This window comes from Musca autumnalis, unplaced genomic scaffold (assembly GCF_047663935.1).
Source record: "Musca autumnalis isolate F117 unplaced genomic scaffold, ASM4766393v1 scaffold_2, whole genome shotgun sequence".
Taxonomy (NCBI): Eukaryota; Metazoa; Arthropoda; class Insecta; order Diptera; family Muscidae; genus Musca; species Musca autumnalis.
The window spans coordinates 97,627,234-97,875,406 of record NW_027411755.1 but is presented as its reverse complement, the minus strand read 5'-3'; the positions used below and the strand labels follow the sequence as shown (position 1 = coordinate 97,875,406).

Genomic DNA, 248,173 nt, shown 5'->3' with positions numbered 1-248,173 from the left:
TCATCTCCCTAGGACGCACTTCTACGCCCCTCAGAAAAAATACACTGGACCCCGACTGTGAATCCACATGGGTTAAGGGGTAATAGCAAATTTAAAAAAAAATCAAAATAAAAGTAAAGGTTAATCCCTCTGGTGTAGTTATGTTGAAAGCGGAAGTTCAACGCAGTGAAATGAGACATATTTCTTAATTGTATATTTTTTATTTATAAGATGTATATGTATATAAATTATGTTGAGTTGTTTATTAAAATGTTAATAATATTGATAGATGTAAGTAATCAAAATTGGCGTTAAATATAGCTGTGGTAAGAGTGAAATGGAATAAACTCTTTGGTCCTTTTAAACAATTCATTCATTCATGCTATTGAAGCTTGCCTAATAGGTAAGCTATACTTTTGGTTCCCTTTCTATAGATCATTAAGCTCTCCTGTACTACGACAGATATGTTGACCTTTTCAAAAAGTTAGAGTTTAAGCTGCTCCAGAGATGTCACTCCACGGGTCTTCTCATTTCTAAATTCCACATTACTAATTCGAAGCTCAGAAACAGAGGTAAGGTATAGATAGGCATTCAACCCAAGAAAATCTCATTGGGCATGGACCAAAAAATGCATCCGAAGATTCATTCTGACTTGATGTAGATCTGCAATTTCATCTCCCTAGGACGCACTTCTACGCCCCTCAGAAAAAATACACTGGACCCCGACTGTGAATCCACATGGGTTAAGGGGTAATAGCAAATTTAAAAAAAAATCAAAAATTATTATTGGCAAATTTTAAAGTACAGATAGAATAAAATAGAAATTTCGAGTCGATCGGCCAAAAATTATCTGAGATATGAGCGTTGAAAGAGAAAAAATATTCAGTGTTTTCTACGTAACATAAACTTTTTCAACGTGGTTCTCACGAAATGTCACTTTTGAAAGCGGTACCCACTATCTCGAATACGGATGATCCGATCTTCATATGTTTTAGGGAATTATTATACATATAAAAAGCTTGTCCATAAGCGAGAGACTTCAAAAAAGTTTATGGTTTATGGCGAAAATACTATAATTTTTTTAGAATGGGTATATTTGACAGCTCACAATTGTTTAAGAATAGATGTCATTGAATTCCCTCTCGCTTAAGGACAAGATTATTATGTTCTTTATGATCTCAAAAAAAATATTCTGATCGGATTATTATTGAGCTACTGTGGGCACCGCAAATTGCTTTACTAAAAACAGTGTTTCGTAGAAGGGCATTTGTCAGAAAACTATTCAAGATTTTTCAATAGAAAAAATTCCGAAAGCAGCTCAACGTGTGACCTTTCAGATACAATAAAAAGATTCTTAAACAAGTTTAATAGATATTTTGTAAAAAATTCACGAATAATAATTTTTTGGAGTTCAATAAGCGGCTATAACCCCTTAAGTCAATTATCCATTGTAAGTTGGGAAATTAATCGCTTCAGAGATCTGCCCAATCCCTTCTTATGTTCGGGTAGCAGAAAGGACGTTCCGAGACATCATCACTACTGCAGGCGCTCGCCTGCTGGTCGAATACCCGAAGTGAGATCAAACTTACCAACAGTGGCCACGTGACTAGAAAGTTATGAGTTTCGTCTTGCCGACCCCAGTGACCTCAGTGTCAGTGAACCGACACGGGAAAATACCAGGTTGGTCGGTGAGCATAAACGGAACAAGTGGTTAAATCTTCTGAAGAATTGTTTTGCAACATTGGGCCGGAATAAGTGAATTGTGAACAACGGTTAAGTCACTCTCGAACCCTGGAAGGATGGAAGATGGCGACGTTTCGCTGACTTATTCGCAAGTTATTTCAATCGAGAGTTTGTCGAGCACCTCGGGAATGACAGCGCGAAGAAAAGAGTACTATGTCGCATAATAGCATTTACACGGATGCAGCCGCAGATGCCATAAACAACTATTGCGGTCCCCCGATAAGACCCCATCTATCGCAGCTGAGAAGCGTCAGCTGCCACGACAAATTAGAGTAGTTTTGGTTCGCTCGGGATCGTGCAGCCGTCTCAATTACTATAGGGTAAGGATCGATGACACGGTGCAAAACATATGCCCAGCAACTGCACCTTTTCAATCTTTATAGTCGATAGTTGGCAACGTAAGTGTAAACGTAATTTTTCCGGCTGTGCTGAGATCGCTCTTTAACAACGTAAAATTTAACGCAAAACAAATCCATAATCTATATTAATAAAAGAGTAAAGTAATTGACTCACTGACTGACCGATTGATTCATCAACGCCCAGACCAAACGGCTGAAGCTAGAATCTTGAAATTTTGGGTGAGGGTCAGTCTTGGTCCGAAGGGGTCAGATAAGACTGGGTTTTTGGAAATTCGAAGTAGAACAGTACGAAAGGTACTAAATATGGTACCATTTGTATTTGGCGAACCGGAAGAGCTAGAATTTTGAAATTAGGAATGAGGGTCACTGTAATCATTATTTCATATTTTAGGTTTCCAGCTCAATCAGTTCACCCAAATCCAAATTGTACCAAATGTAGTACCTTTCGCACATATAAGTACGAATTTCCAAAACCACCCTCATATCTCAATCCTTCACTTCAACAGTAATCTTAATTCCAAAGTTCAGGTTTCTAGCTCTATCCGTTCACCCAAATCCAAATTGTAATAAATTTAGTACTATTTAGTACTTTTCGTACACATGGGTAAGAATTTTCAAAACAATTTCCTTTTATAAACACCACTTCCCAACCTTGATTTACATACCAAATTCCAAGATTCTAGCTATAGCCTTTCAAAATATACAATTGGTACTAAATTTAATAACTTTTAGTACTTTTCGTACACTTATAGGTCGAATTTCCAAAAAGCCTTTAGTACATCTTACCAACTCTCCATCAGTGACCCTCATTCCAAATTTCAAAATTCTAGCTCTTCCGGTTCGCCAAATACAAATGGTACCAAACAAATATTCCTATAATTTGACATGTTCTTTCTTCAAATCAAATTATAAAACTCGCGTTATTTAAAGTGTAAAAATCTACTTTTTGCCTAAAAAGATGTCGAAATTAGCTATAGTGCAGTGGTGAGCTTTATTCTTATTCAAACTGTATTTCATTCACGACAAACGCTTTTAGCGCAGCGTTCGGAAGTTATGAGTTTGGTTCTGAACGCCAACGCGCCGTGTTTCAAGGACGTGGGTTCAAACCCCAGCCTAATTCAAGCTCATTTTATTTTTTTTTTTAATGATCTTCGCCATAATAGGCAAAAGCTTATCTCTGTAAAAAACAACATTGCATTTGAGAAATGAAAAGTTCGATGACAGAGAAGCCACTTCACAGCCGATATGTCTGATGAGCTGCTACCAACAGCGAAAAGCGGTCACATAATGGTGGTTGTGAGGATTCTAATCTTCAGTTTTAATTTTTCAATTGCAAAAAATCATCGGTAATTAAGTTCGACTCCAACGAAAAATTAATTAAAATTAATTATTAATTATCAAAATAGTCAGGCTTAATCCCATAGTCGTTGCTTTAATATTTTATTAAAACAACTTTAATTTATTAGTGAAAAAATTGGCAGTGTTTATCAAGGGGTAAGGCAGGGAAGACTATAGTTTCAGATCTCACCACAGATCTTCATCAGTTCCCTTGTTTCTTGTTTTTCAACAAGAAACTTTTTATACCCAAGTGTCAATAGCTCGCTCAAACAGATACTTACCCAAAGAAACACTCTGATCGAGAATTTTTTTGGCACGACCTAAACTTGAACAACTGCACTTTAAGATAGACTAGCCCGCATGATGCGAAAGAAGCATATATGGCGAAAACCAAAAATGTTTTACAATCAATGAATCCGAGTTTCACCCATTCAGAATTCGCGAACTGTTAACATATTCTATATAGTATCATATGCATTCTTTAAAATGAAGTGTTTTAGGAGGAATCCCATAAGGTCAACCATTAAAATTAATTAACGTGGAAGCTGTGTTGGCGTCAATGTAGAAAAATAGGTAAAATGGGTTGAAGCCAACAAGTTTTTTTATGCTCCCTTCCGATTTCTGACTTAACCTTACATTTTATAGACATATGCCCAAAGAAAGACTCAAAGAATACTTCATGGGCAATATGATACTTGTGTATCATTTTTCGATATGTCCACTGCATCCACCTTGATTGATGCTGACATTTTGAAGCCGGAATTTCGGGGTTTTTTGAATTGTTTTAATAATTCGGACGCGCAACAACATAATATTCAAAACTCATAATAGGATTATAAAACTCGTGATGTTACGTCGTTTAATGCATATCTCATGAGTGTGCTCCTTACAGCGTCCTAGTAATTGCAGTCTAAAGGCCAATATTTGATGCGTGAATTTTTGTAAAAAACCTATTTTTTGCGTTTAAAATTTACAAGTGTCATTCAATTTCCTTTGTACCCCGCGTGAATTTAGTTTTTTATGCGACGGATCTAATGAGCCCATCCGCGATCGAATCCATTCATTAAAACCGCGGATATAGATACCCTGAAAAATAGGAAAATCAGCAAAAATTTATTTTGACAAATACGCGTACTAAACCGCGATGTTCTTTAAAATTTTTAACGTAAATGGAATCCTTTATACGCGATTATAATATTTGCGAAAACGCGTGTCATAAATTACAGAGATTCGCGAGTAATATGGGTTTTTTACCAAAAATAGAATTTGGAGGCACATCCGCGGTTCTTGAAGAATCTGTTTGAAATATGTGTATATAGACGTATTTTTGATAGGTGCTACTAAAACCAGATGCGCATCAAAATCGTATGCAAATTGCGCGATTTTTACCCACTTTAAGGTTTTTTGCATTGTGTGGTGTAACTGGCGGCACACTTTGACCGCTGAGTGAAACATCAAAATATGCATAGATATTGAAAGAGATTGATTCGCTGTATCCAAAAACGGAAGCGCATCAACTGATTTTAACTAATTCGCGAATAATAGGCTTTTGAATTTCCACATTTTTCGAATGATTGTAATTTCAATATTACTCTTCATTTCCTATCCTTATAAGTTATCACAGTAAGCAAATAAGCTTTCACGATGGTAAACCATATTTCTTGATGAAGTTTTAGCAGTACACATTAATTATTGTATGGGATTTTAGCGAAATAGTTGGTGTTGGGAATCGGCCCAACCCACTCGACGATATGGATGTAGATCTTATCGAACTCGATAAATCATTGTCATCGCCCATTCGTCCATCCCTAGCAAGAGAAAATCACTCTTCTTCTTGAAGTTTAAAAGTGCGATCGTCAGATCTAAATTTTTGTGAAAAAAATAAAACTAAACCTTTTAATAAATAATTCAATTGACCGCCAGTGTCTTTAGAAATTGAAAGTGGTTTTATTTAAAGTGTTTTCTTTTGTTTACAGACAACAAAACGTAAGTATCGTCAGAATACTTGTTGTGTTTGTTGTAGTTTGCAAAAGGTAATATTGTTGTTCGTCTTTGTGCAACAATAATTTCGGTTCAAAATCTACTCTGTAGAATTTGAGCCCCTACAAGTCCATTCGACTGTATTGGAACTTGTACATGGTCCTTCGAGTCCTAAAATAAAGAATCGGCTGAGTTGCCAAAAATTTTTCCAAAAAAAAGCATAAAAATTGCTTAGAAATTGTTGAGAAAAAAGTAGAATTTGTGTTTGCTTGTCTGTGTTCGTATTTGGCGGCTTTTGTTATTTGTTGTTGTGATTGAGACACAACAAAAGAAAAGTGTCATATCCAAAAAAGAAAAAATAATTTGTTTATTTTTGAACACTGAGAAGTTCTGTGTATTTTAATAAGTAAAATAATAACACATACATAAACACCATTAAAAGCATCACTCTCACTTTTTTCATTTTTTTCCATCATTTTATTTGCATTTTGCACATTTGTTTTCATTTGTTGTTTTCATTTATTTCCATTTGTCATTCACGACATAAACGAGTATTGCCATCTCTTTATTGTTGTGTTTGATCGATCTGTCAGTAGTCAATTGTTGCCATATCAACTACTGCTCATAAAGTGTGAATTGAAAATTTGTGTAGTTAGCGTAACGTAACGTAAGGTTGTATAACGTAACGTATAGAACGTAACACAAATTATTAAATTCGTAATAATAATTATAAAAAATAATAAATTCAATACAAAATAAATTTTAATTCAATAAAATATAATAAATTAATTAACAAACAAAATAAAAAAATTACAAAATAATAAAAAATATTGAATTTTATTCTCATAAAAGTTTATAATTTAAACTATTTATTGAGAAAACTCAAAAATTACTTTGCAAACACCTAACAATTTTACGAAATAATTACACTTCATTTATTTAAAAATAAATAAAGCGATAATTATAGTTTGACAAGAGTAATATAAATAATAACACTAATAAATAATATAATACAATAAAAAAAAAAAAAAAAATAAGTTCATAAATAATAAAAAATATAAATTCCATTATAAATAAAATAATACAAAAATAAATTAATATTACTAAAAATGGATTCTATAGTTTGTGCTAGGTTCGAATACGAAACTGATAGCCTTATGAAAACGTGTGAGAAGTTGGGAAAGACTCCTGAAAATGATTTTTCGGTTTCTTTAATAGAAACCAAGTTAGATTCCCTAGATGAAGATTGGCACAATGTACGCAGTGCATTTGAAAGTGTCTATTTGGTAGAAGCAGAAGATGAAGAAGAAGAAAAGTATAAAAGGAAAGCGAGAAAACTGTTTGAGGCAGTTAAAGATAAATATGAAATAACAAAAGCTAATTTAATGGAAATTATGAAGAAAAGAAAACTTGAAAGTCAAGGTAACACCGCTAGAGGCGATGCTACAAATCCATCACTGTTTCACAGCTCAGCTGTCTATCCTCCGAATACAACATTTGATATGTCGGAGATCTGTATTAAAGTGCCACCTTGTGACACTCAAGACTTCTACGGAAGTTATGAAGAATGGCCAACATTTAGAGATATGTTTACGGCCATATATGGTAATCATCCAAGACTTACGCCAGCTCAAAAACTTTACCATTTGCGTAACAAAACAAAGGGTGAAGCTGGGAGAATTGTGGATCGTTATCCATTATCAGATCAGAATTTTTCCTTGGCATGGGAAGCATTGTCTGTGCGATATGAGAATTTGAGAGTTCTCGTAGACAATCAATTAAAGATTTTATTCAATCTTTCGGCAGCAAAGGTTGAATCGAGTAGAGACATCAAAAGAATACAATCGACTGTTAGCGACTGTTTATCTATTTTGAAAGCCCACAATATAAAAGTAGATCAGTGGGACCCAATTTTGATATACTTATGTTCAACTAAGCTTCCAGTTGAAACATTGACCCTTTGGGAACAATCGCTCGAATCTCATTCAGAGCTACCCAAATGGTCACAAATGGAAGATTTTCTAAAAAATAGACATAGAGTGCTTGAGCGAATAGATTGTCTTAGAAATGAAGCAGCTTCCACTTCCTTCAATAGTGGTTTTCCAGCGCATCAAAATGCGCAATCGACGTCATCCAATAGATGCGTCATGTGTAGTAGAAATCACATTTTAAAGAATTGTTCAAGATTTAATAGTTTGAATGTAAACCAGAGAATTGAATTTGTCAGAGAAAAGAGGTTGTGCAATAATTGTCTGACAAGCGGACATATCTCTCAAGAATGTGTTAGTGTACATAGGTGCATGTTTTGCAAGAAGAAGCACCATACCAAACTGCATTTAGCAAATAATGTGCAAGAGAGATTTTCACAGCCAAGAACAGTAGCAAGAGATAATCAAACATCTTTCCGTTCGACAAATGGACGTCAAACAAATGCTCTTGTTACTACTGATGATGTTGTTGAAGAAATGCCATGTTCGTCTAGTTCGGCAGCTCAACCTTCTAATGTGGAAACACATGTGTCAGTGAGTCACGATGACATTATGCTGCCCACAGCTCTAGTTAAAGTAAGGTATTCTGGGGAAATATTTACAATTAGGGCTCTCATTGACTCCGCCTCAAAGAGAACTTTTATTACTCAAAAGGTAGTTAAAAGAATTGGTATTAAAACTGAGAATGCAAGTTTCAAGATTAGCGGGCTGAGTGGAACAGTCGTAGCTAATTCAAATAAAAAGTGTATTCTGACGTTGTGTTCAGAAATAAATGATATTGAGTTTGAAACAGAGGCTTTAATAGTAAAGAATTTAACTAGTTTACTGCCGTCTCAAACAATAAAAATAAAAGACCTAGGAAGCATTAAAGATTTGAAGTTAGCAGACCCAGGTTTCATGATTTCAGCGCAAGTAGATATGCTAATTGGAAGTGATGTTATCCCATACATAATATTAGAGGGAGTTAAAAAGAATATTTTGGGTAATATGATTGCTCAGAATTCAATATATGGATGGTATATATATGGGCCAGTAACGGCAAATGAGATATGTTTAGCGTCCTTACAAGTAGAAACTAATACTGAGTATGACATTATTAAAAAAGTTTTGGGAACAAGAGGAAATTAGTCAGGTTCCTATTTCAACAGAATCAGACGATTATTGCGAGGAATTTTACGCCAATACGACTTACCGTCGAGCAGACGGAAGATTCGTTGTAAAATTACCATTCAAAGATCAATTTCCACAAGAATTGCATTTAGATTCCTCCAGATTTAAAGCAAAGAAGCAATATGAACATATGGAAGTTAAGTTGCGGAAAAATATTGACCTTGAGAAATCTTATAATGATGTGTTGAATGAGTATTTGTCATTGGGACATATGAAACCCACAAGCTCCAAAGAAATCTGTAATGATGGAAAATATTTTTCGTATTACTTACCGCATCATGCTGTCTTTCGGCCAGAAAGTACTAGCACAAAAGTGAGAGTGGTGTTTAATGGATCGAGTAAGACAAAAAGCTCGTATTCATTAAATGATGTTTTACATACAGGGCCAATATTACAAAATGATTTAGTTGCTGTAATACTTAATTGGCGCTTGTATAAGTATGTGTTTAACGGTGACATTGAGAAAATGTACCGACAAATATTTGTTCATCCTTCTGATCGGCAATACCAGAGAATATTGTTTAGAAAAGATTGTCAAAGTGAAATTAAAGATTATGAATTGAGTACAGTAACATTTGGTATTAACTGTGCACCTTATTTGGCGATTCGCACATTGTTGCAATTGGCAGAAGAGTCAAAACAAAAATATCCAATTGCAGCTAAAGTAATAAATAAAGAGATATATGTTGATGATGTATTGACTGGAGGTCATACACTTGCCTCGGCTTTGGAGGCACAAAAACAATTAATGAGTACGTTGAGTTCGGCTGGATTTCCGTTGAAAAAGATTACGGCAAATCATCCGAGTCTGCTTTCAAATGTCCGATCAGAAGATTTATTGAATGGAGAATTTTTAAGAATCGAAGAAATGAGTTCAACAAAAACTTTAGGTATTCGTTGGAATGCCATTACGGACTCATTTTCTTATAGTATGCAGTCACTAGAGGTGTCTAGCCCAATAACCAAAAGAAAAATCTTGTCAACAGTTTCAAAACTATTTGACCCAGCAGGGTGGTTAACGCCTATAATTATACAGGCAAAAATTTTGTTGCAAGACCTTTGGTTAGAAGGCATTAATTGGGATGACAAAGTTTCATCATCCACGTATATAAAATGGAAGAATTTTGTGGATCAATTTTCAAGTATTGATTCGATTCAAATCCCAAGATGGATTAATTATTGCCTAGAGGGCTCTGTACAATTACATGGATTTTGTGATGCTTCTGAGAAAGCATATTGTGCCGCATTATACATTCGTACGAACACAGAAACAAATTCGTCAGTAAGATTGTTAATAGCGAAAAGTAAAGTTGCTCCGTTGAAGAGAGTAAGTTTACCAAGATTAGAGCTTTGTGGTGCCGTATTGCTCTCATCTTTGGTAAAATATGTCGTCTCTAAATTGAATGTAGACAATTATTCTGTTCATTTGTGGACAGATTCTACAATTGTATTGGCATGGTTGCAAAAACATCCATCCACTTGGAATACGTATGTTGCGAACAGAATCGCTACGATATTTCAAAATGTCGAAAATGCAACATGGAGACACGTTTCTACCAAATGCAATCCTGCAGATCTTGGAACTAGAGGTTCTAATACTGCAGATTTATCAAACTGTTCATTATGGTGGAATGGCCCAATGTGGCTACTAAGTCCTGGCAATAATTGGCCAGAAACTAATGTTGTTTTAAAAGATCCACCAGAAAAGAGAAACATTGAAGTACATTGTGCACCAATTGTAGAGGAAGATGGTTATAAAGAGATGATGACAAAATTTTCTTCTTACAATAAAACTTTGTGGATTGTTGGATATATGTATAGAATGAAAAATAAACGAAGAAAAGATGAGAATTCTGATGTAGAAAAAAGAAAACTGCTATCGCAAGATGAGTTGAATCATGCAAAAATGGTTCTTGTCCGAATGGCACAAAGGTTTCATTATCCCCAAGAATATAGTGATTTAGAAAATTCAAAACCAATATCACGACAAAGCCCACTGCGGGCGTTAAATCCACTTTTAGACAAAAATGGAGTAATAAGAGTGAATGGGCGTCTAGCTCAGGGTTTCGGAGTCGGAGTCGGAGTCTACGAGTCGGAGTCGAGCAATTTTGCTGGAGTCTGAGTCGAAAAAAATAACTCGACTCCGACTCCGGGCAAAATTTTTTTTCACGTTATAGAAATATAACATTAAAATTGCAACAAGAACTTTTTTTAATTATTTTTTTTATAAAAGGAAGGTATAAGAAAACATATATCCAAACGGTATATTATACTAAGTTAAAGGAAAATTCACAGGATATTTATTATCCTCTGAAGTGTAGTCTATTCATCCCTATTTTGTTGATCCAATTGATTTTTTACATTTTTGCAAACAAAAGTAAAGTTCTATGACAATTGAATTAAGATTGGACCTTTAAATTCTTTCGTCAGAAGTCTTACTGGTATGCTCACAAAGTTCTATTGGTACACTCATTTTTTTTTTTTGTTTTTATGAGAAGTTATCCTTGTCTTCTATTAAAGACATTGTGGTCTCTATGGGAAATCTTACTGAATACCCTGTGACACAAAATTGAAGTCAAGATCTGGGGGTGGAAAAATTCCTTTTCGGGACATAATGACATAATGAATTTTTTGATTGACCCCCACCAATCATTGAGAAAATAGTTTTTTATCTCTGTTTCGAGATATTGTTTCATCATTGTTAGATGTCATGTTTTCAGTTAAATAGAATGAGGAACCTTTCTGTCGAATATGCTCTCCTTCTACCTCAGTTCCTTCGATGTCCTTTTTGTTCTTGAACTCAAAAAGTAAAACAAAATGAAATTTTTGAAAAAATGTTCCATCGAAAATTATATGTAGGTTTCCCATATCCATTGTCCTTTATCAGTTCTACCCATTACTTTCTAAAAAAAATCGTATGTTAATGTATTTCGGTAAAGTTCGCATAATCTATTAACTATATATGAAATTCGGAGGGTTACGCTTCTGAATCAACGCATCATAAATTTGTTGTTGGTCAACGATGTCTGACAAACGGCGAATCTTTCTTCTAGGATTCATTATATACTCAATGAGGGCTTTAGATGTAGACATTCAAATAACCGGATCCATCCGCCAGGAACAGATATAGTTCATGTGTATCCGAGTTTTCTACACAATCAATAGCTTATACGAAATTCAATAAAATACATAATCATATAGTTTTTCATGAAAAAAGGATCGGGTAAAAGTGATAAAGGACAATGAAAATATGACAATATCGATTACTTGTCCTAGTGGAACGACCATACATAAAATTTTCCTAGCAACATTTTTGTAGAATATTTTCATGCACGAAATCTCAGTGTGCTATTTTTTCAGTTCCAGAAGACATCAATCTGCCTACGTGCTGGGTGGTGTCCACAATATATATCTTAAATATTTCAATAAAATAATCCACTCCACACCAAAGTTCAAAATGTGACCGCTGAACTTTAGTTTAAGGGGTGATCCCTACTTATAAATTTCAGAAAAAAGTAGAAAGTATAAATAGCATATAATATGAGGTCAAATTTTTAAGTCGATCGGAACAATATTGCCTTAGTGTGAGAGTTGGATGGGAACAATTTATTTTATTGTGTATGCAGCATATAAACTGTGTTTTTCTCGAAATCGGCCACAAAAATATATGACAATTGCTTTATTAGTTTTCGAGCTAGAGTTGGCACTGCAAAATGCTTTAATAAAAGCTGGGTTTCGTAGACTGCCTCAAAACTTCGTAATATTTTTCTCTTTCAGATGGAGAAAAAATTTGCCAAAAAGTTACGTAGTGTTCTCGAAAAAAATCATAAAAAATTGCTTTTATTGAGCTTTACAACTGGGGTTCTTCTTTTAAGACTAAGCACACTAAAATGTTGGTTTACATCCAGTTTAAGACTTGGTCACGAATTGCTTATAAGTTTTGTTGCATGTACACAGTCCTTATGATTTGTATTGCCCCTTCATTTTCACATATTTTTAAGATTTTCTCACGCGGAAGAATTCCGCCCAGAATATACTCGTCCAAAAAAAGGAAAACCGACAGAAACTTTCGTAAGATTCGGCCGAAACGATATTGATATGATCGAATATTTTCGAACGAATGTCCTTTCTAATGAATATGTAAGGAAAAACTAACACATTAGCTTATATAGGTCAAAATATAGGAAAAAGTTAAAAAATTTTGCACATTTTATTCATTTTTAGTGGTATAGGAATTCACTCTCGGAGTCGACCCGGAGTCTGAGTCGGAGTCGGAGTCGTGAAAAAATTTCGCCTGGAGTCGGAGTCGAGCCAAAAATACCTCGACTCCGAAACCCTGGTCTAGCTAATGCTAACCTTTCATATGATGAGCGATTTCCAATAGTAATGCCCAATACTTCTCATCTATGTAACATATTTTTGGATTTCATCCATACAACACTGATGCATGCAGATATGTCACTTATGATGTCGACAGTTCAAAGACAGTTTTATATTCCTCGATTGAGAAGAACGGTGAAAAAGATAGTACATAATTGTGTGGTTTGTACGAGGTATAAGCATAATCTGAAATCCCAGATAATGGCAGCATTGCCGTTAGAAAGAACTTCCCTTTCGCTTCCATTTGCAAATGTTGGAGTAGATTTTGCAGGACCTTTCCAAGTAAAATCTGGTACTTTAAGAAATTCACCTTATCAGAAAGCTTATGTATGTATATTTGTGTGTTTTGCGACGAAAGCAATTCATCTTGAAGCGTGTTCGACATTATCTACTGAAGCGTTTCTTGCCACATTTACTCGGTTCATTGGTAGAAGAGGGTTGCCAAGATGTTTAATGTCGGATAATGGAACCAATTTCGTAGGTGCTAACCGTGCTCTGATGAGGGAGTATCAAGAATTTCTAAAAAAGTCTTCCAAAGAAATATCCGAAAAGTATATAATTAATGGCTTTGAATGGAAGTTTATTCCTCCTAGTGCTCCACATATGGGGGGATTATGGGAAGCAGGAGTAAAGAGTTTTAAGTCACATTTCAAGAAAGTTGTGAAGGATATTAAGTTCAATTTTGAGGAGTTTTCGACAATTTTAGTTAGGATAGAGAGTGTCTTGAACTCTAGGCCCCTAACACCAGTATCTGAAGATCCAGAGGATTTAGAAGTTTTAACCCCAGCGCACTTTCTGAGGGGTGGATCGCTTATATTTGCTCCTGAACTGCCAGCGGATGATTTATCACTGATAAATCGTTGGGAAAAGATTAAGGCTCTCCATCACACTTTCAGTAAACGATGGAAAACGGAATATATACGGGAATTGCATAAGAGGTACAAATGGCAATATCCTAAGCGAAATCTAGAGGAAAATGACGTGGTGTTAGTCAAGGATGAGCTGCTGCCTCCGAATGACTGGAAAATGGGACGGGTGGTAAAAGTGCATGAAGGGCACGATGATCACGTAAGAGTAGTTGATATTAAAACTACAACAGGTATAATTTCTCGTCCAATTGTGAAATTATGTGTTCTCCCAGTCCGTGGTTGTCAGTAGAAAAGTAATAAATGTATATGTGTGTAAAAATGATATGGCTTTGACTAATATAGTATGCCTTCAATGGCGACTTCCTTTCCATGGGGTTTCTCTTTATTCTCTATACATTTCTTATAGCTATATCATCATGAACATGGGCAAAGTCGAACAATGCATGTTGTGTTTTGGTATCCATCATCTAAGGTTCTGTGCCGCCTTTAGGATGATGTCTGTAGAACAGAGGGAAAATGTAGTGCTTTCATATGGGTACTGCATCAACTGCTTGGGGCAAGGCCATTTTGTACGCAACTGTCCATGGGCAGGAAGTTGCAGAATGTGCGGAGTTCGCCACAACATTATGATCCATCGTTCAATAGCAACGACAATGGGAACGGGAAATCGAGGAGGTAACATGGAAGGCGTATCTAGGACTAGAGTCCATCCCTACCAAAACCAAAGAGCAGCGCAAAAGCAGCAGCAACAACAACTTCTGAATGGTCTACAAGGTAGAAAAACAAATATGCAGCTAGCTCAAGAGCACCAGGACCAAGCAAAGAAATTGCAACAGGAGGCTAAACACCATGAAGAAAAGGCCAAACATTACGAACTAAAGGCCAAGCAACAACAACAAAAACGCGAAAAAAACAAAGCGGCCAAGCAACAACAAATACAAGAGCCAAACCAACAACATAACCGACAGGCTAAAAAACGACAACAAGAGGCGAAACAAACAGAAACCAATGAACATCAAAACGCTGAAATCCCAAACCAGCAAATCGCCAACGAAGGGACCAGCAAAAAGATGCCGGAGAATACAACCGAAGAATCGGATAAAATGGGCAGGTTGCTAAATGTATTGGAAAGAATAGCGACCGTTCTTACGTTTGCACCAGTGCAAGGGGCCCGGCATGTTGGGAATCGGCCCAACCCACTCGACGATATGGATGTAGATCTTATCGAACTCGATAAATCATTGTCATCGCCCATTCGTCCATCCCTAGCAAGAGAAAATCACTCTTCTTCTTGAAGTTTAAAAGTGCGATCGTCAGATCTAAATTTTTGTGAAAAAAATAAAACTAAACCTTTTAATAAATAATTCAATTGACCGCCAGTGTCTTTAGAAATTGAAAGTGGTTTTATTTAAAGTGTTTTCTTTTGTTTACAGACAACAAAACGTAAGTATCGTCAGAATACTTGTTGTGTTTGTTGTAGTTTGCAAAAGGTAATATTGTTGTTCGTCTTTGTGCAACAATAATTTCGGTTCAAAATCTACTCTGTAGAATTTGAGCCCCTACAAGTCCATTCGACTGTATTGGAACTTGTACAGTTGGAGAACTCCCAAATATTTTTTTCTAATTTTTCGAATCAAACCAAAAAATAGGTTTGCAACAATATTTTCCAACAATAAGTTTTTCTCTTTTGTTGTTGCTATAATATGCAATTTATGTACCCAATCTCTATAAATTTGGTATCATATTTTTCTACGCATTGTCTAGATTGCGTATATATTTTTCAATTTATTTTTTGAGGTTTTGTACGGACTCTGGGACAGGATAATTTGGATTTTCTTCAATTTTTGTTATTATTTGTTGATTTTCCGCGAAAATAATAATACATTTAATGACTATTTAAACATCTGCGAATAGATATGGAACGCTGTTAACGATTTATGCATAGATTTTCTCATAACAACAAATAAGCTATTTTTAAATATTTTTTCTTTATACGAGAATAAAAACCGCTATAACTTTTGCGCGCATCGTCCAATTTTGTGAACGCGAACAGATTTGAAACCAGAATTTTTTCTTAACCTCTATGCCAAAAATTGTAGATGTGCCCGGAATTTTTTTTTTTAATTTTTTTCAAATGGAATTGCAAAGGATTTTTGTTTTTCGCCATATACATATTCTATTTTTAATTATTGATCCAGCTAGTAGGGTTATGTTTTTGTTGTTGCAGCAACGCAAATGCGTTCGTTCGTGTATTATTTCAGTTATCAGGTTCCTCTGTATCCAGATTAATAAATTAGGAGGGTTGACGTTTTTTATTTGGGATTAGGAGGGTTGGCGTTTTTTATTTGGGATGATGACTTCTATATAGTTTTTCAAAATAGTCAGGCTTAATCCCATAGTCGTTGCTTTAATATTTGATTAAAACAACTTTAATTTATTAGTGGAAAAAAATTGGCGATGATTACCAAGGGGTAATGCAGGGAAGACTATATTTTCAGATCTCACCACAGATCTTCATCAGTTCCCTTCTTTCTTGTTTTTCAACAAGAAAATTGTTATAAAAAAATTTTGCTCGCCCAAACAGATACGTACCCAAAGCTGGACAGCTAAACAAATGCAGTGTATCGTGTGGTCCCAATCTACATGCTGGGCAAGTGTTGGGTAGGTTAGGTTAGGTTTAGGATGCGTAGCTGCCATGTTGGCAGCCACTACACTCGGAAACCTTGAGGTCCATTGTGATGAGATGATGTGTAGATTGATCCGGTTATTGATTTGTGCATGTAAATGTATATATGGTGATTTGTGCATGTTGGTGGTGATGGTATGTTACTGACTGGGATGTAGTGTTGTATGCATACTGATGATGGTGATGGTAGTGTAGAATGATTTGTGCAAGCGTATGGTAATGGTTTGTGATGATTATTAAGGTTGATTAGGAAACAAGTGACATGATGCCTGTCATAGCTGGAGCCGTAAGGTGTTGTATGGCTATGGCAGATAGCGTGTGACTGTAGTTGCCGGTGTGATGTGCTATGTGGGGGGAGGTGGTGGATTAGGTTGAAGGGGTTTGGATAGGAAGGGAAGTGGAAATTTGTAGGACAGGAGAAGAGAATAAGATGAGTAGTTAAGTTGAGAATAATTAGTGATTGTAAAAGAGAGAACACATTGTTTGAGAAGAAAAGATTAATTCTTTAAATAGAATTTATTTACTAATGGTTCTAAGTCTGAACTGACCTGCCCCAGAGCCACTTAAGGCTCTTGCAGTAAGATACCAGGATTGTGGGGTCAATAGAAGAGAAGTAGGAAAGAGATTCAATCACATGTACACCAAATAGTATATGCCTTTTGACCATCAGTCTAGGACATTTGCATAGAAGGTGCTCGATTGTCTCCGTTTCCTCCTCATCCTCGCATAACCTGCAGTACTCAATGTTGTTGCCATCCCACTTACATGTCATAGATCTAATGCTACAGTGGCCAGTTATGACTCCTGTAGCGATTCTGATCTCCGACTTGCAAAGTGAGAGAAGGGACGCAGTTCTACGCCCTGAGATTGCCGGCCAGATTGACTTCGATACCTTGCAACCAGGTACGTCCTGCCAAATCCTTACAGGTTTCTCTGTATAGAACTGACTGAGTTTGCCGAGGAAGTAGCAGAGCGGTGGATTGACATAGTCCTCTACCGTAAGGTCAGAGGACTGGGAGCCACGACTTGCTAATTCGTCAACAATCTCGTTCCCTTCAACATTGCAGTGTCCTGGCACCCAACAGAGGTTAACGCTTAAATTACATGTTTTTAAGGTGGACCTACAATTTTGAACGATCCTAGATTTAATAGTATATGACCCTAGCGCCTTAAGGGCAGCCTTACTATCTACGTTGACTGTGACTGTCCTTCAATACTGCAAAGACTTCCGCTTGAAAAACACTGCAATTTGTTGACTGTGACTGTCCTACCTGTCCGCCCATCAGTCCTACTACTAATTCTAAGGCCTTCAATACTGCAAAGACTTCCGCTTGAAAAACACTGCAATTTGTATTAAGCTTATAAAAACGTCTTATGTTCAGCTCCTCACAGTACACCCCCGCTCCAGTACCTTCAACCATCTTTGAACCATCAGTAAAAATGATGAGGCTATCGGGTAGTGGCCTGCCATGCTCCCATTCACTTCTGTCAGGGATAGAGACCTTCGCTGCTTCGAGATCCAGCGAAGGCGAAATGTAGTCAGTTACACTCCCTCGGTGACTTAGTCCGATCTGACTGCTAAACTGGTGTAAAATACTAGCATGCCCAGACCCTGAGGATCGCCATAGATTAAGCTCCTTGAGCCTCAAGGCACTACGGGATGCTAGATACTGAACAGAAATGTCCAGAGGCTGGATGTTCAGTATTGCACTCAGTGCTGCTTGAGGGGTGCTCCTCACTGCTCCTGTAATAAGAACTGAAACAGATCTTTGCACAGTAGCTAACCTAGACAAATTGGACTTGTTGTTCAGGGCCTGCCACCAAACAAGACACCCATAGGTCAAATGGGGCATACCACTGTCAAGAACAACCAGTGTATGACATGTGGTCTCAGACCCCAGCTCCTACCTATTGAGTTCTTGCAAGAATAGAGTGCAATTAGACCCCTCTTAGTGCGCTCCTCCGTGTTTTTTTATATCTAAGTTGATGGTCAAGAATCACTCCCAGGTACTTCGCCTCTGTAGAGAGATTTATGGGCCGATTCCGTACAGCGAGGCGAGTCGTGTCGCGTTGCCAGTTGCAATTTTTCCATTACGTATGGCAAAAGTCGCACGACGACGTCAAATTTTGTCGCCGTAATGTTCATTTTCCGGCGACAACATATTAGCTGTCGCCGTTCATTTTTACTAACGAATAAAAATAAAATAAAAATAAAAATAACTTGTTATCGACGATTATTTTCTATTGCTGTACGTAGTGCATTTTTTAAATTTTGTCGCAGAGACGATAGACGACGCGACATGACTCGCCTCGCTGTACGGAATCGACCCATTAGCTGCACTCCATCTAGTGTTGGTGGTACGAACTCGGCGGTCTTCCTTTTTCTAGTAAAGAGCACCAGCTCTGTCTTTGCCGGATTCACGCCAAGTCCGTTGGTGTGAGCCCAGCGTAAGAGTTTGGCAAGTGCTCTTTGCATTAAATCAGATAATGTGGACAGAAATTTCCCGCTAATCAGGATGACCACATCATCCGCATAAGCAACTACCTTAGTTCCTAGATTGTCGAATTCCCTGAGTATCCAATTTATCACCAGTAGCCAGAGCAAGGGAGATAAGACTCCCCCCTGAGGTGTGCCTCTGGTGACAGATCTCCTAATAGAGCTCTCCCCAATATTAGAATTGATAAGCCTGCTTCTAAGCATGCTATCAATCCAATCTATTAGGATAGAGGGGACACTCAGCGATTCTAGAAAGGAGTGGATGAATTCACGTTGTTAAAGGCACCCTCTATATCCAGAAAGGCAGCCAAGGTGAAATTCGATTCAACCATATTCTTCTCTATATAACCCAAGATACAATGTAGCGCTGTTTCTGTTGATTTCCCTTTAATATAAGCGTGTTGTGAGTTGCTTATAAGGACTCGGCTGAAGAAAGTTTTAATTTCTAAGTCTAACAACCTTTCCAAAGTCTTTAAGAGAAAGGAGGAAAGACTAATCGGCCTATAGTCCTTCGGCAGCGAGTGACTTGGTTTCCCAGCTTTGGGAATATAGGTCACGGTTACCTCTTTCCACAGCGCCGGTATGTGCGATAGTAGTAAACAAGCCCTAAAAATATTCTGAAGAATGGTTGTCAAAAGAGTCGGTGTGTTCTGAAGCATCGCTGGAATGATGCCATCAGGTCCAGGAGACTTATATGGCTGAAAAGTACTTATCGCCCATGAGATTTTGTGATAGCTTATTAATCTGTTGACAAGAGCCACCTCCCTTGGAGTGCGGGTCCTGCTTTTGTCCACGCCAGATGTACTCGAGCTGGCATCCTCACTTCCAGGGAAATGTGTTGCTGTCAACAGATCTAAAGTCTCTAGAACGGAGTTAGTCCAGGTACCGTCATCCCGATTAAAACTCTCTCTATAGAGATTCCAATCGGTATCAGATTTGGCGCTGTTAGCTTTATTAAAAGCTTTCCTGCTGTTTTTTCTAAGCTTTGCTAGCTCCTTGTTCCAACAAACTGGTTGAGTTCTCCTACCAGGATAAGATAATGGGCAAGACTTCTCATAACAACCCTGGAGGGCACGCGTAAGATCTGCAACTTGGTCATAGAACTGACTGAGTTTGCCGAGGAAGTAGCAGAGCGGTGGATTGACATAGTCCTCTACCGTAAGGTCAGAGGACTGGGAGCCACGACTTGCTAATTCGTCAACAATCTCGTTCCCTTCAACATTGCAGTGTCCTGGCACCCAACAGAGGTTAACGCTTAAATTACATGTTTTTAAGGTGGACCTACAATTTTGAACGATCCTAGATTTAATAGTATATGACCCTAGCGCCTTAAGGGCAGCCTTACTATCTACGTTGACTGTGACTGTCCTTCAATACTGCAAAGACTTCCGCTTGAAAAACACTGCAATTTGTTGACTGTGACTGTCCTACCTGTCCGCCCATCAGTCCTACTACTAATTCTAAGGCCTTCAATACTGCAAAGACTTCCGCTTGAAAAACACTGCAATTTGTATTAAGCTTATAAAAACGTCTTCTGTTCAGCTCCTCACAGTACACCCCCGCTCCAGTACCTTCAACCATCTTTGAACCATCAGTAAAAATGATGAGGCTATCGGGTAGTGGCCTGCCATGCTCCCATTCACTTCTGTCAGGGATAGAGACCTTCGCTGCTTCGAGATCCAGCGAAGGCGAAATGTAGTCAGTTACACTCCCTCGGTGACTTAGTCCGATCTGACTGCTAAACTGGTGTAAAATACTAGCATGCCCAGACCCTGAGGATCGCCATAGATTAAGCTCCTTGAGCCTCAAGGCACTACGGGATGCTAGATACTGAACAGAAATGTCCAGAGGCTGGATGTTCAGTATTGCACTCAGTGCTGCTTGAGGGGTGCTCCTCACTGCTCCTGTAATAAGAACTGAAACAGATCTTTGCACAGTAGCTAACCTAGACAAATTGGACTTGTTGTTCAGGGCCTGCCACCAAACAAGACACCCATAGGTCAAATGGGGCATACCACTGTCAAGAACAACCAGTGTATGACATGTGGTCTCAGACCCCAGCTCCTACCTATTGAGTTCTTGCAAGAATAGAGTGCAATTAGACCCCTCTTACTGCGCTCCTCCGTGTTTTTTTATATCTAAGTTGATGGTCAAGAATCACTCCCAGGTACTTCGCCTCTGTAGAGAGATTTATGGGCCGATTCCGTACAGCGAGGCGAGTCGTGTCGCGTTGCCAGTTGCAATTTTTCCATTACGTATGGCAAAAGTCGCACGACGACGTCAAATTTTGTCGCCGTAATGTTCATTTTCCGGCGACAACATATTAGCTGTCGCCGTTCATTTTTACTAACGAATAAAAATAAAATAAAAAAAAAATAAAAATAACTTGTTATCGACGATTATTTTCTATTGCTGTACGTAGTGCATTTTTTAAATTTTGTCGCAGAGACGATAGACGACGCGACATGACTCGCCTCGCTGTACGGAATCGACCCATTAGCTGCACTCCATCTAGTGTTGGTGGTACGAACTCGGCGGTCTTCCTTTTTCTAGTAAAGAGCACCAGCTCTGTCTTTGCCGGATTCACGCCAAGTCCGTTGGTGTGAGCCCAGCGTAAGAGTTTGGCAAGTGCTCTTTGCATTAAATCAGATAATGTGGACAGAAATTTCCCGCTAATCAGGATGACCACATCATCCGCATAAGCAACTACCTTAGTTCCTAGATTGTCGAATTCCCTGAGTATCCAATTTATCACCAGTAGCCAGAGCAAGGGAGATAAGACTCCCCCCTGAGGTGTGCCTCTGGTGACAGATCTCCTAATAGAGCTCTCCCCAATATTAGAATTGATAAGCCTGCTTCTAAGCATGCTATCAATCCAATCTATTAGGATAGAGGGGACACTCAGCGATTCTAGAAAGGAGTGGATGGATTCACGTTGTTAAAGGCACCCTCTATATCCAGAAAGGCAGCCAAGGTGAAATTCGATTCAACCATATTCTTCTCTATATAACCCAAGATACAATGTAGCGCTGTTTCTGTTGATTTCCCTTTAATATAAGCGTGTTGTGAGTTGCTTATAAGGACTCGGCTGAAGAAAGTTTTAATTTCTAAGTGTAACAACCTTTCCAAAGTCTTTAAGAGAAAGGAGGAAAGACTAATCGGCCTATAGTCCTTCGGCAGCGAGTGACTTGGTTTCCCAGCTTTGGGAATATAGGTCACGGTTACCTCTTTCCACAGCGCCGGTATGTGCGATAGTAGTAAACAAGCCCTAAAAATATTCTGAAGAATGGTTGTCAAAAGAGTCGGTGTGTTCTGAAGCATCGCTGGAATGATGCCATCAGGTCCAGGAGACTTATATGGCTGAAAAGTACTTATCGCCCATGAGATTTTGTGATAGCTTATTAATCTGTTGACAAGAGCCACCTCCCTTGGAGTGCGGGTCCTGCTTTTGTCCACGCCAGATGTACTCGAGCTGGCATCCTCACTTCCAGGGAAATGTGTTGCTGTCAACAGATCTAAAGTCTCTAGAACGGATTTAGTCCAGGTACCGTCATCCCGATTAAAACTCTCTCTATAGAGATTCCAATCGGTATCAGATTTGGCGCTGTTAGCTTTATTAAAAGCTTTCCTGCTGTTTTTTCTAAGCTTTGCTAGCTCCTTGTTCCAACAAACTGGTTGAGTTCTCCTACCAGGATAAGATAATGGGCAAGACTTCTCATAACAACCCTGGAGGACACGCGTAAGATCTGCAACTTGGTCATCTTTTTCCTCCGTTGTGCGTGGTTCAGGGAACTCGCACAACCTCGCGGAAACAAGGGAGTTGTAGTTTTCCCAGTTTGCCCTCCTTGGATTCCTATGAGGCGGTTGCCTTTTACTTCCATAGTGGACTTGAAAGTGTATCGCTCGGTGATCTGAAAAAGAGCACTGCTCCGATACTCTCCAGTCCACTATGGCTGTATCTTCCATATTTGTAAGGGTGAGATCAATGACCTCCTCCCTTACCCTATTATGGAAGGTTGCAGTGTTACCCCTATTACATGCTCGTAGATTATTAGTTAAAATAAAATCGAATATGGACTCACCTTTCGCATTGGTGTCTTTGCTTCCCCAGTGGAAGTGATGAGCATTTGCATCACAGCCCATCACTAACCTGCATCTGCCCGTCGTCTCCTCCACTAGTTTGCGCACCAATCCGCTTGGTGGGTCGGGTGCCTAATACGGCATGTAGACCGAGGCCAGAACTAAAGCCCTACCGGTAACTTCGTCTAGCCTCACCCACTAGAGTTGAAAAAGATTTAGACTCTTTCTAGCTACAATACAGGTTCTTACCTTGTCTCCATTATTCGTATAGAATAGTGATAAATGCTTATTGTTTAGTCCAGAAACCCTATTTTTATATAAATAGGGTTCCTGAACCAAAGCAATATCTACTGCAGAATCTGTGAGGGAGAGAAGGAGTTCAGCAGCCGCGGCCTTACAATGATGCAGATTGATCTGCAGGAAGCCTCCAGCCATCAACAGAAAGACCCCTGTTCTGCTTCCTCAGCATCTTGACTACTTCCCCTGCATCAGAGTAAGGGACAGCAGCTGTCCCAGAGGTCACCAGCACCCTCTATTAACTGGATGAGGAAGTCTCTCGACTCCTCATCCTGACAATAGAGGATTCTGACTCCCCTTTGGACAACCGCCCTGCCGAAGCTGGCGTCTACCTCATCGGAGGTGATGGCCTTCCTGAGAAGGCGTTCCACTGCGATCCAGTGCGTGTCGCTGATCCTCCCATCCAGATCAGCCTTATCGATGACCGCCACTCGGAGATTCTCCGGGGCGATCACCCCTTCTAGGCTCGCTGGCTTCGGTGTTCTGTCATTTGAAGATTGGGGGTATCAGACCTGGGTCAGCTTTACTGGCCTTCCCAGGTTGAGCCCCTACTGTCTTCCTATGACCGGTCCCCTGTGAGTGCGGGTCCATTTGGTTGATCGGTCGACGATCCACCACCCTCTTGGCAACAGGATGCGGATCCTCAGAAGACCTGACCCTCTTAACGCATTCCTGCGCAGATATCCTTGAGTATCCGCACTGTTTAGAGGTCGATGGTCCATCTCCCGCCACCACCCCATGACCTTTCACAGTGCCAGCACCGCTCTTGACATCAGAAGAGTGAGGTCCAGTAGGTGTCGATGGCTTTACAGTGGTCTGTTGCCCTCTGCACAGTCGCCCCTACTAGATCCGCACCTTTTTTTACCCCGGCAGGTTCGATGGCAGCCACCGACGAGACAGTCGACATAGGCGGTACCTTTGGCGGCTGTCTAGCTTGTGGCTGCAACTTTCCCTGCGCCAACTTCGAAACGGAAGGGATCACACCAGTGTTTCCCTTACGTTCCGTCGTCTTCGGGGCCAGTGGATCCAACCTGCTCGATCCTACCGCGGTCGTCAAAGACGTTCGCAAAAGACTCCAGCAGTTTGACAGCACCGGATTTGCATTTTTCCCTGTAGAGGTTGCCCTTGTCTCAGCCGCTGGGCTGGAGACTGCAGCCTCAACAGGGGTCGAAATTTTGTCAATTGGCAAGAAGATCTTTTCAATGTGAGGGTATTTCCGTTGGAAACGCCTCACAAATCGGATCTTCAGGCCAACTTCCCTAAATTCCGACTGGGTCACCTCGGAGGAGTCTTTGCCAATAAACCTCTGACAGTAGAAGATAGCTCTACGGTAATTGTATCTATCCTTCTTCTGCCGAGATCTATTAGCTTTGATTGAAGGAGACATGGGGGAGGCCGTCATCGTTTCCTCCTCCACAGCATCCTTCACCAAGGTATCCTGCCTGTTTAGGAGAGGTTTGTCGGAGTCGACCGACACTTCAGCCCCTGAGGGAGCAGGATCCCCGACCGTATGGTTGGAGCTCTCCAGGGCACAAGAGAGAGAGTAGCGGTGGATGATTGAGATGGGATAATTGTAATATCCATCTCATCATCCTCCCAACTCTCCCAGTCTAATGGAGGGAGGCTCTCTTGACTTAGTCGGAGACTCTCGGGTTGATGGGTATCGTGGCGTCAATTCGGGCCCAATACGAATTGAGGCGGCTGCATCGTTTGGATCTTAACTGGGCTAAAACCACTCGTGTTTGCCTTGGCAGCTGGCGTTCTTCTGCTGCGATGGATGGGTGGTGGTCTCCAAGTACGGCATTCACACTGTATCTCTGTACTGCCTGCGCAACCATGTCAGTGTGAATGCTATCCAAGCCTACCTGATAAACTCGTTGGTCTAGAGGTTCTCTTTTATACCTTTGGACCTCTATCTCTAAATCATGAAGATCTCTCCTGACGTTCCTGGGTGGAGGAAGCCTGTCCATTAAACCGCGACAGGGATGCTCACTGCGATAACACCCAAGCAGGTACTGCATCGACAACATTTTATTGTGTTGACGCACAGGTAAAATCTTCGTCTCCTCATGAAGACGGTCCACTGGTGTCATGAGGAGGCACACTGTAGCAGTCCTAAGGGCAGCATACTGGCACGTTTGAATGTTCTTACACCGCGTAGTGCTAACCTTTGCAGACCACGCTGGCGCCACATATCTTACCACAGATCAGTCTATTGCATTGTAGGTGGTCAACAAGGTTTCTTTGTCAGCTCCCCAAGTGCTGCCGGCCAGCGACTTGAGCACCTTGTTCCTACTTCTGATATTATCGCAAATAGCTGTGGCATGCGCGGACGACTTAAACATGCCATCGAACGATACACAGAGTATTTTGGGGTAGTTAGTGGTCGGAATCAGTGCACCATCGACCAATATGTTCAGTGGGAGCCTCATTTCAGCCGTCCATGTGGTGAACAGTGTGGCAGTGGATTTAGCGGCGGATATTTTCTTATTCCTCAGATGGAAGAACTGCACTAGGTCAGCTATATAGACCTTTAACCTATCACATATGTCATCGATGATAGGACCCGACGCCAAGATCGTACAATCATCCGCAAACATCACGATCTCTATACCGTCTGGAGGGTGTGGAATTCCAGGCTGTCAACTTTCCAGGCTTCTGGTATGATATGGGTGGCTAACGATAGGTTGAGGACACTTGTTAAATACTCAACTCCAGGTTCATCCAGTTGCTTAAGCATTACCATCGATATTCGGTGTGGGCCCAACGCTTTGGATGACTTCGCGTTTCGGATGACATCTACAACATCCCTCATCGTAAATTGTGGTGGTACCTCCGGGGATGTAAGGGCTCTTCGTATACGGCGTAGCACACTTCTTTTCGCCCTATGAGCTCTATGAACTGCCGGTTAAAATAACACGCGCACCTCTTTGGGTCAGTTACAGTCACGCCGTTGAAAGTAACTGCTGTTCTGAAATCCTTCTTTTCAGGATTCGAGTGATTTACCCGTTGCCCAGGATTTACTTAATCCTGCACCAATGTTGCATTGCTTCAGGTGGACTAGCCACTTTTTCCGCTTATGTTCGCCTACTAACCTGTTGTCTACAAGGGTAAGCTCTCTAACTATTGCGTCTTCAGGGTTCGTACGACGAAGCTCATCACCCTCATTTGCTAGTCCCGTCGCCTCTGCTGGGAAATTTGGTCTTATTTCGGGTATTCGACCAGCAGGTATGTATCGAGGGAGTGGGCAATTCTCTGAAGCGGTGATTGGTAAATTCTCTGAACCCTTGCCAATCAGCTTTCCCATGGTTCAGGAAAGCGCGGCGTTCAGAGGTTATGAAATCGGGTGGTCTGTTTGCGGAGATGATGATAGGGGTGTTCTGAGCTAAGGGAAATGACGGATTGCCAGGATACGTCATTTATTAGACCTGGTGACACAATGGTGATATCTGGCGAGCTGTGGCAGTCTCCTCTAATCCTCGTAGGAGCGTTTTCATTCACCGTGCAAAACGTGGAGCTCAGCCAGCGCTGGTCATTACCTAGGACGGAATGTCAAAGCTCGTGATGAGCATTGAAGTCCCCTAGCACCAGACGGTTATTGCCCTCTAAAAGCGAACTAATATCGGGCATATAACGCCCGCCGGGCACAGCTATTCATCGGCGGTATGTATACATTAAGCAGCTCTACCTTGGCAGTACCACACTTTACATTCCATGTATGGGTCACTAGAGCCAAGCTCAAGCGAGATAGGTCTGTTCTGGACAGACTGGTGTATCAAGAAGGCAAGTCCTCCTCCTCTGCTTCTTGTGCGACCCTTCCGCAAAACGTTGTAAACATCACAACGCAAGCTACAGGTGGCGGTGAGCATTGCTTCGTTCGTATTCCGAAGACGAAGAATCAGACCATTCCATACATCCATTACATCTCACCATTGTTGACATGTGGTGGATGAATCTGGCAAACGCAACAGATCCACTCTGGCCAGGGGTTCATATCTATCCCGGAGTAGGGTTCTGTAATTTGCTTTGGTGAAGTTTTAGGGAAAGGTCACAGCAAGTGCATTAATTGTTTTTTGTTGAGTGTGTGTACAGTTGTTAATAATAATAATTGTTCCACAAACATCCCTGACGGGACGGGATTCATATTAGCTCAATGGTAAGGCACCTTCTGTTTATTGCCGAGTCCGAACGGCGTGTCTAAGACACCACTTGTAGAGAAGTTTTACATGGTTCAAATATTCAGGAAATGTCGCCAATATTGCTGAGGAGTATTTTGCCACCGTTGAAAATGTTGATGTTGCCTGGCCGGGGAATCGAACCCACGAACTTTAGCGTGCAAGGCGGGTGTGCATACCATTGCACCACGGTGGCACCCTACAGTTGTTACTAGCATTTAAATGTTTTTTTTTTTTTGACCGATATTGCCTAGCCTAGCCTAATCGTGCCATTAACCAGACACTTAAAAGATTTTCTGATGCTGTTTTTTGATGATCTATATTGAATCGGCGTTGTCCGATTGTCCATTTGTAATGTGTACGGATCAAATGTGACATTCTTACATTTCAGCCTAATGTCAGCCGACTGTCGAAAACGAATTCTTTGGATCAATGACTACAGATGTCCCAAGAATTTTCGTATTTTAAGCGGTTTCCCAAACAAACTTGTTTCTATGCCCTGTAACTGTAATTTTGCTCGTGCGCAGTTATAAAGTTAAATCCTATTGATTTGTAGTTGAAATCTACTGAAGTGGTTACATTTCTTCAGTTCCTAACATCCATCAAACTTCACACAAATAACGAATAAATGTTCTTTTTTATTTCAATTGCTTTATTAAAAACTTATAGAAAAGAGCTTCCAAACACAACAACAACATCGGTATGTTTGTTTAAATATTTCTTTTGGTTTAGTAGATTTAGCATTTACATACGTCAGACATAACGAGTGTGTTCTTCAACCACTAAGTACAATTAATATGCAATAGGAGTGTTCATAATAATAATAATAATTGTTATATTAGTAAAAAAACATGTACATATCACCAAATTAAATGTACAAGAAGTTATATAAACAGTTTGGCCAAAGCTTTATTTTAAACTTTCTGCTGTGGGGATGTACTGTTATCCACACAATTTGCTATTGTACTTAGCGTAGTTGTTATGCGTTCAATTGATTCTTTTATAGACGATGATTGCACGGTTTGGGAATTCTTGTCTCCGAGTTGGGCTAAACAGACATCTTTAAGTTTTTCCGTATACTTATAAATCTGGTGCAGATAATTAGAAATCAAACTTTCAAAATCAGATTTCTCATTAGAATCCGAGATAATATTTTCGCCAGGAAGATTGTATGATAAATTGTGAATTGAATCCCTTAAAACATCATAATTTTCATTTCCATCCGTATCTTTAAAGACACCCAACTCCTTCCACTCAATGTCTACATATTTGAATAAGTCGCCCAGGTTACAATATTCTTGCAATGTATTGAGCCAAACTTGAAGTCGTGCTATTGGCCATTCAGCTTGCAGTTGATTTTCCTTATCAATGATTATAATCTGGAAATGCGGGACACCGAATTGGTCAACAGAATACAGTGGTTTAAATTGCAATTTAATATTATTACTATCACAATGGGCGTTGGCTTCCTCAACCTAGAAATATAAATAAATTATTATATGTTACGAGCCTTTGTTGAAGAAATATTTGTTAGGGTTCTACTGTAAACAAACAGAAACTAGACATCATTGTTATTATGTATACACACATACATACACATATACACTCACTACCTCAAACCTACAGGCAATCTGAAGTTAGTTTTATCTTATTTTATAAATGAGGAACTTTTTGGTGTCTAATTTTCTGTAAAAATTCGACATTTCTCTAATATACAATAACAATTACATTACAATCCCATTTGCGTCGTATCCACTCACCATTTGGAAAAAAATACGATAGGCAAATAACACTAACAGGGTGTTTTTGTAAAAATGCTTGCCTGTCACACGAACCGTTCGTACTAAAACGTATACGTTCAAAATTTGGTTCTTGTAAAATTTTACGAACCATTAGTTTTTATCTAAAAGCTTTCGTCTATTTCATAAAAGCTTTTATATTTCAGGGTTTCCATTAGACTTATTTTGTGAATTTTGCATAGGCATCTGCACGTAAAATGTGTTACTTGATGGCAACCCCGATAAACAGATGACAAACAAAAAATAAGAAAAAAATGTAATCAAATTTGTGCAAAAATAATTGTGATAATATGAAGAAACGGATGTGCATATACGCGCGTGCTTCTGTAGAAATAAATAAAATTGCATTCCCTTCCAGTTTTCGTGTGTTTTGTGCCATTTATTACTCAAATTATTTAATTTTCATTCAAAACGATGGGTCTTTTCCATTCGTTTATTTTTGACGTATTCGTTCGTCTGATTTTGTTACGAAAACCAAAAAATTACGAAAATAAAAAGCTTTCATTTGTTTGTCACACGAATACAAACGTCAACCGCTATGAAAATCATGCTCTCGGGAAGAACTGTTCCACACATTAGATACTTTTTTGAGTGTCTAATTGGACACTTCAGAAAGTTATTAAAACGATAATATCGGTGGAGCAATGGTAAGCATGCTCGCTTTGCAATCTGAATGCCCGGGTTCGATTCTATCTAATTTCCATCCTTCATTGGGATATATATGAGATAGCTTACATTTATTTTTAGATACATATGTTATTGTTGTTATTTGTCTATCCTATTCTTTTCTAAATGGTGACTGGATACGATGCAAATGGGATAACAATGTAATTGTTATTGTATATTAGACAAATGTCTCATTTTTACAGAAAATTAGACACCAAAAAGTTCCTCATTTAAAAAATTAGATAAAACTCACTTCAGATTGCTTGTAGGGAATAATAAAAAACCAAAAAGCCAAAAATAACTCAAACAAAGGATTAACGACACAACGGGTCAACAAAAACAATAAATAAAAATAAAATAGTAAAATAAATAAAAGAAAAATATAAATAAATGTTTGTTCTTTTTTATTTATTATTATTATTTTTATCAATGTTCTAGCTTATATTAATGTTTTATAACTTATAAACATTTTGTTATTTAAAAAAATAGTCAACTGGCCTGGGAACCGAACCCGGGCATTCAGATTGCAAAGCGAGCATGCTTACCATTGCACCATCCATATTATCGTATTAATAACTTTCTGCAGTGTCCAATGAGACACTCAAAAAAGTATCTAATGAGTGGAACAGCTCTTCCCGAGAGCTTGATCTTTTTGGATATGAATGCGACTATCGCATTCGTTTGTGCAATATAATTCAAGTGACTCATTGGACAAGCAACAGATAGCAAATGTTTGCAGGGAAGCTATACCATGATTGGCCAAAAACACACATTTGCAGATTATAACTTGCGCTAGTGTGAGTGGAAACGTAAAGCTGAGTACACATTGCCAGTTTTGAATGACAGCTTTGTTGGTGCTTGCTAGTGTGGCCGTTCATTTTTGTCATTCATCATGCAACCACAAAAGCTCTGTTCCAGAACTAAAAAGTTTTTACAATTTTTACCACTTTTACACATTTTGCGTTCCCGTACACAAAATTTATATGAAAATCGTTTACGACTTTTACAACTTTTACGACTTTTACCACTTTATAAAGTACGGGAACAGGCCAAAAATGTTTTGTGGTTGCTGGACGGTTGGACAGTTATCGATAACTGCGAAATATCGACATTCAAAACTGACAATGTGTACTGCTCTTAAACAATGCATCAACCTAACGAATGTGTTTAAAGTGTACGTGTGTTTCCCCTGCAAACATTTGCTATATGTTTCTTGTCCAATGAGTCACTTTGACAATGTGGTCTGAGCCATCCCGATGTTAAAGTCATTGCCATGTGATTTTTGAAAGCTTCCATCTGCAAAAAAAATCTTAAATCAGCACACACTTTAAGTAGTGGCTGTATTGCTTTTGTTCTGGGGGTTTTTTAAAGACATTTATAATGCCTCTACTATATAAATAACAGCGTCTTTTGAAAGCCGATAATAGGCTTTAAACCTAAAAAATTAACAATTATTTTGATGAATGTTGGAAACCTTACATACTCTCAATACTAATGACAATTCTAAAGGATTCGATTTATCTCTTAAGTGTCGCCTGATAGATGCTACGTTAACTGATGATAGTGAAGAAAATATCACTATCATCAAAAAATAGTTCCACTGAGCTTATCATTTTAGAAAACTATAACTTTTGTGATATTTTTTTCTGATATATTTAAATCAAAACAAAAAACGCTCAACTACATCCCCGATAACTTGTTATCGACGATCATTTTCTATTGCTTTACGTAGTACAATTTTTAAATTTTGTCGCGGAGACGATTGACGACGCGGCATGACTCGCGTCGCAATACGGAATCGACCCATAAATATCAAACCTCAGAAGCAAGTTCAAACTTGTTTTCAAAAACAGCCTTTGTAGAAAAACCAATGTGCATATTAAACACCAGTACCATACGGAGTGAGAACTAACATAAAAACAGAGTTAGATAGACTTGAAAAAGCAAATATCCTATAGTCGTGAGTAGAAGGAAACACCAGTACCATACGGAGTGAGAACAAACATAAAAACAGAGCTAGATAGACTTGAAAAAGCAAATATCCCATAGTCGTGAGTAGAAGGAACGGTAAAATTAGGATTTGTGCAGACTATTCGACGGGTCTCAACAATTCAATTGAACCTAATCAGTATCCTGTCCCCACTCCTGGAGAAATTCTCTCAGATTGTCACGATTGCATGATTTTTAATCATTTGGATCTCTCTGACACATATCTTCAAGTAGAAGTCGACGGCCAAAGCAGACTTTCTAACTATTAATACTCACTAAGTCGAAGGTCACACTAGAATGGTTTCATTGAAACTTTTAGGTATTTATAGATCGAGTTCCCCACTACAGCAACTTTATGATATCACTCTACTGTGAAACTCGACCTAGGAACCCTTGTTTTCATGAAATTGTTTCAATGAAACTCTCTAGTGTGACCTTCGACTAAGCCATGCATCACCTCTCAATATCACTTACTTTAACGGAGCGAAATTACAGTAAAATCGAAAACGAAGTACTAGCACTAGTTTTCGACGTGGAACGTTTTCACAAAATGATTTTCGGAAGAAAATTCACCGTTGTATTAGAATTGGAACACACATTTTATTGAAATAAAAACACAGTCATGTATTTGCACACATAGTTGTATTTGCACAGATAAATGTATTCACATAGATAACACTGTGCAACATTTTTAAGGTGATCTTGCCCAAACAATTTTAACTGAAGATTTTTTGAAAGTACAGGCCCAAACGACAAGAAACCCTAGTTGGGTTTTGTTGTGTCAGATCCAGCTCGGATTTTATGGCCCCACCTAAACGTGGTTAAATATTGAGTTTTTAAAGAAATTCGGGCTATATCTCTGAAACCAATGCGAATCTTCTTCTGACCTCTGAAGCTAATTTGTAGATAAGGACAAGAATAAAATATTTGGAGAAATAATGAACTCGAAAAACTACATCTATTGCCTTAAATTTCAAAATATATGTATGTAAAAATTCCACAATTTTTATACATTTTGGAAAAATATTCCCTGGAATGTAATACACAACTCTTCAGAACATGTCATTGTTGTAAAATGCCTCTATGCCGTTCAACGACGATTTAATAAAAATGTCAATAATGTAGTGAAATCCGAAATGCGAGAATAAAATGTTGGTGTGAACTGTGTTTGAAATACGTGTTGTAAAAGATATGATGCAAAATACCGCTGAAACAACATGAAGTAAGCATTTTATAGTTTCAGAATGTTCTAAAGAATTGTTGAGAACTTTATTAGGAAGATTTTTGCAAAAGGTTACTTGGTTCAACTTAGCCGATACTGACCAGAATTTCAGCAATTATGTAAAATTTTCTATATTTTATAGATTTTGATGCCCTAGATGGAGTTTTTCTTATTTTTCAATAAGTTCTACTAGTTTAGGGCTACAAAATTGCTAAAGACAGCAAGGCCAAATTCCTATTCGTATCTGAGATAAAGGCCTGATAAATGCAAAAAAGTGTAGATTTAGCCTGGTTTAGATGAGGCCATAAAATCCGAACTGGATCTGACAGGACAAAACCCTACTAGGGTTTTTGTAGTCTAAATATGTTCTTCCAAAAAATGCATACTAGAAGTTGTTTGCATTTTCAGTGTTGCATAGTGTAAATGTATTCGATAAGATGATGTAGAGAAAAGATAATAAAGACCTTGGCGTCAACTACTGTGTAGCCGGCAATAACAACAGACGTGTACAACATCAGGTGTAGAAGAACACCACGCTAACAAATTATGAAATTCGAGCCAACACACAGTGGATCCACTTGTATGGAGAAAGTGGCCAAAAATATTTAGAGTGTAAAAATCAAGCCAATGCGCCGGTTACAGCTTTGTGTTGCTGCAAAGAGTGTTTTAAGAAACCACGAGCGTAACATTCTCCCCCCTTTCCCCTCTGGAGGGAGTATACGGTAAGAATTGTTTTATGCTGTTAATACAAAATGACATGAACAAAGGTTACGAATATCTTATGATGCAAAAATAGGCTTGGGGAAACAAAACAGTCTCCAAAACAACATAAAATCCAACCAATTTAGCGGATTAAAAAAATCAATATTTTTGTCTGAAAATTGGTAAAATTTTTAATATAGATCTCATAGCGTTCTTCCGCCAACGTAAGACAAATTTGGAAGACGATTTCTTCATCTTGCCACTGATACCAATTATGTTAATGTAGGTGGCCAGATAACAGAGTTATACGCCAATATATCCATAGAAACCCTATTGTAGGGCAGCTTTAGTCAGCACCCCCCATTTATAGTCTGGTACTAGATGGCAGCTGATTTTAATACTGAATAATCTTAAATCCATGAACTACTTTGGAAAATTATTCCCGAGGTGGGCACTGGTGGGCATCATGATTAAAACCTTAGGTCAAATTTAAGTATATGATCGAATTGACATTACAAAATTTACTAAGAAAATATGCAGCTAACTAGAATTCCACAACACGCTAAAACACTATTTTTAATGATAATTAAGCTATTACATTCTCCTTCAAAATCCACTAGAATATTTTGCTATACGTGTTAGTTTCGCGATATTTTGAATATATTTACTTGCACTTAAAATATAGGTTGTACTCACAACAAAAAATATTAGTCAAATGTCCCGACTTTTGAAGCTATTCTTAAGAACGTCGCGTTCGAATAAAACAAAAATTAATATATTTTTAAAAAGGTCCATGTCATAGCTGTCAGAGTTGCCAAAATTTTGACATTCATTTTTTTTTAATTTTCTTCTTCTAATAGTTTGGCTTAAGGTCATAAAGAATTAAAAACAGAACATTTTCGGTTTTTAGTTTTTATTTTTAATATCCGATATTTCGACTATCATCGATAGTCATCATCAGGGATTTTATTCAATTGTATTGCAACTAATTGTTGTTAAACTGCTACCGTTTTTTCATCCTCGTCTGTTGAGAATAACTTGCCAAGTTATGATCAAAGGTCAACAATAACCATATACAAATTCATTTTTTTTATTTTTGGCCAATGGATGGATCCACTGTGCAACAGTCAAATTGATTTTTGCAATCAGAAAAATTAAAAACTGAAGAAAAAACATAAAACACTGAGGAAACTGAGTAAACGCAAAACAAAAAAAAATCTCTTTGAAGAAAGAAACGTTGCTAAGAAATTGTGTGCTGGAAAAAAAAGAAAAGGACATGATGGTGCGCGAATCGTTGATGGAGCAGCTAAGACGAGCTGGAGCAAGTTTTCCAGATACGGCGACACATTCGCAGCTACGTGAGTTGCTCCGAGAAGTGGTGGGGGCAAGTTCTGTATCGCCCAGCGAATCATCACACACACACACAACATTACCACAGCCACACTTAGACGAGCAACCCTGCGGGGAAATAAATTAGTTTAAAAATAACCACAAGTGGTTATTTTTCGATTATTTTCCATTACGCCAACTAACTATTTTAACATGGGGATAAGCTAGGCAGTGGACAATTGTCAATCTCTGCATTACTTTTAACTAGTATAAACCAACTATTTTTAACTAATTTATATCTAACTATTTTTTGACTTTTTATAGTCAGTTAAAAATATTGTTTTTATCTTAAAGAGAGAGGAAAAAGGTATTTTTTATTTATGATATTTTATTTATTTTTTATTTCATTTAATTCTCTATTTTTATACCCTCCACCATAGGATGGGGGTATATTAAGTTTGTCACTACGTTTGTAACTACTTGAAATAATCATTGTAGACCCCACAACGTATATATATTCTTGATCAGCGTGCAATTCTACATCGATATAGCCATGTCCGTCCGTCTGTCCGTCTGTGGAAATCACTCTAGCCTCCGAACGGATTGACGTAGGTTGATGAAATTTTGGGAAAATATATTATATTTACATTCACTTTGGCAGTTTTGTTGAGATGTATGTTTTACTTACTATTTGTTGTAGTCAAGCTTAATCTCATATTTATTGTTTTCAAATTTAAAAAAACAACAAGTTTAAAGTGGGGTGTTGTTAAAATTGATTACTTTTGGGGATGGCAGAGAATACTAGTTTCGTCCAACCCCACTTGGACTCATCAGTTCTCTTAGTTCTTTGTATTGAAACAAAGAACCCTTCCCCAATTTTATGACGACTCGAGCTCAAGAATAAGTGTGACTGATGAATTCGTTTCAATGCGAATTCAACCGAAAACACCTAAAAACTCTCGTGGGTGAAGATGCGAATGTGACAAACTGAGCACAGATATATTGGTCCTGGGTTTTCTTCCGTCCCGGCTCGGACCAATAGAATTCGGAGCAGGCATTCCGGGATATGCTGCTCCCAACACAGAAAAACGAAACAAATACGAACATGTACACACTGAGGTGGCAGCCACTGGCCGGAACTCTCGTCGTCGTCGGATTACGAGACTCCCCCGCAGTCCCCTCGACAACAACCACACACGCAGCCTTTAACACCAGCCGTTGTTGTCCCAATCCCCGAAAATGCAGCCTTTTTGCAATTGAATTGCAATGGACTCCGAGGTAAGATCGAGGAGATAGTAGATTTTATGAGTCGGAAGAACATCAAGGTCGCGGCGGTGCAGGAAACCAAGCTGAACAACAACCACAGCTTAGAGCATTGCGATGGTTACAATGTTCTGAGGAAAGATCGCACCAGAAGTGGAGGTGGGGGATTGGCTTTCCTATTGCACCAGTCTGTCCAATACAGACCTATCTCGCTTGAGCCTGTCTCTAATGACCCATACATGGAATGTATGGGGGTAGCAGTCAGGTGTGGAGCTGCCGAGATAGAGTTGCTGAATGTATACATCCCGCCGAGAAATAGCTGTATCCATGATTATAGGCCTGACATTAGCCCGCTCTTGCAAGGTCATAATCGTCTGGTCCGGGGGGATTTTAATGCGCATCATGAGATGTGGCATTCGGCCCTCGGAAACGACCAGAGAGGTACAGCGCTGGCTGAGCAGATTGATAGCTCTACGTTTTGCACGGTCAATGAGGACGCCCCTACAAGAATTAGAGGAGAGTGTCACAGTTCGCCTGACATAACCATCGTGTCACCTGGTCTGACAAATGACGTTACCTGGCAACCCGTCATTTCCCTTGGATCAGACCATCTCCCCATAATTGTCTCCATTAGCAGACCACCCGACTTCATCACCTCTGAACGCCGCACGTTCGTCAATCATAAAAAAGCTGATTGGCCGAGTTTCAGAGAGTTCACCAATCACCGCTTCAGAGAATAGCACAATCCTTCTGATGTTCGGGTAGCGGAAAGAACGTTCCGGGACATCATCACTGCTGCAGCCGCTCGCCATACCCCTGCTGGTCGAATACCCGAAGTAAGACCAAATTTCCCAACAGAGGCGACGGAATTAGCAAACGAGCGTGATGAGCTTCGTCGTAGCAACCCCAATGACCCCAGAGTCAGGGAGCTGACACTGGAAGTTAACAGGCTGGTCGGCGAGCATAAGCGGAACAAATGGTTAAATCATCTGAAGAGCTGCAACATTGGAGCCGGTATAGGTGAATTGTGGGCAACGGTTAAGTCACTCTCGAACCCTGGAAGAAGGGAAGATAGGACCTCAGTCACGTTTGGCGACGTTACGTTGACTGACCCGAAGAGGTGCGCAAGTAATTTCAATCGACAGTTTGTCGAGCATCCCGAGAGTGACAGGGCGAAGAGAAGAGTATTACGTCGCATCAGATCTCTTCCTGCCGAGGATGAACCACCACAATTTACAATGGATGATGTTGCCAATGCCATCAGGAACGCTAAATCATCCAAAGCGTTGGGCCCTGATGGAATCTCCATGGTAATGTTGAAGCAGCTGGATGAGCCTGGAGTCGAGTATCTCACCAAAGTCTTCAACTTGTCGCTAGCCACCCTCGTTGTTCCCGAAGTCTGGAAAATGGGCAGGGTGGTCCCACTACGGAAGCCAGGCAAGGATGCCAGGAAAAGTGAATCGTACAGACCGATTTCGCTTTTGTCGCCCGTAGCAAAGACACTTGAGGCCTTGATCCTCCCCAGTATCAGAAATATCTATCAAGTTGCCGATCATCAACATGGATTCCGTAAGCAGCACAGCACGACAACAGCGCTGCACGCCATTACCACATATATCTGTAAAGGACTCAACCAGAGACGGCCGTGCGATAGAACAGTGATGGTGGCTCTTGACTTATCAAAAGCCTTTGATACAGTCAGGCACTCCACGCTGTTTGAGGACATTGAGCAGACAACCCTCCGGCCAAGCTTGAAACGTTGGATAGTCAACTATATGTGTGGACGCCAGTCGTACGTGGAATTCAGGAATAAGAAGTCCAAACCCCGTAGAGTGAAACAGGGAGTTCCCCAAGGTGGGGTGATATCTCCGGAACTGTTTAACCTCTACCTCTCCTGTATTCCACCCCCTCCAGACGGCATTGAGATCGTGACGTATGCGGATGATTGCACGATCTTGGCGTCGGGTACCTATCCTGATGACATCTGTGAGAGACTGAACAACTATTTAACTGATCTTACCACCTTTTTCCATTCGAGGAATATGCAGATTTCCCCCACAAAATCTACAGCCACTCTGTTCACCACATGGACAGCGCAGTTTGGACGTGAGTTGAATGTCGTGGTCGACGGTAGCAGAATTCCGACCACAAACTGCCCTAAAATTTTGGGGGTCACATTCGACACTACATTCACGTCGTGCGCACACGCCACAGCTATCTGCGACAAGTTGAAAAGTAGGAACAAGGTCCTCAAGTCCCTGGCCGGCAGCACTTGGGGTGCAGATAAAGAAACCTTGTTGACCACATATAACGCGATAGGTCGGTCTGTGGTAAGCTATGCGGCTCCAGTCTGGTCCCCGAGATTGTGTGATTCGAACTGGAAAAAGATTCAAACTTGCCAAAATGCAGCCCTGAGAACAGCAACAGGGTGCCTCCTCAAATCTTCTGTGGACCATCTACATGAGGAGGCAAAAATTCTTCCTGTAAAGCAACACAATGAGATGCTTTCGTTGCAGTACCTGCTTGGATGTTATCGTGTGAGCCATCCCAATCACCATCTTGTGGGTAGGCCCGGCCCATTCAGGGAGATCAGGAAGGATATCCATGCTCTAGAGGGAGAGGTCCAACGATACAGGAGAGAACCCCTAGATCAACAAGCATATCAAGCAGGATTGAATAGCATTCACACGGACGCAGCTGCCAAGGCCTTAAGCAATTATAGTGTGAATAAAGTACTTGGAGTACATCCTCCATCTATCGCAGTTGAGGAGCGTCAGCTGCCACGAAAACTAGAGTAGTTTTGGCCCAACTGCGCTCGGGATATTGCAGTCGCCTAAATTCTTATTGGGCGGAAATCGATCGCACCGTGCAAGACATCTGCCCAGTATGCGGCATGGGCCCGCACGACACACAACACCTTTTTAACTGCCCCGCCAAACCTACCCATCTAACTCCAGTGGATCTATGGCTACATCCCATCGAAGCAGCCACTTTTCTTGAACTGGAGATAGACCCAGAGCCAGATTGAACAGAGGAACGAACAAATAAACATAACAAAAACACTGTTACAACAACAACAAAAACTCTCGTAGCCGCATATGTAAACCAAATTAACTACTCTCACTGTCATGTGTCTCCACATTGCAGAGAATGCACATAACTATTTTGATAGTTGTTGAAAAATAACAACAACCAATCGTCCACGGTGCTCTGTGTCTATTTTTAGATTCACTTTGGCAGTTTTGTTGAGATGTATGTTTTACTTACTATTTGTTGTAGTCAAGCTTAATCTCATATTTGTTGTTTTCAAATTTAAAAAAAACAACAAGTTTAAAGTGGGGTGTAGTTAAAATTGATTACTTTTGGGGATGGCAGAGAATACTAGTTTCGTCCAACGCCACTTGGACTCATCAGTTCTCTTAGTTCTTTGTATAGAAACAAAGAACCCTTCCCCAATTTTATGACGACTCGAGCTCAAGAATAACAGCCTGTTCATGTATGTCGACCGAAAGGTTTCTTGCGCTTCGGAAGTGGACAAAAATCATTTTCTGTTCATGTAAACACCTTCGAAACGAAAATCTATGCGACCGACAAGCCCTACGAAATAACACGTAAACGTACACTTTTCCATTAAATTTGGGTTTATGTATTTCGAAAGGACTGTCTCTTATAGAAAGAGAATGTCAAAATCACTCACTTGCTTTGTAGCTGCCGAGTAGAACGTAAACTCGCGAATAACACCGAAAATCTTAAAACAAATTTATGTAACACATTCTTAAAACAAAATAAAAATTTTACAGATACGATTCAATGACGCTTTCATTCATTATTTTGAAGAAATCAATTAAATAATATAATTCAAAATACCGACACATTTTATTTTTCAAACAAAACAAATCACACATATTCCAATATTTGTATGTATATGTGGATTTTGTTTTCATTTCTCATTTGGCTCTCATTTATGGAACATAGTTGTACAAATGTACATTCAAATTAGTAGTATTTCGCATAGGATACGTAACGGCAGTCGCACGATAGTTTGCGAAATACATGAACGCATTTTTAGACGGAAGCGAGTGACTGGTTTCCTTTCGTACAGGTTTCCGTGCGACATACATGAACAGGCGGTAAGTGTGACTGATGAATTCGTTTCAATGCGAATTCAACCGAAAACACCTAAAAACTCTCGTAGCCGCATATGTAAACCAAATTAACTACTCCCACTGTCATGTGTCTCCACATTGCAGAGAATGCACATAACTATTTTGATAGTTGTTGAAAAATAACAACAACCAATCGTCCACGGTGCTCTGTGTCTATTTTTAGATTCACTTTGGCAGTTTTGTTGAGATGTATGTTTTACTTACTTTTTGTTGTAGTCAAGCTTAATCTCATATTTGTTGTTTTCAAATTTAAAAAAACAACAAGTTTAAAGTGGGGTGTAGTTAAAATTGATTACTATTGGGGATGGCAGAGAATACTAGTTTCGTCCAACGCCACTTGGACTCATCAGTTCTCTTAGTTCTTTGTATTGAAACAAAGAACCCTTCCCCAATTTTATGACGACTCGAGCTCAAGAATAAGTGTGACTGATGAATTCGTTTCAATGCGAATTCAACCGAAAACACCTAAAAAAGTATTCTCTGCCATCCCCAAAAGTAATCAATTTTAACTACACCCCACTTTAAACTTGTTGTTTTTTTTTTAATTTGAAAACAACAAATATGAGATTAAGCTTGACTACAACAAATAGTAAGTAAAACATACATCTCAACAAAACTGCCAAAGTGAATCTAAAAATAGACACAGAGCACCGTGGACGATTGGTTGTTGTTATTTTTCAACAACTATCAAAATAGTTATGTGCATTCTCTGCAATGTGGAGACACATGACAGTGGGAGTAGTTAATTTGGTTTACATATGCGGCTACGAGAGTTTTTAGGTGTTTTCGGTTGAATTCGCATTGAAACGAATTCATCAGTCACACTTATTCTTGAGCTCGAGTCGTCATAAAATTGGGGAAGGGTTCTTTGTTTCAATACAAAGAACTAAGAGAACTGATGAGTCCAAGTGGCGTTGGACGAAACTAGTATTCTCTGCCATCCCCAAAAGTAATCAATTTTAACTACACCCCACTTTAAACTTGTTGTTTTTTTAAATTTGAAAACAACAAATATGAGATTAAGCTTGACTACAACAAATAGTAAATATATTATATTTACGTAGGACTTTTGGTATTGAAAGCGGGCTATGTAGGTCCACGCTTTCGTATAGCCCTCATACAAAATGACGCGTGACGCGTCGTCGTTTTAAGGAATTTTTATGATATTTGGCCCATTTTACCACCGAATTGGTTGTAATTTGGTACTTTGTGTCTCCAGAGGCCAAAAAATATTCCTATAAAATTTGGGTTATATAGGTCCACGTTTTGATATATCCCCCATATAAGGCCCCATATAAAGTACGCGTCATTTTAATATATTTTGAATGTATTAGACCCATTTGACCACAGAGTTGGTTGTAATTTGGTATTTTGTGTCTTCAGAGGACAGAAAACATTCCTACCAAAGTTGACTTATATAGGTCCACGTTTTGGTATAGTCCCCACATAAGACCCCTTATAAAGTACGCGTCATTTTAATATATTTTGAATGTATTAGACCCATTTGACCAAAGAATCGGTTGTAACTTTGTATTTTGTGTTTCCAGAGGCTAAGTAAAATTTCTACCATAAAATGTTTATATAGGTCCACGTGTTGATATAGCCCCCATAATACAATATCTCCCGATTTTCGATATTTTGAACGTTTAGCCTCATTATCACACCGATATGGCTGAAATTTGGTATTTAGTCTTCTTTAGGCGTATAAAACTTTCCCCCAGAAATTTTTAGGTACAGGTCCACGCCATCATATATCCCCCATAGAACGGTACCTTCCGAATTTCGGTATTTTAAAGGTTGTGGCCACATTAATCCACCGAAATGGCTGAAATTTGTGGTGGAGGGTATAAAAAGTTCGGCCCGACCGAACTTAACGCTTTTCTTACTTGTTTTATTCTAATTTTGCTTTTATCCTTGACTTTTTAATTTGACACCAGTTGTTTCTCAGTTATGTTCCTTGTTGTTCTTCTTTTGGTATGTCGAGTCTATCAAAACTAGCTTGTATAATTGTATGTTGCATTTATATCGACATAATTACGAAAGTGTATATGAGAATTATTTTCGTCGAAAACACACTATTGAACATTCAACGTTTTCAACTGGTTGATCTCTAGATGACTTTTCAACTAATTTATAGTTGGTTGTAGAAAAAATGCTTTGTAAACGATTATTTTCCAACTGGTTAATAACTAATTGAAAAGTAATGCAGAGATAGTCAGTTCTCCATTTTTTTAGTTTTCAATCTGGTTGATCTATAGATGACTTTTCAACCAATTTGTAGTTAGTTATAGAATAATGAATTTATAACTAACTATATTGTAAACCAGTTGAGAAAAGTCCCGTAGGGAAGCAAGAAGCGCCCATCCACAACCATTGCAGTCAAACTTGCTACGCATACAGCCAACAACAGCAACAGCGTCTGAGGACATGCAAAGACAAGCAAGCACAGTAGATGGTGAAATGGGCAATAAAGAGCGGCGGCGGGTGGCGGTATCAAGAAAATTAGGGCTAAAGCAGAGGCTGCCATTGCGAGGGTGCAAAAATGCAATGAACACAGATCGGAAGAAAACGGTCATTGGGTGAACTCGTTTAACATAGGGTATTTCGAATTCATTAAAAATGTGGACACCACGATAGGAGTAAACAAGAAATTAATTCCGAAATTCAAAGGACCTTTACCATTCGCAAAGAATTGCCAAACGACCGATATGTGGTCGGTGATGTAGAAAATTTTCAGATTACCGAAATTCCGTATGACGGAGTAATAGAAGCCTGTAACATGAGGCTATGGCAAGCAAATGATCCAGATAACAGGACCCAGGGTTGCTTTGGCCCGTAGTGTATAGGGGTGAATATTGCGAAAAAACTTGTTTCTGTGTCCGACGCATTTAAGGTTAAAAATATTGAAAAAATTTTAATTCGTAGAAACGGAATAAGTAAAACAAAATGTCTTTAAACAAGGCTCGAAAATAAAAAAAAAAAAAATATTCTACATATTTATATGAAAAAAAAATTTGTCGCAAGGTGCAAATACTCAGTCGTTTTGTGTTCAAAAAACACTGATGATATTCATTAATATTTCAAAATATATTATATAAATTCATCTTCTTATAGTTTATTTTGGCTCGAGGTCAGGTGAAAATAAAAACAAAGTTTGCTTTTTATTTTTGATTTTTTATTCTTCCGATATTTCGATCTAATCTATGATCATCATCAGGGAGTTGACTTTAAAAAAGAAACAATATCGAGAAATTTCTACATAAGTATATTGGCAAAAATAATAATTTTATAAGAATTACATTTATTTTTCTTTCTGATCACCACATTTCACGTTCTGATCTCGTTTGAGTTTGATTTTAAACTAAATTTTTCCGTGTTTTTCAATTATGTTTCTATAGATTTGCGCACAGTGTTCCGTATCTGTTTTATAGTTCATGCGCTTTCACCAGGCAATCAACACAATTAAAGAAAAATGGACCACAATCAAGCAGTGTACAAATATCCCTTTAAATTTATTTATTGACATTTTAACAATATGCATCAAGGAGTCTCGATACTTTTTGTACAAAGACAAGATATATGAGCAACAAAAGGGTATGCCAATGGGCTCACCAATCTCACCTATGATTGCCGACATAGTTATGGAAAATTTACTTGACGAAGTAAGCTAAAATCTGACGGTTAAACTTAGACTAATGACAAAATATGTCGATGACATATTTTGCATCATAAAAAAGGACGAAATTGACAACACCCTCAAGGCATTGAACGCCTATAATAATCAACTGCGGTTTACAATGGAAAGTGAATCGAATAATTGTCTCCCATACCTTGACTCTAAGGTAATTAGACAAAATAACATTATAGTATTAGATTGGTATCAAAAAACCATGGCCTCTGGGCTATCATTCGAAACACCCTCGAAGTATAAAAATAAATACCGCAAAGAATTTCATAAGAAGAGTTTTTAATATCAGCGACAGAAAATTCCATTTCAAGAATGAACATGACGTCAGAAGAATCCTGAAGATGAACGATTTCCCCAACAAAACCATCACTGAACTCATAAAACATGTAAAGTCCGAGAGAGTTCAATGCATCAAACCAAGGGCGGAAAAAGTATATAAAAGATCCACATACGTTCCTGGTTTCTTAGAGCGTTTTGCAAAATCCAATCTTTACAACAAGGATCAATTTCAATTAGCTTTAAAGATCAGCAACACTAATAATGCTTTCTTCAGTAGAACAAAATCGACGACTCCACTAGAAGAAAAATCAAACGTAGTGTACAAAATAAGTTGCAATGGTGACAAGTCCAACATATGCCAAAAGGTATATGTTGGCACCACAAAAACCAAACTAAAAACCAGGATAAGTGGTCATAAATCCGACCAAAAAGCAAGAAACAAGCCCATTGAACAAAAAACAGCCTTAGCAGCTCATTGTTCCTTAACAGGACATACCCCTAATTTCGAAAAAGTAGACATTCTAACACAGGAAAATAGCTATAAACGAAGATACATGTTAGAAATGTTACACATAATTAATATTCCTGATGAAAAGCGCATGAACTATAAAACAGATACGGAACACTGTGCGCAAATCTATAGAACAATAATTGAAAAACACGGAAAAATTTAGTTTAAAATCAAACTCAAACGAGATCAGAACGTGAAATGTGGTGATCAGAAAGAAAAATAAATGTAATTCTTATAAAATTGTTATTTTTGCCAACATACTTATGTAGAAATTTCTCGATATTGTTTCTTTTTTAAAGTCAACTCCCTGATGATGATCATAGATTATTATTTTCTAGCTACGGTAATGACAACAAAATGGTCCATTGCTAATTAATGCATAAAATTGTCTTATAAAACAGTATAAATCCGTCCTCGGAATTATGAAGTTGTTTCTTTCGATATTTTATGGATCTAAGACGCTAACAATTACAACAATTGCCGTAGTATATAGTTTTCCATCATATAAAAATATGCAAATCCGAAGTCTACTAATGACATACTTTACAGTACATTTTGTTTGTTTTTATTAAGCAAACTCATGAAGTTTATTGCTCTGTTCCAGAACCTGCAAGAAGGTACTATTTTTACTACGATAACATTTTTTCCTTTATGTTATCGAAAAAATGGTAAAAATTAGATTTTTGCAGTTCTGGAACAGACAATATGTATTGAAATACGAGAAAAAGAGTCATTGTTGAGTCTATTAAGGGGTGACCCCCCTTGCAAATTTCAGAAAATCAAAAAAAATTATTGGCTTATTTTAAAGTAAATATGTGGAAATGGCTGAGATATGAGTGTTGGAGGAGAAAAATTCATTGTGATTTATATGTATCATAGAAATGTAAAACGTGTTTTTCTCGAAATGACATTTTTAAAACGGTGCCAACTCTAGCTCAAAAACTAACAAACCGATTTTCATGTAATATTGCGGGCTTATCAAGGCCTTAAAAAAGTAGTCCTTCATCGATCAATTTTGTTTTAGAATTTTTTTTTGCCCGTTTTATGACCAAACAAGTGAGAAAAGGCTATAGTCGGTACGGGGCCGACTATGTGATACCCTACACCACTACCTCTGTGAATAATCTTTTCACTCGAAAACATTTCTTTTATGGAGATACGAAAGTTTTCACCTATCTGGCCCTTAAAGCAAATGACTTAAGGCGAACTGAACCAAAATAATTAATATTTAATTTTATATTTGACTACTGTCGACATCAATAGGCTTCTATCTCTGTGAGAAAATTTCGTGATGATCCAATCAAAATTCTGACCTATAGTGTGATTGCAGAAAAAGTGGAAAAAAGGATGCATTAACGACTATTTCGATATCTCTATTATTTGACTACCTACGCAAACCTACTTTGCATAATTTCAAAGATGGGATTTTCTACTTTTTTAGTCAGGCTTTGCTTTTAGAAGGTCCCCAACCAAAGGTGTGATATCCGTCATTATTATTAAAATCGCAAAAATGAGAAGTTGGGTTTTATTAGCGACTATTGCGATATCTTCGTTGTTAAACCACCTACGTTACATTGTTGTAAAGGTGATATTTTATATATATTGACTTTTTCTCCAAATAAAGTTTTTGCTCATTCCGACCCCTAAATATTAACCGACCATCATCAAAATCAATAGGCTTCTTCCTCTGTGAGACCCTCATTAACCCTCGAAATTTCGTGACGATCCGATCAAAATTGCGCCCAGTAGCGTGATTTCCAAAAAAAATGGAAAAATGGGATGTATTATCGAATATTGCGATATCTCCGCTATTTGGTCACCTACGCCGACCTAGTTTGCATCGTCGTCATTATAACTAAAATCGAAAACATGAAAATTTGGGGTTTATTTGCGAATATTGTGATATCTTCGTTGTTTGATCACCTACAGGAACCTACTTTACATCGTTAGAAAGGTGCTTTTGGTATACCCCATATAGAAGCTGAGATACTCGCTGTTACGAGCGAGTCAATACAAAAAAAATGATCAACAATTATTTTCGACAATCTCGAATACAGGGCATGTTTCAAGTTCTAATCGGCTAGCTCTGCCGTGGCGAGGTTACTGTATCCCGGGTTATCGCCTCGTAACGTAGGAGTTTACATGCCTATTATATCAAAACCACATAATTCAATTATATAACAAATACACATGCAGTTGGCCTGAGAAGCGAACATCATCAACTCATTTGTGACCGATGTAGTTATCACATGGAGTGCATTTTTCCCGCCCTAAAAGTACGCCTATGGTAACTTTCACACTCACAATTTTAACAGTTACCCCAATAAAAAAAATTCTCCGTTACCTACCCATCATTACGGTAAGTAACGCCACTACTCCCATACCGCCCATGGTCCAGCTACTCTCTCTCAATAATGAAAAAATTAGCGGTTCATATTTAAATTCAAGAGTTGGCAATTATTATTATATAATAAAATCATTTCTTATAATTAACTTATCATCTACTTACAAACTAGTTCTTAATATTAATTCTGTCGTTGTTGTTTTTTTTTTTTTGCTGCTGCTGGTGCACCCGGTGGCAGTTGTTGTTGCTAACTTGCAACATATTTCGCTTTCTCTAGCATTCATTCGTTCTTTTAATTATTGTGGTTTTTCCTTTTTTTTGTTCTTTTGTGCTTCTTTTCAGATCATAATTGTTTCAGGCATCTCATTTTACTTTTTTTATTTTTGTCTTTTCAACTCAATAATTTTTCACTTTTTAGAGCAGTATTGGATTTTTTGTCAATTACTGCGATTATGTGAATATGTCACTCTTGGCAAAATTAATTATTTTGGCACCTTTCTATTGTATAATTAAATCATGGGGGTTTACATTTAAACAATGATTCTTCATTGAATTAGTTTCTTCCTTTTTTGTTTCTTTTTCCTCATGTTTAATTCAAACTCCAGTTTAAGACAATTTTATTTTATTTAATTATTTTATGCTGTCAATTCTTTAAGAAATTGTCTTTATTCACATTCTCAAACAATGTTTATTGTGTGTAGACCACCACACTACATGTTCACCAAAAAGTTTTTTTTTTTTTTTGATCGTCCGACAAATAACTAATAACCGACTGCCTCTAATCAACGCTCACTATCAAGTGTCTTTTTCATTCTCGAAAGCAAAACGAGTGTACCAAATCACGTTACACACACATGTGCCCAAACAATGTAATGCAAACCTAACGGCAATAAATTCTTAGAGCAATGTGTGACAAAAAAAAACATGGATTGGCCAATCAAATCATTGCAGAGTATACCAGGTCAAGGCACATGCAGCGTTTTTTTCGTAGTTTTAGCGTTTTTGTAGTAATCGTCCAAAACTAATCCCTAACATCGCTTTGGAAAAAAACTTTGTCTTTTTATCCACATAAGTTTTTTGGCCATTCAGACCCCTAAATATTATCCGACCCCTAAATATTATCAACAAAATCAATAGGCTTCTACCCCTCTGGGACCCCCATCAACACCCAAAATTTCGTGACGATCCGATCAAAATTGCGAAAATTGCAAATTTTTGGCAATAATTATAAAAATATATTGGAAGATAACTATAATATAATATAACCTACGAGTTTTTTTATCAGATAACTAACTTTCTATTGAAAATCTGTCTCCTTAGTTGGCTCAACGACTACGACAACGATCAAACAAACGTACATATATACCAAATTATTTTTTGATTGTAAAAAAATGTGGGTTGGCATACAAATGATCTATTAACAATTATATTAATTTTTGTTGCAAAAAATTTTTAAAAACTAATGTTTTTGTTTTTCATAATACCAATTAGTCGTAAAAAATATGTCAATAAAATAAATGTGAATATGTAATAATTAGACAGCGGAATCCTATGCAAATGCATATATGGTAAGGATGGTCGTAGAGAAAATCTGATTAGAAAAAACTCGTTTTATCACAAAATAAAACGAATTAAGACCAGATATTTTTGCATATTTTGCATTTGCATAAAATGAGCATATGCAAAAATATATACAAGGATTTGTGGTCTAAAAATTCCACCGAAATGACTGAAATGTGGTATTAAGTCTTCGGGTATGAAACTTTACACCTGTAATGTGTCCGCATGGGTTCACGTCTCATAGCCCCCATAGAACGGTACCTTCCGATTTCCGATATTTTGTAGGTTGTGGCCTCAACATTACACTTAAATGCCCGACATTTTGTATAAAGTCTTCGTTGGGAGTACAAAACTTTCCACCTGAAATTTTTCAGTATAGGTCCACGTCTTCATATAGCCCCCATAGAATGGTACCTCCCGATTTTCGTTATTTTGAAAGTTGTGGCCTCAATATCCCATCGAAATGACTGAAATTTGGTATTTAGTCTTCGTTGGGGGTATAAAACTTTCCACCTGAAATTTCTCGGTATAGGTTCACGTCTTCATATAGCCCCCATAGAACGGTACCTCCGGATTTCTGGTATTTTGAAGGTTGTGGCCTCAATATCCCTCCGAAATGGCTGAAATTTGGTATAAAGTCTTCCGTGGAGGCATAAAACTTTCCACCTGAAATTTTTCGGTATAGGTCCACGTCTTCATATAGCCCCCATAGAACGGTACCACCGGATTTCTGGTATTTTGAAGGTTTTAGCCTCAATATCCCGCCAAAATGGCTGAAATTTGGTATTAAATCTTCCTTGGGGGTAAACAACTTTCCACCTAAAATTTGTCGGTTCAGGCCTTCATATAGCCCCCATTGAACGATACCTCCCGATTTTCGGTATTTTGAAGGTTGAGGCTAAGGTTATACATTTCTCTATTTTATTGACTTGTCTGAAAAGAATTTTAAACAGACAAATTGTACATACAAACATTTTTGTACCTATTACTGAAATATTTGTTGCATAAGAAAACATGTAACATGCATAATTTTGCAATGTCATATGTTTCGATTGCAATTTAATCAGAAACCAAAAATATGCCCAGTCCCAAAATTTGACATGAATCGGACCAAAAATAGGGGTTGCATAAAATTTCGCTGTCTAGTAATAATACGCAAAAAAATTGTAAAAATCGAGAAAAATACCCGAATTTATCCTTTTGGCTTTTTTTAAATATGCAAAATACAACAGCGATTATTAGGAATAAGTAAATCTAACGATATACTCGTTAAACCCCTAATACAAATTACTCCGAATGGATATAAACATACAATTTTTTATATTCGTTACAAACTTAAAAAGATCCTATTATTTTATGTTTGCCTAATAATTAAAAAAATGCTTACACCAGTTCGCAAATTTTAAAGAAAATGTACTTATTAGTACAACAACACACAACGTTTGACTCCATCCACTTAAAAAAATCCATAAATTAATGCACGGTTGTTGAATTAGGAGAGTTGTGCGTTTGCTTACCGAATTCAAAAACCGTGAATTCAATGCAAATATGCACAAAACAATATTACAACCCCCAAAAATATGCTATAAAAATTTGGTGTAAATAATTTCGAAATTTCTTCTCCCATTTTTTGCTGTTCCCACGTCGTTGAGAATATGGAAAGCTTGGAAATGGGAAATTTTGCTCCCATGGGAATGTTCAATAGGGCTGCATATAAATACATATTTGCAATAATTTTGTCATGTAGATGTCTTAAAAGCAATATCTCCACCTACTTTTCACAAAAATATGAAATTTCTTGAAACTTTTTGTCAAACTCCCACACTGTTTGCAGGGGAGATTTTTCCCACAAAAAAAAAAAAAAAAAAAAAAACACCAAATTCTCCCACAATTCAAGATAAAGAATGCATACTTTTTTCCCAGGGGAACAAATTCTCAATTCGAACTTAATTCAGAATGAGAGGAGATGGGAAATGGGAAAAAAACTCCCACAAAATTTTATTCAGAATACGAAAATGTGGGAATGGGAAAATTTTCCCAACTTCCATGCGTTCAGAATAGGGCTGTATGAGTGCAATTGAATTCGTGAAAGATCCGATCTTTGTCATCGTATTTTCATGACTGTATCATATTTTCATGAGTTCCAATAATAAATTATCAAGTAATTATGTACCAGAATAATTGCTTACTTGCAAAAGTAATTTTTAAGACGAAAATAATGTCAGATGAAAGTGATCGATTGTAGCAAAAGTTGACATAAGCTGTTTTCCAGAACTAAAAAGTTTTTAAAATTTTTACGACTTTTTCACATTTTACTCGAAAAAGCGTTCCCGCACACAAACAAGTTGTAAAATGTTCACTTCTCTTTCAACAAAAATGGCGCTGAATGACGCTCTCTTTAAAAACTTTTTACACGACAAATTTGGGCGAGTAAAAAAATAGTAACATGGTTGCCGGCGTCTGATTGGCTGATACGCCGACTTTGACATTTGTTCCAGTTTTTTTGACGTATTTTCCTTTTTTCCGTTCCCGAACTATTTCAAACAAGTAAGAAAAGCGTTAAGTTCGGTCGGGCCGAACTTTTTATACCCTCCACCACAAATTTCAGCCATTTCGGTGGATTAATTAGAGTTGTGTCGTTCATGAACGAACCGGCTCAAAGGAACGATTCCGTGAAAAGAACGAACGGATCCGTATCCAGCTCATTCTTTTATATCGTTCATTTAGATCCCCGATGGACGAGTCATTGCTGTCAAAACAAAACCACCACCATTAGCTTTGCATACACACAAGCAAGCAAAAAAAAAAAAAAAAACAAATGCATTGGTTTTGCAGTCAAACTCTAAACAAACGCTGCGTTAGCGCAAGCAGCACAAATTTCCACACAAAACAAACAATGATTCAGAGAGCTACTCTCGCTCAGTAGCAGCACACCTCGGTCATATCTTTCTTTTGCATCTTTCGTTCATCTGGTTCTTTCATATCAAAACCACCACCACTACGTTCAGAAACAAAACCACCCCCATTAGCACACAATGTGTCATTCGTGAACGAACATTTTCAAAAGAACGATTCGGTGAAAAGAACGACGGAGTCATATGCAGCAGAGAACGAACGACTTCAAAAGAAAATAACACAGTCAAATGTATTGTGGAACGAAAAAGAGCCAACGAACGAACTAAACGACCCGGATCTTTTTGGTGAACGGAATGAAAAAGATCGATCCGCTCAATGAACGAGATTGCCCAACACTAGGATTAATGTGGCCACAACCTTCAAAATGATTTTAGTTGCCATAGGATATTAGCTTATGTTACACATTTTTTTAATTTTTGAGTAAAATTTTAAACTTTTTTAAATTGTTCAAGAAATATGTAAAGTAGTTGGAAGCATTGGGTGCCACCGTGGTGCAATGGTATGCACGCCCGCCTTGCACGCAGAAGGTCGGTGGTTCGATTCCCCGGCCAGGCAACACCAAACATTTTTCAACGGTGGCAAAATACCCCTCAGTAATGTTGGCGACATTTCCTGAGTATTTCAGCCTTGAAAAACTTCTCTATAAGTGGTGTCTTAGGACACGCCGTTCGGACTCGGCGATAAACAGTAGGTTCCATATCATTGAGCTAAATATGAATCGGGGTGCACTCATTGATATGAGAGAAGTCTCCCTTGTCCCGTATGGGATGTTGTTTTTTTTTTTTTTTTTTTTTTTTTAGTTGGAAGCATTACAGACAAATGTTTAACTACATTGGTGTACTTATTGTCCAACATATTTGAAAATATAAAAATAATGAAGGTGTTGTTTAAGCGTTTAATCGGAATTTTAGGCTGACTGTAAGTGTTACTGAGTTCAGAACGTTTGTAACATATTACGCCCAATACTTTGGCTTATAAACAGCATCCAGAAAAAAACATTTTTGCCATTTTTTTTTTTTTGAAATTTTCTATAAGAGCAATTCAACAATAAAAGGTAAAACCGTTGCTTAATCTTTGTGGTTTTTAGTGTTTGTATATTTTTTCTAACACGTTTTTATAATGAACTATTTTGAAATTCATAACAATTACAAATTCAAATTGGACAAAAGGATTTTTCTGTCAAATTTTTATATTTTGTTCGACCTATCGAATGTTAATAAAGTCAAGATTTTTGAGCTTGATGTCAATGTTTATATTTTACTAGCTGAACCCGGTGCGCTTCGCTACCCGTAAAATATATTTTGACAAATTTATTTGTAGGCCAATTTTCGTCACTCATTGCTACTTTCATTGAAATCGGGTATATTAAGCGTGTTTGGTGCATCAAATACATGAAATCGGACGAAAATATATATGGGAGCTATATCCAAATCTGAACCGATTTCAATATAATTTCAAAAATTTATTTCTTGACCCAAATCCGTCACACATTCCAAATTTCATTGAAATTGGACATACTTAGAGTGTTTAATGCATAAAATACATGAAATCGGCCGAAAATATATTTGGGAGCTACATCCAAATCTCAACCGATTTCAATGTAATTTGGCAAATTTAGACCAAATTCCTTCACATATCCAAAAATTGGAGGCATTATCTGTTACCATTCTATAGATATTTGCATAAAAACCTAAATTTTTTGGACGTACCTCCGATTCTGATGCTATATCTCCTGATCAACGCGGAATTTCAGAAATTTGTATAGCCTATGTTAATTTTATGCCATGTGGTGATATACTCTGAAAATTTCAGGAAGATCGGTTCAGCGGTTTTTAAGTCCATAAACAAACAAACGTACAAACATTTTTCTACTTTATATATGGCAAATAACAAAATTCCTTTGCAATTCCATTTGAAAAAAAATTAAAAAAAAAATTTCGCGAGCACATCTACGATTTTTGGTATAGAGTTAAAGGAAAAAAATCTGGTTTCAAATCTGCTCGCGTTCACGAAATTGGCCGATGCGCGCAAAAGTTATAGCGGTTTTTATCCTCTTATAAAGAAAAAATATTTTAAAATTTCTTATTTTTTGTATTGAGAAAATGTAAGTATATATCAGTAAAAGCATTTGATATCCATCCGTAGATGCACCAAAATTTCAAAAATGTGTTTTTATTTTCGCGGAAAATCAAAAAATTAAAAAAAAAATCTGGCAATAAATTTAAATTATACTAACTCAGAGTCCGTATAAACCTCTAAAAAATAAATTAAAAATACGTACAGAAACTAGACAACGCGTAAAAAAATGTGAAACCAAAATTATAAACATTGGCTTTATAAATTGCATATTATAACAACAAAGAGAGAGAAACAACTCATTGTTGGAAAATATTGTTACAAATATATTGGTTTGTTTCGAAAAATTAAAAAAAAATATTTGAGACTTATCCAACTGTTTCGCTTAAATCTAATACATATATTAAAGTATTCTGCTAAAACTTTATCAAAATATATGGTTTACCATCGTGAAATCTTAACAGCTTACTGTGATAACTTATAAGGATAGGAAATTAAGAGTAATATTGAAATTACTATCATTTAAAAGATATGAAAATTAAAAAGCCTGTAATTCGCGAATTAGTTAAAGTCGGTTGATGCGCATCCGATTTTGGATAAAGCGAATCAATCTCTTTCAATATTTATGCATATTTCGATGTTTCACTCAGCGGCCAGTTGCATCATGCACTGCGAAAAACCTTAAAGTTGGTAAAAGTCGCACAATGTGCATACGAGTTTCATGCGCATCCGGTTTCACCAGCGCCCATCAAAAATACGTCAAAATACACCTATTTCAAATAGATTCTTCAAAAACCGCGGATGTGCCTCCACATTCAATTTTTGGCGAAATACCCATATTACTCGCGTATCTCTGTTTTTTTACGACGCGTGTTTTCGCAAATATTATAATCGCGAGTAAAGGATTCCATTTATGTAAAAAATTTTAAAGAAAATCGCGGTTTAGTACGCGGTTTTGTCAAAATATATTTTTGCTGATTTTCCGATTTTCAAGGTATCTATATCCGCGGTTTTAGTAGATGAATTCGATCGCGGAAGGCTTCATTAGAACCGTCGCGTAAAAAACTAAATTCACGCGGGTTTCAAAGGAAATTGAATGACAGTTGTAAATTTTACACGCAAAAAATATGTTTTGTAAGAAAATTCACGCATGAAATTTTGGCCTTTCGACTCCAATTACTTGGATGCTGTAAGGAGCACACTCATGAGATATGCTCCAAACGACGTAAAATCACGAGTTCTATAATTGTGTTATGAGTTTGGAATATTATCTTCTTGCGCGTCCGGATTATAAAAAAAAATTCAAAAAACCCGGAAATTCCGGCTTCAAAATGTCAGCATCAATTTTAGGTGGATACAGTGGATATATCGAAAAATCATACACTGCTATCTTATTGCCCATGGAGTATTCTGTGATTCATTCTTTGGGAATAGGTCTATAAAATGTAAGGATAAGCCAGAAATCGCATGGGAACATAAAAAAACTTGTTGGCTTCAACCCATTTTTACCCATTTTTCTACATTGATGCCATAGGGTGAAACTCGGATTTATCGATTGCAAAACATTTTTGTTATTTACCATATATTGATTTATTACATATTATTTCCAATATTTCAAAATTAAAATTAATTTCATCTTCATGGATTTTTCTGTCGATTACTCTTTGAATAAAACCAGGTGAAAACGTCATAGAAACTCACAGCAATTGTATTTTGGGAGGTACTTTCAATGGATGCACATTTCGAGAAATGTTAATTTTTCCTCCTTCCGTAAAGGACCTTGTGAGACGACAAACGAAATCTAAAAACTGATCGGAAACAGGTTCTTCTTCGTCAAAATCTTAACAAGTACCACTCGACTTTGCAGATAGGAATATACCCTCAGCCTGTGTGAATTACAACATTCATCTATAGAGAGATCGAATAGCGGCTACACAGCCAAAATCCTTAAACCACAAAAACGATGCATTAGGAGATTTTCAGAAATTTATAGTCATTTTCGGACGTGTGAACTTGCAAACAAAATATGGATTTGAATCATTGATCACAAGTGTTGCGGACCGGACCGACATAGTTAATTTTTGGAATAGATTTTATTTTGGGAGTCATTCCTTTTAAAATATATTGCACCCACCAGTCATTTCAGTTCGTCACAGTATAATTTTCACCTTTTAACTCTTATGCCAGGAAATATGGACTTGGCCACGAAAAACATAATACCGCTCTAAACACAAGGAATACCTTCAGTAAAAATTTCTAAAGATCCCCAAATAGACCTTAAACAACTATTTTGAAGTTTTGGGAGGGAGGTACCACAGTATGGCCCATTTTCGAGCAAAAACTAAGTTTGGAAAAAATATTACTAAATCCAAAGTTTGGACCAAGTCTGTAGCTCCGTTCAAGAAAACTCGCGCATACCACTGTAGCTAAAATTCTTGAAATTTGGGGGGAAAATACCAGAAAAAGTAGACCGAAAAGCACCATCTTCGAATTTTGTATACATCAGGCTCGCTGAAATATTGCGATAAACAACGTTTGGACCAACGCAGTATCCGGTTCGAAAGTTGTCGTGCGTACTAGCCACTACACATAATTGACTTAGGCGTTCTTTACAGATTTCGGGCCATTTTCTCTGGAAGTACAGACTTGCCTCTGAAAAACTTGTACGGTAGTAATATGGGCCCGATTATTTCATATTTTTACTTATAACTAAATTATTAGCATATAGGAAGTGAAGCCATGACCATTGAGGTCTTAAGCTTACACAGCTTATCCAGAGGTCTTAAACTGCACTTCGCTGGAAATTTTTGAAATACTCTGCGGAAGTTTGCCGAAAGAGTAGATCGATATGGAACATCTTCCAAGTTGATCAAAATATCACGAAGGCCAAATTTTGAACCGAATTGGTTGATCTGTTTGAGAATTATTGTGCTCTCCAGGCGGCTAATGGCCCTAAAGCCATTATTTCGATGAGGCACATTTTGGCTAAAGGCTAAGAGTATAAAAAATGTAGATTGGGAAAAATTGTGTTTATGGATTTTTGCTAAAAGAATGTATACATGTATAGACCTTGGATTGGGCGACATAATTTCATTTTAAAAGAAGTTAAGACTGGATTCCAGAGTTTCCCTTGTTCCTGATCAATTTATGAGAAGATCCAGAATTTCTTTTCCGTTGCATTCACTTTCTTTTGGTCTTACCGAAGTGATATCACTGAATTTAATAACGTTCACTGTTGTTGTGAATTATTTGACAGATGATACGCCCAAAAATATATGGGATTATTAATATATTCATTGTTTTGACCATATGTTAACTGTGACATATTGTCAAAAAAGTTCTAAAAACTAGATAAAATTGGCCAAGAGGTCTTATAAAAAATAGCATTTGAATTAAAAAATAGTAATGACAATTATTTCATCAGTAGAATAAGTCTAAAATAAGGTTTACATCTTTGCTAAATAAGACATTTTTGCTAACATGAACTTTCAAAATTTTGGTCAGGTGGGCCCCCCGAAATGAAATCCTGGCTACGTCCCTGGAAGGTACCCTTCTATGGGGGCTATATAATGGCGTGGACCTATACCTAAAAATGTCTGGGGGAAAGTTTTATACGCCTAGAGAAGACTAAATACCAAATTTCAGCCATATCGGTGTGATAATGAGGCTAAAACGTTCAAAATATCGAAAATCGGGAGATATTGTATTATGGGGGCTATATCAATACGTGGACCTATATAAACATTTTATGGTAGAAATGTTTCTTAGCCTCTGGAAACACAAAATACAAAAATACAGCCGATAATTTGGTCAAATGGGTCTAATACATTCAAAATATATTAAAATGACGCGTACTTTATAAGGGGTCTTATGTGGGGACTATACCAAAACGTGGACCTATATAACCCAACTTTGGTAGGAATGTTTTCTGGCCTCTGAAGACACAAAATACCAAATTACAACCAATTCTGTGGTCAAATGGGTCTAATACATTCAAAATATATTAAAATGACGCGTACTTTATATGGGGCCTTATATGGGAGATATACCAAAACGTGGACCTATATAACCCAACTTTTATAGGAATATTTTTTGGCCTCTGGAGACACAAAGTACCAAATTACAACCAATTCGGTGGTAAAATGGGCCAAATATCTTAGAAATTCCTTAAAACGACGACGCGTCACGCGTCGTTTTGTATGGGGGCTATACGAAAGCGTGGACCTACATAGCCCGCTTTCTATACCAAAAGTCCTACGTAAATATAACATATTTTCCCAAAATTGCATCAACCTACGTCAATCCGTTCGGACGCAAGAGTGATTTCCACAGACGGACAGACAGACGGACGGACATGGCTATATCGATGTAGAATTGCACGCTGATCAAGAATATATATACTTTGTGGGGTCTACAATGATTATTTCGAGTAGTTACAAACGTAGTGACAAACTTAATATACCCCCATCCTATGGTGGAGGGTATAAAAAGTACGGGAACGAAGCTAAACATATATTATTAAAAAATACTATGCAGTAGCTGATGGCCATAGTAGCCAATGCTATTTCTATTAACATATTTACTACAGTGTTATTATTATAATAAATAAATATTATGCAAATTTTTTAATTAATTTCTCGTTAGAGACGAGCTTACTGACCAAGATGCTTTTTGAAAAAGGAAAGCCGACGATACGAACCCACACAATCACCACTGTGTGACATGCATGTTTCGCCTTTGGTTTAGGAAGGCTCCTCAGACACATCGACTGTGGGGCGGCTTCGCTATCCTCTAACTTATTTCCTCTTTCAAATGCAAGTTGTTTTTTACAAAGTTGAATTTTTTGTTCAAATCTTTGTATGGCTTTCATGACAAACGCTTAGCGTAGCCTTTGAAAGTTATGAGTTTGGTTCTGAACACTATATTTTGTTCGACCTATCGAATGTTAATAAAGTCAAGATTTTTGAGCTTGATGTCAATGTTTATATTTTACTAGCTGAACCCGGTGCGCTTCGCTACCCGTAAAATATATTTTGACAAATTTATTTGTAGGCCAATTTTCGTCACTCATTGCTACTTTCATTGAAATCGGGTATATTAAGCGTGTTTGGTGCATCAAATACATGAAATCGGACGAAAATATATATGGGAGCTATATCCAAATCTGAACCGATTTCAATATAATTTCAAAAATTTATTTCTTGACCCAAATCCGTCACACATTCCAAATTTCATTGAAATTGGACATACTTAGAGTGTTTAATGCATAAAATACATGAAATCGGCCGAAAATATATTTGGGAGCTACATCCAAATCTCAACCGATTTCAATGTAATTTGGCAAATTTAGACCAAATTCCTTCACATATCCAAAAATTGGAGGCATTATCTGTTACCATTCTATAGATATTTGCATAAAAACCTAAATTTTTTGGACGTACCTCCGATTCTGATGCTATATCTCCTGATCAACGCGGAATTTCAGAAATTTGTATAGCCTATGTTAATTTTATGCCATGTGGTGATATACTCTGAAAATTTCAGGAAGATCGGTTCAGCGGTTTTTAAGTCCATAAACAAACAAACGTACAAACATTTTTCTACTTTATATATGGCAAATAACAAAATTCCTTTGCAATTCCATTTGAAAAAAAATTAAAAAAAAAATTTCGCGAGCACATCTACGATTTTTGGTATAGAGTTAAAGGAAAAAAATCTGGTTTCAAATCTGCTCGCGTTCACGAAATTGGCCGATGCGCGCAAAAGTTATAGCGGTTTTTATCCTCTTATAAAGAAAAAATATTTTAAAATTTCTTATTTTTTGTATTGAGAAAATGTAAGTATATATCAGTAAAAGCATTTGATATCCATCCGTAGATGCACCAAAATTTCAAAAATGTGTTTTTATTTTCGCGGAAAATCAAAAAATTAAAAAAAAAAAATCTGGCAATAAATTTAAATTATACTAACTCAGAGTCCGTATAAACCTCTAAAAAATAAATTAAAAATACGTACAGAAACTAGACAACGCGTAAAAAAATGTGAAACCAAAATTATAAACATTGGCTTTATAAATTGCATATTATAACAACAAAGAGAGAGAAACAACTCATTGTTGGAAAATATTGTTACAAATATATTGGTTTGTTTCGAAAAATTAAAAAAAAATATTTGAGACTTATCCAACTGTTTCGCTTAAATCTAATACATATATTAAAGTATTCTGCTAAAACTTTATCAAAATATATGGTTTACCATCGTGAAATCTTAACAGCTTACTGTGATAACTTATAAGGATAGGAAATTAAGAGTAATATTGAAATTACTATCATTTAAAAGATATGAAAATTAAAAAGCCTGTAATTCGCGAATTAGTTAAAGTCGGTTGATGCGCATCCGATTTTGGATAAAGCGAATCAATCTCTTTCAATATTTATGCATATTTCGATGTTTCACTCAGCGGCCAGTTGCATCATGCACTGCGAAAAACCTTAAAGTTGGTAAAAGTCGCACAATGTGCATACGAGTTTCATGCGCATCCGGTTTCACCAGCGCCCATCAAAAATACGTCAAAATACACCTATTTCAAATAGATTCTTCAAAAACCGCGGATGTGCCTCCACATTCAATTTTTGGCGAAATACCCATATTACTCGCGTATCTCTGTTTTTTTACGACGCGTGTTTTCGCAAATATTATAATCGCGAGTAAAGGATTCCATTTATGTAAAAAATTTTAAAGAAAATCGCGGTTTAGTACGCGGTTTTGTCAAAATATATTTTTGCTGATTTTCCGATTTTCAAGGTATCTATATCCGCGGTTTTAGTAGATGAATTCGATCGCGGAAGGCTTCATTAGAACCGTCGCGTAAAAAACTAAATTCACGCGGGTTTCAAAGGAAATTGAATGACAGTTGTAAATTTTACACGCAAAAAATATGTTTTGTAAGAAAATTCACGCATGAAATTTTGGCCTTTCGACTCCAATTACTTGGATGCTGTAAGGAGCACACTCATGAGATATGCTCCAAACGACGTAAAATCACGAGTTCTATAATTGTGTTATGAGTTTGGAATATTATCTTCTTGCGCGTCCGGATTATAAAAAAAAAATTCAAAAAACCCGGAAATTCCGGCTTCAAAATGTCAGCATCAATTTTAGGTGGATACAGTGGATATATCGAAAAATCATACACTGCTATCTTATTGCCCATGGAGTATTCTGTGATTCATTCTTTGGGAATAGGTCTATAAAATGTAAGGATAAGCCAGAAATCGCATGGGAACATAAAAAAACTTGTTGGCTTCAACCCATTTTTACCCATTTTTCTACATTGATGCCATAGGGTGAAACTCGGATTTATCGATTGCAAAACATTTTTGTTATTTACCATATATTGATTTATTACATATTATTTCCAATATTTCAAAATTAAAATTAATTTCATCTTCATGGATTTTTCTGTCGATTACTCTTTGAATAAAACCAGGTGAAAACGTCATAGAAACTCACAGCAATTGTATTTTGGGAGGTACTTTCAATGGATGCACATTTCGAGAAATGTTAATTTTTCCTCCTTCCGTAAAGGACCTTGTGAGACGACAAACGAAATCTAAAAACTGATCGGAAACAGGTTCTTCTTCGTCAAAATCTTAACAAGTACCACTCGACTTTGCAGATAGGAATATACCCTCAGCCTGTGTGAATTACAACATTCATCTATAGAGAGATCGAATAGCGGCTACACAGCCAAAATCCTTAAACCACAAAAACGATGCATTAGGAGATTTTCAGAAATTTATAGTCATTTTCGGACGTGTGAACTTGCAAACAAAATATGGATTTGAATCATTGATCACAAGTGTTGCGGACCGGACCGACATAGTTAATTTTTGGAATAGATTTTATTTTGGGAGTCATTCCTTTTAAAATATATTGCACCCACCAGTCATTTCAGTTCGTCACAGTATAATTTTCACCTTTTAACTCTTATGCCAGGAAATATGGACTTGGCCACGAAAAACATAATACCGCTCTAAACACAAGGAATACCTTCAGTAAAAATTTCTAAAGATCCCCAAATAGACCTTAAACAACTATTTTGAAGTTTTGGGAGGGAGGTACCACAGTATGGCCCATTTTCGAGCAAAAACTAAGTTTGGAAAAAATATTACTAAATCCAAAGTTTGGACCAAGTCTGTAGCTCCGTTCAAGAAAACTCGCGCATACCACTGTAGCTAAAATTCTTGAAATTTGGGGGGAAAATACCAGAAAAAGTAGACCGAAAAGCACCATCTTCGAATTTTGTATACATCAGGCTCGCTGAAATATTGCGATAAACAACGTTTGGACCAACGCAGTATCCGGTTCGAAAGTTGTCGTGCGTACTAGCCACTACACATAATTGACTTAGGCGTTCTTTACAGATTTCGACAGTGACAATGACAGTTGTAAATTTTACACGCAAAAAATATGTTTTGTAAGAAAATTCACGCATGAAATTTTGGCCTTTCGACTCCAATTACTTGGATGCTGTAAGGAGCACACTCATGAGATATGCTCCAAACGACGTAAAATCACGAGTTCTATAATTGTGTTATGAGTTTGGAATATTATCTTCTTGCGCGTCCGGATTATAAAAAAAAATTCAAAAAACCCGGAAATTCCGGCTTCAAAATGTCAGCATCAATTTTAGGTGGATACAGTGGATATATCGAAAAATCATACACTGCTATCTTATTGCCCATGGAGTATTCTGTGATTCATTCTTTGGGAATAGGTCTATAAAATGTAAGGATAAGCCAGAAATCGCATGGGAACATAAAAAAACTTGTTGGCTTCAACCCATTTTTACCCATTTTTCTACATTGATGCCATAGGGTGAAACTCGGATTTATCGATTGCAAAACATTTTTGTTATTTACCATATATTGATTTATTACATATTATTTCCAATATTTCAAAATTAAAATTAATTTCATCTTCATGGATTTTTCTGTCGATTACTCTTTGAATAAAACCAGGTGAAAACGTCATAGAAACTCACAGCAATTGTATTTTGGGAGGTACTTTCAATGGATGCACATTTCGAGAAATGTTAATTTTTCCTCCTTCCGTAAAGGACCTTGTGAGACGACAAACGAAATCTAAAAACTGATCGGAAACAGGTTCTTCTTCGTCAAAATCTTAACAAGTACCACTCGACTTTGCAGATAGGAATATACCCTCAGCCTGTGTGAATTACAACATTCATCTATAGAGAGATCGAATAGCGGCTACACAGCCAAAATCCTTAAACCACAAAAACGATGCATTAGGAGATTTTCAGAAATTTATAGTCATTTTCGGACGTGTGAACTTGCAAACAAAATATGGATTTGAATCATTGATCACAAGTGTTGCGGACCGGACCGACATAGTTAATTTTTGGAATAGATTTTATTTTGGGAGTCATTCCTTTTAAAATATATTGCACCCACCAGTCATTTCAGTTCGTCACAGTATAATTTTCACCTTTTAACTCTTATGCCAGGAAATATGGACTTGGCCACGAAAAACATAATACCGCTCTAAACACAAGGAATACCTTCAGTAAAAATTTCTAAAGATCCCCAAATAGACCTTAAACAACTATTTTGAAGTTTTGGGAGGGAGGTACCACAGTATGGCCCATTTTCGAGCAAAAACTAAGTTTGGAAAAAATATTACTAAATCCAAAGTTTGGACCAAGTCTGTAGCTCCGTTCAAGAAAACTCGCGCATACCACTGTAGCTAAAATTCTTGAAATTTGGGGGGAAAATACCAGAAAAAGTAGACCGAAAAGCACCATCTTCGAATTTTGTATACATCAGGCTCGCTGAAATATTGCGATAAACAACGTTTGGACCAACGCAGTATCCGGTTCGAAAGTTGTCGTGCGTACTAGCCACTACACATAATTGACTTAGGCGTTCTTTACAGATTTCGACAGTGACAATGACAGTTGTAAATTTTACACGCAAAAAATATGTTTTGTAAGAAAATTCACGCATGAAATTTTGGCCTTTCGACTCCAATTACTTGGATGCTGTAAGGAGCACACTCATGAGATATGCTCCAAACGACGTAAAATCACGAGTTCTATAATTGTGTTATGAGTTTGGAATATTATCTTCTTGCGCGTCCGGATTATAAAAAAAAATTCAAAAAACCCGGAAATTCCGGCTTCAAAATGTCAGCATCAATTTTAGGTGGATACAGTGGATATATCGAAAAATCATACACTGCTATCTTATTGCCCATGGAGTATTCTGTGATTCATTCTTTGGGAATAGGTCTATAAAATGTAAGGATAAGCCAGAAATCGCATGGGAACATAAAAAAACTTGTTGGCTTCAACCCATTTTTACCCATTTTTCTACATTGATGCCATAGGGTGAAACTCGGATTTATCGATTGCAAAACATTTTTGTTATTTACCATATATTGATTTATTACATATTATTTCCAATATTTCAAAATTAAAATTAATTTCATCTTCATGGATTTTTCTGTCGATTACTCTTTGAATAAAACCAGGTGAAAACGTCATAGAAACTCACAGCAATTGTATTTTGGGAGGTACTTTCAATGGATGCACATTTCGAGAAATGTTAATTTTTCCTCCTTCCGTAAAGGACCTTGTGAGACGACAAACGAAATCTAAAAACTGATCGGAAACAGGTTCTTCTTCGTCAAAATCTTAACAAGTACCACTCGACTTTGCAGATAGGAATATACCCTCAGCCTGTGTGAATTACAACATTCATCTATAGAGAGATCGAATAGCGGCTACACAGCCAAAATCCTTAAACCACAAAAACGATGCATTAGGAGATTTTCAGAAATTTATAGTCATTTTCGGACGTGTGAACTTGCAAACAAAATATGGATTTGAATCATTGATCACAAGTGTTGCGGACCGGACCGACATAGTTAATTTTTGGAATAGATTTTATTTTGGGAGTCATTCCTTTTAAAATATATTGCACCCACCAGTCATTTCAGTTCGTCACAGTATAATTTTCACCTTTTAACTCTTATGCCAGGAAATATGGACTTGGCCACGAAAAACATAATACCGCTCTAAACACAAGGAATACCTTCAGTAAAAATTTCTAAAGATCCCCAAATAGACCTTAAACAACTATTTTGAAGTTTTGGGAGGGAGGTACCACAGTATGGCCCATTTTCGAGCAAAAACTAAGTTTGGAAAAAATATTACTAAATCCAAAGTTTGGACCAAGTCTGTAGCTCCGTTCAAGAAAACTCGCGCATACCACTGTAGCTAAAATTCTTGAAATTTGGGGGGAAAATACCAGAAAAAGTAGACCGAAAAGCACCATCTTCGAATTTTGTATACATCAGGCTCGCTGAAATATTGCGATAAACAACGTTTGGACCAACGCAGTATCCGGTTCGAAAGTTGTCGTACTAGCCACTACACATAATTGACTTAGGCGTTCTTTACAGATTTCGGGCCATTTTCTCTGGAAGTACAGACTTGCCTCTGAAAAACTTGTACGGTAGTAATATGGGCCCGATTATTTCATATTTTTACTTATAACTAAATTATTAGCATATAGGAAGTGAAGCCATGACCATTGAGGTCTTAAGCTTACACAGCTTATCCAGAGGTCTTAAACTGCACTTCGCTGGAAATTTTTGAAATACTCTGCGGAAGTTTGCCGAAAGAGTAGATCGATATGGAACATCTTCCAAGTTGATCAAAATATCACGAAGGCCAAATTTTGAACCGAATTGGTTGATCTGTTTGAGAATTATTGTGCTCTCCAGGCGGCTAATGGCCCTAAAGCCATTATTTCGATGAGGCACATTTTGGCTAAAGGCTAAGAGTATAAAAAATGTAGATTGGGAAAAATTGTGTTTATGGATTTTTGCTAAAAGAATGTATACATGTATAGACCTTGGATTGGGCGACATAATTTCATTTTAAAAGAAGTTAAGACTGGATTCCAGAGTTTCCCTTGTTCCTGATCAATTTATGAGAAGATCCAGAATTTCTTTTCCGTTGCATTCACTTTCTTTTGGTCTTACCGAAGTGATATCACTGAATTTAATAACGTTCACTGTTGTTGTGAATTATTTGACAGATGATACGCCCAAAAATATATGGGATTATTAATATATTCATTGTTTTGACCATATGTTAACTGTGACATATTGTCAAAAAAGTTCTAAAAACTAGATAAAATTGGCCAAGAGGTCTTATAAAAAATAGCATTTGAATTAAAAAATAGTAATGACAATTATTTCATCAGTAGAATAAGTCTAAAATAAGGTTTACATCTTTGCTAAATAAGACATTTTTGCTAACATGAACTTTCAAAATTTTGGTCAGGTGGGCCCCCCGAAATGAAATCCTGGCTACGTCCCTGGAAGGTACCCTTCTATGGGGGCTATATAATGGCGTGGACCTATACCTAAAAATGTCTGGGGGAAAGTTTTATACGCCTAGAGAAGACTAAATACCAAATTTCAGCCATATCGGTGTGATAATGAGGCTAAAACGTTCAAAATATCGAAAATCGGGAGATATTGTATTATGGGGGCTATATCAATACGTGGACCTATATAAACATTTTATGGTAGAAATGTTTCTTAGCCTCTGGAAACACAAAATACAAAATTACAGCCGATAATTTGGTCAAATGGGTCTAATACATTCAAAATATATTAAAATGACGCGTACTTTATAAGGGGTCTTATGTGGGGACTATACCAAAACGTGGACCTATATAACCCAACTTTGGTAGGAATGTTTTCTGGCCTCTGAAGACACAAAATACCAAATTACAACCAATTCTGTGGTCAAATGGGTCTAATACATTCAAAATATATTAAAATGACGCGTACTTTATATGGGGCCTTATATGGGAGATATACCAAAACGTGGACCTATATAACCCAACTTTTATAGGAATATTTTTTGGCCTCTGGAGACACAAAGTACCAAATTACAACCAATTCGGTGGTAAAATGGGCCAAATATCTTAGAAATTCCTTAAAACGACGACGCGTCACGCGTCGTTTTGTATGGGGGCTATACGAAAGCGTGGACCTACATAGCCCGCTTTCAATACCAAAAGTCCTACGTAAATATAACATATTTTCCCAAAATTGCATCAACCTACGTCAATCCGTTCGGACGCAAGAGTGATTTCCACAGACGGACAGACAGACGGACGGACATGGCTATATCGATGTAGAATTGCACGCTGATCAAGAATATATATACTTTGTGGGGTCTACAATGATTATTTCGAGTAGTTACAAACGTAGTGACAAACTTAATATACCCCCATCCTATGGTGGAGGGTATAAAAAGTACGGGAACGAAGCTAAACATATATTATTAAAAAATACTATGCAGTAGCTGATGGCCATAGTAGCCAATGCTATTTCTATTAACATATTTACTACAGTGTTATTATTATAATAAATAAATATTATGCAAATTTTTTAATTAATTTCTCGTTAGAGACGAGCTTACTGACCAAGATGCTTTTTGAAAAAGGAAAGCCGACGATACGAACCCACACAATCACCACTGTGTGACATGCATGTTTCGCCTTTGGTTTAGGAAGGCTCCTCAGACACATCGACTGCGGGGCGGCTTCGCTATCCTCTAACTTATTTCCTCTTTCAAATGCAAGTTGTTTTTTACAAAGTTGAATTTTTTGTTCAAATCTTTGTATGGCTTTCATGACAAACGCTTAGCGTAGCCTTTGAAAGTTATGAGTTTGGTTCTGAACACTAACACGCCGTGACAACACTTTTTTCCATGTGTTTTTCAAGGACGTGGGTTCGAACCCCAGCCTGGCTCAAGCTGATTTTTATTTTTATGTTTGGATACTTGTTTAATTTTGTGAGAATTAAAGAGAAATATAAATAAGACCAGGTCGAATGAACCAAGAGCTGTACCAGCCGACCTCCATCGATATACTAAAACGTATCGAGCTACAACAGGATGGATAGAGGTCAGCGTACGTAAAAATACTTTAAACAACATTCCCAATCTTTTATTTTTAAGTTTTTGCCTTTTTAGGGGCGAAGGCCATTATTTGTGAGATTTAATTAATTTAATTAATCGAGCTTTTTATGACCATTGAAAAATTGATATCTAGCGAAGTCCTACACACACATCAACCACTATGCGACGATCGTTTCTTTAGCTGGTTAGGCTAACATCATCAAGCATATTAGATGTTGTTGCTAGACAATTTTCGCCATTTCCAATCGTTTCGTATTTTCCATAGGAACAATACAAAACGAAACATAACCCACGTTGGCCGAGTTCGCTGTTTAGTTTTGTTTACATTCGTGAGTGCAAACAAAACGAAAAGTACTCAACTCCACAAGAGCAGATAGAAAACGGAATAGTACTAAACACATGTGAATAAATCAAAAACGTTTGGTGGTTGATAAAATTCACTGTGGTATGCTGATTGGTGGTTGATAAAATTCACTGTGGTATGCTGATGCTAACTTATAGGGTTGTTAAGCAATCACATGTGTGTGACTGAGTGTGTCATTGACAATACACAAGGCAAACGTTTCCCAAAAATACTTATTGTTTCGGTGGTGAATGAAACAACTCGGCAAAGCATAGCCGAAGTTACAATTCAGCAATCGTACGGTTTCTATCTTTTTACATTGACAAGTTTGTGTTTTTGCTTTGGTTGTAAGAATGAAACGATTCAGAGATGCTGAATAGTTTGTGGCTTTGTGTGATTGGTACGGGAATCGTTTTCTTTGTTTCCGTTCATTGATAGAGGTATACGACCCTAGGGAAGAGCAAAACTCCAATTGAAAGGCCAAGTAGAATATGATATCACTAAACATGGTATCCAAAATTGGAGAAGCAAAGTAGAAGATCGGTGCGTTTAGAAATTTGTTTCTAGTTCGGCTTATGGAACAATATGTTCTGTTAATCCGCAGAATATTCGAAAAACGGAACCCAAGTTGAAAGAAATGTCTTGCAGCCATCGGAAGATTTATGATTGGTGAAAATCCGGATCCAAAGCATTGGTACAAATTGCCATGACCATGAACTGGTGCAAAACATGGAACATCGAAAATGTCATGACAAATAATTGGTGAAAGCATATGTCATTCCCCTGTAAATGTCATAGGTGATTCAACTAAATATTCACTTATGACAAGTCCCTTGCACTCATGATTAAAATAACATTTCGCTAGGTTTTCTATTGCTTAGTTGCCCTTATTTCACACATTGCATTTGTATGATGTTATTGTCCAATAATGGCAGTGTCTACCTTAAGCAAATAAATAAAAATCAGAAGCGCAACGAAGGTATAATATAAATCAGTTCGAATTTAAAAGCAAAGAAAAATTGTTTAAGTTGTCGTGTCTTATAATTATAGTGAACATTTCATATTAAACAATTTAAAAGTTTTTATTTCTTAAAAGTTATCTTTTAATCGAATTCACGGAAGTTAATAGTAGAAATCATAATAACTGTATAAGTTCGATCATTGGTTACGCCAATGTATACGTATACCCACGCTAATTGGCCGCTCTCACGAGCCCTATGGGGATATCTTCTCTGCACTTCTTCCAGGAGCCTTATTCTCCTACTTCGGATTGTAGGAGAGAGTTCGCTCTTTTCTCACTCAAAGGCTTTATAGACACCACCGCTTTCTCGTTGATATCTACAGCCAGCAGTGGGAAATAACAAAACCATTTCTTTCAATAACTTTGCGGCTACTTTTTGAAATCTCGTTTCTAAACCAATTTACACTATCGATCTCTTTTATTAGTCGTTATTGTTGTTGTTATTTCCCAAGGTCTTTTCTAACGAAGCCCTTCAGTTGAGAATTTGCATTGGCAAATTTACAATAACAACACACATTGCTACAGTCATACGGTCGTTTGGTTTATTTGTTGTATAGATCGTTCTTCACCAACCAAACGCATTCGTTTTTATTTATTCTCCTGGAAGTATTGATATTCCTATTTGAGAATTTGCATTCTAATTGCAATAACAACGTACATCTTTCCACGCACAATTATAAAGCGACGGTTAGATTACAGTGTAAACATACCAACAAAATTCTGTCGATCACTACTTGCTCGTTTGTAGCGTCGGTTCTTGAGTGGGAGCTTTGCTGCTTAGGCATAGCCATTTCACTGCTTGTGTTTCATTACTTTTGGTGAGGTCTTCGTAGTCGACACTCGCACAGTGGGACGTATCGTCTCAAAATATTTATTTTTCTTATATTTTTTGTTGAATATTTCCGATTAGATTTTTTGCTTTTTATTTCGTGTGGTGCTACAATACCGTTTGTTGTTGTTTATCTTCGTTTAAAGAGCCCTACTTTCGTAATTTTCTGCAGTTTATATCATAAATCGTGATCGTCCTTCTCGTAGAGGTGGCGGTGTCTGTTTATACATTTCAAAGCATTTAAAGTATAAGGTTGTTTTTAGGGGAACTCAGTATGGTACTTGCCAGTCGTTATTTATTGAGATATTTGGAAATAATACTTCGTTCATTGTAGGTGTTGTTTATCTACCAACTGGTTCAATTGATGTTTTCGAAGATCTACATATGGACATATTTAATCGTTACTCTAATATTGTTGTCATTGGTGACTTCAATTACAACCTATTTGAACTGGCCAAGTCATTTAATTTTCGTACTGTTACTGATAGGTGTGGTCTTCACTGTTTGCATAATTCTCTCCCAACTCATTTATGCCTACGTACGAAAACAGCTCATTACTGGATTATTTTTTAATCTCTGAACCGTCTTATAGTGCTCACCATTGTCAATTGCAATATCCGTTCTTTTCCTCTTACCACAGCTTCATATTCTTTTCTGGTGAATTTTCATACCAGTCGAGACAAAATTGGATTGAGTTTAAAGACTACAGTAGATTTAGAATTGAAAACTTTTTACATGTCATTGAAGATACTGAGTTGCTTTCTATATTTGATACCAATGATATTGATCACCAGTTATCTATAGTAAATCACGTCATTAACTTACTCCACACACAAGTTCTTTTAATTAGATGTAATCGAGTTTCTAATGATCATGCTTGGATTAATTCTCCGGAAATAATTCAAGCCAGGAGGCTAAGAGATAGAAGTTACAGTACTTATCTTCGCAATCCTACTGAAGAAAACTGGAAGAATTATAGCTGCTTAAGAAATAAGACAAAGTCAAGAATAAGAAAAGCCAGATTTAATACGGAAGTAGACTTTTCTCCAATATGATTGGTTCCCAGATGTGGTCCAAATTACGGCAGTAGGGCTGTACCAGCAAAGAAAATTCCGCTTGTGAAGAAACTGATGTTGAAAATATTGAAATTGATTTCCTGGACAAAATGCGTCCTGCTGACGATATTTCCATCAATTTTGATGAAGTTGTGGATCGTTCTGACTCTTTTTCATTTCGCTCTGTATCAGAGTATGAGTTATCTATTGCTCTGAATTCTATAAAATCAAATGCTTTAGGCTTTGATTTGATTCCTATAAAATTCATTAAACTGATTTTTCCATTTGTCTCTTCTGTTTTGCTACATCTGATCAACACGATTCTTACTACTTCTAAATTTTCTTCTGCTTGGAAGTTGGCTCGGGTGGTACCAAACCGTAAGGATGATCGTGATTCTGCTAGTACGTTTAGACCAATTTCGGTACTACCGTCCATGTCCAAGATTGTAGAGAAAATTATGAAAGACCAAATACTAGAGCATTACCAACGCCACTCATTTTTCAGTCCGTATCAGTTTGCTTTTCGCAAACATCATAACACTACCTCGGCTGTGCTTGCTATTACAGATCCTGTCAGGCAGCAGTTAGATGTGCATCATAGCTGTACGCTGGTTTCTCTAGATCTTACGAAAGCATTCGATCGCATTAGCCATATTATTTTGTTAAAAAAAATTCGTGATCATTTCAACTTCTCAAAAACTGCATGTAAATTGATTTATTCCTACCTCTTAGATAGAATATGTCTCAATAAAAGGTATAAACTCGAGTGTGGGTTTTGTGACTTCCGGTGTTCCCCAGGGATCTATTTTGGGACCTAAATAAATGATGTTTCTGCTATGAATAGTCATGTTTGTCAGCCCTACGTTTTTGCGGATGATATATATTTATTATTCAAATCATATTCTTCTGTGGAGTCTATAAATACCCACCTCCTATTCGTCTCTGACCATTCTCACTAAGATTGTCCGGTATGTTTTTCAACTGAGAGTACATGACCATGTTCGAATAATTGAGTTAACTTCTGATTTACTTGGATTAAGTTGTCGTGATTACATAGATCTACGTACAGTCTTACATTTCTATAAAATTATGAAATCACAACAACCTGAAATTTTAGTAAGTGAATTCTCTTTTATAAATTCTTCTCGTAATGTGCAAATTGACGTTCCCCTAGGTCGTACTTCTGTCCTTGATCGTTCATTTCTAGTGCGTGTTTATCGAGTCTGGAATTATCTACCTAACTCGCTTAAAATGTTTTGCTACACTGACCATACTTTTAAAAGGAAATTAAAAGCGTTTTTAAATGATGGTTCTACTTAATTGTGAATTCCTTGCTTCCAATTCAATTATTATATATTGCCGCTGCAGGACTCTATTACTTTTTTCTTATTTTTTCCAATATTCATTTGGCCGGGGGCCGTATATCAACATTATTAAATTAATTTTTTTAGATGGCCTTCTGCCATGGAATCTAAATTTTAAATGTAATCTCACAATACATGTATAATTGGCCTTGTAGGCTTTCTTTGTATTGATATCGAATAAATAAATGAATAAATAAATAAATAAATATATTTATATTAAATTTGTTTGAATTGAATTGCAAATAATATCGACATTATTTATTGATATTGTTTATGCAAATTAGACGTTTTTGAAAAAAAATGTTGCATTCAAAAATTGTGTACCCTACAGTCGGTACTGGTACATTTTCTCATTGGTGGAAGCAAATGGCTTTAAAAAATCTGGCAATTTAACCATTTATCGAATTTTACCTGCTGCTTTCGTTTAGAAATTTCGTTGTTGAAATTTGTTTGACTTTTTTGACGTCTTGTTCATTGAAACCTACAACCTGCAAGCTAGGTTTGGTAGAAAACTTGAAAAATTTGCTTTTTTTTGAAAATTTCTTCTTTTTTTTCGTTTGTTGCTCTAAATTCTCATGTCGAGTTACATATCTGTCGTTATTTTTCAACTTTTTTAGAAACAATAGTAATAATTTCTATATTCTCTAGTCGGCAAATTGTCCCAGTTCGGTACTTGTGTTGAATTTCTTATCGTTCTTGCAACTTTGCTCTCTACTCACGTACTCTACTGGTGGAATTTTGCATTTTATACTTCATTGTCGCAAATTAGAATAGTTTTCGACCCTATCATTGGTTGAGTATTCACACTCATTACACAATTTAGCTCGTTATCGCCTTTCTAAATGTGCGACGCTTGGATTTAATTAGTCTTGTCCTAAACTTCTGAGCCCACATACCTTTTTGGAACTGATTCGTTTCCCTCTTTCGTCCCCACTCACTAAATTCGTTGAAATGTCCATAACACCTCTCGTGCGTGTCATTCGAGCGGCCGACGCTCTTGTTAAATTTGATTCGTTTTTCGAACGTATAAATCCTGAGAAGCACACCGTATTTAGTCTCGAAATACACGGTTCCGAGCTTTCTCAGTTATGGACACCAAAGCTCTCGTGAGAAGTGTTTTGACCACCTGACGACATCGCTGAGTCCTCAACCCCCAGACAAAAATGTCGTCGAGGGTAAATACGACAGCTCCTTTCGGGCTTATCTACGTTGTCTTTCGGCAATAAACCAGAAGCTAGACGAGCTAAAATCGTCCAAGTCTTCTCCATCTTTGAATGGACCAACCCCACCCAACAATCCACCAATGTTTCCTCAATACCTCTCACCTTCGGAGGAACTCCCAGCTAGTACATCTGCTTCACCTTTCATTTGCTTGAACACAATACCCTCTGTACCAAATATTTGTGAAGAAAAAACGTCTCATTCCCACCGAAGCGACTCAACCGCATTGATGTCAACGCAACCACATCCACTTAGTTCATTCAATCCTGTCGATACTCCATCTCACAATTTAGTTGTGCCTCCTATTGACATCGAAGTCTTTAGTGGACATTTAATTTCATGGCCAACTTTACGAGATCTTTTTAGTACAATTTATATCAAAAATTCTCGATAGAGTGACATTGAGAAATTATGTCACTTAGTTAAAAAAACCAGCGGTGAGGCTCGAGAAATTGTTTCGAAATTTCCACTCACCCATCATAGTTTTGAATTTGCTTGAAAGGCATTGGAGGATGCGTACGATAATAAACATGTCCTCGTACATAATCACCTCAATCTTCTTTTCGGCCTTCCAACAATAGAAAAAGAATCGATCTCTGGGCTAAAAGCTCTCCAGCGCGAAATAAATAGTTGTATTTCCACTATGTCTGTTTACGACGTTGTGACGGATCATTGGGATCCAATTCTACTTCATCTTTGCTTGTAACGTCTTCCTAACTATATACAACCGCTCTGTGGGAACAAAGTGTCAAAGAGAAGTCGTCTCTTTCGACATGGAAGCAATTATACTTGTTCCTTACGGAAAGAATACAAACGTTGTCGTGCATTGAAAACTTCACTGCTATGGAAACTTCTATAAAATCGAATTCTCCAAGTTGTCGATCTCCATCAAAATCTGCACCTATTAGTCGTTCAAATTCTAAAACTAACTCGTCGTCCTATCGTTCTCCGAAATCGTTGTTTAACCATACTTGTATGATGTGCCCAAATTACGGGCATCTACTTCGAAACTGTTCTCAATTTATAAAACTTTCGTTCGAGGACAAGTTTTCTATTGTTAAAAAACATCGCCTTTGCATTAACTGCCTCTCGAATGGGCACGAAGTTCAAAATGCAATAGCAATCACAATTATTCTGTTTGTAAAGGCAGACATCACACTACTCCATCTTCTCGACCTACTAACACCACTCTGTCTGGCGAAAATAGTAATAGCAAAGATTTATATTCCAAGATTTTGTCGGCTGAGTCATCTCACATTGTTTTGAATCCGCTGGTGGTTCAGAAAACTATATTCGTTTACATCCTTACAGGCACAATACCACGTTCTCAAAATGCATAGTCGATCAAAGCGAACACTTTTAAATAAATCGTAGTTTAAATGCATTCGAAAACCTCGCTCATTATTTGAAATGTTAAATTGAAACTGTATTTACGTACCTCTAAATCAAACCACGCCTTACAACCTACTAACTCTAGTATAAGTTTGCTCGCGAATTTAGTCTAACCCTGTTTCCTTGGAGATAGCGCGTCAAGGTGGGCGGCTAATGTATAAGTTCGATACATTGGTTACGCCAATGTATACTTTCGATACTACGTTTCCCCTTCTGCAGCATTCCAATTACCCACGCTAATTGGTCGCTCTCCCGAGCCCTATGGGGATATCTTCTCTGCACTTCTTCCAGGAGCCTTATTCGCCTAGTTCGGATTTTCTACTGCCTCTCCTGGAAGCCTTATTCGCATAGTTCGGATGCAGAGGGACGCTTTCCAATGCTGCAGTCGTAGTTGATGTCACGGCCTTTGATCGCTATTTCGCCTTCTTGACAACTTCACTTGCTATTTAACTTTCGAAGGAGTCACACTCCTATTGCTTTCGTTCGTAGCTTCACATACAAAAGGTAATGTTTCTCATTCGCAGAAACCCTATACCAACAATAAACCGAAAATATTTGAAACTGATACACTTGTTTTTGTTATGTCTTTTCCTTCTCTTTTTCATCCCTGAGCTATCGACGGTCAGTGGTATCACGCCAACAATAAGAATTATGCAATTACAATTTTAGAACCTTTTCTATAATAATTGAATAAAACGTATAAATAAATAAATAAACTATACGTACCAATAATTGAATTTTACGTTGGATTCCCTTACTGGGGGTTTGCATAATATTGTTAATTTCATCCAATAAAGTCGACTTCGTCCTGTGAACTAGTTTTAATGGACTTTCACTGGTAATTGTCGCTTGTTTAATATTATCGGCATTTAATTTGCGTTCTGAGTCAAGTATTTCCTCGTCGCATTTTAAAACTAGTTGTTTCAATTCTATTTGGTCCAAATGTTCCTTCACTTTTCTTTCGTGCTCACAACGATCAGCTTCCATTTTATTTAATGCTAGAGATTTTTCGTTTTCCAACTCCAGGCGAATTTTTTCCTCACGTTTTTCCAAAATTTCTTGATATGCGTATCTAAAGTCGAATAACTACAAAAATAAATTAAAAACAATAAAAATAAGAATTATATGGCAAAATTAAATGGAAGTGGTTCCATGTGAAATCATGATTTCATTGGTTCTTTTGTATGAGTTGAAATGAAGTCGTGAAAATCTGATCTTTTTCATCGAATTATCATGAGTTCGAATGGAGTCGTGAAAGATCCTATCTTTTTCATCGAATTTTCATGAGTGCAATTGAAGTGGTGAAAGATACGATCTTTGTCATAATATTGCCATGAGTTCAAATAAATTGATAAGTAACCGTACAATAAATGATCAAATAATCTGTACCCGAATAAATTGTTTACCTGCAAAAGTAATTGTTAACATGAAAATAAAAGTCAAAGTCAGATGAAAGTGATCTATAGAGGCAAATTGACCTTTTAAAAAATACCACACAAATTGTTATAAATCAGAAGAAAAATAGTTTATGTTGGGAAACTTGTTTCCTTTTGTATAAATAAGAGCTGGTAATTGTCGCTTTTTTAAATAAGAACTGTTCCAGACGACCAACATCGAGATATTAGAACCAATCGAGCTACAACGTTGAGATGCCGCCGCCAGAAAGACATATGAATACTAGCCATCTTATGGTATACGACAGAGGAAAGGACCAAACTCCAATGGGAAGACCAAGTTGAATATGACATCCAAAACTGGAGAAGCAAAGTAGAAAATCGATGCGTTTGGAAATCTATTCTTAGTTCGGCTTATGGAGCAATCTTTTGGTTTAGAATTAAAGCCATTTAAATAAAAAATGAGACCACCAAAACCTGGTAACTATTACAAAATAAGTTGTTTAAAGAAAACATAACAGAATTCGACTTCATACTATATTTCCCAAACGATGAACCTGGTGCAGAGTTTGACAAATATTTCACCAAATATAAAACGGAACCCAAGTTAAATGAAATATCTTTCAGTAATCGGAAGAGATAAATACGATTTTAACAAATAAATATTAAATGCAATTTTAAAAATTACATAAAAAATAAAGAGAAATAACATCAGGTGTAAAATGTCATGACCAAGAACTGGTGGAATATGCCATGACAATGAAGTTTTTTTTTTTTTTGTTTTTGTTTTTATTTCATTATTCGTAATACAGCAGCCTTCGTGGCCAGATAATGTATTACGTAGTAAATAAACCCTATAACGTAACTAAATTAATCTCACGATCGGCTCCCCAGCCATATTTCCTTTACAGACTATATTTTGTATTATAGCATAAATGGCCCATTAGCAACAGATGCATTAAAATTACATACATATAATAATAGAAAATCCTAGTTTGAGGAAAAGTAGCGAATCATTTTCAAACGAATAGCATAGTTAGTATGCGAAAAAACACGTAATATAATGGGAAAATAGTTCCAAGACCTTGCAATGTGCACAACAAAAGAAATTTCATAATAACAGTTACGAATCAGATGAATATTAATTTCTATGTTCCTAATTGAGTGAGAAAACGTAAATAAATTACACAACGTATGAGGTGAACCAGATTTAATAGTTTTGTAAAAAAAAAACAAAATATTCCTCCAGTTTACATATCTACTAAACGAAGAGCCTAGAAATCTTAATACAAACCCAGATATATGCTCCCGAATTCGAACATTGTAGACAAATCTTACTATTGTGTTCAGAATGTGCTGTAATTTAGTAAGATTCTGCTCAGTTGTACCAGATATGATCTCAAGTGCGTATAATACATGCCCAGCAAAATTTGAAGGAAGGGGTTCTATGCGATGACGTGATTTCATGGCATATTTTGCATTGGTTCAAAGCAAGTCGTGAAAGATCCGATCTTTTCATTAGCATTTCAACCCATGCAAAGGAAGTAGTGAAAGATCCGATCTTTTCATCAGCATTTGAATCATTTGTACAGATCACTATACAAACAAACAAATAAGTCGATTTGTACATCCCTACAAGTAGCGACATCAAAACAAAAGAGTATACATTTCCAAAATTTTTGTTATAAAATTACAAATTAAATGTAGGTTCACGAACTAGAAATTATTAAAGGAGTGCTGTTGGAGTCTTGTCGAAATCTGAACTAGTGATGAGAAGATAATAGAAAAGCTTTTGTAAGATGAAACAAAATCAGTGGCTGAGAGTGGACGAAGTAAACTACGTTGCGGTGCAGCGGCGGTGATTAAATTGAAATTTTCGGAGTAAACTTTATGCTGATAAATTAGTTCTAGTTATTTCATGAATTAGTTTGAATTAATAAAGAGTTTGGTTTGTCATGAAAATCATATTTCAATACAGAATTTTCCATTCTCCAAACAAGACATGAAAATGTCATGCCAATGGGTTGGTGAAAATGACATGTCAAAGCATTGGTCAAAACATGCTTAGGATCCGACAATGAATGTCATCTCATGGTGGTCAGGCTCATATAAAATTCATGAGCGAAAATGCTAAAAAGATGACATACCAGATCACTTGCACCCATGATTCAATAGCACCCTTGGCATCGAACATTTTGCTGGGTGTGGTATTAAAAGAGCATGGGCAAATTTAACCCTTGCCCATAAGGGCAAGTAAATGCCCGTAGTGTACAATCTCCGTAGAATAAGATATATTTTACTTTATAAACTGTCGATATGGAAACCGAAATTTAATTTGTTATCCATAATGACACCTAAACATTTATGACTATCAACAATATCCACTCTTGAATTCCCTATCATAATGTTAATATTATATGAATGAGAACCAATCATAATAGCTTTTGTTTTCAAAGGGTTTATATGTAATGAGTTTAGATTTGTCCATCTCAATAAATCAGACAAGCAACAATTTATCGTTCTCTCTAAATAACCCATATCATTCAGCTCAAAATGAAAAACGAGCATTACATCATCAGCAAAAATAAATAAAGAGCACACATTAGGATTGATGCATTCTGATAAATCATTAACATAGAGAGTGAAGAGTAAGGGACCCAGGACTGAACCCTGAGGAACACCAGAAGCAAGGGACACAGTACTAGAACAGACACCATTCATCTCAACAAATTGAGATCTACCAACAACAAACGACATTATCAACCTACAGGCCGAAAAAGAGAAGTTGAAGTTATTTTTTAGTTTCGTTATTAAAATATCATAAGAAATCGGGTTGAAAGTCTTGGAAATATTCAAAGAAACTAGTGTACTAGCTCTTCTACTATTTAGGTGTCGTCTAATAGATTCAGTCAAATGCAAAAAAAGTGATGTCGTACTATGGCCAGTGCGAAATGCATATTGTCCTTCAAGTATTTTGGTCCTAGTATGCATCAGAATCTGATCCTTCAAAAGATGCTCACAGATTTTTGACAAAACTGGAAGCACGGAAATCGGCCTCAAGTCTTCTGGACCTTGAACATTAGATGATTTCGGAATCGGTATTACTCGGGCTAGTTTCCATGATCCAGGAAACTTCGAGGTAGTCAAAATTGTATTTATTAAATCCAACATCAAATGAGAGATATGAGGAAAAATTATTTTAGAAATTCAACTGAAATTTTATCAACGCCAACCGATTTAGATTTTATTTTATTGATGGCATTAACTACGAAAATGGCATTTCATTGTCTTCAAAAGGTTCTAAAGCCTCGCCAATACTAGTAGGAGGTGTAACACTCCGCCCAAAAAATTCATTAACAGTTTCAACATCGCAATTGTTATAAATATCATTGCCATCAACAAAACCATGTCTTCTAAGCAACCGCCACATATCTCTGGAACCAAGGTTACGGAAATGTCTCATATAATACCTACGTCTTTCAGAGCGAATAATCCTCTTAGCTCTATTTCTGTACTTACAAAAAGTAGACCACCTAGTAGGACAACGATCTTCCAAATATGCCTTGTATGCTAAATCCCTTAAACTTTTGGCAGATTGAATATTTCTGCATTTCATCCAATTATCCTCATTTAAAGTCAATTGTCTCCGCACAAGTGGAACATTAGCGTACATGTCATTAAATAAGTTACAAATCATAACACACTTAGCATCAGAATTGGAAGCCATGTAATAATGGTCTTGATTAAAATTCGCTAAGATTTGGAAAATACCATTCCAATTAATGTTTTGAAAGTCATGATACTCTATAATTTCCTCCATTGCATTCATACACACATCAAAACATGCAAAAATCAGCGCATGATGTGAAATGGATGGGCATTGAATTTGGCCAGAGTAACGCAACATACTATCACTAAGAAGCATGAAATCAATTAAGCTAGACGTTCCATGGGCCACATCAAAGTGGGTGGGTTTCATATTATGCGAAACAACTAATTTTAGTCTTAAACATATGGATCTCAATAAAAACGCACAGGTGGGATTAAACATATTACAATTGTAGTCTCCAGTAATAATTATGTTAGAATAATTCAAAAATAAATTGTGATGCAATTGCTCAAATTTTGATATATCCCCAACGGGGGGTAAATAAACAACCCCAAACAAATTTTTTACATTACCGGAATAAAACTCCAGAAAAATGGACTCACACTTCCCCAGCACAGAGGTCCTAAAAACTACTTTATGTTTAAGTTTACTTGATACATAAACAGCCACCCCGCCCCCTCTCGAAAATCTGCGGCCATTCCTGTAGCATTTATAACCAGGCACATCAATGGATCTATTAGAAACATCTGGCTTCAACCATGTCTCAGAAATCCCCATAGCATCTAAGAGAGACCCCGATAATATTGACCTAAATTCGACTAACTTTGCTGAATTAATTGAAGGTCTAATACTTTGACAGTTCAAATGTGCGAATTTAAATTTTCCATCAAACGGTGCTAGAACAGACTTTAAATACATACTGTTACTAACTACTGGACCGATAGTGGTATTAAAATACATCAAAACAAATAAGGAAAAAATAAAGTGGGGAACCGATTAACAATAAAGAACAAATCAATTATATATCTCATAAATCATATAATCTCACAACTATAACCCACAACACCATTAAAGAAAAATATCTTTCGTAGAATCATTTAACAAGCATATGATATATCAATATATAAAAGCCCATGAAAGTATGACGGAAAAATAATCAAAGATTTTTGAGTATTAATGCTTTACACCCATAAGAACGCAAAACAATAATGTATACTCAAATGCATATACCGGCACATTACCATTTGGTGAAGGATCAGAGAAAAAAAAAAAAAGAAGCAGACGGACAAAAATAAGCGGACTGAACAAATACGTTATTGACATAAAAAAATGGTCATTCAGATATACACGTTTCTCAATATGTGAACCAATATCTTTAATTATATCTGACACTTTCAACTGACGTTCCTTAAAATATTCTTTCATTATGGCATCACGTACTTGCACGGAGTTCAATTTCAAGAGCACCATTGTACGTTTATGCATGTAGCACACATGGTTAATGTCATGCGTAGAAATAGAAATATTAAAAAATTTAGCCAAATCAACAACAGCACTAACAAGGTCTGCAATATTATCTGGTAAGCCATTAATTATTATGTCACCACGGTTTAACCTCCGATGCAGAATATTGTTCTCAACCTGCAACTCCAATATTTTAGATAAACAAGTAGCAATTTCATCAATTCTCTTATTGCAATCTGCTATGTCTTTTTTCATGTCGTTAAAGCAAGATGACATTTCAGTTTTGATCTCTCCAAGTACGTCTCTGATAGAGACTTGCTCAGCTTGATTCGACGAAATAAAACTATCAAACTTTTTACTAAGTGAGCGAATATCACTTGCAATACGGTTGCTCTCTCTACCATCATCCAAGATTTCATCGCACTCGTCACAAAGAAATACACATTTTTTAATTAATTTAAATGCAGCAAGGTCTTTTCAGAGATTTGTGCACAGGTTGCATGAAAGCATTTAGTACATTTTCTGCACCTAATACTTCCAGCTTTGCCAATGACAGCACTGCAGGCACCACAAACAATTTTAGAAGCAACCGGCATTCTTAAATTGTGCAGGAACACAATAAGCCAACAGCACAAAGAAAAGACCAAGAAAAGTTATGGGTACTTTACACGATATGTATTTTGCATATGAGTTGTCACTTCTCCCATACAACATGTATATGCAAAGTGACAACTCATATGTAAAAAACATATCGTGTAAACTACCCATTATTCTTGAATTCAGCAATATGTGTCAAAGAGCAACAACAACGTATTTCGCTCAACAAAATCAGCCAAAAAAATAATATCAGTTTATTGGAATATTGAACTATATTTCATTAAAACTCCATAAATTCCGACATTCACATCACCGTTTGATTCAAAAACGGTGTTAAGCTCGTAAAATTTAGTAAATTGATTAGCTGCTAACTCTCACACTTCTACTCAGGCATAGCGTTGCCACTTCATTTGTTGAAGTCGTGTTAAATGATGTCATGACTGTAACTGCTGCAAAATGCCATGACAATGAACAGGTGGCAAATGCCGTGACAATGAACTGCTGTAATCTCTTTAAATTGCTATAACCTTGTTTGAAATTTTGTATATATGTATATTTTAGTCTGTAAGGATTATTGTAATCTATGAACTTAAGACAAAAAAGAAATAAAAAAATAAAAAAAGATGCTATGACAATGAATTGGTGCAAGCGTGTCACTCCCTTGTAAATGTCATCGGTGATTCGCCTAAATATTCATCGATGATTTGTCATCGAACATTTTGCTGGGTAGAGAAAATAATAACCCAGTTAAATTAAATGGAAGTGGTTCCATGTGATTCATGATTTTACTGATTCTTTTGCATGAGTTCAAATGAAGTCCTGAAAGATCTGATCTTATTCATCGATTTATCATGAGTTCAAATGGAGTCCGGAAAGATCCGATTTTTTCCATAGAATTTTCATGACTGCAATTGAAGTCATGAAAAATCCCATCTGGTCGTGAAAGATCCGATCTTTGTCATAATATGTTCATGAGTTCAAATAAATTGATAAGTACCCGTACAATAAATGATCAAATTATTATGTTTATATTATCCTAATAATGTTTACATTCAAAAGTAATTGTTAAGATGAAAATAAAAGTTATATGAAAGTGATCGATAGTGGCAAGGGTTTACATATTTTAATTAAAAGGTACTATGCAAATTGTTATAAAACAAAAAATATGTATATATTGTATTTGGAAACGTTTTTCTTTTCCTGGATATTACGAGCTGTACCAGCCGACCGACAACGATATAGTAATATAGAATGAAACATCTCACAACAGAACCTTGTAGTAAGCAGCACCAGATTTAAGCATCCCGACATTTGTAAGGACACCTGACTGTCATCAGATTAAAAAATCAATCTGGTCACTTTGTGACAGATGGAAGACATTCATCGAACGTGTTAGATATACGATCGTTCCGAGGAGCAAACATCGACTCGGATCCCTACCTTGTTGCGTACGTACCCGATTAAACGTAACAAATAAATTACGAACAGACACAACACGAAGGTGGATATCGGTAAACTGCAATCACAACAGATAGCCACAACATATCGAGTTAAAACAATTGCGTTGGCTGGGCCATGTTAATATGGATAAAGATTCCCCTGACAGAAAGGCATATAAATACGAGTCAGTTGACAATTTGAAGGACCAAGTCGAAGATGGCATTAAAAAAAATGACATCCAAATTTTTATCAGTCCAACAAGTTACATAATTGGACTGAAAATTTTATCTTAACTAGCCCGCGTTGCTGGCCCGTCGTATTGAGTTTTAGTGACAACTTTTTATGGACTTTATGCTTTAAAATTCAAAAATAGGTATATTCTACCTCATTGCTTCGGGTCCATTGTCAAACCAAGTTATTCATTGAGGATATTAAATTTATCAACAGATTTTGTCTGTAACATTTCTTTTCTCTTACAGACTTTGTCGGATTCGTTCGGACATTTATGCTGGTTAGGATTTATTATCGCCTATGTCCCCTATCTTTATCCTAAAACGTTATAATTACACTGTGCAACATTTTTAAGGTAATCTTGTGCAAACAATTCGAACTGAGAATTTTTTGAAAGTACAGACCCAAACGACAAAAAGAGCTAGTTGGGTTTTGTTGTGTCAGATCCAGCTCGGATTTTATGACCCCATCTAAACATGGTTAAATATTGAGTTTTTAAAGAAATTCGGGGCTATATCTCTGAAACCAATGCAAATCTTCTTCTAACCTCTGAAGCAAATTCGTAGATAAGAACAAGAATAAAATATTTGGAGAAATATTGAACTCAAAACTAAATTTATTGTCTCAAATTTCAAAATATATCTAAAAATTCCATAATGTATATTTCGCACCATATCTCCAAAACTGTTAATTTTTTCTTAATATTTTCATTTGAACAAATGTTCGCTTGAATATAATACACAACTCTTCAGAACATGCCTTTGTTGTAAAATGCCTCCGATCACGTCGTTTTCAGCATATTTTTCAACGACGATTTAATAAATATGTCAATAATGTGGTGAAAACAGAAATGTGAGAATAACCTGTTGGTGTGAACAATGTTTGAAATAGGTGTTGTAAAAGATATGATACAAAATACCGCTGAAACAACATGAAATAAGCATTTTAGAGTTTCAGAATGTTCCGAAGAATTGCTGAGAACATTATTTAGAAGATTTTTGCAATGGGCTACTTGGTTCAGCTCCCAATAGTTAGCTGATACCGACCAGAATTCCACAAACTATGTACAATTTTCTATATTTTATCGATTTTGATGCCCTAGATGAAGTTTTTCTTAGATGGTCTGTTCAGCAGATAAGTTCTACTAGTTTAGGGCTACAATATTTCTAAGAACGGCAAGGCTAAATTCCTATTTCTTTCTAAGATAAAGGGCTGATAAATGCAAAAAAGTTTAGTTTTAGCCCGGTTTAGATGAGGCCAGAAAATCCGAACTGGATCTGACAGGACAAAACCCAACTATGGTTTTTGTAGTCTAAATATGTACTTTCAAACAATCCATTCTAGAAGTTGTTTGCATTTTCAGTGTTGCATAGTGTTATAAAAGTTGAAAAAATGGTAAAGTCGAATTCTCCCGCTTATTGAGAACTATGTTTATACCCTACACCACTATGTGGGGAGGGTATTATAAGTTGGTTTTGCCCAAAAAGTTTATAACGCATCGAAATAATATATACCAAAATGATTGTCTCGACGAGCTGAGTCGATTGATTTTGGTGATGGTCGGATAATATTTAGGGACCGGAATGGGGAAAAAGCCTATTTGGAGAAAATGTCAACGTTTTTTTCCAAAGCAAATATCTCAGCTTCCATAAGGGGTATACCAAAACAAAACCTGCTAATGAAAGTAGTAGTAAAATATCACCTTTCCAACGATGAAAAGGAGGTTTTCGTAGGTGGTCAAACAACAAAGACATCGCAATAGCCGCAATTAAACCCAACTTTTCATTTTTGTGATTTTAGTTATGAGGAATATCACAGCTTTGGTTGGCGACTTTCCAAAAGCAAAGTCTGACTATGAAAGTAGAAAATCCCATCTTTACAATGATGCAAAGTAGGTTGGCGTATGTGGCCAAATAACGGAGATATCGCAATAGCCGGTAATACATCCCATTTTTTGTAATCATTTTCGATTGTCACGAAGTTATGGGGGTTAATGGGGGTCCTATAGAGGAAGAAGCCTATTGATTTTGGCGATGGTCGGATAATATTCAGGTGTCGGAATGGGCAAAAAACTTAAATGAAGAAAAAGTCAACGTTTTATTTCAAAGCGAATATCTCCGCTTCTATAAGGGGTATATCAAAACCAAAACCTGCTAATGAAAGTAGAAAATATCACCTTTGCAACGATGTCGTAGGTGGTCAAACAACGAAGATATCGCAATAACCCCTAATAGAACACAACTTTTCATTTTTGTGATTTTAATAATAATGACTAATATCACAGCTTTGGTTGGGGACCTTCCAATAGCAAAGTCTGACTATGAAAGTAGAAAATCCCATCTATACAATGATGTAAAGCAGGTTGGCGTAGGTGGCCAAATAACGGAGATATCGCAATAGTCTGTAATACATCCCATTTTTTATGTTTTTGTAATCACGCTACACGTCGCAATTTTGTTGGATCATCACGAAACTTTTGGTGTAAATGGGGTCCCACAGAGGAAAATACCTTTTGATTTTGGTAATGGTCGGATATTATTCAGGGGTCGGAATGTGAAAAAACAACTTAGTTGGAGAAAAGGCCAACGTTTTATTTCAAAGCGAATATCTGTCTTCTGTAAGAGGTATATCGAAAGCAAAACCTGACAAGGAAAGTAGAAAATATCACCTTTAGAACGATGTGAAGTAGGTTGTCATAGGTGGTCAAACAACAGAGATATCGCAATAAACGGTAATGCAGCCCATTTTTTATTTTTTATTTTTTGTAATTACACTGCACGTCTCAATTTTGATTGGATCGTCACGAAATTTTGGGTGATTGATTTTGGTAATGGTCGGATATTATTCAGGGGTCGGAATGTGAAAAAAAACGTAGTTCAAAGCGAATATCTCTCTTCTGTAAGAGGTGTATCGAAAGCAAAACCCGGCAAGGAAAGTAGAAAATATCACCTTTAGAACGATGTGAAGTAGGTTTTCATAGGTGGTCAAACAACAAACAACAGAGATTGGCATACATCCCACTTTTCCAGTTTTTTATTTGAGTTGTACTGACGATGCACTCAAATGCGTTTCAACAAAATTGACCTGTATTAATGAAGACATTCAGAGCAAATGCGCTAAGCTATCCCAATTTTAATATGTTGAATTCAACCATTCAAAAGCTTATGCACAGGGGTAGTGGTGTAGGGTATCACATAGTCGGCCCTGACCCGACTATAGCCTTCGCTCACTTGTTTTAGTTTTTCATGGCTGATGAACCGTTGAACTATACCATTTTAGGAGATTTGTAAATATATAGTTTTTCTTAATAGGGGAGATACCGTGCCACCTTCGAATTGCATGCCTATAGGCACGCAAAAAAACGGCCTCTCTAACATATGTCCCAAACATATTTTGCAGCAAACATATATATGTTTGCAAGAGTCCCAAACATATATATGTTTGCAACAGTCTCAAACATAATATATGTTTGGGTGGAAACAAATATATGCTTGGGTGCAAAGATATTTATGTTTGGGTGCAAAGATATTTATGTTTGGGTGCAAAGATATATATGTTTGGGTGCAAACAAAGATATGTTTGGGTGGAAACAATTTTATGTTTGGGTGCAAAAATTTTATATGTTTGGGTGCAAAAAAATACAAACCCAAAAGGCACAAAAAAACAAACATACACCAGTGGGCGCTTACTGAGAGCAAGGGAGCGTAAAATTCAATGTAAAACACTTTAAAATGTGTGCTCACTTGCTCTCAGTAAGAACTCACTGGCTATCTCTATAGTATACACCCAAATGTTTTGGTTTTTTATTGAAAGGCAAAAGAACAACAAACACATAGGTACATACAAAATTCCAAAGAAATACATAACACACCTTAATAAAAGAAAAACTGATTGAAATAATTTGTAAATAGTCACACTTTTAAAAAGGAAAAATATATAGAAACGTAGTTGAACGCTTCTCCTTAGTTGTGAAATAAAACAAATTGTCCTCATAGTTGAAATCATCAGCGGGGAATCGGCATCTAGAATCAAATGATTATGTAATGTAATAAATAAATATGGATATGCCATATTTCAAATATACATAAGTATGTATGTAATTACCAATATTAAATGCGATTTCTTCCTTGTCCAATAAAATAATTCCATTCAACTTTCCGATTCAATTATAAAATGTATTGGACATTTAATTTACTAAAAGGCACAATTTCTTTAAGAAAACACAAAACACTGATTTATTCACTCACTTTACCGTCTTGACTCTACAAAGGCAACTAAAACACTGAAGAAAGAAAAAAATATAATTCTTATCATTTCTTCTTTTCTTTTTCGCCAGCTAAGTTGGTTAACGACAACAAAACAAGAAACACACGAGTTTGACGCATACATGCCACCAAAGCCCCCTTCTTCGCTTCTACGTCTTCTATTATACAATACACACAACTCTTTATTATAAAACAGCATTCCACAGCCGCGAGAGCACTGTTTTTACTCTCGTTGACAAAAATCCTCTCTCCACCCATAAAAAAAATGTTCTAACATCAAAAATATGTTTTACCCAAACATATCAAATTGAGATATGTTACAAAATGTGGCAAACATATATTTGTTTGGACACAATCATATTATGTTTGGATCCAAACATATATTTGATTGCAACCGGTCCCAAATATATATTTGTTTGGATCCAAACATATTTCTAACATAAATTTGTCTGCGTGTACACACAGAAAAAAGGCCTCTCTAACATATGTCCCAAACATATTTTGCAGCAAACATGTATTTGAAAGCAGTCCCAAACATAACATATTCTTTGGGTCCTGCAAACAAATATATGCTTGGGTGCAAACAAATTATATTTTTGGGTGCAAACAAAATATATGTTTGGGTGCAAACAAATAAAACCCAAAAGCCACAAAAAAACAAACACATCCACCAGTGGGCGGTTACTGAGAGCAAGGGAGCTTAAATTTCAATGTAAAACACATTGAAATGCACGCTCACTTGCTCTCAATAAGCGCTCACTGGCTATTTCCATTATATACACACATTTATAAATGTTGGTTGTTTATTGAAAGGCAAAGCAAAAACTGACACATAGGTACATACAAAATTCCAAAGAAATACATAACACACATTTATAAAAGAAAAACTGAATGAAATAATTTGTTAATAGTCGCACTTTTAAAAAGAAAAAATATATAGAAACATCGTTGAACGCTTCTCCTTAGTTGTGAAATAAAACACATTTTCCTCAAAGTTGAAATCATCAACGGGGAATCGGCATCTGGAATCAAATGATTAGGTAATGTAATAAGTAAATATGGATGTACCATATTTCAAATATACATATGTATGTATGTATGTAATTACCAATATTAAATGCTATTTCTTCTTTGTCCAATAAAATAATTCCATTCACCTTTTCGATTCAATTATAAAATGTATTGGGCATTTAATTTACTAAAAAGCATCATCATTTTTAAGAAAACACAAAACACTGATTTATTCACTCACTTTACGTCTTAACTCTTTAATGGTATTTAAAAAACTGAAGAAAAAGAACAAAATAATTCATACCATTTTTTCTTTTCTTCTTCGCTTTCTACGTTGGTTAACAACAAAACAAGAAACACGCGTGTTCACGCAGAGAAGAGATATTGAAGGGGCAATCTATTCTAAGAACAAAATAGTGTATTTTAAAAATATGAAAATATGTATTGTTGTTTCAACCATATATTTTGTGCCAGGCACCATAAGGACACAAAAAATATTGTTGAACCAACAATATATATTTTCAGATTTGTAATATACACTATTTTGTTGTTAGAATGGATTGCCCCTACAATATCTCTTCTGTGCGTGAACACGTGTGTTTCTTGCCGCTAAGCCCCCTTCTTCGCTTCTACGTCTTCTATTATAGCATACACACAGCTCTTTATTTTAAAACAGCATTCGATAGCCGCGAGAGCACTGCTGTTACTCTCTTTGACAAACATCCTCTCTTCACCCACAAAAAATATGTTCTAACATAAAAAATATGTTGGTACCCAAACAAATAAAATTGAGATATGTTACAAAATGTTGCAAACATATATTTGTTTGGACACAAACAAATTATGTTTGGATCCAACTACATGTACCACGGGCCATTCCACAAAATTTCATGAAAATAGATTCGTTAGTTTTGGAGATATATCATACTTAAAAACAGTCCGTGGTCGGGACTTCGGGCACCAAGAAAGGACATTTGATCGGGGCGCAACCACCATTGTCTCCAAAATTAATATAATAATATATAATAACAATAATTGTTCCAAAAACATCCCAGATGCGACAAGGGAGACTTCACTCATAGCAATGAGTGCACTCCGATTCATATTAGCTCAATGATATGGGACCTACTGTTTATTGCCGGGTCCGAACGGCGTGTCCTAAGACACCACTTGTAGAGAAGTTTTACTAGGCTGAAATACTCAGGAAATGTCGCCAACATCACTGAGGGGTATTTTTGCCACCGTTGAAAGTTTGATGTTGCCCGGCCTGGTAATCGAACCCACGACCTTTAGCGTGCAAGGCGGGTGTGCATACCATTGCACCACGGTGGCACCCAAAATTAAATTAATTTGCAAGCAAATTATAATAAAATTATAATTATAAAGCACTAGCAACAAGGGCTATCGGCTTAAATATGATTATGTTAGATGAAAAAATATAAAATGTAATTGATAAATAATCTTAATTACATTTTATAATATATGTTTAGGTATTTTAAAAACTTGTATACATTGGTGATGTCATGAGAGGCGATTATAGCATTTTTAAAAAATAGGGTATTGGAGAAGTATCCCGCCCGCTCCAATATTTAACTAAGTTTATAGTCTATTTTTACCGGCGGGCCATCACTGTACATTCCCTGACAATTTCAGGAAAATTGGTTCAGTAGTTTTTGTAGAAAAGATAACAATTGAAAAAAGTGGGCGTGGTTAAATTTTCTTTGCATAAAAACCTAAGTTGGCTTATGGCGAACATTTCACAAAAAAAATTATCTTAATCGGCCCAGCCGTTCTCAGCTGATGCCATTACCAACGAACGACATTTGATTTTTATTTATAAAGATATAGCATTTTTAAAGAAATTTGGTATAGGGGAAGTTCCCCACCCCCTCCGAAATTATGCTAAATTTGTAGCCCATTTTAACCGGGGGACATTCCCTGAAAATTTCAGGAAAATCGAAGTCCTGACCACGGGCTGTTTTTAAGTATGATATATCTCCAAAACTAACGAATCTATTTTCATGAAATTTTGTAGAATGGCCCGTGGTACATGTAGTTGGATCCAAACATAATTTGTTTGTGTCCAAACAAATATATGTTTGCAACATTTTGTAACATATCTCAATTTTATTTCTTTGGGTACCAACATATTTTTTATGTTAGAACATATTTTTTGTGGGTGGAGAGAGGATGTTTGTCAAAGAGAATAACAACAGAGCTCTCGCGGCTGTCGAATGCTGTTTTAAAATAAAGAGCTGTGTGTGTGCTTAATAGAAGACGTAGAAGCGAAGAAGGGGGCTTAGCGGCAAGAAACACGCGTGTTCACGCAGAGAAGAGATATTGTAGGGGCAATCTATTCTAAGAACAAAATAGTGTATTTTAAAAATCTGAAAATATGTATTGTTTTTTCAACCATATATTTTGTGCCAGGCACCATAAGGACACAAAAAATATTGCTGTCGGGGGGACTGCGGGGGATTTTCGTAATCTGACGACGAGGGAGATGTCGTAGTCCCTCACTTGGACAATTCCAGAGCAACCCCTTAGATGCACCCACTCCTGACATATATTGCATTTCACCGAAGGTTGGATATGGTTGAAGAAGCTGATGTGACAAACTGAGCGCAAATAAATTGGTGCTGTGTTTTCCTCCGTCCCGGCATGGACCAAAAAAATACGGAGCAGGCATTCCGGTATATGCTGCTCCCAACACAAAAAAACGAAACATATACAAACACTGAGGTGGCAGTCACTGTAGTAGACACCCTAAGCATATCCGGTATGCCATATGAAGATCGTATGACTTCCCCTGATGACGTAATTACTGCTTAAAGTACTCAAAATACGCAATTTTTACAAGCTCCATTGTATATCTTTTATATTTGTATACCCTCCACCATAGGAGAGGGTATATTAAGTTTGTCATTCCGTTTGTAACTACTCGAAATAACAATCAATTCTACATCGATATAGCCATGTCCGTCCGTCTGTGGAAATCACTCTAGCGTCCGAACGGATTGACGTAGATGGATGAAAATTTGGGAAAATCTATTATATGTACGTAGGACTTTTGGTATTGAAGGTCCACGCTTTCGTATAGCCCCCATACAAAATGACGCGTGACGCGTCGTCGTTTTAAGCAATTTTTAAGATATTTGTCCCATTTTACCACCCAATTGGTTGTAATTTGGTATTTTGTGTCGTTAGAGGCGAAAAAACATTCCTACCAAAGTTGGTTTATATAGGTCCACGTTTTGGTTAGCCCTCATATAACGCCCCATATAAAGCACGCGTAATTTTAATATATTTTGAATGTATTCATTTCATCACATTTCTACCATTCACATTTCTATCATGAAATGTTTATATAGGTCCACGTTTCGTCCATTTTGAAGGTTGTGGCCACATTAATCCACCGAAATGGCTGAAATTTGTGGTGGAGGGTATAAAAAGATCGGCCCGACCGAACTTATAGCTTTTCCTACTTGTTTGATATACAGTTTGACAACAACTGTATTGCAAAGTCCAAACTTTTAAAAAATTTCATATTAATTGTTCGCTTATGGCAACAAATTATGTAAAAATTGTGGTATAGGGTATAACTATACGTTTATTTGTTGTTGTTGTTGTAGCAACGCATATATGTTCGTTCGTGTATTATTGCAGTTATCAAGTTCCTCTGTATCCAGACTCAAAAATTCTGCAACCTGGACTGGTTGCGTCCATAAAGAATGAGGAGACAGGTGAGTGGGGTTAGCTGGGCAGTTGAATAAATGCAGAGTATCGTGTGGTCCCAATCCACATGCTGGGCATATGTTGGGTATCGTGGCATCAATTCTGGCCCAATACGAATTGAGGCGGCTGCATCGTCCGGATCTTAACTGAGCTAAAACCACTCGTGTTTGCCTTGGCAGCTGTCGTTCTTCTGCTGCGATGGATGGGGGATGGTTTCCAAGTACGGCATTCACACTGTATCTTCGTACTGCTTGCGCAACCATGTTGGTGTGAATGCGATTCAAGCCTGCCTGATAGGCTCGTTGCTCTAGCGGTTCTCTTTTATACCTTTGGACCTCTCTCTCTAGATCATGAAGGTCTCTCCTGACGTGCCTGGGAGGGGGGCGCCTGTCCATTAAATCGTGACAGGGATGCTCACTACGGTAACACCCAAGCAGGTACTGCATCGACAACATCTTATTGTGCTGACGCACCGGTAAAACCTTCGCCTCCTCATGAAGATGGTCCACTTGTGTCATGAGGAGGCACCCTGTTGCAGTCCTCAGGGCGGCATTCTGGCAGGTTTGAATCTTCTTCCACTGCGATGCGCTAACCTTTGCGGACCACGCTGGCGCCGCATAGCTTACCACAGACCGGCCTATTGCATTGTAGGTAGTCAACAAGGTTTCTTTATCAGCACCCCAAGTGCTGCCGGCCAGCGACTTGAGAACCTTGTTCCTACTTCTGATCTTATTGCAAATAGCTGTGGCATGCGCGGACGACTTGAACATGCTATCGAACGTTACACCCAGTATTTTAGGGTAGTTAGTGGTCGGAATCAGTGCACCATCGACCAATATGTTCAGTGGAAGCCTCATCTCAGCCGTCCATGTGGTGAACAGCGTGGCTGTGGATTTAGCGGCGGATATTTTCATATTCCTCAGATGGAAGAACTGCACTAGGTCAGCTATGTAGACATTTAACCTATCACATATGTCATCGACGATAGGACCCGACGCCAAGATCGTACAATCATCCGCATACATCACGATCTCTATGCCGTCTGGAGGGTGTGGAATTTCAGAAAGGTAGAGGTTAAACAGTTCCGGAGATGTCACCCCTCCTTGGGGAACTCCCTGTTTCACTCTACGGGGTTTGGACTTCTTGTTTCTGAATTCTACAAACGACTGGCGTCCACACATATAGTTGATTACCCAACGTTTCAAACATGGCTGGAGATTAGTTTTCTCTATATCCTCGAACAGCTTGGCATGGTTGACGGTATCGAAGGCCTTCGATAGGTCAAGAGCCACCATGACTGTTCGGTCGCACGGCCTTTTCTGGTTCAGTCCTCTACTGATATGTGTGGATATGGCGTCTAATGCTGTTGTAGTACTATCCATTTTCCGAAATCCATGTTGATGTTGGGCAACTGGAAAACACCTTCTCATCGTGGGGAGTAGTAGCGCCTCTAGGATCTTTGCTACTGGCGACAGGAGTGAAATCGACCTGTACGATTCACCTCTGCTGGCATCCTTGCCAGGCTTCAGTAGCGGGACCACCCTGCCAACTTTCCAGGCATCCGGTACAACATGGGTGGCTAACGATAGGTTGAGAACACTTGTTAAATACTCAACTCCAGGTTCATCCAGCTGCTTAAGCATTACCATCGATATTCGGTGCGGGCCCAACGCTTTGGATGATTTAGCGTTTCGGATGGCATCTGCAACATCGCTCATCGTAAATTGTGGTGGTACCTCCTCGGCTGGAAGAGTTCTTCTTATACGGCGTAGCACACTTCTCTTCGCCCTATCACTCTCGGGGTGCTCTATGAACTGCCGGTTAAAATAACACGCGCACCTCTTTGGGTCAGTTACTGTCACGCCGTTGAAAGTAACAGCCGTTCTGTCATCCTTCTTTTCCGGACTCGAGAGTGATTTAACCGTTGCCCACAATTTACTTATTCCTGCACCAATGTTGCACTGCTTCAGATGGTCTAGCCACTTTTTCCGCTTATGTTCGCCCACTAGCCTGTTGACTTCAAGAGTAAGTTCTCTAACTCTTGGGTCTTCGGGGTTCGTACTACGAAGCTCATCACGTTCATTTGCTAGTCCCGTCGCCTCTGCTGGGAAATTTGGTCTTATTTCGGGTATTCGTCCAGCAGGTATGTAGCGAGCGGCTGCTTTAGTGATGATGTCTCGGAAAGTTCTCTCAGCTACCCGAGGATCTGAGGGGGTGGGCAATTGACTGAAGCGGTGATTGGTAAATTCTCTGAAACCTTGCCAATCAGCTTTCCCATGGTTCAGGAAAGTACGGCGTTCAGAGGTTATGAAGTCGTGTGGTCTGTTTACGGAGACGATGATAGGGAGGTGGTCCGAACTAAGGGAAATGACGGATTGCAAGGTTACGTCATTTATCAGACCTGGTGCCACAATGGTGATATCTGGCGAGCTGTGGCAGTTTCCTCTAATCCTCGTAGGAGCGTCTTCATTCACCGTGCAAAACGTGGAGCTATCGATTTGCTCTGCCAGCGCTGTACCCCGCTGGTCATTACCTAGGACGGAGTGCCAAAGCTCATGATGAGCATTGAAGTCCCCTAGCACCAGACGGTTATCGCCCTCTAAAAGCAAACTAATATTGGGCATATAACGTCGGGCACAGCTATTCATCGGCGGTATGTACACATTAAGCAGCTGTACCTCGGCAGTACCACACTTTACTGCTACCCCCATACACTCCATGTATGGGTCACTAGAGCCAAGCTCAAGCGAGATAGGTCTGTACTGGACAGACTGGTGTATTAGGAAGGCAAGTCCTCCTCCTCCGCTTCTTGTGCGATCCTTCCGCAAAACGTTGTAACCATTACAACGTAAGCTACAGGTGGCGGTGAGCTTTGTTTCCTGGATCGCGGCGACCATGATGTTTTTCCGACTCATAAAGTCCACAATTTCACTGACCTTATTGCGGAGACCGTTGCAATTGAATTGCAGGAATGATGCATTTCCGGTGTGGTGTTAGATGCTGCATTTGTTGTTGTTGTTGGGGAGACTGCGGGGGCGTCTCGTATTCCGACGACGACGAAGAGTCAGACGACGACGTAGAAGACGCACTGGGTGATGCGCTGACGCAGCAAGCAGCAACATACCTGTCGCTGTAATCCCGGGTGCTACTAAGGCCAGAGCACCCACGAAAATGCACCCATTCCATACATCCATTACATCTCACCATTGTTGACATGTGGTGGATGCGGATCTGGCAAACGGAACAGATCCATACTGGCCCGGGGTTCATTTCTATCCCGGCACGGACCAGAAGAGCTCGGAGCAGGCATTCCGGGATAAATTGCCGCTCCCATGGTGAAAATAATACACGAACACAAACACATAATTGTTGAGGTGATGGCCCCTGGTCGAAGATTCTTCCGAGTCAATCCGGTGCATAGAACCGACCGTCGCACAGTGGAAAAAAGTACCTATTTAGCGCGCCAAAAGTAAAAGTCCATGTTTTATTGTATGTTTGCCCATAAATTCGATATGAACAGCTATAAATTGACAATTTTACTTCATTTATTCATATATTTGGTAAATTTGTATTTTTACCGTAGAATGGTACCTATCGATTTTCGGTATTTTAAAGATTTCTACCACATTATCCAACCGAAACGGCTAGAATTTGGTATTTAGTCTCCGTGGGGGTTATGCATACACTCCTATAAACATTTTCGGTATAGGACCATGTTTTCATATAGCCCCCATAGACCGGTACCACCGATTTCGGTAATTTTGGAGGTTTTAGCCATATTATCCAACCGATATAGCTGAAAGTTGACATTTAGTCTTCGTTGGTGGTATAAAATATTCCGACGGAGAATTTTCGGCACAAGTACACGCATTGATATGACCCCCATAGAAAGGTACCGCTCTAATTTCAGCATTTTTACATAAAAAATGATATTAATAAAAATACTAATAAAATAAAATGTTGCAGTTTGTTGCAGCTAACATTTTACAAATTAGTTAAGAGCTATGTGTACTAAAAATAAAATAAAAAATCTACGCGCCATCCCGCGACACTCCTTAGTAATAGCTTTAACAAAGTGCTCAATTTGGAAAAAAATCGGATGTTACACGTTTTAAGTGTAAAATCCAAGTTGCAATAAATAACATCATATATTCAACATTTTTTAAATCACCTGCTTCACGAAATGTTAAATTCAATAAAGCTTTAAAATTACTTTGTAGGAAGACTACATGCGACAATCACAAATTTACTACTAAACTATATTATGAAAACTAGTTAAAAAAATGTCAACCAAAAACGGACCGTTATCCCGCTTAGACTGATGCAAAACAAATTATTTAAAATGCCGTTGCATTCTGTGGACACCTTAGATTAATAGTGCAACAATCATTTTTAAATTGGCGTATGTGATTTTTTGACTTTTGGCGCGCTAGATCGGTATTTTTTTCCACTGTGCGTCGTGGGATTGACGTTTATTTGTTCACAACTCTTGCTGTTGGTCCTCAAAACAATATTCCGTAGAAATATACAACGTTTTTTGGCAATTTATAACAAATACGGACTAAAATAAGAATTACCTACTACCTATCCTAACATTGATGCTGAATTTGCCCTTAATCGAATTTAATTTGCTGTTTGATTAACAGCGTTACCAGAGTAGTTAAAATAAAATTCATTGAATTTTTGATTACGTTGTAATAATCATTCTGGTATTACTTATGCATTTGGGGAACCACTATTTATGCCTTTTGCATTGTTTTTAGGTTTATAATTAATTTTGTATTACGAATTTAATATTGTTATAGTAGTTGCAATTTAAATGGTTAAGTATATTGTAATGTAAACTATGTTGGCTATGTTTAGCTTATGCATTACTATGTATGAAATAAATGAAAAAAAATTGAGGTGACAATAAATGTATTGCGTAGGGAAAAGCAGTACTATAAAACTAATCATTTTTGAAATTTGTTGTAGTCATTATGCATTTTTATGAATTTTGCGGCTAATAATGGACTAACACTATTGAATGTGATAAAGTTCAGTCATAATAAAAGCCGTCGTGGAGAGCCTTCAGACAGGTAAAAAACGTATGAGACCATATTGACAATAAACAATGACGAATCGGCTTCAGACAAGTATGCAAAGAATGAATATTTGACTCAATATGTATTGTCGGATAATGGACCAATGTAAAACAGTCCGATTTTGGCTTTGAAAACATCGAAATTCCTCTGGACACTATAGGGAAAAATAGACCCTCAGTGTATTATTCTTTCGATCGAGTATTGTCATTCCGTTTTTTATCGTGTCGAAAACATATTCACGAGCAAATTCTCGAACGAATCGAATGTCGTAATTAGGCCCCAGAGATCTATTTCCTCTCTCAGTATTATTGGAATCACTTCATTTTCCGTAAATGGATAGATATTATACTCTGTTATAATAAATCTCAAAAAGTGCGCCAAATCTAATAAAACCCACCAAATATGGAAATTATATACCTTCTAGAAAAGCTGGAATACCGAATTTTGGGTACTATATTTTTTACCAAGCAAAAAAGTATGCAAAATCGGGTTCACGGACATAATAATGATTGGGAATGCGTCTCCACTGACATCATTAGGAAATATTTAATAGTTATTATTCACGGTGCGCCTGAACCAATTTTAAATGGAAGGTGCTTACACCTGGGAAGTTTTTGCAGATTCTGAAACTACAATGTTCATAGATGAGAAATATCAAGAAACAAAAAAAATCTCCGGCGATTTTTTCGCGAAATCTTCCCATGTGTAAGCGGTTTTCATCAAAAGTTAGTAAAGGCGCTCTGAGCATGATATTGTTTTATAAGGAGGCGATACAGTCTGTGCATTGTCTCAATTTGAACTTCTATATCTCAAAAACAATAAAACATACGAAAATATCATAAAAGTAAATCTTGTGGAGAATTTCCGCAGCTACAACATTATCTTTAGGCCCATTTACATAGGACTCGCGGTTTCCAAGCAAAATCGTGAAAACCTAAAGAACCTCTAAAAATGCGAACTTAAATCGCGATTTATTTGAAAATCCCTCCGGCGAGGGATTTCTCATCTATGAGCATTGTAGTTTCAGAATCTGCAAAAACTTCCCAGGTGTAAGCACCTTCCGTTTAAATTTGGTTAAGGCACACCGTGTATTCTGAAAGTCGGTAAAAACGGTCCAACAAGCTCAAACACGTTCAAATATCACCATTCCAAAGGCCAGATCATGACATATTAATCTTATTTGTGTAAGTTGCTGATGTATGGTCTGTTCCTTTACTTTTGAATATAGTAAAACCGGCAAAAGTAGTAAAAGTTGTAAACTGCTCCCATATGAATTGTATTGTGTCTGAAGTAAAGGAACGCTTTTCGAGTAAAAAGTGGTAAAACTTGAAGATTCTTGCACGTAAAGGAACAGAGCTGTAATATAAAAAACTAAACTGATAAATACCTCGGGCCAAACTCCTGATATCAACCCTTATACATTTTTTGGGCCCAGTTTAAGAAAAAACTCGAAAAAAGTCCTCCAACGAAACATCAAGATTTAATAAAAATTGGGGAACCAGTACCATTAGAGTATAACATTTTTTTTTTTTTTTATTTCCTTGGCAACATTTATTTAACAATTATAAAACACATTCATATGTACATTTGAACATTGCATGTATAATTTTTTTGTTAAAAATATGCCGTTCCTACACGGAACATAGGGCGGAAACTAGTTCGTTCCAACGTTGTCTATCTTGGGCAATTCTTCGTATTTCTGGCCATGTGCCGAAGTTCTTGCTTTCTGCCTGAATTGTTCGTATCCATGTCATCTTGGGACGTCCTCTGCGCCTTGTACCCTGGGGATTCCATTCGAAGGCCATTTTATTTAGATCAGTGTCATCTTTTCTGAGTGTCCATCTCCATTTTCGCCTTTTTATTTCCCTTTCTATAGGTTCTGATGACGTGAGTTGCAGAAGGTCTTCATTGGATATTATGGTCGGCCAGAAAATATTGCATATTCTTCGTAAGCATTTGTTTATAAATACCTGCAGAGCTTGATTAATGGTTTTGGTCACCTTCCAAGTTTCGCATCCGTAAAGTAGTATTGGTTTGATGCTTGTGTTGAATAGACGCAGCTTGGTACTTCTGCTGATGTTGCGGGATGACCATATTTTCCTCATGTTGTGGAAAGCAATTCTAGCTTTATTGATACGGTTTTGTACGTCAGTATCGGCGCCCCCGTCCTTCGTGATTATGCTCCCCAAATAACAGAAGCTGTCGACGTCGTCCACGACAGTGGGTGTGCTGTCCACCATTACAGTCAAAGGGGAAGTGTTTTGAGTTTCTAGGCGCATGAGTTTGGTCTTTTTCATATTAATTTTGAGACCTATCGTTTTTGCATTTTGTAATAGCTGTTCCAATTTAGCTCTGGTTCCTGCGATGGAATGACTCATGAAACAAATGTCATCAGCATAATCAAGGTCGCTTAGCTTTTCATGTGGACGCCATTGTATACCATCTTCAATTTCTGAGTTTGTTTTGCGCAGGACATTATCAAGCACAAGTATAAATAGAAGTGGGGATAAGACGCAGCCCTGGCGGACGCCGTTGCGAATGGTAAAGTTTGGGCTAGTTTTTTGTTTAAATCGCACGCTACATTCTGCATTTGTGTAGAGCTCGCGGATAATATCAATGATTTTATTAGGGAGCCCATATTCAGTTAGGGTATCCCATATTGCGTCTCTATTGAGATTATCGAATGCCCGTTCAAAGTCCACAAATAGTAGATATAAAGGTGACCTGAATTCTACGGACTGTTCCACAACGATTCGGAGTGTGTTTATATGGTCAGTGCATGATCTCTGTGGTCGGAAACCGTTTTGTTCGCGCCTCAATTGTGGGTTTAATACTGGTGTGATTCGGTCAAGTATTATAAAGGCTAGAACCTTTTGGATGGTGTTTAGGAGAGTGATTCCCCTCCAGTTTCCGCATGAGCTTAGATCTCCTTTTTTTGGAATTGTGATAATGACACCTTCTTTCCATTTCGATGGTATATTGTTAGTGCTCCATGCTTCGCTAACGATGGGTTGTAATATGGGGGTTAAGACATCTGCGGCGTATTTGAAAAGTTCCGGGGGTAGATTATCAGGTCCTGCGGCTTTATGACTTTTGAGTTTTGAAATTGCGCTGGATATTTCCTCAGTCGTTGGTGGTGCTACATTTATGTTGTGCGGCGGGCTGTTTCGGGATTGTTCCGTTGGCTGGTATTGGACAGTACTGTTATCATCTGCGTCTTTATAAAATTCGGTCCAACGTGTAAGTTGATGCTCAATTGTTGTAAGAGGGAGTCCGTTCTTGTCTTTAAGGGGCGGTATGTTTGGCCTTTTGTTTGTGATTTGTTTTATTGCAGTATAAACTCCTCTCAGATTGTTACGTCGAGCAAAGATTTCAGCATCTGCTGCCACTCCGTTTATGAAATTATTTTTGTCTTCCTTTGCAAATTGCTTGACTTGTTTTTCAGCTTCCGTATATTGTTGCTTTTTGGTAAGTTTTTCTGCAGCATTTTTTGTGTTTATTAGATCCTTTTTAAGTGCTCTCCTTCGTTCGATGGCTTCCCATGTTCTAGGGCTAATCCATGGCTTTTTTTCCCTATTCTTTAGTCCAATCGTTTTCTCTGCTGCTATCCTACAGGCGTGGGTGACATCTTCTAACGTATGGGGGTGGTTCTGTTTTAAAAGTTCATTGTTTAGACATGAAACATAATTATGGCGCATCTCGCCATTCTCCAGACCCTCTATATTAAGTTTAGTGTTGCGTTTCCTCTGGGATTCAATAGCAGATGGTCGTAATCGTATTTGTGCTACTAATAAGTTGTGGTCACTGAAGATGTCGGCACCTCTGCGTGTTCTCACATCCAAGAGTGAATTATGGTACCTTCTACTGATTAGTATATGGTCAATTTGGTTTCTTGTACTGCCATTTGGTGATTCCCACGTGTACATATGTATAACATGCCGAGCCTTAAATTTTGGTTTAACTAAGCTCACTAATGCTCCAATGAATGTCCAAAGGGGATAGGCAACTCATTAAGGAACGTAACTTTGGAAATTCTCAAAAAAACCCGTATATTTGGTAGTTTTTGCAATACAAGCAGTGTTCGGAAACAAACATTACCTTATCATAAGGTACCGTACATGTTACACAAACACTAAAAAAATTATAAAGTTTATGTACACGTACACAAACATTAAAAATTCATTTTAGTGTTTATGTACGTGTACCCAACGAGATTCGAAAAGTTCGTCAAACATACATGTTTGGTACGCAACATCCATCGTAATGTAACAACCGCGTACCCAACCGAAATGGTTGCGTACCTCAGCGCGTACATTAAAAAACCACGTAGAGTACATCATAATGTACCTTTAGAAAGAAAGTGTTGGTAGGGTACACTTACATTTGTTTGGTTAATAAGGTATTAAAAATATTAAGTTTAATTTTTGTGGAATATATACAAATGAAATACAAGTAAATATAAATGAATATGTATCTTCAATTAATTAGGACTATAAATTTCATTATTTAAATGTCATAAATACATATGCAAGAAGTTAGTAATGCCTAAACAAAACGCTCTCATCGAATATCTAAAATCTTGACAATTTTCAAAAGGGTTGCTATAGGGCTGTAGGTTATGGAGGAGTTTTTTTATTATTAAAATCGTATCATTTGTATTGTGAAAACAGGTGGTACATTTTCAATATTTTAGCAATGTCAAGAAAGCATCGAAGAACAGTTTAAAGTAAGTTGTTTTCAGTATCAACATCATCTTACAAAAAGAAATGCTACACCACCACAATAAGAATTACTTTTTGCTTTTTTTTGTGTTTTTCCAAATTATGAATTGCCGTTGAGGTACCCAAGGACTGGAACCTAGCTGTGAAGGCAACATCCGTTCTTTGGGTCTGCTATATTTTTAAAGTTTGTTTACAGGTAGAATTATCGGAGTTTTTGGTTTTGATAAGTTAGAAAGTCAGAATTAGGTGGAAATATTATTCCTCGCACACCAAAACCATAAAGTACCCGTCCCTTCGTTTTGAGATCATAAAAATTATGAGTGAAAAATTGTAAACCACAATATTGGTATTTACTTTTCTTGTGTATTGTAATAAATTATAACCATACAGGTACCACATGAATGATCTAGTTTTTTTAGTTTGTTACACTCGTAGTCTTTTTGTATAATATATATTTTATTTACGGAAAATTTGGAATAGTTACAGGTAATTTAATTTTTTAAAGAAAAGTAATTTTTTGCAATCTATATATGTAAAAGAACCCCCACAAATGCTATTTAGTTCATTTTTAAACGTTGAGGGAAAATAATTATAAAAATGCCAAGACCAAAAAATATTGTTCTTCGTGATATGTTCAGTACAAACGAATGAAACAAACAGTGTGTAATTTACAAAATTGTGTCAATAATGTGCATCCTGATTTGTATGCGATCTCTATTGATCAAAAGCGGGAAAACGTAAAAGAAAAATGTGACATCAAAGTATTATTAAAAAAGTGTGAATCCAAAAAACATTGAAACAGCATTGGTGGAACTTTTTACAAAAAATTGACGTCCTTTACATATGACCGAAGATAAAGCCTTCAAAGTTCTTATAGAACCTGTTTTAAGTGTACTCGGGATATCGGTAAATTAACATAACGTAATGGAACGAATTATCGCTTTCTCAAAAAATATTAAAACGGAAATCTCAAACGATCTTAAAGGGATATTATTTTCCCTTAAGATGGATGTCGCAACAAGGATGGACTTAAGTATGCTGGGTATTAATGTTCAATACATTAAACATGGTAAAATCGTTGTTAAAAAGTTGGCTATAAAGAAGCTTAGATCAAGTCACACTTCTGAATATTTAAAAACAGTTATATTGGATGTTCTAAAGGAATATGATGTTGATATACGTAATATTTTAACGATTACAACCGACAACGGATCAAATATGCTCAAAACTGTACGAATCCTGAACTCTGAAATGCAATTGTCGATAATGATGCCGTGGATTTCGAAGAAGATGAAGATTATATCGATTGCCGAATAGCTATTGACACAATTGAATCAATTGATTTTAACATCTCATCGAACACAATTACTAGCATTCGTTGTGGTGCTCACACTCTCCAACTGTGTGTAAACGATGTTCTGAAACAGTCGGCAATAAAAGACAATGTCGATAAGATACGATTCGTGGTAAAAAAAACTTACAAGTAAAACGATTTTAAATTTTCTAAGAAGTGAACTCTACAAAAAACCTATCATTGATTGTGCAACACCTTGGAATTCAACATATAAAATTATTGAAAGAATCCTGGAAATGAAGCAAATTATAAATACACTAAGCAAGGATTATCCTGATTTATTTCTTGAATCTGAAAAATGGTCGTTCGCAACTGAATTCTTGGGACTATTTAAACCTATTTACAATGCTACCGTTAAGTTACAAAGCGAACAGTTGTGCTATAGTGAACTATACATTATTATTGTTATAGATATAACATTTCAAATTGACGCTTTACCGGATAGTAACATGAAAACCCTTCTCAAGGAGTCCTTGAAGATAAGAAAGGATAAACTTTTAGAAAATGAACTGTTTAACGCAGCTGTGTTCTTGGATCCACGAATCAAAGTATGCTTAACCTGCGAACAAAAACAAAGGGCGAAGAACTACGTACTATCGTTATATAAACGCATGAACTCACTGCTTAAGTAAACCAAAACAATGCATATTTATTTATATCATGCATCTTTTATGTTTCAGAACACAATACAAGCCACCCAATATTAGAGGAAACTCCATCACCGAGCAGACCACATGCAGCCAAATCTTTTTCCGATTATCTGTAAATTATAGATCCTACCACAGAAATTCCGAGTTCATCTAATTTACACAATTTAGAAGCTGATTTTGCCAATTATGAGCGGCTATCAAACGCTAAATTTTTTTTTTTAAATTTACGGTACCTTATCGTAGTGTAACTTTTCATGCCAGGTACGGTACAAAACGTTATGGTACGGTACCATAATGTATGTTTTCGAACGCTGAATACAAGTATTATCACCTCCAACTACTAGTTAATTCTTATTTTTGATCGTATTTTTATAAATCGCAAATAAACTTGGCATATTTTGACGGAATATTGTTTTGGGGACAAATTTGCACAAAAAACCGTATAGTTTTTTCATAATTTGTTGCCTTTAACGAACAACTAATATGAAATTTTTTACAATGTTGGGCGGACCGGACTATATAGGTATTACAGCACTATAAAAGTCGGCGATATCATGCCCTTTGACTTAAATTTGGTTTACAATTTTCTACTTTATTGTTGTCGAAGAGACATTCTTCCAGACAAATTTTCGAACATTAATGGTACATGTGGCCAACTATGGTGGACTAGTAAGCATGATAATAAATTCGTACTGCAAGGATACTTAAAAAATGAAACTTGAACTAAAATACCAACTATTTTCAATGACCTTTCTAATTCATCGATCCTAATAATATGGCTACACTTGGTATTTACTTTCAGACAATTTTCGAAGCTCAGAAGAGATCTAACGAAATCAAAAAGTCATTTAAAGCAAGTTTATAAAACGTTTTTGTTGGAATATTTCTTGATTTTATCTGAAAGTTGTTGCTAACTTTTCCATGTTGAGATTTGAACCCACGTTCCAAATAATGCGGGTCAAATTTGTTGTAGGATTTATCAGAATGTTCTATTTTACTAAACTAAACCAAAAAACTGCGCAATATTTGCATGGGTAGTACAATTTTTCAATTTTATTTGATTCAAACCTATTCTGATGATCGCAAAATTGGACACTTTTTTGTACATTTTTTATTATAATTGGGATCTTTTCCGAAAATATGGCAACACCGTCAAGTTTTTTCATGGGAATGTTGGCATAGTATAGGACTCTCAAAAAGTAAATAGTATGGATCTGCAATACGAACACATCGGAAGATACCTTAATATATAAAAAGAAAAAAAATCAAACCTATTCAGATGACCGCTAGTGTATGTTGTCTAACTTTTTTTTTTGATGTACATATATTTCTGCTAAAGGTCAGTGAAAAGACGTTGTTTATGTTTAGTTTTAAATTTTTATTTTTGTTCCAATATTTCGGCTGACTCCGTCAACCATCTTCAGGGATAAACTACAAAAACAATATTCATTTACAATTTGATAATAACAATTTTTCTTGGAGTTTTTGTTTGGCTTTCAGGTCAGAAATTAAAAAACAGTAGATTTTTGTTTTTTATTTTATTTATTTTCCAATATTTCGATCATCGTCGATGATCATCATCAGGCATTTTCTTTAAATTTTAAAAGAAAAACAAATAACATTTTGTTATATAAAAGTATAAACAAAAACATGTTTTTAATAATTACATTTTATATTTTTCTATTTGCAACTTGCCACTACACGTTCTCACTAGATCGCAACTGATTTCCAACTAAGGAAAGTTTTTGTGTTTTTCAATAATGTTCCTGTATATCTGGGCACAGTGTTCTGTGTCCATTTTGTAGTTCATTCGGTTTTCCACTGGTACATTTATTATGTGGAGCATTTCCAGCATGTATCTCAGCTTGCCATTCATTTCTTGGGTTAATACCTCGATATCCTTGAAATTCGGTGTATGTCCAGTTTCTGCACAATGTGCTGCAAGGGCTGTTTTTTGTTCCAACGTCTTATTTTTAGTCTTTTGGTCCGATTTATGGCCACTTAATCTCGTTTTTTTTTATTTATTTTTCGTTGTGCCAACATATACTTTTTGGCATGCGCTCGACGAGTCACCATTGCATTTTACTCTGTACACAAAAAAAAAACAAACATTGTTCCACAACATCCCATACGGGACAAGGGAGACTTCTCTTATATCAATGAGTGCACCCCGATTCATATTTAGCTCAATGATATGGGACCTACTGTTTATCGCCGAGTCCGAACGGCGTGTCTTAAGACACCACTTGTGGAGAAGTTTTTCAAGGCTGAAATACTCAGGAAATGTCGCCAACATTACTGAGGGGTATTTTGCCACCGTTGAAAAATGTTTGACGTTGCTTGGCCGAGGAATCAAACCCCCGACCTTCTGCGTGCAAGGCGGGCGTGCATACCATTGCACCACGGTGGCACCCATTACACAACATTAGCTTTTTCTTCAACAGGCGTTTTAGTCTTTGTCCGACTAAAAAGTTATTATTCGTATTGTTGCTCCTTAACGCCAATTGGTATCGTTCTTTGTCATAAAGATTTGAGCATGAAAATCGTTCGGAAAAACCGGGTTGTTTATGTACATCTTTTAAATATCTTTTCTTCTTTTTGTTCATTGTTATTAATGTTAATTGATGTTACATGTTTAATCAGTTGATTGATCGTTTTGTTGGGAAAATCGTTCATTTTGAGGATTTGTTTTATCCTGGTTTTGTTTTTGGAATGAAATACTTGGTCACTGATATTTAAGACCCGCCGTATAAAAGTTGTTGCTGTATTTATTTTAACTCTCCTATGATGTTTGGAATGGTAATTGATTAGTCGACCTGATGATGTTGGCTTTTGGTACCAATCAAGTAACAGTTTTTTGTCTTTTCTATATATGATTAATCTAGGTATGGTAGTTGGTCGTTGGATTCACACTCCATTGTGAACCGTAACTGTTTATTATTTGACGCTTTTATTGTATTGTCAACCTGATCTTTCCTTACTATACAAATATGTCGTCAACATATTTTGTTAAAAGCCTTGGTTTTGTGGGTAGTTTTTCTATAGTTTCATCAAGGAGTTTTTCCATGACAATGTCTGCAATGATTGGGGATATCGACGAGTCCATAGGCATTCCCTTCAATTGTTCGAATAATTTGTCATTGTAAAGAAAATATCTCGAGTCTTTCATACATATGCTTAGAATTTCTATGAAAAAATTCTGTGGAATGTTTGTATGCTCCTGAATTATGTTCCATTTTTCCTTTATGGTGTTAATCGCCAGGTTTATTGGGACACTGGGAAACAAGGATATCACGTCAAAAGATATTAAAAGTTCGTCGTCGTCAATGTATTGTTTACTGACTCTAGATTTAAATTCAATCGCATCTTTGATATTGTATTCTGATTCCTTTGTTAGGACTTTTAAAATTGTTCCTATGTATTTAGAGAGTGTATATGTTGGTGAGTTTACAAAGGAGCATATAGGACGCAACGGGATGTCTTCCTTATGGATTTTAGGAAGACCGTATATTTTTGGGGGTACTGATGTTCTATTTATAAGTTTGTTCCTGTCAATTTCGTCAATTATGTGTAACTCATATAGTTTTGTGACGAGTTTATTGCACTTTTCTTGCAATCCGGTGGTAGGTTCTTTCCTTAACATGCACATGTCTGTAAGAATATGTTGCATTTTATTTTCATAGTCCGTTTTAACATTGCAACGGTCTTTCCACTTTTGTCAGAATTAAGAATTAAAATATGTTTATTTTCTTTAAGGAACTTGGTTGTTTGACCCACTGCACAGAGGGGAAATTTGAACTAGCCCAAAAAAACATTGAGTCAATTTTCAAACAAATCGGTGCAGATGTATATATAGTCTCATATACATATATTTCATTCCAAATTTTATTTTTTGAAACTTACTTAAATTACATTTTTCTCAATTCACATGAGCAAAGCCGTGAATGTTTCTGAATAATGCAAACATATTTGATAGGTGTTGGTTTAGTCTGATAAATAAAAGTCCCGGTTATAAGGCGGAACAAAATTTAGTGTTAGTAAACCTTGCAATTCCATATAAAAATATTTCATATTTTAGTTGCGAAAAATTAGATTTTTTCGGAATGGCGCAAATATGCGCAATTTTTTATGATTGAATCTGATAATTGAGACTCAAGCGCATAAAAGATTAGAAGAAACTATGGTCGGGAAACGACGGGGAAATAGACTTTTTCACTATTGAAATTGTGGTAATCTTAAAAATTATCATAAAAAAATTTCATAAAGAGGATATATATCACCATTATTAAAGAGCAAAGATGTAAAATCAACCTGAAAATTTTAAATGCTAATCTTGTTCGGAGACTGTACAAAAACAATAAATCTTGAAAAATATAAATTTTCGCGAAAATAACGTCATTTTAATGTTCACCTAATTTCTTAGTTTTCGAAAATTTACTTTTTGTTTTCAGTATGGCTGAGTTCGATCGCCTGCTGCATTGGATTGGTTTATCTTACAAAGTCGAGGATGGTTATAGCAAATGTAGAAAAGAGTCTGGTTGCCGTTTATCAACATTTTTTTCATAAAAAAAAACGATTTTAATTTTTTGAGTTTTGAGCAACTTTAGGCCTATGTTTCCCCTCTGTGCACTGTCTCAAGAATAAAACGATCTTTTCTGTTGAGTGTATTATTTCTTACGTGGTTGTTAATGAGTGTAATTAAACTTATTCGGGCGTTCTCCTGTAATTCTTTATTCTCTAATGTTTGGATGCAGTCCTCTCCCTCTGCAATGACATTGAATAAAGGAAAGGTAGTCGTAGTTGTTGGGAGTGAAAATTTGGGTCCAAGTGAGAGAAGCCACTGAGTATTAGTGGGTACGTCACACAGTGTCACGACCGTGGCCAAAAATGGTAAAAACTAAATACTTCGTTGAACAAATTTAATGATGGGGAGTGATAGAAAACATATTAATTAAGAAGAATCTGAATTTTGGTACTGATACGTGAAGTAGTTTTTGCTATATGAGGATTTAAATCCGACAATTTTAGTTAATACGTATTTTTGTGTGTTTTTTTTTTCTAAAACTAATAAATTATATTATGCGTTAATATTTAAAATTTAAAAGTAACGGTCGCTGCAAAAATGGTTCCTAAGTTCTCTTGGGATGTAATAAACTTGGCTACACTTTTGTTTGCATGTAAATATTAATCATATAGTGTTTACATTTACCCAAACATGTATTACTAGGTTTATTAATTTTCTGAAGCAAATTTTAAATTGAGTGGAGTGGGAAAAAAATTGTATAAAAGTGTATATCGATATTTTTTGCTGTATGAGTGGTAAAAAGTGAGTACATCAAATATATAAAGGTCCTAGCTGCAGAGGTTTGCAGACGAATGTGTCACTTCTCTTTTTCAGCGACCACCTCACTAAGAGGATACCCCCTTTTTTAACAAATCGTTTTGCGGTGTTGGCTATAGCCCGAAAACGAATGAACCGATCATCATATATTTTTGTGGGCTTATTAGGTACCTAATAGTCTTGCTTTAAAACGATAGAATTTTTAAAAATATCAATTTTTTAAAAAATGGTGAACAGCGAAAATCAAAATTCGATTTTTTATAAAAAATTTACCGTTTTTTGACCACTAATCGGTCAAAAAAATTTTTAAAGGAAATTTCTCATATATAAAGACAAGAGTTTGAGATATTCAATATGCTCACAAACAATATGAAGACTAAACGTCAAATTTCAGTCATATCGGGTGGATATTGAGGCCACAACACTCAAAATACCGAAAATGAGGAGGCACTTTTCTATGGGGGCTATAGGAAGACGAGGACCTATACCGACATATTTCTGGTGGAAGGTTATAAGTCCCCCAACGGAGACTTAATACCAATTTTCAGCCATTTCGGTGTGATAATCAGGCTAAAACCTCCAAAATACCGAAAATCGGGAGGTACCGTCCTATGGGGGCTATATGAAGGCGTGGACCTATGCTGACAAATTTCATGGTGAAGGTATAATGCCCCCTACGAAGACTAAATACCAAATTTCAGCAATTTCGGTGTAATAATGAGGCTAAAATCTTCAAAATACCGATAATCGGGAGGTACCGTTATATGGGAGCTATATCAAAACGTGGACCTAAGCCCACAATTCTCTGTTGGAATGTTTGATACCTCTGCCGAAGACTAACCACAAAATTTGAATACTTTCGTTTGGTCATTGTGTCTTAAACATTCAAAATACCGAAAATCGGGAGGTACGGTTCTATGGGGGCTATATCAAAACGTGGACCGACCAACCCAAATTTTTGTCCTGAAGATTGTAAGTCAATAATAGGTACGTGTACCAAAATTGATGCACCTACGACAACTCCTTCTATTTTTGGCCACAGTTAATATGAACTCGCGACATAGTGCGTCAGTGTTTGTGGTGTTGACGAACCACGATTGGTTATGTTGGATATCTAGTTCAATACGTTGTTGTTGTTTCAAAGCGTTTAACTTTTTAATGTGCGTTGTTTTTTGTTTTAGAACTTCTGATTGGAGGATAGTGTTTTCACTCTCAATGAATGCAATCAAATCTTCTCTTTCTAATAGATTTGTGAGTTGGATTTTTGAGTTGTTTAACATCTCTTTTGTGTTGTTGGTTTCTTTGTGTTTTTCTTGTATTAATAGTTTTAGTATTTTCATATGAAAGTTATATATGAGTTTATCTAGTGCTGTCCTGGTATTTGATGGTATTGTGTTGTTGGTTTTAAAAAAGTTGTGAGTATTCCTTGTGGTGTTAGTGATGCAATTTGGTATTACACCTGCTTGTTTACATTTAATTAGGAATGTTGCTGTTGTCTTTAGGCGTGCTGTTAGCCTGTTACTCTTTGAATATTGTTTAAGGACTTTTTGTGTATTGTTATTATATTTTTGTTTAATATTATTATATAGATGCATGTTGATTTGTTGTACTTTCTCGGCGTGCCTTCCGTGCTTTAATTTTTGGTGTAATAACACTATGCAACACTAAAAATGCAAACAACTTCTCGTATGCATTTTTTGAAAGTACATATTTAGACTATAAAAACCCTAGTAGGGTTTTGTCCTGTCAGATCCAGTTCGGATTTTATGGCCTCATCTAAACCGGGCTAAATCTACACTTTTTTGCATTTATCAGGCCTTTATCTCAGAAACGAATAGGAATTTGGCCTTGCTGTCTTTAGCAATATTGTAGCCCTAAACTAGTAGAACTTATCTTTTGAGAAAACCACATAAGAAAAACTCCGTCTAGGGCATCAAAATTTATAAAATATAGAAAAATTTACATAATTGCTGAAATTCTGGTCAGTATCGGCTAAACTATTGGGAGTTGAACCAAGTAACCTTTTGCAAAAATCTTCCAAATAATGTTCTCAACAATTCTTTAAAACATTCTGAAACTCTAAAATGCTTACTTCCTGTTGTTTAAGCGGTATTTTGCGTCATATCTTTTACAACACGTATTTCAAACACAGTTCACATCAACAGTTTTTTCTCGCATTTCGGATTTCACTGCATTATTGGCATTTCTATTAAATCGTCGTTGAAAAATGTACTGAAAACAACGGTATAGAGGCATTTTACAACAATGACATTTTCTGAAGAGTTGTGTATTACATTCCAGGGAATATTTTTCCAAAAGAAAATATTCAGAAAAAATTAACGGTTTTGGAGATAGGGTGCGAAATGTATAAAAATTGTGGAATTTTTGCATATATTTTGAAATTTGAGGCAATAAATGTAGTTTTTCGTGTTTATTATTTCTCCAAATATGTTGTTCTTGTCCTTATCTACAAATTTGCTTCAGAGGTCAGAAGAAGATTCGCATTGGTTTCAGAGATATAGCCCCGAATTTCTTTAAAAACTCAATATTTAACCACGTTTAGATGGGGCCATAAAATCCGAGATGGATCTGACACAACAAAACCAAACTGTCGTTTGGGTATGTACTTTCAAAAAATCCTGAGTTCGAATTGTTTGCACAAGATCACCTTAAAAATGTTGCACAGTGTAATAGTTGACCCTTGGACTTATATTTCTTGGAGTTTTTATTTTATTTATTTTCCAAAATGGACACAGAACACTGTGCCCATATATACAGGAACATTATTGAAAAACACAAAAACTTTCGTTAGTTGGAAATCAGTTGCGATCTAGTGAGAACGTGTAGTGGCAAGTTGCAAATAGAAAAATATTAAATGTAATTATTAAAAACATGTTTTTGTTTATACTTTTATATAACAAAATGTTATTTGTTTTTCTTTTAAAATTTAAAGAAAATCCCTGATGATGATCGAAATATTGGAAAATAAATAAAATAAAAAAACAAAAATCTACTGTTTTTTAATTTCTGACCTGAAAGCCAAACAAAAACTCCAAGAAATATAAGTCCAAAGGTCAACTATTATTACACCAAAAATTTGATAATAACAATTATAACAAAAAGGTTACATTTAAAGAGAAAATCCTCTTCTTTCTTACGCCGTTTGAGCTAAAGTAAGTTTTTCTTTCTTGTTGTCGTGAGTCCTTGTTGACTAAGTTCCTGTATATGTGTGCACAGTGGTCAGTATCAGTTTTATAGTTCATTCTAATTTATTATGTGCAAAATTTCTAAAGTATATCGTCTTTTGTAATTGCTTTCTTGTGTTAATATATCCACATCTTTGAAATTTGGCGTATGTCCAGTTAATGTGCAATGTGCTGCTAAGGCCGTCTTTTGTTCTAAGGGTTTATCAGTATTTTGATCCGACTTATGTCCGGAAACTCTGGTTTCTAGTTTTGTTTTAGTTGTACCAACATATACCTCATATGTTTGTTCCGTCTCAATTGCACTTGATTCTATAAACAACATTACACTTATCCTCCTTTTTAACTTCGATTTTGATTTGACGTTGTTCGTAGTCCTTAGAGCTAACTGGTAATTGTCCTTATTATATATATTGGAATTCATAAAGCTCCCTGAAAATCCAGGTATATAGGTAATCGCTTTGTATGCTTTTGCTTCTTCGGTTTCCTTGACAATTATATGTTTTCTTTCTTTTGTTTTATTAATTCTTCGATAGTTTTATGTGGGAACTCATTTTTGGCTAGAATGTCGTAAATCTTTTGTTCCTTTGTCTGATGAAAATGTTCGTCACTTTTGCTTAATACTCTATTAATAAAGTTTGTGGCTGTGTTGATTTTTACTCTTCGTGGATGTTTAGAGTTGAAATTTATTAGACGTCCTGTGTCGGTTGGTTTTTGGTACCAGTCTAGTAATAATGAGTTTCCTTGTCGAATTATGATTGAGTCCAAGTACGGCAGTTTTTTATTTACTTCCAATTCATGCGTGAATTGCATGTTTTTGTCAAAGGAATTTAGGATGTTGAAAGTGTTATCAATTTCGGTTCTCTTCACAATGCAGAAAATGTCGTCTACGTACTTCGTTATTAGTTTTGGTTGATTCGTCATCTTTTCTATTGCAGGGTCTAATAATTCCTCCATTACGATGTCCGCAATAATCAGTGACGCTGATGATCCCCTTGGAAGTCCTTTTCTCTGCTCGTACATCTTGTCATTATATATAAAATATCTAGAGTCTTTGATACAAAGAGTCAATATTTCCATAAAAACGTCCTACGGTATTTTACTGTGTTCACTTATAAGATTCCATTGTTCCTTTATTGTCCTTAACGCTAGATTTATTGGCACGCTAGGGAATAACGATACAACATGATATTAAAACTTCGTCCTCATTGATAAATGTATTTTTAATTCTCGATTTTAGATCCAATGCGTCTTTGATGTTGTATTTTGAATGTTCGGTCAGATGTTTTAAAATTTCTACTATATATTTAGAAAGTCCATACGTCGGTGAATTAATAGATGAGCAGATATGTTTTAGTGGTATTCGCTCTTTGTGAATTTTAGGGAGACCATATATTCGTGGCGCAACTGTTGTGTTAGTGATCATCCTATTTTTCTCCATGGCATTAATTATATTCATATAAAATAATTTTTCCGTCAGTTTGTTGTGTTTGGTTTGAAGAGTCGATGTTCTTCATATGCTTCATAATCATCTTTGTTCATCGCAACCGTCTTCCCCCCTTTATCGGTATTCAATATAAAAATGTCTTTATTTTTCTTGAGGAATTGTTTTGTTCTATCCACGTTTATCTCTTTTACTTAATTTAGTCCGTTGTAAGTGGTCGTTAATAAGAGAGACTATTTTCACTCTCGCATTTTCCTTATCCTCTTTGTTGTCAAGTGTTTGTATGCATTCTTCACTCTCAGCAATGACATTCAACAGAGGGAATGATGTTGTTGTTGTTGGCAACGCATACTTCGGTCCCATCGACAGTAACCACTGCACATCATTGGGTATTGTTTTGTTTGTGGAGTTATAGAACCGTCATTGCTTTGCATGTTGAGATGTTTTTGTTGAGTTTCTTTCAGTTTTTCAAACTTTTTGATATGTCTTGTTTTATTTTTCTTATCATAACTCTCGTGGAGTAATTTTTCACTCTCCATGTAAATGTCGTAGTCTCTTTCATCCATTAAATCACCATCCGGCAAAAAGAAGCACACGTGCCCTTGATGAGAGTAACAACAAACCAACCACCATTTAGTCTTCACTCAGAAGTCAACGAAGAAGCTTGTGTCGTCGCTTTTTTCAATGATTTTTAATTTTAGCAATGCAATAACCCACACGATGTTTGTGGAGAGAGCGAAAGTTACGTTCTCGATGTCGTATGCGTGTGACCGCACATACTTCATTTGTATGGGTGCCGATACCTGCATTAAATTTTGAAGTATCTCATTAGTCTCTAGCATAATCGTTTTGTTTTTGAGGAGTTCTGTATGTTTTTGTTGTATTAGTAATTTGAGAATTTTGATGTGGAAATTGTAGTTGTGCGTTTCAAGCGTAGTTAATAAATTTGGCTGTATTTTGTTATTTGCTTTGAATATGTCATAGGTTGTTTTTGTTGTATTGGCTATAAAGTGTATAGATGCATTTTTGTAATTATACCCTACACCAACTTGTGGTAAGGGGTATTATGTCTTTGTGCATTAGTTTGTAACATGCAAAAGGAAACGAGATAGACCCATAGTTCCTTTTAGGGATATACATAGAATCACTTTCTGAGTCGATTTACGCATGTCCGTCTGTCTGTCCGTCTGACCGTCTGTCCATGTATTTTTGTAAACAAAGTACAGGTCGCATTTATTGTCCGATTCGCATGAAAATTGGGGAAGATAGTTTTTTTGGCCAAAGGACGAACGCTATTTATTTTGGTGAAAATCGGATCAGATTTGGATATAGTCCCCATATATATCTTCGCCCGATTTAAGGCATTTGATGCACGAAACACGCTATATATGTCCGATTTCAATGAAATTTGGAATGTGCGACAGAATATAGTCTAGAAATAAGTGTTCCAAATTATATAGAAATCGGTTTAGATTTGGATATAGTTCCCACATATATTTCTGCCCGATTGAAGGAATTTGGTGCACGAAACATGCTATATATGTATGTCCCATATCAATTAAATTTGGAATGTGCGACGGTATTTAGTCTAGAAATAAGTGTGCCAAATTATATACAAATCGGTTCAAATTTGGCTATAGCTCCTATATACATTCTCGGCCGAAACGCTCTATATATGTACGATTTCAATAAAATTTGGAATGTGTGCCGGTGGTTAGTCTAGAAATAACTGTGGCAAATCATATCGAAATCGGTTCAGATTTGGATATACAGCTGCGGGAAAAATAATAGCACCGTGGCCTATATTCGTATTTCTAGTCTATTTTCTCTACTAATACCTTATTGAATGAAGCGGTTCAGTGCATTTAGGAAAAGTGCACTCCGCGTAATTTTAAATTAAAGAAATGTCGAATCAATTAACTTGCATTTTATAAAAGTTATAAGCAAAATGCCTAAAATGCTAAATTTTTTGCCGGTAAAAATAATAGCACTATTTCTTAAATCAGGGTCTTTGATGAATGTATTGGTGTAAATATTGATTGATTTCATATAAAACGTTAATAAATGAATACTAGACATTCAAATATTAAATGTAATATAATTTATTAACAATAACAATTGTCGCTGGCTGCGACGTGAGTTTCTCCTGGGAGGGATTGCGAATTTAACCACTAGCAACAAACCCAAACGACCAAACAGAAAACACCAACAATTTCCTTTAATATGGGTTTATTGCTTAACGCGTTTATTTCTAACAAAAAAATTATAATTAAAAACTAATAAAAAATTAAACAGAGCCACACAACTTACCGCAGTCTTTATCCCTCACGAACTAAATTTATTAAAAAAAGGGCGACAATAATAAACCACAAAATTCTACTGCATTGCAAATTTCTAACGGTTTTGCTCCAACAAAAACCTGTTTGAGTGACAATCAATGCAGTAGAATATGAGGAGAAAAGGACTGCGGTAAACAAAAACATAACAAAGGCTCAACTGATCAATAAGTAGAACGACTCAAAACAAAACAATATCAAAACATAGAAACACACACATGCAAACATATCGATGGCTGTGTCAGTGACGTCACACCGTCACCCATATGATGCTGTGTGCAAACTGAGATCAAACAAAACTTTAAACAGATATAAAAAATATGAGCGGCAGCGACATCCCCGCCCCCGTGAATCGACCCGATTCACTATTCAATAGCCAAGACAAGTTTAGAGACGGGGCGCTTCAGGACCCCAGTGGATATAGCAACGTCACATTAAATCCAGTAACGTCTTCTTATGTCGGCAATAGTGGCTTCAAAGTTTTGGTGCTTCATCTCTTTATGCTGATTGACAACAATAAATTCGGCTAGGCGATGCTTTGGCGAAAGTATAATGGGACGTCTGGTTTCAATAGGCAAACAACTGGCGGCATCAATACGTCCATATACTCGCATCAAATTATTCTCATCAATATAGGGCGACAGGGTGTACAACTCATTGCTTTTTGGGATGGAACCACCAGACTTTAAAACATCTAATTCGAAGGCGAAACTTTCACGTTGAGATAGGCGGCAAAGAACAGTTTCGGCATCCTTCAATTCGGCGACTGTTAGACAACTTTCAACCTCTCCAATTTTCTTCTTCAAATATCGTTCGACAAATCTCAGGACATAACCCATTGTACGTTTTATCCTGAGAAAAGAAGAGAAACGATTAAAATCAATAACAACATTTGTACTGACCGTTAAAACAAATTTCGAACGAAGCTCTTCTTCAGGCGGCTCATCATTGGAGGTTGAAATCATTTCGGGCCAATCCTTCTCCGGCTGATGCAAAAATTGTGGGCCTTGGTACCAGCGAGAATTCCATATTTCTTTTGGCTTTTGTCGTTTCATCGGCAACATTCAAATTCAGTAGGACGTGTTGAATCCAAAATCTCCGTGATTCTATGGGCGACAAACGGCTTATATCTTCTGTTGTCAGAATTTATCCAATTGATGACAGTTGAAGAATCACTCCAGCAAATTCGTCGGGAAACCTTGACCGAATGTTCCTTCTCGATGGTGCACAGCAAACGAGTTCCCAATACAGCAGCTTGTAGTTCAAGTCTGGGAATGGTCATTGATTTCAACGGAGCACATTTGGTTTTTGAGGTAATAAATGAGACTTCAATCTCACCATCTGACTTTATCGACCTCCAATACGACACGGCACCAAATGCGTCTTCGCTGGCATCGACGAAAATGTGCAACTCGACTTTTTCAGGCAATCCAATTCTAAAGTAGTGTCTGGGAATACTCACTTGGGCAACATTCTTCAACTCATCACGCCAATTATTCCATATGTCAAACAGTTCATTTGGGATATCTTCGTCCCACCGAATATCATATCTCCAGACTTCTCTCAATAACAATTTAGCAGTTACCATGAAGTGACTTAATAAGCCCAAGGGATCGTATACCGACATGACAACACTCAATAATTCTCTCTTAGTCGGACACCTCTCTCCACTGATGATGTCTGGTCTCACTCGATGAAATTTCAACTCAAACTTAAATGCGTCGTCACCAGGATTCCAATACATGCCTAGAATCTTTTCTGTGGAAAACTGAACATCGGCTAAATCATCACAGAAGTTGAAATTTCTTCCTAAATTACCCTCCAGAGCCACGACAACCTCTTTTGAATTCGATGTGAAATTGCGCAACTCGAAACCAGCTGATTTGTGTATTTTACGCACTTGCATCGATATATCAATGGCCTTCTCTCAACAAAATCATCCACATAATGGTTGTCGATAATCGACTTCACTGCTCTGGGGTAACGATCACGAAATTCTAGGGCATTGGTCTCTTTCACATACTGGGCAATACAAGGCGAGCAAGCGGCTCCAAACGTCATTACAGTCATCTCATAAACATCTGGGGAGTAACATTCATTTTCACGCCAAAGAAATCTTTGAGAACACCTATCTTCTGGGGCAATAACAATTTGGTGAAACATCTCCTTGATATCTGCGCAGACAGCAACTTTCCCCATTCGAAAATTAAACAAGACGACAGGCAATGGTCTATATTGTTGAGGACCCTTCAATAATTTCGAATTTAGAGAAACTCCTTCGACTTTGGCGGCAGCATCAAACACGAGGCGAAGTTTCCCAGGCTTCAGGGGATTCAGCACTCCAAAATGTGGTAGATGCCAAGTTCTCGGGCTACAAATAGATATTTCGGATGATGTTAACTTTCGTACATACCCTTTTGTTGACATAATCGTGAATGATCCTTTTGTAGTCGGCACCAAACTCAGGATTCTTCTTCATTTTCCGCTCAATTCCAACAAGTCGGTTAAAGACCATGGAATAGCTATCCGGCAGGACTACATTTTCATCACGCCATAGTAGTCTGGATTGAAATCTTCCGGCAACCTTTATAAAATCCTTGAGCAACTGTCTAGCACGAACATCATCCTTACCCTCTATTGTCGGCAGGGCCTTCACACCAAAATTTTCTGTTTCGAAGTAACTTGACACCAAATCATATAAATTTTGTTCTGGCTGAGTTGTCAGCAAACATGTGCGGGATATAGGCTGTCCTCCACACACCTGACCAAAAACTACACATCCTAGGGGTGTATTCGCTGCATTAGGTCCACCTTCTTCCAATGGCACAACTTCATCTGGCAACCCCAAATGACAATGATCAAGTCCGATAAGCAACTTAGGCGTCACGTTCCTGTATGGCTGCACTGGCACATCATAATGCTTGTTAGACTTCACGTTAAAACTTTGAGTGGGCAACTTCAAATTTGGAACACCATACACATTTTTCAAAGCATACTTCCTCTTCTTAGAAGTGCCACTCACATGAATATCAACCACCATTGCACTTTCTTGAGACGACTTACCACCATACCAGCTTAAATTCAATTTGCTTTGACGGCCACTAAGTCCTTGGTGAGGCAACCCAAGGAACTGTCTATCATTGTCACCAACGAACCTTCATCCAACAAGGCAAACGTTTCAACAAGACAGTTCGGACCATAAAGCTTCACAGGCACCACACGGAACAACAAGTTGGAGTTTTCACAAATACCGGAAACACAACTCAGCACTGGTTCTGTATCTGGATCATCTCGAGTAGCAACACAATTTAAATTTGAATTATTTTCACCAACTTCTTTTGATTTATCATGCAGCAATTTGTTATGTTTTCTTTGGCAACCATTTACATGACATTCTTTTCTACGGCGGCAATTTCTAGTAGAATGTCCACTATCAAGGCAAGAAAAACATAACCTTAACCTCTTCACTTCATTCCATCTATTCGGCACTGTCATGGAATGAAATTTCTTGCAATCAAACAAATTGTGTTGTCCTCGGCATAATCGGCACTCTTCTTCTTTATCTCGATCATCGGATGCATACAGAACCACTTTTTTCTTGGTTTCACCTGTTGGACGACTTTTAACCAATTATTGAAATCCAAAACTGTAGGCCACGATTCCAAATTCGACGAGTACTGAGCCCATTCCAACCTCTTACTCATGGACAACTTTTGAATTAACTCATCCATTAGTGTAGGGTTTGACAAATGTTGATGACCATTTGCTGTTTCCGAAAAGGCGGCAAGATTCTGAACTTTTATTGCAAATGGCACCAACTTCTCCACGGCATTTTCACTAATAGATGAAATTTCCCTCACCTGCTTCAACTGCCCTCGTATCAGCAATTCAGGTCGGCCATATTGGAATTTCAGTTGCACCATCACTGTGTTCACATTGTCGGGATGTATGAGCAACGACTTTACACACTCCCTAGCATCACCCTTTAATGCTTTCTGCAATCTCACACAATTCTCAAAATTATTGTACTGGTACGCTGTCGTCGAATGTTCAAATGCCGTTGAAAACATTGGCCAATCTTCAGGGACACCGCTAAAATTCGGCAAGTCATACAACTTTTTTGGCAATGGCGGCATCAAAAAGTTGTTATAATATGGCGGCTGTTGAACTGCATTAAACGGTTGCGTCAAGGGAGACTGAGATGCAGGCAGAGAAGTTGGCAGCGACGGTTGGGCAACGGCTGACGGAGCAGGTTGCAGAGGCGGCGGCTGACTATGGCGGAATACAGTAGGCTGATCATTGGTTACGTAAGATTGTGGTGTGACACTCAGGCGATTCGGGTCTACTTCAAAATGTTACCAGTAACCATTTGTGTTGAACTTGATGTTGATGCAGCTTTCAGTGCGCGCTGAGAATTCGCCAGTTGTAGCTGCAACACGTCAATTTGTTTCCTTAAACTCTCCATCTCTACTTGGGAAACACTTTGCATTGCTGCTGTTGTAATCGGCTGCGTGATAACACCTGTTGTTGTTGTAGCGGCAATAGTAATAGAAGTTCCAGCAGTGGTAGGCACATTTGACTCTCCGGCTGAAGTGGAGGCACCAACTGGAACACTTTTAGTACAACTAGCATTTGTTTTTGTTGTATTTGGTGGCGATCTCGGCATCATCTTTACAGCACACAACAACAGGTTTCACAAATTTTTAAATTACAGAAAAATTCCAAAAATAAGATGTCACCAAATTTTCCACACAAAATCTTGCAAACGAACAACAATTTTTCAAAATGGCGGCAAATTTCACAAAAAATGGCTCCAATTTTAATTTTCAGCGCCACAAAAATTTCAGCAAATTTTATACCAGAAGGGCCACACTATTATAAATTTCAGCACTGCAAAATTGTTTAATTCCAAAGGGCCACAAACAATATTCTATACTGCCCACTTGTTTCTTGAATACAACAAATATTTCTTGAAACAGCAAACAATGGGCCAAACAAATTTCAAACACGGCAATGAAAAAGAAATTCACAGCAATTTCTCCAATAATTTTTTTTTTTAAATTTTCAGCAAATCCAAATAAAATTTTTCCACAAAAAAACTGTCCAACAATTTCGCCAATATTCACAACAAATTGCAAAATAAAATTTCCAATTTTTTCAGCAATCGCAACAAGAAATGCGAAATAAAATTTGTCGCTGGCTGCGACGTGAGTTTCTCCTGAGAGGGATAGCGAATTTGACCACTAGCAACAAACCCAAACGACCAAACAGAAAACACCAACAATTTCCTTTAATATGGGTTTATTGTTTAACGCGTTTATTTCTAACAAAAAAATTATAATTAAAAACTAATAAAAAATTAAACAGAGCCACACAACTTACCGCAGTCTTTATCCCTCACGAACTAAATTTATTAAGAAAGGGCGACAATAATAAACCACAAAATTCTACTGCATTGCAAATTTCTAACGGTTTTGCTTCAACAAAAACCTGTTTGAGTGACAATCAATGCAGTAGAATATGAGGAGAAAAGGACTGCGGTAAACAAAAAACATAACAAAGGCTCAACTGATCAATAAGGAGAACGACTCAAAACAAAACAATATCAAAACATAGAAACACACACATGCAAACATATCGATGGCTGTGTCAGTGACGTCACACCGTCACCCATATGATGCTGTGTGTAAACTGAGATCAGACAAAAATTTAAACAGATATAAAAAATATGAGCGGCAGCGACAACAATATTAAATCGAGAACAAACCGAGACTCCATGTCCTAACATAGTTTTTTGAAGATATTTTCCAAAAATGTTGTGAAAAATACTTGATCATTTGTTTTGTTTATCGTATTTTAATCGAATCTATAATTCCAGATCATTTTCTGTTGGCCTATGTCATAAAAACTGAAAAGGACACGCCATTACCTTCACTTAATAGCCCTTGAATCATTTCGCAGCTCACAATTTCTCGTATTTATCGACATTATCCTGGGTCTCATTGTCCTGAAATTTAATAAAAATCACGCTTTCTATTCCCTGTTGAATTATAATTTCTATTTTGTGTGAATTTTACAACAATAGTTAGATCCAAAGACGTTTTCTACTTCAGTTTTACATCCATACCAAAATGGGTGTGTGTAATCTGACTGATACATCAAATCCTCCAAGCCTGGATTTTTTTTGAAAGTGAGAAATAAGTTATAACCAGAATTTATGGGTCTTCCGCCGTCGTTATGAGAACCCACTCTAAACTATAAAATAATTTTACGTCCCATTCCCGAAGATATTATTTAGTTAATTCGTAGGCAGGATTACTTGACATTTTATCAAAGTTATTATTTTCGTTGTACCATGCAGTAAAGATAAGATTGGACGCTTTCATGGAACATACGGGTGCAAATATGTTCTATGGACTGTTCCCTAAAATCGTCCACGCAAAACTTTATTTCCATGTCCTTATTGGAGCAAGATAGCTGATCTTAAATATACCTCCCCTCGCCTTTCCAAATAATAGTTTAAATTATTTTATTTTTTTGAGGGTTTTCGACATGTGCTTAAAGTTTTTTTGTTGAATTTGGAGCCAAGGATATCCCTCATCGGATTGAAAAAGGATATGCTCACATTTAGTGTATAATTTGACTTCATAAAACATGCCTTATTTAAATGGTGCCGTGGTTTGTTAGGCAAATCTTAACATTTTTGGTCATTTTTTTCTGTTTAAAATTAATTTTTTTAAATGTTTTATCAATACAAGCTTGTAAAGAAAAAAGTTTTACTGATAAACCCTTCAAAACGTTAGTTAACTAATGGAAACTAAGATCGATGCTATTATTTTTACCGCAGAATTTTCGAGTTACCTGAACTACTTATCTTATAAAATTACATCAGGTAGTAATATACAAGAAATATTATTTTCCTCAAAGAGTATACCCTCACTACGACGTGTCAACAAAATAATTTTAATAATATGAGAAATATAACAATATTATTGGAAATATGCATAGCGGTGCTATTATCTTTACCGGCACTGTAGCTCCCATATATATTTTCCACAGATTTGAGGTATTTGATGCACGAAACACGATATATACGTTTAATTTTGATGCAATTTGGACTATGTGACGGAATTTGGTCTACAAATAAATGTGGAAAATTATTTCAAAATCTGTTCTGATTTGGATAGCTCCCATATATATTTTACATATTCACAGTGGTGTAGGGTATTATATAGTCGACCCCGCCTGCCTTTGATCCTTTCCTTACTGGTTGTTCTTTCACTTTGTATTGCAGTGTACCTCCCGTGTTGTTTGTTGTTGTTATTTATTGCTGTCTAACTGTATATGGTAAAAAACAAAATTCTTTTGCAATTCCATTTAAAAAATAAATACATTTTTTTTGCTTGTACATCTACAATTTTTGGTACAAAGCTTAAGGAAAAAATGTTGGTTTCAAATCTGTTCGCGTTCACAAAATTTTGTGATGCGCGCATAAGTTATAGCGGTTTTTATTTTCATACAAAGAAAAAATATTTAAAAATCTCTTATTTTTGTTATGAGAAAATTTATGCATTAATCGTTAACAGCATTCCATATATATTCGTAGATGTTTAAATATTTACTAAATTTATTATTATTTTCGCGAAAAATCAAGAAATAATAAATAAATATTAAAGTAAATCCAAACTATCCTATCCCAGAGTCCGTACAAAGCCTTAGAAAATGAATTAAAAAATATCTGCGGAATCTAGACAATGCGTAGAAAAATATGAAACCAACTTTATAAAGATTGGGTACATAAATTGCATTTTATAGCAACAACAAAAGAGAAAACTCAAAACAAAAGAAGAAAAACTTATTGTTAGACAATATTTTTGCAAACATATTATTTGGTATTGTTCACGCCGGATTTCCCCAATCGACAACCCTAATTTTGCTTTTCCTGCATGCCGAAATAAACGCAGAAAACATTTCTGATTTCACTCAGAATTGTGTCATGTACGCTCTCTTTCTCTCCTTGCATTTTCTAACTCCCTTTGTAATTTCCTTTTAATAAACACTTGTTACCAGAATACCAACCACTATTGTTGTCAATTCGGTAAGCGATTTATTCAAATCTCCTAATTTGAATAACTAAATAAAGAACCACTACTGTTCTTTCCAAACCACTTACACGCCCGTCTTTTATTTCTTTTTCTTCCACTCCTGCCATATCTGCAAACGAGAGGAAAATATTTCGAATTCCTAGAAATATTTTTCCATCCAAAACAGCAGTAAATCCAGCCGGCATTTTCATTGGTCCTCATCGAACCGGATTTTATTGCTGTGCGAGTTTTTTCATCCATCCTCATTTAATTTCATCCGTTTTCATCCAAAAACAAGGTATGTTTGTGCTTTTATTCTCCAAATACAATAGTGCATTTCACTTTCAAAGTGTTAAAGTCAAAGTGCGTTTTGCCGTCGACAAATTGATGTTTTCCTTTTTTCGTTTATCTACCGCACAGTGTTCCAAATTTGCTTAAATAGTTTCACTTGTTTTTGTGCTAATTAACGTAAATTCATTTTCCAATTTTGCCATACTTTGAAGTGAATAATTTATTTGATATTTTCATTTATTTTATAATTCAAATTATTTGCATCTTATTTTCAATTTGCATTTATCTGTTTGCAATTATAATATTTATTCTATTTTCCCATTCGCGGTAGTGTGTTTCTCTTAATATCTTTTTTTTTTATTTTTCTTGCTGCGAGAATTTATTTATTTATTTCTATTGGTTTGTGTGTTTATACGTTTTATCCATCACCGTTTTATTCCACTGCAGTTGTTGTTGTTGTCAGAGAAATATCCACTGCCGACTAGTCTCTTCAACAACATAACAACTGATCCACATAAACACACATACATACTATTTCTTGTTGGTCGCTGTTGAGTCGTTCGTCCACTCAGCCAACACAGTGTATGTTGGTGATTTCCACTCAACAGTGATCGATCTCTTTATTGATATTCTCCTCGTTGTGCTCTTGAATATACGTGCACCCTACAGCAAGCCCGTTTATATGGTCGGTTTACAACTTGTGTGCGACGTATAAATATTTTTTATATTATCGTATATATTGAGGTGAGGTGTCAAGATACCTCATTCTTGCCGACTTATAATCCTCCATGTCGCCCCTAGAGGGCGCTGTGTATACACGAAAAAATCTTAAAATTTCCTCCTATTATTTTGTGATTTTGGCTATTATTCCGCATACATTGGAGTTATTGTCCATTTCTATAACTCACCGCAACTTTTAGTGCATTTCTCCGCCGCTAGGTGTCGCCATACAGATAAGAAAACACCTTAAACCTCTATTTTTCATAACTTTTCCTATTTTTTCGGCGTTTTTTCAAACTTTTCGAGAAGTTCTTCGCAATTGTGGACTTGGTTCCTTTCGCTGATACGTAGTGCTGGATATCACCACTAGAGGTCGCTTTTAAATAAAGCAATTTTTGTATATTACGATATTCTGATCTGATTTTCCGAATATTTCTGAAGTTTTATCATCGCTTTCGATACAATTTTCGACATTGGTGAAACTTTTGTGCTGTTTTGTGGTGTAGTGCTACCGATTGCTGCCAGAGGTCGTCTTTCCTGTAAGGAAGTATCCACAAAAACCACGTTTTTCCATATTTTCCAACTTCTGTGGAATTTTATCGCCCTCTTTTCAAGAACGTCCTCTTCAAACCAGAGAATATTACTCTGTTGTACTGGGGGCAGATAAAATTAAGCTGTTTTTGCGCTAGTAAAGTCGATTTTCCTGATTTCACGGAGAGTTCCTCAACCAAAGGATCAAGTTCCCGTCGCCCCATTACTGAACTAATTTATACTTTTCGTACTCTTTTCCAATATTTGTCAATTCACTTCTCCTGTCGTTTATTACAGGCAGCGACCGCTAGAGGGCACTTTTCCGAAGTGCTACTTATTATTTTATATCATTTTCAAGGAAGCAGTTACTGCTCTTGTGGGAAAGTTGACTTATTATTTCTATTTCCGTGTGAAGTTTCCATTGGTGAACGAGAACATTTCTTTTTCTGTTTCCTTTTCCACTTCATATAATTTGTCGACTTCGTCTCACAGAGCGTATTTCCCTTTACTCCCTCCGACACCATTTCCAGTGTGTTCAATACTATTCCTAATACATCCTAAGCGATCGTGATTCATTTATTGTTATCTCCTGTAACCAAAAGAGATCCCGATTGTTCACTTTCATCATCACGTGGTCCAAATATGCCCATATTTCGATTATATATTTATAAAACCTTTGCAAGGAACAAGATTCAAAACGGAAAAACTGGGACTATTACAGAACGTTTTTCTACATTTGCAATTGGGTACTCTCCAAATATTTTCCAAACATTCGCAAAATGACTTTTCATAAATTTCTGAATTCCGTCAGTCGCCTCGTTCAGTTCGGTTCTTCCATAAATAGTGGCATTATTCCACTCACCTCATCTCAGCTGGTGAGAATTCACATGGACGAGTTAGAATCCACATGGGCTGACATAAAATCCGCCTTCGATACATGTGTTCGAGAACATACAGATATAAGATCTGATAAATCTCTGAAGTTAAAAAGACTTTACGAGAAATTCCTAAATGCCTCATCCGTTTATTCCACATGCATGGCGGGATTGACAGAAGTCACGTTCCGTTTTCATAATACAGACGTCTCATCAATCTTAAGTAGTATTCCTGATAAAATGATTCCAAATACTTCGACACCTACTAAAAGCAATTGTTCTTTTTAAAAATGTCGGCTATGCTCCTCATCTTTGCACACCATCCGAAAGTGTCCTTCTATGAATCCACAACAACGTTAAGCAATTTACCCTTTGCCAAAACGCATCGTGTGAGCTATTGTCCTTCCAAAAGTACATGTGCCCATTGTCAAAAGCGACATCAGGTTATGCTCCACGATGGTTCTGGTAACACTCATTCACCTACCACAACTCCCAAACCTGATTTGAATGTCAACTCCACTCAATTGTCAGATTCTTCCATACAGTCCACTTGCTCCGCTGAAGGCATTCAAACATATTCTCCAAATTCCAAGTGTGGTCTGTCCGGTTTTGATTTGGTGAATAAATTTCCTTCCGGTGTTACTTTTCCTTCAAACACTTCGAAAAGGACAGACGTGTATAAATCACCAAAAAAACCACAAATAGTCGTGAACCACACATTGTTTTGGATATCATATTGCAACCCTCCAGCAACAGCATTGTATTCACAAGAAGTTTTTACTTTTCAACGTCGTGGTGAGCAAAAATTTTTTAATCAAAATTTTACATAAACATTGTCACTCAAACAATAATCCAACGAGTAAATAAAAAAACTCCAAAACCAAACAAATATATCAGCTGATCTTGTCCAACCAAGTTTGGAGATGTAAAAATTTCGATAACTGTAATAATAGGTATCGATAATCATAACTACAATCAATAGCATTGTCATTCATGCAAATTGCCAGGGCTGGGAAGTATGCAGAGTAGCAGCCAAACACCCAAACGTAAGCATTTAGATATCACCTCGCCAGAAGAAACAAATAAAAATACTTCCACCATGGATCCAAATCAACTGATAAATCTTATCAAGGATACTATAAACTCAAATTTAGATGAGAAACTCAAAACGTTACACACAAAATCTGATTTAGAAGAATTAAAATTTGAAATTGGTGCCATCAGTACAGACATGCATGCCTTGAAATTGGAAAACAATGTGCTGAAAGATGAACTGAACAAAGTTCAAAAGGAAAATTTGCAACACAGAAGAGATATTGCATGGTTACAAAACCAAGTCAATTCTTACAAATTATTTGCTAAAGGTCTACCAAGTAATAAGAATCTAATTGAAGAAGTCCAAAATCTCTTCAGAGAAAAACTGAATATAGCGCCCACAATAAAAAATGTCAACAAGGTTTTTGATCGCAATGGAAAAATGGCAGTTATAATTCAGCTCGAAAATGAACAAGCAATACAGGATGTATTTCGAAACACAAAGAAATTGGCAGGATCTAATATGTCCATAGAACGTGATATGATCCCAAATAAACAAATACACAAGAAAGCCTTTCTGATTTAAAGAAGAAACTTTTATCTGTTAGTAAACAGCATAAAATAACTGTAAGAGAAAATAGGATGAAAATAAAAGACCGTTGGTTTAGATGGAATTATGAGAACAAACTTGTATATGGCAATGCTAATGCAAATAAAATCAACATCGTTAAAATACGATGAATTAAATTCCGAGATGAATCCAAAAAACTAATTTGCAATGCTCATAAAATAAAATCAAATAATGTCTCAATTGTATCTTATTATATAAATGGCCTAGGAAATAAATATCTATACCCTTCTTTTTTCAAATACATCAAAACTTTTGATATATTTATGTTACTAGAGACGCATATAGAAGCTGAAAGACAGATAGAGCTAGATCGTATTTCAATGGATTTGACCTGATCTTCGAACCGGCTGTACGAATTCATAGATTTGGTAGGGCAGCAGGTGGTACTATCATTGGAATCAGCAAACAGTTGAAAGACATTGATATTTCTCACGAAGTAGTCGATTTTGAAGGAAAACACTTTATTAAATTGCATACGAAAGAAAGGATATATTCAATTATTCCCCAATATTTTAGACCCGCCACTTGGGAACATGATTTCAGGAAACTGAAACAGTATTTCCAGGTCACTAATTATTCCCCAATATTTTAGACCCGCCACTTGGGAACATGATTTCAGGAAACTGAAACAGTATTTCCAGGTCACTAATATACCTAACCCCATTATTATGGGAGACTTAAATGTCCGAATTGGAGAACTAAATCAAGAAGTTGCTGAAATATATAAGGAACGATTTTGCACTGGTTATAATACGAGAAAATCCAAAGATAAAGTCGTGAAACAGAAAGGATTTCAGTTCGTACAATTTTGTGAGGACTATAATCTAATAATTTTAAACGGCATAACCACAGGTGATCAAGAGGGCAATATCACATTTCTTTCATCAATAGGTGAATCCGTAAATGATATTTGTGCGGTGTCCAAGGAAGTACTTGAAAGTATTGTGGAATTAAAAGTGGATGATAATATATGGTCTGATCATTTCCCTATCACTACAACAATCAATTTTAAATCCGACTTAGAGAGTTTAAAAAATATGTCACTTCTGCCGAAGCTCATATGGAATGACGAGTATAAGAAGGATTACCAAATAAGAATCAATGAATATTTACGTACGGTTGGAACTAGTCAGCTGGGTCTCATTGAAATTTGCGATTTAATAAAGATGTCTTGCTCAAAGTCGAATAGCACAAAACAATACTTTGAACCAAAAAATAAATGGTATGATAGCAATTGTAATAATGCAAGAATATGGAGTTTCAAGTTGCTCAAGATCTACAGGAGGACAAAGGATATATGTGATAAAAGGCGTTATATGATGTCACAGAAAGAATACAAAACTATATGTTACCGCAGTAGAACTTCGTATTACAGCAAAATTTCTAATAACTTAAACCATATCAATAACTCTAAAGATTGGTGGAAAATTGCTCGAGAAATCCGTAACCAATAACACCTGGATGGATCTAATATTACGCCGGAAGCTTTCAATAACTCCAACGAAGTCTCTCTTATTTACTACGCGCCAAATAACATAGAAGACTCAGATTTAGATGTAAGACTTACTTTTCAAGAATTGAAGAAAATGTTAGCAAGTCTAAAGAGAAATAAAGCGCCAGGCGAAGACAGAATACCGTACGAGTTTTTCATTAATGGCACGGATGAATTTCATAATCAGCTCTTAGATGCATACAATAACATTTATAGTACTGGAAAAATAGAACCTTTCTTCAACAAAACAATCATATTCCCAATACATAAGAAAGGAGATCCTAATGAACCAGTAAATTACAGAGGCATATCTTTTATGAATTGTGGAGCGAAGATATTTATGGGGATTTTAAATGAAAGACTAAGTAATTGGATAGAAAAACATAATATTCAACGATAGATAATATCTATAATCTTGCCTCTATTGTTAACCTAAAACTAAAAGAACATAAAAAAGTCTACTCCTTTTTTATTGACTTCAAAGCAGCGTTTGACAATATTTCAAGGCAAGCACTTATATATAAACTACGTCAAATTGGGATATCCTACAAATTTTCTTCTTTGATAGAACAAATTTATAAGAATACTCTGTCTGCAGTGTGGAATGGAAGAGAACTCTCCGAATATTTCGAAACGGCTAAGGGTGTGAAACAAGGATGCCTTCTTTCGCCATTGTTGTTTGCTTTGTACATAAATGACCTAATCGAATTCGTTGAAGGTGGATTGTTAGTCGGCGATCTTAACATACGGCTTCTTTTATATGCAGACGATATAGTCTTACTATCAGATGATATTAAAGTGCTACAGAATATGATTCACAAACTGGAGATGTATTACAAAATGTGGAGTTTGGAGGTAAATTTATGAAAATCGGAAATCATGGTATTCAGAAACTGGGGCAAATTAAGTAAATATGAAAAATGGACCTATAATAGTATGGAAATAAAGATATCCAACGAGTGTGGATTTTTAAAGCTCGCAGTGGGATGATCCCTTTAGGTTACAACAAATTCAATGTAGATGATTCGAATAAGGAATGTAAGCTATGCAACATGCGTGAGGTTGAAACATTACAACATTTTCTAGGCGTATGCTCTATACTTCAAGAACATAGATGGTCCGCATTTCAGAAGTCAACACTAACCGAAGATGAAGTTATTCGAATACTTGATGATGAAGAAGAAGGCTGTTGGCAAAACCTAACGATCTACCTAGAGATGTCCTACAAATACCGGCAAATTATACTTAATGAATTCTATTAAATAACTAAATTAAAATTACATGCGACAGACGTTTACTTTAAACATTGTCGCCAACGTCTTTAACTTCTTACTTTGAAAAATAACATAAACGAATTGTTTAGTATTAAAAATGTATTCAGTCAATAAAGAAGTTTTTACTACTACTACCTTTCCCGTTCCTGCATATATTTATTCCTATCCAAAGAAGCTCTCCACTTCCGAGAGGCCTCATGGAACATCCATTTTTCCATTACATTATGAGTTTCCTTCCATTGTGGCTCATGCAGTTGTTTCACATCATAGTTCCATTCCAGAGCAGCCCTCCATTTCCGTGAGGTCTCCTGGTACACCAATTCTTTCATTCCACGATGAGTTTCCTTCCGATGTTACTCATCTAGTTCCTGTACTCCATGCTTCTAATCCAGAGAAGTCCTCCACTTCCGAAAGTTCTTCTTGTGTATCAATTGTTCCATTTCAGGGTGAGTTTCCTTCCGATGTTACTCATTCAGTTCCTGTAATCTATGGTTCAAATCCAGAGGGGCCCTCCATTTCCGAGGAGTCCCCCAGTGTATCCATTCTTCCGTTCTTGAATGGTTTCCATGTCGGTGTTGGTTATCCAGTTCTTGCACCCCATGGTTACAATCCAAAGGAGCCCTCCACTTCCGAGAGGTATCCTTGTATTTCCATTATTCCGTTCCAGAACGTGAACTTTTCTGGATTGATGGAGTATGATAGGACCATTTCCAAATACATTGGTCCTCGAGATAACATTTCAATTCGTGGTTATTATAACTCCATTCCGATACACATCTATTTCAAAGATACAATTCATATTCTCCACTATTGGGAATGTGATAAACTAATTCCAGAATTTATTCCAGTTAAAGATACATTTCCGATTCAGAATCTGTGCTGGGAAAAGAATTATTCCTTACAGACAGTCGCCTGTATTTGTTCCTTTCCGGCAATCTGACTACAAAACTGAATCTCTTGCATGCTTCAAGATTTCTAAACCATCCTCCAAAGTTGAGGTTCAGACGAAACAAATTCTTTATCCACATACCCAACATTCGTCACTCCAATCATACTTCATCCCAGATAATTCAATTTAGCAACCACCCAGGTGACGCAATTCCTGAATTCCAGTTACAAACCAGCACAATACTTGTCGTTTGTAGCTCGTACTGCTCTATTCGCATTTTCCATGGTCTATCTGATAATGTTGCATTCATAATTGCTGATGCAAGCAAAGCTCTGCGTTATGTACTTTGTAGTACACACTCGGACGAAGCTGCAACCCGATTCGTACCACTTACTATTGGTGTGTTACCATCAGCGAGATATTCATTCCGAGTGCATCATCTGACTCCAGACGTGGTCAAAATTCGTAACCATGGCATTTATTCTCCATACCCTATTGTTAATCTTTTTGACTACTTCCAAGTTCGGAGAACCTCATCCGTTATAACGTTCTATATGCGAATAGCTACAGGTACGTCCGTATCCAGTCACTTGGGTTATTCCAAAGTAAGTGTTGCTCCAGTGGAAACACTGTCCAATTCAACAATTATTCATGCATTAAATCCATCCGTATACATGATTCTTCCTTCCAACTTGTATTTCTTCCAAAATACAACTAAAAAATTCCATTCCAATAAAATGTTTTCCATATCGTTGTACTATTTCGAAGTACAACTCCAAAGTTATCTTTCCATTATCCATTTTCTATACGTTTGTACTCATTCCGAGGTACAATTTCGAAATTATGTTCCAAACTAATATTACTTCATCCAACACTTCGAATGCACTTACTTAGTTGGCCCATTACAGAACATTTGTTCCATAGACCGAACTAAGAAAAGATCTTCATTCCTCTCTGTTTTTCGCTTGACTTTTTGGAATACCGCGCCTTTTCATTTCTTCATCCACTTGTATGCTCCATCGAAGCTTAGGCCTGCCGATTCTGCGTGCACCGCCATGTGGCATGTATTCATACGCCTTTTTAGCGGGTTCATCATCGCTCATTCTCATGATATGGCCTAGCCAACGCAATCGTTGCATCTCGATACGTTTAACTATATGCATGTCTTTGTATAGCTTATATGGTTCATACGACGTCGATATTCACCGTCAACGCAAATCGGCCCGTAGATCTTTCGAAGAATTTTCCTCTCAAACACACCAAGCACTGCCTTATCTGCTTGCGCAAGTACCCATGCTTCGGAGCCATACATTAGCACGGGTAGTATCAGCGTTTTGTATAGTGTTATTTTTGTTTGACGAGATGTGGCTTTGTTTTTAAATTGCTTACTTAGACCATAGTAGCATCTGTTGGCCAATACAATTCTTCTTCTTATTTCACAACTGATGTTGTTTGTTGTGTTTATGGCAGTGCCGAGGTAGACGAAGTCTTTAACTACCAAAAAATTGTAGGTACCAACTTCCACAGTTGGTCCGAGCTCTATGGACGCTTTGCGCGTCGACACCATCAATTTGGTCCCAGACCCACTTTCGCAGATTCTGCTTCGACCTTCCTAAAGGTATCAGTTACTTCCTTTACTGATCGTCCCATGATGTCTATGTCATCAGCATAGGCAAGTAACATGTGGCTATTGGTGTAAATTGTGCCATTTCTTTTGACATTTGCATCTCGTATTACCTTTTCCAGCAAAATGTTGAATAGGTCACACGAAAGGCTGTCTCCTTGACTGAAACCTCTTTTGGTACAAAATTCTTCGGAGAGGTTCTTTCCAATTTTAACTGAGGACCTAGTATCAGTTAAAGTCATCTTACAAAGCCGGATTAGCTTTGCGGCGATACCAAATTCAGACATTGCGTGGAATACCTTTGATCGGAGGGGACTGTCAAATGCTGCTTTATAATCGACAAAAAGGTGAAATGTGTCGATCTGCATCTCTTGGGTCTAGGATTTGCCACAGGGTACATATCTGGTCAATGGTGGACTTGCCAGGTCTAAAGCCACATTGGTATGGTCCAATTATTTCGTTGACCATTGGCTTTAGACGTTCGCACAATATCCCTGACACTATCTTATAGGCAATAGGGAGAAGACTTATGCCCCTATAGTTGGAGCATACAGTCTTATCTCCTTTCTTGTGGACGGGACATAGGATGCTCAGGTTCCAATCGTCGGGTACGCGTTCTTCCTGCCAGATGGTGCTAACTAGCTGATGCATACACCTTATCAGCGCGTCGCCTCCGGTTTTAAACAGCTCGGCTGGTAAGCCATTGGCTCCTGCTGCTTTATTATTCTTCAGCCGGTTGATTGCTGTTTTTACCTCATCTTGGCCGGGCGGTATACATTCTATACCATCTTCTGGGATTGGATCTGTGGTATCATCGTCTTCGCTGCTATTGGATACCAGCAGATTGGAGAAATGTTCCTTCCATATCCTGAGCACGCTATCTGTATCTGTTACCAAATTACTTTGCTGCTCTCTACAGGAGGATGTGCCTGTACCAAAGCCATCTGTTTGATGTTTCACTCTTTGGTAGAATTTTCGGACTTCATTCTGGCTCCTGTACATCTCGACGTTTCTCTTCTCTCCTTTTCTCCCGATATCTCTCTCGTGCGCTACGCGTTGCTACTGATTGTAAAGTAGCTCTATATGCCGCATTTTTCTCTTCGGTAGCAGCACGACACTCCTGGTCATACCATGAATTCCTTTGTGGAGGTCTCTGGAATCCAAGTATGGATTTTGCGGCTGTTTGTATGGAGTGGGCAATATGTTGCCATTGTGTTGTTATGTTATCGGGACAAGGAGTGCTCGCGTTAAGCAATTGGGCTAGTCGATGTCCAACTTCCGCGTTGTGTCTGTTCGTGCTTTATTTGCAACGTTTAGACGGGTACGTACCTTTGCTGCAACAAGGTAGTGGTCCGAATCAATGTTTGCGCCTCGGAACGATCGTACATCCAACACGCTGGATGAATGTCTTCCATCTATTACAACATGATCAATTTGATTACTTGTTCTTTGATCTGGAGACAGCCAGGTGCCCTTATGAATATCGAGATGATTAAATCTGGTACTGCTAACTACCATGTTTTTTGCAGCTGCAAAGTCTATCAGCCTCATACCATTGTCAGATGTTTCACTGTGGAGACTGAATTTCCCGACTGTTGGGCCAAAGATATTCTCCTTTCCAATTTTGGCATTAAAATCGCCTAGAATGATTTTAATGTCATGGGCAGGGCAACGGTCATATGTTTCTTCTAAGCGCTCGTAAAATATATCTTTGGTCTGTTCGTCCTTTTCTTCAGTGGGAGCATGAGCGCAAATAAAGCTGATGTTGAAGAATTTAGCTTTTATTCGAATTGCAGCAAGTCTTTCATTCACTGGGGTGAAGCTGGATACCAGATGTTTTAGTCTCCAACTAACTACGAATCCGCAACCAAACTCATGCTTTACGTCATGGCAGCTATAATACAGTGCGTCACCTTTAGGTGTTGTTGTGACGCCTTTCCCAATCCATCGTATTTCCTGTATGGCAGTAATATCGGCCTTGTACTTTTCAAGTACGTCTGCCAATGCGAAGACTGCACCTTCTCTATAAAGAGTGCGAACATTCCAGGTGCAGGTTCGCAGATCATGGTCCTTAAAACGTTTGCGGGGTTCGTCAACTTTAGAGGGGTTTGTTTTTCTTTTCTTTCGTTTTTTTCATAGTAGGATGTTTTTTCTAGGGGAGGGTTACTAACCCGACGCCCAAACCCAAGTTTTTAACGTTCTTATGGGTGAACGCGCGGCACATGTTAGCTCACTACCTTTAACGGGTGTTAAAGGCAGTTCCCCAGGTGACACCACGGGGAGGTCAGTGTCCACTTGAGATGAAAGAGGGACCAAGATAAATCCTGGCTTTGCCATGTTAAAGCCGGTCAAGACCGTTGCTTGGTATCATTCATCCCCTACGCCACTTCGAATGCACTACTGTATTTTATTCGCTGCAAAGCACAAACTTCCTTTTCAGATACCTGTATATTCCAAATTCCAAAGGAGAGCTGTCAATCGATGTTGCGATGAATATCCTCACCCTGGAGTCGCTATATCAGGATATATTTACATTCAATTCATTAGTTTTAAGTTCAAAACATTCATAATTCATTCCTCAATTAGAATTCTTTCATTTTTTATTACGCATTGCGATCATCGATTTTTTCAAATCTCCAAATTTGGATAACTAAATAAAGATCAATCTGCACCACTGCAAAGCGGCAGCTGCCGAACTTCTTCTCTCCCTTACAAAGTCTGAGATTGACATCGCTTTGGTCCAGGAACCCTATCTGTACAAAAATAGGGTTTCTGGACTAAACGATGGGTACTCCCTATTCTACTCATCGAATGGGGAGATGGTAAGAACCTGTATTATAGCGAAGAAAAGTCTAAATCTTATTCATCTCTATAATTACAGTGAGGGCGATACGGCAGTAGTGAGGCTGGAAGTAGGCTCCGCAAGGACCTTGGTGCTAGCCTCGGTCCACATGCCGTACGAGGTACCTGACCCACCAAGTCGATTTATGCGCAAGCTAGTGGACGAGATTTCGGGCAGTTGCAATTTCGTAATGGGCTGTGATGCTAATGCCCATCACTTCCACTGGGGAAGCAGTGACACCAATACGAGAGGTGAGTCCATATTCGATTTTATTTTAAATAATAATCTACAAGAATGTAATAGGGAAATACGGTCACCTTCCAGAATAGGGTAAGGGAGGAGGTAATAGACCTCACCCTTACAAATATGGAGGATACTTCCATAACATACTGGAGGGAATCGGAGAAATGCTCCTTTTCGGACCATAGAACGATACACTGTCGAGTCTCGAGTGGAAGTAACGGCAACCATCTCATAGGAATCCCAGGGAGGAGGTAATAGACCTCACCCTTACAAATATGTAGGATACTTCCATAACAGACTGGAGGGTATCGGAGGAATGCTCCTTTTCGGACCATAGAACGATACACTTTCGAGTCTCGAGTGGAAGTAAACGGCAACCACCTCATAGGAATCCCAGGAGAACCAATTAGGATAAATACAACTCTATGGCCTCTTCAAGACTGTGTTAAATTTCTAAACTTCACAAAGTGAGGGAAGTTGACAGTCGGGTTAAGGATCTCACAATTGTACTCAGGGATTTATTTGAAAAGACATGCCCATTAACTTATCCAGGTAGGAGAACACAGCCCGTTTGGTGTAACAAAGATCTGGCTAACCTCAGGATGACTAGCAGGAGAGCTTATAACAAAGCGAACAGGACCAAACTTAGTACGGATTGGGATTTGTATAGGAACAGTTTCAATAGGTACAAAAGTGAGGTCAGGAAAGCCAAGAGAAGCTCCTAGATTAACTTTAGTGAGGCGATAGAGGGAGTAAGTAAACGAGGCGGCAAGATTACGTAAGGTGATCTCAAAAGACCCCAAACCTATTGGGAGCATCAAACGAAGTGATGGTACGTGGACGAACTCCGCTCTAGAGACTCTTGACCTACTGGCAGAGACCCACTTTCCGGGATGCAAGGACGGTGATTCGTTTTCGAGCTCGGAAATGAACAGAACCTATACACCCGACGAGAGGATCTTCGTTGATAGGTTGATAAGTGATTCAAGGATTTCTTGGGCGATCAACACTTTTCAACCCTATAAATCTCCTGGCCCGGATGGTGTCATTCCGGCGATGCTTCAAAACGCACCGCCGATATTGATTACTATACTGAAGGTTATTTTTAGGGCCTGTCTATTGCTATCGCACATACCGGCACTGTGGAAAGAGGTAACAGTGACTTATATTGCCAAGGCTGGGAAACCAAGCACGCCTTGCCGAAGGACTACAGACCGATTAGTCTTTCCTCTTTTCTATTAAAAACTTTAGAAAGGCTGCTTGACTTGGAGATTAGATCTTATATAAATCGTGACCTTATAAGCAGTTCTCAGCATGCTTATATGAAAGGGAAATCTACAGAAACAGCACTACATGAGGTAGTTGGTTACATAGAGAAGAACATGGATAACTTGGATCACACATTGGCCGCTTTTCTAGACATAGAAGGAGTGTTCAATAATGTGAAACTTGAATCCATTCATTCTTCCCTAGAGCTATTGAGTGTCCCCTCTATCCTAATCAACTGGATTGACAGAATGCTGGAAAGCAGACTGATCAATTCCAGTATTGAAGGGAGTTCCGTAAGGAACCCCAAGAGGGGTTTGATCGCGCTCTATTCCTGTGAGAACTCCATAGGCAAGAGTTGGAGTCTCAGACCACATGTAATACATTGGTTGTATAGGACAGTGGTCTGTCCCATTTTGACCTATGGTTGTCTCGTTTGGTGGCATGCCCTAGGAAGCAGCAAGAAGCACCCCTCAGGCTGCATTAAATGCAATACTGAACGTCCAACCTATGGATATTCTTGTTCAGTATCAAGCATCACGATCTGCCTTGAGGCTTAAGGAGCTAAACCAGTGGCGTTGTTCAATCTTGGACATGCTAGTGTTCTACAGCGGTTATGTGGTCAGATTAGACTAAGAGACAGGGGAGATGAGACTGACTACATCTCACCAAGCCTGGACTTCGACATAGCTTAAGTAATAATCCCCGACAGGAGTGAATGGGAACTAGGCAGACACTTCCCGATAGCCTATCAATCTTCACCGATGGGTCGAAGATGGAAGAAGGCACGGGATCTGGTGTGTTTTGTGAAGAACTAAACATCAGGAATTCGTATAAGCTTAATGACAATTGTAGTATTTCTCAGGCAGAAGTTTTTGCGGTTTGGAAAGCCTTGGAGCTAATAGTGGGAATGACGCACCTTGTAGATAAGCCAGTCACTGTTTACGTGGACAGCCAGGCTGCTCTAAAAGCGTTAAGGTCATATAGTATTAAATCTAGGACAGTTCAAAGATGCAGGTCTATCCTAAAAACATGTAACATAGTTGTTAAGTTTTGCTGGGTTCCAGGGCACTGCAAAGTTGAGGGAAACGAGATAGTTGATGAATTGGCAAGAAGAGGCTCCCAATCTTCGGACCTCAAGGTGGAGGATTGTGTCAAGCCACCTCTGCTTTTTCCTCGACAAGCTAAGCAAGCTCTACGCAGAAAAAAACCGTTAAAGTTTGGCAAGACGTGCCTGGCTATAAGGTATCTTAGTCAATCTGGCCGGTAATCTCAGGGCGTAGAACTGCGTCCCTCCTCTCACTATGCAAATCAGAAATCAGAACCGCTGTGGGGGTCATAACTGGCCACTGCGGAATAAGATCTATGACATGCAAGTGGGAGGACAACAACATTGAGTACTGTAGGTTATGTGAGGATGAGGAGGAAACGGAGACAATCGAGCACCTTCTATATAGATGTCCTAGACTGATGGTCAAAAGACATAGGCTATTTGGTGTACACGTGATTGAATCTCTCTCACTTCTCCTCTATTGACCCTACAGTCCTGGTAGTTTACTGCAAGAGCCTTAAGTGGCTCTGGGGCAGGTCAGTGCAGACTTAGAACCGTTAGTAAATAAATCTTAGTTAGCTACTAAATCCTTTCTTCTTAAAACAATCTGATCTCTCCTCTACCGTCACTAACTATTCTTATTCTTCTCTCTTGTCTTACCAATTTCCACTGCCCTCCTTTCCAACTTAATCCACCATCGCCTCCCACAAAGCACATCACATCATCATCAACAGCCACACATCCTCATCTACAGTCACACAGCACCATATAGTTTCATCCATAACAGGCATCACATCGTTCGTTTCTTCCACAACATCATCATCAGCATGCACAAATCATTTCACACCATCATCATCTGTATGCACAAATCACCATATAGCCGCACTACAAGCACCACATGCATAACTAACATTGCCAAATCAATAACCGGAACACCTTTTTAACAACACACATAGCCACATTCTTCATCCACAAACAAATAACCCAATGTACACACCATCACAACAACATCTTCATATCTACAATACACATAATTCAATAGTCTGGATGATCACAATGGACCTCAAGGTCTCCGAGTCGAGTGGCTGCCAGCACGGCAGTTACGCATTCTAAACCTAACCTAACCTAAAACTTCATCAAGAAATTTGATTTACCATCGCAAAAGCTTAGTTGCTTACTGTGATAAATTATAAGGATAGAAAATTAAGAGTAATATTGAAATTACAATCATTCAAAAAATATGAAAATTAAAAAGCCTGAAATTCGCGAATTAGTTAAAATCAGTAGATGCGCATCCGTTTTGGGATACAGCGAATCAATATCTTTCAATATCTATGCATATTTCGATGTTTCGCTCAGCGGACATTGTGTGCCGTCAGTTGCATCTCACAACGCCAAAAACTTTAAAGTGGGTAAAAGTCGCGCAATGTGCATACGATTTTGATGCGCAACCGGTTTCATTAGCGCCCATCAAAAATAAGTCAACATACACCTATTTCAAATAGATTCTTTAATAACCGCGGATGTGCCTCCACATTCTATTTTGCGTAAAAAATCCATATTACTCGCGTATTTCTGTAATTTATGACACGTGTTTTCGCAAATATTATAATCGCGTATAAAGGATTCCATTTAGTATGCGGATTTGTCAAAATATATTTTTGATGATTTTTCTATTTTCAAGGTATCTATATCCGCGGTTTTAGCGGATGGACTCGATCGCAGAGGGGCTCATTAGTTCCGTCGCGTAAAAAAACTAAATTCACGCGGGATACAAAGGAAATTGAATGACAGTTAAATATTACACGCAAAAAATAGTTTTTTCAGAAAATTCACGCATCAAATTTTGGCCTTTAGACTACATTTACTAGGATACTGTAAGGATCACGATCATGAGATATACATTAAACAACGTAAAATCACGAGTACTTTAATCCTATTATGAGTTTGGAATATCATTTTGTTGTGCGTCCGGATTATTAAAAAAAAATTCAAAAAACCCCGAAATTCCGGCTTCAAAATGTCAGCATAAATTGTAGGTGGATGCAGTGGATATATCGAAAAATCATACACTAGTATCATGATGCCCATGGAGTATTCTGTCATTCTCTCTTTGGACATAGGTCTATAAAATGTAAGGTTAAGCCAGAAATCGGAAAGGAACATAAAAAAACTTTTTGGCTTCAACCCATTTTTCTACATTGATGCCAACACAGCCTCCACAAAAATTAATTTTAGTGGTCGACATTATGGGATCCCTCCTAAAACACATCATTTTAAAGAATTTCAGTCATACTATATTGAATATGTTAACAGTTCCGAATTCTGAATTAGTGAAACTCGGATTCATCGATTGTAAAACATTTTTGGTTTTTACCTTATATGTATATATTTTTTTTTTTCGAACGTTCCCACGCCTCACTTTCCCACCCCTGCCGACCGAGGGGGCGACCTCCCTTTTACGTAGGGATCGCGTACACACCATGATCCGCATCATGATGGGGTATGAGAGGGAAATTGAAAACCAGCTACAGAATTTACTTCATCAGCTAGTTAGTTACTTACTAATACATTTTTATATACTATTCATTTAAAAATAAAATTATGTTAGATTTTATAAGGTCAAGGCTCATGCCAAAGTCTACATTACAATACATGGAATTAAAATCTACACACATTTTGTTAATATGATCTCCCATAGAGTAATTCGTGCGGTGGAAATCTCTAAATAAGGGTTGATAGTTTCTAATTGTTCTACAAGGAACATTTATTCTAATAGATGATATTAAGAAATCCGAGGGAATATTACCCATTAAAATTTTATGCACCATCATAGTGTTTAACATTGTGCGTCTACTTTTTAATGTAGGTAATCGGATTAATTTTAACCTGCTTGTATATGAAGGCAAGACAAAATCGCTATTCCAATGTAAACCTCTCAGTGCAAAAAGCAAAAATTGTTTCTGCACTGATTCAATTTTATCAGAATACATTGCGTATTGAGGGTCCCATACAACAGAACCATATTCTAATATAGGTCTTACAAGTGACGTAAATAGTTGTTTTGTTATATAGGGATCTGAAAATTCTTTGGCCCATCTTTTTATAAATCCTAAAACTCCATGCGCTTTATTAACAATAGAAATTACATGATTATTAAATTTTAATTTTCGATCCATCAAAAGGCCAAGATCAACAAATGATGCTACAGTTAATAATTGAGAACCGTTAATATTGTATTGCCTTATTAAAGAAGAAGATCTGGAAAAACACATATGTTTACATTTTTTTAAGTTTAAGTCCATACAGTTGATTTTACACCATTGAAAAAGGCTATTTAAATCACTCTGGAGAAGATCAGCTTGCTTTTCCGATTTATGAGTAATGAATAGCTTGACATCATCAGCGTACATTAGCAATCTAGAATGCATTATTGAGTTTGGCAAGTCATTTATAAATAAAAGAAAGAGAACCGGTCCGAGGTGACTTCATTGCGGAACACCCGATGGCACGTCAATCGATTTTGAGACACATCCATCAAACAAAACTGTTTGTGATCTATTTTGTAAATAAGAAGATATCCATCTTACTAAATTAGTATTAAAGCCCATATAATCTAATTTATACAACAAAAGCCTATGGTTAACCCTATCAAATGCTTTGCTGAAATCTGTATATATTGTGTCAGTTTGATTATGCCGAACAAATCCTTTTATTACATTCGATGTGAATTCTATAAGGTTTGTTATGGTCGAAAGACCACTACGAAAACCATGCTGATATGGACTTAGCATGGGTTGAATTTTATGGGAAATTACAGAAGTAATTAATTTTTCGAACAATTTAGGAATTGCACTTAATTTTGCAATTCCTCTATAATTGGATACATTAGTCAGACTGCCTGACTTATGTAAAGGTACAATATAAGACTTTTTCCATATTGCGGGGAAATGACCGAATTTAAGGGAATAGTTAAACAATAGAGTTAAAGGGGTTGACAATGCAACTGAGAAAGTGGTAAAAATTGTAAAAATGGAGTGCTTCCTAGCTGCGTGCTGCGGAAGCAAAATGGAGTGCTTCCTAACTGCGTGCTGCGGAAGCAAAATGGAGTGCTTCCTTTCTGCGCGCTCCCTTGTAAAATTCACTGAGGAATTCATAGAAAAAGAAGCACTTCGTGACACTTGCACAAGTGATTTAACTGCTTCCGTGGATGCAAACTTTTTGCTGGGTTCTATTTCTAATCAATGATGCAACAAGCAAAAAACGAAAAAATTGGTAATATTTTGTTTCTTTGTCACTTTTCTCTAAAATACCTAAATTTGGTTGGCCAACAAATAAGTACATTTTGGATTTTTATTATTTAACTAAAATCGAGTAAATTTTTATAAAGGTTAGTTAATAATTTAACTTGCTAATAATTTTAAATAAAAATTAATTGATGGATGGGTCCATGATGAAATTACAAGGTGGCGTAAAACGGCCAGCTGATTGGTTTCAATCTGTCAAATATTTTGTTATTGTGAATAAATTATATGAAAACTTAAACAAACATTTTGACATATTGAAGAATTTTCGGTCAAAATAGAGTTGTTGTTGTGCTACTTACGTGACCTGTTAAATAGATCTTGGATGGGTCGAAATAAGCACTATTACCTTGAAGAGAGAAGATTGGCGTCAAAATTAAGAAATGAGGGAAACAAATCTTCGATGATAGCCAAATTCCTGGAATGACCGGTGTGTTTTGTCTAAAACACATTGAAACCAAAACGAAGCTGAAGAAACACGGTGTAGGCCAAAAAAACAACAAAGAAAGTTTCATTGTTGCTCTCGTTAATGAGACCTATCAAATTCATCTCGGATAATTACTGTTCACATAGGTAATGATACATATACTCGAATAGCTCGGGGAATACTACCCAGCAAAATGTTCGATGCCAAAGACGCCATTCAATCATGGGTGCAAGTGATCTGGCATGTCATCTTTTTAGAATCTTCATCGATGAATTTTGTATGAGCGTGGACCCCAAAAGATGCTAATCATTTTTGGATCCAAAGCATGTCATTTACACCAATGCTTTGGCATGTCATTTTCACCAACCCTTTGCAATTACATTATCATTACGACGAGAGTTTTAAAAACATTGGTTGTGATTTCGATTCTCCGACACCATCAAGCCTATTATAAATATTTAATATTATATATTTAGAAAAATGTGTATACATAAAAATACAAAATTCATCTCTATTGAATCGATGGAATGGGTTCAAATGCTGATGAAAAGATCGAATCTTTCACGACTTCGTTTGCATGGGTTCAAATGCTAATGAAAAGATCGGATCTTTCACGACTTCGTTTGAACCAATGCAAAAGATGCCATGAAATCAAGTCATCGCATGGAACCCCTTCCTTCAAATTTTGCTGGGATTACGACGAAAGTTTTACCAACGTTGGTTGTGATTTCGAGTCTCCGACAACATCAAGCCTTTTGTAAATAATTAAACTTACATATTTAGAAAAAGGTGTATAAATAAAAACACAAAATTCATCTCTATTGGATCGATGGTACGAGTTCAAATGCTGATGAAAAGATCGAATCTTTCACGACTTCGTTTGCATGGGTTCAAATGCTGATAAAAAGATCGGATCTTTCACGACTTCATTTGAACCAATACGAAAAGATCCAGTGAAATCATGGCATCTCATAGAACCAATTCCATAATGCGACCCATACACTGTGGGCATGCATTTTGAAGTTTTTGTCAATGTATGTGGGAGAATTTTTAGCAGGATTGACATCAAAATAGTTTTGATTTTGTAAACGAAACTCTCTCAATCCGATGAATTTTGTTTATTTTCCAAGAAATCAAAAAAAAATTTTTGAAAATAACAAATATTAGGTTTGTCCTTGTACTTTCTCAGTAAATATTACTCAGTAATTTCTTTTTAGAGAGTAAAGCATTTTATACTCTTTCAAAGGAAAAAATTAAAAAATTAAAAAAAAAACAACATTCTGCAACAATTTTCAATTTGTTTAATATTTACGATTATGATATTAAAATATTTTAAACTTTTGACAACTGCCTAAAGCTGCAAAATGTTACTGAACAAAATTCCTTCAGTAAAAATTATAAGTTCTCAGTAATAAAAATTTCAAAACAAGTTTCTCAATTACATAATTCTCTTTTACTGAACATTTGTGTAAAAAAACAACATTCAGTAATAATTTGTAATAATTATTACAAATTATCGAGTACGCAGACACACTTATTGTTTGTGTCGAAATTAAAATATTGTGAAAACTTCAACTAAGTCTCGTTTTGGAGGAAAATTTATCATTTTTGGAATGTGGATGAAGGAATGACACACATTATTCAATCACACACGTACACAAGGGGTTCATCGGCAGCAGCAGTTTGGCAGTAAATGTATGGGCCGCATAAAATTTTGCTGGGTAGGGGCTACCAAACTATCAGAATAACTAAAAAAGGCGTTCAACTGTTTCGGAAAAGAATTTGTTGACGAGGTCCTCCTTCGCTAACAATCATATGGGTTATTCCGCAAAAGCGTACATAAAAAAAATTGGCGAAATTTCTTCTAGAGCCATGAAATGAAAATAAATAAGAATTGCGGCAAGATGAATTTCAATATCAAGGAAAGTAATTTCATATAATGGTTACAAAAATACAATAAACCACGGAGGTGGCAACTTAATGGTGTGAGTCTGATTGATTTTCCTGGTATGATCTTCTTCCAATATATCACATTACAGATGCTGGGACTCATTTACAATTCAAAAACATATTGAAAAGAAAAAACAATGTTGCTACAAACAGAAGAAAATATGTTTTTTTTTTCAGCAGAACAGTGGTCCAAAATAGGCAACCCCTATATGTCAATGATTGGTTCCAGGACAATATAATTAAGTTACTTGACTCGCCTAGGCAGTAATCGGACATGAATCCAATAGTAAACTTCTGCGGATACTTAAACAGCACATTGGTACACAATCCTTCCAAAATAAACATAAAATTTGGAATTTTATACAAAACATGAGGTATTAAATAACTTTTGACAATTACAGCAAATGTCTAAACAATATGCCAAAAAGAACACAAAACCAGTAGGAAAAGACCAAAGTCGGGCGGGGCCGACTATGTAATGCCCTACACCAGTCGAAATATGAAAAAATGGAATAATTAGTATACATCCCAATACCGTGGACCTATCTTGACAATTTTTAGTGGAGCAAAATACCTTAAATCGGGAGGTACCGTTATATGGGGGCTATACCAAAACTTTGACCGATATAGCCCATCTTCGAACTTGATCTTCCGACGGCTAAAAAAATGGTATTCCCCAATTTTCAGCGAAATCGGTCAACAAATGCGACCTGTATGTTGCGAACGGACGGACATGCATAAATCGACTCAGAAAGTGATTCTATGTATATCCCTAGAAGGAACTATGGGTCTATCTCGCTTCCTTTTGTATGTTACATACAAATGCACTAACACCTAATACCCCTTACCACATAGTGGTGTAGGGTATAAAAATAGTTGAAACTAATAGTGGAAGTATATATATATATATATATATATATATATATATATATATATAAACATCCTAAATTGCAATCTATCCTAAAACAATTGAATATACTAATATTAATTAATGATTTCCAAAATGTACTTATTATTTTGTCCATACATTTTTATGACTTTTTATACCCTCCACCATAGGATGGGGGTATATTAAGTTTGTCATTCCGTTTGTAACTACTCGAAATAATCATTGTAGACCCCACAAACTATATATATTCTTGATCAGTGTGCAATTCTACATCGATATAGCCATGTCTGTCCGTCTGTGGAAATCACTCTAACGTCCGAACGCATTGAAGTACATAGGTGGATGAAATTTTGGTAGAAGGTTAGGTTAGGGGATTTGCAGCCACTAATTTGTGACTGCGTCACTCGGAGACCTTCCGGTTCATTGTGATCATCCGAGGGAAAAAATGAGGGATGTGCTGTAAAGAAAGGAAAATATAGAGCAAAGAGGAAAGGGGCAAAAAATAAAAAGGAAACTATAGCGGTATTCACTCATGTTGGTAGATTTACAACTCTTGTTAATGTACAATTGGTCTGTTCCAGTACTGCAAGAATCTACTAATTTTTACTAACATAAAGGAAAAAATGTTATCGTAGTAAAAATAGTAGCTTCTTGCAGGTTCTGGAACAGAGCAAATATGTACTATGGTTTTTTACAACGAAGTGTGAATGTCTTTTTTGTGAATATTGTAAAGAAATCAAACATTTCAGTTTCAGTTTTATTACACTTTTTTCCCATTTTTCTACCACAAAACAAAACTCCGACATAAAATAAAACTCACAACAAAGTGACGGCAAAACAATCTGTCTACACCCTTGTAAAAGTACAATGGAATGTTTACAATACTTTTAGGTCGAGTAAATTAACAACCCTGTGGTAAATTAAATTTTCATGTATTTTGTTGTTGTGGTATTGCAAACAGTTGTAGTTATATCTACAGTATTAACAAGATGTACAAGATCTACAATGCCACTTTACCACCATGAGTGAATACCGCTTATGAAAGTGTAAAAGAAGTAATTGCGTAGAAATTTTTAGAAGGGAAAAATAGTTTTTATGATGAAAAAGTTTGGGTGGTGATGGTTGATGGAATATTTGAAATACGTAGAGTTGTGTAGTTCCGGAACGAACTAGTTCCAAGGAACTATTCCGGACAAGGAACTATTGGAACTATATCCAGATCTTGCGTTTATGTAGTTCCTTTAGTTCATATAGCTCCTTTCGTTTTTCTGTTTCCTTCAATTTAACGTCTAAGTCGATCTTACGTTGTTACGTTTGGAACGAAGGAAACAAAAAGAGGGACGAAAGAGAAAGATTCGTTGAACTATTTCGATCTCGGAACTATTTGGAACGAAAAGAAAGATGAAAGAGAATAATTCGTTGAACCATTTCGGTCTCGGAACGATCTGGAATGAAAGAAACGATGAAAGAGAACGATTCGTTGAACTATATCGGTCTCGTAACTATTTGGAACTATGGAACTATATTAAGGAACTAGTTCCTTTTGGGAAAAGGAACTAGAAAGATCGATCCGCTCAGGGAACTAGATTGCCCAACTCTAGAAATACGGTTCACGTGTTCAGGTTGCGCTGTTCCAGCCACTTCAGATTTCTGATGATGTAGATTAATGGCGGTTCCACAGTTGAATAGAAGGTTAGACACGGTGGAACACCATTAACCTATGCCGCCTACGAGTCAGGGCTGGACATCGACACAGGAGGTGCTCGATCGTCTTCATCTCCTCCTCATCCTCACAGTGTCTCATTTGATGGTAAAGGCCCTGATATAGCAGTGTCCAGTGATTACTCTAACTTCAGCTTTACTCAGGTTAAACAGAGAATTCGTTCTTTTGACTGACAGAGACGGCCAAATGGATCTTGACACAATGCACCTAGGCTTATTATGCCATAATTCACTGGCTCTTTCGTCAGAGAACGTTTCGATTCTTTGGAAAAAGTGACAAATGGGTGGTTTGATGGAGTCAGCGATTGCTAGATCTGTAGACTGCGATCCTCGTCAATCAATCTGCTCTTTCATTACCCATATAGTCGCGGTGTCCTGGTACCCAGCATAGCCGATAGCCGTTAGTTAGCGTTCCCAAGGCTGTTCTACACTTAAGGACGAAATCGGACTAGAGGTTGCAGGATTTGATGGCTTTAAAAGCCGCTTGACTATCCACAAAGATAGTCACCGGTTTAAAGATTTCTACATTTAAACTTTTTATCAATTCCGCTGCCTTCCAAATCGCGAAGATTTCAGCCTGGAAAACACTACAGTTGCTATATAGCCTGTAAGCGCATCAAGAGATAACCTTTCACAGTAGACGCCAGCCTCCGTACCTTCCTCCATCTTGGAACCGCCTGTATAGAAAGCCAGACCGTCCAGAGGGGGGTTACTGCGGTTCCAGTCGTCTCTACTAGGTATAACGACATCTATATCGTCAAATCTTAGGACTGGTCATATATAGTCGCTTAGTTTTCCACGTTGGTTCACATTGATACCTGATTCATTCAGGATACATCCATGCCATTCATCCCATCCATGGAGATTCTGTTCACGCAGCCTTAGGGCACTACGAGTTGCCTGCCACTTAATGCTGAGGCTCAAAGGCCTTAGGTTCAGCATTGCGTTCAGAGCAGCTTGGGGTGTGCTCCTGGTGGCTCCAGTTATGAGAATCGCGGCAGCTCTTTGCATCTTGTCTAGTTTGCTGGATGTCGATTTTTGGCGCAGTGAGTGCCACCAAACAAGAGAACCATGGGTAAGATGGGACTCACCATGGTGTTATACAACCAGTGTATAATCGATGGGTTTAGACCCCAACTTTTCCCAATAAAATTCTTGCATGAATAAAGTGCAATCAGTCCTCTCTGTGTCCGATCCTCAGCATTCCTATTCCATCGCAATTGACAGTCCAGGATTGTACCAACGTACTTTGCCTTGGGCGAGAGCTGAAGCTGCTGCAAAAAAGATGTGAACTGCTTTACATTTCGGAACTTCTATTTGTAAGCAATGATGTAACAAGCATAAAAACGAAAAAAAAATTGGTAACATTTTGTTTCTGTGTCATTTTTGTCTAAAAGTCCAAAATTTGGTTGGCCAAAAAAATAAGTACATTTTGGATTTTTTATTATTTAACTATAAACGAGTAAATTTCAATAAAGTTTGGTTAGTAATTTAACTGTGCTAATAATATTAGACAAAAATAAAATAAAAATAAATTGATGAATGGGACGAAATGAGCACTATTACACGGGAGAGAAGATTGACGTCAAAATTAAGAAATGAGGGGAAAAAAGTTTCGATAATTGCCAAATCCCTGGAAAAGCCGGTGGCTTTTTTTCTAAAACACATTGAAACCAAAACGAAACTGAAGAAATACGGTGTAAGCCTAAAAAGGCAGCTATAAACAATCGATAGACCCACTGTTGCTCTCGCTTTAGAGACCTATTAAACCCATCTTGGGTAATTACTGTTGGCATAGGTAATGTTATATTCACCCGAATAGCTCGGAGAATACTAGGGGCTACCAAATTACCAGAATAATTAACAAAAGGCGTTCAAATGTTTCGGGAAAAAAAATTGTTGACGAGGTCTTCCTTAGCTAACAATCATATGGGTTGGTCCGGAAAAACGTACTTGGACAAAATTGGCGAAATTTCCAATAGAGCAATGAAATAAAAATGAATAAAGTAAAATAAATGAATGAATAAAATAAATGTAATATCAAGGGAGAGGAATTTCATACAATAGTTACAAAAATCCAATTAAACACGGAGGTAGCCACCTAATGGTGTGAGGCTGATTATTTTCCCTGGTATGGTCTTTATCCAATATATCACATTACAGATGCTGGGACCCATTTCCAATACAAAAACATATTGGTCAACAAATTGTTGCTACAAACAGAAGAAAATTTGTTTTTATATGGATTTTTCAACAGAACTAAGGTCCAAAACATGCATCCCTATATGTCAAGGATGCGTTCCAGGACAATATAATAAAGTTACTTGACTTGCCTCTGCTGTAATCAGACATGAATGCAATAGTAAACCTTTGCGGACACTTAAAATAGCGCATTGGTACACAATCGTTCCAAAATTAACATCAAATTTTGAATTTTATTAAAAAAATGTGGTATTAAATAACTTTTGAAAATTACAGCAAACTTCTAAGCAATATGCCAAAAAGAATACAAAAAGTAGATCAAAATAAAGGTGGAAGCGACAAATATTAATAATATAAACATCCTAGATTATAATATATCCTAAAACAATTGAATATACTAATATTAATTAATGATTTCCAAAATGTACTTATTATTTTGTCCATCAATTTTTATGACTTTTTTCTTAATATCGCATTTAGAAGTTTGTTTATCTTGAAGATCTACGCAAAATTTATATTTTAAGTGTCATTTATGTTGCAAAACTTAAATTTAGACTGAAATTTGTTTTACAATGAATACATTTGCTGAATTGAACGAAAAATATGCGTACTTATGTTTGTACTTATTATTTTGGCCATATGTGTATGTCTAGAAAGGCAGCCAAGGTAAAGTTTGAGTTTTCCATGTCCCTCTCAATGAAACCTACAACCTCATACAAAGCAGACTCCACAGGTTTGCCTTTGATATAGGCGTGCTGCGTATCTCCAGATCTATCAGTCGTTCGAGAGTCTTAAGGAGAAAGGATGATAAGCTGCCTGTAGTCCTTTGGTGCAGAGTGACTAGCTTTTCCCGCTTTGGGAATCTAAGTAACTTTTTCCTCTTTCCACAGACTCGGTGCATACGAGAGAGTCAAACACGCCCTATAGATCTGTTCCAGGATTTGATATAACTGTGGCGATGCAAATTGAAGCATCGCCGGCGTTATACCATCCGGTCCAGGTGACCTATATGGCTTGAAAGTGTTGACAGCCCATTTTATTTTATTTCTGCTAACCACCCTATCAATGAGATCCAAATCCACAGGCTCTTGAATTTGGAGGTCGTCACATTCATTATTGACGGTGTCCGCATCGTCGCTATTATCTTGTTCATTATACGTTTTGTAAAATCAATAACCCAAACTCTCACTTATAACACTCAGTTGTTGCCGTGTGGGATACCAAATAAATAAATAAAATAGAAAAAACATTCTGGGGGCGTCCAGTCTCGAACGATTTAAACGCAAGGTGCTTCTACGGCCTCTTGTTCTTGGGAAGTGGGCTGGGCAGTAGTTTTAAAACACTCTCGCCTACTTCGACCTTGGATTTGTCAATCGCAGACTATTCTTATAGAAATTGCTTGAATATGTTTGGTTGATGTCCGGATGTGCTTCCAAACTTGCAGTCAAAAATCCCTCTCAACAATTTTCTAAGAAGTTTGTACGGTGGTACAGAAGCTCTCGACCTAATATCTGCTCGAGCTGGTGAGACCCCATTTTTCTAGGCATTTGTACACTGCTAGTTCTTGTTTCTCCCATGAGCTACTATCAGTTTCAGGAACACCTAGGAGTTGTTATTTACCCCCATGTGATACCAGGACAGCAACCCGTTTTTTCTTCCCTGTTTTGAGAATATCTGGTAATAGTTTTCCATGTCAGTGCACACAAATAGCCTCGTTCCTTAAAGCTGTTGCGTTTATTTTTCACGGTTTATTCTCCGCTGTCCACGGATAAAGCTTCTAGAGATCTTATATTTCTAGGGATCCTCTCCGATAGCTTCTACTGTAGCCATAATGATACTAGTAACGTTCCTATTCACCTTACAGGGGTCCAGCACCAATGACAATTGCATAATTACGATTTTCTTGAAGCCACGCTTGATTGTTTTCGGGACAGATGGTTCTTCAGATTCTACGATACGTTTAGCATCAAAACAAGACCTAGACCTCATTGAAAATGTATTGAAATATGAAAACATTGACACACAAATTTCAGAAAAAGGAAATAACAACAAAATTAATAATCTGTGTTATCTTAGTCCTGGACTTGCTGACCTGGCATTGTTTGATCCAACGGTGCAAAACGCCTTACAGAGCCAGAAGGCGACAAAAATCTTAACAAAGCAAAGATCAAAATTTCTTCAGAAATATTCGATCCAAACTTCCAAAAGAGCAACTGCCGAAAATCCTAGAAAAAGGTCTGGCATAATTCTTGTTGTTCAAGAGATTAAACATTAACTCCGAATTTCCAGGAGGTGCAAAGGATGGTAAACAACTTGAAAGTTGCGAACTACATAGCAGAGCGTTCTTCAAGTAGTCAGCTGTACCCAGATAGCTCCAAAACCACATGATGTCTGACTCTCGAATAAATTTAATTTAGAACAAAATGTAAAAAGATATTTGTTTTCATTCCAAAAATTGATAAAAATGAAGAAAATGTTTTTTTAATAGTCTCCATTTTTGCACAAAGGCGTACCTAGTCATGTTTTTCGGGACATTGGCTTTATTATCTCGAATTCTGTAATACCTATTTAGTATTAGATTTATTATATATACTAATATTTTGTTGTTCAGCAAGAAATGTTAAGAACAGAATGGCCTTTAATTTAATGCTTAATATGGACAAAAAGCTTTAATCATTCCAGAGAAATAGGTCGCCGAAATCGTTAAATAGCCAAAAATCGAGATTTTCATAATGTCGAGGCCCCAGTGGCACATGTTAACATATTCCAATTGTGCTCAAACTTTGACAGTCTGACCAAACTAAAAACTTTATGCGGTTACCGCCTTAAAAAATCCGACATCGATTTGTTCCCTTTGAACAATAACCAGCCCAACGCAACAAATTATAACAAAGAAAATATTAAATTTTACATAGAACGTTTGATATTTTATCAAATTTTATACTTTTTATAATAAAAAATTTTATTACAATGCCATACTTTTATACCCAACACCACACTGTCATAAGAGGTCTCGATAACACAATAATCTGCTAAAAATCAACGTTAAACGGCCAACTATCTTAATTTAGAACATTTTGAAGATTTTTGACGATTTTTCTAACATTAATTGACAATTTTACGACTTTTATGACGATTTTCGGCCAAAAACTGTTTGCATATTTGGATATTTTTTGCATATTCTGCATATTTTTTGCATATTTTGCATATTTTTTGCATATTTTGCATATTTTTTGCATATTTTGCATATTTTTTGCATATTTTGCATATTTTTTGCATATTTTGCATATTTTTTGGCATATTTTTTGCATATTTTTTGCATATATTTTGCATATTTTTTGCATATTTTTTGCATGTTTTTGATATGACCCCAAATATCGAAAAATTTACCCTTAAAACGCCTAGATCCAAAATTTGAGTCCAATCGGATGAGAAATAAAAAACATGCAAAAATCCGATGTCTAATAATGAGGGATGATGAATATCTTCAGGAATAGAAATTGGTGGAATTCTAATTATTTCAAAATATTGAGTAACATTTACAAATGCTAAATCAAGGATTCTATTATAACTATTCAGTATATCGTTTATTTGATGAAGATTGAGGTCACAAAATCGACTAACAATTTCGAATGTATCTTGATTAGCATTCGCCCGGGATGTTAGTGGTGTTAGAGCTTCAGAATCTGGTAATAAGAGCCATTTAACAGAGGGCATATTAAAATCGCCCAGAACCAAAATTCGATCGGTTTCATTCATATTTCCAACGATTGAACTGATTGCGGATATATGTTTTTTATATATGTCAAGTTGAGAAGAAGGAGGAATATAGGAACAAGTTATAAATAATTTAAAATTGCCTAGTTCAATGGATATACTTAAAAATTCAATATCAGGAATATTATTTATTTCAATTAAATTAGTGGAATAAGAGGAGTCAACTGCAATAAGGACTCCACCACCTTTTTTAGCAACACGATCATTTCTGAATATTTGATATTTCGGACATAAAACTTCACTATTTAATACAGCTTTTTTTAACCAAGTTTCAGATAAAACAATTACATCATAATTAAAACCGAAGCTATCAGTATATAAGCGAGTTAATTTTGTATTTAAACCCCTTACATTCTGATAGCATATAGAAATAGAATTTTTTAGTTTTTTGAAACTGTAGCTGTTCGCGGAGGCAAATGTGCTAACTTGTCGTTTCTTTCCACAAATTCTTTTATAAAAGCATTTACAGGCCAAAATTCTCTCGATATAATTTGATTAAATATTGACTGATTAGTAACAATCCTGAAAGAAGATCTACTTTCCGAAAATGCTGAAAGAAGCTTGTAACATTTAAGAAAGTAATCTCCTTGAATACTTGATCTTATATAATCATAAATTTCGTCAGCCGTCGTTTCGGGAGGGAACCTTGACGCAAATACCATTTTCATAGCTGGAGGCATAGATGATGATCTTTGCACAGGTTGTTGGGTATGGCCTACATTGGCAGATGAACCCCTTGAAGAGACAACAGGCAAGGATGTTGCCAACTCCTGAATACCTTGAGCAGATTGTGAGGTCTTTTCAAGACTAGCACCACCAGTACTCATTAACTCAGGAGATGCTACAACCTTCTTTAACTGCTTGCTTACTTCCAAAGGCTTATCCATCACAACATTGGCGTATAACTGAGCACGACCAGATTCAGTTGTATCAGAAATATTAACTGGATCCGATTGTACTACATTATCCCTAGAAACACTAGGTTTACGACTAGAAACAGTTTTACCTGTACTCTTTTTCGTCGACCTTTTGCGTTTCTGCCCGATAACCGATGGTGACGATGCAAATTCGTCAAAATCCGGATATTTGCTAAACAAATTTGAAACTTTATCAAAACGGGAACAAATTATGGAAAGTTCCCCTTTAATTGAAACTAGTTCGGAATGTAGATTCTTTGCAAAATTGTAAAAATCAGCAGAGATTTTTCTACAATTGGGACAGCACCAACGAATTCCATCATTTTCTTTAATTATGTCAGTAACTATTACTCTCATACGAGCACACTTACAATGCCATTGATCTAAACAAAACCAACATGTAACACAAACTTCACTATCATCACGAATATTACATATTTCGTATGAACAGACCATGTTAACTATATTTCAGTTTACTAATAAGTTAAAATTTTTTGGAGATTTTGTAGCTGAATTTCTTAATCCTTTAATTAAAAAAAAGCAATCTTTGGCAACTCTGTTTTGATATGATAACCAAGCTGTTACAACAACACAATAAGCTAATGTAACAGAATATATGCACAAAACGAAATAGCCAATTAGACAAATTCAACACAAAAAAGCAGCTTATTAGCACAAATGTAATTAATAACACTTCACCAATTAGCACAATATTTAGACAATAAGTTATTTAATAATTTTAATAAACTTTTAATAACGTATACACGCTAATTTAATTAAAAATTGAATTTTTTTAAAAAATGCACAGAGCACACAAAAATATGACACTACAGCGAACGATCATAATTCATCATAATTATTGCAAAAACAGCTCGTTTTGATATATTCACGTAAAAAACCCGCAAAAATATTTGTTTTTATCCGAGAAAAATCGTAAAAACCGATTTTAACTAAATCTCAAAAATAAGAGCTAATGGATTCGAAAATAACTCGCCGATTTCAGTTAGAAACACAAAAAAGGAATAACCCTGCTATTACGTTGTTGTTGTTGTTGTTGTAACAGTGTTTTTGTTATGTTTATTTGGTCGTTCCTCTGTTCAATCTGGCTCTGGGTCTATCTCCAGTTCAAGAAAAGTGGCTGCTTCGATGGGATGTAGCCATAGATCCACTGGAGTTAGATGGGTAGGTTTGGCGGGGCAGTTAAAAAGGTGTTGTGTGTCGTGCGGGGTCATGCCGCATACTGGGCGGTGCGATCGATTTCCGCCCAATAAGAATTTAGGCGACTGCAATATCCCGAGCGTAGTTGGGCCAAAACTACTCTAGTTTGTCGTGGCAGCTGACGCTCCTCAGCTGCGATAGATGGAGGATGTACTCCAAGTACTTTATTCACACTATAATTGCTTAAGGCCTTGGCAACTGCGTCCGTGTGAATGCTATTCAATCCTGCTTGATATGCTTGTTGATCTAGGGGTTCTCTCCTGTATCGTTGGACCTCTCCCTCTAGAGCATGGATATCCTTCCTGATCTCCCTGAATGGGCCGGGCCTACCCACAAGATGGTGATTGGGATGGCTCACACGATAACATCCAAGCAGGTACTGCAACGAAAGCATCTCATTGTGTTGCTTTACAGGAAGAATTTTTGCCTCCTCATGTAGATGGTCCACAGAAGATTTGAGGAGGCACCCTGTCGCTGTTCTCAGGGCTGCATTTTGGCAAGTTTGAATCTTTTTCCAGTTCGAATCACACAATCTCGGGGACCAGACTGGAGCCGCATAGCTTACCACAGACCGACCTATCGCGTTATATGTGGTCAACAAGGTTTCTTTATCTGCACCCCAAGTGCTGCCGGCCAGGGACTTGAGGACCTTGTTCCTACTTTTCAACTTGTCGCAGATAGCTGTGGCGTGTGCGCACGACGTGATGTAGTGTCGAATGTGACCCCTAAAATTTTAGGGCAGTTTGTGGTCGGAATTCTGCTACCGTCGACCACGACATTCAACTCACGTCCAAACTGCGCTGTCCATGTGGTGAACAGAGTGGCTGTAGATTTTGTGGGGGAAATCTGCATATTCCTCGAATGGAAAAAGGTTGTAAGATCAGTTAAATAGTTGTTCAGTCTCTCACAGATGTCATCAGGATAGGTACCCGACGCCAAGATCGTGCAATCATCCGCATACGTCACGATCTCAATGCCGTCTGGAGGGGGTGGAATACAGGAGAGGTAGAGGTTAAACAGTTCCGGAGATATCACCCCACCTTGGGGAACTCCCTGTTTCACTCTACGGGGTTTGGACTTCTTATTCCTGAATTCCACGTACGACTGGCGTCCACACATATAGTTGACTATCCAACGTTTCAAGCTTGGCCGGAGGGTTGTCTGCTCAATGTCCTCAAACAGCGTGGAGTGCCTGACTGTATCAAAGGCTTTTGATAAGTCAAGAGCCACCATCACTGTTCTATCGCACGGCCGTCTCTGGTTGAGTCCTTTACAGATATATGTGGTAATGGCGTGCAGCGCTGTTGTCGTGCTGTGCTGCTTACGGAATCCATGTTGATGATCGGCAACTTGATAGCTATTTCTGATACTGGGGAGGATCAAGGCCTCAAGTGTCTTTGCTACGGGCGACAAAAGCGAAATCGGTCTGTACGATTCACTTTTGCTGGCATCCTTGCCTGGCTTCCGTAGTGGGACCACCCTGCCCATTTTCCAGACTTCGGGAACAACGAGAGTGGCTAGCGACAAGTTGAAGACTTTGGTGAGATACTCGACTCCCGGCTCATCCAGCTGCTTCAACATTACCATGGAGATTCCATCAGGGCCCAACGCTTTGGATGATTTAGCGTTCCTGATGGCATTGGCAACATCATCCATTGTAAATTGTGGTGGTTCATCCTCGGCAGGAAGAGATCTGATGCGACGTAATACTCTTCTCTTCGCCCTGTCACTCTCGGGATGCTCGACAAACTGTCGATTGAAATTACTTGCGCACCTCTTCGGGTCAGTCAACGTAACGTCGCCAAACGTGACTGAGGTCCTATCTTCCCTTCTTCCAGGGTTCGAGAGTGACTTAACCGTTGCCCACAATTCACCTATACCGGCTCCAATGTTGCAGCTCTTCAGATGATTTAACCATTTGTTCCGCTTATGCTCGCCGACCAGCCTGTTAACTTCCAGTGTCAGCTACCTGACTCTGGGGTCATTGGGGTTGATACGACGAAGCTCATCACGCTCGTTTGCTAATCCCGTCGCCTCTGCTGGGAAGTTTGGTCTTACTTCGGGTATTCGACCAGCAGGGATATGGCGAGCGGCTGCAGCAGTGATGATGTCCCGGAACGTCCTTTCCGCTACCCGAACATCAGAAGGATTGGGCAATTCTCTGAAGCGGTGATTTGTTGAACTCTCTGAAACTCGGCCAATCAGCTTTTTTATGATTGACGAACGTGCGGCGTTCAGAGGTGATGAAGTCGGGTGGTCTGCTAATGGAGACAAATATGGGGAGATGGTCTGATCCAAGGGAAATGACGGGTTGCCAGGTAACGTCATTTGTCAGACCAGGTGACACGATGGTTATGTCAGGCGAACTGTGACACTCTCCTCTAATTCTGGTATGGGCGTCCTCATTGACCGTGCAAAACGTAGAGCTATCAATCTGCTCAGCCAGCGCTGTACCTCTCTGGTCGTTTCCGAGGGCCGAATGCCACATCTCATGATGCGCATTAAAATCCCCCCGGACCAGACGATTATGACCTTGCAAGAGCGGGCTAATGTCAGGCCTATAATCATGGATACAGCTATTTCTCGGCGGGATGTATACATTCAGCAACTCTATCTCGGCAGCTCCACACCTGACTGCTACCCCCATACATTCCATGTATGGGTCATTAGAGACAGGCTCAAGCGAGATAGGTCTGTATTGGACAGACTGGTGCAATAGGAAAGCCAATCCCCCACCTCCACTCCTGGTGCGATCTTTCCTCAGAACATTGTAACCATCGCAATGCTCTAAGCTGTGGTTGTTGTTCAGCTTGGTTTCCTGCACCGCCGCGAACTTGATGTTCTTCCGACTCATAAAATCTACGATCTCCTCGATCTTACCTCGGAGTCCATTGCAATTCAATTGCAAAAAGGCTGCATTTTCGGGGATTGGGACAACAACGGCTGGTGTTAAAGGCTGCGTGTGTGGTTGTTGTCGAGGGGACTGCGGGGGAGTTTCGTAATCAGACGACGAGGGAGTCTCGTAATCCGACGACGACTCACTGGGAACTGTGTTCACACAGCATGCAGCAACATAGTCCCTGTCGTAGTCCCTCACGTGGACGAGTCCAGAGCAACCCCTTAGATGCACCCACTCCTGACATCTATTGCATCTCACCGAAGATTGGATGTGGGTGAAGATGCGAATGTGACAAACTGAGCACAGATATATTGGTCCTGGGTTTTCTTCCGTCCCGGCTCGGACCAATAGAATTCGGAGCAGGCATTCCGGGATATGCTGCTCCCAACACAGAAAAACGAAACAAATACGAACATGTACACACTGAGGTGGCAGCCGCTGGCCGGAACATTGGTTTTGTGTTGTTCCGGGTCAATCCGGTACGAAAGAACCCGCTGCCGTGGGATTGACTATTACGTTGGGGTCATTTGATGACCCAAATCGTATTTATCATCACCGTATGTCGTACTGGTGGGATATAATTAAAAGTCCTTACTACTCAGTGCATGAATTTCTGAGACACATATACTGAAATCAATTACTTTCATCAATATTTTGTGCTTAGAAGTCTATTTATTGCATGTGTATACACATAACATGTTAGGGTCATTTTATGACCCCGTGCGTATATAATGTGGCATGTCAAAATTAAATATTAATTTTTTTTAGCATTTTCCTTACATTTTTTCTTGTTTTAGATGACAACAAAACAAAAAATAAATAAAGAATACAAAAAATTTACATTTATTGTTGTAATTTTTACATTCAATAACAACGAATCCTAATGCTTTCAGTTCAGTGACAGATTTTTTGCCGATAATATTGACATCGAATTTATGTAAATTTTTAGTTCTTTACTGAATTTATTAGTGATCAGACAAAAATTTTCTCTAATAAACACTTCAAACTATTATCCCACGCCTTAAAAACCTTTTAAAAATGTATGCTATATATTTTTTTCAATAACATAGCGTATGTGATTTTTTTCTAACGTAGTACCAGGGTTAAATATTCAACTTTTTTAATTGTTGGCCAGTGTTATCTTCACGACCCTTGTGAAAGGAGAATTTTATATATTAGAAATATTTCTACGGAAGATTTGAGTGAGCTCAGTGCACACATCGATTAACTTTTTAAAAGCCTGTGACATAGTCATAACTTTTTATAAATATAATAACTTTCCTGAATAATAAAGATAAACACCGTTAAATGGCAAATATACAAAACGTAATAAGTAAGCAATGGCAAATATAAATTACATCATCGCGTTTCTCAACTATTCTTTTTATGGAGTTAAGCGATGTGTGCAGTGAGCGGCTCATTTGTAGGATAACCGGACGAATATTACGTTGGATTAAGTTCATAATTTCTTACCTTATTATTTCCATTTTCTGATTGCAGTGGGTTGCTTATTCTAAAAAAATGCGAACCGCCAAATACTAAACGATCTCCGTGGTTTAGTTCGGTCCTGGCTGTTACAAGTTCACCATTGAGGTATGTTTCAAAGTCTTTCGACTCGGGAGTGACAAAAAGGTTCCCATTATTATTATCAATTGTGCTAAAACATTAAAACAGTAATGAGTATGTATTAATATAATAGTTTAACTATTAACCTAGTTACCAATGATTATGTGCTATGAGAGGACCATCTAAAATAATATCAGGTTGGGTACCCGTAGTAGTAGATCTCTTGCGACCAACTGTAACATGTCCAGGTGGCAATATATAAAAAAGCGTTTCGCTGAGCATCGGATCATCTGTTAAATTTATTAGACATGCTTGATTACGATCTCTAAACAATTCGAGTGCTAAACCTTTACGTCGTAGCAACAACAAGTCCGATTTTCGCAAATCTTCTGCTTCTTTAAGACGGTCCATCCATGATTTTTGTGCTCTTTTCAATTCTTTTTCCCGTTCAGAAAGCTGCTCCCTCAAATTTTCCATTTCAATTTCATTCACCGCGAATTTATCTATGATTGCTTTTGGAACGGTATTCATTGTTTCGGACAATCTTCTTTTTCTTTCGTATTCAAAATGTAAAGATTTTAAACGATCAATCTCGGCTCGTAGTTCACGTATGGTTTTGTCATGTTGCGATTCGTTAACTTTTACTCTATTAATTATTCGGCTAGCCTGACATGCGTATCGAAGTGTCGCCAATGTCTCATCTATATGTGTACTAGCTGGTGATATTGTAGCTAACATAACTGTCTTTGAATTACCACCAAGATTTTCCTTAAAATTGTAAGAAGAAAATTTTATTAATGGAACATTTGAATTACATTTTATTTCAGTGTAGCATAGTATGGACAAACGTAATAAAATGTATGAATAGTCAGGAAGAGACATAGTAACCCAGCGAAAAAACTGGAAGCCGTGCAATGATGATTAGCTCACGTTAAAACACCATCCGGGGATTATCCAAAGGAGTCGAGAAATAGGCACTCAAATTTTATATACTATATTTCGCTACATATAATGGTAATAAAGGAATATGCATACATAACTACCCAGCAAAATAAATTGGAAGTAGTGCAATGTGGACTAGTTCAGTCACGGCATGTTTTGATGCAGTTCAACTGGAGTCGTGAAAAAGGCACTCCAGTCCTCACATTTTAACCGCATTTGGATGCAATCCAAAGAATCACATCCACTTGTCACATTTTAACAACATCCGGATGCAGTTCAACGGAGTCGTGAAAAAGGCACTCCAATTCCTCACAATTTAACAGCATCCGGATGCAGTCCAAACGGAGTCGTGAAAAAGGCACTCCGTTCGCTACATTTTATTAGCAGTTGTTAGAGATCCCTATATGTACATAAATCAGATTGTACATCTCTACAGGCAGCGGCTTTCATTTTCCAAAAAGAGATAAGCGTGTTAATATAAACTAAATAATATTTAATATTTAAATAATATTTAATTTGTGAACATTTTTCCGGCAACTCACCAGAAGAAAATTTCCGAATGGAGTGCTGTTGGAGTACGTGTCGAAATCTTAACTGGTGATGGGAAGACAACCAATTTAGCAAATGAAGCAAAAACAGTTCAGCTTGGAACAAATGCAAGCGGAGGAAACACGCATGTTTGCGATTGAATTCAATGGAGAATTTTCATAATTTGTGTTAATGTAATAAAGTTGTTAATATTTTTGTTTTGCACAAATAATAAATGCATTTTATTTGTTCTGGCATATTTTGTAATGGCTCGCAGAATGCCTGTACCAAAAACGTACTTTGGACTGCCTCCTATTCTACCCCAAAGGGTTAGTTAAAATGCAATGCCAAAGGGTCAGTTAAAATGCAGTGCCAGAGGGTCAGTTAAAATGCAGTGCAAAAGGGTTAGTTAAAATGCAATGCCAAAGGGTCAGTTAAAATGCAGTGCCAAAGGGTTAGTTAAAATGCAGTGCTTTGGAGTGCATCTTTCAGTGGTCACGCTCTTGTAAAAATCATCAGTGAAAATGCATAATTTGATGCACATCCAGATCACTTGTACATATCATTTAACTGCATCTTTGGAGGCAAACATTTTGCTGGGTAGTCGTAGTTTTCAATGGTCAAAACGTCTGCAATGGTCATTCTTGTATTGGATAGCGTTCTATTGTTTTGACCATTAAAAAATGGTTGTCGGTTAGAGTCTGAAATTAGCAATTCTATAAATTTAAAAATATATAGAAAATACTAACTCCCAGAAGGAAAATCTTAAAAACAATCAGTCTTCGCCTAAAAGTCTTAAAACAATATGTATACACTGCCACAAACCAAAATACTGGTCTAACAATAAATTGTGTAAGATCCAAGTTTAAGATCTCGTCTCGGATGATTTTTGATTTATTGGCCTATGTTGTCCTTATGATCCTGATTATTGTACCTGAATAACAATACAATGTCGTATAGATTAGGTTTATAATTATAATCTATAAATATAAAAGAGCAGTGAGGTGGGTGATTCATCAACGCCGAGGCGAAACGGCTGAATCTAGAAGCGTTAACTTTTTAGTGTGTGTTGTTGGAGGTGTTTAGGGGTGAGATAAGGCTGGGTTTTTGGATATTCGAACTAGAAGGGTACTAAAATGTACTAAATAGGGTACCCAAACGAGTAGAGCTAGAATTTTGAAATTTGGAATGAGGGTTACAGATGAAGAGTTAGAAAGATGTACCAAAGGCTTTTGGAATATTGAAATTTGGAATGAGGGCACTGATGAAGGGTAACAATGAAAGGTCAATCCCGCGACGGCCGGTTCTATGCACCGGATTGACTCGGAGGAATCTTCGACCAGGGACCGTCACCTCAACAATTATGTGTTTGTGTTCGTGTATTTTTTTCACCATGGGAGCGGCAATTTATCCCGGAATGCCTGCTCCGAGCTCTTCTGGTCCGTGCCGGGATAGAAATGAACCCCGGGCCAGTATGGGTCTGTTCCGTTTGCCAGATCCGCAAAAGATGTATGGAATGGGTGCATTTTCGTGGGTGCTCTGGCCTTAGTAGCACCCGGGATTACAGCGACAGGTATGTTGCTGCTTGCTGCGTCAGCGCATCACCCAGTGCGTCTTCTACGTCGTCGTCTGACTCTTCGTCGTCGTCGGAATACGAGACGCCCCCGGAGTCTCCCCAACAACAACAACAAATGCAGCATCTAACACATGTTGTTTTTCAACGGCCCGGAAATGCATCATTCCTGCAATTCAAGTGCAACGGTCTCCGCAATAAGGTCAGTGAAATTGTGGACTTTATGAGTCGGAAAAACATCATGGTCGCCGCGATCCAGGAAACAAAGCTCACCGCCACCTGTAGCTTACGTTGTGATGGTTACAACGTTTTGCGGAAGGATCGCACAAGAAGCGGAGGAGGAGGACTTGCCTTCCTAATACTCCAGTCTGTCCAGTACAGACCTATCTCGCTTGAGCTTGGCTCTAGTGACCCATACATGGAGTGTATGGGGGTAGCAGTAAAGTGTGGTACTGCCGAGGTAGAGCTGCTTAATGTGTACATACCGCCGATGAATAGCTGTGCCCGACGTTATATGCCCAATATTAGTTTGCTTTTAGAGGGCGATAACCGTCTGGTGCTAGGGGACTTCAATGCTCATCATGAGCTTTGGCACTCCGTCCTAGGTAATGACCAGCGGGGTACAGCGCTGGCAGAGCAAATCGATAGCTCCACGTTTTGCGCGGTGAATGAAGACGCTCCTACGAGGATTAGAGGAAACTGCCACAGCTCGCCAGATATCACCATTGTGGCACCAGGTCTGATAAATGACGTATCCTGGTAATCCGTCATTTCCCTTACTTCGGACCACCTCCCTATCATCGTCTCCGTAAACAGACCACCCGACTTCATAACCACTGAACGCCGTACTTTCCTGAACCATGGAAAGCTGATTGGCAAGGTTTCAGAGAATTTACCAATCACCGCTTCAGTCAATTGCCCACCCCCTCAGATCCTCGGGTAGCTGAGAGAACTTTCCGAGACATCATCACTAAGGCAGCCGCTCGCTACATACCTGCTGGTCGAATACCCGAAATAAGACCAAATTTCCCAGCAGAGGCGACGGGACTAGCAAACGAACGTGATGAGCTTCGTCATACGAACCCCGAAGACCCAAGAGTTAGAGAACTTACTCTTGAAGTCAACAGGCTAGTGGGCGAACATAAGCGGAAAAAGTGGCTAGACCATCTGAAGCAATGCAACATTGGTGCAGGAATAAGTAAATTGTCGGCAACGGTTAAATCACTCTCGAGTCCGGAAAAGAAGGATGACAGAACGGCTGTTACTTTCAACGGCGTGACAGTAACTGACCCAAAGAGGTGCGCGTGTTATTTTAACCGGCAGTTCATAGAGCACCCCGAGAGTGATAGGGCGATGAGAAGTGTGCTACGCCGTATAAGAAGAGCTCTTCCAGCCGAGGAGGTACCACCACAATTTACGATGAGCGATGTTGCAGATGCCATCCGAAACGCTAAATCATCCAAAGCATTGGGCCCGCACCGAATATCGATGGTAATGCTTAAGCAGCTGGATGAACCTGGAGTTGAGTATTTAACAAGTGTTCTCAACCTATCGTTAGCCACCCATGTTGTACCGGATGCCTGGAAAGTTGGCAGGGTGGTCCCGCTACTGAAGCCTGACAAGGATGCCAGCAGAGGTGAATCGTACAGGCCGATTTCACTCCTGTCACCAGTAGCAAAGATCCTAGAGGCGCTACTCCTCCCCACGATGAGAAGGTGTTTTCCAGTTGCCCAACATCAACATGGATTTCGGAAAATGCATAGTACTACAACAGCATTAGACGCCATATCCACACATATCAGTAGAGGACTGAACCAGAAAAGGCCGTGCGACAGAACAGTCATGGTGGCTCTTGACCTATCGAAGGTCTTCGATACCATCAACCATGCCAAGCTGTTCGAGGATATAGAGAAAACTAATCTCCAGCCATGTTTGAAACGTTGGGTAATCAACTATATGTGTGGACGCCAGTCGTTTGTAGAATTCAGAAACAAGAAGTCCAAAACCCGTAGAGTGAAACAGGGAGTTCCCCAAGGAGGGCTGATATCTCCGGAACTATTTAACCTCTACCTTTCTGAAATTCCACACCCTCCAGACGGCATAGAGATCGTGATGTATGCGGATGATTGTACGATCTTGGCGTCGGGTCCTATCGTCGATGACATATGTGATAGGTTAAATGTCTACATAGCTGACCTAGTGCAGTTCTTCCATCTGAGGAATATGAAAATATCCGCCGCTAAATCCACAGCCACGCTGTTCACCACATGGACGGCTGAGATGAGGCTCCCACTGAACATATTGGTCAATGGTGCACTGATTCCGACCACTAACTACCCTAAAATACTGGGTGTAACGTTCGATAGCATGTTCAAGTCGTCCGCGCATGCCACAGCTATTTGCAATAAGATCAGAAGTAGGAACAAGGTTCTCAAGTCGCTGGCCGGCAGCACTTGGGGTGCTGATAAAGAAACCTTGTTGACCACCTACAATGCAATAGGCCGGTCTGTGGTAAGCTATGCGTCGCCAGCGTGGTCCGCAAAGGTTAGCGCATCGCAGTGGAAGAAGATTCAAACCTGCCAGAATGCCGCCCTGAGGACTGCAACAGGGTGCCTCCTCATGACACCAGTGGACCATCTTCATGAGGAGGCGAAGGTTTTACCGGTGCGTCAGCACAATAAGATGTTGTCAATGCAATACCTGCTTGGGTGTTACCGCAGTGAGCATCCCTGTCACGATTTAATGGACAGGCTCCCCGCACCCAGGCACGTCAGGAGAGACCTTCATGATCTAGAGAGAGAGGTCCAAAGGTATAAAAGAGAACCGCTAGATCAACGAGCCTATCAGGCAGGCTTGAATCGCATTCACACCAACATGGTTGCGCAAGCAGTACGAAGATACAGTGTGAATGCCGTGCTTGGAAACCATCCCCCATCCATCGCAGCAGAAGAACGACAGCTGCCAAGGCAAACACGAATGGTTTTAGCTCAGTTAAGATCCGGACGATGGAGCCGCCTTAATTCGTATTGGGCCAGAATTGACGCCACGATACCCAACATATGTCCAGCATGTGGATTGGGACCACACGATACTCTGCATTTATTCAACTGCCCAGCTAACCCCACTCACCTGTCTCCTCATTCTTTATGGACGCAACCAGTCCAGGTTGCAGAATTCTTGAGTCTGGATACAGAGGAACTTGATAACTGAAATAATACACGAACGAACATATATGCGTTGCTACAACAACAACAACAATGAAATGTTTTTGGAAAGTCGAACTATAAGTGTACGAAAAGTAATAAATGACACTAAATTTAGTACAGTTTGCATTTGGGTGAACGAATAAAGCTGGAATCATGAAATTTGGAATGAGGGTCACTGATGGAGAGTAACAAAGAAAGGTTTTTGGAAATTCGAACTATAAGTGTACGAAAAATACTAAATTTAGTACACTTGGATTTGGGTGAACAGATAGAGCTTTAATCCTGGAATTTGTAATGTGGATCACTGATGGCGAGTAACAAAGAAAGGTTTTTGGATATTCGAACTAAAAGTGTACGAAAAGTACTAAATTTAGTACACTTGGATTTGGGTGAACGGATAGAGCTGTAATCCTGGAATTTGGAATTAGGGCACTGATGAGTAAGAAAGATGTACCAAAGGTCAAAAAGTCCTAAATGGCAGTGAGTTTAGTATGATTTGGGTGAACGGATAGAGCTGGAATCCTGAAATTTGGAATTAATTATTTATTTATTATTATATTAACTTGTATTAAATACAATGTTAATAAGACATAACATTGGCTACAACGGCCATCAGCTAATACTTATAATACAATAGATTTACAGATTATAATTAATTTGTCTTATATAATTAAATGAGAATTTGTTATAAAATTGTACATAGCATTTATATTTGTGGTAGTTGGTGACTTAAGGACTTCTAATCCATTGTTGTTGAGATATAGTTGACGTAAATTGGAGAAATCATTACAAGACAGTAGAAAATGATCAATAGTACCGATATTTCCACACTTGGGACATTTGTTGTCCATGTCATTGTTTAGAAGATGTTAATGTGTGACGATGGTGTGACCCATACGTAGGCGGGAGAACATACGTATTTTCTTTTTATATACAGTGGCGACCATATAATTAAGAACGACATCGTATTAAAAAGTGTTTGACTTACTACGTTGCAAATATTTGAATATTTATATGGAACAAAATTTGTAAATAAAGTAGAGGGTAAGCACTTTCAAATGAAGCCAAAACATGTTTCAATTCTCCCTCGTTTATACGAAAGAAATCACGATTTATTAAAATAGTCATAAATCGACCTGGCCACATAATTAAGAACGATATAAGTAAAGGTTACTTTAAGGTAATTTTCATACACAATATGTGAATTTATCGTTATGTATTTTAGAAATCAGTTACTTTGATTCATTTTTAGTATCATATGTCCTTCGATGGTACATATTATTGAGTCTAAGTTTGATAATTAGGGCATACCTAACGTTTTCAAAAATTTGCCCATAATTTGACGAATTTATTTTATTTTTGGGATCTAAAGCCACAGTTTTGGCTTCCACTCATTCCCTCGACGACGCTCTGAACGATACCCTGTGGTTGTCGTTCCATAATCGGCGCTTATTTACCCTTAAATTGGTTTTTACCCCACTTCTTTGAGTCCTTTACGAGGGAATTGTCTGGGAAATAGTTTCGTATGAGCCATTTCCACCTTATAAATCGGTAGGATTGCTGTCTGCAGGTAGTAGACAGGAAATGAAACAATAATATAACGTCTATACAAAAATTGGAAGAATTTCACACCGAATATAACGTTATTAACATAATTTTTTGAATGCGCGATTTCCACAATAATTTTGTGTATGTATATCAGACATTAGTTTATACAAAAATTGTATTTTCATCCATAAAAATTATTGATTTGACTGGTTTTTATTTTAATATGAGCTTCATTGATTAAAAAGTCTTACATAACTATGCCTACCACACCCACAAAGACATTGTGCAATGAAGGCTTTCAAAATATTAAACTTTTCATTTTTGTTCGGTGTACCGTTAGGCCAATTTTTTGTACAAACGAAATTATTTTTTTATTTCCTGTCTACTACCTGCAGACAACAATCCTACCGATTTATAAGGTGGAAATGGCTCATACGAAACTATTTCCCAGACAATTCCCTCGTAAAGGACTCAAAGAAGTGGGGTAAAAACCAATTTAAGGGTAAATAAGCGCCGATTATGGAACGACAACCACAGGGTATCGTTCAGAGCGTCGTCGAGGGAATGAGTGGAAGCCAAAACTGTGGCTTTAGATCCCAAAAATAAAATAAATTCGTCAAATTATGGGCAAATTTTTGAAAACGTTAGGTATGCCCTAATTATCAAACTTAGACTCAATAATATGTACCATCGAAGGACATATGATACTAAAAATGAATCAAAGTAACTGATTTCTAAAATACATAACGATATATTCACATATTGTGTATGAAAATTACCTTAAAGTAAACTTTACTTATATCGTTCTTAATTATGTGGCCAGGACGATTTATGACTATTTTAATAAATCGTGGTTTCTTTCGTATAAACGAGGGAGAATTAAAACATGTTTTGGCTTTATTTGAAAGTGCTTACCCTATACTTAATTTACAAATTTTGTTCCATATAAATATTTAAATATTTGGAACGTAGCAAGTCAAATACTTTTTAATACGATGTCGTTCTTAATTATATGGCCGCCAAAGTACGTCGGTGGGATATTTGGGTTTAAGAAGAAGGATTTACGTAGTTGTAATGGAGGTGACAGAAATTCATGTTGTTTTGCATGGCATGAGAAACCAGTTCATTTCTAATGTGCGTTTTCAAATCCAATTTTTCAACCAGCATATCACATTCTAACGGTGCTGTACATGCAAATTTTGCAGCGTTGTCGGCATGTACGTTTCCTGTAATTCCCACATGTCCTGGTATCCAGAAAAGTTGTATATTGGCCTGATCTGTTAAGAGATCGCGGATTTTATTAATGGATGTCCAAGTAGTGTTTGAGACGTTAGAAACAGCTTTGAGGACAGATAAACTGTCGGAGAAAATTATGGTTCTTTTTTGGATGCTTTTGCAATATTTATGGCTTCAATAATTGCTGCAGCTTCAGCTGTAAAGATAGATGTGAAATGTGTCAGCGTTTTAATGGTTAAGATGCTTCCCTCCGCATCGACTACTGCAAATGAAGTTCTTGAATCAGTTTTTGAAGCATCTGTATATAAAAATTGCAAATCGCTGTGTTGTGTTGAAAAAAGATTAAAGTGTTGAACATACAATTCGTTTGGAGTTTTGTCTTTTCCTAAAGTGCTTAGGGATATGTTACATACTTCGTCGGAAAACACCCACGAAGGTAGTTTGACTTTATGTCCGGACAGCTTATCTTTAAAATTGATTATGTTATCCATTAGTGATCTGTATATGGCTGAAGGCTTCTTCGGTTTCTTTTTGGCTTTTAAAATTTTTGAAGCATCTATTCCAATGACGGATGATTTTGAGGATAGAATTTTTGGCAATAGGAGATTAGTGGAGTCAACGATTCTTTGCTCGAGTGATGGTAATCCGGATTCGATGAGTAAAGTGTTTATTGGCGTAGTCCTATAAGCGTATAAACTCGCTCTGATGCTATCATGGTCAACAGTTTTGATTAGTTTGAGGGTTGATTTTGGGCTATCACCAAACAAATATAGTCCGTAGTCTATTTTGCTTAATACCAATGTTTTTACCAAATATGTGAGGGTGTTGATGTGGACGAATGTTTTAGAAGAAAGATATTTGATAACATTGGATCGTAGAATAAGATCCTTCTTAAGCTTGAGTATATGCTTTTTCCATCTATAGTTTTTTTTCAAAAATTATTCCCAGGATTTTCAAATTATTTACATAAGGTATGTTTAAACCGTTTGCAGCTATATCTGTGGGATTACAATTGTGTTTCCTGCATATATGTAGTATTGATGATTTTGTGGTAGATATTTTTGCACCCGATGTATTGGACCAATTGGAAATGTCATTTATTATCTCAGAAAATTGGTTGTTTGTGATTGTATTATCTTTATTGCAGCTTAAGACGTATAAGTCGTCTGCGTAAAGGCAATGGTAAATTCTTGGTATTTTGTTGATGATTTCGCTAATATGGTTGAATGCAATTTGGAACAAAATTACTGATAGTGGAGAACCCTGAGGTATACCATTTTCCATTGTGAACATGTCCGAATAATAATTGTTGATTTTTACCCGGAAGGTCCGTCCAGTTAAAAAGGATTTAATGTAATTCAGAATCTTACAGCCTATGCCCCATGAGACTAAAGAGTTTAGTATGACATGCATGCCAATGCGATCGAATGCTTTTTCGAAGTCAAGTGATAACACTGATGTGTGATTTCTTGTAGATATAGATTTAGATGCGTTAAAATCTATGTGGAGAAGGGCATCAGTGCAACCCTGATTTGCTTTATATGCCACTTGATTAATTGCGATATGATTACGAGTAGTAAGGAACCATGATAATCAATTCGAAATAATTCTTTCCAATAGTTTAGAAAGACATGGCAGTAGGGAAATCGATCGATACGCTGAAAAGCTGGTTTTGTTTTTGTTAGGTTTTGGTAGTGGAACAATGATTGCTGATTTCCAGGTGTGTGGAATAACACCAGTATCTAGCACTGTGTTATAAAGGGAGATAAGTTTATTTTTGCTATTATTAGATAGTTTCCGTAACATGGGATATGATATGCTATCTCGCCCAGGCGTTGTTCCCTTAACTTTATTTATAGCCAATAGGAGTTCTTGAAAAGAGATTTCCGATTCAATTATTGAAGCATGCCTGTTTGCAGGGATGTTAGAATAGGAAGATGGAATAACAGATTTTGCAGAACAAAACTCTGGAGAAAAGTTTGTGTCGGATGATGCCTCTGACCATAGGTGTCCAAACTCATTGGCGATTTCCACTGGATTGTTAATAGCCACTCCGTTATGTTCCATTGTGGTAAATAAATGACTTGTGTTTTTTCTTGTCATTCTATTTATTTTTTGCCAAACAAAATGGAGAGGTGTATCACGGCTTATGGTCCTGGTAAAGTTATAAAAACATATGGCTTTAGACTTTTTAGATTCATATCTAAATTTGGCATTAGCCTTTTTGTACAATTTTAGATTATCTGGAGAGAGTGATTTTCTAAATTTCCGATAGGTTGTAACTTTGTTTTTACGTAGTTTATGTAAATCTTTGTTCCACCAGGGCACTGAAGTTTTTGGGGTATATTTTGTCGTAGGAATACATTTTTTGCACGCTTTACGGATGGCTTTAGTAATTAAAGCGTTAACTTTATTTGGATTTCCATTAAGAGTTCTGCTATTTAACTCATTGTCAACATTTGTTTTATACGAGCTCCAATCTGCTTTTGCAAGATTATATTTGTATAGTGGCTTAATTTTTATGAAAGCAGTGTCGAGGAGGTTGATGTTAGTAACTATTGGAAAATGGTCGCTCCCATAAAGATCATCAAGTGTGTGACTGCTAGCCATGGACAACAAAGATGGTGAGCAGCAAGTTACGTCTATGTTAGTAAGTGTTCCAAATGTTGAGAGATGAGTGGGTTTGCCGTCATTAAGTACACATAATTTTTGCATATTGAAAGCGTTTTCTAGTATGGTACCCCGAGAATTGGTCTTGTTTGAACCCCAGATTATATTCCAACTATTAACATCACCAATAAAAACAATTGGTGTACGTATGTTGGAAAACATGTCCAAGATGTCAGAAATTGTAAATGTTTCGTTTGGTCCAATGTATGCAGAAACGACAGTGAATTTTATACTAAGAGTAATTTCAATGACAATGTTAAGTATTTTTGAGTTGTTGCAAATTCTATGATGCGGAATGTGACGTTTGATACACACTGCGATTCCGCTTTTCGCAGTAGTATTTTCGGGCTTATTTGCCGAATATGTGGTGTATGAGTTAGGAGAAATTGGTTGCATATTATAAGGGATGTGTGTTTCTTGAAGTGATAAGAAAAAAGGATTGTGATCTTTTAATAATAATTGTAAATCGATAAAGTTATTGATTAATCCTTTTATATTCCATTGAAGAATCTTAAGATTATTCATACTGTTGTGTTTGGCTTAGAGTATCTTTAGGATTGTTTATATCGACATCGTCGATATCATGTATTTCAGGTCTTCTGCTGAAAATTCTTGCTGAGGTTGTTCCATTATAGTTGTTGTTTTGTTTGTTCATATGGTTATTTGAGTAATTGAGTGTGGAGGTAGTTGTTTTGGTGAGAGTTGATGAGTTGTTTTTTAAGTAGGAGTTATTTTGTGCAGTTTCCATAATTGATGATGTAGTTGTAGCAGTTACATTTGATGTTTTATTCATTGGAGAGCTAACAGAGAGAATTTCGCTGTTAGACGTTGATGATGAGTTTGTTGTGGTGGGTTCTGTTGTATATGTTTTGTGGTTCTGTGTTTGAAAGTTCTGTAACGGTAGTTGCTGTGTTGTTGTTTTTAATAGAGGATTGTAATCTTTTTTGCGTTCTTCCATTGCACTCTCTAAAGTTTCTGTGAGAACTTCTGATGAGGTGTGTTTTGGTGTTTTTTGTATTGCCTCTTTAAAAGAGCATTTATTTGTTATTTTGTGTTTCAATACTTCTTTTCGTTGTAGCATTGCAGGGCATTTTTTGTTGTTAGAACGATGTGGGTGATTACAATTTATGCATTGTATTTTGGTACACGGGATAGGATCGTGTATGGTGGAAGAACAAACTTCACATGTTGCACTGTTGGTGCAGAACTTTTTGGTGTGGCCAATTTTGAAGCAGTTTTTGCACTGCAATGGATTTGGTACATATTGTTTAATTTTGCATGTGATAATTCCAACATCTACGGTTTGTGGAAGATCGTAGAGGTCGAAATCTAAAATGGGCATTGGCGTATTTGTTACTGTGCCATTCTTATATGTTGTTATTTTTTTGCAACCAATTACATTTTGCGTCTTCATTCCATTAACTATTTGCTCCTCAGTTAAATTAGTTAACAGGTCGCAATATATATAAAGCCCTTTATTGTGTTTAAAGTTGGATGTAGAGAGCACTCAATAGGACAAATACCTGCGAGATTTTTAGCCTTGAGGAAACTTTGGGCTTGAGCTTCATTTTTCGTTAAAAACAGCATATTACCATCTCTTGTGAAGATAGTTTTTAATGGAGATTCGCTAGATATACCTTGAATCGCTTTCGAAACGAGAAAAATGTTGAACGAGTTCAGAGGTTTGTCAGCATATTTGCTCTTCATCACTATGTACTTTGGGCATTGATTTTTTCTTGGATTTGCGGAGAGAAGTGGAGGGTAGTTTATTGTATTTCCAAGAGTATATGTAGAGCTGGTTTTTTGTTTTTTGCGCTTGGGAGATACGGGGCTAAATTCCGCTGGCTCCAAACAAGCATAATAATTCCCTCCTGAGGAGGAAGACATCGTAGGGGTTAACCACTAATAACGTATAATTCAAAAATTGTTTAGTCAAAAACGAGAGAAAAAGATCGATAATTTAAAAACCAAAGCAGAACTATAAACTGTCTGTATTGCTTTTTGACACGTAGACTTGTGTGATGTGCGCACAAAAAAGAATGTTGACCGTTTACTGCGAGAGTTAAAGGTGATCTGCGACGTAAATTTAAATATACTGTCTTGCATTGATTTAAATTTTTTATTTGTTTTAAGGGTCGATCTTTAGTGATTTTAATCTCTTGATATTATCAACAATAGGTTACTAACAGAATAACTTATACATTTGGCTGGGGATCCCTCTTGCCTTTTTTAATCATAGTTCTGTTTAGAAATATTATCTAAATATTAATAAGTTTAACCCCCATTATTATAAGTCTTGTTATAGTTTGGATTTACCGAACAGATTTATAGCGTTCCGGTTAACATAAAGTTAAAAGTGATGATTGAATTTCAAGGAGGAGCTTCTTGGCAATAACTTTCAATGTAAAAATTATATTTTTAATGCCTCTAAATTGGTTTATTTTGCGTTTTTAAATCCATCAGATCGTAAAAGAACACATATAATAATGACCCTAAGGCTGTTTTGTAATGCTATAATGTATGATTTTGTAGTAGTTTGAGCGTTGCGATACATACAGTGAGTGTCAAAAATATTCGGTTTTCAATTTCACCAATAATAACACCTCAGTATTTTAGAAGCCCAATATTCAAAACACCATATACTTAAAACAATGTTGGTCCTGCGGCAATCAAAAAATGTGTGTAACATGGATCCGTGGCAACCATATAAGTGAGAATAACAAAGAAAACGTTGTTAACCCGGTTTTCTATGCGTCAAAATTATTCGGTTTTTGTAACTTTTCTTAAATATTTTGCCAAAAAACAGGTCATTGTCGAACTTTTTCTGCAATATTAGTATACATTTTAATAATTACGAACAGAATCTTTGTTCCTGTCTGCAAAAATATTATATTTTATAGCAAATTATTAAAACTTAGCGCTAAGGAAAAACGCTATCCTAGAAAAGAGAAAACTGGTCATATATCATTATAAAAATAAAAGGAAATTTTTCTTATTTTTGAATATATAGTCGAATATAGTTGAAATAATGTGCAAAAGTCACGAAAATATAGAAATAATCGATTTCGTGAAACACATAAGCGAGCTAAAACCAAGAACTGGGAGTGAAGGTATGTAGAGAAATCTCCTGAAAAATAATTGCTAAACCGCCCATAATTTTCTTAAAATTGGTCACTGAGTCCTAAATGAAATTTTTACCACAGCACGATGGGGCCGATGACAGGGTTTTGAGGCAAAAAATCACAGGGGCAAGCTAGACCTTCAAAATTTCGTGCAGATGTTTATAATCGGCCTAGAAACTAATCTGCAAAATTTGGTTGATATCGGTTCATATATAGATATAGTTCTCATATACATATATGTTCGCCCGATTTCGAGTAATTGATAGACCAAACACGACCATCTGTCCATTTATGATGATATTTGGAATATGTGGCGGAATTTGGACTGGAAATAAGTTTACCAACTTATTTTGAAATCGGTTCAGATTTGGATATAGCTCTCATATATATTTTCGCCCGATTTGAGGTATTTGGTGCAACAAACACGCAATTTCTGTCCAATTTCGATGAAATTTGAAACGTGTGACAGGATTCGGTCTAGAAATATGTTTGCCAAATTATATTGAAATCGTTTCAGATTTGGATATAGCTCCCATATATATTTTCGCCCAATTTGTGGTATTTGGTGCAAAAAACACGCAAATTCTGTCCAATTTCGATGAAATTTAAAATGTGTGAACGAATTAGGTCTAGAAAAAAGTATGCCAAATTATATCGAAATCGGTTCAGATTTGGATATAGCTTCCATATATATTTTAACCCTATTTTAGGTGTTTCGTGCATCAATCACGCTATATATGTCCAATTGTGATGAAATTTAAAGTGTCTGACGGAATTTGGTCTAGAAAACATTATTGAGACATCATATTGAAATCGGTTCAAATTTGGATATATTTCATTTCATTTTCATTTCATTTATTCATCAATTGTAATATAAAAAAGCCAACATGGCCAATAACTTATATCGTTCATAATTTTTCTCTGTCGACGTTAATTGTTTTCTCATTTTAGTTGGTTGATACCGAACTTATTTGAGAACATAGTTTATATATTTTTCTTTTGACATATTTGCCGAAACAGAGGCGGCATGAATCAAGAACTTGGTATTGTTGCCGTGTTCATAGGAGACTTCCGAAGCAAGTTTTCTTCCTTTACTATAATCCACATTAGGGCGCCCTCTCTTCTTGGTATCATTACCTTGTTCCAGCGTAAATACTGTGTCGCTAGCTAACCATAAGCCTATTTTCCACCCAAAAATTAAAAATATCCAAATTTTTAAGTTTTATGAAATCTGGAAATTGATATTTTTTTATTCGCAAGTATACGCAAAATTTCTTTTCAAAATCTGTTAGTCGCCATTCTCACCTTTCACCAGATACATATTTTTATGAGAATACACCCCGATACCGAAAGTTCTACTCCAAAGAACACATGGACGATACCACAGGCTACATCAAAAAACATCACTTACTGACACAACAAATTATTGACGACATCTAATATTACATTTACATTTTTAATAATAATCTTAATTTACATACTATTACCCGTACTTTCCATTTCTAAAAAATATATAATATCAACAGATCAGGTTTTGGCGCCAAAATACTTAAATTGTTTAATTAAATTTAAATTTAATTGCGTCATGCATTATTAATTGGCCTTATAAGGCTTCCTATGTACTGATATTTATAATAAAATGAAATGTAAAAAAATTACGACTGAATGTCAGAAATAAACGGAATGAAAATTATGACATCTTTGGCAGCTTGGCATGTCGCCGGGGGCCGTTGCCAGATTGTAATTTTTTGGTTTTGGAGGTTTGAAAGTGTTAAGAATATAATTCCGTTATTATTTGATTTCAATCGCTGACTTGAAAAATGGGTTTTTGCCTCATTGCCCCATCGTGCACAGATAGGTCTTGCATTGCTGATCAATATCATGGGCAGGAAGTCCATACCTCCCGAGATATTGGCTCCGAAAGTTAAAAAAAAAACATTGGTTTTGACGATATGTTTAGTTTAAATCAAAATTTGATATTATTCTATGGACAGGAACAAATTTCGGCTAACGCGAACAAAAACCGAAATTTTGTTTCATCGATCACGAATCCAGTCCGTATATTCAACTTATGCCCAAAAAATGTATAGTTAACCGTAACTATCTCATATTTCGGATCTTCGTCCGACTTTTTATTCATGCAAATTTTTTAATTTAATTATCGATATTTTTACATTTTCCTGCAGCAGAGTCACTCTAAAAGAAAAAAATAGCAAAAATTGGTAGTATTTTATTTATTTCATTTTATGCAATACTAGCAAAGTGCCCGCTACTTCGTATGCGTTAAATATATAAAACAAATGAACAATATATAATATAGAATGGTGGAAACATTTTATGTACTAATACGTACCACTTTAGTTCGATTTTTGTCACGCCTACACATCAAGAGAAATCCACATTTTTGAGATATTTTAATTGAGGTTCTCAGCGCAAATACGGCCTAACCCAACAACCGCCATCCTCATTTTTAGCTCTATCTGTTCCCCCAATTATAGAACTATTTAGTACTTTACATGTAAATATAAACATTCGAACCTCCTCCTATTATTTCAAAATTCCCATTACACAATAACAAATTGTACCAAATCCTGTGCCATTTACAACTTTTTACGTATATTTATGGCACATATTTCTTAAATCGGACGTTATAAGCAAATGATAACAATAATCTTAATTCCAAATCTCACGAATCCAGATCTATCCGTTCATCCAATACAAAATTGTACCATACATGGAACCATTTCGTACCCCTAAGTGTACCTAATTCCACATTTTAGGATTCGAGCGCTATAATTTCACCTAAATCCTAATTGTACAAAATGTAGTACTTTTTGTAAGCATAAGTACGCATTTCTAAAACTAAGTACGCATTTCCAAAACTAACCCCAACAGTAATATTAACTCCAAAATTCAAGATTCCAGCTCTAACCGTTCGCTCAAATCCAAGTTGTAGCATATCTCAATCCTACACTCCAACAGTAATATTAATTCCAAATTTCTTGATTCCAGCTCTACCCGTTCGCTCAAATCCAAGTTGTACCAAATTTAGTACCGTTTAGTACTTTTCGTACATATAAGTACGAATTTCCAAAACTTCATCAATCCTACACCCCAACAGTAATCTTAATTCCAAACTTCAAGATTCCAGCTCTAGCCGTTTGCTCAAATCCAAATTGTACCAAATTTAGTACTTTTCGCACTCATAAGTACGAATTTCAAAAACTACTTCTATATCTCAATCCTACACTCCAACAATAATCTTAATTCCAAATTTCTTGATTCCAACTCTATCCGTTCGCTCAAATCCAAATTGTACCAAATTTAGTACTATTTAGTACTTTTCCTACCCATAACTAAAAATTTCCAAAATTTTATCAATCCTACAATTCAACAGGTATTTTAAATTCAAAATTGGGGATGGCAGCTACATCAGATCACCAAAATCCAAATTGTACCAAATTTAGTACCATTTAGTACTTTTCGTACCCATAACTAGAAATTTTCAAAACTACCTCAGTGCTATGTTCAAACGATAACTCAAATCCAAATTTGGTTCCATTTAGTACTATTCGTATCCATAGTACGAATTTCTAAACCTACCTCTATCAACACTTCAACATCAATTTTAATTCCGAATTTCACGATTCCAAATGTATCCTATCACTGTAATCCAAATTGTACCAAATTTAGTACTATTTAGTACTTTTCCTACTCATAACTACAAATTTCCAAAACTTTATCAATCCTACACTCAAACAGTACTCCTTATTCCAAATCTCGGGTTTCCAGCTATATCCGTTCACCCAAATGCAAACTGTACCAAATTTGGTACCATTTAGTACTTTCGTACCCATGAGTACGAATTTCTACAACTACCTCAATCCTACAAGCCAACAGTAATCTTAATTCCAAATTTCAGGATTACAGCTGCATCCGATCACAGTAATCCAAATTGTACCAAATTTGATACCATTTAGTACTTTTCGTATCCAAAGTACGTACTTCCAAACCTTCCTCTTTCAACACTCCATCAGTAATCGTAATTCCGAATTTCAGGATTCCAAATGTATCCGATCACATAAATTAAAATTTGGTACCTTTTAGTACTTTTCGTACCCATAAAACTAAAAATTTCAAAAACTTCATCAATCCTACACACCAACAGTAATTCTTATTCCGAATCTCTGGATTCCAGTTCACCGTTCACCCAAATCCAAATTGTACCAGATTTGGTACCATTTAGTACTTTTCGTACACATAAGTACAAATTTCCAAAACTACCTCAGTGCTATGTTCAAACAATAAGCTTAATTCCGAATTTCAGAATTCCAGATACATCCGATAACTCAAATCGAAATTTGGTACCATTTAGTACTATTCGTATCCAAAGTACGAATTTCCAAACCTACCTCTATCAACACTCCAACAACAATTTTAATTCCGAATTTCACGATTCCAAATGTATCCCATCATTGAAATCTAAATTGTACCAAATTTAGTACTATTTAGTACTTTTCCTACCCATAACTAAAAATTTCCAAAACTTTATGTATCCACACTCCAATAGTACTCCTTATTCCAAATCTCGGAATTTCAGCTATATCCGTTCACCCAAATCCAAATTGTACCAAATTTGGTACTATTTAGTGCTATTCGTACCCAAGAGTACCAATATCCACAACAACCTCAATCCTACACGCGAACAGTAATCTTAATTCCAAATTTCAGAATTACAGCTGCATCAGATCACCGTATTCCAAATTGTACCAAATTTAGTACCATTTAGTACTTTTTGTTCCCATAGGTCCGAATTTCCAAACCTACTTCTATCCAACACTCCAAAAGTAATCTTACTTTCGAATTTCAGGATTCCAAATGTATCTGATCACCCAAATCCAAACTGTACAAAATTTGGTACCATTTAGTATTTTTCGTTGCCATTAGTACGAATTTCCAAAAGTATCCCAATCCCACACTCCAATAGTAATCTTAATTCCAAATTTCACTATTCCAGCTCTATCCGATCACTTAAATTCATATTGTACCAAATTTGGTACCATTTAGTACTTTTCATACCCAAAAGTACGAATTTCCAAAATACTTCTATCCTACATCCCGACAGTAATCCTAATTCTAAATTTCAGGATTCCAGCTCCATCCGTTCCCCCAAATCCAAATTGCACCTTATTTGGTACTATTTAGTACCTTTCGTACCCATATGTACGAACTTCGAAAACTACCTCCATATCTCTAACCTACACTCCAACAGTAATAGTAATTCACAAATTTCAGAATTCCAACTTTATCGGTTCGCCCTAATTCAAATTGTACCAAATTTAGTACCATTTAGTACTATTCGTACACATGAGTGCACATTTTCAAAACCACCTCATTGTATCAACTCATCTTTCTAACCTTGATTTGCATTCCAAATTTCAAGATTTTAGCTCTATCCGTTCACGTAATACCAAGTAGTACTAAATTTAGTAACTTTTAGTACTTTTCGTACACTTATAGTTCGAATTTCCAAAAACCATTTGGTACACCTTTCTAACTCACCATCAATGAACCTCATTCCAAATTTCAGAATTCTAGCTCTTCGCGTTTGCCTAATACAAAGGGTACCATATTTAGTACCTTTTAGTACTTTTAGTACAGTTCTAGTTCGAATTTCCAAAAATCCAGCCTTATCTGACACCTTCGGACCAAGAGTGACCCTCACCCAAAAATTCAAGATTCTAGCTTAGCCGTTTAGTCTGGGCGTTGATTATCAGTCAGTCAGTCAGTCAGTGAGTCAGTGAGTCAGTGAGTCAGTGAGTCATCATTACTGAACTCTTTTATAAGTATAGATAAGCCTATAGGCCGATTAAAGTTCAATAGCATTTTGAACTACTATATGGTAATTACAATTCATATAACTTAAAGTCTAAAACTAAAATATAAAATATATATACAGTCTGTTTAAAAAAAGTAATAAACTACTCCGATGCATAAATATGACAATGTGTATGTGACAGATTGAGAACTACTCCAAACTCCAGATAAAACTCTCTGGATAAGTATATGACAGGTTGAGAACTACTCCAAAAAATTTATAAATTTTACATTTAGTTTTTTTATATTTGTATATAGATATTGAATTTAATCTATGAATATGAAGAAATTAAATAAAATAATGAAGGTGACAGATAATAGACTACTCCAATAATATAATAGAATTCTTTTTATCATATTTTTTAAATACATATCTCAATATAATCAATACGATGTTGTTTCATCAACAGTATGAGAGAAATACTATTTCTGATGGGATCGCAAGAAACAGTTGCGGTCAGCGGAAACATGATTAGCAAACATATATTAACATAAAACATAAACAATAAAAGCGTTTTGTCAACATACGGTTTTGCTTAAGAAATCCATATATACCACCCACACATGCGCCATCTGTACCTAAATGATGGAATAAATTTAAAATTTGTTTTGTAATTTTTAAATCTTTCATCGTTATTATAATTCCCATCAATTATTACATATTTGCATATAAAATATGGAATTAATAAGGATTTTATTCATTTTTGAGGGGTGTCCGAATATGAACTTTGCATACTGTATGTAAATATGTACACAATTTTGTGTTAGTAATTGCATAACTATTCTTAAAACACTATTTCATACTTCGAGGTTAAATATCAAGGATTTTACAAGTTTACATACACCCCAAAAATCCCGTGTTTTAGGATAAGTAATGATTTTTACGTAATTCCAAGTACACAGTCTTATTTCTGCTCACTAATAAACAATATTTAATAAAAAAATATATTCCATAATATAAATAACGGCAAAGTTTACAAAATACATAAACCACAAGGAAATATGAGTATTATCGTACAATTTATGGAATTAGGAGCAAAATTTATACATTTCATTCTTTTGGCGAATGTCTCTGGGTATCTGAGATATTTTTAGAGGAAATAAAATTATATTTGTTGTGTAAATGCCGTTATTTAATGTCAGACTTTTTTTATATATGGTTAAAGCGGACCATTTCTGATTTCTTTGCGTTTTTAGGTACTGTACTCTATAACCGCAAACTGGGTTTTGAAAAAAAAAAACAGTAAGGAAAGGATCAAAGTCGGGCGGGACCGACTATATGATACCCTACAACACTGTGAATAGGTAAAATATATATGGGAGCTAAATCCAAATGTGAACAGATTACGATATAATTTGGCACATATATTTCTAGACCAAACACCGTCACACATTCCAAATTTCATCAAAATTCGACATACATTACGTCTTTGGTGCATCAAATACCTTAAATCGGGCGAAAATATATATGGGAGCTATATGTAAATCCGAACCGCTTTCGATATAATTTGGCACACTTATTTCTAGACCAAATTCCGTCACACATTCCATATTTCATTGAGATCGGACATATATAACGTCTTTCGTGCACCAAATACACATGTGATACACATACTCAACTTATAAAAGAAAACTTCTTCAATATTTTTCTGAAAACTTATGATGTATTGGTGTTTTTGCGATATTTTTATCTATTTACTGGTTATCATTTTTATTGCCTTTGCTTTTTAATCAATAATTTTCAAAAATTAATAATTGATATATTTGCTACCGTGTGTAGGTAATATTGATGAGTAGCTATGATGTAATGTAAAGTTAAATTCTTAAATCCTTAGTACAATTTTTTTTAATATATAAATAAAACAAATATTCTAAAAAAATTAATAAAAATACAAAAAAAAAATAAAAAAATAATAATAAAAAATCACACAATATACTTCGATTTTGATACACTTTTTTTCACATACCATAAAATAAAAAATTATAATGAAATGATAAAAAAATAAAACCACACAAAATACTTCGATTTTGATACACTATTTTCCACATACCATAAAATTAAATGTCTATATGTTTTATGTCGATTATACATGAACAATGTTTTTTTTCTTTTTAAATGTTATAAATTTAGACTAAGTTAAATTTTTATACATATTTTGAGAAATTTGTATTGAAATTAATTCTCATGATAATAATTTTACCTGAGCAGTTATTAACTTGCTAAACATTAAACACTACATCATATTCAAAGATTCAATTTTAATTATGACTTGTTCTGAATTATAAAAATTATACCAGAGTAGTTATTTACTTGTCAAACATTCAATGTACGTCATATTCAAAGATTAAATTATAATTATAAGTTATTTTTTAGATTCCAATATTTTATAATTATCATCATGGAGTAGTTCAATTTGCAATTTAATTGTAATCGGCCCTAGGGCTTAAAATTGCATTATATGAAATAAATAAATACCAAAAATCGGACGAAAATTTATATGGGAGCTATATCCAAAGCTGAACCGATCTTGATATAATTTGGCACATTTATCTATAGACCTAATTCCGTAACACATTCCAAATTTCATCAAAACTGGACAGATACAGCGTGTTTGGTGCATTAAATACTTCAAATCGGCCGAAAATACATATGGGAGCTGTATACAAATCTAAACCGATTTCGATATGATTTGGCACATTTATCTAAAGACCCAATTCCGTAACAGATTCCAAATTTCATCAAAACTGGACAGATACAACGTGTTTGGTCATTAAATACTTCAAATCGGCCGAAAATATATATGGGAGCTATATACAAATCTAAACCGATTTCGATATAATTTGGCACATTTATCTAAAGACCCAATTCCGTAACACATTCCAAATTTCATCAAAACTGGATAGATACAGCGTGTTTGGTGCATTAAAAACCTCAAATCGAAAACAATTTTAAATTAAAAAAAATGTTGTTTTCGTGCCCTAAATTGGCTCCTGTCCATAGGAGAAAGTCTTAAATCCCCGGCCGAAGGCCGGCTACTTAGGAAAAACTTACAATTTAAAAAAAATCAAATTTTTTCCATCAGCTGGTAGAGTATTCAATTTGTTTCAGAAAGTGAATCTATGCATATCCCTAGAAGGAACTATGGTTCTATCTCTTTTCCTTAGGCATGTTACATACAAATGCACTAACACATAATACCCTTACCACATGGTGCTGTAGGGTGGTATAAAATGAAAATTTGGAGAAAACCTGATTTCAACTTCTTTGCTGGGATCCTAGTCGTTCGTGTAAAATATGTACGTATAAGTGTATAGAATTACATACTTACTCGAAGTAGCCATGTCAACGCACTTTCTCGGTAGGGCACAAAAATTTTTCCTTGCGCACAAGTCTTCTCACTCGATAATGCAGCAATTACTTTGCCCAATGTGAGAAGGCTTTTGTTTATGTGAACGCCTTCTCTTTTCCTTTCTCCATTAGAATTATTGACTCTTTCGCTACCAGCTAAATCGACAAGACTTACTTTACTTCTTCGCGATTGGCAGCTATCTGCTTCGGAAATCTCATTATTTTTGTTGGTGTTTATATTAGTTATGTTAAGCATTATATTAAATATAGAATGTGATCGGGAACTTTTGTCGTTGAGACCGGTCGCGGCACTTGCCCTTTGAGAATTCCCGACAATAAGCCAATTTCTCAAAGACTCGTAAGAATCGACGGGATGTACACTGAGATCGACAACGTAAGGTCCCCAAATAGGATGCTCTCGTACTTTCAATGCTTTCCGATCGGGCCTCGGTGTTCCAAGCTGATGTCTAACATTGTTACTACAGTCATCGCTATCCTCAAGACAGAGGAGGTCGTGAATTTTTTCATTGTAGATTTCAAAGAAACTTATTTCTATTTCAACCTGAAACTTCTCTTTGTGTTCTTCTTTGTATTGAAACAAATCATAGCAATATCTTGGAATAATGCCGGCTTCAGAATTATCCATTTTATTCGAGATGGGGTCTAGCAAGGTATCTACACCCATCATGCTGTACGATTTCCCCGAACCCGTTTGTCCATATGCAAACAAGCATGCGTTGTACCCCTCAAATGCTCTCTGAATTAGAGGTTTCGCTGTACCATCATAAACGTTCTTTTGTGTGGCATATTTTTCCGACTCTGGATCACAACTGTAGAAGACCCTATCATACACAAACGTGTGCTTTACACCACATGATGAATCTGCACTCGTGCCTACCAATATTGTTAACTCATTACCATTAACACTGGTGACATTTCTCACAGTAGGTAGCATACATTCCTGGGAATTAAGAGGCCTAACTCTCACTGCCACAGTGAGGCGGTCATCACCTATTGCAACAGTATCCAATTTCAAATTCTTAGATGGTGGAACTTCTCCAAGTTCTAGAGCACGTTGGCATCTCGATTTTGTGTTTGCATTCCGAAATAACGATGATGGTGTGTAACACGCATTGGCTGATGGAGTTTTGCAAATAATTGGAGAATTTATATTTTTAGTTGGTGTGTATGTTAGGGGATTGATTCGTTTACAAATTTTTTTCGTAAGCGCAGGTGACATTTTCGATGTTGAACTGCTTTTTAGTAAAAACTTATTGCCAATGTTCGTTGAGGATTGTTTCTCAGAACTACACTTTATATTATCCATTCTATTTTTTTTTATATTTTATTTTTATTTCAATACAATTTCCCGCTCTGAAACTTGGCCGGCCTTTTTTAGTGTTGTCATATCGCATTGATACTGTCGATTCAGAGTTGCCACAAAATAAAATTTTAAGGCAATTCACACGAGACGACTCAGAGTTGCCACAAAATAAAAATTTAAGACAGGGTTGTTTGGGTTGATCCATGGCAGAACTACCAGGTAGTGGTATCACACCAGCTGATCGAATATGAAAAGTCAAATCCTTTTATAAAAAAATATTTTTGTTGTAATTTCCCCAACAACATAAAGAAAGTTTTGACATAACATATTCAAAATTTTACGATGCCACTACCTGGGTAATTGTGCCATGGGTTGATCTCTTTGACCAGTGTGGCCAAATAAATGTGGTCGAAAATCGTAAAATGAGGGGCATAAATAGAATACTCTGAATACTCTACCAGCTCCTGCCTAAAGGGCTGTTTACACCATATATCAATGTCATATGAGCTGTCATTTCTATCACCCATTCGACATTCTCTATGTTTTACTCCGGTTACACTATTGAAGGTTAACCCACTGGGTTTAATAGATCCAGTGGGTTAATCTTTGCTGGTTACACTTAGCTTTTCGAGGATATAAACTGTCAGCTGATGTTTGTTTATGTATACATACAAAATAACTAATAAAGTCGTGTTTTACACTTTTACAATTTTTCGTATGACAATTTCTTATATTGGTATATATTACACACAGGGATACATTTTTGTATCATGGTATCAAGCGTACTTTTTGTTTAAAAAAGTGTCTAAAGTAAAAAAAATAAATAATTTTATGATTTTCAAGTAACTTTAGATTTATTAACTCCATAAAATCTCATGCGACCAATCGTAAACGTGTAAAACACGACTAACTCTGTTGCAAAAACAGTTGCAACTTTTGGTACTTTTTGAGTAGAGTTGGATTTTTTTGCACAAATACCGAATACAACACTGTATTTTTGGTGGATTTGTGCCGGATTTAAAATAAACCCAGTCGTGAGTGGATTTAATTTTTGTATGACAAATCTGGTCAGATTTGACCAGATTAAGCAATAAATCCTTATGAAGTGGGTTAACCCGGCAAAAAGCTGTAGTGTAACCGTGCTATTTGTCAAAATTGACTTCATCCATACAACTTTCAATTTGTGCGTTCATACCTACAAGTGTTATTTTCGTATGACATAACCTATAAATATAAAAACAGCTGTTTTTGTCATTATTTACATTTATTGTTGAGTTGCAAATTTGCGCAAATTTTAATTTTGGTTGAAGGAAAATGAATATCTAGCATGTTTGTTGTGGTAGAATAGGTTTTTGGGGTTATAGAGGCATTTATGTTTTTGCTACAAAGCAATCATTTCCAAGACTGCTTCTTTCGACCAATCGATCTGAATATTACATTATAAACACCCTTTGTTTACTTTTCTAAATATTTAAATACACATATTTTTCCATTTTCTTTTTTTAAAAGATTTTGTTTTTCATTTTTTTTTTGAGAATGCCAGAAAACAGCTGATAAATTTATGTTTACATACAAGAATGCCGTATCAAATAGAGCGCTCTCTAAATGAAAAATTTACATATGAGTTGCCAAATCATTTTGATAGATGAAAATTTTCATAGTGGGCACACTATGTGTACAACATTCGCAGGTAGAAAATTTGACATCTCATACGACATTGATAGATGGTGTAAACAACCCTTAAGTCCCAATTTACATTGGGCGAGTTTACTTGCGGCAATTGTCAGTTTGATGGAGAGAGAGGTTGTTACATGCGCTGTTGTAGGGGGATCATTTTCTTATGGGGCCCTGGCTAGCCTTGTCGCCTCTCTGGGTGTGGTCCCAACCCTTCACCCCTACCCCTGACATGTAGCAATCAAATCATGAACACTATACTGACATTACTACACTAACACTAAGATGTATCACCCCTATAATAAACCCCCACCTGATGACCTATATGATGCCCGCCCAACCATGATCAGTACCTCCTCTTCTTCCGCCTACTGACCCCACAAACCGCCCACATCCATCACTTACCTCGTCCTTTAGTCCTCCTTTAACTATCTCAACACATCATCATTATGGTCTTAACAAACATTCACATAATTTTTATTAATATAAATTACTAATACTAACAGAATTATTCTTATCACTACTAAAGGTCTTTTTATGATTTTTAATAAAAACTATTACAAAAAAATAAAGAAAATAAATATCAAAATTATTAAGTAAAAGTTTAAATAATTGTTTTAATTTATCAATAGTTTTCCGGTTAGAAAAAATGAAATTTAAATTTCAACGGCTTTTTGCCAAATTAATTAAAAACGAAAGGTCTTTTGACCAACAAAACACATAAATCCCTCAATGGGTTTCTTTTATATCCAACACAATGAACTTGGACATACAAAAACAAAATTCACATTCGCAAAGCGATATTTGAACCCACAGTGAAAGTGGTTTTTTTAAACATATACCATTAACGAAATCACACCCACCCTAAAGTCTTCAACAAAAGAGCTCTTTTTACGAAGGAAATTGATGGGGAACAAAAAAAAAACTATATTCAAACTTTACGCTTTGAGAGTGCTGAAAAAAGTAGTTTTTAACATGTACTAAACAGATACTTAAAATAGATATTAATAATAAAATAAGTCAATACAGATAATTAAGAATAGTAATAAATAAGATGGAAAAGTAAAATATTAAGTCAATATAAATTTAGTAATAAAACTGGTTCAAGAATGGTAACGTCGCTTTTATTCACCGATTTTCGGTCTTCACATCACTTAGACTTCATTTCCAAACATCTTTTTATGGCCATCAACAATTACGTTTTACAGTTTTTTTGGTTAGGGTTAGAATGCTCAAATCTTCTAACTTGGAAAATCAATGTGGCACTAGGTGCATATTTCGGTAGAATGGACACGGTAAAATTATTACAGTTTGTTGATGTCTATGTGGATCTTATTCCGTGTCTTAGATTATTATAATAGTTAATTTTTTGTGGTGCTGAACCAAGATCAGGCGGACTACTGGTATAGCCACTGCCCCGTAGATGGCGGTTGGGCAGAGATAATGGCTCTAGATAATTTTTGTTTGGGAAATAATCTTTCCTACCTTATGGCAATACCGGGGTGCTGTCTGTGTTAAGTTGACTTTACTATACTCCACAAGATGATGCTGTCCGTCGGTCGGTCAACCAGTGCGTGTAAATGTGGCTTGCCTCTATGGCTTTCGCCTAACACTTGTTAAATATTCATCCACTGGTTTAACAGCACAAAAACAAACACAACACTCCACCGCAAACCTAATTTAATCAGAATAATTTTACATAAATTTGTAATCATTTTTATTTATTCTCAGACTAATTATCACCTTTTATTCTGTATATTATTTCATTTAGAGTTTAATCTCTTTGATTGTAACAAAATTGCACTAAAATTTCACAGGTTTTCAATAAAAAGGTTATATCCCGTTCAGCACCAATTTTCTAACTATTAACCTCTCTTAATTCGCTACTCTCTTTTATAGCCTTTTTAGTGCGCAAATGCAACTTTCCACTAATCGACATTTTGGTAATAAGACACCATTTATCCTACTCTAAATTAACATCCATGGTCCCTTTCTAGTTAAATTTTCATAATTAAGTTCATTAGAAAAAATAAGAGCCAGAATTTTCTCCCAACTGCTATCTAAGAGCACACAACTCTAGGTCGGTAACACCGTATCCCTACCTTGCTTAGTTCCTCTAATGTAAATTAGTTCCATTTGGGTTATCCTTCATAGTGAATGACTTTCATAGCCATCTGACAACTGTCATTGTTTTGGCTTTTAATTCGTGAGGTGGTATACATTTTGGTGTCGTTCTAATTTTATTTTCCTTATTTACAGAAAAATAAATAAATTCATTTTCATTAATCTATTTTTCTCTTTCATTTCAGGTGTTCCTCATGTAAAGGAGTGCATGAGATTGCCCCAAAACGTCAGTGGACGCATATTTTATAGAAATGGAATGTGTGTTCACTGATAGAATTTGGGGCTGCCTCATGCCCTTCTTCACATGTGGTTTTCTTGCAATTTAAGTCCTGGCCAGCATACCCAGGCAAGAAAAGGGTGTATTAATTAAAACACACAACCATTCATCGACACCCCAACGATTGGCACAACATCCAATTAGACATTTGCCACACCGAATATGTGGCCCCGAAATAATTTGCCACACAACAAAATAAGAGGCAACAAAAAAAAAAACAACAACAAAAAACTTGCCTCCCCGCCAACAACAACTAACCTCACTAACAAGGCATGGCTAACAGTGAATGTTACCCGCAGCAAGTGCCTAAAAAAACAAAGATACTAACCCCCTTACTACCATTTAGCTCTCCCTAGCTTCCCCATCTTTAGCGGCACATTGGAAGCTAGGGATATTTTAATTTGACCGTGGTTTTGAGACCGCCACGAAGGCAAAAATGGTCTCCCCTAAAAAACCCTCCACGCAAAATTTTTTTTTGGGGTCCAGGCACGGACTTGGGCTTCGAGGGCCTCGCAACAAAACTCCATCACTGGCAAAGTATGCCGACAGTGATGGTGTGCGATGGGCTTGCAGATTTTTGCAGAATAATGCGGATCAAGCCCAACGTGGGGAACTCTCACGCCCTGAGATAAGCCGGGCAAACTTATTAGGGAAGTATTATCACGATTTTGTCTTAACAGTTCCGATACTTGGTGACGGGTTTGTTTCTTTCCAGGGCTGAACCACAGGATAACACTTTTCGGACTTTCATATGGACCATCTAACGAAACATGTTGGGGTTTATATCGGACCATGAGTTGGGTAAGTTTTACCTAAGGGGTGTATACTTAAATTAGGAGTGTATAATCAGGATAGGGGTATAATTAGGCTATGTGTATAAATACGATAGGTGTATAATTAGGGGAAGGGTGTATAATTAGGAGAGGTGTATAAATAGGAGAGGTGTATAAATGGGAGAGGTGTATAAATAGGCTAGGTGTATAAATAGGAGAGGTGTATAATTAGGCTAGGTGTAAAAGAGGGACATTGACGAACATTATAATCTCAGGTACTGGTTTATCACAGGTATTATTAAATCACTATATTGCACTATTAAATTGAACCTAAAACTACTAGGACAACACAAACACACTTGCTTAGTTCTAATAGTATCACAGGTTCATTCCAATATTGCACATTAGGATTTAATATCCTTTACGTGATAAATGCCAATAGGCTGTCCTTGAAGATTCTCCAGCTCGTACATATTGCCTCCTACCGGTTTCACAATCCGACATTTCAGGAATTTCTTGCAAAATTTTGCATTGACATTCCTTTCAAAATCGGATTGGACAATATTCCGCCTATATACCTCCTGGCCTGGTCTAAATTTTACGACACGGGCCCTCCGGTTATACCGTTCGGAGCTTCTCTCATAGGCTTTATGGAGATTTTCTTTTACCTTTTCTCGAATAATCCTAAGTTTCTCGTGTCTCTGTAAATCTGTCAATTCGTGGTCTGTCATTGACATCAATTTCCGGGCCAGGTTATAATCGTGACCACTGGAAAACATGTGGAACCCATATATTGCGAAGAATGGCGTTACTCCTGTAGCCGAATGTATCGAGTTCCGCAATGCACATTCGATTTCATTCAGATACAGGTCCCAGTCTCTGTGATCTTCTTCTAGATAAGTCCTTATAGCAGTGATCACAGACTGGTTAACCCGCTCAGAAGCGTTGGACTGAGGGGAATAGTATGCAGTCTTTAAATGTTTAATTTTATACGAGTCGATCATTGTTTGAAAAGCCTTAGAGACAAATTGGGCCCCGTTGTCACTATGGATCACTTCGGGGACCCCAAATTTATAAAATATTTCCTCTACCAAAAATTGCACAACGTTTGCTGCCGTGGCTTCTTTCATTGCCTTTAAAAAAGTAAACTTCGAGAAGTGGTCGACAATAATAAAAATATAAGCATTCCCTTTTTTAGATCTGGGATACTTTCCCAGAAAATCGATGTATAATTTTTGAAAGGGTCTGTCGGTGACCACTTCTTTTCCTATATCGGGCATTAGATGTTGGTTGCTGGCCTTCGATTCTTGGCATTTTTGGCAATTTTTTATAAATTGTCTGACCTGACTTGCCATTTTCGGCCAATAGAAGAATCTTTTGATCTTTTCCAGGGTCTTGGTTATCCCCCCATGGCATGCCGTAAGAGAGGTATGTGCCTTCAAAATTATTTCATGAGTAATCCCGGTTGGTAGCCAAAGTTTCCACTGAAATTCATCCCCTATTAATTGATCTGGAAGACTTTTCTTGTAGACCATACCATTGTCTACTTTCAGATCTGGCAACCGTTGGCTATTTTCATTAATGGTTTTGATCAGGTCGAGATACTCCTCGCTTTCAAATTCAGTCGTTTCGAAGTCTAGAAATTCTTCCATATTTAATTCATCGACCTCCTTATCAACAGGAGCTCGAGACAACATATCGGCCACAACATTTTCCGATCCCTTTCTATGTTGGATCTCAAAATTGTATGTCTGTAATTGGAGTGACCACCGTGCTAATCGACCACTCAGATCCTTTAAGGACATTAGCCACTTTAAGGATGAGTGGTCGGTTATCACGGTGAAAGGCATCATTTCTACATAAGGCCTGAATTTCCGAATAGCCATCACCGCTGCCAAACACTCCTTCTCGGTCACGCTATAGTTTCTTTGACACGAGTTTAGCTTCTGTGAGTAGAAGGCTATAGGGTGTTCCTCCTTATTGTCATTCAATTGGTATAAAACGGCCCCTATGCCATACTCGGAAGCGTCACATTGTATGTAGAAGTGTTTGGTGAAGTCGGGATGGCGTAGTACGGGAGCTGAGGTAAGGGCCTTTTTCAGATTTTCAAATGCCTTAATCCCTGCCTCACTAATTTCAAACTTTTTCGACTTCTTGAGACTATCAGTCAACGGGGCAGATATTGTAGCAAAGCCCTTTATGAACCTGCGGTACCAGCCCGCGGTTCCAAGGAAACTCCTAACTTCGCGTGGGTTCCGGGGTACTTTTATACTCCTAATCGCCTTAATTTTATCGGGATCTGTCTTCAGTTGTCCTTGACCAATAATGAACCCTAGGTACTTCAATTCCTGAAAACAAAATTGTGATTTCTTCATTCCTATGGTTAAATTTGCTTTTTTCAGGCACATCGCAACTTCAGTTAAGAGTCGAAGATGCTCTTCAAAATCACTAGATATAACTAAGAGGTCGTCAAGATAGATGAAAACGTGTTCTTTTAAGCGCTGAGGAATAACTTTATCCATAAGTCGGCAAAGGCGCTGCGCTGCGTTACAGAGCCCGAAAGGCATTACCCTAAATTGGTATAATGGCCTCCCGGGGACTGTAAACGCAGTACAGGCCTTGCTTTCCTCGTCAAGTTCGATTTGCCAGAAGGCATATTTTAAGTCGACACTGCTTATGAAGTACGTTTCATCTATCCTGCTCAAAATCCCATCAATATTTTGAAGTGGGTATGCATCTTTCACTGTTAGTTTATTTAGTTTTCGAGCGTCGAGACAGAACCTGTTTTTCCCCGGCTTCCGAACTACAGTGGTACGGTTGCTCCACGGGCTCTCGCTCTCTTCTATCACGTTGAGCCGGAGCATGTTGTCGATTTCCTCGTACACTATAGCTTGGACAGCCGGAGATAACGGATAGTGACGATCCTTAACAGGCTCTGCTCCATCTATTAACTTTATTGAATGCTTCTCTAAAGTGGTTTTCCCTAAACCCTTCTCTTCAAAGGTGTCAAAGCAGCTTATGACCTCATTTAGTTGTTGTTGTTGTTGGGGAGATAAATTATGGGGATTTAGCTTGTAGGCTTCATCATCCAGAATGTCTTTTTGCATTTTTTCAATATCTAGTTCATTCGCCTCAAGAACCTCGGGTACTAAGTTAAACAATTTCCAAAAATCTATGCCCAAGTATAATTCCTGTTCCAGGTCGGGACATAGATATAATTCTAGTTCTCTAATTATCTCGTTATATTTTATTTCTAGTTTCACTTTTCCCAGTATCCTGTGTTGCTGACCAGAGGCAGTCTTTACGTTTGAAAATATCGGGCTAATGCCGACATCTAGGGGTTCCAAAAATTCTCTGCACCCTCTTCCCAGGATACTGACCGAAGCCCCGGTATCTAACAGACCCTTAATTTTGGCCCCCTGGACTTCTACCTCGGCAAATAATCTTGGGTCAATATTACCACCAAACTTCTTGGCAGAAGCTATAACCAAATTTATCTCTTTCCGTTTATTTTTGAATTTTTGGCGAATTTTTATAATTTTGGAATCGTTTCCCTTTTGGACATTGCTATTACCCATAATTCTTGCTCGAACTTCCTCATAATTTTTCTTTCTGATTTCTAGCGGTATATAATGCCTCATCTCAGGTTCAAAGGCCACATCATTGGCTTTTGATATCTGGTCTAATATTGACTTATGTGTTATTGACTGATTTTGGAAATTTCTTAAAACTCTTAGGGGTTTACAGTTGGACGTGGCCCCCCCGTAGTGTCCACGCCCCTGTTCCGGTTTCCCTGTTGGCAACCGTCACACTGAGGTGTCTTGGTCCCCGGTTTTCCGCATCTATAACAAAATAATGCCCTAGTTGTGGCTTCACATTCGCGGAAGGTATGACCTGATTTCTGGCAGTTCCAACACCCTATATTTGGGTTCCGTTGCCTCATGGTTTGTAGGGCATCTACTTCCCCCACCCCCTCTCTATCCTGGTTAAAATCTTCCGGATAATACTTCCCATCATATTCAACCTCATTGACCTGTCTTTGTGGACGAGATGGTGGTGGAGCATAAGGCCTACTTTCCCTCCTGAGGAAGTTCTTTTCAGCTTCATTGCATTCTATGCGAAGTTGCTCCACTGAAGAGACTTGAATGGGGTATACTATGCGGCTAACATTTTCCCTTATGTTCTTCTTCATTATTTTAATCATATCAAACTCACTTAGTGGTTGAACCAATTTTGCCCTCAATTGACCCATGGCATGGAAGTATGTATCTATGGACTCATTTGGCTGTTGTCTCCTTTGGGCTAACTCGGCTATTAATTCCACGTTAGTCTTGGAAGACTGATATTGGCTCAATAAGCTATGCTTCAAGTCTTCCCAATCATGGAATTTGTGAGTCTTTTCAAACAGCCAATACCATGACTCTGCCCTTCCTGTGAGCATGAGAGGAAAATCTCTTATTATTTCAGCCCACGGAATGCAGTATTGCCTTTGAAAATACTCCAGTCGATATACGAATTCCTCAACAGAGAGTCCTGACGAGCTCCCATCAAAACGAAGACCTAACTTGTTCATTCTGATTCCATACCTTGGGTCAAATGGTACTAAACTGCTACTCTGGGCCGGTAACTGTCTTACCAACTGGTTAGAAGTGTTGTTACCCTGTAGAGCTACGTTTCCCCTATCGTTACTATTTCCCATTATCTCATTGGTAGAAGTGTTGCCGCTTGGGACCTGAGCCTGTATTGCCAACTGTTTTGGTGGTGGGTTTGGTTGGTGTGCTACACCCCCGCTAGCGGAAGCTACATTTGCGGCACTATTTGTAGAATCAACTCGCCTTTCGGGTGCCTGGTTATGATTTTGACCTACCATATTCCCTTCTTGCATTGTTTTGGTCAAATTTAATAACATTTTTTTAATTTCGTCCATTTCTATTTTCAGGGTTTGGATTTTACTTTCCAGGACTCGCTGGCCTAACAGATTTACCTGAGGAGTGTTTTCATTTCCCTGGGGATCCCCTCCCACTGCACCCTGCAGATAAACTGGTCCTAAGGAATTAGTAATCGGGGAGCCCACATTGATGGTCTGAGACAGGTCTCTAATTGTACCCTGATTATTTTGTTCGGGTTCTGCCATTTCAAGGTTGGTATTATCTCTCTTTTTCTTACTATCAATCACTAACGATCTATTTAAATCAAAAATTTCAGGCCTGTACCTCTTTCTATTATTTTCTCTTGCTTTGGAACGAGTTGTAATATTCATCCCCTACACGACAGTTACGAATTCAAATCCTGAGTGGTATAATTTACTATAATATCTAATATAATCGGTATTTCTTACAGTCAACTTTTTCTTAATATACGAGGACTTCCGGACGAGATGTGATGTGTGCGGTCATTATTGGTCTTTCACAAAGGTATATTCTAGGAGGTGATACATAAAACAAATTTAACAAATTACTAACAAAAATCCCAAATTTGCGTTGTGACATGATGTATCGTCTACACGAACACATCTTACTATTCAAACTGGACAGATACAACAGATCCTAGCAATCCACTAGGACGGATATCTTACATTCGAACAGGCTCACGAAACAAATAAAATCGATACTAACATTCAAACAAATCTTCCAGAGAGTGATTTGCAACTACTTTAGTGCCCTCATCTACTGTAGGCCAAATCATTCCCTGTTTTGCATATGTCATTTCCCAACTTTTGTCATAGTATTCCACAATGTGTCGCCACATACAACATTCTGGCTTATGTCCAGAATGGCTATGAAACGAACGCACTTTGGGTTACTACAGCTGGAGTGGGAAATGTTGGGCTATTTCCAAAACTCTAATTGGCTATTGCCAAGTGTTTTGCTGTCATACACTTTATCAAATTATCCGGATTTACATCCGGATTACATTATTTTTGGGCGCCATACTGTTACATGCGCTGTTGTAGGGGGATCATTTTCTTATGGGGCCCTGGCTAGCCTTGTCGCCTCTCTGGGTGTGGTCCCAACCCTTCACCCCTACCCCTGACATGTAGCAATCAAATCATGAACACTATACTGACATTACTACACTAACACTAAGATGTATCACCCCTATAATAAACCCCCACCTGATGACCTATATGATGCCCGCCCAACCATGATCAGTACCTCCTCTTCTTCCGCCTACTGACCCCACAAACCGCCCACATCCATCACTTACCTCGTCCTTTAGTCCTCCTTTAACTATCTCAACACATCATCATTATGGTCTTAACAAACATTCACATAATTTTTATTAATATAAATTACTAATACTAACAGAATTATTCTTATCACTACTAAAGGTCTTTTTATGATTTTTAATAAAAACTATTACAAAAAAATAAAGAAAATAAATATCAAAATTATTAAGTAAAAGTTTAAATAATTGTTTTAATTTATCAATAGTTTTCCGGTTAGAAAAAATGAAATTTAAATTTCAACGGCTTTTTGCCAAATTAATTAAAAACGAAAGGTCTTTTGACCAACAAAACACATAAATCCCTCAATGGGTTTCTTTTATATCCAACACAATGAACTTGGACATACAAAAACAAAATTCACATTCGCAAAGCGATATTTGAACCCACAGTGAAAGTGGTTTTTTTAAACATATACCATTAACGAAATCACACCCACCCTAAAGTCTTCAACAAAAGAGCTCTTTTTACGAAGGAAATTGATGGGGAACAAAAAAAAAACTATATTCAAACTTTACGCTTTGAGAGTGCTGAAAAAAGTAGTTTTTAACATGTACTAAACAGATACTTAAAATAGATATTAATAATAAAATAAGTCAATACAGATAATTAAGAATAGTAATAAATAAGATGGAAAAGTAAAATATTAAGTCAATATAAATTTAGTAATAAAACTGGTTCAAGAATGGTAACGTCGCTTTTATTCACCGATTTTCGGTCTTCACATCACTTAGACTTCATTTCCAAACATCTTTTTATGGCCATCAACAATTACGTTTTACAGTTTTTTTGGTTAGGGTTAGAATGCTCAAATCTTCTAACTTGGAAAATCAATGTGGCACTAGGTGCATATTTCGGTAGAATGGACACGGTAAAATTATTACAGTTTGTTGATGTCTATGTGGATCTTATTCCGTGTCTTAGATTATTATAATAGTTAATTTTTTGTGGTGCTGAACCAAGATCAGGCGGACTACTGGTATAGCCACTGCCCCGTAGATGGCGGTTGGGCAGAGATAATGGCTCTAGATAATTTTTGTTTGGGAAATAATCTTTCCTACCTTATGGCAATACCGGGGTGCTGTCTGTGTTAAGTTGACTTTACTATACTCCACAAGATGATGCTGTCCGTCGGTCGGTCAACCAGTGCGTGTAAATGTGGCTTGCCTCTATGGCTTTCGCCTAACACTTGTTAAATATTCATCCACTGGTTTAACAGCACAAAAACAAACACAACACTCCACCGCAAACCTAATTTAATCAGAATAATTTTACATAAATTTGTAATCATTTTTATTTATTCTCAGACTAATTATCACCTTTTATTCTGTATATTATTTCATTTAGAGTTTAATCTCTTTGATTGTAACAAAATTGCACTAAAATTTCACAGGTTTTCAATAAAAAGGTTATATCCCGTTCAGCACCAATTTTCTAACTATTAACCTCTCTTAATTCGCTACTCTCTTTTATAGCCTTTTTAGTGCGCAAATGCAACTTTCCACTAATCGACATTTTGGTAATAAGACACCATTTATCCTACTCTAAATTAACATCCATGGTCCCTTTCTAGTTAAATTTTCATAATTAAGTTCATTAGAAAAAATAAGAGCCAGAATTTTCTCCCAACTGCTATCTAAGAGCACACAACTCTAGGTCGGTAACACCGTATCCCTACCTTGCTTAGTTCCTCTAATGTAAATTAGTTCCATTTGGGTTATCCTTCATAGTGAATGACTTTCATAGCCATCTGACAACTGTCATTGTTTTGGCTTTTAATTCGTGAGGTGGTATACATTTTGGTGTCGTTCTAATTTTATTTTCCTTATTTACAGAAAAATAAATAAATTCATTTTCATTAATCTATTTTTCTCTTTCATTTCAGGTGTTCCTCATGTAAAGGAGTGCATGAGATTGCCCCAAAACGTCAGTGGACGCATATTTTATAGAAATGGAATGTGTGTTCACTGATAGAATTTGGGGCTGCCTCATGCCCTTCTTCACATGTGGTTTTCTTGCAATTTAAGTCCTGGCCAGCATACCCAGGCAAGAAAAGGGTGTATTAATTAAAACACACAACCATTCATCGACACCCCAACGATTGGCACAACATCCAATTAGACATTTGCCACACCGAATATGTGGCCCCGAAATAATTTGCCACACAACAAAATAAGAGGCAACAAAAAAAAAACAACAACAAAAAACTTGCCTCCCCGCCAACAACAACTAACCTCACTAACAAGGCATGGCTAACAGTGAATGTTACCCGCAGCAAGTGCCTAAAAAAACAAAGATACTAACCCCCTTACTACCATTTAGCTCTCCCTAGCTTCCCCATCTTTAGCGGCACATTGGAAGCTAGGGATATTTTAATTTGACCGTGGTTTTGAGACCGCCACGAAGGCAAAAATGGTCTCCCCTAAAAAACCCTCCACGCAAAATTTTTTTTTGGGGTCCAGGCACGGACTTGGGCTTCGAGGGCCTCGCAACAAGGTGAGGTATATGGTAACCCTTTGTCTCTCAACACCCTCTCTCATCGACAAACTGACAATTGTCGCAAGGAAAATTGCCTAATGTAAATATGGACTAAGGAGAAAGTCCTAAATCCGTCAGCTGGTAGAGTATTCAATTTGTTCCAAATGAGGTTTCTTCAGTTCAAATTTTGTTATATATTTTTCATTATATATTTATTTAAGCTCTGTTCCAGAACTAAAAAGTTTTTACAATTTTTACCACTTTTACACATTTTGCGTTCCCGTACGCAAAATTTATATGAAAATCGTTTACGACTTTTACAACTTTTACCACTTCATAAAGTACGGGAACAGGCCATTATTCATATGCGCAGCTCATGGTAGAACAAGAAAAGGTAGCAGCAATACCCAGCTGACTGAACTGGGCTGTAGTGTTAGTGTCAAATTCCATACGACATTTTATATATTTATTTCTATGTTCTATGTATAATAGGGATATATATTTTTTGAAGAAAAGAATTATTCATCTGAAATAAAAACAATTTCCCATAAAGACTCCTTCATATCAATGACATGTAACCTCCTCCAGGTCCGAACGACATGTCGCACACTAACACACCTTATAGAGGCGGTACAATATTTGTTAATATGTGTGGTATTTTATTAAACTTGAAAATAATAAAGCCCTAATAAACATGTGCTTTTTGTTTTCAAAAACAAAAGATTGAAACAGCTTCTCTTTTTTCAATGAATTACGAGCGACCCCAATCATTTTGGCAAGAATTGTACTTCCTGCGTGATGTTGTGTATTTAGTGGAATGATACGGAAACATTCAAACTGAAAATCTAACCAGTTTTCATTCATGTTTTTCAAAATATTCAATCAAATGTGAAAAATTATTAGTTTTTTAAATTCCAATAATTTATAGACATTTCCTTATTTTGTTTACATTTATATTTGACACTAACGTTCCAAACAAAAACAAATTCCTTTGTGGTTGTTGTTCGAGTTGTATTTGTTGTAGTATTAACTTTACCTTGTATTTGTTCTACCATGTGCGCAGCTGATCGAACATGAATTCTCACAAGTTGTTGTAAATTGAATTAATCATGAACAATATAAAAATATAGAACTTTACAACTTTATTTGGAAAATTGTCATAAAATTATCTATATATTGTATTAATTGTGTATAGTACTAACAAATGAAAAAATAAAAAAATGATTTTATCGCTGAGACATCATAATAATAAATTTTGATAGCTAAAAGTTGTGCTCAGAACCTGCATAATATTAGTATTTGCAGTAGTTTCCCGTTTAGTGTTAAAAATGCGTTCCCGTACTCCGAAATCTTGCAAGATTTGCACTTCTCTATAAACAAAAATAGCGCTGAATAACACCGTCTTCTCCTGTTTTCTGTCATGCAATTTTGGGCTAGTATATCATTTGCATCTTATATGATAGCTGATACGTTGATTTTGGCATTTATGCAATTTCCGTCATTTTTCCGTTCCCGTATTTTTTAAGAAATTTGTATGGGGAAGCAATTTTTTCTGTTCCTTTACTTTTGAAAATGGTAAAACCGGCAAAAGTAGTAAAAGTTGTAAACTGCTCCCATATTAATTGTATGTTGTCTGAAGTAAAGGAACGCTTTTTAACAAAGTAATTTAATATTTTTTTCACATTGTTTACAAATTTTGATACTAAATTTTTTTGTTGCAGCAATTGACTATCTGCCTTGTTTATTGTGATACGTGTTGCAACTTTTGGTACTTTTTTAGGCAAAAACAGGGTTATATATCATATGTACTGTGATTTCGATGTTGATTTCGCTGAAATCACGAAATGAGATGATTTCATTTTTGTATGCGAAATCAAGATAAATTTAGCTTGATTCCGCGCGAAATCACGAAACGCCTTCGGAATCACGAAACGACGCCGAATGTAAACTAAGCATTAAAGGCCAAATAATTTGTATAAATGACAAAGAATACCTGAGTTTAAATATTTGGTCTGTTCCTTTACTTTTAAAAATGGTAACAGTGGCAGAAAATGGTAAAAGTGGTAAACTGATATCATATAAATTGAGTCAATTCTCGAAATCTTGAAATTTTCCTCAAAAAATTAATTAATTTTAAATTTTTCTTTGTTCCTTCACAAACATTATTATTTGTTTTTGAAAATTGTATATTGACAATTTGAAAATAAACACAATTCACCCAGGTTCATTTTGAAATCAAAACTATTTTGATTTTCATCAGTCTTGAAGAACTCAAAAGGTGTTTACACTATTTATCACTGTCATATGAGCTGTCACTTCTTTTAACCATTCGACATCCTTTATGTTTGTCAAAGTCCATACCACTTTTAGTTTTCGCGTTCACACTAGCATACAATTTCATATGACCACAAAATATAAATCACGCAAATAACACAATTTATATTCTGAATCAATTGGTGTCCAAGGATTATATAAGACCATATTAAAACACAATTCAAGGTCTTCTGTATGTAATTTGAGCCAAGAATTCCGAGGAATCTATTAACTTCCTGAGATATCCCAGGAAAAATGTGAATTGATCGACACCCAGGAAGGTGTGTTATGCACAAGGTCAACTAAAAAGCTTTCTAGGATCTCAAAATCTATAATATGACACTAATATTGCGGCTTTTGCATACTCAAATACCTAAAAAGGAAAGAAAAATAAAAATTTAAGACAGGGTTGTTTGGGTTGATCCATGGCAGAACTACCAGGTAGTGGTATCACACCAGCTGATCGAATATGAAAAGTCAAATCCTTTTATAAAAAAATATTTTTGTTGTAATTTCCCCAACAACATAAAGAAAGTTTTGACATAACATATTCAAAATTTTACGATGCCACTACCTGGGTAAAGGCCGCGGCACATACGGTCCGTTGAGCGTCGCGTTACAACAACCACATGAAAACTTCAAGAACAAACTTGGCATCACTTACACTTTTTTCATGTGGTTGTTGTTAACAACGCGTGATGCGACGCACAACGGACCGTATGTGCCGGGGCCATAATTGTGCCATGGGTTGATCTTTTTGACCAGTGTTGCCAAATAAATGTGGTCGAAAATCGTAAAATGAGGGGAATAAATAGAATACTCTAAAGGCCCCGGCACATACGATCCGTTGAGTGTCGCGTTACAACAACCATATGGGAACTTCAAGAACAAACTTGGCATCACTTACACTTTTTTCATGTGGTTGTTGTTATAAAAGCGCGACGCGACGCACCACGGACCGTATGTGCCGGGGCCATAAATACTCTACCAGCTCCTGCCTAAGTCCCAATTTACATTGGGCGAGTTTACTTGCGGCAATTGTCAGTTTGATGGAGAGAGAGGTGAGGTATATGGTAACCCTTTGTCTCTCAACACCCTCTCTCATCGACAAACTGACAATTGTCGCAAGGAAAATTGCCTAATATAAATATGGACTAAGGAGAAAGTCCTAAATCCCCGGCCGAAGGCCTGCTACATAGAAAAAACTTAAGGCCCCTGCACATACGGTTCGTTGAGCGTCGCGTTACAACAACCACATGAAAACTTCAAACTTGGCATCACTTACACTTTTTTCATGTGGTTGTTGTTTTTAACGCGTGACGCGACGCACAACGGACCGTACGTGCCGGGGCCATTACAATTTAAAAAAATTTTCAGATTTTTTCCGTCAGCTGGTAGAGTATTCAATTTGTTCCAAATGAGTTTTCTTCAGTTCAAATTTTGTTATATATTTTTCATTATATATTTATTTAAGCTCTGTTCCAGAACTAAAAAGTTTTTACAATTTTTACCACTTTTACACATTTTGCGTTCCCGTACACAAAATTTATATGAAAATCGTTTACGACTTTTACAACTTTTACCACTTCATAAAGTTCGGGAACAGGCCATTATTCATATGCGCAGCTGATCGAACATGAATTCTCACAAGTTGTTGAAAATTGAATTAATCATGAACAATATAAAAATATAGAACTTTACAACTTTATTTGGAAAATTATCATAAAATTATCTATATATTGTATTAATTGTGTATAGTACTAACAAATGAAAAAATAAAAAAATGATTTTATCGTTGAGACATCATAATAATAAATTTTGATAGCTAAAAGTTGTGCTCAGAACCTGCATAATATTAGTACTTGCAGTAGTTTTCCCGTTTAGTGTTAAAAATGCGTTCCCGTACTCCGAAATCTTGCAAGATTTCCACTTCTCTATAAACTAAAATAGCGCCGAATAACACCGTCTTCTCCTGTTTTCTGTCATACAATTTTGGGCTAGTATATCATTTGCATCTTATATGATAGCTGATACGTTGATTTTGACATTTATGCAATTTCCGTCATTTTTCCGTTCCCGTATTTTTAAGAAATTTGTATGGGGAAGCAATTTTTTCTGTTCCTTTACTTTTGAAAATGGTAAAACCAGCAAAAGTAGTAAAAGTTGTAAACTGCTCCCATATGAATTGTATTGTGTCTGAAGTAAAGGAACGCTTTTCGAGTAAAAAGTGGTAAAACTTGAAGATTCTTGCACGTAAAGGAACAGAGCTGTAATATAAAAAACTAAACTGATAAATACCTCGGGCCAAACTCCTGATATCAACCCTTATACATTTTTTGGGCCCAGTTTAAGAAAAAACTCGAAAAAAGTCCTCCAACGAAACATCAAGATTTAATAAAAATTGGGGAACCAGTACCATTAGAGTATAACATGCCGAGCCTTAAATTTTGGTTTAACTAAGCTCATTAATGCTCCAATGAATGTCCAAAGGGGATAGGCAACTCATTAAGGAACGTAACTTTGGAAATTCTCAAAAAAACCCGTATATTTGGTAGTTTTTGCAATACAAGCAGTGTTCGGAAACAAACATTACCTTATCATAAGGTACCGTACATGTTACACAAACACTAAAAAAATTATAAAGTTTATGTACACGTACACAAACATTAAAAATTCATTTTAGTGTTTATGTACGTGTACCCAACGAGATTCGAAAAGTTCGTCAAACACACATGTTTGGTACGCAACCTCCATCGTAATGTAACAACCGCGTACCCAACCGAAATGGTTGCGTACCTCAGCGCGTACATTAAAAAACCACGTAGAGTACATCATAATGTACCTTTAGAAAGAAAGTGTTGGTAGGGTACACTTACATTTGTTTGGTTAATAAGGTATTAAAAATATTAAGTTTAATTTTTGTGGAATATATACAAATGAAATACAAGTAAATATAAATGAATATGTATCTTCAATTAATTAGGACTATAAATTTCATTATTTAAATGTCATAAATACATATGCAAGAAGTTAGTAATGCCTAAACAAAACGCTCTCATCGAATATCTAAAATCTTGACAATTTTCAAAAGGGTTGCTATAGGGCTGTAGGTTATGGAGGAGTTTTTTTATTATTAAAATCGTATCATTTGTATTGTGAAAACAGGTGGTACATTTTCAATATTTTAGCAATGTCAAGAAAGCATCGAAGAACAGTTTAAAGTAAGTTGTTTTCAGTATCAATCACTGGTGTGAAGCTGGATACCAGACCCTTTTACATCAGATAAACTACTGTTTCTGTTTCTTTGTTTTCCACAGTACGGTCTTTTGGTGGGATGGGTTATTAGCCCAATGTCCAACTCAAGTTTTTAACGTTCTTATCAGTAAACACGTTAGCTCACTGCACTTAACAGATGTTAACGTTAGCTCGCAAGGTGGCACCAGTTTCCATTGGGCCTGGCGAACGTTTTATATCCTCCACCGTCTAGTTTTCAGAGCTAAAATCTGCAGGTACAGTTATATGGTACGTGGACTTTATAAACAATTTTGAGTAGAATACAAAAATCCCAAATTACAAGGGCAAATTGGGCTAATAAATTCAAAATTCCTATACCAAACGTAGACATAGACATATAAAATATTTCAAATAAACAAAACCTGTTGCATTTGTTATTATTCATTTGAAGTTATAAGCAAACCGGCATCAGAGTTGTTTTTTTATAATTTCATGAACCTGCCCAACCTTCTAATAATTGAACCATGCTCCTGATTATCTATGGATGCCAGCAGTCCAGGCTGCAGAATTTTTGAGTCCGCATACCGAACATGATAACTGAAATAATATACGAACGAACATACATATTTGCTACAACAACAACAGCAAACGACCTGGTAAGTCAATCTTAGCTCTGTAATCTTTTACCACGTTCAACTGAATACAAAGTGAGAAAAGACAAATAATATTTGTATTCGCTTTTTATTTGCATAGTTGGAAATCTGTTTCTACTCTGAAGAAGGATGCAACCTTCCTCAACCCAAGATGAGCAGCACCGGTTTATCTCGCCTTCTTAAATCTGAAGAAATCCGTACGGCACTCCGTGACTCCGCAAGAAAGTCTTCCATCGTTGCCGTCGTCTCAATCCATTGTCCAATGTTCGTCAACTCATCAAGTTAAATCCATATGCCGAGGTCGCTTTGGCTGCAGAAAAGCGTACCATTGCCAAGGCTGTAGTTAAGGCCAAGAAGTCGAAAAAAATTAAAAAGCTGATATTACTGATTTGAATCCTTCTATTATCCTAATTATTAAAAAGTAACCAAATAACTTTGTTATATAGTCTTTTGCGTTTTTTATTAGAAGCTTTTCTGTAACTACAAAAACAATAAAAGGAGAAGTAGACATAAATGAGCTAAGAACAGATCCCTAATTTTTGCTGTATAGCAACCCATTCCGATTGGCTGACATCGATGCTATAATGTAATGTACCCATCAGTACATTATTCGAAAATGAATTATCTAAAAGCTTAATTTAGATTTGGCAAATTTGCCACTGGATTTTGCTGTCGTTTGAGGTCTCTGCTGATATTTCCTGGGCCTTTATATGAATGGAATCTTCTTGAATTTGTAATAGATTTCTTGAAGATATTGGACAATGATTTGGCTAACATGTAGAGTTCTTAATCATGCTGATATTAGTGCCAAACATTTCTCATTTCCAGAGCATCTTTTGTTTTCCATAAAAGATACCGCAAACATCTTTTAAGGGAGGACTTAAAGATGGCAAGAAACTTAATTTACCGCCGGAAGCAGAAGATGATTGAGTTTCATGGAATGACGCCAAAGGTTTCGATTTAGACTTTTGTTGATCAGGGGTTTCGATATCGCAAACACTTTTAGGATTTGGGTGTATTGCTTTCTGCGGTCATTCGTAGTTCACCTGTCACAGGCTTGTCTAGTTTCCAAGTGAACCCTTTGAGGTCTTGGGTGGTGACTGGGTCAAAAATTCAAAGAAATTATCCTGGCTTTTGTATGCCGCATCGCATCTGCCATGCTGTTCTCTTTCATAGACAATTTGGACAACAATTATCTTCTGTCGTTTTCGTTGGTTTGGGTGGAGCAAGCATCAATATTTTATTGTTTCAGTTTTATCTTCCTCAAATCTAATGGGATGTGGAGGAGTCATCAACATTTTCGAAATTGTTTCAGTTTTATCTTTTTGAAACTTAATTGGTGTCGGTGGTGCCATCAGCATTGGAACATAACCTGCTTCAGTGTCTTCCCGTTCCTCCAAACGTGAAAAATCTCCAACATTCTGCTTTTTACTATTTCTATTCATGCTATCTTCTAATATTGAAAAGTTTATTGGACACATATTGCGACCAGTTTTAGCCGCTGATATTTTTTGTTGGCCAGATTGCGTTCTTTGTTCTCTGGCGGAGGCTTAAAAAATAGAGAATTCCAATCCACCACCGCCAGCGACTTCAGATTTATTGGTTTTCAATTGTTTTACTGTATACGAAGATCTGGATTCCTTAGGTGGTGGAGGCGTTGGTCGTCGCACCTTGTGCATGTGATTCCTGATCCAATTCCGGGGAACTAATCGTTGATTTTGTTGTTGCACCTGTGGTTCCATGCTCTGATGTTTCCAAAATTGTTGACAATTGTTTACGATTAAGTAGCAGGGGCAGGTGAGCTTTCATCATTAATAGCCTCAGCTACAGCAGTTGTAGCCGGAGTATTGGAAGACTTCGCCTCCTCTTCATTTGGAACTGACGGCACCAAAAATTCGTTGAGGTTCTGGTTTAATTTTGAGTGTGCTTACATTTTGAGCCTTAAGAAATATATTGAACGTTTGTGTGGAACAGGTCTCATCAGCATCAAAGAATCCACCACTGCCACAGCCCGCAAATCCCCCGATATGGGCTGTGCCATCGTCTTCGAACATTTCAAATAGCAATTTATTTTCCGTTCAAATTTTAAATTAAAAATTTGAAAGAATAAAATTTGTTTAAAATCTGAAATTGTAAATATAACTGTCATATGTATATTTTAACATATACATACATACAAAGTTTGTCAAAATAATTTTGATAATGAAGGGACGGCAAAGCGAATACAACTCTGTGAGCTGTGAGCGTGAGGTTACCTTGTATCATTGTATCATGTAACGGCATTTAACACCCAAAAATTATTTTTTTCTTTAAAATATATCTCGGACACCCAGACACATTCGCCAAAACAATAAAATGTATAAATTTTGCTGCTAATTCCATAAATTGTACGATAATACTCATATTTCCTTAGGGCGTACGTATACTTTTGTAAGTATCATTTTTTGGTTTTTGTAAAATTTACCGTTACTTATATTATGGAATATACCTTTGTTGTATTAAATATTGTTCATTAGTGAGACGAAATAAACCTGTGTACTTTCAATTTCATAAATATCATTACTTTTTCTAAAACCCGAGGTTTATGGGGCGTACGTACACTTATGTAAGACTGTGTAGTAAGTCCGGTCCACACTAGAGCGATTTCATTGAAAAAAAATTATGAAATTATGCGTCCCCAGATCGAGTTCCATTGGTCCCGGGCCACACTAGAGTAATTTCAATGAAATTTTGACATAAAACTGTGCATTTTTTGCAAAAAATGCATAATTTCAATAAACAAGTGTACACGGTTTCATTTGTTCTGCAATTTTGCTTTGTTGCAATATTCGTATGAAACAAACAGACCGTTTTATTTTACATTTTCTTATATTTTCATGTCAAAATTTCAGTGAAATTACTCTTATAGCCCATTTAGATATGACTTCATTACCCGGATTTAGCACATTATCAGGTTTTATTTGCTAAATCCAGCCAAAATCAACCAGATTTCCCATACAAAAATAAATCCTCGTATTGAGTGGATTTGTTTTAAATCTGGCATAAATCCTCGTATACAACTTTGTTTTTTGCAATATGTTGCTAGAAAATACAAAAAGTGCAAGCTGGCACAAGAAACAAGGTAGATGCATCGGTGAATTGCTATACTAAAAATAATTTAAAATGTAAACATTTGTAAACAAGGCGGAAAAATTAAATTAGTTTCGATGTACAAAGTCGATTTTAATCAACCAAGACTAATATTTACGATGTCTAAACGGTAAAAATAATTCGTTTATTTATTTTAGATGGGCAAACTGCGATAAAATAATTCTTTATTTGCTCGTTAGTTAGCATTAGTAGCATAATGTGCTAACATTTTCAGTATTAAACAATAAATTTGTAATTTGACGCATGTTTTTTGAGACGAATTCAATTTACAAAAAATTCTTTTGACGCTTCAAATTCAATCAGATGGGCTGATGCATCTACCTTGGTAATTGTGCTATGAACAAAAATCAGCTGACTGCCATTTAAATCCTCCAAAATGTATATCTAAATGCAATGAGATTTGTACTGGATTTATTAAATCCAGTCGAGGATTTATGGCTAGTCTAAATGAGCTATTAGTGTGGCTCGGAACTTGTAGAGTAATATCATGAAAAGTAAATGGTGGAGAACTCGATCTAAGAACGACTAATTTCATGAAATTTTGTTCAATGAAATCGCTCTAGTATGGACCCGGACTAAGCACGAGGTCAAACCTAAAAAACAATCGATATTATTAGTTAAACCGCGTTTGCATTAGAGCTTTTTGCCGCGTTAACCTTCTTTATTATGGCCCCGGCACATACGGTACGTTGTGCGTTGCGTCACGCGTTAAAAACAACAACCACATGAAAAAAATGTAAGTGATGCCAAGTTTGTTCTTGAAGTTTTCATGTGGTTGTTGTAACGCAACGCACAACGTACCGTATGTGCCGGGGCCATTAGGATTTATATGACATTTGCCATGGTAGAATAATTACAGGTATGCCACAGCTAACAGCTGATCACAATTTTTTTCTTATTATGGCCTATGATGGGTTTACATTCAGCGTCGTTTCTTGATTTCGAAGGCGCTTCGTGAGTTCGCGCGGAAAATGGCTTCCCATATAAATTTCTTAAAAAAAATACGGGAACGGAAAAATTGCGGAAATTGCAAAAACTCCAGCAGAAATGTCAAAAATCGACGTATCAATTATCGTATTTAGATGTCAATGAACATGCTGCTAGTTTCTACTAAGCCAAAATTGTATGGCAGAAAACAGGAGAAGGGAGTGTTATTCGGCGCTATTTTTGTTTAAAAAGAACTGGAAGTCTTGCTAGATTTCGGAGTCGGGAACGCATTTTAGCACTAAACGAGAAAACTACTGCAAGTAGTAATATTTTGCAGGTTCTAAACACAACTTTTATCTATCAAAATTTATTATTATGAATACGATTAAAATCATTTTTTATTTAATCATTTGTTAGTACTATACACAATTAATATTATATAAAGATAATTTTACGACAATTTTCCAAATAAAGTTGTAAAGTTCTATATTGTCGTATATTTTTGATGATTAATTCAATTTATAACAACTTGTTTTGAAAATTCATGTACGATCAGCTGCGCATTTGCATCTACCTTGATCATTGTGATATGTTTAGCTCTGTTCCTTTATACCCCGGTTACACTATTGAAGGTTAACCCACTGGGTTTAATAGATCCAGTGGGTTAATCTTTGCTGGTTACACTTAGCTTTTCGAGGATATAAACTGTCAGCTGATGTTTGTTTACGTATACATACAAAATAACTAATAAAGTCGTGTTTTACACTTTTACAATTTTTCGTATGAGATATCGTCCCCTCTTTGATCATATTGGTATATTTTACACACAGGGATACATTTTTGTATCATGGTATCAAGCGTACTTTTTGTTAAAAAAGTATCTAATGTAAAAAAAATAAATAATTTTATGATTTTCAAATAACTTTAGATTTATTAACTCCATAAAATCTCACGCGACCAATCGTAAACGTGTAAAACACGACTAACTCTGTTGCATAAACAGTTGCAACTTTTGGTACTTTTTGAGTAGAGTTGTATTTTTTTTTTTGCACAAATGCCGAATACAACACTGTATTTTTGGTGGATTTGTGCCGGATTTAAAATAAACCCAGTCGTGAGAGGATTTAATTTTTGTATGGCAAATCTGGTCAGATTTGACCAGATTAAGCAATAAATCCTCATGAAGTGGGTTAACCCGGCAAAAAACTGTAGTGTAACCGTGCTATTACGTTCAAAAATCTTCAAGTTTTACAACTTTTTACTCGAAAAGCGTTCCTTTACTTTAGGCACCATACAATTCATATGGAAGTAGATTACACTTTTGCTACTTTTGCCAGTTTTACCATTTTCAAAAGTAAAGGAACAGACCATTTGAAATCAACAAAAAAAAAAAATAAGTGTAAACACTGGGGTGAATTTCAGGATTTCGTGAAATCCAGTGGATTTTGGAGCGCAAGTGTAAACTTGATACTATTCGTTAACAGTCTTTTCAGTAAAACAAAATCTAAAGTTAAAAAGGAAGATAAGTGCAACATTGTTTACAAAATAAAATGCAATGGAGACGGAACCAACATATACCAGAAGGTATATGTTGGTACAACGAAAACAAAATTAAAAACTAGACTTTCCGGACATAAGTCGGATCAAAAAATGGACAAACCCTTGGAACAAAAGACGGCCTTAGCAGCACACTGCACTTTAACAGGACATACTCCGAATTTCAAAAACGTAGACATACTAACGCAGGAGAATAATTACAAAAGACGATTCACCTTAGAAATGCTGCACATAATAAATACACCCAGCGATGTCAGAATGAATTATAAAACCGATACCGACCACTGTGCACACATATATAGACATTTAGTACACAAGCACTCTCGACGAAAAGAAAAAACTTAGTTGCAATTATTCTGTCAAAAAAGGGTTGACATTTGTAATAATTTGTAATATTTAGTGTAGTTTTATGCTTGTCAATTCCATAGCTCAAATGTCAAATGAAATCTCATCTGGATTTTATTTCACGTTTAATGCTTGGTTTACATTTACGAAATCCACTCGATTTCAACTGTCAATTCCATTGGTTAAACGTCAAATGAAATCCAATGGATTTCAGATGAGATTTCATTTGACGTTTGAGCAATGGAATTGACAGTTGAAATCGAGTGGATTTCGTAAATGTAAACCTAGCCTAACCTATGGATTTGACAGTTGAAATCGAGTGGATTTCGTAAATGTAAACCAAGCATATGGATTTGACAGTTGAAATCGAGTGGATTTCGTAAATGTAAACCAAGCATAAGTTATATGGATTTGACAGTTGAAATCGAGTGGATTTCGTAAATGTAAACCAAGCATAAGTTACGAAATCCACTCGATTTCATAGACAAGCAGGGTTGCCAGATTTTATTCTACCTAAATGGCCAAATAAAGTGTTAGAAATCACAAAAAATCGCCAAACCGAAGATTCTTCAATTTATGTTTAAATTTATGTTTTGCTTTCTATATTATAAAATAATAAAGAATATCAGAGTGAAATTCTGAGTCGATCTATGCATGTCCACCCGTCCATCTGTGGTAATCACTTTAAAATCCAGAAAGATGAATGTAGGACACTAAAATTTTACACCTCTTTTGCTTACAGACAGGACAAGTTCGAAAGATAGCTTAACGGCCTATGTTTTGTATGTGATCTATAGTACCGCCCGATTTCAGGTACTTCGAAGTTTTTCGCCACATGTTCTAACCGAATTAACTAGAATTTGGTAGTAGTGGTCAAGAAATTTCTCCATCAAAAATTGTAGACCTATGTCCACGTTTTGGAATAGTCGAATATAACGGAAATACCAACAGCAGATGTTTCAAAGTTTTTAGCTACATTTTCTTACCGAATTAGCTATAATTTGGTATTTGACCACTGGGAACTCCTGGCATTAGCTAATTTGGACAGAAAACGCCGTCGTCTGTGTTAACTGATGTCTTCGTAATGTGATGAGTTCTGTTTATGTTTTGGATCAAGGTACATGGAATAGCTTTTCGAAAATGGAGATTTCTACAAAAAAACATAACAAATTCCAAATACTTCAATATTTCGAATCTCTTATCTATTCAATGTGCCTTGTTTTGGATAGAAAAAAATAAAAAGAAATGCACATATGAAGGACGTTTTGTTTCAAATTAATACCAACTTATTTTTTCTTTACTAAGCGTTTACACACAGACAGTATTGGCAAGACAATAGCAAAGTTACAAACCATTTTCACCAATACATTCATAATTTTCCTATATAAATATTTAAAAAATTTATAAATATTTGTGAAAAAGGTTTGTATTGTTGCTATTGTCTTGCCAATACTGGCATTTGTAAACGTGGGGTTATAAATGGAATAAAAATATCTAAATGTAATATTTTTTTCTGGAGCAGTTAAATCACTTCTTCTTCTGACACATGGTGGAATAAGAAGGTGTTACATCAAATCATGTCAAACGTCAAATTTGCTCACAATAATGCATTACTGTGAATTGCAATAACGCATTTTGACAACTGGAATGCAGATCAGCTGTTTTTGGCGTTACACCTTATTATTTCACCATGTTCTACATATGTTTCCATATTTCAATTCCATTCCACCAAGTGACATGAGACACTAAGTCTATGTCGCCAATTTCACGGGTATTATTATATTTCTCGGGAACTTTGTGGATTAGTTGAAATTTGTTCATGAGTATAATGTAAATTTTGTATGTTAAATTTAAATTTTGATACTGGCGTCTTTATAAAATTTCCATAAGGCAAAATATGCCTTTATGTTGTTGTTTTTTAGTATTAAGTCAATAGTTGGTTGGTATATATTCAGTGTTCTCAGTTTTTGCAGCAAGGAAAACTTTGTATTCTTGTGTATGTCTGGACAATGAAAGGTGATGTGGTCTGCAGTTTGAACTTCACTGCAATCACATCTGTCGGTGCTGGTTATATTAATTTTATGCAAGTGGCGTTTCATTTGATTATGGCCGAATCCATGCTATTATAATTATATTAATTAATTTTATGCAAGTGGCATTTCAATTGATTATGGCCGAATCCATGATACAACGTAACCTCACGCTCACAGCTCATTGACAAAATTATTTTGACAAACTTTGTATGTACATATATCTTTAAATATACATACATATGTCAGGTTTATTTACATTTCAAATTCTAAACAAACTTAATTTAATTTTTATTTAAATTTAACATTTTCAGACTATTAGGAGTCGATTTATCCCTGTACGTGTGTCTAGCTGGAGGATAACTCTTGGACGGATCAGCCGAATATGTCCAAACATTAATAAGTTTCGATAATGGGCCATATCATCCACTTCTAGGGTTTTGGGTTTTCCCGGTTTTTATCATTCCCGGGAAACGGGAATCATAAAATCGCCATTCCCGGGAAACCGGGATTTCCCGGGAAATTTTAAAATAGGAGAGTGGATCAATACTATCGTGATTTTTTTATCTTCCCATAGTAACTTATGTGAAATACAATATTTTCAGAGAGTTGCGGGCTCAAAAATGGATTTCACGTTTGCGCTAAAAACGAAAAAAATGTGGCCATTTCCATTATTCAAAGCTAAGGAAACCGTTCGATGGAAAGTGATTTGGCTCAAACAATGAAGTTATTGATCTGAAATTACAATTTTATGGACCTTGAAAGAAAAGAAGCAAACACAATACTTCCGACGTTTCTAGGGGATTTTTGAATTTTTGAACCAATTTCTTAGGAAGTATGGATTTGCCCCTTCAAGTAGAACTGTTTGAAAGAATTTCAAAACTATTCGAGATGAGCTGTTAAACGGCCCTTTTCCCAATTGTAGTGTTGGAGGTACCCGAAGGGCTAGACCGATATAGTCCATATTCCAACCTGATACATGAATAGATGAAATAATACGATGTGCAAAGTTTGGACCAATCAGACATTTCTTGCGGGAGTTATCTTGTCAATTTTCCATTTTATTTGTTGCCGTCAAGGTTTCGTGGAGCTTACAAGACATTATCTAAGGAAGTATGGACTTGCACAAAAAAAATTGTACCGTCGCAAAGGAAACCGCAGGCACAACTTATTGAAATAAATTTCAAAACGATCCGAGAGGAACTCTTAAACTTCACTTTATCCGTTCTACGCCTGGAACTCCCTTCCAGAGTTGTCGTGCACCCCATTTTAGTGATAATTGTGGGGAAGGTACCGGAAGTAGTGGACCACCGATGTGGTCCATCTTCGAACTTAAATCAAGTTTAAAAAAAATCTCGAATGTCAAAATTTTGACCTGATCGGTGGCTTCGTTCGAGAGTTATCGTGCGCACCAGCCAGCCAGCCTGCCGGACCCTCTTTAGCCCAATGACTGAGGGTATAAAAATGGGAATTTAAAATAGAAAATATTCTATTGCACTTAAATGGACCAAAATAAAAATCCGTCGTTTAGTCCATGGATTGAAACACTTTTGTAGATTAAAGTTATTTCAAAATCGTTTGTAATTTATTGTTTCTGTAAAATCTAATCGAATTCTGATTCTATGGTATAAAAGTGACGGACATAGTTTATTCATTCAATATTAGTTATGATAAATGTAAAAATATATTTCCCGATTTCCCGGGAAATATGATTTTGTTTCCCGGGAAAATCCCGTTACCAAAAAACCGAGAATTCCCGGGAATTCCCGGTGCGGGATTTCCCTACCCAAAACCATATCCACTTCTTCCTCAAACATTTTCGCCAAAATGGTGCTTTAACTCTCGAACGGATCAACTGATTTGGTTCAAAAATTGTTGCTCGTAACGTGAATGGGCTATATCGTTCCCATCTTTCGAGTACCTCCACACAAAATTTTTGCTTAAGTGCAGTTTAAGAGCTGTTCGATGATAGTTTCAATATGTATACCAAACGTGGTCCTCGTTACAGTGATATGTGTTTCGTGGTCAAGCCAATGCTCCAGACATATTGGCCGAGTACCAAAAAAAGTAACTGATAGATGAGTTTGATGAATTTATGTAATCAATTTGGACAGAATATTATCCATAGTTTGGGCCAAATTGTTTACTCCGTTCAAAAGATATCGCGCGTGGCATTTTAGTGAATTTTTTAAATTTTGGGGGGAGGTACCGGAAGGTGTGGACCGATATTACCCATCTTCGAACTTAATCTAAGTATAGACAATCCAAATCGATTGATCCGTTCGAGAGTTAGCGTGCGCTATAGACAGACGGACGGACATTGCTAAATTGACTCCAATTTGTCTGAAACGGATTATTATTTCGATATAAAGACTGAGGGTATAAAAGCGGGAGGCTTTGAATGAATTTCAAAACATCAGTTGCTTTGTAAATCTTTTATGCATCCGATTCCACATCACATCCTATTCCGTAACATCACTGTTGTGCATTTGAAAGTCAGAATAGATAGACAGATTTTGCAACGGTCTGAATTTTGTCTATATTACAAACAAGGTTTCTTCGTTACATTTTAAAAATGATAACAACAACCTGGGATATAAATCAGAGGCTGTCCGTGCCCAAATAATGCGATCTTTTCTATTCAGCAACTTTATCCTGATTTTTAGTACCACTATAAAATATGCCTATAAATAAAGTTGAAGCTTCAGAGATTTTATTTTCGTTAAAGAAATACGTACATAGATGTTGATTCACTAGAAAATATGTATTCCGTAAAGACATTAAATTTCTACATTTTGTATCTTTAAAAGTACAATATTCTTATAAAGTTTATAAGTGGACAATTTTTCAAAAGTTTACATCTTGCAGCGGCGGCTTTCTTTTTTCATTCTTGGCTTAGGTGACAACAACAGCATAGTGGTTCTTAGCCAATTCAACGTTGTTTCTTTTGCCTTTGTAGCGACAGCCTTGGCCATGGTACGCTTTTCTGCAGCCAGAACTACGGGGCAGCAGAGAACCTCAGCTTAAGAATTCATCTTGATAATTTGACGAACGTGTTGTGTTTTTAAGATAAATAAATACACGCTTTGAATAAGGAATAATTCAATAATGATGTTTTATTAATATGGTATTAAAAGGAGATTAACAATCGATGTGTGTTATGGAAGAATCAAAGAATAGAAGTGAAGTGTTAAACGTTACAATTAACAGTAATCGCATAAAGTTACAAAGTGGAATAGATTTATATACAAAGAAGATAAAGATTAAAAATATAATTCAATAACATAGAATAAAGAGTTGCCATATATCAATTTTGGATACTACAATTCTCCCAGGCTAATAACGAACATGGTCCGAGAGATGATTAGGAGGTCTTCTAACTCGGCTTGATCTTCTTAATTCTGAAGTTTGGTGTTGTAAAGCTGGTTGTACTTGTGGTTGAGGAGTAGGCAAGCTTGGTGGTTAGATAACACGGCGTTCAATTCGGATTTCATCAAAAGGTGGTGTAAAGAAAGATGTTGGCAGGTTGGGTGTTGATGAGACACTAATTTTTTATTTTCAAATTTCAACTTATATGCTACCTTACAAAATATTTCTTAACCTAAGCAATCACTAATTCTTATCTCTGAATTCTGCATTGTCCCAACCAAGCAACCAATTGACCAATGAAGAATTTTCCCACATTGTGTGTGTGTGTGTGTCATAAAAAGGGTCATAAAAACTAAAGTGCGGTCGCTCGTAATGCACACACAACACTAATGATAACAGCCACCGCTGCATGTGGGATCTTAAATGCTATCTTCTATTTAAAGCAGTGTTCACCTGCAACAACAAATTCAACCGCTGCATTTGTGTTGGGCACACACACGAGATTATCTATCCCTCTCTAGATAAACATCGTGCGCGTTAATTCATTGCTAAAACAAAGAAGATGATCGGTGGTGAGCGCAACGTTCAAACTCACCACAATTGAGATTGTGTGTGTTCACACAGACACGGCTCGCGAGCCCAGTGGTGATTAACGCTGATTTAAAGTGTTCCCGAAATATGACAACATAATTTACCACTTATGATATGAACTCATAATGGTAATAAAATATTTATTGATTTAGGCTGCTGGAAACTCGAGTGGAAAATTTATTCTTTATTATCAGAATTTCCAGCGCCTCGACACCAGCCAAAAGTGTGTACAACAGTAATTTGTACATTCTCGCGGCCGGCATAAAATAGTTTGGAGTTAAATTATTCGGATTGAGATCTGTATAAATACATGAAATTAAGAAATTAACGATTAGTTGTGGGCCGTATCTAAGATAACTATAAAACCGTTTAACAATTAGAAGAAATTTATGTTTAAGAATTAAACAGGTGGTTTTTGTTTTGCAGGCCGATCAGAAAAAGTAACAGTCTTTCGTGGAATTTCGACATTGGATTTAAAAAGTTGGTTGATATTGTTACGAATGTAACTGATAGGTTTAAGTTAGTTTAGTTTAATTTCCGTTAATTTAAAAATTTGAATTGTAATGTAAAGTTTTTATTACGCAGTTACTTTATTTAAGCAGCAACAACTACCATGTAGAACTCTCTTCATTATTCTGGATGTTACTTTACCTTTCATTAATGTGCTTTTATTTTGTTTTGCCATAGTCATGTAATTATTGTTTAGTTTGTCACTTCTTTTCTTACATTTATTTGTTGTTGTAATTACGTCATTGATCATCCCCATGTATGTATGTGAGTATGGTTGTTCGCTTAGTGCGAATGTGCGTCTGTGTGTTCGTTGTACAGATTCGAGGTGTTGCCATATGCTCTAGATATTTCTCGAACAGGGAGACTTTGGGATATAAATGCAGGGGAACTGGCAATGACGGAGTAGTTGTGTTTTGAGCGTTGAACTGAACAGATCGGTAAAAGAATAGCTGCGTGCTAACTAGAGACAAGCTGCGTGCTTAGTAATTAAAGTCGGTTACGAATAAGTGTAATAAAGTAAATAAAGCATTGTAGAAACGTAATCTAAAACGAACCCTGTTTTATTTGGTACAAATCGTATCGGGGAACAAAACAACGTCTACACGGAGATTAGTTAAATCTAATTCCGTAACAATATGTCTTTTAAGTTCATAGCCATTATCGAGTTTTACTTGGTAATGAATATTTCCAAATTTTGCTTTAATTGTTCCGAATTTCCAGGTTGGTTTATTTTTGTCATACCATCTCATTTGTACTCTGTCTCCCAGGCTTAAATGTCGTATTTTTTGAGAAAATTGAAGAAGATTTCAAGGTGCTTTAACTTTCGAACGGATCAACTAATTTGGTCCAAAAATTGTTGCTCGTAACGTGAATGGGCTATATCGTTCCCATCTTTCGAGTACCTCCACACAAAATTTTTGCTTAAGTGCAGTTTAAGAGCTGTTCGATGATAGTTTCAATATGTATACCAAACGTGGTCCTCGTTACAGTGATATGTGTTTCGTGGTCAAGCCAATGCTCCAGACATATTGGCCGATTACCAAAAAAAGTAACTGATAGGTGAGTTTGATGAACTTATGTAGGGGATGTGCCCTAAAGAGAAGCCTGATAAAAGTTAAACTCAATTTGGACAGAATATTATCCATAGTTTGGGCCAAATTGTTTACTCCGTTCAAAAGATATCGCGCGTGGCATTTTAGTGAATTTTTTAAATTTTGGGGGGAGGTACCGGAAGGTGTGGACCGATATTACCCATCTTCGAACTTAATCTAAGAATAGACAATCCATTATAGAGTTTTTACTTTGTAATGAAGATTTCCAAATTTTGCTTTAATTGTTCCGAATTTCCAGGTTGGTTTATTTTTGTCATACCATCTCACTTGTACTCTGTCTCCCAGGCTGTTGTATTTTTGAGAAAATTGAAGACGATTTTATTTTTTTTTCAAGGGCGAATAGTATTCAATTTTATACTTAATTCGCTACCGAGATATAATTGAGCAGGACTTTTCCCATTTGTTAGCGGCGTAGCCCTGTATCGAAAAACAATTTCTTGAACTTTTTCCATTAGTGTTGAATTATCATTTGCCATTGCTTTTAATTTATATTTCAGTGTTTGAATATATCTTTCAGCTAATCCATTTGTCGCAGGATGTCCTGGCGCTATGAATTTCTGAATAATTCCGTTTGAAAAGCAGAAGTCATGAAACGTTTTACTTTGAAAAATAGACGCGTTATCCGAAACAATAATTTGTGGCAACCCATGTGTCGCAAAAATTTTTTGTAATAAGCATATTGTTTTCTCAGTTGTCGGTGCTTCCCGCACCACTCTTACCTCTGGCCATTTTGATTTGGCGTCGACCAATACGAAAAAGTAATGATTTTGGAATGGCCCAGCATAATCTATGTGGACTCTCTGAAAATTCTCATCTGGTTCCTCCCATTGATGCGTAATAACTTTGGTTGGATTCTTTTTCACTGTCGCACAATCAGAACAGGATCTTACCAAATTTTCAATGTCTGTATCAATGACTTTCCAAAAACAGTATCTTCTGGCCAATTGCTTCATTTTGACGATGCCAACATGGGTGTGGAGTGTTTGCATTTTGATGAAATATACGAGAAAGCGGTCGATTATCCGTTATAAGTGTAAATTCTATTCCGTGAAGATAAGTAAAAAAATTGTCAACAGCAAATGTTATTGCCAAAGCTTCTCGATCTAGTTGACTGTAGTTGCGCTCTGCTTTGGTCAATGACCTTGAAACAAAAGCAATGGACCGCTCAGCCCCATCCATAATACGTGATAAAACAGCTGCTATTCCAGTAGGCCTGCATCACAAGCAAGTGTAACTGGTAATGTTTCATTATAGGGGACCAAAACCCTGTCAGAAGAAATTTCTTGTTTTAATTGTTTAAATGTGTATTCACACTCTGGAGACCATACAAATTTTCGACCTTCTTTCCATAGTTGACGTAATGGTGTTGTTATTGTAGAAACATTAGGAATAAATTTAGAATAGTATGTGATCATTCCAAGAAAACGGCGTAAATCATTGACATTCTCAGGTCTTGGCAAGTTGACTATGGCTTCTATCTTACTTGGAAATTTTGAAATTTGATTATAGCTTACTATGTAGCCCAAATATTTGAGTTGCGTTTTGAAATACTCACATTTATTTTTGTTGACATGAAGATTATTTTCTTTTAATTTTTCTAGGCACTTGATCAAACGGACTTCACATTCTTTTAAAGTGGCACCATGAATAATGATATCGTCGAAGTAGGAAATTGTTGAATTCACTTGGAGCAGTTTTGATTCCAAAGGAAAGCCTGTTCATACGGTAAACTCCTCGATGCGTTGAAATAGTTTGAGTATTTTTGTTATCATCGTCGACTAGAACATGCAAATAAGCCTTCCCATCTGGTTTTGGTATTATCACTAGCGGTGACCCCCAGTTACTGGTATTTACCTTGGTAACAATGCCATCTTTCTCCAAACTGTTTAATTCCATCTCGACTTTTTCACGAAGAGCAAATGGTACCTGTCGTTCTCGCAAAAACACAGGTTTCGCCCCTCTTTTAATTTTAAACAGCATACGGCATCCGGAATACATTCTACCTCTTGTTTGAAAATATCGGCGAACTTTTCCATAATTTTATAGACCGAATTTACCATATAATTTCCTTTCGCATTGTCAGTTGAACGTTCCAGGTCGATATTATTAAGATTTATTTTTAGGTGACGAATCTACACTCGTCCCAGCAGCTGTGAATGATTGGATGACACTACATACATTTCTTCCTTTGATGTTTTATTTTTGTATTTGACGTTGACGTCGACTGGCTGAAAAACATCACCGGTATATGAACGAAAAGATATGTTTGTTTTCGTCATAGGATTCTTTATGTTCAGCTTCTTGAAATCGTTTTGTGGTATCAGCGTGTACCCAGCACCAGAATCTACTTCAAATACTTGTTTTCTACCTTCAATCAGAATTTCCGTTAAAAAATTATGTGTATCCACTGCTGATATTTGTTTATGTTTTGAATAGATATCGATTACACTGTTGATTCCATAAAACTCATCAGTATAGTGAGTATCGCTGTTTGGCGTTTCTGAGAAGTTATCGATTGAATGAGTGTTGACCTTCTTTTGCTTCAGTCTGTGTTGAATGCATACTTTCTGTATATGACCAGTTTTACAGCATAGACGACATTTTAACGTGTTTTTATTTAGCCTGCAATCATTCGACACGTGATTAGTACGTCCACAACGAATACACATACCTTGCAATCCTAATTGTTTATAATTGATTTTTGTTGATGTTGATCTTATCCGGCTTTGACTGTTATTTCGATTTCTTCCTCTTCGATTGTTTTTTTGAATGTGGTGAATTTCTCCTGTTGACGTTGAGTTGTTGGAAATCGCTTTGTTATCAACTTTCGCAGCTTCTAACGTTGTTGCTTTTTCCACTACTTCCGAGAATGATGCATTTGGCGTTTGTAACAGCTGTTCGCGAATATGTCCGTCTCTTATGCCCCTGATGAACTGTGCTCGTAGAAAAATCTCAGCCACCGATTTCTCGCACACACACACTGCAACAAAAACTTTCTACGCGTTTCTTTATCAGCAAATACACCTTTAAGTTGAAAATGAAGTTCTAAACGTTCTTTATATGTTTTAAAACTTTCTGTTTTATGGTCGAAGTTGTCGAAGTTCGTTACTATGTTAACGCTTGTTGTTGTGGCTGTTGAAACAGATGCCTGTTGATTCTGCATTGTTGCTGCCATTGTTGAGATGGCTTGTAATAATGTTTGCAACTGTTCTGGGTCCATTTTAGGTTATGTGAATTCAATTATTGAAATTAATTAATTTTGTCGAAACTGTTATTCACACTTTGTTTAAATCGAGTTTATACTCATTGCCAATTCCTTGTTGTGTTTTTAAGATATTTATTTGCTTTGAATAAGGAATAATTCAATAATGATGTTTTATTACTACGATATTAAAAGGAGATTAACAATCGATGTGTGTGATGGAAGAATCAAAGAATAGAAGTGTTAAAAGTTACAATTAACAGTAATCGCATAAAGTTAAAAAGTGGAATAGATTTATATACAACGAAGATAAAGATTAAAAATATATCCATATATCAATTTTGGATACTACAGAACGTTGGACAATGGATTGAGACGACGGGCACTACAAAGAAAAATTTATTAAATATAAATAGGTATAATAAATATATAATATGCATTGTGGCGGCTGTGTTTGTCTTGGCAGCTGGCGTTATTCTGTTGTGATGGATGGAGAATAGTCTACAAGTACGGCATTCACAATCTGTCTTTGAATTGCCCGCGCATTTGCATCAGAATGAATGATATTCAAGCCTACCTGATTTGAATGAATTTCAAACTCGAGTGGAAAGTTCATTCTTTACTATCAGAATTTCCAGCGCCTCGACACCAGCAAGAAGTATGTGCAAAAGTTATTCGGATTGAGATCTGTATAAATACATGTAATTAAGAAATTAAAGATTAGTTGTGGACGGTATCTAAGATAACTATAGAACCGTTTAACAATTAGAAGAAATTTATGTTTAAGAATTAAACAAGTGGATTTTGTTTTGCAGGCTGATCAGAAAAAGTAACGGTCTTTCGTGGAATTTCGACATTGGATTTATAAAGTTGTCTTTCAAGTTCATAGCCATTATAGAGTTTTACTTTGTAATGAAGATTTCCAAATTTTGCTTTAATTGTTCCGAATTTCCAGGTTGGTTTATTTTTGTCATACCATCTCACTTGTACTCTGTCTCCCAGGCTTAAATGTTGTATTTTTGAGAAAATTGAAGACGATTTTATTTTTTTTTCAAGGGCGAATAGTATTCAATTTTATACTTAATTCGCTACCGAGATATAATTGAGCAGGACTTTTCCCATTTGTTAGCGGCGTAGCCCTGTATCGAAAAACAATTTCTTGAACTTTTTCCATTAGTGTTGAATTATCATTTGCCATTGCTTTTAATTTATATTTCAGTGTTTGAACATATCTTTCAGCTAATCCATTTGTCGCAGGATGTCCTGGCGCTATGAATTTCTGAATAATTCCGTTTGAAAAGCAGAAGTCATGAAACGTTTTACTTTGAAAAATAGACGCGTTATCCGAAACAATAATTTGTGGCAACCCATGTGTCGCAAAAATTTTTTGTAATAAGCATATTGTTTTCTCAGTTGTCGGTGCTTCCCGCACCACTCTTACCTCTGGCCATTTTGATTTGGCGTCGACCAATACGAAAAAGTAATGATTTTGGAATGGCCCAGCATAATCTATGTGGACTCTCTGAAAATTCTCATCTGGTTCCTCCCATTGATGCGTAATAACTTTGGTTGGATTCTTTTTCACTGTCGCACAATCAGAACAGGATCTTACCAAATTTTCAATGTCTGTATCAATGACTTTCCAAAAACAGTATCTTCTGGCCAATTGCTTCATTTTGACGATGCCAACATGGGTGTGGAGTGTTTGCATTTTGATGAAATATACGAGAAAGCGGTCGATTATCCGTTATAAGTGTAAATTCTATTCCGTGAAGATAAGTAAAAAAATTGTCAACAGCAAATGTTATTGCCAAAGCTTCTCGATCTAGTTGACTGTAGTTGCGCTCTGCTTTGGTCAATGACCTTGAAACAAAAGCAATGGACCGCTCAGCCCCATCCATAATACGTGATAAAACAGCTGCTATTCCAGTAGGCCTGCATCACAAGCAAGTGTAACTGGTAATGTTTCATTATAGGGGACCAAAACCCTGTCAGAAGAAATTTCTTGTTTTAATTGTTTAAATGTGTATTCACACTCTGGAGACCATACAAATTTTCGACCTTCTTTCCATAGTTGACGTAATGGTGTTGTTATTGTAGAAACATTAGGAATAAATTTAGAATAGTATGTGATCATTCCAAGAAAACGGCGTAAATCATTGACATTCTCAGGTCTTGGCAAGTTGACTATGGCTTCTATCTTACTTGGAAATTTTGAAATTTGATTATAGCTTACTATGTAGCCCAAATATTTGAGTTGCGTTTTGAAATACTCACATTTATTTTTGTTGACATGAAGATTATTTTCTTTTAATTTTTCTAGGCACTTGATCAAACGGACTTCACATTCTTTTAAAGTGGCACCATGAATAATGATATCGTCGAAGTAGGAAATTGTTGAATTCACTTGGAGCAGTTTTGATTCCAAAGGAAAGCCTGTTCATACGGTAAACTCCTCGATGCGTTGAAATAGTTTGAGTATTTTTGTTATCATCGTCGACTAGAACATGCAAATAAGCCTTCCCATCTGGTTTTGGTATTATCACTAGCGGTGACCCCCAGTTACTGGTATTTACCTTGGTAACAATGCCATCTTTCTCCAAACTGTTTAATTCCATCTCGACTTTTTCACGAAGAGCAAATGGTACCTGTCGTTCTCGCAAAAACACAGGTTTCGCCCCTCTTTTAATTTTAAACAGCATACGGCATCCGGAATACATTCTACCTCTTGTTTGAAAATATCGGCGAACTTTTCCATAATTTTATAGACCGAATTTACCATATAATTTCCTTTCGCATTGTCAGTTGAACGTTCCAGGTCGATATTATTAAGATTTATTTTTAGGTGACGAATCTACACTCGTCCCAGCAGCTGTGAATGATTGGATGACACTACATACATTTCTTCCTTTGATGTTTTATTTTTGTATTTGACGTTGACGTCGACTGGCTGAAAAACATCACCGGTATATGAACGAAAAGATATGTTTGTTTTCGTCATAGGATTCTTTATGTTCAGCTTCTTGAAATCGTTTTGTGGTATCAGCGTGTACCCAGCACCAGAATCTACTTCAAATACTTGTTTTCTACCTTCAATCAGAATTTCCGTTAAAAAATTATGTGTATCCACTGCTGATATTTGTTTATGTTTTGAATAGATATCGATTACACTGTTGATTCCATAAAACTCATCAGTATAGTGAGTATCGCTGTTTGGCGTTTCTGAGAAGTTATCGATTGAATGAGTGTTGACCTTCTTTTGCTTCAGTCTGTGTTGAATGCATACTTTCTGTATATGACCAGTTTTACAGCATAGACGACATTTTAACGTGTTTTTATTTAGCCTGCAATCATTCGACACGTGATTAGTACGTCCACAACGAATACACATACCTTGCAATCCTAATTGTTTATAATTGATTTTTGTTGATGTTGATCTTATCCGGCTTTGACTGTTATTTCGATTTCTTCCTCTTCGATTGTTTTTTTGAATGTGGTGCATTTCTCCTGTTGACGTTGAGTTGTTGGAAATCGCTTTGTTATCAACTTTCGCAGCTTCTAACGTTGTTGCTTTTTCCACTACTTCCGAGAATGATGCATTTGGCGTTTGTAACAGCTGTTCGCGAATATGTCCGTCTCTTATGCCCCTGATGAACTGTGCTCGTAGAAAAATCTCAGCCACCGATTTCTCGCACACACACACTGCAACAAAAACTTTCTACGCGTTTCTTTATCAGCAAATACACCTTTAAGTTGAAAATGAAGTTCTAAACGTTCTTTATATGTTTTAAAACTTTCTGTTTTATGGTCGAAGTTGTCGAAGTTCGTTACTATGTTAACGCTTGTTGTTGTGGCTGTTGAAACAGATGCCTGTTGATTCTGCATTGTTGCTGCCATTGTTGAGATGGCTTGTAATAATGTTTGCAACTGTTCTGGGTCCATTTTAGGTTATGTGAATTCAATTATTGAAATTAATTAATTTTGTCGAAACTGTTATTCACACTTTGTTTAAATCGAGTTTATACTCATTGCCAATTCCTTGTTGTGTTTTTAAGATATTTATTTGCTTTGAATAAGGAATAATTCAATAATGATGTTTTATTACTACGATATTAAAAGGAGATTAACAATCGATGTGTGTGATGGAAGAATCAAAGAATAGAAGTGTTAAAAGTTACAATTAACAGTAATCGCATAAAGTTAAAAAGTGGAATAGATTTATATACAACGAAGATAAAGATTAAAAATATATCCATATATCAATTTTGGATACTACAGAACGTTGGACAATGGATTGAGACGACGGGCACTACAAAGAAAAATTTATTAAATATAAATAGGTATAATAAATATATAATATGCATTGTGGCGGCTGTGTTTGTCTTGGCAGCTGGCGTTATTCTGTTGTGATGGATGGAGAATAGTCTACAAGTACGGCATTCACAATCTGTCTTTGAATTGCCCGCGCATTTGCATCAGAATGAATGATATTCAAGCCTACCTGATTTGAATGAATTTCAAACTCGAGTGGAAAGTTCATTCTTTACTATCAGAATTTCCAGCGCCTCGACACCAGCAAGAAGTATGTGCAAAAGTTATTCGGATTGAGATCTGTATAAATACATGTAATTAAGAAATTAAAGATTAGTTGTGGACGGTATCTAAGATAACTATAGAACCGTTTAACAATTAGAAGAAATTTATGTTTAAGAATTAAACAAGTGGATTTTGTTTTGCAGGCTGATCAGAAAAAGTAACGGTCTTTCGTGGAATTTCGACATTGGATTTATAAAGTTGTCTTTCAAGTTCATAGCCATTATAGAGTTTTACTTTGTAATGAAGATTTCCAAATTTTGCTTTAATTGTTCCGAATTTCCAGGTTGGTTTATTTTTGTCATACCATCTCACTTGTACTCTGTCTCCCAGGCTTAAATGTTGTATTTTTGAGAAAATTGAAGACGATTTTATTTTTTTTTCAAGGGCGAATAGTATTCAATTTTATACTTAATTCGCTACCGAGATATAATTGAGCAGGACTTTTCCCATTTGTTAGCGGCGTAGCCCTGTATCGAAAAACAATTTCTTGAACTTTTTCCATTAGTGTTGAATTATCATTTGCCATTGCTTTTAATTTATATTTCAGTGTTTGAACATATCTTTCAGCTAATCCATTTGTCGCAGGATGTCCTGGCGCTATGAATTTCTGAATAATTCCGTTTGAAAAGCAGAAGTCATGAAACGTTTTACTTTGAAAAATAGACGCGTTATCCGAAACAATAATTTGTGGCAACCCATGTGTCGCAAAAATTTTTTGTAATAAGCATATTGTTTTCTCAGTTGTCGGTGCTTCCCGCACCACTCTTACCTCTGGCCATTTTGATTTGGCGTCGACCAATACGAAAAAGTAATGATTTTGGAATGGCCCAGCATAATCTATGTGGACTCTCTGAAAATTCTCATCTGGTTCCTCCCATTGATGCGTAATAACTTTGGTTGGATTCTTTTTCACTGTCGCACAATCAGAACAGGATCTTACCAAATTTTCAATGTCTGTATCAATGACTTTCCAAAAACAGTATCTTCTGGCCAATTGCTTCATTTTGACGATGCCAACATGGGTGTGGAGTGTTTGCATTTTGATGAAATATACGAGAAAGCGGTCGATTATCCGTTATAAGTGTAAATTCTATTCCGTGAAGATAAGTAAAAAAATTGTCAACAGCAAATGTTATTGCCAAAGCTTCTCGATCTAGTTGACTGTAGTTGCGCTCTGCTTTGGTCAATGACCTTGAAACAAAAGCAATGGACCGCTCAGCCCCATCCATAATACGTGATAAAACAGCTGCTATTCCAGTAGGCCTGCATCACAAGCAAGTGTAACTGGTAATGTTTCATTATAGGGGACCAAAACCCTGTCAGAAGAAATTTCTTGTTTTAATTGTTTAAATGTGTATTCACACTCTGGAGACCATACAAATTTTCGACCTTCTTTCCATAGTTGACGTAATGGTGTTGTTATTGTAGAAACATTAGGAATAAATTTAGAATAGTATGTGATCATTCCAAGAAAACGGCGTAAATCATTGACATTCTCAGGTCTTGGCAAGTTGACTATGGCTTCTATCTTACTTGGAAATTTTGAAATTTGATTATAGCTTACTATGTAGCCCAAATATTTGAGTTGCGTTTTGAAATACTCACATTTATTTTTGTTGACATGAAGATTATTTTCTTTTAATTTTTCTAGGCACTTGATCAAACGGACTTCACATTCTTTTAAAGTGGCACCATGAATAATGATATCGTCGAAGTAGGAAATTGTTGAATTCACTTGGAGCAGTTTTGATTCCAAAGGAAAGCCTGTTCATACGGTAAACTCCTCGATGCGTTGAAATAGTTTGAGTATTTTTGTTATCATCGTCGACTAGAACATGCAAATAAGCCTTCCCATCTGGTTTTGGTATTATCACTAGCGGTGACCCCCAGTTACTGGTATTTACCTTGGTAACAATGCCATCTTTCTCCAAACTGTTTAATTCCATCTCGACTTTTTCACGAAGAGCAAATGGTACCTGTCGTTCTCGCAAAAACACAGGTTTCGCCCCTCTTTTAATTTTAAACAGCATACGGCATCCGGAATACATTCTACCTCTTGTTTGAAAATATCGGCGAACTTTTCCATAATTTTATAGACCGAATTTACCATATAATTTCCTTTCGCATTGTCAGTTGAACGTTCCAGGTCGATATTATTAAGATTTATTTTTAGGTGACGAATCTACACTCGTCCCAGCAGCTGTGAATGATTGGATGACACTACATACATTTCTTCCTTTGATGTTTTATTTTTGTATTTGACGTTGACGTCGACTGGCTGAAAAACATCACCGGTATATGAACGAAAAGATATGTTTGTTTTCGTCATAGGATTCTTTATGTTCAGCTTCTTGAAATCGTTTTGTGGTATCAGCGTGTACCCAGCACCAGAATCTACTTCAAATACTTGTTTTCTACCTTCAATCAGAATTTCCGTTAAAAAATTATGTGTATCCACTGCTGATATTTGTTTATGTTTTGAATAGATATCGATTACACTGTTGATTCCATAAAACTCATCAGTATAGTGAGTATCGCTGTTTGGCGTTTCTGAGAAGTTATCGATTGAATGAGTGTTGACCTTCTTTTGCTTCAGTCTGTGTTGAATGCATACTTTCTGTATATGACCAGTTTTACAGCATAGACGACATTTTAACGTGTTTTTATTTAGCCTGCAATCATTCGACACGTGATTAGTACGTCCACAACGAATACACATACCTTGCAATCCTAATTGTTTATAATTGATTTTTGTTGATGTTGATCTTATCCGGCTTTGACTGTTATTTCGATTTCTTCCTCTTCGATTGTTTTTTTGAATGTGGTGCATTTCTCCTGTTGACGTTGAGTTGTTGGAAATCGCTTTGTTATCAACTTTCGCAGCTTCTAACGTTGTTGCTTTTTCCACTACTTCCGAGAATGATGCATTTGGCGTTTGTAACAGCTGTTCGCGAATATGTCCGTCTCTTATGCCCCTGATGAACTGTGCTCGTAGAAAAATCTCAGCCACCGATTTCTCGCACACACACACTGCAACAAAAACTTTCTACGCGTTTCTTTATCAGCAAATACACCTTTAAGTTGAAAATGAAGTTCTAAACGTTCTTTATATGTTTTAAAACTTTCTGTTTTATGGTCGAAGTTGTCGAAGTTCGTTACTATGTTAACGCTTGTTGTTGTGGCTGTTGAAACAGATGCCTGTTGATTCTGCATTGTTGCTGCCATTGTTGAGATGGCTTGTAATAATGTTTGCAACTGTTCTGGGTCCATTTTAGGTTATGTGAATTCAATTATTGAAATTAATTAATTTTGTCGAAACTGTTATTCACACTTTGTTTAAATCGAGTTTATACTCATTGCCAATTCCTTGTTGTGTTTTTAAGATATTTATTTGCTTTGAATAAGGAATAATTCAATAATGATGTTTTATTACTACGATATTAAAAGGAGATTAACAATCGATGTGTGTGATGGAAGAATCAAAGAATAGAAGTGTTAAAAGTTACAATTAACAGTAATCGCATAAAGTTAAAAAGTGGAATAGATTTATATACAACGAAGATAAAGATTAAAAATATATCCATATATCAATTTTGGATACTACAGAACGTTGGACAATGGATTGAGACGACGGGCACTACAAAGAAAAATTTATTAAATATAAATAGGTATAATAAATATATAATATGCATTGTGGCGGCTGTGTTTGTCTTGGCAGCTGGCGTTATTCTGTTGTGATGGATGGAGAATAGTCTACAAGTACGGCATTCACAATCTGTCTTTGAATTGCCCGCGCATTTGCATCAGAATGAATGATATTCAAGCCTACCTGATGGTATCGTTCTAGATAATTAAGATCTCTCCTGATGTACCTAGTTGGGAGAAGCATTTTCTCTAAATAATGACAGGGGCGCTCACTGCATAACACCCAAGCAGTGTTATTGTCATCGACAAGCATCGAACACAACCTTTTACAGTCCTCAGGTCGGCTTTCCCCAGGTTTCAATATTCTCCCACTGCGTAGCGCTAACATTTTCAGACCGGCCAAGAGTTGTTCACCAGTGTATTTAGCGGCGGATATTTTCATATTCCTCAAATGATTTTGTGTTTGCTGTTGATCGTGGTGGGCATCGGGCGAATTGGAACCTTTACACCATGAGGGCCGAGAAATTCTGTGAAATTTACATACATATGTATCTCGAAAACATTTTTTCTTTTCTCCAGACGCAGAAAAGTCCACTAAAAACCAATAGGCCACCAAAACGAAAATTTTTGACACATTTTCCCGAAATATTAAACTTTGTTAAAAAAAATTAATCAAAAAAAAATATAAATGAAACGTAAAGAAACAATAACAGCCTGTTCATGTATGTCGACCGAAAGGTTTCTTGTGCTTCGGAAGTGCGCTTCCATTAAATTTGGGTTTATGTATTTCGAAAGGACTGTCTCTTATAGAAAGAGAATGTAAAAATCACTCACTTGCTTTGTAGCTGCTGAGTAGAACGTAAACTCGCGAATAACACCGAAAATCTTAAAACAAATTTATGCAACACATTCTTGAAACAAAATAAAAATTTTACAGATACGATTCAATGGCGCTTTCATTCATTATTTTGAAGAAATCAATTAAATAAAATAATTCAAAATACCGACACATTTTATTTTTCAAACAAAACAAATCACACATATTCCAATATTTGTATGTATATGTGGATTTTGTTATCATTTCTCATTTGGCTCTTATTTATGAAACATAGTTGTACAAATGTACATTCAAATTAGTAGTATTTCGCATAGGATACGTAACGGCAGTCGCACGATAGTTTGCGAAATACATAAACGCATTTTTAGACGGAAGCGAGTGACTGCTTTCCTTTCGTACAGGTTTCCGTGCGACATACATGAACAGGCGGTAAGTCTGTCTGGTTACTTTCCCAGCAAGAACTTTCTCAGAGAGTAATGGTTGGTTTACATTCGGCGTCGTTTCTTGATTTCGAAGGCGTTCGTGATTTCGCACGGAATCAAGCAAAATTTATCATGATTTCGCATACAAAAATGAAATCATCTCATTTCGTGATTTGAGCGAAATCAACATCGAAATCACAGTACTCATGATATACAACCCTGTTTTTGCCTAAAAAAGTACCAAAAGTTGCAACGCTTTTCACGTGCCACAATAGACAAGGTAGATGGTCAATTGCTGCAACAAAAAATTTTAGTATCATCATTTGTAAACAATGTAAAAAAATATTAAATTACTTTGTTACAATGCTATTTTTCATTGTATTCCCATATTTTTTAATGGTAATGTTAGAAAAGCGAATTGTCAAGAATTTCTTCCCCGTACAAATTTCTTAACAAATTCGGGAACGGAAAAATGACGGAAATTGCAAAAACTCCAGGAAAAATGCCAAAATCATCGTATCAGCCATCGTATTCAGATGCCAATAAACAAATTTTTATAGCAGAAAATAGGAGAAGAGTGTGTTAGAAGTGCAAGTCTTGCTAGATTTCGGAGTACTAGAACGCATTTCTAGCGCTAAACGTGAAAACTTCTGCCAGTAGTTGCAGGTTCTGATGGATAAATCCAAAGTCGAAGGGGTATTTTGACCAAAATAAGCTTTCGAACCGTCGTTCATGAAGCATGTTTTGTCCGCGAAGATCAGTGTTCTTGCAACCCCAAATCTGGTGGTGACAATTGAAATCTCCGCATAATATAATTTTTGCATTTTGGGGTATACATGATGTCACGCTCATAAGATCCGTGTTACTAAATGTCACATTCAGCGTCACTGTTTTCACTGCAAGCAACTGTTTCTATATTTTGATTCGAAACATTAATATTAAAACTGTTGAAGTTGATTTTATTTCTAATTAATATCGCAACTCCGCCACCATATGTAGATCGATCTTTTCTTAGAATGTCATATCCAGGTATATAAAAGTCATCCAAACTATCCAAGCATGTTTCGGATATGCAGGCAATGTCTATTTCTGAATCTCTCAGGAATTGAGACAATCGCGGTTTTTTGTTGCGTATACTTCTCAAGTTAATTTGTAGTATCTTTATTATGAAGAGAATTCATATTTTCTTTTTGAAACGATTCAAAAAGATGAAAGAGGGTGTGTTGATTTTGCTACCGGTGGATGTGGATGACTGAATGGTTTTTTGATTTTTTGAAAAATTGTTTTTTTAGTTGTTTTAGTTGATTTCCTTCAACATTTGATTGGTTGGTCTCAATGTCTGTGGAGTTGCACAGTGAATTCATGTTGAATTCAATGCTGGCTGCCTTCTCCAAAGAACCAGACAAAGGAATTATTGAGTTTGGTTGGGTTGTTGTTTTAGTTGATTTCCTTCAACATTTGATTGGTTGGTCTCAATGTCTGTGGAGTTGCACAGTGAATTCATGTTGAATTCAATGCTGGCTGCCTTCTCCAAAGAACCAGACAAAGGAATTATTGAGTTTGGTTGGGTTGTTGAAGTTTCAGTGTTAGCTGAAATGTCTTCAGAAGTTTTTGAATGGGGTGTTTTCTGGGTGCCCTCGGTGGACATATTTGAGGTATTAATGTCAATTGAATGAGGAGTTTCCTCGGTTAAAGATTCTGCGTAATTTATGATTTTACGTTTTGTACCACCTTTAGGTCCAGTTTTCAACTTTGGCCTCTTTGCGCCGATTTCAGCAAAGTCCTCCTGTGTGATATTAAATACATTTGTACAATTTGTTTGAAGAATAGTTTCTTCTATGTTTATCAATTTTGGTGTTTTTTGGTATGCATCTGTTTTTGCTTTGTTTCGAAGTTCTACCCGTATTCCGCACTCATTAGATCTGGCATCGTGACGACCATCGCAATTGATACACTTAGGTATCAATGAGCAGACACCAATATGCGCAGCCCCGCAGCGCGGACAAAGTTCATGGGTACGATTGCATACTTTGGTGGAGTGTCCATATCTCCAGCATTTCTTACACTGCAGAATTCTCTCGATAAATGGTTTTACGGGGAATAAAACCTTATGTAGGCTTATGTAAAGGAGAGCATAACCGCGTCGGAGTCAATTCTTTTACCATCTCTAGTGGAGTCAGGTCTGGTAAAACGTTTTACCTCGGTAATTGTAATGTTATCATACATAGGTCCATACTCAGGCTTGTGTTTAATGATCAGGTCGAATAAGTATTATTCAAAAAATTGTGGATCGGCTGGAATTTGCACTAAGGCTTTGACTTCACACAATTCAGCTGGTATGAAGATGCTATGTTTTTTCCGAATATCATCATTGGACACCATAGCGACAAATCCAATTCTTGCTGAACACATCCACTATTGTCTTGACTTCCTGGTTGGGAATGGCATAAACCTCGGGCCATTTGCTGAAGTAGTCCATGACCACCAAGACATACCGGTTCCCAGAGTCGCATATTGGGAACGGTCCGGCCACATCCATAGCGATTCTCTCAAATGGAGCTCCTGAATTATACTGTTGCATGTAGCCTCGACTTTTCCGGGTTGGACTTTTAGCACTTATACACCTCTCACAATTGGCAATCCAGTCGGCAATGGATTTCTGACAGCCTACCCAGTAGAACCTCTGCTTTATCTTTTCAGCAGTCTTTGTTACACCAAGATGTCCTCCACTTGGCCCATCGTGAAACTCGGACAGGACATCTTTTATTTTGGAGTCTGGTACGACAATCAAGTTACGGTGAGTTTTCCCATCGTCGCTCTCCCACTTACGATGTAGGCACCCATCTATTAGAAGTAGACTGTTCCACTGGGCCCAATAAGATTTCAAAAGGGGGCTTTCGGGCGCTATTTCTTTGCGACCAGGGCGTTCGCCCATTTCAATAGCAGAAATTATTTTGCCTAGGGTGCGATCTTTTCTTTGTTCCGCCGACCAATCCTCGCCAGGCTCAACCTGCAGCAGCCGGACATCGACGATACTTGCTTTTCCTTCAGCCTTCGAGCAATGTCTGCATTCAATTTTGCATGGCCGACGAGACAGGGCATCAGCATTACCGTGTTTTCCACCTTTTCTGTGTTCCATGCTAAGGTCATAACTCTGAAGCCTTTCGATCCAACGGGCCAATTGACCTTCCGGGTTCTTAAACTGGAGCAGCCATCGGAGAGCTGAATGATCGGTCCTTAACAGGAAATGCTGTCCATACAGGTATTTATGATAGTGTTTGACGCTCCCCACAACTGCCAGCAGCTCTCTCCTCGTCACACAGTATTTCCTCTCAGGCTTCGACAATGTTCGGCTGTAGTACCCGATGACTTTTTCTTGGCCGTCTATTTCCTGGGAAAGGACACCACCGATACCGTATGCACTGGCGTCAGTGTCCAACACAAACTTACAGCTTCGGGTGGTGTACATTGTTCAATGTCGGAAAATTGGCAAATTTATTCTTGCTTGTCTGACAGGTTCAAAACTCTAACTGGAATCAATCCATCGTCGTTGCTTTTCACCAGGGCATTCGCTATTAAAATGTTACTATTTTTGTTTTCTGCTGGTTCCACCACCCACAATTTCCCGAATCCACAATCTCCATCCATTGGTACCCATATCAATATTTCGGCATAAAGCGGTATAATCTCTTTATGTTCCGTAGTCAGACGTCTAATAGGTGTGTTTTCACCGTAACCCATATTTAATGGAATTTCCACATTGGAACATATCATCACACGTTCTTCCATATCCAGATTAAGACCAAAGGCTATCATAAAATCTGCGCCTGTTATAACTTCGTATACGATATCAGCCACTATAAACTCGTAATCGACCGATTTATTGACAATAGTTAGTCTCACGGTTATCTTTCCATGTACTGCCGCAGGCTCCCCTGTTGCTGTGCGCAGTCTGACTCCATTTAGTGGAGTTATCTTTCCCTTCTCCAGATCTGATCTGATGATTTGCGGACCTTGTGAGTCTGGGGATTGGGGATTATTCTTGCCGTCTCTTGTGCAAGGGCGAACGACACGTTTTCAGCAAATGACGATTCGATCTCGGGGTCACGTATACCATTCACAAATGTTTCGATTTTCACACGGTCCAACAATGGATGGTTTTCTCCTGGATACGTCATTAGCACCAAACGTTCTACCTCCGTTGCGAAGTCCTGTAAGGTCTCATTTGGCTTTTGTACACTTTCCCTTAGTTCCATTAAGTAGATGTTTTGCTTATGTTCGCCACCGTACTTGCGTTCGAGAGCAGCCATTATATCTTCATAACTGTTTCTAGAAGCGGCAGGAATAGTATGTATTACCTCAGTAGCACCGCATTGCGATAAGTAGTAATACAGCCTTATAGTTCCAAGAATCTCTAGCAGCCACGGTCTCGAACTGTAATTTGAACACATTGAAAGAGGTTGGGCCGTCGAACACAGGAGGCTTGACTTTTAACGTATTATGAATAGCTCTCACTGGGCCACCTTTGATTTCCAGTTCCGACATTTTCTTCTCAAGGTTCACAAATTTCTCATCATGGGCCAGACATTTCTCGTCAACAGACAAAATCTTTTTATCCAACTCTTTCATTTGTACCTCCACGTTTTCTACCCTATTTTCAATCACTACCGTGATGTTCTCGAGTTTCTCGTTAATTTTTTTAGAATTCTCTTCCAACTCCTCTTTTAAGTTTCTTTAATTTTCTTCAAACATCCTAGAATTCTCTTCCATTAATTTTTCGGAGATTTTTCTAGAGTTCTATTCTAACTTTTCATCTAATTTTCTGAAATTTTCTTCACTCTTTCTGGCTATCTCTTCCAACATATTACTGGAATTTTCTTCAACCATTCTACAATTTTCTGCCTTCGTTTCCATCATAAGTCTGGATGTTTCTTCGCTCATTCGACAATTTTCTGCTTTTAATTTCTTCATAAGTCTGGAAGTTTCTTCGCTCTTCCTGGAATTTTCTTCCATTTTCTTATTCATTTCCATGGAGCTTCCTTCTATTTTCCTAATTTCCACCATCATCATAGCCTGCATTGATTTCAAATCGTCACCCCTGGCAGCTACCGACGAAACTTCCTCAACGCAGGATTCGCCCTTTGCCGATTACTCGACTTCCTCCTTACTGTCGAACTCATATGCGTCGATGTTCATTCCACGGCGCTCGAACTCTTTCAACAAGCGTTTTTGTAGTTCGGCCTTGTTGCCAGTAGAAGACAACTCCAACTTACTTAGTTCCTTCTTCAAGTCTTCCACTCGTAAATCCTTAAACTTCATTGTAGGATGATCGTAATCTCACTCCTGACACCAATTGTTACGGAATTAGGTTTAACTAATCTCCGTGTAGACGTTGTTTTATTCCCGATACGATTTGTAGCAAATAAAACAGGGTTCGTTTTAGATTACGTTTCTACAATGATTTATTTAATTTATTACACTTATTCGGAACTGACTGTTATAGCTAATTACACAGCTTTACTTTACTTCTTTACTAGTCGATGTTTACACTTCGCGATAAAATTCATAACTAACTCGTCGTTGCTGTTTCCACCTGTATTTATCCCAAAATCTCCCTGTTGGGGAATTTTCCAGAACGTCTGGTAACACCTCGAGTCTGTGCAACGAACACACAGAAGCACATTCGCACTAAGCGAACAACCATACTCACATACATGTGCGAAGATCAATACAAGTGGAAAAGCACACTAATGACGTAATTACGACAACAAACAAATACAAGAAGTAGCAAGCTAAACGATAATTACATGATTATGGCAAAACAAAAGCACATTAATGAAAGGTAAAGTAAGAACTAGAATAATGAAGAGAATTCTACATGGTAGTTGTTGTTGCTTAAATAAAGTAACTGCGTAATAAAACTTTTCGTTACAATTCAAATTTTTAAATTAACGGAAATTAAACCAAATTAACTTAAACCAATCCCAGCAAAAAGTTTGCATCCGCGGATGCAGTTAAACCACTAGAACCATTGCCGCTGGAGTACACCTTTTCCTATGAATTCACCTATGAATTTTGCAAGAGAGCGCGCAGCTAGGATGCACCCCATTTTGCTTCCACGGCACACATCTAGGATGCACTCCATTTTCGATCCAAATCACAGCCTTTGATGTAGTGTTTTGGATTGAATTTAAATGCAGTCCAAAGATGTTATAAAATGCAAGCCATTGCAAATATCCCAAAATAAATAAAATACATTGATTTTTCATGTAAAACAAGAATATTAACTTTATTACATTAACACAAATTATAAAAACTCTCCATTAAATTTGATCGTAACTAAGTTTACTTCCTCTTCTCTGCTTTTTATGACATCGAAATTGATATTGCTTTATCATCCAACTGGTTTTTCATTTTTCCTCCTACTTCAGTTCAGATTTCCAAAAAACTCCAACTCCACTTCAAAAATAATTTGCGTCTCGTGAATTACAGCAATGTTCATAACTTTAATTTCTATTACTTTATTTTTTATAAAACAAGTTCTTAGAATTTTAACACTCTTTCTTGTGTTCAGAAAAAAGACTGCGACTGTAGGGATCAAAAAATTGGCTTGCTTGGCTAGGGATCTTTAAGCGATTGCTTGCAAAATGTATCGAGCGCAGTGCATTTTCATAACTCCGTGTGGACTGCATCGAAGGATGTATTGAAATCATAACTCTGCATTGCACTACTTCCAAACTTTTTTGCTGGGATCAGTTACATTCGTAACAATATGTTTTTGTAAAACGGGCTAACTACGCAGATACGATCATTGTACCATGCCATTTGATGTTTTTCGCGATTTTCATGCCTGGCCTACCTCTACTTTATTGTACCATGCAAGATTTCTTATGCGGCTTCTACACGGTATGTTTTATTCATAGCGATTGTCACTTTTTACAAATCTGAATTTTGGTGTGGACCATACATAAATTTTAATGCATCGGTATACATATGCATTTTTTACGATTAGAACGCGCTCTATTCTCCTCTGTACTACAAAACCAACACAGCCGTTTTGTTTATTCGCAATACTAACAACGAAAACAACAGAAAACGAATGAAAAATAAAACAAGTGAGCAAAGGCTATAGTCGGGTCGGGGCCGACATACACTACACCACTACCCCTGTGCATAAGCTTTTGCTCTGAATGTCTTCATTAATACAGGTCGATTTTGTTGAAACGCATTTAAGTGCATCGTCAGTACAACTCAAATAAAAAAAAACTGGAAAAGTGTGATGTATGCCAACCATCAATAGGCTTCTTTCTCTGTGAGACCCTCATCAACCCCCAAAATTTCGTGAGGATCCGATCAAAATTCCGACCTCTAGTGCGATTGCACAAAAAATGGGAAAATGGGATGCATTACCGACTATTGAGATATCTCTGTTGTTTGACCACCTATGACAATCCAGCAACAAATTTTGGAAGTTGTTCATGTGGAGTTATGATTTCACAACACTCTTGGATGCAGTCCACACGGAGTTATGAAAAATGAACTCCGTTATAGGCCGTTTATATATAACAAGGTTAACCCAGTGGGTCTGGGTTTCAAATGTCATTTCCATTGTATATACTTCAAACAAATCCTCATAAAGAAGGTTAACCCTGCAAAAAACTATAATATAAACGCCGTATTGGATACATTTTATAAGCAGTTGCTTTAGAGATCCCTACAAAACAAAAACAGTTGGTTGATCCCTACCCGTCGCTGCCAACATAATTTCTTCAAATTTACGAGACGGACATTTTTAATGGAGTGGAGTTGGAGTCGAAAGCTGAAGGCAACAAAAAACCTTTAGGATGACGAAGCAAAATCAGATGCGCTTGGATTAAATGGAGAACGGAGGAAATACACTCAATTGTGATTGAATTTAATGGAAACTTGAAGCAATCCATATTTCAATAATTACACTTTCATGCCCTCTGCATTTCAATAGTAACAATTTTCATAGTTTTGTACCTTTGTCATTGTGAGTTTGTAAATATTCCAATTTCCCATTGTGATTGATTCATTGTATTTTAAAGTTAACTGACCGAATGCAACTATGTAAATAATTTATTCTACTACTCTTGTAAAACAACTCATTAATTTTATGCAACTGTAAACTATTACTAATATATTTACGCCCTACTATTTCTTCTCACGATTGGTACTTAAGCTAGAACAAAATTCAATAAAATAGCTCAGTTTGTGATCTACATTCTAACGCGTTACATAACCATCAGATAAGATCACAAGGAGTGGTCTCCATTCTAACAAGTTATGGTAACTATCAGATAAGATCACAATGAGACAAGGTGCTCCTCCGGCAGTCAACATCAATCCTCATGTGTGTTTATACCCTCAGCCTTTAGGCTATGAAGGGTATATACACTTTCATACGGGCAAAATGTGCCTCATCGAAATAATGGTTTTAGACCCCAAGTATGTTTGGACGAAATGTGTTTCAGACAATTTGGAGTCGATTGAGCAATGTCCGTCCGTCTGTCTGTCTGGCTGGCTGGAGCGCACGATAACTCTCGAACGGATGAACCGATTCGGTTCAAATTTTGGCTTTCGTAATATTTTGCCCAAACTTAGTTTAAGTTCGAAGATGAGCTGTATCGGTCCACTCCTTGCGGTACCTCCCCCACAAAAGTTCGAAAATGTTCGGAAAATTTGTGCGCACGATAACTCTTGAAGGGAGTAACCGATATGGTCCATACTTTGCCCATCGTGGAGCGTGTACCAGACTTAGATCAGGTTTTAATATAGACTCAATTGGTCCACTCCGTCGGGTACCTCCCACACAAAAATTTGGAAAAGTTCAGTTTAGGACCATCTCTCGAATCGCTTTGATTTTTGCTTTAGCAACTTGTGTTCACTGCCCTCCATACGACGGTATAAGTTTCATCAGGGGCAAGTCCATACTTCCTGAGAAAATAGCCTGAAAGTTGCAAAAAACCCCTATGACACCGTGTGAGGAGGTTGGAGGGCAAAATAACTCTCGAACAGGTCTGCCGATTCGGTCCAAAGTTTGGTCTTAGTAATATTTTGTCCAAACATAGTTTAAGTTCGAAGAAAAGCCATATCGGTCCACTCCTTCAGGTACCTCCCCCACAAAAGTTCAAAAATGTTCGGTAAAATTGTGCGTACGATAACTCTTGAAGAGAGTGGCCGAATTGGACCATACTTTACACATCTTAATATATCTACCAGATATAGATCAGGTTCAAATATGGACTATATTTGTCCACTCCATCCGGTACCTCCCACACAAAATTTCGGATACATGTTCACTTTAAGACCTGCTTTCGAATCACTTTGATTTTTGTTGAAGCAACTTGCATTCGCTGCCTCAATTGCGATGGTAAAAGTTGTTTCAGGGGCAAGTCCATACTTCTTGAGCAAACATCCCTGAAGTTGTAAAAAACCCCTATGGTACCATATGTAGTGGCTGGAGATCCATTCTTTTTAGTATCTCCTCCGCAAAACTTTTGATCTCTAATCCTAATCAACATTTTTGTCAGTTCAAACGCCCAAAATTCCCTAAATACATGCGTTTTTTTGGGGAAAAAATTGTTTCAATATACACAGGCTGAGGGTATATCTCTGTCGGCCAAGCCGACTGATACTTTTTTACTTGTTTCATAAACAATTGACACCAGATTGTTATAAACTTTTTTAATTTGTGTTTATCATGGTGGAATAAGAAGGTGTTACATCAAATCAAGTTAAATGTCAAATTTGCTCACAATAATGCATTACTGTGAATTGCTTGTTTACATTTTGTATGCGATTTTATTCACAATAACGCATTTTGACAAATGCACTTCCCAGCAAAAAGTTTGCATCCGCGGATGCGGTTGAATAACAACAATTGTACAGTACAAGTGCCGTTGGAGTACATCTTTTTCTATGAATTCACTTATGAATTTTACAAGGGAGCGCGCAGCTATAATGCACTCCATTTTGCTTCCACAGCACACAGCTAGGATGCACTCCATTTTCGATCCAATTCACAGCTTTTGATGTAGTGTTTTGGTTTGAGTTTAAAGGCACTCTTCGGATTGCATTTTTAATCAGTCCAAAGATGCAATTAAAATGCAAGTCATTGCGAAATATCCCAAAATAAATAAAATATTGAAAATTGTTGCCTTTTTTAGGCGAAGATCATTTTTTAAGATTAATTTTTTAATTTTTTTAATCGAGCTTTATGATCTATTATGCAAGTGAAAAAGGAAAGCCGACGATTCGAACCCACACACCCACCACTATGTGACATGCATGTTTCGTCTTCGGTAAAGACTCTTCAGACATATCGGATGTGGAGCGGCTTCGATGTCCTCGAACTTTTCTTCTTTCAAATGCATTTTTGTTTTGTATTTTACAACAACAATGAGGATTTTCCCATCTAGTTGTGCTTTCATGACAAACGCTTAGCGCTGCCTTTGAAAGTTACGAGTTTGGCTCTGAACGCTAACACGCCGTGACAACACTTTTTTCCTGTGTTTTTCAAGGACATGGGTTCAAACCCCAGCCTGACTCAGCTGATTTTATTTATTTGAAAAATTTTGCCTTTTTTAGGCGAAGATCATTTTTTAAGATTAATTTTTTAATTTTTTTAATCGAGCTTTATGATCTATTACACTAGTCAACACGACTTTTGTTTCAACCGAAGTTGTTGTTGTTTCTAAGTGAAATCCGCGAGCTATTTTCAAATCTGGTCACGGGTTTTCTCCATCAGCTCTTGTTCTTGAGATATAGCTCAAAATCGGTTTTTACGAGTTTTACCCAGAATTTCGTTATTTTCGGATACAAACAAATATTTTTTTGCGGGTTTTTCGACACTAATATATTAAGCAGATGTTGTACGCTCGATACAAAACGTTTTTTGAAATAATTATGGCGAATATTTATCAAAAATATAGAAAACATACGATGAATCTTGTAAAAATTGCATATTTTGAGTACTTTAAGCTGTAATTACGTCATCGGGGGAAGTCATAGAAGCTTCATATGGCATTCCGAATATTCTCAGGGTGTCTGCTATATAGTCCTGTATTCAAATATTTAATACAAAGTTCATAGCGCCCACGATTCGCCCATAACCTAAAAATCGTCATGAAGACTGCCATTGAAAAGTAAATGGCATATTTGGTAATGATATCACACATGGTAGAATAAGAAAAGGTAGCAGCAATACACAGCTGACTGAACTGGGTTGTAACGTTAGTGTCAAATTTCATATGACATTTTATACATTTAGTTCTATTTCGATGTACATTAGGGACATATATTTTTTGAGAAAAAAATATATCATTCGGAAAAAACCATTTCCCAGAAAGACTTCTTCATATCAATGATATGTAACCTCCTTCAAGTTCGAACGATAAGCCGCGCAGTAAATCACCGCTTGTAGAGGCGATACAACGTTTGTTAATATGTGAGGTATTTTGTTAAAATTTAAAAAAATAAAGCCCTAATAAACATGTGCTTCTTTGATTTTTAAAACAAAACATTGAAACAGCTTCTCCTTTTTCTATGAATTTCCAGCGACCCCAAACTTTTCTGCAAGAATTCTACTTTCTGCGAGAATTTATACATTTAGTGGAATGATGTGGAAACATAAAAATTGAAAATGTAACGAATTTTCATTCATGTTTTCCAAAATATTGAACTAAATGTGAAAAATTATTAGTTTTTTAAATTCCAATATTTATAGACATTTCCTTGTTTTGTTTACAAATACAACTGGCAGTAACGTTACAAACAAAAACAAATTCCTTTGTGGTTGTTGTTCGAGTTGTATTTGTTGTAGTATTAACTTTACCTTGTATTTGTTCTACCATGGATATCACAGGTAAATGATTTCCCTTTAGCAGTCTTCATGACGATTTTTAGGTTATGGGCGAATCGTGGGCGCTATGAACTTTGTATTATAAATTTGAATACAGGACTATATAGTAGACACCCTAAGCATATACGGAATGCCATATGAAGCCCCTATGTCTTCCCCCGATGACGTAATTACAGCTTACAGTACTCAAAATATGCAATTTTTACAAGATTCATTGTATGTTTTCTATATTTTTTGATATATATTCGCCATAATTATTTCAAAAAACGTTTTGTATCTAGCGTACAACATCTTCTTAATATATTAGTGTCGAAAAACCCGCAAAAAAATACTTCTTTGTATCCGAAAATAACGAAATTCTGGGTAAAACTCGTAAAAACCGATTTTTAACTATATCTCAAGAACAAGAGCTGATGGAGAAAAACCGTGACCAGATTTGAAAATAGCTCGCCGATTTGATTTAGAAACAACAACAACTTTGGTTGAAACATTCAACTTTTTCAATTTTGTTGAGCAGTGTTATGCAAGTGAAAAAGGAAAGCCGACGATTCGAACCCACACACCCACTACTGTGTGACATGCATGTTTCGTCTTCGGTAAAGACTCTTCAGACATATCGGATGTGGAGCGGCTTCGATGTCCTCGAACTTTTCTTCTTTCAAATGCATTTTTGTTTTGTATTTTACAACAACAATGAGGATTTTGCCATCTAGTTGTGCTTTCATGACAAACGCTTAGCGCTGCCTTTGAAAGTTACGAGTTTGGCTCTGAACGCTAACACGCCGTGACAACACTTTTTTCCTGTGTTTTTCAAGGACGTGGGTTCAAACCCCAGCCTGGCTCAGCTGATTTTATTTATTTGAAAATTTTTGCCTTTTTTAGGCGAAGATCATTTTTTAAGATTAATTTTTTTAATCGAGCTTTATGATCTATTATGCAAGTGAAAAAGGAAAGCCGACGATTTGAACCCACACACCCACCACTATGTGACATGCATGTTTCGTCTTCGGTAAAGACTCTTCACACATATCGGATGTGGAGCGGCTTCGATGTCCTCGAACTTTTCTTCTTTCAAATGCATTTTTGTTTTGTATTTTACTACAACAATGAGGATTTTCCCATCTAGTTGTGCTTTCATGACAAACGCTTAGCGCTGCCAAATTTTCCATTAAATTCAATCACATTTGAGTGACGGTGGAAGAATCACCGTTCTCGATTTAATCCAAGCGCATCTGACTTTCTTTCATCATCCTAAAGATGTTTTATGTTGCCTTCCCATCACTAGTTCAGCTTTCGACATGGACTCCAACTCCATTAAAAATTTCCGTCTCGTGAATTACCGCAAAAATGTTCGCAACTTAAGTTTATAAGAAATTCTTCGTAATGTATACACTCTTGTTTATCTTTTGAAGAAATGTGTAGGGTCAACCAACTGATTTTTTCTGTAGAGATCTTTACAGCACCTGCTTTTAAAATGTATCAAACGGAGTGCATTTTTCATAACTCTGTTGGACTACATCGAAAGATATTGTGAAATCATAACTCCAATTGCACAACTTCCAAAAATTTTTGCTGGGCTACTTTACATCGTTCTAAAGGTGATATTTTCTACTTTCCTTGCCAGGTTTTGCTTTCGATATACCTCTTACAGAAGAGAGATATTCGCTTTGAAATAAAACGTTGGCCTTTTTTTCAACTAAGTTTTTTTCACATTCCGACCCCTGAATAATATCCGACCATTACCAAAATCAAAAGGTATTTTCCTCTGTGGGAACCCATTTACACCCAAAATTTCGTGACGATTCAATCAAAATTGTGACGTGTAGCGTGATTACAAAAAAATTTAAAAATTGGGATATACTACCGACAATTGTGATATCTCCGTTATTTGGCCACCCACGGGATGGGATTTTCTACTTTCGTAGTCAGACTTTGCTTTTGGAAGGTCCCCAACCAAATCTGCGATATTCGTTATTATTATTAAAATTGCATCGACGACATCGACATCGTTGTAAAGGTGATATTTTCTACTTTCATTAGAAGGTTGTGCTTTTTGAAATAAAACATTGACTTTTCCTCTAAATAAGTTTTTTTGCCCATTCCGACGCCTGAATATTATCCGACCATCACCAAAATCAATAGGCTTCTTCCTCTGTAGGACCCCAAAAATTTCGTGACGATCCGATCAAAATTGCGAACTGTAGCGTGATTAAAAAAAATGAAAAATGGGATGTATTACCGACTATTGCGATATCTCCTAACTACTGTGCATCATTGTAAAGATGCGATTTTCTACTTTCATAGTCAGACTTTGCTTTTGGAAAGTCGCCAACCAAAGCTGTGATATTCGTCATTATAACTAAAAAAAAATGAAAAGTTGGGTTTAAGTTGCGGCTATTGCGGTGTCTTCGTTGTTCGACCTCCTACGACAACCTCCTTTACATCGCTAGAAAGGTGATATTTTCTACTTTCATTAGGTTTTGCTTTTGGTATACCCCTTATGGAAGCTGAGATATTTGCTTTGGAAAAACACGTTGACATTTTCTCCAAATAAGGGGTCGATCATCGATAACAATTATCGTTGAGTGGCGTTGTCAGTTGCCAAATTGATCCACGTATGGCAACACTCTACTGAAGTTGCGAATCTCAGTTGACGAAGCAGCTGTTTTTCAGCAACCACCAATTTTCAGTTGCAGTGAACATTTTCGAAGAAACAAGAACTAAAATAGAAGGAAAAATAAACATTTTGTTAACAATTATTGATTCTTTACATCATTAATTAATTTTGTGTATCAATATGGTAAAAATAACGACAAAGCAACAGTTCGAAATATTAATTGATAAACTGAGTGAAAATCCAAACTTAGCCCGAGGAGTTCGGATTTTTAGTGAAACCAAAGCCACAGCGGATGAAGCGTGGAGGTCCATTTCGGACAGTTTAAACAGCCATGGACCTCCAAC

General features: G+C 36.8%; 1 protein-coding gene, 1 long non-coding RNA gene and 1 pseudogene across 3 annotated transcripts; 2 read left to right on the top strand and 1 right to left on the bottom strand.

The window, feature by feature from the left end:
- Nucleotides 1–28,172: 28,172 nt before the first annotated feature.
- On the bottom strand, nucleotides 28,173–191,023 carry neb (kinesin family member nebbish). 2 transcript variants are annotated; one of them, XM_073968595.1, is made up of 6 exons: nucleotides 190,700–191,023; nucleotides 185,939–190,631; nucleotides 162,062–162,675; nucleotides 161,815–161,998; nucleotides 76,035–76,394; nucleotides 28,173–29,016 (listed from the first exon to the last, which is right to left on the bottom strand). In XM_073968595.1, exons 2-6 carry the CDS (start codon nucleotides 187,283–187,285, stop codon nucleotides 28,456–28,458), a joined length of 3,066 nt encoding a protein of 1,021 aa, XP_073824696.1. In that variant the 5' UTR covers nucleotides 187,286–190,631; nucleotides 190,700–191,023; the 3' UTR covers nucleotides 28,173–28,455. The 2 variants fall into 2 exon arrangements, with proteins under 2 accessions (XP_073824696.1, XP_073824697.1); XM_073968596.1 differs by lacking the exon at nucleotides 76,035–76,394 and having other exon boundaries at nucleotides 28,176–29,016.
- Nucleotides 149,003–150,919, top strand: LOC141392976 (uncharacterized). The gene is made up of 2 exons (XR_012409935.1): nucleotides 149,003–149,416; nucleotides 149,473–150,919. It is a non-coding gene; the product is annotated as an uncharacterized lncRNA (long non-coding RNA).
- A 15,223-nt stretch (nucleotides 191,024–206,246) lies between the features above and the next one.
- On the top strand, nucleotides 206,247–207,556 carry LOC141394334 (large ribosomal subunit protein uL4-like; annotated as a pseudogene).
- Nucleotides 207,557–248,173: the final 40,617 nt, after the last annotated feature.

What these genes read in the sequence shown, in the direction of transcription:
- neb (XM_073968595.1), bottom strand. Translation starts at nt 187,285, where the DNA reads ATGGATAATATAAAGTGTAGTTCTGAGAAACAATCCTCAACGAACATT. An exon ending in CTCATAGCACATAATCATTG is followed by an intron (nt 161,999 to 162,061) that starts GTAACTAGGTTA and finishes TTAATGTTTTAG; the next exon opens with CACAATTGATAATAATAATG. An exon ending in CAGAAAATGGAAATAATAAG is followed by an intron (nt 76,395 to 161,814) that starts GTAAGAAATTAT and finishes TTATTTTTGTAG; the next exon opens with TTATTCGACTTTAGATACGC.